Raw genomic sequence first — 215,873 nt, forward strand, 5'->3', positions numbered from 1 at the left:
GAAATTAAATCCTCGTCCCTGTACTATATCATGCAGAAACCAACTGTATGACGTGCATAGTCGTTCTGAGCCTGAGCTAGACCAGCATTAGCATATACGTAATAATGATATCAAAGAGATACAGTAACAATTTGCAGTTTGTGTCAGTGTGGTGATCATTCTATCATCCACCAATATGATGAAAATGGGAGTTATGACTTCTCCTTTTCTGCCTTCACTCTCCGGGAGTCCCTCCCCATGGGTGTCCATACTGTTGACCTCGATTTAAACTAAAGATGTTTACAAACGTTGTCCTTACAATTTTCACCCTTGTACGTTTAGTACCCCTATGACCCAATTCGCTTGGCAGGGGTTAAGCCTGGACAGTACTTTGGATAGGCGACCACGATGCATAGCAAGTAAAACTAAATTCTACTTTTTATTTGACCAGGGGAGGCCCACTGAGCTATATAGCTCTTTTCAGAAGTGACCTGGCCACAAATGATAGCTCAACAAAGCGGCTTATTGTGTGGAAATTTCCAGCAGCAGCCAAATATTCTAAACGCACGTTTCTAAATGTGGAGGGAAAACCCGGAGGACCTAGAAAAAAAACCACGCGACCACGGGGAGAACGTGCAAACTCCAAATATACAGGCGTCAGGGTCCGAATTGGACCCACGACCTACATACCAGACGAGGTAGTTAACATATTGCCACCGTATTAAAGGCTCTGGGGCTACATGATGGGCAGTGCAGTAGATTCAGTCTCTGCTCTCCACCGTTGGCAACCAACATTGAAAGGCGTGAAGTATGATCAAACAATCCTCACGAACCGCACAGCGTGGAGAGGCCCTCATCAAGCAGTGTATTAACAAAAGTCTGTATAACATGTGTACACTCGCCCCAATCGTTGACAATGTGACGGTTAGTTAATCGTTCACATTTTGAGACATAAATTTATACAATTGCGTAAAATATGACACAATCTCTAAAAGCTGTCCACACTCCTGTTTTTCCTGTAGAGAGTTACGTCGTTGCTAGGATTTCAGTGTCATGTGGGTCGTTGCAAAGACACTGTTGCAGTGTCAAGTATATGTTATTTCACCTTTATTTATTCGTATTATAAATTAAATTGATAACATACAGACGTTTGGCAATCAACTGCTGGGTGAAGGGCCCCTATGCTTTGTTGGTTATGGGCGTTGTTTGTCATGGAGTTTACATTTAACTCACTGAGAATCAAACTCGGGTTTCCAAGTTTGTAGCACACTGCACCGCCGTTCCATGCCTTTATTTGTATATTATTGGGTACTAAAATTCGATACATAAACGAGTGTGTGGACGTGAGCAGTCACTACATATATCTAGACTAACTTGAGTCACTCCAACCAAATTCATCAACAGTTAGTACCGTAGAGTGGTTGGCATGGACCCGAGCGTAAGGAATGAAATGGGGCCCTCCTCATTGATGGGCTTCTTTGGCCCACAAGCCTCAGCACAGTTACACTGCCCGTACACTCAATACTTACTCCGCTGACTGCGGTAACACGACCGCGATGCTACACGTTTTCCCCAGTCGTGTCGTGTTTAACTTAGCCACTTTGCATGACATCTCTACAAGGCTTGGACCTTTAAATAACATGGATCAATTTGTAGGACTCACATCTTTAAGGAACGGATTGCTTCCCTCAGGTGGAGCATGATTATAAAGATAACTAGTGGGAAATCTTGAGGTCTGACGGCAATAAATAAGATAATTGTTTTGTTTGCATTATGACTGCAGGTATTGTGGTCTATGCAAACATGAGTCCTTGTAAAAAAGGTGTCAGTTTTGTTGCCAGATTAAAGGGTAAAAAAACAATTATCATATTTTTTACTGGCAAATGAGGTTCCAATGGGGCAATACATAACTTTGAGAAATCCAATAATATATTTTCTCGGGTTAGATCGAGTGAGTACAATGCCAGTGTGTGTCAGGTAACCCCCTCTACCTACCACGACATACAGTCGTCACATGAACAAACACACCTTTTTTAATTGTTTCAGCAAACCGTGATGTAAAAGAGCAATCCATACCATTGAACAATTACAATTAGGCTGGTAATTACATCCAGTACCATCTGGCGATTGTCAGCGTTAAACTCCTTCGATGGAGTTTATTTACCCCCTCTGCCGCCGCCAGAGATTTGATGAATTATAAAAATTCACAACGATAATTATTGCATTTTTACTATCTTTGCGTAACACAATAATAATACGACACTAATACATCTATGACACCATATTTAAGAAGGGTACACGAGGCATGAATAATTTTTGTCAGTGCCAGTTTTGGGCAGTTGTGGTGTGAACAGCAGTGACGTCGCATGCATCTGCGGTGACAGCAGCGGGTGTTTTGGTGGGCACGTAGCATGCCCCGTCATACCTATTAAGTTGTAATAATAATGACGATAATTCTTGGTTTTGATAACGCGCCCCTTTAGGGCGAGACGGCTTCTCAAGATCGCTTTACAAGCAAACAACTTACTCACGTCTCACCTCAAATCTCGCCTCAAATATTTGAAAGGGCGCCCCCCTAGTGGCAAAGTCGTCCACGTGGGCACAAAAGTGACTCGGCATCTGGTCTGCAACCAGACGTTAGTCTGGTCGGTAGGGGGCGGTCTTGCTATTTGTACTCTCATGCCAATTCAATAATTTCAGAGTCATTTTCCAAACTTTGCAAATTTGTACCACACAACGACCTACTCGTTTCGAATGACGTCAAAATGATGTTGAACGTCCACCGTGACACAGACGGTGTGTACTTAATGGTTACTAAACCCGCAGGAATAACCAGGGCAGCTGTCAAGGCTTGAACCAATAACCTCTGCAACGAGTGGCGACCACGCCACCGCTGAGATCGTGTTGCCACCCCAGTTGTAAAATGTACAAATAGGGACCCACGTCAAATGCTGGACTATTGCAAATGATAGAGCGGATATGCAGCAGCAGGCCTGGTAAACTGAATCAGCCGAATTACTTGGTCGAAGGTAAAAATGACGAAAATATCGTTACCTTTCAAACGACAACTCATTTATTTAAATTGGTGGAGCAGTGAAGGAGGACTTCTCCGAATAAACATATCCACCAATAAAGATAATTATTCACTTCGTCTTATGGCTGACACTGTTGGAGAGTAACAGCGAGGTGGTTGAGCTTGATCAATGCTTCAGGAGTAGCCGAGTTCATCGCTGCGATGCCTCCTTCATCTTAATTTTGGAGCTTTCGTGACTGCAGGAATTATTCTTTGGTTATTTCGGTTAAGTCACGTCTAAAGATAAAATAATAAATTAAATAATAGCATATTATGACGTTTCGATTGCAACACAAGCAATCATCATCAGGCATAAAAGAAATAGCAACACAAATCTAACTAGAAACTATAGACAGACATACAAGCAGACAGACATCACAAGGACACACAGAGAGAGAACACATATCGGCACAAAGAGAGAGGTCGTTTCTGTGACGGGGCCTTAAATATAGAGAGGGGGGCGGGGGCGGAGAGAGGGAGGGGGCAGAGAAAAAATTAGCATATCAATGAGTGGACGACAACGTGATGCTGCAAGTAAGATGACGACGCGGCACGGCACGCAAGCTTGAAAATCAGGAGAAAGACACACTAAAATTAAATAACCTAGTAAAATATCGAAATGTAATGTAATGCAACACAGAGAGTCCTTCATATTTCTAAATTGGGGATTTTTGCGTCGTGACATGTTTCCTGGTCTGTTCTGGATGACCGCATAATGGATGGATCTCATTAATACCGTTTGGAAAACACCAGCAGCATTTGTTTAGCAAGTCTGACTGCTGATGATACCTTAACGGTCTTAACCAAACCAACGTTTTATTGTTCACCACAAACTCTGCTGTATAAGATTGTTTGGAAAGCCTACAGGGTCATAGACTAAAAACCATTCTATGTGGTCACCAGAGATCTCGATATTTATTTGAGTATTTTGATATACTGTATTGACTAGGTACCATGCGGTTGCTTGTATCTGCCAAATTATCGGCTTGGTCAACTGCTATTTGCTAAAGTTTGGACAAATTGGTGACCTCAACAATGTGGGCCCTGAGGACTATGATTAAAAGATGCTGCTTAATGAATTAGAGACATATGCACAGCGTGTATGCAAACACCACAATGAGTGAAAAACAACATTGCATGTAGAGATGTTACACTCAAACTATATTTGTTGATGCTGAAGTTAGTTCCTGTCGTGTTAAAATTAGCTTTCTCCTAAAAATACTCGCTTCCATCTGGCAACTGCACTATGTCCTGCAGCGAGATCTCCGATGGGCACAGGATTCGGTTTCTTTGTCAGGTTTGATTTTATTTCTTGAAATCGTCAATGTGTTGAAAATTCAGTACGAAGCAAATGTTGCAGCTTTAGACCATAAAAAAGACAAGTTTAGAATGAGTCACCCTTGCTCATTCCCTAGCAACAGCTGTGTAATTTACGATTGTATTAGATTATGACATGATTTGCAATGTATGTATGTATGTTGAACGTCTTTCGTACCGTACGTAGCCAACTGTGCTAATATCTATAATTAAAGATTATGTTAGCGTTCCTGCTTAACCGGACCTTTGAAATGAGATACGCATTTAATTTCGCCACATATTAGATAGATCCTGGTGTGTTTTAACGGTGCTAACAAACCAGCCTCATCATTCACCAACTGGTGCTGCTCGTGCATCGATTGGCCTCACAATGTTGTCACATGCGAGTTCTACATTTTATGCATGTTACAGTTGCTCAGTGCACTTGGCTATCATACGCGATATACCACCAATGTGCTGCAATGAAGTGACATTGCTCCACGTACGTAACTGTATTTATCATACGGCTCCAGCAACACGAGTTTGCAATCGTCCGACTCTTGCACAAATGGCGGTGTACAAGCCAGGCCACAAAAACAAGATACGAACATTAAAGGTTTCGTAAGAATTAATCTCTCATTTTCCACGGAACACGTCATACTTTTCATTCGCGTGTGTGCATTTACCTAGCTACGTGTGTATTTTAGACGTTTTGCCAAAGCGCAAATGGGGGGCAGGGCAGCTGCGGTGCTGATTATATAAATATAAATTGTTGGTGAAATGCAACACACTTGATGTTCAAAACAGCAGCAGTGAAACTCCGTCTATGGCAAATGTGGCAATGGAGGTGACGGGGGGTCACAAGCTCACTAAAAAAAAACACCCCACGCTGGGTCGCGCGCTCCCTATTCTCAACTTGTCGTCTCACGTCGCCACCGCGGCTCGCTTCTTAAGAGCCTAACGAAGAGAGGGGAACTGTTTACAAGTCGGAGCCGAGGCATCTTAGGCATGAAGAAGGTTTGCTGTCTGCTGGGCTGGCTGGCGTGGAGTTTCGCCCCACTCGTCCTCATCGCGGACGGACATGCCATGAGGAAACGCTCGGCAGAGATTCCCCGGGGGACCACCGAAGACCTGAAGAAGATTTTCGTTGGCAGATGCTACGATTACATTCGTGTTATTAATCCTGCCCTACGGTGAGTTCATTTCGATATATCCTCTATAGAGCCGTGCTGCCGAAGACGGAAGCTGATTTAATTGTATCTGAAATGCTATATTTAACTTTATGGGTTCTCATTAATAAGATGCTAAAACCTGATCAGAGTGACAAGCGCGTACAAAACTGGAATAGATGATGGCCAAGACCCATGTATGCCTTGTTCAATGTTACATGTATGAGTGTGATATCGTCTATTCACAATGGCAAAAGCATGTAGGTGATACTAGAATGGATGACACGGCTAACTGCATGCCTTATACATTTGACGTCTGTGTGAAACGCAATGCATTTTTTATGATTTCAACTAATAATTGTACGACGCAAAGAATCGGCCAATCCTGTGAAACGTTCCTGAAAAAACGCAAACATTTACGGTAATTGTGCAGAGCATTGTCAGCCTCTTGAAGTCCTAAAAATGTATGCCACTTTTTATGGATCAGATTTGTCTCAATTGATGTTATGATAAGAAAAAAATCAGGGCCATTACTTATTTTAAATAATAATCCAATTGCACTGTATGCATATAGCATTTCAATGTTATCCTGGCTTATCGACGTTTGGCTTCACTCTTATAGATTAATTGGTACCTTCAACATTACATTTCAACATTTAATATCGTCACAGTTAAACCGTAAATAAGTAATTATTTGAATGTGGCATTCGGCACCAAAGTGTTGGGGGCATACTCTTTGGTTCTTTCGGTAAAGTCACGTAGATGAAAATAAAAATAAAAAATAACTAAATTAAATCACAACGTTTCGGAGGCAACACAAGCTTTCGTCATCAGGTGGGACAACCACAACAACAAAAACAGAATTAATGTTGGGGGCAGTAATTATTATTGAAGGCCAAGAGCAAAGTGTCTCCAAGCCCATGTGAGTATTGGGTCGGTGTCCATCCCCATTGGCTGCCGTGAACCTACCGTGTACATTTCAAAATGAAAACAAATGACAATGACTCATGTGGCTACGCTATGGGATCATTGATAACGTGACACAATTCGCAAGTTTCTTGCCCACTGTGTCCATTCTTGTCCACCTGGCAGCATACATTGGAACGCCACGGTCGATCGGCAGGTCACCCACTTGTGGTGGGATGAATTGTGGGTACACCCACATGTTCTAAGACGTCATCTAGCCAGCATGCAAGTGCAGGTCAAATTCGTCCAGAGGGGCTCCCCAGAGCTTTCTCTCGTAGAGGCCCTTTCACCAGCAGGGGCATTGGCGAGACGCTGCAGGGCTTTCTTTACCTTTTCCGTCATTGGTGGTGAAGTAACTTTCTTCCTCCCAGGGACAAGAACTGTGAGCAGATGTGGGAAGCATTCTACAAAGGATTCGTCGGCAAACAGCCATGCGAGGTCACCATGGACAGCTACAACCAGTTTGTTGCGCTGGCAAGCCATCCTTTACCAAAAGACAAGGTTATTGGTCTCTAATAACACATTCCTGCGGAGGGAGCTGGTAGGAACGTTGGGTTGCTCGGTCAATGGCCAGGGTCAACAGCGGCGTGGTGTATTCCGCAAATATGCCCGACTGTGAGGGCGGGCACAAGCCGGCGTGAGTAGGTTAAACGTTGAGTTTTATAAGGGCACCACGGGGTGACCAGCCCCTCCCCACCCAGCCCCACCCCTCCCACCCCCCACCCAGCCCCACCCTCCCCACCCAGCCCCTCCCCACCCTCCCCTCCCCACCCAGCCCCTCCCTGCACGACGGACGGACACAATAATCCCCATTGGGCTGGTGTAACCAGGAGGTTCTTACCAGTATAATTTAATATGTGTCCGTTGTGTTCAGCATGAATGTTAAATGGAATATTTTATATCATATAACACGCATGTGTATTCATATCTTTCCATGCACAAGATGTATCTGCTTTTGATATTAACCATTGCAAGATGGGGTTTTTTTTACGGTGAATATGTTCATGTCAGTACTGTGAGAGACGAGCTAAACCAAACCAAAGTGAAGAAAGTGTCCTCGGCGTCACAGCAGGTGACCAACAATGGCTGTGACTGAGGTGTATATGCAGAAGATTGATACATTGATTACCTCATTACACATGTGCATTGATTCAGGCACTTCGAATTGGGCAACGTGCAGTGTAGAGCATCCATCAGTCTAAACTTTCTAGTATTGTATGGAATCCTTGTGGAAACGGTTTGTACTATAACGCCGCATGTTTTCATAACGCAAATTGCATATAACGCGAAGACTGTATGAGGGAACACGTTTTTGTAAAGCGGATGCGAATTGGATATAATACAATTGAGTGAACAGTACTACGTCGCGTAAATAGGAATTAGTGGTTGCCTCGGTGTAGTATCACACAAGGCGGGATGCTGCTGGATGCTTCTAGATGCTACCCACGCGTTTCAGTCTTTGTTGAGATGGAATGCTCTTACCAATAATCCTAATCAATAGGATTCTATTCAACACAAAAAGCAACATTTTATTATTTAGAAAGATTATATGAATTTTTTTTTATGGGTCTGGCACGCAGGCTAAATAGTGTGGGAATCCCGAGTTATGAGTCTCAGCCTGGGACCCATAATTACCTTCCTTTCTTTTTATCTTCATAGTTCTGTTATTACAGACCGGTAACATCATCTGAATGCAATGTGTGTAACTAATATAATTTTAGTTTTGCATGTGCCAATAGCAGGACTTAACATTTTAGATAGTTTTGCGCAGGTATATTTAACAATATTGGATATTAGACCTGGAAAGGTAATTCGCCAATAGACTCAAAAAATATTATTTGTGGAGACAGAACGGGGTTCTGCTGCTTATATATGCATTCGTGGGAGTACATCTTGTTGTTCTATCTAAGGCATTATCTGATTATGATTTATTTGCAGGAAATTTTCTGGAGCGGGACAAATGCATTGGTGCACAAGTATTCAGGGGCGAGGCTGTTCACGCTCGAGGATTCCCTGGCTGGTTACATAGCCAACAACCTCAACTGGTGCCCAATCGCTGGCAATCCAGGTATGAAATGTTGCCTGCTATTCTAATATGTAGCTAGTGAAGAGGTGGCTGGGTGGCTCAGAGGTTCGATGAGCACGGTTGGCTACGTTGGCTTCGTAAGGTGCTCAACATACAGTGCATATGTAGTATAGTAAACTACGGCGGGAGACCACTTGACGGGTAGCACACTTTATTCACACTTGGGTTGTCACAATAACACGTGTTGTCACTACAGCTCACGCTACACGTTCCACCTGACACGTGTGGTATCTACAGCTCACGCTACACGTTCCACCTGACACGGGTGGTTACTACAGCTCACGCTACCTGTTCCACCCGGCTACACACACACGGGCATTCCAGCCCCGTAGCATCCGGGGGAACCTCTAGACCCACCCCAGCTTGGGTACGGATCACGACCACTGGGTCCCGCGGCCCGGTCCTCACACGGACGTCCGGCCCCCGGGTCCCAAGGTCCCGCCTCTGAGCCACACAGGGCCCCGGTCCTTACAAGGACAGCGGGACTAGGTGTCTCAGGGCCCTATCTCTTCCTCCTCCGTCTTCCGTCTTCACTGGTCACCAACTTCTCCCCGAGCGCCCGCGCGCACCGCCTTATATAGCCCTCCGCTCCCAGGAGACGGAGCCTATGCGGACCGCGATGTGAGCACCCACCCTAGCCGACCAATCATCACGCGCTGCCACACGATCCCTTCTTGTGTCAGCGCACATAACCAATCACCACGCGCTGCCACACGATCCATCACTGTCAGCGCGCGTCACCAACACACAGCCAATCACCATCACATAACCCATGACCCCGCGCTGACCTATGATCCCTCACCGTCAGCGCGCGTCACCAACACACAGCCAATCACCACGCGCTACCCCACGATCCCTACCACCAGCGCGTATCACCACTACACATACTTAATCTTGATTTGAAGCTTTCGTGACTGCAGGAATCCATACTCTTTGGTTCGTTCGGTAAAGTCACGTAGGTGTAAAATAAAATAAATCAGATGGGAAAGTCTTTCCCACCTGATGATGGACGATGTATTTTATTTTATACCTACGTGACTTTACCGAAAGAACCAAAGAGTACAGTACATACTGACTTGGTGGCTCAGATCAGTATGGGCATCAAGGCGAGTGAACAATCCCGCACAGGTGCAAACGCGGGTTAGGGCCACATGGAAAACTCTGAACCGACTTGGCGCCCAGGTCGGCAGGTTAATTATCCCACCTGGCCACACGACGGCGCTCCACAATACCAAAGAGATGCTGCTGCTGCGACGAGAGGCCGACGGTGCAGCACCTCGTGGTCTGCCGGCTGCTCGAGGAAGGCCCCTGCACTGTGCAGGGACCTTGCATAAGGCAAACCTGCGAGCGCTGATATGCGCTCGCCACTGAGAAGACGTTTGGCTTTGGCAGATGGACCCGAAAAGAATGCTATGATACTGAGTTTGAATATGGTCAGTGACCTGTGATTAAACTGGGTTCTCAAGTGGAGTGACTCACTGGTTCCAGGCCGGTTACCAATGACGGTACAAAAACAAATGCTGGCAATAGATTTGTTTTTTCACTTAATTCGACAAAATTAAAGCTCCTGAGCATAAAAATACCAGTTTGACTATCATGCGATAATCCAATAACAGGACACGTCTCACTTTTATTGTTACCATAATGGTCAATGTTGACATTAAATGTGTGCTTCAATACCTCTGCTAATGTCTAATTCTACAAGATTGACAGTTTCTTATCTTCTGTATTGTTAAAAACAATACCTTTTCTCACGTTGCTCAACATTTGAAATGTCCTCCCCTCATCACTTTCCCCAAGTTCATATAACCTTAGGGGCCGTCCATAAATGACGTCACGCTATTTGGACGATTTTTTACCCCCCCCCCTCGTCACATGGGGTCACAAAAAGTCAGACCCCCTCTCAAATATGACGTCACAAAGTTCTTCCGCCCCCCCCCCAAAAAAAAATAAAACATGCTTCAAATCGCTTTAAGCTATTGTCATTGTAGTGCGTATTGAATGTGGCACTGCACTCTGATGTTGTAGGAGAAAACATGTATTTAAAAGTCTATTTAATTAAGTAGAACGTGTTGTCTATATTTATTTAAAGTTGCGCATTTTTATGTGACGTCACATTTCTCAAATCCCCCCACCTCGTCACACATCGTCACAAATGTCTGACCCTAGGTGCGTGACGTCATTTATGGACGGCCCCTTTATCATTTCAAGAAATGTGCTCCCCTGTTCTGTACTCTCACTAGTGTTCTTCGTTGCTGGCCCCTTGAGCATAGCATTTCATTAGACCTGTGCTCAACAGCTGTGATCAAATATACGTGACTCTCACATCCAGGTCCCTAAATCTCCACTGTCACCTCCATAACACTCACAGCATTACGGATAACTCTTAAAATTAATTTGAAATACCATGCAATGAACAAGGAGGTCCTGGACAGAGACAAAGAATCAAGGCTACTGAGTTAGGTCAAGTAAAGGAAACTGCAATATTTTAGACCAGGATGAATGGTGAATGGCTGCAAAAGATGCTTTAAACTTTTATTTTACCAGGTAAGGCCCACTGAGCTATATTGCTCTTTTTTCAGAAGCGACCTGGCCACAAATGATAGCTCAACAAAGTGGCTTATTACATGGCATATATAGCAGCTAAATACTCTTAAACGCGTGTTTCTAAATGTGTAAATAAAAACTGAAGAAAATCCACGCGACCACAGGGAGAATACGCAACCTCCAAATATACATGCGTCAGGTTGGGGATCGAACGCATGACTTCCTGTAAACCAGGCAAGGTAGTTAACATCTCGCCACCGCAGCACCCTGATGAAGGGAATGCTTATCGATGCGAGAGGAAGACCACGATCTGACTGGAGGTTCAACATTGAACACTGGGCTGGAAGGAAGTTACCTCAGTTAAAAGACGTAGTGACGCACAGTGAAGGGGAATGACAGCTGAAAGGAGATATCGGTGAAGGACAAGCCAAGGGACTAGAAGAAGAAGAATTCCTCTGACCTCCGCTGGTACGACATCTCACAAGCATTCACATTGCAAAAACTTGACTATCCGGCCTTATGCTAGATCTTCAACTTCAGCATTAGCATTGCCTCGCTCCGATTATATATATAATTTATCTCAAAGACGTAGGGTTTGTGCGTATTGCTGGATTTGAGTACAATTCTGCTGTACTCAAACACGTATATTCAATTAAAATTGAATATAAAATTTAAATTTAATCAAAATTGAATATACGTGTTGAATAGCATCTTTACTTTAATTTCCCGTTGGTAGCAGCAATTGAATATACTGAGCTTTTTACATGGTGTTTGCAATGCGTGTAGACATATTTCATTACCCTTTTTCTGTGAACATTCAGATCTGGATTACACTTCCTGCCCTGGCTATTCGGAGTGTGACAATAATGCTGTCAAATCTTTCTGGATGATGGCCTCCAAATCGGTATTGTAACTACATCACAATTATATCACACTCCCGCACCTCTGATTAGCACGGTTGGCCACGTACGCTGCGAAAAAAGTTTAACATACATACACTCTAAACTTTGTATTCTGTCTTGTTAATGGACATGGACTTCGGGAACATATAAACCAACTGTTAACCTGCATATTCTACTTGGTTGTTATGTACTCACTGAAAATGTATATCCCCATTGCGATGCCTTTTGTAGTTTGCGCAGAATGTTCGTGGAGTTGTTAGAGTGATGCTTAACGGATCCAGGGAGGGTGGTGCATTCTATTCAGGAAGGTAAGTCGGCTGATTATCCATTGTTTGCATTGATTATGGTCGAGCCGGCCATGTTAGAGACATGGTTTAACGTTGAATTATGAATTTTAAAAAACTAGTTGTGTTTTTGATACTTGAGAAAGTTGCAGTTGCAGTCATGAATGTTGTTTGTCTTTGTGGCCTGTGTCTCGTTGCAGTATCTTTGGAACGATTGAGCTGCCAAATCTCCCGAAAGACAACGTCTCTGAAATCCATCTTTGGATTATTGATACATTGAATGGACCTGATAGGTAATTGGGTTATTAAATACGAAGCAATTATTGGCAGTGAATGAGCAACATGGAAAATAACTTATACTTTATCTTGACTTAAAGCTTTCGTGACTGCAGGAATTCATATTCTTTTGGTCTTTCGGTACACAACTATAACCATAAGCATAACCACCACATAACCACAGCAACATACCCCAGAATATAATCACAATAGCCACATAGGGACAACAACACACATTATAGCAATCATAACCACATAACCACAACAGCCACATAACAATTACAACAATCATAACCTCAATATAACAACCATAACCATCAGTTTATAACTACCACCACCTAACCATAACTATCACATAAACACAATATAACCACAACCATAATCACATTATAACCAGAACCAAAATTATAAACAGAACCACGTATAACAACAGCCTAACCATCCCATTATAACCACAACAACATTGTCACCACAAACTTGATTTGAAGCTTTCGTGACTGCTGGAATTACTCGTTCGTTCTTTCGGATAAAGGCACGTAGAAAGAAAATAAATTAAATAATAGAATACGACGTTTCGATTGCAACACAAGCAATCGTCATCAGGTAGAAAACAAACCTAGTAAAACTTAGAATATAATGCAATACAACACAGAGAGTCGGCTAACACAACAGTCAACACCCTACCTGGTTGATTACGTTCTTCCAAAGATTGCTAAATTTGAGAGAGAGACGTGACTTTACCGAAAGAACCAAAGAGTAATTCCAGCAGTCACGAAAGCTTCAAATCAAGTTTGAACCACCTCTATGGGGAGGATTTAATTTTGTTTTCTCTCTCTGTGTGTCTCTGTCAAATTTCACACTTAACTTCTAATTTAGCAATCTTTGGCAGAAAGTAATCAACCAGGCTATGCGTTAACTGCGTGTTAACCGACTCTCTCTGTTGCATTGCATTACATTTCCAAAAAAATTGCTAAGTTCGTTTTCTCAAACTTCCTATCTCTCTCTCTAAAATTTACCAGGCTTGCATAGGTCCATTTGCTCTTTCTCCCCCCTGGCCGATGCGAGGTGGATTTCCACACAGCTCTCTCATTGACATGTTCATTTCTCTGCTCCAGCACCCCCACCTCTCTCTCTGCCCCCCCCTCTCTCTCTATTTAAGGCCTCGACACAGAGGCGTTGTGTGTCTGTGTGTCTCCATGTCTGTGTTTTGTCTCTCTCTCAAATTTATCAATCTTTGGAAGAACGTAATCAACCAGATAGGGTGTTGACTGTTGTGTTAGCCGACTCTCTGTGTTGTATTGCATTGTATTTCTAAGTTTACTAGGTTTGTTTTCTACCTGATGACGATTGCTTGTGTTGCAATCGAAACGTCGTATTCTATTATTTAATTTATTTTCTTTCTGCGTGACTTTTCCGAAAGAACCAAAGAGTAATTCTCACCACAGCAGACAGAATATAACCACAACAGCCACAATATAATCACAACTATAACCACAACCACGACATTGGCAATGCAATGTGGAATGATGAATTTACCCTCCCTTGAGAGCAAGGGGGTAGGGGTGAGCATTGCCTGATACACATATTTCACTTGTTTCAGAAACTAATAAAGCAATTTCATGTATATTGTAAATTTCCACAGCTAGAGATTTTTATTATTATATATTTCATTCCTTAAAAATATCGTTTGGGAATTCCAGAGCATGACATACGGATGGACACATGTGACTTATGTGATCAACCGAGTGACCTAACAGGAGGTTGACCAACAGCAGCTGTGACTGAAAGGTGGCCTTCATTTGCAAAATGTTGATAATGATTCCACTAACGATGCTTTTACAAATGCTGGTTTGGTATTACAGGAATGGATATATTTAGAGTACTGCACTGCAGTTATATTCAGGGGTCTTGTGTCACGGTGGTCTAAGCTTTCAGAAAAGCAATGGTGACTGAAAATGACTCCACCTTTCGTCCAAAATGTATGTTCATGAAGAAACGTTGTTAAAGAACATGCCGACAAAAACAAGCATTGTTGTTGGCCGAACTGTAAAACATTGAAGTTGGGTTGTCACAAAGTCATTGTGTAATCGTTAAATTAATATGCTTTGAAGAAACTGCCTTTACGGGTCTCGCAGTTGAGACCCGTATGTAGGTTTTAAGATACGTTCACAAGAACTCAGAAATCGCTATTTCTGACTACTCACATGAGTGTGGTCGGAAATCAACCTTAGGTCAACGGGTTCATGGTACAGTGCGCTAACCATATCTGCACTCCACACTTAACCCAACATGTGTGTTTGTACGTTGCCAACCGTGATAAGCAGAGGTGCGGGAATTGTATTACATATGATAAAAAAAATAGAATGAAATAATGTTAAGAGTTACACTGTTTTGAGTTGTTAAGAATGCCTACTATAATAGAAATCTCTTAGCAAATGTGTTGTGAGCATGTGTAATGTATCTATCGTAACAGGGAGTCATGTGGTGTTGGCTCTGTGGCTCATCTGGAAGCTCGCCTAAAGGAACATGGATTCAAGTACAGCTGTTATGATAACTGCAAGTGAGGATCTAGCTTTTACAGTCATGCTTGTAGCCAAACCTACAATTGTTATTACCAAGAGCATTGACTAACGCATGTGTCTGCAGTAACGTGATCTATCTGTATGTCTGCTCATGGGTCTCTGTATCTCTATTGTAATAATTAATTGATACATCAATTAAAATTGATATTTATGCTCAGGATACATTTGTTGTTATATCGTGCACATATGAAACGTGGACATTGTGCAAATTATATGCAACTTACAGGAAAATGTTACCTGCAGGTTAATAGTGCGAGAAAATAAGAGAGAGAATACATAACGAGAGAAAATATAATACACGGTACATCTGTTTATGGTATTTGTAGGCCACTCAGATGGCCCCATATAGAGTTAATACCGTTTCATATATGTTGTAATATCGTGAACTTGACCATAATTGTCATCGACTTGTAACAGGAAAAACAATGGCGGTCGTTTCCCTCAATTCTGTAGATCTGTGCTACATATGCAGTGCGTGGATCTGCCCAACATTCCCATCTGCCAATTTGCAAACAACGACTTCTTGCCGGGTAACTCGGCCACCATGCTGTCTTCACCGCTGAACGCACTCGTGGCGTGTATCCGCCGCCTTGTGGTGCCCATGTAAGGCGGTGGCGAGGATGGAAAGCTGCCACAAATGTTGGCTTTGGTTGATTACACCAGGCACGAGTCATTTGAAGTTCTGGAGGAGATTGATGAAAGAACAAAAAACAACCAAGTTAATGGGCAGGTGATGGGTGGATTATTACATTGCAAGGTCGTGGGAGGTTGTGACTGCCTAGGGAGGCCTACATCCAGCATCATCACAATCCATGGGCAGATAGCCCGTAGATGTCTACTCCACATTTCGTCATTTGTTTCCACTTCTGTCTTGTGCCAATATGTTCAAGTAGTGCTACATCTTCATCCAGCAGGGTAGTGCTTTTTGGGCAATTTACGAGTGGTACTGTGTCAGGCCTGCTTTGCTTTCATCCATTTCCTTTCAACTGCCATCCCTCAGTCAATTAAGACTTATTTTGGAGTTGGTTCTTAACCTGGGGTGCATGCACCCCCTGAGGGGTGCACGATGCCCTTTTTGAGAACCAAAGGGGTGCAGGTTGCAGTGAAGGTTAAGGACTACTGTATTATATGAAGAGCTGAGACTTAATGTGTACTTTAATAAACGCAACATTTAGGTGTATTAGAGGGAGTTCGTTTTTATAACCTTATGCTCTAATCACATTGCAGAATGGAGGGCAACTTAAACTGCATTTATTCATTATCCCCTCTTTGTGGCAACTGGCAAATCTCATGCGTGCACATTCCCCAAAAACAAAAGTGGAACGCCCATGACAGTATTGAATAAAACATCACTTTTTGTTGTCCAATTAAACATTCCATTGCAAGGTGTTACCCAAATATCATGCAGTATAGCAATGGAAGCAATCGATAACACATTACAGCACAAATGAATACATCTAATGCTCGGCTGTTGATAATGTAATCCTTTGCAATGAGTGTATGATAACCTATTCAATGCAATGTGATAATCTCTATGTCATTGTAGTATTTTCATGATACTCTGGTAATTATTGTGAGATTCGGCTGTCAAGGGGCTGGAGTGTAGCCATGCTGATGTAATTTGACGGTGTTTTTCTGGTGTCCATGCTCTTGCTGATATAACACTTGTTTTTCTCTATGGGTTGAAATAAAAGCTGATAACTTAAATAAACGCATATCTACAAAATACGACTGCTGATCTCTACAGGTGTTTACTTGGATGTATGCTTGTCTGGAGAACTTTTTCTAGTCCTCCTATTTCGATGAACGAGGTGTCATTTGAAGTATATAATATTTAATTATACAAATGGATGGATGATTTGGGTAATTGGCATATAGACCCCAGTGGTACGTATCTGTTCTATAACTTACAATATTATGGCATGTAACGCAAGCTCCGTTTAAAAATCATACGATTTATAGGTATTTAGATTAGCACGGTTGGCTCCGCACCTCCGATGAACACGGTTGGCTACGTACGGTGGGAAAGAAATTCAGCATACATGCCCACGTATTTCACTTTCCAATTTCTCCCAACCGCCAACCCTTCTGGTTACATTTAAACCTGAGTGCTTCGTTCGAATGCGAACTCCCCCAATCACTGGTTGCCTAGTCAGCTGCCAAGCCGGATCCATCCGTCCTCAGCTGTTAGTCGCCGTGAGTGCCCAGTTTGAAATTGGGTTTGCAACAGCAGCTGTCTGACTTCGAATCAGTCAATTGGCATGTTTTCATCCGCTGAATAATGCTGTGTAGAAGCTACCTGTATGTTCGCCTAAGGGATTTCCCTCCCTTCACATTGCTTGTGAAACGTTAACTCCTCGAAAGGAACAGCTGCGTTGGCTTGAAACATTCGAGCTGATCTGCATAAGATCCATCCTGGGTTTAAACAGACTGGACTGTGTAAGGAGCTCACAGATCCTTGGAAAATCTGGACACAATCCCATCAGTGAGCTCTTCTGTCAGGTTAGGCTGCGTTGGCTGAATCATGTAGCCTTCATGCCCATCCACCGCATGTCCAAGCATTTTTTGTTTGGCTGGATATTAGGTGGTAAACGGCCACAGCATGGGCCAGAGAAGACATGGACTGGTGTGGTACGGGATGATACCGAGGACTGGAACTAGCTGTGTCAATATTGGCCTCTGTGCAGGAGGGTCGTGAAGGAAGCTACTGACCAGTTGGAGTCGCTCTCCAACAACAACGCTGGCCAGAGGAGTGATGCTCACAACAATGAGCAGAGCGCTTGGTGGCTAAAACGCAAGTGAGATGGCACAGTTGGCACGGGTAGTGCATCTAGCAGTCATCTCAGCCAACCCATGGCTCCTGGTGTCCTACCAGCGTGCCTTCGAAACTTCACATGGTTTCAAAGTGCACATAGCCTGGCACAAGCCTCGTGGTGACGTCGTTTGTTATTGTTTAGTTTACGTGTGTTTATTAGAGTGTGGCTATGTGAGCATGTTGTTTGTGAGAGCGTGTATATATGTGGAAACGTGGGGAGTAGTGGTGTAGCGGTTCGCGCGCTGTGCTACGAACCGAGGAAACTGAGTTCAATTCCTGCTCATACACAAAACTAGTGACGAATATCTGAACCGGTCCTGGGCCCCTCCTAGGTCGACTCGGCCTCAAATAAGTACCTTGTGCGATGTGTAAACATCGCTACTCGGGAAACAAAGGCGGCCGGGCGTGATACTGGCAACTCAACCCATCATGGGCTGTGCCGGCCTTCATATGTGCTTACTAACAGCACTTGCGTCAAAAGTCTGTTAAGGCTATAGAAATGGGATTGGTCTCAAATGCACATATAAATAACAGTTTGAGGAAGTACTGTACAGGATGTAAATGTTCACAAGTGTGGTGACTGCACACGAGATATTCCATTGTAGGGTCTCTATGCTACCACACACACCATGCATGCCATGGTCTCAAGGACACGAGGCATCGATCGTCGTGTTCAGTGGCGGCTCGTGACATTGCCACGAGGTGGGGCTGTTGTGAGTCACCTCTGAAAAGATGGCGTTCTAATTAAGAAAAACCTCATCATGGTATTGGCCTTCCCGTGAAAGTGATATAACCGTGATAATTAGTTTTTTTACCCTTTTATCTGGCAACAAAACTGACACTTATTTTTTACAAGGAGTCATGTTTGCATAAACCACAATACCTGCAGTCGGAATGCAAACAAAAAACACAACTCTGATAATGTATGCACTGTCCTTGAAGTTGATTGGTCCACACCTGAGACAGCTTTCCTTAGAGCATAGTCTCACATGCTGTTGGACCAATGCAAACATGACGCCTTGTAAAAAAAGGTATCAGTTTTGTTGCCAGATAAAAGGGTAAAAAAAAACAATTATCAAGATTTACGATGTTAAGTGAGGCAACAAGATTGTTCCAAAACGTTGCTCCTGTTATGGCAAAGGCGTTGTCACCTATTCCAATTCTTGTTCTTGGGATAGCTAAAAGGCAATTCGATTTCTTGGATTTGACAATGGGGTTAATGAATTAGCTTAGCATAGGGCAGATTTGCCAAACACATTCCTGCGGAGGGAGCTGGTAAGAACGTTGGGTTGCTCGGTCAATGGCCAGGGTCAACGGCGGCGTGGTGTATTCCGCAAATATGCCCGACTGTGAGGGCGGGCACAAGCCGGCGTGAGTAGGTTTAATGTTGAGTTTTATAAGGGCACCACGGGGTGACCAGCCCCTCCCCACCCAGCCCCACCCCTCCCACCCCCCACCCAGCCCCACCCTCCCCACCCAGCCCCCCCCACCCTCCCCACCCTCCCCTCTCCACCCAGCCCCACCCCTCCCATTTTTGGATGTACGACGGGCGGACGGACACAATAATCCCCTGTGGGCTGGTGTAACCAGGAGGTTCCTACCAGTGTAAGTATTTTATTTGCACTGCGGTACATCGCACACACAGGTAATACGGTTTAACGTCAGCTGACTTCATGTTCATCTTACACACTGTTTATAAACATGTAAATACCAGAGGTGGGACAAAGTCATTGTTATGCAAGTCCAAGTCGAGTCGCAAGTCATCAAATTCATGACTCGAGTCTGACTCGAGTCCAAGTCACATGACTCGAGTCCACATCTCATAGGTGGGACAAAGTCATTGTTATGCAAGTCCAAGTCGAGTCGCAAGTCATCAAATTCATGACTCGAGTCTGACTCTAGTCCAAGTCACATGACTCGAGTCCACACCTCTGGTAAATACTGTTCAATGTATGCCATCTACAGTACAGTATACCGCATAACGGCTGAGCGCCATGTGGCCTTTAGCAGCATTCACCGTTCAATGTTGAACGATCAAAACCGTTGATTTGCGAACGCTGCAACAATAAGAGCCCTGGATCTCGTCCAAAGGTTTTTGTTCCTTTTTTTTGTTAGTTTCAGGAAGTACAGTAAGCCCCAAGTGTGGGTCGACTGCAGCCAGACATTGCATTGTAGGCGCTCTGTGCTAACACACAAACACCCCGCACATCATTCTGTGCCACGTCAGTTGATAGAAGAGGGTTTTTACTGGTAGGAACGAAGTGGACCAGCCTACAACAGATTATATCGTCCGTCCGTCCATTTGTCCGTCCGTCCGTCCGTGTAGCAACATCGCCCCCTACTGCAAACACTTGGCATGACCCTACAAAAACCTTTAGACTCTGTGAGGCTTTCCTGGCTAAACAAGTGTAACATTCCCTTATAATTCCCTCAGATAGCTTTTAATTAAAACATTGAAATTAATGAGGCTTTCCTGGCTAAACACGTGTAACATTCCCTTATAATTCGCTGAGATAGCTTTTAATTAAACCTTAGAAATTAAATAAAAAACTCACAGCGCCCTAAAGCCTACAGCTAGGCCTAAAGCCTAGAACTAGGCCTCAAAGTCTCCCTTCGTATCGTACCCCCGCGTGTGTGCAAGGGAGTTAATGTTTAACAATATTACATTCCCTGATGCTTTTAAATAGAAACATTTAAATTTAAAGATTTTACATAAATAATAAAAACATTTAAATTAAAAATTAACTCACGGCGGCCTAAAGCCTACAGCTAGGCCTCAAGCCATGAACAACGCCTCAAACTCTCGCTTCGTATCGTTCCCCCGCGTGGGTGCAAGGGAGTTAATGTTTAACAATGTTACATTCCCGGATGCTTTTAAATATAAACATTTAAATTTAAAGCTTTTACATAAATAATTAAAACAGGTAAATTAAAAATTTACTCACGGCGCCCTAAAGCTTACAGCTAGGCCTAAAGCCTAGACCTAGGCCTCAAACTCTCCCTTCGTATCGTACCCCCGCGTGTGTGAAAGGGAGTTAATGTTTAACAATGTTACATTCCCTGATGTTTTTTAATAGAAACATTTACATTTAAAGCTTTTACATTAAAAACAACTCCCTACCCCTCCTCGTCGGCGGCTTTCCAGCCTAGAGCCAGGCCTGGGAATCTCTCCCCCGCTAGGGGTGTATTGGGCGGGGGTACAGCGGCAGGGGGCGGGGCTACGCGGGGCTGGGCGGGGCAACGGCAGCAGGGGGCGTGGGCACGAGGTGGAGGGCAGGGCTACGCGGGGTTGGGGCGGGGTTACGGCGGTAAGGGGCGGGGCAACGAGCTGGGGCCGGGGACACCGAGATGGGGCGGGGCCACGGGTGGCCGGGGCGGGGTTACGCGGGTGGAGGGCGGGGCCACGGGGCATCCACTTATTGGCGGCCATTTTTTGCCATTTCATTTTATTATAGCCACTAGCAGTCACCGCCCGCTTTGCGGGCGGTGTGTATATACCTGGTTGGTGGGGAGTTGAAAGTGGCTGGACACAATATACATGTTTTGGTGATTGTTTTATGTTTCTTTTTGTGAGGTTATATGTATTTTAATGAGACGCTCAATCGACAATATTCAATAATGCAACTTATTCAAATATAGAATTCAAACATCTGGCGACACACGATATTCTTCGTGTACACTCCGTCTTCCTCCTCGTCGTCAGGTCCCTCAATAAGCGCCTTGATGTTGGATCTTGCCGTGACTCGCGATAGTGCCACGTACAGTTGGCCGTGCGAGAAGCATGGCGTTGGTAGATATAATGCCAGGTTGTGAACAGTTTGCCCTTGCGCCTTATTGATGGTCATCGCGAAGGCTGGGACAATGGGGAACTGCTTGCGCTGAAGTCGAAATGGGAAGTCCTTCGTGTCGTCGTCGCTGATGAAGAGGATCTGAGGGATCAACACCTCCTTACCGTTATGGGTTCCTGTCATGATAGTCGCGCGAATGACGTGTGGCTTCATTTCCACGATGCGAAGCCGTGTTCCGTTGCACAGGCCAGCGTCCGGGTTCAAGTTGCGCATCATCATCACTGGGATGCCTTTGTTGAGGATCAACTTGTGTGGCGGAACCCCATTGATGTTCACCGAGTTGAGGACATCTGTCTCAAAGAATGCTGACCCTGCTCTCTCGTCGTCCTCAACCGAATCTGTAGACAGGTACACTTGTGGAGCTTCTCTGAGGCGATCCGCGACAGCCTCATTCATTCGCTGCACAGCGGCGTTGGTCGGCGTCAGAATAGTGCGGTGAGCGAAGTAGTCGTTCGTTGCCACCGTAGGGTAATTCAATTCATCTGCACTGTACATGGCATCGACAATCCTCTTCATCCCGAGTGGAATGGGCAGATGATTGCCGTCCTCATCTCCGTCGATGTCTGGGTCATATTCAGGATTGTCGATCACCATGGCAGGCGGAATCTTCATGCAATCCGGACCGAGGTCTGGATCAACTTCATGCCTACCCTCTCCGACTTCCAAAAGAAATTCAGAAAAGGCAGCCAGTTCTGCGGCTGATTCTTGGTTCTCTGCGCACTGGACTCTCATGTTCACAGTCAGATGAACTTGCTTGAAGTGGGATCACAGGTCGGACGACTTGAAACACGCATCCACAGTATCAGCTGGTGTTCTTTTCTTCACAACTGGCAGAATCTGTCGAAAGTCACCGGACAGGACAACCACTTTGCCTCCAAACGGTTCATGCAGATTGTCCAAAATATCGTGAAGCGTGTGATCCACCGCTTCAAACGCAAACCGGTGCGTCATTGGGGCTTTATCCCAAACGATAAGACTTGCCTCCTTGATAAATGCTTTGAGCTTGGACTATTTGCGAATGAAGCATGTGTATATGTTCGTCGGTTTCAAGGGGATCTTGAACGTGGAATGCGCGGTACGGCCGCCTGGAAGCAGCAGCGAGGCAATGCCGCTGGAAGCAACAGCAATCGCAATCTTGCCTTGAAGACGTATCTTCGCCGGCACATGTTTGAGCAGCGTGGACTTCCCCGTGCCGCCCGGACCATCGATGAAGAACAGCTTTTGATCGGGTTGACTGTCTTTGACTGAGCCAACAATTTCGTCGTAGATTTCTCTCTGGTTCGTGTTGAGTCTGTCAGCACGTTCTACGATGTCTTGTAGCTCGTTTCTATCATATCCTTCCAATTCGCGGCGGATGTGGTTGTTCTCAAGCAGCGAGTCCAAGACCAAGTGTGGGTACTCGGAAAGCTGCGGGAGGTTGTCAAAGTCCGACAGAGCCATCCCACCTGCCGTGAGGAACTCGTGGAGGCTGTGAAGGGTCTTGGACTTTACCATTTCTTTTATTTTCTTTGATGCTGCTAATCCTGCATTAATGCACGGGTATAAGTAGTACTAATCACATACCTGCATTTCCCATATACCCTCCCTTTGATGCTGCGAATCCTGCATAATGCACGGGCATAAGTAGTACTAATCACATACCTGCATTTCCCATAAATATGCTAAATTCCTCTTGATATGCAAATTATTTTGTCAAGGCGCCCCCCCCCCTTCCAACCCAGCTTATATATATGCTCCAAGCACGTGTGCTGTTTCATTCAGACGCTGTCGCCTCGACAGACCTGGTTTTCACGTGAGGACGGCTGCTTGCGTTGTGGCCAAAACGTCGTGAGAATTATTTTATTATGTTTTATTTTTATTATTTTATTACTTCCCTTCTACGTGACTTTACCGAAAGAACCAAGAAGATTTACCATTTCTTCTTTGTTGGTCAGCTGGCGGTACTGGTACTCATAATCGCGAGCCAATTCGTCGTAGAATTTATCCCAGAGAGCATTTGTATCTGCTGGCATGAAATACAGCAGAATCGTAGCGAAGAGTTGACGAAGCTGATACGGCATCTGAAAGAGCGAGGCTTCTTCCAGACACGCAACCCATTCGCGATCGCTCTCAAGGTAGCCTGTTAGCATGGCTGCTTCCAGCGGTTTGTTTTGTTTAATTTTATTCGTAACGCACCATCCATATGCGCTCCAACATCCACCATGCCCTTGCATCGCAAAGACACAGCTCCGGTGTGCGTCAGGGTGTGCGCCATCCACAGTGACATTGGTCAGCAATTGCACCGTTCCGATCGCACACAGGTTGGCCCCTGCATCCTCTGTCTGTATGTACACACACAGACAGATGCGCTATGGGGCCACCTATTTTTTTCTTATATTAAAATGTATTTTGTTGGTGTTTTTACGTTTACGTTTACGTATTCCCATTGTGGGTGTTTTACGCATGCATCAGATTTTTGGGTTCCTCACATATGGTATCAGAGGTGTGAGTCACTCCATTTCTCAATCGAACAATAACGGGGATCGTTTCAGTTATGACAGCTTGCAGATAGAAACATTGTATGATCGTATACTAATAATGACAGAATTTGTACCCCAGTTGAGGGCATCCCCCACCCGGCGCTTCTTACCGGTACTGTGAGACTTACAAATCCAGACCTGTCCTCCTCCTGAACCGTTCACAATACCCTGTGGTAGTACCATAATCATCTCAATAAAGCGATCACTTTGCAATGGCCATTTTGATCCCGGGAGTTACCCTGGTGGTGTCACACTGTACTCATTGTTTTAGCATGTCGCAAATTCCGATATGGCTTGTGCAACGGCCAGAGAGTGACAGCAGCGGGGGCTGGGCTGCAACCTTTTTAGACAGTTTATTACATTTCAAAGTGCATGGGATTGGCACTCCAAAACATCATAAATGTACAGTAACGCCAACTGCATCCGTGGCAAACATGATACGTGGACACATGCTGCATATTATACAACACATGCCCTTATACCAGCAGCAGCATGCACAACATGTCAATTACACAACCGAAGTAGACAGCAAGCTGTCCATGGAGACGTGATCAACGTCAATACATAATAATGGTAATAAGCCGGATAAACCAAAAAGTACCCATTGTACCCATCAAACAGTCAGCTGTGTTGCCCCATGGGGGTATTGACCCATGGGCGAAACTGTAGGGGGCGCTACGCAACTGGCCGTGGTCCCGGCAGGTGAAGCTGCCAGCTCAGTCCGCTAAGACTCACTGTATAGCGACCCCTGGCTACTCGTAAGGTAAAGTTGTTTGGGGACTCCACTAATCGCAGAACGCAGCACCCATTTTTTACATAAATATACGTAATATTAGCATAACTACCATTCGCACACTTGCATACACACCACACACAGCGCAGGGTCTGCGCCCACAGTGCACTGCACCACGGCGGCGCAGACCTTGCCAGACCTATGCTTTCGCTCTCTTCCGGCTGTTTTATTTTTATCGAATCAGAGTGAGCTGTCTGGGCGGGCCCGTAAATAAATAAATAAACGTCGACACGCACGCAGAAGACCAAACAAGCGTAGTTGTTTAAGAATTAAGATTCAATTGTTCGTTCCTACCAGCCCACCCCGCAGGGTCCTGTTTTTCCTTCTTGAATGTTCACAGTTCTCCAGTAAACATGTTGGCAATGGGCAGTTTTGTACTGTGGGGTCTGACGCTCGCGGTTGTGCCGTGGGGCTATGGATTTCCAGCAGAATTCGTACCAGGAACCACCCCGGGCCTGCGAAGCAAGGTGACTGGCAGATGCAGAGACTACGTGAAGAGCCATCCTGACCTTGGGTGAGTGGGTGGGTGGGTGTCGTTAACAACGCAGATGGTGGTGATGGTGATTACGGTGATAATGCTGAAGATGATGGTTATTGATGATAGCAATTTTTACAAGGCGTATTGTTTGGGATATCTTTGCCTTTGTTTATGATATCGCGTAATTGAGAGGCAATTTCCATTTATAACTTCTCTATTTTCAGATATAGTCGACTTATCAGTACTATAATATATTCTGAGATGTTTCCGTTTATGATATAAACAATAGTTAAGAACATTCAGCTGGTTTACATATGATGTCCATTTTTTATTTCCATGCTATTTTTAACCTGTGTAGAACTATAATTTAAAATGTAAAATATCAAAGAGTGCAAAAGAAAAAAATGCACCACTAAATGTGGTAACTGTGCAGCATTAGGTTGTCCTAAAAGGTGACTCGAAGGCTAATGTTGTGACTTTCATAACATTCTGAAGACAGGCCATAGTTAAAAATTTTGCAATGTTGTAAATCTCAGCACTGTCCAATATAAACTGTTTTAACAAAGCTATCTTTTTCCTTTAGGAATAAAGATTGTGAGAAGATTTGGGAAGCATTTTACAATGCATTAATGAACAAGGAAAATTGTAACATCTCTTCAGATAGTTACACGAATTTCATTAATTTGGCACGTCATTCTGTGCCACAAGACAAGGTGATGTATTTAGACATTCTGAGTTACGTATTTACACGCCACAGCATGTTTTCGTATCCAGTATCTATGTGAAACGTGTTAATTCTATGACAATGTGTTTTCAGGCACTCTTTTGGAGTAAAAGAAAAGCGTGTAAGCACAGAGACCGGATCAGGTTTGAAGAAACGCTGATGGGTTATATATTAGATGACATGCACTGGTGCCCAACTAAAGATGGTAAAGGTATGAACGATGTGAAGATGCACACTGCCTTGGAATCGTGGTTTACAACCTTTTGCTAGTCGTGTACCCCCGAACGGATAGCCAATCGTCAGCATAGCTCTACCAGAACATTAGGTTTCTTTTTTTAACATGCCAGAATTGGTCGTATTGGCGGTACACCGGTGCAGCATAACACATCGGTCCTCGTAAAACAGTCTCACGAATGTCGCTGTTGTCCTTGAGTGAGCTGCAGCCTCACCATCAGAAGTCGCCTTAGATTGAGCAGCTGCTTTGCCATTCGAACGTGTGACAGACACCGTGAGTCAAAATGTTTTGATGCCACCATCTGCTAAGAAATTATTTCGGAAATTAATCGAGGAACCGTCTGACCAAGCCTTGGGCACGAGGAGTCAAATTTGCCTTTGGAACACAGAGCCAGCCAATCGTCATCAGGCTGGGTGCTGCTATACGGCAACAGACTGTGAATCTTCGTGTTTAGCTGCTATTAACATCCGTCTTTCGACTGCTTCGACATCACGAGAACTGATTTTGACGCACCACCCCACAACATTTTGTCACCGGGGTTGCGAATCGCGGGAAAATATATAAAATAAATAATGATGGCCAAAAATCTGATTTTTTTTTATTGCGAACTGGTGTACCACCAATACATTCATTTATTTGTTTACTTAGAAAGTTTTTCACGCTGCAAATAATACCATTGAAAATGTACTGCATATTCTATGGTTCTTTCGGTAAAGTCATGTAGATAGAAAACATTATAATAGAAAGAAAGTGATTAAAAATATCACGACGTTTTGATCGCAACACAAGCGGTCGTCATCAGGAACAGAAAATAATCACTTTATTTTTATTTTTTCTATCGACGGGACTTTACCGAAAGAACCATAACATATGAATTCCTGCAGTCACGAAAGTTTTAAGTCAACATTTTAATTACTGCATGTTTACACTAAATTAGCACCTGACATTCAGTTCTGAATTAATAACTTCAGAATAATTAACTAAACATTACAAAAAAAATTATTTTAAATGAATAGCACTTAAAATGTACTTTTGTAAAGTTTAATGTGAGTCAGCATCACTATGAAGCAGATGTGGAAGTCCAAAGTTACTGTTTGTGAAGTATTCATTTTATTCAAACAAATTTAAAGTTATACAAATGTGTACATTGACAAAACAATGCACTAGTACAGAATATTTGTATAACCAATGCATTCAAGTGCAACGGTTTGCCAAATTCCATGGAAGAGACAAGTACAAAATATAGTTTGAGAATTGAGAGTGAGCACACACAAAGGAGCACGACTTAATAATCGCACATGACCACTACCACTTGAATGATATATATCATTGCAACATACTTGAATGGAAATCCAGTGCTGTGTAGACAGATATTTACAATTAAATACTATTTTCATCAATGGTTATCTTTTGTCTTGTCTAACAGTATGTTATTTAATTTCAAATTAAATACAATTTCTCCTCACATCACAAAGTTTATAGGTCTCGACAGCGAGATATAGACTCAGATTTGTGTCACGTAATGCATGGACCACACAAGACACCTCAAGCTAGTTCTAATCTAAGTGATTTAATATCGTAAAAATGTCAATATCTCAGAATAACACTTTAGCACTGCAACAATTACATAATGTTAAGTAAAACCTGCTTGTCTGACGCAAAAACACGTGACGTGATATCGGCAATATATTGGTGTCCAAGTTTGTATGAAGTGGAGGGTGCAAGATTCCAATATGTCCATCAGTGCAGTGGTTTATGAAAGGATGGAAGGTCTGATTTGGTGATACTATTAACTGTATATACTTTATAATATAATGGCGTTTGTGTTTTCACTTTTCAGCTTTGAATTATGTAACTTGCGACGGTTGTGAAGGTGTTGAGAAAAACTTCTGGAGGATTGCTTCAACATGGGTAATACATATTCACATAATTAGCATGCACTTTTTAAAAATTTGACAGGTGCATATTCATCTTGAGGCAATTATATTTGTTTTTTCAAAGTGGTGACAATACTCCACTGTCATTTCATGATTTTATTTCTCAATGCATTTGAATCTGTTGTTTAGACTTACTTTGAAATCCTCTCCCTTGATGGCCTAGATGTACAATGTTTACTGACTTGTATGGCCTGCAATTAGCTATGTCTGAAATGTAACTTGAAATAAAAAAGGGGAACAAATGCAAATTAGAGACATTGTGACTTGAGAAAAATAAGCAATATTGGCAGGACCCATCATAAAGGGATGATGGCTGATGCACAACACCGGTAAAGGAATCGCAGTCAAAGGAGATAACTCTCTTGGCAAGATGATGACCACCGAGATTTAGCGATGAGGCTAGCTTGTGTAGGAGCGAGATGGATTGTTGCATCGCGAGATCACGTGGGCTTGCAAGGACCTTTTGGAGGCTTCCTTCCAGCAATGGATAGGAGGCGTGGCTGATGATGATGATGATTATGGAAAACAATCCCAACGTTATTTTTTTTGCTAATAAAAACTCATCTTGCCTGCTATTGGGCTTTCCGTTACAGTTGCTGCTGAGGAAATAATATTTCATTTGGTATGCGCGTATTCATTTTCAGTTTGCGAAATCCGCCACAGGTGTTGTGGGAGTGTTGCTTAATGGTGGAGCTTACCAGCCAGGAAGGTGAGTTTATACTTCATATAAATGAGCCAAAGAGACATTCCCGCTCCTGACAACAGCACAAATGCTGATATGGCTTGCTGTTGTTTTTTTAAAGAGCAGGTGATTGTGTACAAGTGGCACGTCTCAAATTTGTGTTTAATTACTGAGTTACAGTGTGAAATATTGTATTACGGTGTTGCTAGTGTGACACATGAGTGCATAAAGTGTTTCCATGTTGTTAAAACTGTAACAATACAATAATCAGTTTGTAATAAGGTTCAAATCATTGTTGTTTAATTTCTGATAATCTCATGATAAAAATGGTTAAAATGGTTATGTTTACCGCATATAGAACAATTATTAAACAGCCATGTCCAAATAATCAGGTTAGCCAATGCCTTGATTTATCATCCTTAATAACTAGCACTGCCCGCTCATTTGTGTGTGATACACGGCCAGGGTGGAGGGTGGGTGGGGGGTAGGCGTGACGTCAGTTCGATGCACTAATACCGCTCAACGCTGTGGGATGCGGGTGACATCATCGCCTTCCCGTGTGCCAGCCAGCAAAACTTTTTTTCTCATTATATGGCAGGAAGTTATTGAGTCACATTGTTGTGGCATCACTACAATTAACGTCACTTTCAATTGGCCTATATAACATTTCATGAAAGGATTGTGGATAACCATTACATTTTAACAATTCATTGCTTTTTGCAACTCAGCTTTGAGCGGTATATAATCTGAACTCACCCTGTGAGCTCCGTATCATAATGATTTAACTACACTTCTCATATGGGTTGCCAGCTGGAATGATTTGACATTTAATAATTTATCCGAAGCCATATATGTTGTGGTACACAGTAGTGACTAAAGAACCATCAACATTTCGTTTTACCATAATATCCAAAAAAGGCAATTCATTTTTCAACATGTGCCTAAACAATAGCGAGATACTTAACTAATCCTCAATCATCTAATACTGTAAAATTAAACAACTTGAACAGATGTGTTAAAATTATCTGTAAAGATAAATTAAATAAAACTTAAACGTACTCTGCATGTGCAAGTGCTTTTCACATGAAAAGCTATGATAGCTACTAAATGTAGTTATTCACTTGATAGACAACATTCGTTTCCACTGTTAATGTGTTGTATATGGATAAATTGCAAGAAGCATTACAATGATAATAAGTTAATGTTTAAAGTTTTGTGTTTTTGTTGCAGTATTTTTTATGACAACGAGGTTCCGATTTTTCAATCTCCACGTGTGACTCATATGGACATATGGGTTATCAATAACGAAAGGTATTTACTTAGTTACTTTTAATTACAATTCATATCGACCAATGCCTTGTATGTAAATTATATATTTATTGGGAGCAATCCTAAACAAAGTTAGTCTCAATAAAAGTTGTCTGTCCTACACATTTGTCCTACAAACTACAAATTTGTTCTACAAAATACAAGGACAAACTAATTGTAGTTTGTTTACGACCATTACTACTGCAGGCATCAACTACGAGTCTCTTCAGGGGTTAAAGAGTGGTAGTGTGTGGTGAAAGCTTGAAAGAAGACATTTTCACGAGCAGCTCAATGCTGGATTTCAAGCTGCTGTGAAAAGTTCTTAGATCCTATCAAAAGTTGACCAAAACAAGACAAAATAGTTTCAAAGAAAGCACCTTTCACAGGACACTAACTTTCACATGCACTACAATCATTGTACTGAGTTGCTAAACTCGTGGATGAAAACATTTTAAGAAAATAAAACTTCCCACCAAAATCAGGCTTGCTAGAGTGGGTATGGCGAGTGATCTATTGGTGCACCAACAAACTTAACAGCTGGTACCATGTTGCACAGTCGGAAGCAATATTGACGACGATGACAATTATGATGATGAAAACTGAAAATTTTCCGTGAATAGAAGTCCCCCGGTAGTGGTCTACACGAGTGATAAATTCATACTGTCATCTGCATGAAAGTTGGAGTAAGAGTAAGATTGACGTTGGCAGCAAATACATCGTGTGTTCTTAGATGCTGTGACGATGCAATAGTTCGAACACTGGATTTGCAATACAGAGGTCAACGGTTAAATTCCATCTTCTGGTGTGGCAGTTGAAACAATAGGAGTTTCTTGAACCCCCCCCCCCACCGTCTCTGCCCACCCAGTAGTGTGTGGTGGGATAAAGTGTGGGTACTCCCACCTGTTCCAAGATGTTTGGCCAGTGTGGAAGAATACGCCGAAATACCCTCGAGAGTAGCTCTGTAAAGCTTCCTCTGGTGTTGGTTCTTCCGCCAGTGGCATGACCTAGAAATGTTAACCTGCGCCTTTGTGTGCTTGCTGTAGATATTATCCAATTAAAATTTGACTGAAAGTGGTTCTGTCACTCATAATATAATCCATGCACAGGAATTGATAAGAGAAATTATCTATAAGTTGAAAATGTATCTTACTGTCTTCTTTGTGTGGGTAGCGGGGCTCATAGGATTTTTTTCTGTTTGCACCGGCCCCTATTGTTGTAAATAATTTTTGGTGTTTGTGTGAAAAAAACACAACATTGGTAACCGTGTTTTAACCAGTATCCTAATCTAATGTGTGAACAATAAAGGCCTGGATGTTGTGTTCTGTAGTAATGAAGAGACATGCGACTCTGGAACTCAACGTGATTTGATTGATCATTTAAATCTAAAGGGTATAGGATCCACTTGCTATTCTAACAAGTAAGTGACTCCTCTTTATGCTCTGAATACACGGCCTACGCGGAGGGTGGGGGGGGATGCGTGACGCTGCCGCATGCGGGTGACATCACAGATGTGACGTCACCGCTCACTTGCCGTGCAAAATATATCCATTATTGCGCCCCCCCCGCCCTCCAAAATACAAAAGTATTTTTTTTTTACTTTTTGCATTGTGTACAGTCTGGAAGCTACCCACATGCCAAATTTTAAGTTTGTTGCATGTCGGTAAGTATGCTATACATTTCGAACAGATACACATTCACAAATTTTCTTTTTTATATATATAGATAAATACATCCACCAACCCCTACCTCCAGCACTGTAGAGGCAGGGGTTGATGGATCATACATATATCATGGAATGTCCTTCCTGTGGGTGTGAAGGCATTGTGTGTGATTGCGTAGGTGGTGAACACGATATCGACACGGTCAGAGAAACACATTTGGGCTCTTGACAGATAAATAAACAGCACTCCGTACTCATGGCGACATATGCATTTGTATTTTTCTGGATATCGTTGAAAACTGTTTAAGCTCTGTTTTGCTTTGGAGATCAGTACATTTTGAAAACTGTTATCTACTTTGGTGTTCAATTTGTCACCAATTACAAAAAAACTACTCTGCCTCACTAGAAATGTCCCCGAATGTGACAGATGATCGAAAAACAAGATTTTGGATTCATTTTAAAGTATCATGGCATAGGAAATGACATCACCTTGTTTACGTAGGAAAACCACCATGCACATGGAGCAATGAGATCAATTCATGTACAGGAGTGAGATGGATTGGGGCATTGCAACAGCATGAAGGGTGATGGAAAAAGTGAGACCATGCTTAATGAAGACATTGGAGTCTCACGTCCATCTATTAGAGCAGAACCTGAAGCGTGTTTTCCTTCATAATGCATGAATGCCACTTACTGTTTACATAGTTAAAGAAAAGCATGAATATTAGATTACACTTATAAATATTCCAGTCGATACGTTTGATATTGGTTGTTAATTTTGTGCAATGAATAATGAAAAATGCTTTTTTTCTCTCCATTCCAGGACATCGCCTAACACAGAGTGCGTGTACTTCCCTAATGCACACGACTGTGAAATTACCTGCTCTGTATCAGGCTCGCTTATCTTTTCAACAACCTTATGACAGTTACCTAAATGAGTGTGGTGCTATTCATCTGTTATTCATAGAACACTTTGTGTAGGAGACATTTGTTAATTTTGTCTTGCATTCTGTATTTGTGTGGCTTTCTTTATTATATAATTATGTTACATTTATTTTTTGTTTGTTTATTTTTGCTTTTCAAACAGTGTCACGTCATGTCCAATACATAATTGTTTCCCTCTTAAAGTTTCCACCCGAAACATTTACTATAATACCCCAGTTTATGTCAGGGAAGGCCTGGTGGTACATCACACCTGCTGACTGTGCTGCTGAGAGAGGCCAGGTGTGATATGAAAACATCACCACTAGGGAGACAAAGGCCTCAGCAGCCCCGTGTTGAAGCTAAATATAACTACATACTCTCTCGTGTAAAACTTAAACAAGGGAATGGTTCCTGCCATAACATGGAATTTATGAAAACTATAGAGATAAACGTCAATAAATGTTGATCTTAATTAACCAAAGTGTGGTAAACATGCCAATGTATTTCTTACGAACAATTTTGGGGCTCCATGTCCGACTCGACCGTCGGGTTAATTCCTCGGTGGTGCGCCCACACACTGACGTGGATTTACCCAATGCGCAATGCCAGATATTACAGACACGACGCGAAATGCACGACAAATGATGCCAATATGCGGTGCGAGACGCGCGACAACCAGAACAAAGGCTCGGCACGAACGCGTGGCAGATACCACCAACACTCAGAGACCGCCACAAATGCAGGTCGTTGTCGCCCGTTCCTGCGTGGGCCCTCGCTCGCTCCTTCCTCTCACTCGTGCCACTGCGCACATCACCCCGGGGTCACACTACGCGCGTCAATGCGTGAACTCAGGGCGTTCTGTCGTGCCGCCCCCGACTATTCTCGCACACACTCGATCCACGACTTAGGGGCCGTCCATAAATAACGTCACGCACTTAGGGGGGTGGGGGGGTCAGACCTTTGTGACGATGTGTGACGAGGGGGGAGGGGTTTGAGAAATGTGACGTCACATCGAAATGCGCAACTTTAAATAAATGTAGAATTGTAACAACACTAATTGTTATAACAACACTCCTACAACATCAGAGTGCAGCGCCACATTAAATACGCACTACAATGACAATAGTTTAAAGTGATTTTAAGCATATTTTATTTTCAAAATGGAAATATGGTTTGGGGGGGGGGGCAGAGCTTTATGACGTCATATTTGAGGGGGGGTCTGACTTTTTGTGACGCTGTGTGACGAGGGGGGGGGGGGTCAAAAATCGTCCAAAATCGCGTGACGTCAATTATGGACGGCCCCTTACACCGAAACCGGTGACACCGCGCCGTCTTGATGATACCTTTATTTTAGGCGCAAACAAACCCTTGAAAGTAAGCAATCTAGTCGGTACGACCCGAGGGTGTATTGCGAGAAAAGCCTTCTCTGACGCTGCCTACCCACCATATCGCCCAAAGCGTCCTTCCCTCGTGCTGCGTCGCTGCAATCACCGGTGTCGCACGGACGCTGTGAGCGGCGAAGAGAGGGGGTAGTGTGCTGCTATAGACCGCCTAATGGTAAGGATGTTGAAGCTGGGACTGCACTGAGGGAGCCTCTTGGGGGCCTCCCTAATGGTGAAATAGTTTGTGGGTGATCTGAATTGGAATTGGCTAAACCCACCTGCCGAATTTAACCTATTTAAATTAATAAATGTCCCCACAAGACCCAACCTAAAAACTCAGGATAGTCATCTCTGCCTGACGTCCTGTTGACTAATGCCCCTCACAATTCCCCACTTACTGGTGTTCTGGGTAATAACCTTAGTGATCACTCCTTCATATTTGGGGTGAGATCATCAGCCAGAGCCAAAGCCCCCCCCCCCCTAAGATCGGTTGATAAGCACTCCATGAGACACTTCAGCATAAAGGCATTTACTAATGATATGCTTCACTCTGATATTGACAAGGTCTACGATATCCCCAACCTGACTATGGCTTGGAAGACCTTTAGGTACACATTTCTGCAAATTCTTGACAAACATGCTCCGTTGGTTAAATTTAAAATCAAAGGCAACCGCCCACCATGGTTTGATCCTTTGATTACTAAGCTCATGAAAACTAGGGACAAGGCCTGGGCATGTGCTCAGAAAAGTAATTTGGTCAAAAACTGGCTAGAGTACAGGATTATAAGGAATAGATGTGTAAAAAAAATACGGCATGCAAAAAATGCTTACTTTTTCTACACTCTCCTGGAATCACGTGGCAACGCCAATATCTTCTTGAAAACAGTAAAACGTATTGAAAAGGCATCTAATACACTTAACCGAAATGGGGACTTTTTCAGAGCCCCAAAAAACAGTCGACAATTTTAACCTTCATTTTCCTGAAGCTGTGGACCTTTTTGATAATAATGTAGTGCCATAGGTGGGCCACACTTACCAGCAGTGGTGGACAGGGCCCATCTGCAGGTACCTGGACCCCCAGGGGAGGGGCCACTGTGCCAGCCCAAGAGGGGAGGGGCTGCTGGGGGCTCTAGGATCCTAGACAGCTAAGTCCTCGGCGCCAGGCCCTAGGATCCCAGGCAACCCAGACAGCTAAGCCCCTTGGCGCCACCAACGGGGGGCTGTGTGTGCTCTATGGGGTATCTGGGGGCACACACAACCCCACCCCTCGATGGGCAAGAGGCATAAAAGGGCCACTCCCTGGCCGATCGGGGCCAGTCGCAGCTCAAGACTCAAGACCAGCCAGCTGTGCGGGCCAGTGGTGGGAATCTGGGACTCCCGGCTCTACGTCCTTGTAAGGGCAAGTTCCGAGGAAGCCAGAGTCTAGACCCGCACCTTGGCTGGGTCGGATCAGGTAGCCTGCCCTCGGGTAATTGTAGCCGGGGGACCCGAGAGCGTAGTCAGGCTAGGCTGTGTTCCTAGGCTGTGTTCCTAGGCTGTGTCCCTAGGCTGTAACAGAGTATCAGGACTGTTGGAGTGTTGTATTGTAATAAAGAAGTTACCTCTACAAGTGTCTCCGGAACCCATTATAATAATAATAATGTATTGGGAGTCAATCCTGCTAATGCAATTTCTGACACCCCTGTACAAACATTAAACGAATTTAGTTTCCAGCCTATCCACGAAAATAATGTTCTGAAACATCTGTCCTACCTCAAAGGATCCTACTCTTTCAGAGCAGATAGTAAAATATGTGCAGAGTAGTTGCTTATATGTTGCTGCTACATTCCTCGCACTTGATATTTTCCTTGCAATTCCTTGCAAGGTTGTTTGTAGAAGCACAGCATTTGAAGCACACTCCAAATTATTTCAGCATATTCTTCCACTCTTCCAATGGCTTCCTCCTGAACTCACGGCATTTCTGGGAGTGAGGTTTATCATGCAATTGGCATTGCCTTTTTTGATCTTCTATATTTTTATTTGTGATGGTTATCTGTATGGAGTTTACGAACATCATAGGAAATACCTCAGTCTTGTGTACGGAGATTGGCACTCTCGCTGATCCTCGTCTCACCGTTGCTCTTTCGATTTTTGGGAGATCTGGACTGGAGATCTCCGTGGTGCCAAACGTGAAACTTGGGTCATTTCTGGTCCTAGCCAGGTTCCAGATAAACTTTGAGAAAAAAAAGAGAATGGGGGGAATGCAACCTGATGCTCTGACTTGTATCTTGAACCCTTTGTTCTCCATTTCTCCTGCCTGTCGAATGGCAATTTCTCTATGATGGGGTTCACTCCATGGTAGGTATTCAGGAACATGAGACCTGGTAAGTAGGGGTCAGCCTGTGCTGATTCAAGCTCCATCAGAAGATCTCCAAGCTCTCATAACCTTTTGTTGTCTCGACCAGTGATTTTTGGAAAGTTCTGAAACTTCTTGAAGAGGGCCTTCTCAATTATTTCTGAGCTACCATAGCACTCCTCGAGCCTCTCCCACAGCGCATGCAGGCTTGAGGCAGGGTCGTCCATGTTTACCGACCGAATCCTCTTTGCGTACTCTGCAGATTCATTTCCTAACCATTTCATCAACAGGGCAAGTTCTTCAGTTGTTAGAGATGTCGGCATTTCTGATTGCATTCCTTAAGGTAGATCTCCAGGCTCGATCGTTCTCAGAGTGGTCATCAAACTTTACGAGTCCTGTGTTGATTAGCTCGCGGTGAGCCAGGTACCTTTCAAATTCCCTTATGCCTGCTGATCCAGGGTGTGTCCATACTGGCGCTTGTGAGGTGCCATAATTGGCTGTATTGCCTTGCATGCTGTCATTCACGATGGCGTTGAATTGTGGGCCCAAAAGGTTTCTATCACGTTGGTTTGATCCCTTTATGTGACTGTCTGGAATATGGGTCTGACTTGATGCATCCTTGTCTGACCCCACGTGTGCGACGCTGAGTCGGCGACTAACTGCTAGGGCAGAGTATGCATTTTCACCATTCCCGTAGACAGAATTCATGTTCATTCGGTATGCAGGTGGCGATGCCACGACGTCCACCTTTTGCTCAATATTGGTTGGTGGAGGAGCATTGGTGCGTTGTTTAGATCAATCCAACATATTTTTTGTTGGTCCTTGACAAGCATCTGAGTGTCAAACTCACTCCAATTCTCTTACTTATCCAGATCGGTTGCTGCATCGAGCACCTCTGCATGGGCCTTTGCAGCAGCTGCTTCTTTATTGAGTTGCAGGGTGCGCAACTTAGCATCCAGCTCTATCTTCTTTCATGCCATAGTAGCCACCAATGCACTCTCTGCTATCTTGCTTCTTCTTGTATGCGGGCCTTTTCAATTAGCATGTCTTCCTCTTCGGCCATGTAGGATTTACGGGTGTTTGCTGCTTCTGCTGTTGCACATGCCTGAGCCGCTGCTATACTGGTGTAATAAAGCTCGTTGAGGCGACTTCTGGAATCCGTCTTTTATTCAACTTGTATACAGCTGTTCCTTCACACTGCTGACAGGCAGCGTGAGAGGGACAGATAGAGAGAGAGACACACTGCCACGTGGCAACCCGGAGCCCCGCTCCCGCGTGGCCCCCTTTCTCTGTTCGTTCCCGTTCTGACCACGTGTCGTTCGTCTCCACCCCTATTTAATACCCGGGTCATGTGGTACGTTTCCCCCAATCCTGGCTAGCCTCCATGGAATATTCCAGGCCCCCTCGTAAGCTGCCGGGACCACGCCCCTGACTCATCTCCCCATTGGCTGTGGCCAAAGCCAGCAGAACCAATCCCCTACTTACAGCTGTCACCTTTCCATTACGTCAGGGCCACGCCCCAAGGCTTCCCCCCATTGGCTATAAACCAGGACCGGCACAGCCAATCATCATGACAAGTTGTGATACGTCATTGAGCCTGATATATCCTCACATTACACTGGTAGATTATATCTGTGAGTGTGCTGAGCCTTTAGATCTTGTGGTGGACTTGGGTGAGACAGAGTACTGAGATTGTGTCTCTATTAAGCCTTCCACATGGTCCATCCCGTCTTGTATCACTGCCTTCACATTATCATTGAGCAGTTCAAATAAGTGCTCTTGAATGTGAACTCCCTCAACTGTCCTCACCTTCTTCAGGAGGGAGATGTATTTATTTGCCAGCAGCTTGTAGCTTAAACTGCTCACCTTCACTCGATGTATGGCCCGCTGAATTGAGGCCACTGTGTCTGAGGTGTTTTGAGGTTCAGATATGTCTGCTTCAACCCGATCCCATGCCCTTTGTATCCTGGCCTCAAAGTCTTGTTTCTCAGCATCATAGCTTTCCAATGCCCGTTGTGTCAGCCTATCCTCTCTTTGGGGCCTTGAACTCCCTTGGTCCTCTTGAGGCAGGTTGGGAGATCCTAGATTGCTTAAATCACTTGCATTAGCATCTCTCCCTGCTGAACTGTGGCTTTCCATGCTGCGATGCTTGCAACACAAGTTTAATGTAGACTTGCTGCAGAACTGGCTGCTTGAGAACTCCAAGCCTGAGGAGCTGGCTGCTTGAGAGCTCCCAGCCTGATGAGCTGGCTGGTTGAGAGCTCCAAGAAGAGTGTCTTTTTACTGTGCTTGCAGCACAAGTTTAATGTAAACTTGCTGTAGAGCTTGCTGCTTGATAACATTACAATACATGACAGCATGCATCGTAATGCACTCAAGGCTTAACACAAAATATCACACGTACAGAGGAAATAAGGTTTACTGTTTATACTATATGTTGACCTGATGCAGGCAGTAATGAGAAGGACACTAACACTATTTGAACACATATAGTGTGTTGTTTGGAAAAAATGGAAGGAACTGGAAAGAGAGGAAGACCTAACAGAGAATGTCTTTACGACGACGACATCACAAGAGATCGGTGTAACGGTGCGTCCTTTTGCGACATGAGCTTTTGTGGGTTTCGGTCCATAGCCGACCCTAGCTCTAGTACCCGCACCGCTGTGGTTTAATTTATGGTGGGACCTCTGTTTCACGTGACACACCCAATGACCATGTGCGGAGGACAACAACCCGACAATACCGTTTTGACAGATTTATTCAAATACGAACGCCGACGGGTGACAACTGCGGAGCAATCACCCAGGGTATTAAATGTTCCCCCAGTTCTTGAACAGATTACATAAAACGTTCTAACAATAACTTTACAGCCCTTAGGTGATCACTTCCCTTCTTCTCTGCGAGTCGAAGTCCCCGCAGTCTTCAAAATTCGGGAGGGCGACTTTCATGGCAGCGGCGGGTGGTTTTATATGACAATCCACTCCTGGGTGGCAGACAGGTGAACAGAATCGCTGTCCACAGTAAGACTCCAAGCAAACCAATAATCTGCAGTCACCAACACTCCTGGCTCCAAGACGACGGTTGCTGGGATGACACACTGGTGAGCAGACCAACAGTCAACAGCAGAATCCCTGTCGATCGCGCTCACAGGCCAGAAATTAGTCGTCACCACCACTCCTGGCTCCAACTTTCGACTGTACTCTTCAAGATGGCTGCCTCGTCCAAAAATGACGCAGCGAAAATTCACCTCCACGACAAAATGGCCACCTTACCAATACACCTGGGCACACCACGGCTGTGACGCGGTTTGAATATCTGACACCCTACGCTATGTTTATTTTCAACCTGACACTTTTCTCCGCTCTCGAAATTTTGCTCTGTCACTACTTAGCTTATTCCAGGCCCCAATGGCCCTCACTACAGCAAAGCAAATGTTTAAACTCATACTCACGACGCCACACGGCCACCCCGCGCGTCCCTCACCCCTCCTCTCTCGTTCCTCCCCTGTCACCTGGTTCCCCTTACACAAGCTCCACCCATTCCTGTCAATCCGAATCTCTCACCGATCAGGAGACACCCTGCCTCCAAAGCCATCCTCTGACTGCTACAATCGGTGCCAGAAAGATGTGGCCACTACTTGGGCATATTGGCACAAGACAGAGGAAAGTGGAAACAAATGACGAAATGTGCAGTTGACACCGACGGGCTATCTGCCCCAAGGATCGTGGTGATGATGATGATGACTTTTTGTGTTCAGTTTATCGTCCTTCCCCCGCACCTCCGATGAGCACGGTTGGCTACGTACAGTGCGAAATAAGTTCAACATATATACATATTCAGCTTAAATACATGCAGATACTATTAATCATATCGTGTTTACAGTAGGCTTGGTAACTGCCTTCATGTACAATGTGGAATTTTGCCTGATTTACTGTGCACTGTTTCCTGATCAGATTGTAACGGTGATTGCGAACGCTGCAAAGATTGTTTTCCGTTGAAAGGTCTTTGTTCCATTTTTTAGTTTCGAGAAGTGCAGTACGTTTAAGTGTGGGTTGACTGCACACAGACTTTGCATTGTAGACACGCTGTGCTTCCACATACACACACACCCCACCCCGCATCTTTAGGTCGCTCGACATATAAAGTAGATTTGTTATCTTTCACAGTTTTGAATCAAACGTTTCGGCAATGGGCAGTTTTGTACTGTGGAGTATGATGCTCGTGGTTGTGCCGTGGGGCTATGGGCTTGCAGCTAAATTAGCCCCACCGGACTTGCAAAGTATGGTTACTGGAAGATGCAAAGACTACATTTCGAAGCATCCTGAACTTGGGTAAGTGTGCGTGTAGGCGTGGCTCTTAACAACGCATATTGTGGTGGTCGTGATTATGATGATGGTATTAATAATGGCAAATCTTTAACAATGCTTGCTGTTCTCTACACCTTGGTTTTGTTGAAAGATGTCATAATTAAGATGCTATTCCATTTTGAACTTTTCTGATTACTTATCAGGAAGATATACTCAGATGATTTAATCAAGAGTTAGGAACACCCGACTGTTTTATATGTAATGTGAATTCTTATCTCCATTGTATTTTTGAACACTGGTAACAATGTGCATTTGCAGGTATACAGTTGTCCTAAAAGGTCAATGTGGTGACTTGTCATACGTCTCAGGTCTGTCAAGCATACACGAGTTAACACTGATATTAAAACAAACATGTCTCTTTTGTTTTAGGAATAAAGCTTGTGGGTCTATTTGGGAAGCATTTTCCAGGGCTATAAACCAAGGCTGCAGGGTTTCTGAGACAAGTTATGCGGAATTCATTAGATTAGGAAATCATGCTGTCGAACGAAACAAGGTGATGTATTTTACACCTATTATAAGTTAAATGCAGCATTTACAATATGCAAGGTATTTCATAGAATGTGCAACATGTTAATTTTATGATGATGATGTGTTTTTAAGGCATATTTCTGGAGTGGAGTAACAACATGTAGTATACCAGGAAAGACCCTGTTAAAAGACACGCTGATTGGTCATATGTTAAACGATCTGCAGTGGTGCCCCACTCAGGATGGTAAAGGTACGAGGGGAAGGTGCATACTTACCATGACATTTTAGTCATCATGACACTGAGCCAACCGTGGACATGCGTGGTTTACAACCATGTACCTCCAAACAGACGACCGACCAGCATATCGGATTTATTTTTGTAACAAGACATACATTTGATCTCATAATAAATACAAACAATGGAGCAACTTCAAATAATTGAATATCATAAATGGTTGAAGAGTTAGGCTGTTTTTGATTTTCAATCCAGTTAAAAATGTTGGGTCTCCAAAATGACAAACAAGTCTAATTCAGGGCAGCAAAGAAGCAAATAAATCTAAAATACAGCCACAAATAAATACTGTAATTATAACGTTATACATCTTGTCTTTCACAAACTAACATAGACACACTAATGCAAAGACAAAGATCCACCATATAGCCTTCAACAGACTCTTGCGGCAATTGCTGTTAGCGAACACCAATGATGGGCGGCACGGTACAATGGGGGGGGGGGGGTCATCACGTCCAAATACCCTCTTCTCTAGGGGCTGTCTAGAGCTACCTCTCGTGGAGGCCCGTTCTGCCAGCGGTGGCATGGGCAAAGACATTGCAGGGCTGCACCTTTACCATTGCAACGGGATGAATAGGCAGTTTTAGTATAAAAGTCAGAGGTGATGGATTATGGTGTCATAAAAATTGTTTACTTTTCTTGAAAATTACCTCATTTATGTTTAAATGTTTGGCAGCAATATGCTACATTCATATATGTGTAGTGGTGGTATTGACGTGCGCCGACTGTGACAGTGATGGATCACGGGGCGGCGCGGGGTGCGGGGTTGGGCACGCGTTGTGGGCGTGGTGTGGACGCGCGCGCCGGGAGTGACAGATGACGGGGCGGCGCGGAGTGAGTGGTGAGGCACGATGAGATGTGGGAAAAGAGGATCGTAGCCAGCGCCCGGCGATTGGTCGAATAAGTGGGTGCTCGCAGCGACGTCCGCAGGTGGGGTATAAAGGGGGACGCGCGAGAGCACTCGGGGAGAGTTACCCAGTTGAAGACCCGAAGACGGAGCTGAAGAGTTAGTCGCCGAGTAGCTAAGTGGATGTTGGTCATCCGAGTAGCTCAGTGGCGTTAGTCGCCGAGTAGCTAAGTGGATGTTGGTCATCCGAGTAGCTCAGTGGCGTTAGTCGCCGAGTAGCTAAGTGGATGTTGGTCATCCGAGTAGCTCAGTGGGCGTTAGTCGCCAAGTAGCTAAGTGGGTGGTTGTCACCCGAGTACTAAGTGGATGTTGGTCATCCGAGTAGCCCAGTGGCGTTAGTCGCCGAGTAGCTAAGTGGATGTTGGTCATCCGAGTAGCTCAGGGGGCGTTAGTCGCCAAGTAGCTAAGTGGGTGTTTGTCACCCGAGTACTAAGTGGATGTTGGTCATCCGAGTAGCTCAGTGGGCGTTAGTCGCCAAGTAGCTAAGTGGGTGTTTGTCACCCGAGATATAAAGTAGGTGTTAGTCACCTGTAACCAAGTTTGATAAAATAAAGAGTGTGTTACCCGTGAAGTCGTCTCCCGCCGAGTTACTACATTACAACTGGCGTCAGAAGTAAACCTGTCTTCAAGAAGTATGGACACAAGGAAGACTACCCGTACCCACGAGCGAGGTCGGGATGACGACGGCGTACCGGGGACACCGACCTCGGGAGTAGAGGACGAGGAGTTGCCGCCGATGCAGCACTTCGCGGTGATGGCCGACGCTCCGCTTGCCTCCGACACCAGCCTCCAGGACGCGCACTCCCGGTTGGCGGAGTTGCTACTCGCCGCCGCCGCTGTCTTGGCCGACATCTCCGTTCCGGCGAGCGGAAAAACGGCTGCGGGGGTCGTGGAGGAAGCGACGTTGGAGGATTCCCGCCAAAAGGCGCTTCGCGCCAAAAGTCTGGAAGTTGCCGCCGTTTTTGGGGGGCCGCCACCGATTGGCGGGAAAGACGGACGCCACGTGGCCGGACACCTCCGCGCAGCGCGGCCCACGTCATCAGCGCGCGCCGGAGCCCTCCATTTTGCGCCTGACAACCGAGCCGACATTTTACACAACTCCAGCGGAGCGCGGGAAAATCTCTCCGACGTCGACGACGATCGGGTCCTCCAGCAAAGATTGCCCGCGCTGTCGGCGTTCAAGGCGGATGGGGGCGACTGGGGAGCCTTCCAACGAAGGTTCCTCGCTCATCAGGAGATGTCGGGGTGGTCCGACACCACTGCCCTGCGTGCGTTGCCAGCGATGCTTGACGACGACGCGCTTGCAGCCTTCACATCTGCTGCAAGGTCGTCCCGCTCTACGCTCCAGGCCGCACTACACCTGATGGCGAAGGTGTTCGGGCCGCCCTCCACGTGTCGCCACCAGTTCTACGATCGGCGGAAGGTGGCTGGGGAAACGACGCTAGCCTACCGCACGGCACTACTCGCCTTGGCGGACGCAGCTTTTCCCCGCATGGATAAGGAGGGGAAGGACGCCATGGTGACGGAGCAGCTGCTGGTGTTGGCCCACGAGTTGGGGGTCCCCATCAACGTGGCAGACGAGATGGAGATCTGCTCCCTGGCGATCGCCACGAGCATTCACGCGTACGAGGTCCTCAAACGCAAGCCGGGGGTCGTCTGCAAATGGCCGGGGAACGCGGCACTGGCCGCCACGATCGCCGAACCTCAGCCAGCTGGGGTGCAGGAGCAGGCCTTCGCTGCATCGCGTCCGGGGGAGTGGAGAACGGGAGGTCGTTCGCCCACACGTTCGCCCCGCAAGCTGGAGCAACCGAAACCTACGACGTCCGTCGTCTGCTACAACTGCGGCCTTCGGGGTCACGTCGCAGCCGGGTGCCGGGCCCCGCGTCAGCGCGCCGCAGGACCACGTCGGGACGACGACCAGGGCCACAAGTCATCCCAACAAAACCCGGCAAGTCGCGGCACCTCACACGTTCGGTCCACAAACACGGCACATTCGGGTCGCCGCTTCGCGGTGGGGGGTTCGCGGCTGGGTGCCGGGGGTTCAATTCAGCGAGGGGGGTCCGTACGCGGCCCGCAAGCAGTCGAGTGGTCCGAATTGGCCCACAGGATCGTGGCTGCGTCAGCCGGGTCGTCCGTGGTAACGGGGTTCATTGACGGGGTTGAGGTCCGGGTGCTTGTTGACACGGGTGCGTCGGCCACCATCATCTCGGACCTTATTTATAACATTCTTCCCGTCCAAAGTAGACCCCTTCTGCCAGTAGACGTGCCATTTTATGCGGCGAATGGGGGATCCCTGGGGATCATCGGCCAGATTCGGGCAACTATTTGCATTGGTGACATTAAATTAGCGGGCCCTATTTTTGTATCATCATCGCTGGCCGTTCCCTGTTTGCTAGGTACGGACTTTTTGTCAAAAATGCCCATCAAAATTCTTATAGATCAGGCCTGCATAGAGCTTCCGTCAGGTCGGCGGGTTGCCTTCTTGTCGAGCCCTACCAAAGTGCGCACGGTTTGTGCGACGGTGCAGGCGCTGGCGACTCACACTGTACGGGTGCCCCCGGGATCGCAAATGTTAGTACCCCTTCGGTTCAGGAAGCCACTCGAGGTGGGTGCGGAGGCACAGGGGGTGCTGTTGGGGCCGTCAAACAGAGCCAGTAAGGGCCTCGACTTAGCGGTTGCTCAAACCATGGTGAGAGGGGACAGTGAGCCGTTCGTAATGGTCCTGAATACGGGGTCGCGGCCGGCCGTAATTGCGCAGGGAACGGTGCTGGCTCACGCCGCGCCGCTACCCGTTGAGGAACGGCTCGTGGCTCAAGCAGATTTCACTGTCGAGTCGCATCCTCAAAGTGATGAGGGGACTGAGTGGTTGGACTCGCTGTGTGCGGGTTCTGCTAACTTGTCCGGGGTGCAATTGGGAGCATTGAGGGGTTTGCTCATCGAGTTTGCTGACGTGTTCAGCAAACATAAGTACGATATCGGCTGCACTGACCTGTTGCGCCACCACATAGCTACAGGGGACGCGGCCCCTATTCGTCAGAATCCCTTCCGGCTCAGCCCGGCCGAGAAGGAACATGTGCAATCGGCGGTTAATGATATGTTGGCGGCCGATATCATTTCGCCCTCTTCTAGTCCGTGGGGTGCTCCTATTGTCCTAGTAAAGAAACAGGACGGGTCCTTGCGGTTTTGTGTCGATTTCCGCCGTTTAAACAAAATCTCGATGGCGGATGCGTATCCGCTCCCCAGGATGGATGAGTCGCTGGATGCCTTGGCGGGAGCGCAGTTTTTTTCCACACTCGATCTGCTTTCTGGATTTTGGCAATTGCCACTCGATAACGAGTCAAAACCTAAAACTGCTTTCCGGACACCTGGGGGCCTATTTGAATTCAACCGTTTGCCCATGGGCTTACATTCCGCTCCCGCCACGTTCCAGAGACTCATGGAATTGGTTTTGTCGGGCCTCCAATGGGATACCTGTTTGATTTATCTTGACGATATTATCGTCTTTAGTCGGACTTTCGAGGAGCACCTCCAGCGACTGAGAGCGGTGTTCCTCAGGATGCGTTCCGCTAAGCTTAAATTTAAACCGGCTAAATGTTTTCTGCTTCGGGAATCGGTCAGGTATTTGGGCCATATCGTGAGTCGTTCAGGGATCTCGACGGACCCTGCTAAGACGCATTGCGTCAGCTCATGGCCAACGCCAACCTCGGTCACGGAGGTTCGTAGTTTCATTGGTTTTGCCTCCTATTACCGTCGTTTTGTCAAGCAATTTGCCACCATAGCCAAGCCCCTGCACGCTTTGACGGCTAAGGGTGTGAGGTTTCACTGGGGGGCGGAAGAGGAGGCTGCGTTCTGCTCCCTCCGTGACGCTTTGGTGCAGGCTCCCCCCTTGTGTTACCCCGATTTCACACAACCGTTTTTGCTTGATACGGACGCCAGCAATACGGGTATCGGGGGGGTGCTCTCACAGGTGGTCGGGGGGGTTGAACGGGTGGTCGCCTACGGTAGTAGGGTTCTTTCCCCCGCAGAACAACGCTATTGCGTAACTCGTCGTGAATTGTTAGCCATTGTGTTTTTTACACAGCAATTCAGGCCGTATCTTTACGGCCGTCATTTTACGGTCCGGACGGACCACGCGGCTCTACAATACGCTATGCGCGTGGCACAGCCATCGGGCCAATTGTCCCGATGGTTGGAGGTCCTTCAAGACTACCAATTCACGACGATTTACCGAAAGGGGTTGCGGCACTCAAACGCGGACGCATTGTCGCGGTTGCCGCCGTGCACGGACTGCACATGTTTGTTGGGATCAGCGCGGTGCAAACCCCCGGTCGCCGGCACCCCGGGAGTTGCGCTCGCCGCCACTGACACCCCGGGAGAGGACGCCCCCACGGGGAGGGATTCGCTGTTGTCGTTGCCCCTCATTGAGTGGGGCCGCCTCCAGATGTCCGACAGCTCCCTACTTACGCTGCGTCGGAAAGTTGGCGCTCCCGAAGAAGGGGAGGCGCGGGTCGGTTCCTGGGTGTGCAGACAGGGCCTTTTGATGAGGTGGGACAACATGTCCCGGCGTCACGTGCTCGTTGTGCCTGTTGCTATGCGGGGTAGGGTTGTTCTGGCAGCTCATGAACGGCTCATGCATCTGGGTTTTCACAAAACGCTCGCCCTAATCCAGCGAGACTATTATTGGCCGGGGATGGGTAACGACGTGGCGAATATTCTTAAGGGATGCGTAGGGTGCGCCAAAAGGAAACCGCCACCATTGGCAGCTAATCCACCGCTGCAATCCATTCAGGTTTCGCGTATAAACGAATTGGTAGCGTTGGACATCTTGGGGCCCTTTCCGGTTACACCAAGGGGAAACAGGTTCCTGCTGGTTGGCGTGGAATACTTCACCCGATGGCCTATGGCATGGCCGCTCGCCAACCAGTCGGCTGCGGCGGTGGCGGACGCCTTTGTCCAGGGTTATGTGTTGGACAAGGGCGCCCCCGAACGCTTGCTGACGGATCAAGGGAAGAATTTTTCGAGCGTTTTGTTGCGCGAGGTGTGCGACCTGTTGGGTACAAAGAAAGTGCGTACTTCCCCCTACCACCCGCAGACTGACGGGATGGTTGAGCGTCTGAACAGGACGATTACGTCTATGTTGTGCCAACAGGTCTGCGACGATCAGGTTGATTGGGACTTACAGGTGCCGGGGGTACTCGCGGCCTATCGAATGGCCCCTCATGCGGCGACGGGGTTTTCCCCATTTTTTCTTATGTATGGGCGGGAGGTCGATCCGGCCATGGACGTCCAACTGGGGATTTCCCAGCCACGTGCAAAATCTAAATTGGCGGACCACATCAAATTTAATATCGCCAAATTGACTGAAGCGCGGGAGGCGGCAAGGTTGAATTCGCGGTCGCGGCAAATTGCAAACGAGAAATTGCATGAGCGGAGGGTGCATACGCATGATTGGAAACCAGGCGATAAGGCCTGGCTGCATTGTCCACATGCACCGTTGGCTACGTCCCCCAAGTTGTTGAGACCTTGGAGGGGACCGGTGGAAATTGTGCGGGTTGCACGACCCCAGAGTATACAGATTAAATGGGGGAAACGCCGGTGGTATGTGCACCCCTCCCGACTGAAGCCCTATGCGGCACCGTGTGACCCCGTTCTGTGCCGTGACGACCGGGCGTGTGATGTGACCGTCGACTCGGGGAGGGAGGTGTCGCAGGCTGATCCTCACGTGTCTCCACCTGACCCACCCCCAGGTGCCTCGGGCTTGACGGCTGCTGACCGTCGAGAGCCTGAACCCCGGGGCACGCACGAGTCCTCGATGCCTGGCCGATGTCTTCCTGAACCGCCGGCACCACCGGACGTTCAACCGCGTCTGGTGCCGTACGACGGACCGGCAAGGCGGACTCGGGCTAGGTCTCAACAATTTTCATGAAGACGTTTTTTGCTCTACACCGAGCTCGCCCGGTGTTCCCCTCTGCCGGGGTAATGTCCCGTTGTAGGGACGCTCGGAAGAAAGGGGGACACTGCACGAGTCGAAAGAAAAAAAAAATTTCCATTTTTTTTTATTTTTTTTTTGCATACACATTGCTATTGTCACTCGCCGGTTTGTATATATTGTTCTATTGTCGCGGTGGCATTGGTTGAGGGTTGCGGATGGTAGTGTTCGCGTCGTGTTGTGTTGTTAGCTTAGTCGTTGTTCTTGTTGTTGTGTTACGGGGCACACAGGGGGGGTTTGTATATTTTTATAGCAGCCGGGGCGGCTGCGAGCTATGTGGTAGGGGGTGATGTAGTGGTGGTATTGACGTGCGCCGACTGTGACAGTGATGGATCACGGGGCGGCGCGGGGTGCGGGGTTGGGCACGCGTTGTGGGCGTGGTGTGGACGCGCGCGCCGGGAGTGACAGATGACGGGGCGGCGCGGAGTGAGTGGTGAGGCACGATGAGATGTGGGAAAAGAGGATCGTAGCCAGCGCCCGGCGATTGGTCGAATAAGTGGGTGCTCGCAGCGACGTCCGCAGGTGGGGTATAAAGGGGGACGCGCGAGAGCACTCGGGGAGAGTTACCCAGTTGAAGACCCGAAGACGGAGCTGAAGAGTTAGTCGCCGAGTAGCTAAGTGGATGTTGGTCATCCGAGTAGCTCAGTGGCGTTAGTCGCCGAGTAGCTAAGTGGATGTTGGTCATCCGAGTAGCTCAGTGGCGTTAGTCGCCGAGTAGCTAAGTGGATGTTGGTCATCCGAGTAGCTCAGTGGGCGTTAGTCGCCAAGTAGCTAAGTGGGTGGTTGTCACCCGAGTACTAAGTGGATGTTGGTCATCCGAGTAGCCCAGTGGCGTTAGTCGCCGAGTAGCTAAGTGGATGTTGGTCATCCGAGTAGCTCAGGGGGCGTTAGTCGCCAAGTAGCTAAGTGGGTGTTTGTCACCCGAGTACTAAGTGGATGTTGGTCATCCGAGTAGCTCAGTGGGCGTTAGTCGCCAAGTAGCTAAGTGGGTGTTTGTCACCCGAGATATAAAGTAGGTGTTAGTCACCTGTAACCAAGTTTGATAAAATAAAGAGTGTGTTACCCGTGAAGTCGTCTCCCGCCGAGTTACTACATTACATATGCACTCAACAGTTTATTATTTATATATTTAATAATTATGCCCCCAACGTTTTCATCAATCGGTATTGCATCACGAGACGAAGAATCCATTTGGAAATATTTCATGTATATGATGGGGATATCACAGAGCTACCACCCGGAGAAAACCCACGAGTGCAAGGCAGCAACGCTGTATCCCATACATATGGAGCAGGTGGAATCCACATTTTAGTCGACTAAGAGAATGAATAAACGAAATCCATGTTGATCGTAAACATCACTGCAGAATACTTGTATAGTACCAAGCTTCATATATGTACTTTATATTAATGTATGCATTATATGTACAAGTGTGTTGAATGCGTTTTCTTTAAATGCTTTAGAGTGTTCAAAAGAAGATTGTAAAAATGCTGAGAAATTCTACTGGAGGAGTGCTTCAAGAAACGTAATAATTTCAATCTTATTTGTATCATAATTGAGCATGCACTTCAGTGTGTTGTTTAGAGCTACATTGAATTCCTCTACATCACGAACTAGAATTATAAGTATAGATTTGGTGATCTGTAACGCCTGATACTCTTCGCTGTGTGACGCAGGGTAGGCTACATAAATGTTCATGCAATTTGAAATATTTTTTTTTTCACTAAAGGCTTATGAAAATTGTAACTAATTCGTTTGTTACAAGAATAATACATTTTCTTCAAAATATACGATCGCCGCATTTTATAAAAGCCAAGTGAGCCCCTGTATTTGTATTTTATCTTTTCGTTTGGTGCACCATCACAACAATAATAATTAATCTATTCGGTTAATTTGTGCGTGACAGTAGTTTTCCTTATTTTTTGGACATAAAATAAAAATGTAAACGAAGAAACAGAATAACTTTTAATTTGAACTCGGTGCAGTTTCACTTTGACGGCATTTGCTCGCATTTATAGTGAACATTTGTGAAAATCGACCTCTCCCCTTCCGAGTAATAATAATTAATGGATATTTAAAATTCACATTCATTCAGAATCCAGTAAGTTATTGTAACTGAGTGCAATTGTAAAAGCGACCCTCTGCTCACATTTTTTGCGAAAATTTGTGAAAATGTATCAAGTTACTTTTTTTATTCACATCAATACAGCATACAGTAAGTCGATACTTATAATATTGAAATAAGTCCTACAGCAATTGCACATTTGTAACAAACATACGTCGAGAACCAAGTGTTTATATTTTTTATTCAGTCTCACAGTTGAGGAAAATTTTCAGTTTGGAAAACCAATTTTAATTGAAACATTTTGTTGAGTTCCCATCCTATCAGGAAGAAAAACAGCTCTTATAATGCTATGATAACGGTAATTTACAATTGAAATAATTTATTTGCAGGATTGTAATAAATTACTCTCATAAAGAGTAAATTACATTCAGTACATCACATTCCATAATTTAGATTTTATTCAGATGAATCCAGAAGTGTCTACAGATGAAAGGAGATACAGTATAGTTTAAACAGAAACAGACAGCAGAGATTGGCGTAATCGATAGTCAAGAAACACTGAATCGTTTATGACTTCAAAATATCCATCATATGACGGGCAATTACACTAGTTTTTTTCATGTGTATTGACTTGTTTGGCATGCAGTTAGCTTTGCCATCTTGTTGGCTATCTATATTTAAAAAATACGCTCATCTACATGTCTCAAAAACCTTTAGGGTACTTCCGACAAGGTAGAAAGCTGACAATTGGTACATCGGTAGCTTTTAGGACACAAACAACAGTAAAATAAATCTGAAATTGCGAGGTTTTTCATTTTAAGGTCCCCAAATTTCGATTTTAAGTGCCCCATAAACATGTTTGCGCGTGTCATTCAGAAACCGTTCAAAATATAAGATTGCAGGTTTTTTCGTTTGATAGAGCATTAAACGGCAAATAAAATTTAAGTGAGAACTATTGTTCTATCTTTAGTTTTTTCAGCTATTTCGGATTAAAGCTATTTTGAACGAAAAAATACGCATTTTATGTTCAAATCTGAATAATTCGAAAACGGTAATAGGAGCATCCCATCATAGAATATTAAGTTAATTCATTTTTGCTCTTTCTAATATAAAATAACGGAAAGTTTAAATTGAGGTGTTTCTGATGCTTACGTCTTTAAATATAAGAAGCTGAATCAAGTCAACAATTTTTGTTTTTTATTTCATGGAAAAAGACATGTTTTGGAGTAGTTAGTGTCTGATCGTAAATAAAATTGTAAAAAATCATATCAGGTTAAATTTGATATTTATGTAAAGCTTTTGCCTGGTGAAGACAGGCTTTATGAACTAGTATTGAAATGTGGCCGGTAGGTGCATGTGTAGGGGTGATACGCGCTGGCAGTAGGGATCGTGGGGCAGCGCGTGGTGATTGGCTGTGTAGTGGTGACGCGCGCTGACAGTGATGGATCGTGTGGCAGCGCGTGGTGATTGGTTGTGTGCGCTGACACAAGCTGGAAAAAGGGATCGTGTGGCAGCGCGTGGTGATTGGTCAACTAGGGTGGGTGCTCACATCGCGGTCCGCATAGGCTCCGTCTCCTCGGGAGCGGAGGACTATAAAAGGCGATGCGCGCTGGCGCTCGGGGAGTTGGTGACCAGTGAAGACGGAAGACGGAGGAGGAAGAGATAGGGCCCTGAGACCCCTAGTCCCGCTGTCCTTGTAAGGACCGGGACCCTGTGTGGCTCAGAGGTGGGACCTTGGGACCCGGGGCCGGACGTCCGTGTGAGGGCCGGGCCGCGGGACCCAGTGGTCGTGACCCATACCCAAGCTGGGGTGGGTCTGTAGGTTCCCCTGGATGCTACGGGGCTGGAGAGCCCGTGTGTGTGTAGCCGGGTGGAACGTGTAGCGTGAGCTGTAGTAACCACATGTGTCGGGTGGAACGTGTAGCGTGAGCTGTAGTGACCACACGTGTTATTGTGGCAAAGACAAGTGTTAATAAAGTGTGCTACCCGTCAAGTGGTCTCCCGCCGTAATTTACAATATTACACATGCATGAACTTACATTGAGAAAGCGTTGAACAAATGCAAATTAAAGACATCACATGCTGCCTAGAGAAAAAAAAGTTGTTTGAGCCAGGACTCGTCGCAATATGGGATGATGGCTGATGCACAACTCTGGCGAAGGAATTCCAGGGAAAAAACTCCAGACAAGATGACTACTGCAGAGGTTGAGCGATGAGACCACATTGTGCAGGAGCGAGATGGGATTGTACATCGCGAGATCACGAGGAATGGCGAGCACCTTGGAGAGGCTTTCTTCCAGCAGTGGACAGAGCGTTGCAGAGAATGGAAAACAATCCCTACATATATATTTTTCATACCAAGTATCCTTCTGCTATTCTACTTTACATTACGGTTGTTGCTGAGCAATGGAAAATGTGTAGTGCATGTGCTTTTCCGTTGGCAGTTTGCAAAGACCGTCTCAGGTATTGTAACCGTGGAGCTTAAAGGTGGACATTACAGTGAAGGAAGGTGAGTTTACTTTCGACAAACGAGGCAAAGAAACATTTGCCCTCCTAACACACAGCACAAGCGCTCATATGGCTTGGTATTGTTTTTTTAATATAAAAATCCAGCAGGTGATTGTGTACAGTTGTGTCCAATTGTATGTTTGAAATGGCCAACTGTTTGACAGTGTAGAATATCGTAATATTGCCAGGATGTCGTTTTCCACTTCACCTAAACGCCGCTAATTCTCGTGCGTACGAAGTAAAATAGCAATGTTAGGCGAACTCAAAAAAACATTAACGCCACGTCGTTTGCGCAAAAGAGCAGCACCGCTAGCACGAGGTGCCTGCTGCCAGTAGTGGCGTTCAAAAACAAGTGTAATGCTCCATACTAGAGGTGTTTTGGGTTAGATCGCCTAAATATGTAAATATGTCGTTAAACCCGCCACCACCCGGCACAGCCAACTAGTAAGGGTTGTCACGTAAACAGAACGTGGCCAATTCGTCACTGGTACAGCACACCGGTTGCGTGTTGGAGAGCCAAGCCACAACATTTAAAAACTGAGTACGACGTTTCGCCAGCAATTAGAACGAGCTTCAACAGGCGACAGCCAGATTTGTGGAGAAGTCCACCTGTTTCGTTCCTTAAATAGAGGCATAGAGATGATGCCAACAATTGTGCGCTCTTCTTGCGCGAGGGGGGGGGGCATTAAATCCATTAATGAATCAACGTACATGATGCGTCCGCATTACGTGAGCCCATTGATCTTGTACTTCTTGTCGATTGTGTGCACTAAAATAGCCGAACCAACGGTAATCCCTATTGAGGGATGGTGACCTGTATAGGCATGCATGTAAACAATGTAATATTTGATGGCGTGCTGTAATTGTGACGAATTGGCACGTTCTGTTTACATGACAACCCTTACAAGTTGGCTGTGTCGGGTGGTGGCGGGTCTTAACGATACATTTATACATTTACGCGATCTAACCCCAAAAAACCTCTATTATGGATGATATTGGTCGCGAAAACCTACGTGTTAAATTTTAATGCTGCACCTTTGTCTTTTGGGCTGTACGTATGTTGAACTTCTTTTGCACCTTATGTAGCGGTGACAGTCCTGCCACTGGTGCTGTAAAATTGTTTAAAGATTCCACTAATCGGTTAATGCTGTTACTTCTTTGTATATGGCTGGCTCAATGGCATGTCTTTTTATAATGAACTTATTACAATAAGGTGATGTTAAAATGTATTTTTTGTTGCAGTATTTTTCATGACGTGGAGGTTCCAGAACTTGTATATCCACGCGTGACTCAAATGGATAGTCGTGTTATCAAAGGCAAAGGGTGTGTATTGCTTTTTTACAACCTATACCAACTTATGGGATTATATATTTGTTATATGTTTGTGATGAGCATTCCAAGTAAGGTGAATGTCAAAAAGTGTTTTGTTGAAGAATCTCAAGGGATCCTTCATCAACCATAATTGCAGTCCACCTCTGTCGGCCCAGCAGCATAAATGGGCACAGCACAGTCTATTGGCAGGTCATGTGTGGTGGGGTAAAATGTGGGTACTCCTACGCCAGGATGGAAGAATAGGCTAAAACGCCATCTAGAGGAACTGTACGTAATAGCATCCACGCACCGGCATTGATAAGAGGAGCCATCTGGAAGTAGAAACAGGACCCTGCGGGGTGGGCTGGTAGGAACGAATAACCAAAGAATATAAACATAATGTATTATTACACTTGTTTAGCCAGGAAAGCCTCACTGAGTGTAAAGGTTTTTGTAGGGTCCTGCCAAGTGTTTGCAGTAGGGGGCGATGTTGCTACACCTAATCGGACGATACGAAGGGAGAGTTTGAGGCCTAGTTCTAGGCTTTAGGCCTAGCTGTAGGCTTTAGGCCGCTGTGAGTTAATTTTTAATTTAAATGTTTTAATTATTAATGTAAAAGCTTTAAATTTAAATGTTTCTATTTAAAAACATAAGGGAATGTAACATTGTTAAACAATAACTCCCTTTCACACACGCGGGGGTACGATATGAAGGGAGAGTTTGAGGCCTAGTTCTAGGCTTTAGGCCTAGCTGTAGGCTTTAGGCCGCTGTGAGTTAATTTTTAATTTAAATGTTTTAATTATTTATGTAAAAGCTTTAAATTTAAATGTTTCTATTTAAAAACATCAGGGAATGTAACATTGTTAAACATTAACTCCCTTTCACACACGCGGGGGTACGATACGAAGGGAGAGTTTGAGGCCTAGTTCTAGGCTTTAGGCCTAGCTGTAGGCTTGAGGCCGCTGTGAGTTAATTTTTAATTTAAATGTTTTAATTAAAAGCTATCTCAGGGAATTATAAGGGAATGTTACACTTGTTTAGCCAGGAAAACGTCACTGAGTCCAAAGGTTTTTGTAGGGTCCTGCCAAGTGTTTGCAGTAGGGGGAGATGTTGCTACACGGACGGACGGATGGACGGACGATATAATCTATTGTAGGCTGGTTCACTTTGTTCCTACCAGTAAAATCCTGCTATTGTCTGCATTCATCCACACTTCTTTGCGTGGGTGCGAGGAGGAACATACACGGATAAGCTGGAAAAATAGGATTATCTAATTGCACTGCCCCATATCAATGGATACAATTATTTCAATTGTAATGCTTTGTTTTTTCTTGTGTTTGCGAAAAAACATAACATTGGTAACCCTGCTTTAGCCAGTATATCCTAAACTAATGATGCAACAAAATGGACAAAAATGTAATAAACGCCTGCATATTGTGTTTTATAGTAACGAAGGGACGTGCGACTTTGGAGCTCAACTTCAGCTACGTAGAGATGTAGAGAAGAATGGTGTGATTTTCTATTGCGTTGAAGTCACGTAAGTGATCCTTCTTATCCTTTTTTTCACGTGTTGCTTCATTCATAAATATTCTAATTCATGCTTTGATAATTGTGGCCAATGAGCGGTCGCCAAATGTATTCGTGTCTGTGGTGTCATTAGCCAACTGGAGGCAAATCTACTGTGGTGTAAGAGCATGTGTACGAGTTGCTGTGATCATATGATGCTGACAACAATGTGAGCATCCTGGATTTAGGAAATGTTTTCTACCATATATACTTTCCACCAGGGACGTGCGGTCAGGGGAGGCAGAGCCTCATCTGTCATACTCCAATGAAAATAGCTGTTACGAAAATAAAAAATAATAAAATAAAAATGAACATTTTTCCACTGATCTGTGTTATGTAATTTCTGTATGATTCCAATAATTTTTATAGTCAAAATCGCCAAATTTGCGGAGTTCCGCTGCAAATACAGGGAGAGACGAGAGGTGAGGCGTTGACGAGCTCAGCCTCCCCTCTGATTGTACAACCCCTCAGAAACTGGATGGAGCGCGGGCAATAAGTGCATGCCTGTTACTATCTCTCTGTAATCATTGGAATCATACAGAATGACATTTATAACACAAATCAGTGGAAAAATCGTATTTTTTTTTACTTTTCGTAACATCTATTTTCACTGGAATATGTCAGGTGAGGCTCTGCCTCCCCTGACCGCACGTCCCTGCCTTCCACCAGATGCTATCAACCTGGATTTAGCACCTATGGAAAAGCATTTGATTCTGTAAATGATCAGAACAATGTATATAGAAGGGATTGCTTAAATGTACAATGCCGTTTAGAGTAACGGAATATATTTATCAACATTAGAATGCAAAAATAAAGATGTAAACAGGTGGAGAAAGTATGAGCCATCTCAGACTGGTTTACAGTCTTCAAACAGCTATGAAATCGATTTACAGGAAACGATTAAAGAGCTTCACAGAAGACCTCAAAGTTGGACTTAAAATAAATATGAGCAAACCAAAGGGCACAAACAAATGTATGAATTCAAATAATTGTCACTCATAGAAATGGTAGAAGTATATATTCAAGATATTTTCTTTGTATGTTTTTTAAATAATAAAAAAAATACCTGAAAATAGGGCATCGATACATTTAGGATGATGCAAAAAAAGTTTGGATTGATATGAAAGTTTTCCATCACAAGAAATTGTATGTTATTTATTTGTATGATTTTTTTTATAATTCAATATACCTGAAAATAGAGCATAGATACATTTAGGAGGATGCAAAGAAAGTTTGGATTGATCTGAAAGTTTACCATCAAAAGAAATTGTAACTTAAAAAAATTACTTCCGTGGCTTTCTTTGCAAAAGTGTTAACTGACATTTTGTGACTTCACTTTTTCTAACCTCAATATATATTAAATGAATACAATGTAAATAATCCGAAAAAAAAAAGAAATCTGAATTTGTCCTTATTAAACTATATTAAATCTGAAATATTTAAATCTGACATCCATCCCTCGTTCACATATCAGTACCTCTGGTAATAATTAAACTCGGGTTCTAACAAGTGATTTTATGAAAAGCAACACGCTCATTTAACTATATAGGGCATGTTTCAGTCGGTGCATATTGGCAGCTATTATATATTGATTAGAAACGTGGATGATGACAATGAAATAGAACACAAGCTTAAAAGTGCATAAAGAAGGTCAGATGTATGCTTGGAAATTACACTTGTAGATATATAAAGAGGCACAAGTGACTCAAGGAATATGCACATTTGAGATATTGACTGTTACTGGTAGGAACGAAGTGAACCAGCCTACAATAGATTATATCGTCCGTCCGTCCGATGTCCGATTAGGTGTAGCAACATCGCCCCCTACTGCAAACACTTGGCAGGACCCTACAAAAACCTTTACACTCAGTGAGGCTTTCCTGGCTAAACAAGTGTAATAATACATGATGTTTATATTTTTTGGTTATTCGTTCCTACCAGCCCACCCCGCAGGGACCTGTTTAAAGGGTAAGTGGGTTTAGGCAAGACCGCAAGGATGATTGAGGCTAGTAATGGAATGGCAGCCTAAGGACAGAACGTGCCCAAAAGGAAAACTATCTCCGAGATCCTGAAATAAGATCAATTCATGCTCAGGAATGAGACAGATTGTGGCATTGCTACACAGTGAAGGATGATGGCCAAAGTGAGAACGGTTAATGAGCAGAACCTGATGTATTGGGTTTCTTCATAATGCACGAATGGCACTAACGGTTTAAAAAAGCCAGTACCACATTGCACTGCTGAATATTCCAACATGTAAGTTTGATATAGATTTTTGATCTGTCCTTTGACTCATCACGTATTTTTCTCCAATCCAGGTCATCACGCAAGAGAAGAGATGTGTTCTTCCGCAAGGCACGGCACTTTGAATATACCTGCTCTGCCATCAGCCTTGCTCATCTTCACAACAACCCTCTGACATTTTTCCTTTTGGGTCTTGTGCTGTACAATGTATGGTGATTCAGAGAGCATTCGATGGGGGAGACTTTAGTTTTTTTATTCTTTTTCTAGTTTTATGACATTTTTTGATTAGCTCATGATTGGACCTAGCTTTTAAATGGATTGCTTAACATATATATAATTGCGTGCCTTTCATGTTATATTAATAACATATGTAACTTGCCTCCTGATGCATTGTTATTTTTAGATGTTAAATCTTGATTACAATATTATTTTGCTTATTGCCATTGAACAATAAATCATTAATCAGGAAATTAATTGATCAATTAGATACAAGAGGTTAAATCCTAGATTGTGTAATGACGACTTGACACACTTTTATTGAGATGGCAATTTATTGAAGACGCATTCACTCGACATCAGGCGGAGATCCCACGACAACGGCCCTGAGTCTCCCGCGCATCTCCTTATATACCAACACGAGGCCACGCCCCCCTTCTCGATCATTCTCGCTGACTCTGGACGCTCACTCCACCGGCAGACTCGACTGTGTTCTTCCGTCACATGACCATGCTCCCTTCTCGAACATTCAAGTCGCCACCGGTCCCTTTGCACTCACAACTGATACCCCTGTCATTACCTCCCGTGGCCACTAGTGCATTCGTACTGTAAGCTGACTTCCCTATCATTACCTCCCGTGTCCACTTGTCCCCTCACACCACATGCAGGCTCTATTGTCATTACAATTTCATAACTTATGTACTGTATGTTTGGTTGCATTACAAACTTTCCCATAATGGTGATGACCTAATACCGTGTATGGAGCCTGCTAGATACATGTTAATGTGCATAAGGGCTCGATATTGCAGGATTACAATATGGTTGAGCATATGGTTATAAACTATGCAAATAAAAATGTCACCCCCTTGAATCTTGACTTAAAGCTTTCATGACTGCAGGAATTAATATTCTTTGGTCTTTCGGTAAAGTCACGTAGATAGGTTCAAAGAAATAACAAAAAACTACGACGATTCAAGTGCAACACAAGCGGTCATTATCAGGAAAAGGGGGTTAACTTCTAAAGGCAAATTGGTTATAGAGGATTGATATGGGCGTAGCCCAAATGTCAGCAGCCAATGCTAATGTAAATGGTGGGCAGCGACCGCGATGGTGGTGGTTTTTCACCAATCAAAAGGCTGCCAGGTAAGAATTAGCACGTTAATGTAAGATCGTTGAGCGGCCTCCACAGCGAGCGCACTGAGGTGGCTATGTTAATCTGAGAGATTATCATGTTAATGGGAAATCGCAGAGCAGCAACCTCGAGGTCGGTGAGCGAGGTGGCTGTGTTAGTGTGAGAAAATGTACCTGTTAATGTAAAATCAGAGAGCCAAAAATAACAACCAACATCAGAAGGTGGTAGGATGGGAACATCACAGCCAGTTATGACTTTAACTGGTAAATAACGTCCTTCCCATGATTGCTCAGTTTGTACCCATCTTCTTGGTTGAAATTGTGTCTGAATTCCTGCATTCACGAAAGCTTTAAGTCAAGATTTATGGACTTCATGTTCATATAGTTATTCTGTTAGCTCCACTAAGTTTTAGTAGTTGTTTCATATACAATTGGTATCCTTTATTCAGCAGAGGTCTCTTCAGTCCAAAATGAAACACATATCCTGTTGGAGCTGTAGCTTGAATATTAAATTTGATGTCATACTTTCCAGGTCTCTGTGGGTTATAAACTTTGAAAACCAGTCTCCTGTTGCATTCCAAAGATCGTTTTCTGTTTGGTATATACAAAGCCTTGAATTTACCGTGAAAATATTCCATTGCCGTGCACACTTTCAACAACCGGTCTGTGTTACCACGAGACACTCCCGCATGTGTGAGCCTCGGTATGTCTTCGACCTGATTACGTATCGATAAAGCTATTTTTATTTTGTAATGAAAGGGTTAAGCACTGATATACATTGTACACACACAGGTAATACGGTTTAATGTCTGTATACTATATTCATCTGATATAGTACTCTCTGGTTTTTTCGGTAAAGTCACGTAGATAGAAAAAATAATAAAATAAAACATGGCGTTTCGGTCGCAACACAATTGTCCGACCGAAACGTCGTGTTTTCTTTTTTTCAACCTAAGTGACTTTACCGAAAGAACCAGAGAGTATAGATTCCTACAGCCACGAATGCTTAAAATCAAGATCTTTATAGTGTTTATAAATACATGTAAATACTCTTCATTGTATGTTATACTGTATAACTATGCACAATGTGGGCTTTGACCTTATGTAGGGGTGATGTAGGGGTGTCAGGGGAAGGATTCTCACCAATAGGAGGGGTAGTGGGACGGTGACAGGAGAAGGGGGAGGAGTTAGCGAGGAGAGATAAGGGGGAAACGGACAGGCAGAAGGGGAGCTTGGCTAGAACGGGATTGAGACGGCTGGGGACTGGTGTGGATGGGAGAAAAGGATTAAAACACGAACCCCATGCAACCTTGTGTCGGCTCTCCTTTACATTTATGTACCATACATTCTTGATTGATAAAAATGTTGATTGCGAACGCTGCAACAAGTGTAAAGAATCTTGTTGAAAGGCTTTTGTGCCTTTTGTCCCTTTTTAGTTTCTGGAAGTAATGCATTTAAATACAAGTGTGAGTGGACTGCACGAAGACATTGCATTGCAGGAGGGCTGTGCTTTCACACACAACGTGTCTTTAGGTTGCTCCTCAGTGATAGTAGACTTGATCTTGATTTGAAGCTTTCGTGACTGCAGGAATCCATACTCATTGGTTCTTTCAGTAAAGTGACTTTACCGAAAGAACCAAAGAGTATAGTAGACTGTGTATTTCACAGTTCTGCTTCAAACATTTGGGCAATGGGCAGTTTTGTACTGTGGGGTTTGATGCTCGTGATTGTACCGTGCGACTATGGGATTGCAGCAGACAAAGTACCATTAGGCATCTTCGAACTGCAAAACAAGGTTACTGGAAGATGCATAGAATTCATAAAGGCTAATAAAACGAAATATCCTGAACTAGAGTGAGTATGCGTGCGTGCAGGCGTGAGTCTCGCCTGAACTCCCATTTGTGTGAAATTAACAACGCGTATTGGTGGTGGTGGTGATTACGGTGATGGTGCTGAAGATGATGGTATCGTTGATGATGGCTTATTGTTTTATATAACTCTGCATTTTAAATATATCACATTACTAAGAGACTTTTCCCATTCCTAACTTATTTGTATATTCAGATTGTTTACTTATCAGTAAGGTATACTCAGATATGTCCGTATACGATGTTAGCAACTGTTTTACATTTGTTATGAATTGTTATCTCCATTTTTTTAGCTGTGTTCAGATGAAATGTATTTTAAGTACCAAAGTTTTGCATAAGGATTTAAGGATGCACTTCTAAATGTGGTAACACTGCAGTATTCAGTGGTTCTAAAAGATGATTAGAAGGCATTTATAATATTCCTGAGGCAGGCCATAGGTTTAAAGTTTGCGATGGTATATGTCTTGGCACTGTCCAGTATAAACTAGTTAAACCTGATATTGAAACAAACATGTTTCGTTTGTTAAGGAAAAAAGATTGTGAGAAGATTTGGGAAGCATTTAACAGTTCCATAAACAATTGTAACGACCCTGAGAATGGTGACATAAATTTTATAAAATTAACCCATCATTCTGTGGAACGAGACAAGGTGATGTATTCACACCTATTTTTGGGTCATTAATTTACAAGATACAATATTTTTAATATAATATTTGCGTGCAACATTTTCATTTTATGATTATGTGTTTTTAGGCACTATTCTGGAGTGGACTAAAATATTGTCCAATACTAGACCATATCCGGGTAACCGACACACTGCTTGGTTATATGGTAAACAACCTGACCTGGAACTTCACTTTGGATGGTAATAGTATGAGGGGAAGGTGCTCACTACCCTGGCATTTTAGTCATCACCACACTGAGTTAACCGTTTACATGCGTGGTTTCCAAACTTACATTTGTCGTGTATCGCCTAACAGATTAGAGTACCAACATCACCCCCGTGTTAAAGGGCCTTTTCCCAATACCACTAGAAGCCATGCAGCCCCCAAGTGATGGAAGCCATATCTGGTGGAATGCTGTGTTCCCATCCTTATTAATTTTGTTGAAAAAGTTATTCATTAGAAAATATAAATTTACAAATTCTATTATATTTTAGTCAACGATAGCTGAGTCGACCAAAATCATCAAGCATGGCAATGAGAAATACCTACCAATGGTTGACTAAATATGACAAGGCAATATCAACTAATTTGAATAAAGATGCAAGCTCAGATAATTGAGTAATATTATTAGAGACTGCAATGTAATAAGGAAGACCAATTACTGTAAGTTATATGTGCATATAAAAGTATTTATTGTGTTCACTGATTGACTGAACTGATAATATTGGTGAGTGGAGGAAATTGTCCACCTCACATTAAATAAGAGTAAATGTATTTATTACTTTAGATGATTTAGTTAACTAGGTGAGAACTCAAGAGACCAGGATAGTTTAATTTGCAAGAGTAACTTGAGTCTCCAAATTTACAAAAGCAAAACAAATAAAATTAAGGACAGCAATGAAGCAAATATAAATCGGGACCAAAACAATAATCGCTATAAAATTCGAAATACAGCATACATAAATATTCTCCACATTATACGATGCTCCAGAATGTAAGATGCAGCCCAATAAATAATTATCATACAGTTATTAATCTAGTCTTTCACATACTAACATATACACACGAACACACTATAGTTTTTAACAGACTGTTGGGGATAGCTCCGTTAGTCACCACCAATGAGGCCCCTTCTGCCAGCAGTTGCATGAGCAAGGACATTGCAGGGGTGCACCTTTAACTTAAAAACGTGATACATTTGTAGTTTTAGTCTAAAAGTCAGACATGTGATGGTATTATAAAAAAAACTGTATGTTGCTGGAAAAGACCTGATTAGCAGCAATATGCCACGTTCATACATGCAGTGATATTTATTATTGAAAATTTTAACATTGAGTAATTATTACCCTGATTGTTTTCATCGCCCTTGCGCAATTGGCAAAACATCACTAGACGAAGAATGTATTTGGAAATCTTTCAGAGCAGTGCAACACCCCAACCCCCCGGAAAACCCACGCGTGCAAGGTGGCAACGCTCGATCCCATACATTGGAAGAAGGTGGAATCCACATTTAGTCGACTAAGATAATAAATAAATTAAATCCCTGTTGATGATAAACATAATTGCAAAATACTTGTCGAGTACTTTACATATGTGTGCAGTATATGCACTTTATATAAATGTGTGAACAGCACTTTATGTACATTTGAGTTTCCTGCTTTAAATTGTATCCTTTACATTGTTCATCTGCAGGTTGTAAACTTTCCCGGGGCTTTGACTGGAGTAACACTTCAAAAAACGTAATAAATTCATCCTCATTCGTATAATAATTTGAGCATGCACTTTTGAAAGAGTGGACAAAGGATGCAATAATTAGCACTTGAGTTTGACTTGAAAGTTAGTGAGAAATATACTGTACAAAATAAATGAAAATGGGCAGATGTAGAATATGTGATCCATTTGCATGACTTGTTGAATGTATAGTTTTCTTGTGCCCATCAGTATTTCCAGTGCAGGCTATTATTTTTCAAGAAATTTAATAATTCAAAGTGGTGCATATTGTACTCTTTGTCCAGTTTAACACGTAGGCTTTCGCGACCAATATTATTCATAATATAGGTTTTTGGGTCAGATCGTGTTATTTATAAATGTGTCGTAACCCTCCACTACCCGACACGGCCAAACTAAAAAATGTGTCACGTTTTCAAAGGACAAAATAATTCACTTCTTTAGCCCACCGGTGTGTTGAAGAGAAAATCAACAGCATTTTTAAAATTTGGTAATTACAATCAACTTCATCGGGCAAGAACGGTGAAGGTCTCTTGTTGCTCCCGGTCTTAAATAGAGCAGCAGCAGGGTGACGTCATCATTTAACTCTTTGTCCAATTGAATCTGTTGATTAGCATTACTCTGATGTCATCTGCCTCATGAACTAAATTTTTGTTTTATGTTCGTTGACAGGTTTTGCACGCAGTCAGCTTCTTTGCCTTCTAGTTGGCTATAATGTATGTTGAAATGTAGCTTGCAGGTGCATGCATGAGAAAAAGTTGAACGACTGCAAATGAGAGACATCACGTTGACTGTTGAGAAATCTAAGTGGCTTTGGGGGGGGGGGGGGGCAGGCCTCGTCGCTATATGGGATGATGGCTGATGCATCGTAGACAACGGTGAAGGAATGCCAGCCAGAGGAGAGAACTCTCCTGGCAAGATGAGCACCGCTGAGCCTGAGCGACGAGACCACCTTGTGCAGGAACGCGATTGGGATCGTTAACATTGCGAGATCATCAGGGATTGGCAAGGACTCCGGAGATGCGTTTTTCCAGCAGTGGATAGAGCCTGGCTGACGATAATGGAAAACAATATCTGGGTTATATAATTTATACCGGCCAACCCATACGGTTCACCCGTATTTGTGTACATGCAAATTGAGTGAATAAAAATGTCGATTTGTTTGTGTTTATCCCTTGTGATGGGACTTTGGAGGATGAACGTTTTAGATTTATAAGGGCACGGGGTGACCAAGAAGGTCTGAATTGGTCTGTAATAAGGTAGGTGCTGATAAGGTGCGTGATCTATTTTATGCCAATGCATCATGACAGTAGTTGCTGAGCAAAAATAATATTTTTTGGTGCATTTTCTTGTTTGCTTTCAGTTTGCACAGTCCGTCTCAGGTACTGTAAGGGTGAGGCTTAAAGGTGGATATTACAAAAATGAAAGGTGAGTTTTTGCTTTCGACAAATGAGGCCAAAGTAATATTGAACCCTCCTGACAAATAGCACAAGCGCTCATATGGCTTGATATTCTTTTTTTTTGGTGAAAAACAGGGCAGGCGATTGCGTACAGGTGTCGTGTCCGATTATATGTTTAACAAGTATAACCTGTAAAAACAAAGTTTTTCACTATAAATCCTTTATATGCGTGGCGGCTAGAGTCCTCTCGTCCTCTGGCTTGAGATGGCTGCCACCTATGGGTCAGATGATTGCATTGCACCATTAAGCAATTGGTAATTAAATATAATATTTTTGTCCTAAAAAGTGTAAAATTTTGGAAAAAATTTTTCACGAACATTAATTTTCACGCACAACGAGTCTGTGTGGAAAATGTCAGCTCGATTGGATCACGGAAAGTGGGTTAAAAAACGACCGAAAGATTTGCACGGTCGTAAGCAAGCAAGCGAACTTAATATAAAGGATTTAAAAAAATGGCAACTGACGGTGAACAGTAGCATACTATAGCCGGGTAGCCCGTTAAAAGTGTAAACGTAATGTAAAATAAAGGTAGCTTTAAATGCACACATTACAGCACAATGAAAATACCACTCTGGAGTTAAGAGTAATGTAGCCTACATTTATTGGGACTGCGCCAAATTTGTACGGGACAACGCCTGGCAGATGTATTTACCCTTTAGAGCTCCCTCTAGTGGAGGCGCCCTGAGAACGATTGTTTAAGGGCGCTTTCTAAATTCTGATTATAAATGTTGGCGTTTGCAAACAATTGCAGGGCTGCCACCTTTTATATTTTAAATGAGAAATTAGGGCGAATAATAAACCACGCGGTGGCTCAGGCCCGCGACTGGTGCCGTGATCATGGTTGAAATGTTACACTGCAATGGATTACCTGACTTATGTAAGCGGTGATCGATTCTGATGTAAGATCTCCAGTTTTCCTCTTGTTATGTAACAACTATATGTACAGTATACACAATAAACATGGAACGTCTAGGAGAGAAAAATAGGTGTGCGTATAACATTTGCCGAGAAGATGGGTACAAACTGAGCAATCATTGGAAGGACGTTATTAGCCAGTTTAAGTCATAACTGGCTGTGATGTTTCCATCCTACCTTCCAATGTTAGCAGTTTTTTTCGACTCTGAATGTACATTACCAGGTTAAATGTCTCACACTAACACAGCCACGATTGCTCGTGTTCTCGATGTGGCGGCAGCATGCGATCTCACATCGACATGCTAATCTCTCACGATACAATGGCCACCTCTGCGCCCTCGTCGTGGAGGTAGCTCTCCGATCTTACATTAACATGATAATCTCTCAGATTAACATCACTAGCCCCGCCCACTTCGTTTATGACCCTTGGGCTACACCCATTTCAAACCTTTAAAACAGCCTGCCTCAGCAGCTTACCCCCTCTTTTTTTCCTGATGACGAATGCTTGTGTTGCGATCGAAATGTCGTGTTATTTTTGTTATTTTTTATTCACTTTATTTTATTTTTTATTTTTATAATTGTATTGTTATCATTTTTATATCTACGTGACTTTACCGAAAGACCCAAAAAAATGTTAATGTTGTATCTGGCTCAATAGCATTCCCTTGCTTCAAGGATAATTATAAATTAATGTTAAAATGTCGTTTTTGTTTTTACAGCAGTATTTTTCGAAAATACGAGCTTCCACAATTTAAATCAAGCGTGACTTACGTTCATATCTACGTTGTCAAAAACGAAAGGTATTTATTTACTTCTTTACAATTTATACCCACTAATGGGTTGTGGGTTTAGCTTTTATTGAGCCCACTCAGTAGTAAAAATGGGTACACCAACCGATTGGCAGGTCGTGTGTGCTGGGGGTAAAAAGTGGATATTACCGTCACTTCAAATATATTTGGGCAGCTTGGAATAGGCGAAAATACCCTCTCGAGGGAATCTGTACATAATAGTAATCATCCACGGCTTTGATAATGAAAGTAATCTGGAAGTAGAAAATTCCTCCTATTATCTGCATTCACCCACGCTTCTTTGTGTGGGTACGAGGAGAAAGATGCGTGGATAAAGGGGACTAATATGATTCTCTGATTGCATCGCCCTTCATCAGTAGATTTGAGAGGTTCCATTCTAAAGCATTTTTGGCTTGTGTGTGTGTAAAACCCCCCGTAACATTGGTAACCCTCGATTTAAAGCTTTCGTGACTGCATGGATTAATATTCTTAGTTCTTTCGGTAAAGTCACATAGAAGGGAAATAATAAAATAATAACAAATACATTTTATTGTTTTATTTGTATTATCTTATTATTTCCCTTCTACGTGACTTTACCGAAAGAACCAAGAATATTGGTAACCCTGTTTTAGCCAGTATATCCTAAACTACTAGTGACCCAATGCAATGGATACAATTGTTAATAGTAAATGCATAGTTTGTGAACAATGAAGGCCTGCATGTTGTGTTCTGTAGTATTAAGGAGACATGCAATTCTGGAGCTCAACTTCAGCTGTTTGAAGATTTAAAGAATATGGATGTACCTTACACTTGCTATGATGACATGTAAGTGACCCCTCTTCATCCTCTGAAAATATTTTAACTCACGTATTGCTGCATTAATAAACCATCAAGTCATGTGCCAGTGAGCAGTAGCCACATCTCTTCGTGTCTGTGGTGCCATTGGCCAACTGGAGGCAAATCTACTGTGGTGTAACAGCATATGGACATCAGTTTAACATGTAGGCGTTCGCGACCAATATTCATAATAAAGGTTTTTGGATGAGATCGCTTAAGTATAAATGTGTCGAAACCCTCCACCAGGGATTTATTCCTTACTGATTTGTCCCTTACTGATTGGCCCGATGATGCTGGATGTAATTACCAGCGAAACGTCATACTCAAATTGTAAATGTTGCGGATTCACTCTTCAACACACCGGTGGGCTGAAGTAGTAACTCATTGTCTTTTTGTTTACGTGACAAATCCCTTACTGATTGGCCTTGTCGGGTGGTGGAGGGTTTCGACACATTTATACTTACGCGATCTAACCCAAAAACCTTTATTATGAAGCATATGTACGTGTTGTTGAGATCACATGATGCTGACAACAATGTGAGCAACGAGGAAATGGTTTTCGACCACATATACATTTAAACAGATGGTTGAACCTGCATTTAGCACCTATAGAAGGGAATTTCATTCAGTGGGAACTGAAGCATTATTCAAGTCATTGGAAACCAAGGTCTTAATACAAATGATCAAATCTATGTAGAAGGGATTGCTATGTTCAGATTTCCAATACTATCCAAAGTAATTGAAGATATTTTCCAAAAATTGGAATGCAAAAATAAAGGCCTAAACATAGTTGGAGAAAGTATGAGCCATCTCAGACTTGTGATTGACAGTCCTCATGAACAGCTTTGAATAGATTTGCAGGAAATGATTAAATAGCTTCATAGAAGGCCTCAAAGTTGGACTCAAAATAAATACGAGCAAAAAAAAGGTCAAAAACACCTTTACTAATTAACATTATTGTTGGAAGGACACTCATAGAAAAGGTAGTAGTATATATTTGAGATGTGTTCTTAATCTTTACTTCTATTAATCCAGTATTAACTGGCATTTAGGCGACCTCACTTTTGCGAGCATGAGGATACATTAAATAAATAGATAGTCCCCAACTTACGATTGTCCGACTTACGATGGGGTCGTCGTAACGCATCTCCATCGTAAGTCGGGGACTACCTGTATAATGAAAACCATCTGAAAAATAAATAAATCTGAATTTCACCTTATTGAACCGAATATCTTGAATCCGAAATATTTTAATATGAAATCCATCCCTTGTCCACATATAAGTACGGTACCTCCCGTAATTATTAAAATCGGTCCTAAAAAATGGAATCGGGAGGCAAATAATGGAGTTATATTAAAACAAATTATTTCATGAAAAGCAACACATTAATTTAACTATATTTGAAAGATTGCAGTCAGTGCATATTGGCAGCTATGATGTATTGATTATAAACATGGAGTCTAACAATTAAAATAGAACAAAAGCATAAAGAAGGTGAGATGCATGCTTGGAATTACACTTGTAAACAGAAAGAGGAACACGTAACTTAATGAACATGCACATTTGAGACATTGACTGTTTAAAGGGTAAGTGGGCTTAGGCAGGACATCAAGGATGATTGAGGCTGGCAATGGAATTGCAGCCTAAGGACAGAACGTTCTCAAAAAGAAAACTACCGCCGAGATCGTGAAATAAGATCAGTTCATGCGCAGGAATGCGACAGAGTGTTGCATTGCAACACAGTGAAGGATGATGGCAAAAGTGAGAACGGTTAATGAGCAGTACCTGATGCATCGTGTTTCTTCGTAATGAATGAATGCCACTTATGGTTGTATCGGGTGTTTAATATTCCAATATGTACGTTTGATATTTTCATTTTATTTTAACTATTGACTAATCATGTTTTTTTTTTCTCCAATCTAAAACAACAAACTGCGCGTACTTCCTCGATGAAAACTGCGATACTATCTGCCATTCAAACAGCGTTGCTTTTCTCTGCAACAACCCTCTGACATTTTTCCTTTTGGGTCTTGTGCTGTATAATGCATGGTAATCCAGAGGGTGCAGCAGTGGAGAGATGTCAAGTCCCTTGTCTGGTATAGATAGAGATCGTGGGTTCGATCCCGACCCTTATGCTTGTATATTTAGAGTTTGCACGTTTTCCCCGTGGTCGCGTGGATATTTATCCAGGTCCTCTGGTTTTTCCCTATACATTTAGAAATGTGCGTTTAGAGTATTTAGCTGCTAAAAATGTCCACATGATAAGCCGCTTCATTAGGCTATCATTTGTGGCCAGGTCGCTTCTGAAAAAGAGCTATATGGCTCGGTGGGTCATATCTAATAAAATGAAAACTTTAGTTTAGCATTGGTTATAATAAATTTTCTCGCTTTTTGGGACACTTTTTAATGAGCCCATGATTGGAGTTGGCTTTTAAATGAGTTGCTTAAAAATGTATAATTAATTTTATGCCTTTCATAAAATCTCTTCATTAGTAGATGTACACTATTAATACATGCAACTTGCCTCCTGATGCATTATTTTTAGATGTTAAATCTTGATTACAATATTATTTTGCCTATTGACATTGAATTATAAATCATGAATCAGGAAATTAATTGGTAAATTGGATACAAGAGGTTAAATCCTAGATTTTATCACTTTTATACTGTATGGTTGGTTACCACACAACGTTTCCCACAATGATCTAATACTGTATATGGAGCCTGCTACATACATGTTAATGATGTTTTTTAGGGCTAGGTATTGCAGGATTACAATATTGTCGAGCGTATGGTTATAAACCATTAAAATAAATGTCACCTCCTTGGTTGATTTAAGTCACAGAAAGGGTCAGCCTGAAGTTCTAAATGTATTCAAACTTTGCAATAAACATGAAAAATTATGATCTACATCATCGGTGAATCAATTATATCAATAAACATTCGGGATATACTTTCTGTCCCATAACAGTCTTCTGGATTTATATGTTGCACCTATGGAGCTATAAGTATCTTTTCCTATTTACCATTAAAATAAAACCGGCTTTCTCCTTATTTTCCACAAGGCCCTATCTCAAACAGGAAATAGTAGGCAATGCATACCCTATAATCTGACCCAAATCTTGGGTAAATCTGTCAGGCGAATATCCTCTGAAGATGAACTTGACGATCAATTGGCTTCTTTAATGGAATCACACTCGGAGAAAGACGAAAAAATAGACTGCGGTTCCAAAACTATGACAGATTGTGTACCACTAATTTAAAATGACACTTCGAGTACCACCAGCAAATGTATCCACAATGGAAACAGACTATGTATTAAAACAACATTAAAACTATTAGTGTTCATAACACATATCTTTGATCAATTATGGTAGCCATATAAAACCGTTGTAAATTGCAAAAAGATATTACAAACATACTCCTCCAGAGATCCATTTGGCGTTTTAGGGATGTCCTTCATGGGATGGGTGATATTTCTTGACAGAGCAGTTGTCAGATGTCTGGTGAATTCTTGGTTGATTTCAGCCAAAGGTCCGATTCTGCATTGAGCTTCCCGCATTTGTTTTTAATCACAATCGTGTGGCGAGATGCTAAACTAACAATTCTGAAACTCATCTCAAACTTACTTTTCAGTTAAGGGTGGTCAAATATCACATCAAAAGTACTTTCCTTGGTGTGTGTTTAAAAATGACAGGATAGTGAATGGTTGTATTTTACAAAGTAATGAACATGTTGCTCGAAACCTCAATTTATTATATTTTAAGAAAGGTTTACAACGTGCAAAACAATGATACGGACATGAATAATATATTTTCAGTTGGCATTGTCAAAGCAAAATTCAGCAGTGTGAAGCATAGTTATAAATTCATAACATTTAGGACATCTCAATGCTGCATTCTCAAATGTCACATCATTTGAGAGGAATTTCTCTTCACGGTTTCACCAAAGATGTTTTACCCTTAGCATCAGCCGAGTAGACCTGCTAGGCAGAAGCAATACATTTTCCAAATTCACACACATAAAAAAATATTTTGATCTAAGTGCCATTTGATGTTGCTCACACTTGAAACAGAATCTGTGATTAATTACGTAATGGTCTGTAAGCTACCAGACCCATGGTCAGCAAAAAAAAGGCTGATAAATTGTATAACCAAGTAAATGAATGCAGTCATAAACACATGAAAATGTTACATTTGTTACTGTTACAGTATTAGTTGCATGAATCACCATTACATGTTTGTTTTGTGAATACATTATTATTCGATTACATTTAACAGTTAAATGTTGCGTAAGAAAGAGTGTTGTCAACAGACATGTGTAAATTGTTCCAGAAGTCACGCTGGAAATGCCGTGAGTGCATAATTTTCCTAAATAAGTTGAATTTAAACGTGATGTGTGTGTGTGAATACCACGACGGCCGTAAGAGACGTATCATATAATTCAGCATGGCAACACATTGCATATTATCACTTGCAGGAACGCTGTGTACCTGTCATGATGGCGAGACGCCGCCACATGTTTATTAAGAAACATCCTTGGCGAATCATATGTATTTGCATATTAGTACATTGTGCGTAGAAACACAGTATAGCATTGGGGGATTTACTTCTGTTCATAGCAGTCCAGGAGAATTCGATTTATATATAAGACCTGAGACAATGTGGCACTGCGCCACTTAGTAAGTGATGGTCCACTGCCTGACGGTGGCATCATGGGAGGTGGTGACCAGGGTGTGGGTGTCTAGCCACGCTATTCCGCTCACGTGATGCATTCGGTGTGAATCTGCAGGGAACATAGGAAAACACATCAACATTCGATGAAGGTAAAAGGTGCAGCCCTTGCAATCGCTTGCCCTGCTACAGGGCGCTCTAGAGAGCTTTTACAGAGGGTATTTTCACCCTCCTCTTTCACGCTGGATAGAGGTGGGAGTACTCACACTTTACCCAACTGCACGCAAACCTGCCGATCGACTGATGAACCCGTGGACAGAGGCGGGGGGGGGGTTATCAAACTTGATAATTTTATCAAATGTCATGCTAGGGCATCGAGTCTAGTGTGCCGACCATTCCACTATGGCAGCATCCATAATAACATTCAATGAGAACAAGATTACAGTATTCACATCCAGGCTGTTGTAGTTTCAAATTCTAGTCACGGGTCAACCCTCCTTATCATTCTTGCAGAGCTGAGTACCAGTTTTTTGAGAAGTCAACATTGGTCATTATAAAGAAAAGTGTCCCTGCCATAGGAACGTGTAATTTCTACCACTGGCTTATGCCCATGCATTGAGATAATCGCCTATACACAATAGAGACAAAAGATACGAATCTTGCCCATTGATTTATGTCACGTGTAAATGCATCATTTAATCTGTATCAAAAAGTACAATGAAATTGATAACCTAGTGTATTTTAAAGTGATTTTCTGGTGCTGGAAAAATGTGAATTTCAGTGCGAGTGCGATAATTCAGGGAAATGCTTTATTCGAGTCTTGGAGAAATGTGTAAAACTTGAAAGCTCTGAGATCTGTGGGAGTGTGCGCGTGCAGCAGGATGAAGAGGCCCACCTGGAATCCTGATGCGATTGTTTGGGTCTTCCACTGTCCACACGTAGACCATCATATCCATGCCCCCCGTGGCAAAGTGCTGGCAGTCAGGAGACCAGGCCAAACAGGTCACCTTGGCGTGGTGCCCGTAAAATGTGCCGTGCTCCTTAAAGGGAGACAGCAGGAGGGCAGAAGGACGTAGAAATGTTTCACGCCATGGAACAATATTACGTGCAGTAATGGATGTTTCCACCACCATCTACATAACTATATGCACCAACAAAAGTGCCACTTAGAATATTCTCGTTGATTGATGATCCAGCACTCACTATTTCACTCCAGTGACTCGCTCACCAGCGTCCAGTCGCCTTTTTATCACTCTGCTTTTGCTACTACTCTGTTCCCATAAACTTCACTCACTGATCTATTCAACTATGTTGACTCGTTCTACCAGACTAGTTTTGTTTTTATCCATATTGTGTTCAGCCAACATACTGCGGTCATATGGGTGGAGTGGTGGCATTGGTTAATGCACTGTACTCTGAACCTAGCCATGGTAAGTGACGAGTGATATCTGATCTGAACCAGTCCAGGCTCCACACCAAACTCCTTCACCAACCCACACTGAGCAACGTGGTGAAGTATGTTCAAACAACCACAATGACGATATGGCATGGGGAGCCCTTAATTGAAGAGATGAGGGTTCCTTGGGCAGGCTGATAACCAGAAGTGATCGTGACTGATGTACGTATGTTGAACGTTTTTCGCACCATACGTAGCCAACTGTGCCAATCGTAAATGCGATTAGCACGGTGATAAATTAAAGGCGCTGATGATAAATAAGATGCACTCTAGCACATAGGAATGAACGGTCAGTCACGCACCAAAACTGGTAGAGTGCCAATGGTGGTTTTTGTCCCATTGTAGAGCCTCTCACCTTGTAGTCATCAACTGTGTTGAAGACACTGACAACTTTGTTACTGTCACACACAGCCAGGAAAGCGCCGTTCGGAGAGAAAGCCACGTCAGTGACGGGGCCGTGTGCCTGCAGCGCCGACACGGTTGCATGCTTCTTCAAGGTGTTTCCATCGATATCGTACATGTGCACCTTTCCATCCTTTAGTGAGTGGCACACAGCACAAACGATCGGAATGTAAACATTACGGTTGAACTGCGATGTGTTTGCACAGAGTGTAACTCTGTGATTGGAACCAGGTTTCTCATTTGCAAGTGAGTTAATGGTTTCAGCCTGGTCACCCATGACTGCACGCAAAAACATCAATCGTGTGATTTCACTTCGCTGTGGCAATAAAATAATTTGATAATACATTACGTCTATGCACTGCTCTCTGGTCAGCATTACAGCTTAATTTAATAACATGCTGCATAATGCCATGACATACATGCAAAATGTTGTAGCATTATGCACGTATAAAGTCATGGCATTCCACATGCGTATTTCATACTGTATTTAGTGATATAATAATCGGCTTTTCCCCTTTTTTGGCAACAAAACAGGTGTTAAGATGTAAAAACACCAAACTGAAACCTTTTGCAAGGAATCATGTCTGCATTAACCACAATGCTTGTAGTCAGAATGCAAACAAAAAACATACTCTGATAATATATGCATTGTCCTTAAAACTGATTGGTCCACACCAGAGACAGCTATTTTTTTAGCCTCGTCTCAAACGGTGTTATACCAGAGGACGCCAAAAGGCCTACGACTTTGATGCACTGTGCAGACATGATTCCTTGTAAAAGGTTTCAGTTTGGTTTGGTGTTTTAAAATCTTAACACTTGTTTTGTTGCCAGAAAAAAGGGGAAAAACCTATTATTACATTTTAGTACTGGCAAAAGAGGTCCCATGATGCATTTAGTGATGGTCACAATTGTTATTCCTAGAATATATTCACGTTATCAAGAACTGGCTTGGCAACTATAAGGCATGCTCAATCACAATAACACGAATGGCACTTTGTTCCTATCGGAATACCATTGCACACACAGCTTCGAGCAGAGTTTAAATATACTTACTACACCCCCGACTGCAACAATGCCATTGCTTGGGTGGATGGACACAGCTTCAGGGCCGAATCCAGGAGCCTCTATCACAAATGCTTTCTTGCGATCCTTCAGCAGCAAGATCTGGCGGAGATTAGGTAGCAGTGTTAATTGGAGTCACACTTTTTTAAAATCTGCTTTTGTAGATTTTCCCAAGGATATTGTCAGCACACCCGGTGGTACACCTACCTGTCTGAACAGCTGTATTGTATTTAGAAAATACACCTGACTGGGATCTGGAGAAGCACACGTGGCTTGTTTGATGCACTTGTATACACTGCCTTGTGTACATGTACAAGCCAAGTATTTATTCCTGCTGTTTAAGTACTTGCGGTTTGAATGAAAACCCAGAATGTGTGTTTGTGTGTGCACATGGCCTGGTATGAACCCAGCCTGCAATTACACCAGCTGAACTGCACTTTGGTTGATGGACACTTCAGCAACAACGTGACAGAACAGTATTGCAATTTATAGTGGCATGCCGTTTCCAATATTGCCTTTGAGATTAAGTACACATTAGCCACAGCTTGAGTGTTTTGTACTTTTACCAATGCCTCATTACCAAAGTACACATTCATATGGATTGAAATTCAAGTTATTCCAGCATAATGATTTACAATTGTTATCTCACGTCTGATGGAACTGTTTTTCGATAACTAAGAGATACACATGCAGCCATTGCACACACACTAATGTCTTAAATCGATCTCAAAGCATTTTCAGCTCTCTGACCCTGCTGAGCACACATCCAGACTTGTTTATTAGAAAATGGAGGGAATGGTTTTCTTGAAACCCACATTAAAAATCCTTTACCTTAAAACCTCTTAAGCTTGAAGAGTGGTAATGAACATTTGACAATGATGAAATTCAAGCTCAGTGAAGCACAGTGAAGGACACAGTGCATTGCTCCACATTGTGATTCAACAAGACTGAACACATTAAGCTCCTTTGTTTCATACTGAAACACACTGATCCGAAACTACATGTGTGATGTGTGTATGCATAGTCGTGGAGCTTATGAACATTTCCAAGGTGTGTTTGTAAATGCAATCATGTGCAAATCTAAGCGTTTGCACATAACTGATGTCTCAACATTTCTGCCACGTGGTTCTATAGACGAGTGTGTGGATACCTCGTGTTGTGTCTAACAATGGCAGTGGAAACGTTCACAAACCTGTCCAATGCAGATAACCACAGTGCAGCCACCAGGACCCACTGCAACTGACTTTGGCTGCTCATTCAGCTTCAGTGTATCTTGTGCGCTGTTGGAGGAATAACATATATAAACACGGAAGCATTTTTCTCAAAACATGTTTTCTTCGGGTTTCGTAGTATGTTGTATGGAAAGATGCCTGAAGTTTCACTCAACGAATGCTGGGAGCTTCAGTTAAGTTTCTGATGTTCAATTGCGGAAGAAACTCTCAGCTAGTGGAGCGAAATGAGACATTGTGCCGAATTACACGGTATACAACCATAAATCACATTCGAGAACTATACAGCGTGACGAATAAAATCTATGCAGCGGAATTAAATAGTAAGTGTTTGGGTTTGTCCAGGAAAGCCTGAGTCTCAGAAAGGTGCTGTTTTGAGATATTTCACCAATTATTTTTCTGAGTAATTTTCTGAGGGGAAAGAAACTTACGTAACCATTTAAATGTCACAGCTAAGAGAAAGACATTCGTTTTTAACCTCAATGTTGATCCAAAAAATATGCAGGCAAGCAGTGGCAGATCCAGGGGTGGGGGTGGTATAGGGGCGATCGCACTCCCTTGAGACCCTGGAAATTGGTATTTTATTGATATTTATCAGAAAAAAAATGCACTGAATATATATAAAAAATTGTATTAATGTTGGGCCTTATTTAAAAAACTTAAAATTTCAGGAATGCATTCTGCCTTTGGGAAGCTTCTAGATAAACATTTGACCATAGTTCACCTTACATTGTTTACCACGTAATAGTTATATTTTCTGTATTTATCCTACGTAATAACAGCGATTTTTTTTAATATCAAAGGCAAAAAACCCTGATATACACTTTTACAACATTTGCATGCACATATATACTTTGTTGTCACAAAATTATAAACACGTACACATATAATATATACCCTCGTAGCTAATTTTGAAATGTATATTGGCAATAAACATTGAAATTGACACATTAACCAAATCTTTAAAATCACACATTGCAGGGTTTTAATATGAACTTCCACTTTACAACATGGAATTTTAATGCCTTGTAAATGTCAAGCTAGCTTCAAGAAATGTGTATCGTACAATACTATAATTTAGTACCATTGTCATGTCAAGCCATTGTTTTAGCACAAGACTTTCACGAAGGCGCTACGTTTCACACGCTTAGCAAAAGTCTGCTAGGAGCGTGCGATGTTGTTGAGTATTTTTTTGCAATTTGGACCTCGACACCGGCAAGCAGTACTTCTTTCCAACAAAATGTCATGGGGATCTTTAGTGTCCACTATGAAGCTGATGGCTCATATTTACGGTTAATACACCCGCAGTATTAACCAGGGCGGTCGCGGAGCTTGAATTGAAAACTTCTGCAAGAAGCGGCAAACCCTGCAATGGCTTGGCAATGTCACTGCCCAAAGTGAATACAATTAATTCTAGATTTGAAGCTTTCGTGACTGCAAGGATTCATATTCTTAGGTTTTTTCGGTAAAGTCACGTAGGTAAAACATTAAAATTAATAAAAGTAAAATAAAATCCACCTCAAGACGGAAGCTTGTGTTGCCTCCGAAACGTCGTGATTTTTATTTTATTTTTATTAATTTTAATGTTTTACCTACGTGACTTTACCGAAAAAACCTAAGAATATGAATACAATTAATGAAGGGTGGCAGGTAATGAAGCGGCTGACTGCTTTCAAACTGGCCTATTGATGACGATGCTGATGGGCTAGCTGGCCGTATTGACTCACCTGTATTCCTTCGAGTCGAGGCTTGTGAATCGCAGCGTGTCATCCATGGAGCAGCTGACGAGCGAGTTTGATTCATCCACGGCCATGTGGGACACCTGGTTGGTGTGGCCTTTTCCCGCAAAGCCGTCATTAATTCCACTCTCCGCATCCCAGTGATGTGAACCCACGCCAATGCACAGTTAAAGGAACAAATCTCTACAGGTATACATATCTAGCTCGAGTTAGAGATCAATTACAACAAGACTAATATGAAGCTGACGTGTCTTTGAGATCAAATAAACATTGAACGAAACTAAGTAGTCCTGAAACAGTGGTGAAAATGCCACATTCTCATGATGGGAACCAGTCTTTTCTTAACGGGTATAGATACAATTGCAAGTGTAAAAAGGTACTATTAAACTATTTTTTTTATTTTAGCAGGTAAGGCCCACTGAGATATATAGCTGTTTTTCTAAAGTAACCTAGCCACAACTGATAGCCCAATGAAGTGACTTATCATGTGGAAATATATAGGATCAAAATACTCCAAACGCAGGTTTCTAAACATGGAGAGAAAAACCGGAAGAGCCTGGGAAAAATCCACGTGACAACGGGGAGAACACGCAAACTGCAAGTATACAGGAGTCAGGGTCGGGATAAAACCCACAACCTACTGTATACCAGGCAAAGTAGTTAACATCTTGCCACCGCAGCACCCAGGTGCAACTCTACTATTGCTTGCTCACACCACCACTGGCGAAAGGGGCTTCCACTAGAGGGTGTTCTAGAGAGCCGCTCTTGAGGGTGATTGCCCTCATCGTCCACACTGGACAGACATCTTGGAAGATGCGGCAGTACTCACACTTGACTCCAATAATATAACACAGTCAAAAAATGACTGTCTCCATGCTACAATGAGCATTGCGCTGTACTCATCTTTGTTGGCCACCTTGAGTCAGTGGTGAAGAGTTCACATTGCTACAGCATTGATCTCTTCAGAGGGCAATGATGGTTGACTGATTACCAGCGAGGTGCTCAATTTATTGACAAGACATGATAATGGGTTGAGCTCATTAAGGTTTTATTTCAATTTTCTGTAAATACTTGTTATATTGTATTAGTAAAGATATATTAATGCTGTGTATCCACAACCACTGATGATGAGGGCTAAGCAGCCCAAGAATAGCTCAGGGCTGCTCCACCACAACTCGGTTCTTAAACTCCAACAACCCAAACCGTCGTTCTGCGGCCTCATCACCCCTTGTGAGACGTTTGGCCAGTGTGGAAGAGTAGACCAAATACCCTCTTGGGAAGCTCTCTAAAGTTCCCTCTAGTGGAGCCCCTTCTGCCACCAGTGATGTCAGCAAGCAATTGCAGGGCTGCACCTTTACCCTTACCTATTTTACTTTCAAAAGTTTTTCTTCCTGGTTCTCTTATTTTGTATTCGAAAAGCAAGGGGTGTTTTTTTCATAGACCAACGGTCATACGTGTCAACCCCAAAGGGTTCAATATCAGTGAGATCCCTACCCAAGATGTTGGGAAAACCCCAGGAAACTGAGGCAAAAAAACAAATAAACTTAGAGAAAACCTAAACCTGTGGTTCTTAACCTAAGGTGCACGCACCCCCTAGGGGTATGAAGCACGGCCAGATTTTTGTTAGATGGTAAATTATCGAAACACAAATTATGCACGGGCATGTAGGTACAACTACTTTGTTTCATCAAACCTATGTATTTATTAACATTATACATGTTTTAACGATTCAGAACCGAAGGCGTGCAAGGCTGCATTTAAGGTTAAGAACCACTGACCTAAACTGATATGGAAACCCAAGAAATTTAAGGGACAGACCCATTTAACTGTCATGCAGACAGGGACGAGGCCACGTTGGAGAAAGGGTTGGAGGGGGGGTACAAATCCGTTTGCGTAGCAGCAATAAGCTTACGTACACCCCATTTAATGAACACCCCTCCAACCCCCATAGCAAATGATATCATTAAACTAACATGGCACAGTTGTTATTAGATTCCGGCTGTTTTCTCACAGAAAGGGTGTGTGTAAAGACAACACTTTTGGAGCCGACTGCTTACATAAGACCTGAAGCATCAGCCGCTGTCAGTTGACTGCAATAAAAAAATAGGGCCGAGTGAGTTATTTTAAGGTAAATAACAAAAAAACCCCATGAGAATCCATTGTACGACCATGAGACACTCAACATTCCAAAAAAAAGTGAGTCTCACGGCTAACACTTGAGATTTCACGCATATGAACGGTAATAGAAAATACTGTGATGCTGAAACAGGTTCAGAGGAGGATATTGATGTGGCCGTCGATGCTGCCAGTGTAGATGGTGGCTTGGCCGTCTTTGTCTTTTGGAATGTTCAGTGCGAGGGACTGCACTGGTTTGCTGTGGCCCTGCAGATGGGTTTTCAGATAGCAGGTGACATACAATGCACAGTCCAACATTTATCCAACAACACCGATTTATCCATTTATGCTTTTTTATGTTATTATTTTAGTCATAAGTACAAATAAGTTTAGTAATAGGTTTTTACCCTTTCAACTTGTACAAAACTGACACCTTTATACAAGGCATCATGTTTGCAATAACCACAACACAAGCAATCAAAATGCAAACAAAAAGAAACAACTCTGATGATGATAATGATATGCACTGTCCTTGAAGTTGATTGGTCCACACCCGAGACAGCTTTTCATAGAGCCTAGTCTCCATTGGTGTTGGACCAGATGACGCCAAAAGGCGTACAACTCAAAGACAGCTCACTATCAGAGTATTGAGAGCTCGGGGTAAGCATTTACACTATGAGACCTTCTTTACCAGTGGCAAAATATAGTAATAGGTTTTTACCCTTTCAACTGGTACAAAACTGACACCTTTATACAAGTACAAATAAGTTGCAACAATTTCATTTGTTATCCTCAATGTCATATCCAAAATTATCTTATAACTTACTGCACCTTTTGAAAAAGAGTAGGCCATGTAAGCTGGCGTCATGGTCCAATTTTGTGAAATGTAATGCATTTCTCGCAAATTACTTAATTGGGAGAAACCAAATAGCAGCATCGCACCCCTACTGGCAGACCAATGCCCGTATGCATGCCGGTGCTGTTGCATTAACCTTGTGCTGCACAGGGACAGCTGCCACTGGGGTCACCTTGGCTAGATTGCAGCAGGGTATTGGAACGGTTGAGATAAGATGCGATGGAAGGTGCTTCGATTTGCTGAGGCATTTAAGCCAGTACCCTATAAATGCAAATGGTACCCACCTGCCTCGATTGAATACATTGGATTATCATGCTATATTACTGATAGGATGGTACTGCATACATTCTAATCAGTTATGTCCTAGTTAACATAGAATAACCGACGATTTGGACAGTATTACAAATGCAGTGTATTACAAATCATCACAACATGTTTGGGTGGGTAACATTTCTGGCAAGAATTCAACTCTATTTCACACATTGAAATGTGTAGATAGAGAATTATGTTTGCCTCTTCCTTTTTTATGTGCAAACCACTAGAAGCCTGAGAATTAAGCATGGCATTTGGGGTACACAATACGTGAGGCAATCCTTTAGACTGTAAAATCTCTCTGTCCATAACTATGAATCCTGGTTGCTTGATTTCACAGCATTGCCTCATTAGCAGTTTAAGTCTTTATTATAGAGGATTACTTCATCACACTTTGACAAGAGGAAATACCTTTAACTCTAAAAAAAATTATCCCAAAGGAAAACCTCAGGGGAATAAATGTCACCTTAATTAGGAAAATGTGCCCCATAGGATTATTATCGTCACAAATTGATGTGGGGGGAAAAAGCCAATCTAAGCCACGCTAAATTGGTTCGGGATTAAAATTTGCATGTGCAAAGCTGCAGATTTAATTGGGGAAATTGTACTTTAACTTATCAACATTGATATGTATATATTTTATAATATGTTAAGCAAGATTACAAACACATGCACAGTTGATGCAGCGTACGATATATTTACTTTATCAGATAAATATTGAGGAAATTACTTAATTATTATTGAATACCCCTTGTTTAAAGCTGTGTATTAGTTGTTTAGTGGGGAATTGTGGACATAAAAAGCAAATGTATCCGAATCAACAGTTTCCTGCTGCAAATTGGTTGTATTATATAAGCATGTGTGCTTCTACACTAATGATCTTAATTGAAGCCAAATATCCTTATAGGTGTAATTGCTGCAATTTTAAACGAATGCATACATTTTTTCAAAATATTTGTACCATGTGAAGTTTCAGTGTAGCTTTAAATAAATAAGAATTCGTCTTTTTTGGTAGCCCTAGGATAGCGGTGGATATTCCACATATCTGTGGTGGGAGCCACTCTGTCAGAATTTCGACTGCTGATTGGATCAACAATTACAGGGATGGTAAGCTCATTCGACCTTTAACTGGGATTTAAACTCACGACCTTTAAGTTGTCACCCGAGTGATCTAACATCAGTGCCATCCAATGGAATACACCAATACTTTACCGCACCACAAGTGATCCAACAAGAGGCTTATTTCAATGCTGGTGAAGTCAAAGTTTGAACAGAAACAGCAGAATGCACCTTGATGACTCGGATGGGCTTGCTGGGATTGTTGGCGTCCAGGTAATTGATGTGCCCAGACAGTGAGATGCTGAGCATGTGGGAGCCCTGCCAGAGGCAACCCAGCTGCTGGTCGGACACGTCGGGGCCCATGCTGAACGTGGTAGTCACGGTGCTGGTGGCCACATCCCAGAGTCGCACGGTGCGGTCGCCCGATGCCGAGATAAGCTGAGAGCTGTCAGCGCTCCAGCTGATCTGAAAGGCGGTCATATTTTTTGCTCTGTTTTAGAGGTGTATGTTTTTCATCAGGTGTAAGGCAAAATGCTAAAACTTAAATCCATCATTGCAACATCGCACCTTAAGCAGACCTCTGTTCTTTCTCCGCAGACAAAGAAAATATTGTTTATTTATCTTGACTTAAAGATTTCGTGACTGCAGGAATTCATATTCTTTGGGTCTTTTAGCTTAGCCACGTAGATAAACAGAAATTTGTATTTATTTATTTTTAATTATTTTTCTATTTACGTGGCTTCACCGAAAGACCCAAAGAATATTGTTTATTCATTGACCTATTAGCGTTCCAGATCAATATTATCCAGCAGCATTTGTTTAGGCAAGCAAAATCTGGACCAGTTTCGACAAACCCAGAAGGCTGCAAACAGTCCAGACTTTGCCTGCCTATAGAAATGTTGGAAAATATTGGTTTGAAAAGCCAAAAGGTCGATGGCTATAAATATGTTATTTGGAAGGGGAGACAGAATGAAGGTATATTTATATGTTACCAATAATGCTGTACAATACCGCACACTTGTTGAGGACATGCAATATTGACTGCAAAGGCCAAGCAGGTATTTGTTTGAAATGCCAGTGCAACTCATTTTGTTGACAAAATAGGGACGATGGGTTGAATCGATCTCTGACGAGGAATTGAACTTGCAAACTGTCTACTCGTGCTACAAAGCCAGATTTTTTATTTTAAAGATCCCTAAGTAGAATTTAGCTACTTTCATGCAACCTCATAGAACAAATTTCAAGAAGACCATCCAAATAGTCTGTCCTGATCACGCGTAGGAGATATCTTTTCCTATATTTTAATTACGTTTTATTACACGAGTAGAGTCAAGGATGTATTAATAAAGTATGAATACCATTCTTTTTTAGATTTGGTTCAATCTTTGGAGAATGGGCTAGGCCAATAACAATGTTCAAAATTACTATTTTATCCAAGAAGATATCAATTGATTTAGGCTCTGAATATAATTGCAACTATTAACGTGGCTCACAAGGTTGTTGTTGAAATTATTGTTTAAGTTGAGCTTACAATGTTTAACGGATCAGGGCTTATGTGGGAAAAATAATGGTTAAGGCTATCGGTGACAACCTGCCAATATTTCAGGATGAGTTAGATTGACGCTGCTGTAAATTTGCTTGCAGACACGTAAAATACTGCCATGCGCTTCCTGTGTGGCGGCAAAGGGCATTGTTGATACTTGAACACGCAGCTTGTTGCCCAAATATAATGATGCAGGCGCACAGGCCAAAAAAGCACATCTGCAGGGGTTGCACTAGACTAGGTGGAAGAGAGATGGACTGGGTAATTGCAATGTAATGTATGCCTGCAGGGTATGTCAATGCAGAGAAAATTGCTTTAAACATAAAAAAAAAAATTGCGTCAATCCATCTGCCGATGTTAATTGTCCAGGGCTCTATGGAGTTTTTTTATTTTTAGCTGACCGACGTCTTCGTAGTCCATCTGCCTGTGTCGCTTACAGCATAAATTCCTCCATCGTGCGCCTTGTCTCCTCCCAGGGCACAGATCTTCTGTCCGCTCGTCCCATCGTACACAAAGATCTGAATGTCAACAGCCCAGGCATTGGTTAGAATATTACGTCGAGGGTTAAGATATCTTAATGTCTCTATTCTAATTTTTGCATGAAGATATACAGTACACCTTCCATGAAATAAACTCAAAGTTAACTGAACTTATAGTATAAAGGTGTAGTCCTGCAATTGCTTCCTCGTGCCACTGCTGATATAAAGGACTCCACTCAAGTGAGATTAAGAGGGCACCTCCAGAAGGTATTTTGGCCTACTCTTCCACTGTGTTTAGACATCTTGGAAGAGGTGGGAATACCCACATTTTACTCCACTACAATCGACCTGCTGATCGACTGTGGTGCACCCATTTATACCGCTGGGTGGACAGAGGCGGGCAGTTTCATGAAACTGGCCCCAATGTTTTTATTGCCATGGCAGGATGTTGAACCGGTGAATTCTGGGTTGCAAGTCCAATACACCATGGCAGCAATTATAGTATAGTATTCTTCAATAAAAATACTCCATTCTCTGCAACTAATTAAATGTTTTTACAATTAAACCCCAAGCTAAAAATGTAATCCAAATATGGCAATGAAGGTTGTAAATCATGTGTTTGGAATGTAATGCAAGAGTGTAGGCTCAAAAATAGGTTGAAACTGGCAAATACCTGACCATCGGCTCCAGCTGTCGCAAACCTTGCACCATCAGGAGAAAATCGTATGCAGTTCACAAAGCGGGTATGGTCCTGCATACATATGGGCACCACCCAATAAAATACAATGCCATTTAGACACGCATGGACCACTGACCACTTGCAAACATAGCCTAGCGGTAGTGCATTAGCCACTTGTTGCAGAAGTTCATGTGATTAATACTGCAAGCGCAATGCCATAATAATACACGCCGTCTGCTTTGCAGTGGAAGTAAAAAAATTCCTGCCGTCGTTTGTAAAAGTAGGCTATTGTTTGCCGGCATCAGGGTGCAAATTTTCCAAAATTGAAAATTATTTCTCAATTGGAATAAGATGTGTCAATGATCGCCCCCCCCCCCCTACTGAAAGATTAATGCCCATTTTCAGGCCAGGTGTTGAGTCACCTTGTGCCCAAAGGGTCAGCTCCAACTGGGGGTTCCCCTTCAAATGTTTGAGATGTAATGCACTTTGAGAGAGTACAGCGTATAAAGCAACATATCTAAAACAAATTGTTTTATTACTGCCCGTGTTCTTCTGAATTTTTCGTGACATATTTGAGCAATAGGAAAATCATTGCATTAATAGGATCACCACTGTTATGTTGTCACAGAGTGGTATGCATTTTCTCCACCATGTTGGTCTGACCACCAACCAGGTTTTGAAAGCACAACCATCTTTAAGTTGGGAGGCCTTAACCACAGCATCACCTGCCGGATATTAAATAATAGTTTAACATGTAGGCTTTCGCGACCAGTATTATTCATAATAAAGGTTTTTGGGTTAGAGCGCGTTATTTATAAATGTGTCGCAACCCTCCACCACCCGACACGGCCAATCAGTAAAAAAAGTGTCACGTTGACAAAAGACAAATAGTTCACTACTTTAGCCCACCGGTGTGTTGAAGAGTGGATCCACAACATTTACAATTTGAGTACGACGTTTCACTGGAACTGAATAGCTGGGTTTTGTGCATTGAGATGATTTAAAAATTAATTAAGTGTATCTTTACCATGTGGGCAGACAACCAAAGTGTCATCGACATATCTAAACCAAAAAGATGGTTTAATGTACTTGAGGCAAGTGCTCTTGTTTAAAAGTTTTCCATGTATAGATTTGCTACAGCAGGAGACAAAGGAGAGCCCATTGCTTCTCCTTCATTTTTCTTAAAGAAGTCACCTCTAATTGAGCATACTACTGCATATATCGTTGCGACCTTAGCCGCAGAGCTCTACGATGTGTGTGTTCCCGTTGTCTTGCACATTGTTTAATACAGTTCCAAAGGAAGCTCCCAGCATGTTAACTACCTTGCCTGGTACACAGGTCGTGGGTTCGATCCCGACTCTTACGCCTATATCAATGGAGTTTGCACGTCCTCTCCGTGGTTAGTATACCCTCCGCATGTTGAAACATGCGTTGAGAGCATTTGGCTGCTATGAATTTCCACGTGATAAGCCAATTTGTTATCATTTGTGGCCAAGTCGCTTCTGAAAAAAAGTTATATAGCTCAGTGGGCCTTAACTGGTAAAATATTATTTAAAAAATTTACATGGAGGAAAATGTCAGAAATCATGCCGGACAATATACGGTGCTGCAACCGATTTAACGGACTGCTTCACCATGAGCGTGAATTGGAACTTGAAGGGTGGGCCATGGTAGAAGGCGCCGCAGTTGTCATCGCTGGCCGTCACGAGGCGGTAAGGGCGGCTTGGACGGATGTCCACGCTGTTGATGGTCTTGGTATGGCCTGCGATTTCTCCCACAGATGAACCTGAGTCCCACAGGATGACCGCGCCGTACCTGCCACCAGCCATACATGATTAGCACCTTGGGCGCTGGTGTTGTGTCAATTGTTAAGTACAAAGAAACTAATAAAAATTCATGTGACATGCAGCAATGTATGCCAAACGAATTATGGGCAGTGCACACCTTTGTTGGCAGTCCTTTATAGGATGAGCAGAATACACTTCCCACAGAGGCACTCATTTTATTGAACTCCAAATGATAAAGCGCTAAGTTGAACCCTAAATAGATTTTAAACCTGGATCGTTCTGATTGTGAGTCAGGAGCTTTACCAGAGTACCACATATGCGAACTAATAACGATTAATTATAATTATACAGCACAGACTAGATCACTGCCTAGATAGACACCATCAGTGATAAGGCGATTGGCAGTTTTTCACGCCTATGGCCAAGGTGCCTTGGCCGCCAGAGCGAATCTATTACAGCTGGATTTCGACACATCTTGGGCAACTCTTTGATCAATTTCAGCCGAACTGTTTCTATTTCTTATAATTTATAATAACATTTTGTTCACATTTACAAGGGTTATCGTATCCCCACATTTTAAGGCGGACAGAGCTGAGGCTTTAACCTTGGTTGGAAAGCGTTAACAAGTGCGTCATAAAAGTGAGTGGAAATTAAAACTCACTTCTCCCGCCCCTCCCCAACGATGGCGATCCTTTTGCTGTCCTCGCTCCACGAGATGTCTTTGATCTTCCCGCCAAAGGGCTGGTACTCATACTTGAGGATGTGCTCCTTCTGCGTGCTGTCCCAAATGCGCAGCTTCCCTGACACGTCTGCACATCAGTGGGGGTGGGGGAGGTCATGCGCTGTTAGAGCCGAACCGGCTTCAGAATGGACAACAATCAGAGATGTGGCCGATCGCTGTTAGCCATGTGACTGCTACGTCACATTTAATTTTCTCAACATTTTACCCAATGGCTTTCTTAAAATTGTGCGTTTACAGCCCTTTTGTCGATTCACTCATGGATGAGGACCTCCCCATACCGTGCAGGTCATTGGGGTTGTTTGACGATACTTCCAACATACTGGTTAGCAAGGGTTGTGAATGCGGGGATCATAGAAGTGACAGCATAGACAAAGTATGTTCCAGCACAGCTCTATTCTGCCCTCAACAGCCTATAACACTTGTCATGCATGGTATTTACCTATTCAAACGCTATGTAGGCTCAAGAATGCGTTACTTCTTAGATCTGACATGATCGGGCACACTCACAAGTGATTTGGGCATTGGCCTGAAAAACATCGTTGAGGTAAATTATTACCACAGCGGGCTATTTTGGAGGACAACTTGGAGGTCATGTTTGTGTGTGTGTCGGTCATAGGCTTCTTTCAATTAAGCAATATTAAGTGCATAATAGCCACTAAGGTCCTTCTCCAACAAAGTTCAAATGGGTGACAGAACAGCTGTCGCTGAGCTTTTTGCAGCAGTAGTGGCAGTTGCTTTGTGAACACGTCTGACCTCCAGATGCAATGTAGAATCCGCTGGGTGCATACTTGGCCACCAAGGCCTGATGAGAATGTTCTGTGTAGACATCGCTTATTGCAGGATTCTGCAAGAGAAACGAAATCACATTATTCCAATAAAAGCTGGATATTTAAAAGTCAAAGTGTCTCAACAACTGAAACGAACATTGCCCAGTGTTCATCTCTGTTGGTGATTGTGATCCAATAAGGGGAAATCCACGCTACTATATGACATTGCTCTTCAAAAATGTCAATTACTTTTGACTTACTACTCGAGCTGGGAAATCGTTTGGTACAAATCCACCACGAATTATTCCTACAGGAATCGCAATGCTGTTAATGGGTAATTCCCATATAAAAATGTCCACATACTATAAATGAGTGAGCATCTGCGTGTGTACATCTATGAAAACGAGTCGACATTCCATCATTTGGTAATCACTTTGGTCTTCGTGGAGTGATAGTCATGGTAGTTCCAATGGTAGCTCTGGTATAATCCAGTGATGTTGACAGTTTGAGTGGTAGTCTGGAAGGTCCTATTGGTAGTCCTGCTGGTTGAGGTGGTCACTGTGGGAGTCCTAGTGGTCCCAATGGTTGACGAATGTCAGTTGACTAATATTGACCAGAATCGTCCTTGAAATGGATTACATAGACTATGGTCATATGTATCAATTGCGATTTTGATCAATAGGTTGGTCAGGTCTTGTAGACCCTCTATAGTTTTACTATGCCAAGCTCATCACCCTCCCACGATTCAATGGTTCCGCTGATCAAAGATTCTTGCTCGAAATCATATTGGATACCAAGGGTGAACTCATTATTCCGGGCTTGGAATTGTGATAATTTTGCAGTTCTATTTCCTCCCACGAGTTGAATCCTAGTGGTGCTTACTTCACTGATAACAGAGGTATGAGAGGCTAAGTCAGGCTCATAAGTGGAAGCCTGTTACTTTACCTGTTGAAAAATGGCAAAGCCAGTTGGACCACTGCTGCCAATGTAATATTAAGCTGCTGATGTACATTTTATACATTATTTAGGAAGGTACATATATGTAATTTCTGATGTCACTATAAGAGCACCTAGAAATCAATACCGTAGAGCACTTTTAATCCATGACCCTATTATCCAAGATTATTATTCTGTTATTATCCACAAGATAGATGTTTTCTATTATCCACTGGATATATTTCTTCCATAATGTATAATCATACCAAGTATAAGTGGAGTCAGCTGAAAGTGATGGTAAATTATTCTGAATATCCTTATCAGCTGCTCCCGCTATGGATTGATGATAATGTTGCCAAGTTTGGAGCGATGGATCCAAGTACCTTGTGGCTTTCTCTTGGTTATAATGATGATGCTTGGAACACCACACTAGTCACAAATTCCTTTGCATTTACTCATAGCTATGTGGCACTCAGGGGTGGTAATGGGAGAGGCAATAATACAATGATTCCTGTAATTCCAGGCTATTAATTGGATAACAGAATAGAGTAGTGAAAATTGCTATTATCTGCACTTATCCTCAGCCTTCTGTGTGGATAAAAGTATTTTTTTTAATGGATAAAAGCAGATTAAAACAATGAACAGCACATTCCATATCTCAACAGATATGAGGCATGTCACTGTTCGTCCATGTTATATGTATAGGGCACATGTGAACACCAATTTTACAGCGTACCTCGATGTTGCGGATGATAACACTCTTGCCGTTGGTGTAGAGGAAGTTGTTCCCTTTAGGGTCTCCTCCGATAACCTTTGCAACACCTCTCTCCACCTGCGGAAGGCTGGCATACAAGCTTTCTAATGGCACACAAAGGCACACACATATATTTTAGTTATATTTTCCATATTTGGCCACAATTGAATGACACTTATGAATAAACTCTCATGCAACCATATCAATGTCAAACATATAATAAGGTGATGAAGCCAAGTGCTCCAAATGATATTTTAAGTTGCATTTGTAGGTAAGATAAGTGGGCAGTGCAACAACTAAATATATAAACGGTCAAAATGAACCGATTGCATTTGGACCAATCACGATTAAAAAAGTCTGTTGTAAAAAAACTACGTCTGACACACAAACCAGACTCTACTGTTTAAGGGTTGCTTTACCAACATGACTACAATACACAGTATAAATCGGGGTAATTTATTAACCACGGGCTTTGGCTTTCAATGTCACGGTTTCTAAACAATGCTGGAATTAATAATGATACAGATGTCTTTTATATAGCGCCCTCCTATACGCATTAAAAATCTCATACGAAACATTCACACCTCCGATTAGCACGGTTGGCTACGTATGGTGCGAAAGAAGTTCATACATTTGAAAGGGCACCCCCTATGGCAGCTGTCCCCGTGGGCACAAGGTGACTCCGCAACTGGCCTGTAAAATGCGCATTAGTCTGCCACTAGGGGGTGATGATTGCTATGTAATGTAATAACCCCAACCATGCTATGGATATCAGGCCCAGGTTTACTGGCTGGATTCATGCAGACAGCGTGAGTGTGGTGGTGACGTCACCGCGTACATTTGCGTGATGACGTCGCCCGCATACCACAGCGTTGAGCCGGGTTCGTGCGTGCTAACGTCACCCCACCACGCAAATGCGTGAGATGTTATCATACTTCAACACCACAGTACCTTCTATTAAAACAACGTTTTGCTGGCTGGTTGGCCGGATGGACGGACGAATGGCCACGTATATGTTTGTTAGTGATGATTTACTTACCTTTCCTATACTTTGCACTCCTATTGTGTTTTTTTCCTATTGTTTGTTGTTGTAACGTCCTGAGCCGCCCCTACTGAACATATCTTTTTTGCTCATCGGATTCCTCCACTAGAAATATTTTGATTCTGAAGTTAAATAATTATTGACTACAATAGAGGCAATACATATTTACAAAGTATTCATGCGAATGGCTCAGTCATACCTGAAGTTGTAATGATGTGTTTCTATATTCTATATAGAGTACACACAGTATTAGTGTTCAATTACACGAACACGTCTCCCTTACCATACGTTCGGGGTTAATGGCCACATAACTAGCAGCCCCGAGTCAGTGGTGGAAATTCGACATTTCTATGACAGGGACCAGTATATCCATATGACAACCGCGGGCAAATCGCTGTAAACTCGTTAAAGTACTTCACAACAAATCATACTGCGTGGATTATTCTTGAGCGAATTGCCTTTTTGTAAGCTTTCATACCGCCTATAATGCTCTTAGCACAAAGTCCATGAGCTAAGATCACATTTCACTTGCGGTTGCCACCTGCGATGATAACTTAGGTGGTTCCAATTTAATCGCGCAGCCAACAACAGTAAAATTATATAACGACCATTTAAAAATTGTGGGTTACCAGATAGTTAACTGTAATTGGTCATATAAACAAACCCGTACGACTAAAGTGTTGCTACTTTAGGTGATACAGTACTATGCCAGTTTCTGATTTGGCCCATGGACTAATAACAAGGAAGCCTACGTGTCAATCTAACACTAAAGCTTTCACGATCAATATCACGATTAATAATTGATATTCGGGTCAGATCGCGTTGGTAAAATGTGCGTCGGGTGGAGGAGGGTTTCCGACACACATGGTACTCGATCCGACCCAATACAACATCTTATTATGAAGCAGGAGTTTATTGTCGCACGGGTGCGTGACCCGGTCCGGTAACCCTTTGGGTGTGGCACGCCCGCCACTCGGGAGGGCTTTCGGTGAAGGTGGCACGAAGATGTCACAATAACAGTGACAGATTGTACTCGTGGTAGCACAAATAAATCCATAATCGCACGGAGTATGACTCAATAATAACACAGTGACGAATACACAAGTACCCACAAACTCCGGGCCAAAATCCTACACTTGTAAGCGAAAACCAACAACGCTTATGATTATCAATGTCCTGCAGATGCAACTAATTAAACCATTAAAATCACATATGGCCACTCGTGTGAAACTGGCCATTTGTATTAATGGGGTTACATAAACCAAGGTAATCTAACGACATTCTGAATTAATATACCATGCATTTACATTAACGTTAATAGCCTACTAACTTCCTGCAAGCTGGGCCACTGAGTAGCGCAGTACAGTCTACGCACATGCCTTGAATGGGTCCCGTTATAATGAAGGCACGAGAGACACTGTTACTTAACACAGGAATGTGACAGCGAGCGAGCGTAGCTACAACTAAACTGTACGTGAGTATTGCGTGCGATGTCACTTACTGAGCTGGTAGGGCATTGTTGACGGACCCGTATGTCCACACCAGTATCACAGGAATTGTTTAACCTGGTGATAATGCTGAGCTGTTCCGTAATACAAGACGAGAGAGAGAGACGTTAGGGCCGAAGTGGGAGGGTGAACGCCTCTTGATTTTACCTTATATGGCAGCAATGTGCCGTGGTGGGTGAATGACAGAGCTTCCTCTTTTTTTCCTTTGCTCGCTACATTGGTCTAGTAGAGCCCTCTGCAGGCGTCAACATTGAAGTGTTGGGCATATTCTGGGGTTTGTAGGAGGAGATGTCTCAGTAGAGGGCAGCATTGCTCTAAGTCTATGGGCCAGAGTAGAATTCGGTACCTATCGAGGACTGCACATATTTGATGAAACTGGTTTGTGTACGTGGATAATAAAGTGGACTGCGTAAAAATAATCGTTGCATGATTCAATTTATTGGTGATTTTAATATATTGGTAGAATTCTAGCGTTGGAATCTCAAGTTATACCAAAAAAGTGGGCCTTAACTGGTAAAATTAAAATCATCTTTGAATTAAGTGTTACATATACAGTATTTGGTCTGGGTCATGGGCTATATAGTATAGAAACATATTTTGAGCGAAGTCCTCAAGCTCTCAAACAAAGTGTCGTTTTCTATTGAGTAACCTTTATTCACCATTGTAAAAATAAAACAGGTATTTACATACTGACTCATTGTGGGTCCTAATAAGGATTAAACTGGTTCACAGTTGCCTATCACTGATTCACTGCTGCCTGTCAATCGGTCACATCTGCTCAAATAATTTTTGATGGTGACACAAGACACGGACGAAAATGCACTACTTCATGAAATGCAGATAGCTTTAGCATATGCACAAGTACTGTGTGCTTTTTACACATTTTTGGGTGTTATTTGAAACTCATGGATTTCCAGCCTGCACTATTATTTATAATCAAAGCCTACGTGTTAAACTGCACTATTATTTGTTATAATGGGGTTTATTAATCATTTACAGATTTATTCTTGTTGGCATAAGCCAGGCTAATGGGCCCCATAGTATGGGTGTGGAGCCTACGCTTACATGGTATCGAGAGGCAGACTTTATAGAGAAGTGAGCGTTGGTGAGTACTTTACACTAAAAACTATGACTGAATGTACTTGGCTTAATGCTGCCTGTAGGTCACATTTGCCAAAGTTTATTTTGATGGCGGTTTAGGACGAGGACTACAATGAACAGATGCTTTCTACACATTTTTGTGCGTTGAAACGTGCGTGTTGGTTTTTTGGCCTGCACAAATATTCTGTCTTGGGGTTTTGTCATTTACAGATATGAAACATTTACAAATTAAACGGGTTAATTTAGGAAGTAATACAAACAAAATAATTTTACTTACAATGCATATGTTTACATACATTTCTGTTAAGATGGGGGTTGAATAGGGTTTGAATTGGACGTTAAGATAAGGGGCCGTCCATAAATGACGTCACGCACCTGGGGGGGGGGTCAGGCATTTGTGACGATGTGTGACGGGGGGGGGGGAGAAATGTGACGTCACATCAAAATGCGCAACTTTAAATAAATATAGACAACACGTTCTACTTAATTAAGTAGACTTTTTTAATAAATGTTTTCTCCTACAACATCAGAGTGCAGCGGAACATTAAATACGCACTACAATGGCAATAGTTTAAAGCAATTTGAAGCATTTTTTATTTGGGGGGGGGGCAGAGCTTTGTGACGTCATATTTGAGGGGGGTTCTGACTTTTTGTGACGCTGTATGGCGATGTGGGGGGGGGGGGTCAAACATCGTCCAAAATCGCGTGACGTCATTTATGGACGGCAAACTGGTTTAAATAAAATACTGCACAGTATACCCAAATATAGCATGTAAATTCCTACATAAAATAATTTGCTAATGCTGTTTGTATAAGACCACGTTTTGCCTTTTGTATATTTTATGGTAGAGTGTTGGCTGGGTTATCTGTTTATTGAAGCAAAGATTTGTGAAAATATGCCAACACTATATCCCTTTGTTATTATGATATGCCGTACTTGTTGGCTGGATTCTTCCAACCCAAGTTTGGACTTTGTAAAAGAATTAGACCTCAAACTCACGTTCCACTGTAAAATTCCACCGTTTTGCGAGTGCTGCACTTACAGATGTAATCTTGTAAGCAGAGCGGCAACAGGCAAAAGCCCTGCATGAAAGTCTTAGTGTGTGGTCTTCAGCTGCATGGGATAAGCCGATTTTTTGTTTTACTTTTGTGGGTGCATGATATCAGGTGGCAACTGATTTCTCAAATGGTGCAATGGTCATTTATTATTTTGACACTGGCAGGGGGTTCACCTACAATTTGTGGAATGGTTGAAAATAATTGCAAAATAAAAGGAAGGATTTATATATGAAGCTTATATTTTACTCTACTTCACCGCTTTTTTTTCCACACAAAGTGAAAGTATTATTGATTTAATTGCTGGCCAGTTCTAGGAAAGGCATTTGAGAAAGACTACTTGGGTTGTGATTAGTTAATTCTAAGAAAACATTTGGGGCTGTGGACTTTTCCTTGTGAGAATAGATTGATAAGAGTGAGATACACAGTGACAAGAATACAAAGAAAACACAAGAATAAGTGAATGAAACAATAGTAATACTGTATAAAATGGGTGGCCCCATCCTTATAAGAGTATAGTTAAATCAGTGGAAGGAATAAGCAAAAATTGTACAGTAATTATACAATGATCGGTGATTGATTACTTAAATACTCGGGAATCCCAGCTGTGTAATGGTGTTTACACGACTTGCAGACACTGTTGGCTGCTACATATACCACAAAATAATAATTTTAAAATCAATTTTCATAACATACATTTTAAAAAATATCTATATCTACGGTCTCCAGTTGAGCGAGACCACTCTGACCCCAAGGATAAAATTAAACACCAGCAACGACACGGTTTTTCATATTGCATTGGAGGCAGTTTCCCCTCTGGCTGGCATTTGCCATGGCCATTCATAAACGCCAGGGGCAAATCTTCAAATCGGGGTTGATGCTCCAAAAGGCCGTTTTCACGCACGGTCAGTTATAATGTGGTCCTATCGCGAGTGTCTTTGATGAAAGCCATTCTCGTTGTCTGAAGATGAGACTATAAATAGCATCGTATATGCAGACGTTCTCCATTGCAGGGGCGGTTTCTTCATTAGGGCGATTGGGCGACGCACCACCAATGTCATTCAACCAGAGTCACGCTAGCCGTCACTGTGCCTCTGGATATAGTCCAATCAACGTCATGCTACGTTCTGTGGAGTACCGCCTCTTTTTGGGCGATTTCACTCCGGCTGAGAATAGCCCAGAGTGTTCCCATAGACTTACATTCAAAGATGTTTTTTTTCGAACGGGGGGCGCTGCAATGCATTCTCTATGGCTTCCGGGAGGGCTCGCACTAACGTACTTACGTCATCATACGTAAGCACGTTTCATCCAACAATATTATTTGTTGCCACCTAGTGGAATCTTTAATAAAAGAAACTTGAGTGGATTGTATTAATAGTGAGTATAGAAACAAACAAGATGTATTGTAAGAGTCACTTTATTTTTCATCAATATTAAAGAAGTGAAGTTGCCTTTACATGCTTAAGCTGTTAATTTATCCTTTGCATGGGTGGACCTTATCCTTATAAATCATCCAGACATTTGCCCCCCCCTGAGAGATTTTGCAGGAGACGCCACTGCTCCATTGTAAATTTATCATTCTGTATTCTGAAACAGCTATAAAATTAAGATAATGTTGCGTTTCTCTTACTCTCCTATCCCCTGTAATGGTCACGTACAAAGAGTGTCACGTCCGGAGTGAGGGGTCGACAGAGATACGGATTTAAGTCACATCCAAAGGACGCGCAGGATGCTAGTCATATACAAAAAATAAACGTGTATGTCAGCAAATTTCCAGTGTTCTGATTGGCTAAAGTCACGCGCTGTTAAGCGAGCTCCAGGTCTTCTCGGCCACGGTTATTATGCCCTCCCTTCTCTATGCTTGCAAAATTTGGTGCCCTCTGAAGGAACATCTGCGCCGGTTTGAGACATTCAAATGTGTCTGCCTACTATCCGTGCTGGGTGGAACCAGACTGGATTGTGTAAACTCACAGATCCCTGAAAGATGTTGACATTGCCCCACCAGTGAGCTCCTCTGGGTGGCAAGGTTGCGTTGGCTGGGTCATGTAGCCTGCATGCCCAGCTACCGTATGTCCAAGCAGCTTTTGTTTGGCCAGATAGGGGACTAAATGGGCTCGGCACAGGTTAGAGAAGAGATGGACTGATGGTGGTAGGAAAAGATGTGGAGCTGACTGGACTTGTAGATGACTGGTACCAGCAGTATCAAGATCGCCCTCTGTGGAAGAGGCTCGTGAAGGACGCTGCTGGGCAGTTGGAGGTAGTTGCCCTCCAGCAACAACGGAGGGCAGAGGAGCGATGCTCACAACTAGCGGAGTGCCGGACGGATAAAATAAAGTTGGCACAGGTGATGCATCACCCATGGCACCTGGGGTTGTCCCGTGATCTGTCTGCGAGCTTTCGACACTTCACGTGGCCTCAAAGTGCACCTGGCCTGGCACAGGTGCCGTGGTGAGGTTATCGGCACTTCGTGGCGAATGGAGGGTCATGCTGATGAGAGGGGGCCACCCGGGGTGAGGAGGTAGATATGTTGGAGATGGGGGCGAGAACCTTCGTTCAACGTCGTGCACTTTCATTAGTACCGTCTGAAATCAACGTGTATCGTACTTGTAAGAGTCAATTACCGTATTTATTTGTAGTGTGATTGGTTCATGTATGGAAACCATTTTGCAGGTAAAAGCTCTTTAGCCATCACAGACAACTTGTTAATGAATCGTCGGGTATAAATCGTATGGACAGACAACGTGCAATGTGTATTTCATACAGTGGCGGAGCCATGATTTTCAGGTAGAGAGGTTAACCCCTCCAGCAATGAAACATTATAGGAGTTGTGAGTAAGTTAGGACTTGTCCCTTGCTTTTTATTCGACGCGTGTGTGATCGGCATCGTGCTCGCCGAAGGTATGCCTTCAGGGGAAGTCGTGTACTGAATACGCGACTGCGCACAATTCTGTGGGTCACTTATAACTGCTTTTCCGTTACTTATTGCCAATTATGTACTCAAGACTATTGTCCTATCATCTCATAGAGTCCCTGGCACATAATAATATGCTACACAGTGGCAGTGGGGGTCGCAAAATGCCGATGCATTACTAATAAACCTCAATGATCCGATCGAAATTAGGGATGCCGATCGGATGATTGGGGGGGGCACGTGCCACCCCCCCCACTGGATCTGCCACTGACTTCGTAGACTATATTTCTAGCGACTTTCCTACCCGTTCTACATTTTGCACTCCTATATTTTCCTGTGTGCATTTTTGTTACTTTGCTGACTCGCCCCTTATTGAACGTGTGTGAAAAAGAGCTTTATTAGCTCATCGGATTCGTCCAGGATCAATAGGGATTGTGACCCTTTGTGAGCCCTGTCTCTAACTCCACGCGTTCACTTTCGGCTCCGCCTCATCTTTTTTGTAGGCGGAGCTTGTATTGTCCAGACCCCTCCCTCCCATCATCTGCGTCGCTCTTATTGGGCTGTTGACAAATTCGGGCGGGGCTTGTATCGCGCCTACGCCACTCCCCACCTTTCATTCACTTTTTGGGTAATTCATTAAAACTTTTGGTAATTCACCCACAATTACTTAACTATTCAGATGTCAAAATGGGATATTTTCCATAACAGGTTTTTCTGGGTTAGATCGCGTAAATATATAAATGTGTCGTTCGTTAAAACCCGCCACCACCCGACACAGCCAACTAGTAAGGGTTGTCACATAAACAGAACATGCCAATTCGTCACTAGTACAGCACACCGGTGTGTTGGAGAGCCAAGCCACAACATTTACAATCTGAGCACGACGTTTCGCCAGTAATTACAACTAGTTTCATTAGGCGACAGCCAGATTTGTGGAGAAGTCCACCTGTTTCGTTCCTTAGATTTTTGCCAGTATCAAAGTATGAAAAGTTACGTTTGACCCTTTTCTGGCAATAAAACAGGTGTTAAAATGTTCAAACACCAAATAGACACCTTTTGCAAGTCATCTGCATTAACCACACGTACTTGTGGTTAACATGCAAACAAACATGCTCTGATAATAATATATGGCATTCAGATTCCAATTTTCAAGATGGCAATTTAACTGTTCGTCAGGCCCAATGGTGGAAGTTGCAGTCTCCCAACTTATATACCGTATCTCTGGCATCTCTATGTATGAGCTCTGAAGGGCCATTATGAGCCGATACGTCACCTTATAAATATGTTTTTTACTTGTAAGAACCGCAGTCTTATTAAATCAGAATATGTATTTATACTGGAGGAAATACGATTAGCTATAAAGCTCTTTTTCATAGATGTCCAGTAGGGCCAGGTCAGAACGTTATAACAAACAATATAAAAACACAACAGGAGTGCAAAGTATAATAAAGGAAAGCAAATCACATAAGAAATAAATGCAAAAATAAAACTATTTTTTTAACCTTACCAGGTAATTCCCATTAAACGTTTACATTATTTTCAGAAGCCACCTGGCCACAAATGACAGCCCAACAAAGTGGCTTATCATGTGAATATTTACACGAATTTGTTGAGATTATCTTTTTGCTTTAACATTTGCTATTGGCCGTTGATACCAAGTCGATCATCAACCGAATCAGGAGTGGGCATGGCCGATGCGGCCACCAGATGCACAAATTAACCTTATGGCGGTACCCCAGCTCTCGCATAATGTCCGTGATGCGGTCATTTTTAGTCTGTTGATGGTCGGCGATGCGGCAATCGACTCATCTCGACGAGCTGTACACGATGCACCACGATGGTGCGTACGAGCGTTCAGGTTTCAGCGCAATCGTCCTCGCTGCGTTTCGACATCGCGGAGTAGCACCGATTTCGGATTGATTGGTACCCCAATCGCGGAGTTAAGTACACCCCTGGAAAAAAGTAGTGTCCCAGAAATCCAATATTTAATTGCCTCGGCCATTCTGTATTACTGTATTTGGTACCGCCATAAGGATCAAATGGCGCATCAAAGATTCGACGGTCTCCGAGTGCGGCCACTAATCCCAAACGACGACCACATTGTAAATGGCTGCGGTCATTAATCCTTTAAAGGAGGAACAGACGCGATCCACTCTGCGTCTGAACAGATTATTGAGTGGATAACAAATCTTTAAATTACATCTTTCATCTGCTGCTATGAATCCATACGATAGAAGAGACCAAGTCAAACGGTGATAGTACCCCCCCAAGCCCCCACGGCTCCCAACCAAGCTCCCCCCCCCCAAGCCCCCCCCCCAAGCTCTCATCCCCCCAAGCCTCCAGGCTCCCAACCAAACTCCCACCCCCCAAGCCCCCCCCCCCCAAGCTCTCATCCCCCCAAGCCTCCAGGCTCCCAACCAAACTCCCACCCCCCAAGCCCCCCCCCCCAAGCTCTCATCCCCCCAAGCCCCCAGGCTCCCAACCAAGCTCCCCCCCCCCCAAGCCCCCCCCCCCCCAAGCTCTCATCCCCCCAAGCCTCCAGGCTCCCAACCAAACTCCCACCCCCCAAGCCCCCCCCCCCAAGCTCTCATCCCCCCAAGCCCCCAGGCTCCCAACCAAGCTCCCACCCCCAAGCTCCCCCCTATTCACATGCACCCGGGTTAGGGCGGGGCTTAGACAACTCAAGCCACGCCCCACCCTCTTCTTATCCCCACATCCTATTGGTTTACACCGCTCAAGTCCCCTCCCAACCACTTTCCCCCCTCCCTCCCTCGGCGACACCGCGCGCGCGCGCGCGCTGGGGGGGGGTGCAGGGCACCGGTTTCCGTTTCCGGGCGTGGGGCGACTTTTGACGCGCGGCAGCGGAGGCTCGGCGGGGCGCAACGCACATGGCAGCATGGACCGCGACGCACTCTGGTGGAAGGGGCAGCTCGCGGCCGACGTTAACCAAACGCTCCGGCTCAAGGTGTGTGTGGTGGTGGTTTCCTCCTAACAACATCAATTCGCTGTTACGTTGTATATACAGAAAAAAACCGAACGGCGCGTCGCTTTATTTCGTGAATTCCACTCGTTTCATTAAAGCATCGGTTTTGACTTTCTCGATTTTCCACGCCGCATAGGCGGCGCTGCGCGCCGATTGGCTGCGGCGTGTCGCGTTGGCCAATCGGAACGCGTCGCGGCGGCTCGCTGCCTGCGCTCCGGCCAATGGCGTGCGCGGAAGCGCGAGGGCGGCGCGGGTGCGTGGTGGGGAATGTAAACGTGGCCGGCACGGAAACAACAAAAGGGGGGCCTTTTAAACCTGGCCACGCGCTTTGTCCCAGACCGGGGAGGGTGATTATCCACAAAGAACGTTCGATAAATGTTTTGTTTTAAGCGTAGTCGCTTAGTGTAAACGCGCGTCCTTGACGATGTCTTCAAGTTGTGCCTCTCTTTGACAAATCAAGATTATACCGACGATTTGAGACTGTGGGTTTTGTGTGTTTAACGCTGCCACGCGGTTATGTTTAATTAATTAAATCGGTTCCATCAATTGATCTGTGTTGTTCACGAGCATAACTCATTGAGCGTCTCGAATGAGAATTGAATATCAATACCATACAGGATAGGGTATAAACATGAAAGACTATTCACAGTATAGAGTGACGATTTTAATATACATGTTACAAAGTGCCGCGTGCATGGGTGTGTTGTTGTACTCTTAAGGGAATTTAATGGAAGACATCTAAAATTACTAGTGGGTATGAATGCAGGTTTAGAATAAAGTTGTGTAAATATCGGTGATTAATATACTAAGCAATGTATCACAAAAGGGAGGAATGGTGGCACGGTGGTTAGCGCAGCGCGCTGTGAACCCGGCCATCTGGGTCGAGGCTTAATAAATCAGTGGCGAGTGATATCTAAACCGATTGTTGGCACACCAGCTACCAACCAGCATATGGACCAGCGCAGTATCGCTATAACGAATCCCCAGTGAACGATCTGGTGTATGGAGGCCGTGATCCAGCAGTGGGTTGACAAAGGATCGTCAATTAAATTAATGGCACGTACAAAGTGAAGTTAATATACTTTAAAACGAAGCAAGAAAAACATATACACAGCAAATTGGAATCTAAAGTATAGTTAGAGTTGACGAGCTATACCGGGAAGTTAACGAGTTTAATAAATGTCATGTTCTAAGCCAAACAATGATTTCATGTTTATGCCGGTCCTCGCCATTGGAATGTGGATCCTCAACACGGACTCGTCAATGACCACACATACGCATGTTTGATGCTTTACAGGGATTGTTGTTACCACTACGCGGCGGTCAGCCGTGTTGAATCCTGGCTCAATACTCACATCATTGCCACATTACTGACGTTTAAGTGCACTAAAGTCATTTGAGTAGTCCTTGATTTACACCGTACATGATGCCCACTGTAAACTGCTTATCTCTTGCGAATGCCTGATCCGCGGCCTTTAGAGAGGAGGCTTTTTTTAATCGTTGGCCATATGCCTTCATTGCGTTACAGCCAGCTGTTCAAACACTCATCTCGGTCAGGGCGCAAGCTTATGTGCAGTGTGAAGTGTTTTATTGCTTGGTCTGTGGTGAACCTGTGTGACCGAATATTTGAGTGACTTTGAAGAGTAGGAATTGTTAATCTTGCCGTTGAAGATCACTGTGTTTAACTCAACACATTGTGCGTCATATGCTATGAAGAAGGGCCATTTACCGAAATGAAGCCGATCATAGTTCTATATATAGTTTTATTTTTAGGCAGTGTTAATTGACGTATTCGATATTGCCAACGCAGCACCACAAGATTAATGATTTTTTTAAGGCGTTGTGTGTGCAAGCGGTGGTTGGCATTAGCACTGCTACAGAGCACAGTAAGAATGAAATTCACAACTGGTCGTAAAGTTAAATGGAGTTTTTTTTTACATGAAAAGCAAGTGGGTGGGGTGGAAATTTCTGTTGTGCATTGTCAGACACTCAGCCAACTCAGGTGTGGTCAGGGCATTATTTTATTTAAAAAAATATAACTCGCCCATTTTCTGAATTCCAAGTGGTTATTGAGCCAGTGTAATAGATTTGGATTTAGTGTTAACTATCAAGTTAGAGCCATCCCCAAAACAGTGTTGGAAATATTTTTTCCACACTAATCTCGGTGCACCATTTTATTAAATGTCTCACTGCGAGGAATACGAGGATTTAATTCGTTCTACATGGAACATTTTCAAATCCACACTGTGGAAGTACATGAAAAGCATAGTGGTTTACGAAGAAAAATACCCGTAATTAAAAATACTGCTGAAGCAGCATATCACATGGACATCTGGCAAGTCATGGGTTGGTCCTTTTAGCATAATTTTCTAAATATTCTGCAGTTAAGGTTCATCATCATTTTATATAATAAAGGTCTCGCCTGTGAATTATAGAAATTACGTGTGGATTTATTTGTCGTACTTGTGTTTAGAATGTGTTTGCGAGCATTTTAGGCCCCAATTTAAAAACATAATAACTTCAAATTGCTGCCTGAAATTGCTTTAACAAAATGGTACTGAAATCCCATGTGGTGTTTTGTAATGATGTTAATGAATGGGATGTAATGGTGGGCTAATTATTCCAGTGCTGTGTGAGTAGGGTGTGACGGCGTCCCCTCCCTTCACTCTGCCTGGTCTGCAATCACAGATTAAGGGAAAAGTGGTGTGCCTTAATTTTTTCCTCCTCCCTGCTCGGTGCTAGCTCATCTGGCTACTCAATAGGGCGACAGCTCCACTGTAATCAATCAGGCATGGCAGGCTCTCCCAAACAGCTGAGAGTGACCCTGTGATTGGAAACATGATTACACAGGCCACTCGGCACACAAGGATGGGGGAGGCTGCCACTATGGTCTTAAATCTAAACTAAACTTTTAATAATTTCAGCATGTTGCCACATTGTCCAATATTTTTCTGTGGTTATCAATCTGCCAGATGCAGGTCCAAATTATTGAATTGCATTTTATAATCTGTAATATGAATGAATACATTGAGGGTTCTGTTGTGAAAATGGCACTTAAAAGGCAGGCATTGCTACCAGCATGTAGTTGTTTCATATGAATCTGCTTCGTTTCTTCCATGTGGTTTAAACTATCTGTGTCCCGGAAATGTCAGCTATATAGTTGAATTGATGTGTAATGTACTGTATCTGTGTGCATATGGTGATTGGAATAGGGCCCAATTCTGGGTGACCTAAGTGTCCTGGTTTCCAAGTAAAGGATTACCCGAGACACATTTTCTGGTGGCAGTGGACCATGCAGTTGTGCCTAGAGGCGCTCACAGCAGCAAATGAAGAGGTTTTAATACATCCGACCTTCTGAAGGACCAGGGCAAAAGGTCATCCGGAGAAAACATGGTGTTCTGTCCTGCGTTTTGTAAGGAAAGCAGCTTCGGGTATTTTGTCTTAATTTTTGTGTTTAGCCCTCTCTGTATGGCTGGATATGTATGACTTTTTTTTAAGAATACAACATTTACTGAACAAACATAATATTTCAGTATAGTGCCTATAAACTTAAAGGATTGTATAAAAATATTTGTTACATATTTTATGTGAATTCTAGACGAAGAAGTACTGCTGAATTGCATAAAAACAAATGATCGAAAAACTGGAAAATAACTTGTAAACATTTGATCAACTTTATTTTCCAAAGAAAAAGAATCATTCCGGTAATATGTAATTCCTAGGTGACGAAATGAACTAAACTTTTAAGGAAAATGTATCAAAAGTGTTGCATGCAATGTAACTAAAAACAGGCTGATGAATTATATTAAATATAACATTACTTCCCCCCCCCACCCCTGTAGATACTGTCGTGAAAGTTTTAATCCAAGAAGGGGGATGATAGGTTTGTAGGTGTGTTGCAGGCATTCCCTAACAATTTGGCAAACCGGTTTTTTTAATTGTGCCGTGAGTTTTAAAGAGGTGATGCATTGTGGCCTCTGGTGTGGTCTGGTTGTGTGTGGCTGACGCATGCAGGAGCTGAAGCTGCCGGCGTACAGGGCGCAGTCACCCCAGATCAGCCTGCGGAGATTCTTTGCCGACTTGCTGGCAATACTGAGCAACCGCTTCAAGCTCTGCCCGACGGCGCGCCACCTGGCTGTCTACCTGCTGGATCTTTTCATGGACCGTTACGACATCTCCGTCAAGCAGCTCTACATTGTCTCCCTTTCCTGCCTTGTGCTAGCAAGTAAGAGCTCTTCCCTTCTGATTCTCTTCGGCATGTTTTTTTGCACGTGTCTATTTTTTATTCTATTTCAAATTCTGTTTCACGTGTTTTCACTGTTAAATTGTGCAAGTGGTTTTGGTTATTTTCCCAGAATGAGTTGTACCTGGACATTATCTGATTGATCTTTTCACCCATGCATCACCTCACTTTTTTTATAAATATATGAACCTTATGGCGTGACACCAGGGTCCCATAAGCCCCCAGCTCTCGCATAAACATTATATTATAATGTAAACAAAAACTTTGCTCTTTTTTCACCAATGGGTTTGAAGGATGGTGGCAAGTGTTGTCTTGGTAAACTATGCCTTTAAAACTGAAAACTACTTACCTGCAGTACCTCTATTTAAATAAACTATCGAAAAATAATTAAAATAATTTACACCCCTCTGTCAATCATCGTTTTTCTCAGTGTCGATTTGTGAACACACTTTGTAAACAGTACGTAAAATATTACGCGTTTTCAATGCGCTGTTCATATTGTAACAAGCGTTCATATCAACGTTCCTCTACAGAGTACTACTGCTCTTATACGCATTGATACGAGCGGTATGTGGGGACTGGCTGAACCGCAAAAAAAACCTATCTGCACCGATGCATTACGGACAAGAGAAGTATTATCAAACAGGAGGAATTAACGGTGCAACGCATCTCATCTGTTAATTATCTGCAGGTATTAGGATTGTTAGCGATTGATCCTGGCTGCAGATATTGGTAGGTCACAAATTATAATGAAGATAAGAGAGCAGTTTCACTGTATTATGCATACCACTATGACAAATAAAGGACTTAAGTCGTGTAGGCAATTTGAGCAGTTTTGGATGAGACTTATGATTCTGCCCATACCCGAGCATGGAGTGCATTCACTTGTTCAGCTCTTCTGCGCATTTGTCCTCGCTGGGCTTGACATGACAACAGAATGATCCGTGCTAGGTGGGTTGCAGCGTTTGTGCGCGGTGGGACGGAGTCGCCAAAATTAATTAATTACGACTTTGACTTTCGTTTATTTGGGACCCCGGGGTCCCGCCATAAGGTTCATATATAGCTGTTTCATTTTAAGCGACTGTTTAGAATATATTTTGCCTATTTACAAAGTAATGGAAAACAAGTGAAGCATGCTGGAAAAAAAACCCAAATTGCTTCTCTGGGAAACTTAATTGTGGTGTCATTCAAATGCTGTTTTTTTTCTTATCGCATTGATTAGTGTTGCCTTTCCATATCTGGCTGGAGGTGATTCGTGGGGGTTCACGTTTTCACGGTTCCAACAATGATGCTTTTTTAATGTGTGCCTCTGGGCTGGAGGGGGCTTCACAGGGGATATCCTGAGGGTCTCTAGAAACTTGTCTTGTTCATTCTTCCATGACATGAAACCAGAATGCCAGAAGAAGTGGCCATTGTAATTCAACCTTAATTCTGTTTTCTACAGGAGTGGTTGTCAACAAGTTCTAAATGTTGGTTTATTTTAACATTAGCTCTATTCACCGCAAGTCCCAAATTGTATCCCTGCCTTTAACATATTTGCAGTTTTATTCAAAAACCACAAACAATTGGCCATTGATGGTTTCGCAAGATAATTAATTGATCATTTTTGTGGTTTTGCTACAGGATGCACAACAGTTGTTTGTGTGTTTAATCTGATTATGGTATAAAGTTGGAAATAGTTAATATTTTAAGGATGTTCCTGGTGATTTACTGTCTGTGGCTTCCATTGTGAATGTGTCCTGTACCTTTTTACTCTCACATGGCGCATCTCTTTGGCTTTTTGAATGCCATTAAGTGACAAATGAATTTGCTGAAGCGAAATGCTCCAAAAAAGAAATAGGCTTGAAAGTGAGCTGCGTTTGAGCTTAATTATATGCGGAGATTGTGTAGGAAGCGAAGCCTCCATTGTTCAATTGGAGTCGGCAGAGAGGAAAGCCATATGGTCCGGTCCTGCCTTTTTATATGCCACGCCATCCCAGACGGAGCCTCCCCCACGTGCTGAATAGAATCTCTGGCAGTCTGATGGTATTCATGCGCAGATAGTGGCTGGAGGGGTGTGCATGGCTGAGCAATCAGCTGTGACTCTAGGCGCCTGCAATAATTAGATTCGTGGATCAGGGTGAGCTTTATGGCCCAACGGGTTGGTGCCATGTGTGGCATATGGGCATCGGACTTCTATGGTTGCTTGTACCCATTAGCAAGAACATTCCCCCCCGCAATCTCATTTGTTCAGTCCTGAATTTTCTCACATTGTCGCAACTTTGGCAGCTTTTTCCTATGGGACTTGTTTGATTTGTCTTTTATGTGTGATCTGCAGGGGGAAAAATCTTGCCAAATAAACTCTTATAGGGAAAGCACTGCATGTGTGTGAATCGCAAAATCAATTGGGAGCTTGGAATGCTTTCAGTACAGTTGCAAATTATTTTTGCACAAAGCAAACTTAAGTTTGTGCTGTATTGCATCAAATTTAACTTTTCTATTTTAGTGATGATTTCCCCCCCTCAATACCAGCCTTAGATGCACTCATTTATTATTCATATAATTGGAATAGTTGTTTATTTACTTGATTGAAAAATAAATAATTTATGTTTGTTTTGGTCTACTAGTATCTGTTTATCTGTGGATCATTTTGTCATTTTATTTGTTTGCTTGTTTGTGTTAATTATATCAGGGGCCAAGACATGGGTTGGTAAAATGTCTTTGTGGCCTAAGCCGTAACGTTTGAGAGCCATTTTTCACTTGCCATCTCTGCTGTGCTCCCCTTCACTCGTTATTCCAAGTAAATCTGTTGATCGTGTGCTATGGGGCAGGATTTCTCGTCCATATATATAACAACAACCGACTTCCAAAATAGTGTCAGGGATGTTAATGTTTTTGAATGGTTCCAGTTTATCTCGCAAATCGGATGCAGATCACAACTTGGCAAGAAGCCTTGGCTTTGCGTCGTTGTGTTGTGCTACTTTTCGTATCCGTATCCACTACATAAAAGAAAACATTAATATGCTTTCCATATGTAATGTGGTGCAAGTAAATTGATGGAAAATATAAATGGGAAGAAGGAATTTAATTACTTGAACAAGATCAAAATGTTGTGTGTGCACAACTTAAATGTTGTTTGACATTTCTTGAAAATCAATTATAATCCAGTGTGTTTTCACTGAAGTCGACCCTTTTTTAGCATCCATGGGGGAATTTCCATTACGAATGGGCATTCCTGGGGAGTTCAGGGAAAGCAGGTGAGGGTGTACGTTGCTGTCCCTGTTTTCTCAAGGACTTGTGGGAGAGAGTTTCCATTTTACACCAGTGTAAAATAGTTTCTCACAGTGGCTGTGCACGGTCAGACAGAGCAGCGATGAGCCAAAGTAGAGAATGGATGGTTTGGTAAATCCATGAGCATTACTTGCTTGAGACATTGAGCCTGTAGTCTGCTGCCTTGATACTCATTCTCTCATGCTGTCATGTTGATGCAAACAGAAATCGGAATCTTTAAATAGAAGTAAAACAATTGCAGCCATTATTCATCCCAATGTTGGACGAAGGCCTCATGCAATGTTGTTTACGGAGGTTGTTTGACCGTACTTTTCCACCTTGGTCATTGTGGATTTGTGAATGCGGAGGGGGGGTCGTATATCACTTGACACTGATGCCAGCTGTAGCCCCAAACCCAACTCTGATAGGTGGGCCCAAAGTGTAGTGTAGTTACCGCAATTAGAACCTTTGTATATTACACAAAAGTTGCCTTTAAAATTTAGCATTATTTTGTTATTTAAAACTGTTTCATTATTTATTTGTAGGTGAAGCCTAGACAAGAGATGTGTATCCATTTAGTGATGGTTTAAATGTCATTAAGTTACTTTATTATATATTTCCAAATTTTTATTTTCCAATACAGTATTCAGTTTTTAACCACTAAATTAATCACTGTTGTAAATGTGAAAATTCGTTTATTTTAGAGTAGTTTTGAAGATCATTACAAATAACATTTGTAAATTTAGTTACTTTTGTTACCTTTGTAAAATGTTTTACCCATATGGTTAGGAAATGTCCCGTGAACGAGGGCTTGTGTTGGCAGTATGTAACTTTACTTAGATTGTATCTGAATGATATCACCACAATCATAATTTTTTAAGTGTGTCATATCAGAGTAAATGTGCAATTTGAGGCATTTCATTCTTAAATATCTTCCCCGAACATGTTTTTGTTTGTGTTGATACATGGGTGTCCATTAAATGTTGTATAGACATGTGCCATTTATTCAAACAAATATTTAGAATATCTATAGGATGGATAAGCATGCATTTGGCCTTTGAAGAAATTGGATGATACTCACCAAAAGGATAATGTATTTGTCCTTTATATTTTTAGATTGAGTAATTTTTGGAAGCAGTGTATATATAAATTGCAAAGTTGTGATTATGTGTCTGTTCAAAATGTTTAGCGTGCTTCCCGACATGCGACTGAAATTTTGGGGGGGGGGGAGCTCAATAATGCATACATTTTTTGCACGGCAAGTGAGTTGCGACGTTAAATCTGTCATGTGACCCGCGCACGTGGAAGCGTAACGCATTGTAGTGTAGTGGTTAGCGCGCTGCGCTACGAACCTGGCGACCCGAGTTCGATTCCCGCTCACGACCACCACCTTTGACGATTATATTAACCGCTCCTGGGCCTCCCCTAGCCTCAAACGAGTACCGGTAAGTGGTGTGGTGTGTGAACATCGCCACTGGGGAGACAAAGGCAGCCGGGCGTGGTGAATCCAAGTCCCGGGCGAAGCTGGGTAGTAAAGCTAGTTCTCAATAAACCACATGATTGATTGATCCAATTACAGACAGTTATTATCATATCCAATTACAGATAGTTATAGTCATTAACAAATGGTAATGCAATACATAAATCACCATCACATGGCACCAGTGGTAAGAGCTGAATGGAACCCATTCTGTTTTTGAAAATGGCAATTTTTTCAACTTATACGAATATATATTGATTCGAATAAGCGGAGGGAGTCTTCCTGCTTCTAATTGAAACCAAATATGGCATGGAATTACACGGATTGTTACAACCTAAGACGATTCCAAATGTTTAAAATAGCAGAAAATATATCCGTGGTGAACATATATTTTCAAGCGAACATTAGCGACATTCTTCGAATCTAGTTTTTATTAGGGACATTTATTTTGTCATGTAAAGGTACAGCACTGCAAGTACTGCTCTCAACACTGATGGTGGGAAGGGCTTCCACCAAAGCGAGCTCGAGAAAAGCCCCATTAGGGTGGTTTTTGACATACCCTTAAATGATCCATTCGTAAAATCAGTGCAAAATTCCTATTCAGAACGAAACTTTATAACCTTAATATTATTACGCTTATTTTTATAAAGGTCTGAGTGTAGTAAAGTATTTGTTTGTAAACAATTGTGTATATTGCAGTACTTCATTCATTTGAATGCAGCTTTTGATTCACTCTTTAGTATAAGACACATGGTGTTGTGGAGCATTACAGGAAAATAAATTGACCTCCATTCTGTATCACCGGATACAAAAAAAATGTGACTGTCAGCCTCCAGGCCTTCCAGATCAATATTATCCAGCAGCATTTGTTTAAACAACCAAATTTAGGACCATTTTCAACCTTTTGGGCCTCGTGAGCAGAGTCAGAATTCTTAAACAAATACTGGTGGGTGGCCAGATGTTATTGACAAGAGCACTCCCGTCGAAACTATTTGTGAATGCACAATTTATTTTTAGTTTCCCAGGCTGACAGACTAAACGTTGCTACTTTTTTTGTAAATAATTTAAGTTTATCATCTCACTATAGTTTAATTGTCCACCACAATAGTTTTGTATTCTAAAATCCACGCATTCTGCTTTCTCTGGTGACACAATGCACACTGCTCTTTTTGGGCTGATGTATCCCTCCACTAACTTGGGCTGGAAGGGAATGTTTGCATTTATGTGAGAGGCTGCAATCCGATCAGCTGCTTTCCTGCCAACAGGAGAGAGGCCACCCCCTTTGTCTGGCTTTAGCTCAACATGCTTATCTGTACAAACAAAACCTGACTTCCTGCACTATGTTTACCAAACTGCTGTCACGTCTAGCTTTTGGTCTTTCCACCAGCATGTGGCTATGATAGCAGGAATTCGTCTCGGAGCTACCACTGCATCATACATTTCCCTGCTCCAAGCACTTTGTACAAATATGCATTGCGAAAACAAATTTAAAGGTTCTGCAGTTAAATACATCCTGCTTGCCTCGTCTTGGTAAAAGAGCAAGACGGGGAGTCCAAATCACGAGGGAAGAAAACGAGCTGCTGAAAACACTCTTATGATTGACCCGTAATGTTTGTTTTGTTAACGCGGACTTTAACTGCAGTGACAGCAGGCTGCTGCAGCCACACATTGAGCCGGCTATTATAGCACCACTTCTACGTTGCATTGTGAGACCATCCTATGGGTTCGTTTAAAATGGTTCTTGTGGCCTTGTTGCACCCACAGGCCGTGTTTTTACATGCTTTCGAATCGTGCTGTTGGTGGCTGCATTCCTGCAGTGCCAGCTGGTCAGCACTTTTGGCAGATAATTAAAAATGCTGCCGGACTCTTCCCGCAGCCTCCTGCTACTACAAACACATCAGCACAGACGCCACCAGCACCGCTCGCAGCTGACTGCACATTTTGGACACCCATCAAAAACGGTGGCTTCATGCAAAACTTCCCCGGCATTCCTGAATGGGCAAATCGATGAATTTCCACATGCAGGGGAGCAACGTTTTTGTCTGTTTTAGGCTCTTTGATTGGGGTCACCTTGCCTTTTTTATTCGTTGGGCTTTCAAGGCAGCAGGGACCCGTCGCTGGGCAGCTGTCTTCAGTAAAGTGCCTTTTTATTTCCTACCAAGAGGAGGGAAGGGGACCGTAGGTGGCAATAAAAGCAGGTGTCTGATTACAGCCTCTTCTGCCCACCCCACCAACAACCACTTCCCTGCTGCTATTCACTTTATCACCTCCCTGCAAAAATAAGATTTACCTCCACGAGCAAGGAGTGGTTTTAATTGTTGGCCTTTCACATCAAAGTGCAGAATGCTCCTCAGTTTTGTGAGCCGTATGACAATAGTTCTAAAAGTTAGAATCTTTAAGCAGCAGGCTTTGAATGAAAAAGACTGAAAGAATTGTAGTGTTATATTTTTTTTACAGTACTACTAAACATTGCAAAAAAGTACCAGGGCATTGTGAGGCTTAGATTTGTTTTCTTGCTACAATTACTTGGCAGTTACTTGGGTAGTGATTTTACGAATCAGAATTGGAATTACTGTACCTATTTTCTTGTCATGTTTCTCGTACACCTTTATTTTCTTTTAAGAAAACTTTTCTACACAAATTAAGTAAAATTGTAGTCGTTGAAAATGTATTAAAGTGAATATTTAGTTCAGGGGATGAAGGAAAAGTAAAATATTTCAACTTTCTGTCTTTTAAAATCAGTGGTCTCTGCCTTCCATCTGAGAAACTGGCATGCAAATAAGCGCCTGAATAACTTCTTACGTGGTACTGAACTCGGGCTTGAGGACTTCCCCAAATACTTCAAAGTGATTCTGGATCACAGCCTCACACACAGCCAACATCCGATGAATACTGCTGCCAAGATGGAGAGTTGCAAAAACGTAATCCGCAAACTAGCCAGGAACAGCTGGGGGAAGTGGATGCCCACACCCTGTGGACAGCCACCTCCTAAGCTTTCATTACCTCACCCGTATGGGCAGGTAGCACACATGCATCATGTTGACGTGCAACTTAACACTGCAATGAGAATCGTCACAGGAGTGCTTAAGTCATCAGTGACAAAGGCGACTCCCCATCCTCGCGCGCATCACGTCCACGCATCACGCTACCAAACTCTCCAATGAGAAACAAATTATTGGAGAATACGACTGTGCGATGAAGAACCCCGTTTTTCCTATTCATAAAGAGAACCAAAAGTCTCAAAAATGCCACCTGAAGTCGTCATCGCTTCAAGATTTTGTCTGAAGCTGCCAATGAAGGACCGCCTGAGATGTGACTGTGGAGGGGAGAGATCCAGTATCTCTAAATAGTGAATGGCTGTGTTGTAAGAACCTTCTCCAGAGGATTCACATTTTATTTTGTCAACATGAGCCATAGAACGAATGACAAATGTTGGCATTTACCTTCAATGCTCGTTTGCAAGTTGTGCTAAAAGCATGGTGCGTGCTGATTTTGTGCCTGCTTTACACATTCAAACTTATCAACAGTTTGTAAAAGGCCAGTCTGCAGCACAAAGTGTGTCTGTGTGTAACTTGGTTGAGAATATTGTTAGTGCTTGTACAGCCATCAACCAAAGGTCGAGAGGTGAGGGTAAAGGAAGCTTGTATCGTTTTACTTGGAATGTGCGGAAATGTCTGAAATGCACTTACTGGGTTCCAATGGATATTTGGGTTTTGCCAAACTTCATAAATGAAGGAGTCACTTGGATCCATTTTTGCAAAATCTAATATTAAGCTATATACTCTTTCTGGGCGTATTCAATTGTATTATCTCCCCGAGTTTTAACTTGGTAATGTGGCTGACGAGTCAAGAGAACTTCAAAGGTGCATGGTCTCCCATTTTGTTAGTGTGTAACCAATTAATTTTAGTGCATTTCGGGGATATTTAATATCTGCAATATGCTTATAAATGCGTTGGTGTGCAGTTTCTTTGGATACATGTGTGACTAATACTGTACATTTCATGTGAATTTCGTGAACGAATGTCGGTGAAGGTTTAAATTAACTGCATGGAACACAATGTATTGTGACTGTAAAGGACATCTGCTTCGGGCTATTTTTACTTGCATTATGGAGCGCAAGTTGTGTCTTAATTCGTTCGAAGGTATATCATCGTCGTCAGATTCTATTTGACGGTGTATGTTGCCGAAAAATATTCGGGTTATTTTATGTTGATGAAAAATCATGGCATCTTGTGCCAATCCCGATCGTGCAACCTAGGTTTCCTAATGTGTGAACACGTCGTTTATTTGTGACGCTCTCAGTGGCTCTTCTCTGCCGGCTTTCAAGATGAGCAAGGCTGTGTGACTCTCTGTACCACGATGTAACTCTGTAGAGCCATTGAAATGCAAGAAGCTCAAAAGGTTGTCTCTTGATAGCTTGCAACAAGGGCCGTTTTCTCTCCTCCGTTTATCAACACAGTATGCAGGAGAATGTTAATGTGGGTAATGTGTAGCGTGCAATTATGAACATTGATAATACAACCACTGCTGTAGACTTTGCAGAAAATTATCTAATTTGACAGGCACATTAATTGCAATATTAGGGAAAATTAGTTTGAGCTAATGCCAAGCTGATGTGTCACGTACAACTTCCAGCCATGTTAAATGTGAATATTTGGTTAAGCATACCTCTCGTAAGAAAGTTTTCATGTAAACAGGTAAACATGTACACGAGCAAGTGCTTTTTTCCCCACCCTACAAAATATTGATCACTGTATAAAGGTTATCGACTTTCTGAGAAATATCCACGTGAAATGGCTTTGACTAGAGCACCTATTTCATGTTTGCTCACACAGTGACCTTGAGGACTGAGTTATATGTAACATCACAGAAGTGTGTGAGCATTCAGGCTCGCTTATCTTTTGCAGGGCAGGAAAATCAGCAACTGAATTGGCGCACCTCATACAATAATCTTCCTGCCAGCAGCACATGCACTGCACAGACCTATCAAGGGTTTCTGCATGACAAATATTGTACCTGATTTATACCTCTTGGTCGTCTTGTAATTCCTGTTCGTACATTAGGAACGTGGCGACATAAATAACTTATACTAGACCGTGTTTGCACCTTTTGTATACATCATGTTTATAATAAATTATCACAAACCCTTTTTCTATTAGTAAAGTTTCCAAATGTATCCCGTGCATGGCTGTCATTAATTTTTGAGCCACCGTTTGTAAATAGACAGGTTTAACTTGACGTCAAGTAAAAGTACAAGTTAGAATAAAAGTAAAATATGATTATAATATTTACCCGTTATATACATAATGTCATAAGGTTGTGTGTACAGTATTATATTGGTTTATGTATGTGCGTGTGTGTGTGTTTGAGGAGCGGTAGTGCAGCGGTTAGCGTGCTGCCCTACGAACCCGAGTTAGATTCCTGCTCACGGCCAACACGAGTTATCTGAACCGGTCTTGGGCTTCTCCTATGTCAACTCAGCCTCACCTGAGTACCCGATGAAGTGTGTTAAACATCGCCACTTGGGAAACAAAGGTGGTCGGGTGTGGTGCTGGCTACCCCCCCCACACCCTTGGGTGCCACGCCAGCCTCGATAGGTTCCCGCTAACCAGCACTTGCCCCAAAGAATCTCTAAAGGCGGCTATACGGGGGATCTTTGTCTTTTGTTTGTGTGAAAAGAAGGCTTGCTTCACTGCGTTTTAAGCACGCTTTGTCAGCTGTTGCTCAGACGAGGCCAACACAAGTGGCAGCCACAGCGCTTGCACGCCCTCGCTTAAAGCTCAGGGATCTCTGTCTCAGTCACAGCAGCAGCAGCTGCCGTTCTCCCCCCCCACCTCCTCCTCCTCCCTACCCTATTGAAGTGCAAATTCAGCCACGCTCCCCCCCCCCTGGAGAGTCGCACAATGGCAGGCGGGGACGCGCCCGCTGCATTGTGCTCGCTCGGGCATGATTGGCAGCCACTCGGGAAATGGGATGCTGCAGCAGCGTGGCTTCCTGGAGACGGGGCTCTCTGCTGCCTGCTTTGCTCTCTGCAGGCTGAGGTTAACCCCCCCCCACCCCGGCTCTCCAAACTCTGCCGTGCCTTTACCTACGTGACTTTACCGAAAAAACCTAAGAGTATGAATCCTTGCAGTCACGAAAGCTTCAAATCTAGAATCTCTGCCGTGCTCTTTGATTGCCCCCGGGGCAGCGCTGTCTGCACGAAATGATTTGGCAATTCGAGGAGGGGCAGGGGGCGGAACGCAGTATATTTCGGAAATCAGTTGCGCAGTGAAAGCATTAATTTCTACCATCTACTTGGGAACATTAGTTTAATTGATGTGGTGTTTTTCGACTCCCCTCTCCCCAACCTTGGGGTCTTTATGATCTGAGCTGTATAAATTGGCTGCGTGTGGTTAGTGATGGCATGAAGATGTAATTTTTTTACGCAATTAAATAGTTTACGTTTGTAGCAGTTGGTAAATATTTACACACGTCACGTAGATAAGCAAATCACGCACATAGATTAAAGTTATTATTGATGATTTTCGAAACATTACCAGTATTGTACTTTTTTAAAATCACATTTGCTGAGCACAGGCACAGAGGTAATGTCCAGCAACAAACAGCACTACTGAAATTGTAGTAGATGCCATTTCTTGTCTTGAGAGGTTTTAATAACTTGTGTAAAGAGACGACGTCTGAAGTGGGGAGAGCCTTTGCTGTTGTTGAGCTTCGTGTTTGTGTTTAGATATCACTTTGCCTTTGTGAACAATTAAGTGAACATTTGTGTTTACTACCTCGTCTATGTTTTAAATGGTATGTCCAAAACCATTCTCATATACGAATGCAAGTGTGCATGCAGCATGGTGGAACAATCAGTTGGGCCATTACATGGAAGTAAACATCTATTCTTGATTCCCGCCTGATCTTTTGTTAAATCAGAATGGTCTCATTCTCGTTAATGCAGGATATATAGCGATTCAACGCATCGTTGAATTGGAGGTGCTTCTGAGAATTTTTATAGCATTCTAAACGATCGGTTTAAATAGGGGAGTGTGCTAAGGTTGTCTGAATCGGTGTGCAACATTAATTGCTCCGTATGGGGGTATCTTTACGTGAACATTTAGTGTCAGGTCCATTGGCCAGATGTTGTCTGCCATAAATTGCATTCTTTTAATACAATGTTCCCTTTTGCCATTGGTGCTTGCTGTGAATACATATTCCATCCACTTGTATTGGATTTAACAAGCAATCTGTTTTACGTGCTTGTGCCGCATGACCCTGAGTAGAAAGCTCTTTTTATAAACAAGACTTTCTTTATAGATCCTTTTTTTTATAGGGCCTTATTAACCAAAGTGATGTGCTTCCAGCATCCACTGATCAGTCTGGTTTTTGTATTTTGTGCTTTACAATGCTGAGAAATGGTTGGCATCTACTGTAAATGAAGCGTGTTTGTGAAACCGCTGCTGGATGAGGGCCTTCCCGATAGTAGGTTTTATGGAGGTTATGTCATCAAACGTCACCATGCTGGCCGATTGGGGAGGGAGGTGAAGGTGGGGAGTACGTATATATATGGGAGCATAGTCTGGTACAACATATCATTTTGATTTACTACCCTCTGCTAGCCACAACGTAGTCCTCACAGCTGCCTCAAACAACCCGTATGATGCATAGTGGTTACCCATACAAGCAGTATCTAGGCTAATCCTTGGCTTCTAACATTGGATACGATTTGGTGCATTCTGGGTACTTTGGTCAAAAGGCCTTAGTTATTTAATTAACAAGAAAACAAACTTAAAGTATGTTGAATTCTTACATTCGTAATGTACAGCATAAGATGAAGCAAGTACTGTAGTGTTCTCACTTTTTTAAAACTAGGCATGGTAATTATTTTCATCGCTGTCTTTTAATTCATTTGGCCTGTGTCACACCCATTTGACTTAACATCACAACCCTCAAATCACTGCTCTAAATGCCACTTTACTGCAGCTTGGCACTTTAATACAACACGGATTTGAGTGCACCTGTGTGTGGAAACATGTAGTGTAGCACTTTAAGACTTAAAGGGGCAGATTTTATGTCTGAAATATGGATTTGGGTGCAGCTGAGTTGTAAGGAGTGGGCCCCTTTTAAGTCTGAAAGCAGAACGATGTCGCAGGATCATGCCATACTACGCATCAACTGCACACATCACCGCTTGTCTAGCTGCCTTAACATGGTTGGATTAGAGTGGTTTGACAAGTTTCTTTTCACTTTGTTTCCTTTCACAATATGTGTTTTTTAAAAGTGTTAATGAGGCAGGGTATGGATTTAAATATCTATATAGGGACGTCTTTACTCACGAACTTTCAGATATACGAACAAACCTGTCCGTATGTTCAGTTGCCTGTTTGAACTATGAGTCGTAAGGTCAAATCGACTTGCGAACAGACCTGGAACCTTGTTCGTAAGTAGAGGAGTCCCTGTACATGCAGTGTCACTTTGCCTTTGGGATAAGAGTACAGCAGCAGCAGCATCGTGTGAGCAGAGCAATATGATTCGGGAGGCGACTGCGATTTGTATGCATTTTTTGGATTGGCAATGTGTGCGTGCGCTGGTTAATTGGCTTGGCATGGCGTAACTCAGCTGGCAGACATGTGTGTTTTATTTAAGGATAACGTTGCATTTCCGTATTTTTTTTTTACAATTTGTAAATAAAGGGGGACTTTTCAGGCAAACGTAAAAATTATGTAACTCACAACTTTTTGAATCGTTCACTTTGATCATAAGTAAAGGATATAGTAATAGCTACCAAGGTCTTTCGGTTTTTAATCAAGTTTTTGTAAACACTTTGAACAGGAAATGTTAATGAACATGCAATGACATATATCCCTTTTGACATTTCCAAAAGAGTGATTGCGTGACTCATGTTCCATGCCATTGTACACCCTTGTTTACATTGAGTGTAATAGAGCACAAAACGTGTTTTTATACGTCACTACGTGAAGTATATTATATTGTCCAGACGGTTTGTTTTGCAAGATGTATACGAGGACGTTTCATGCCGCACCCATGATTTATTTGCTGTCCACGTAAATGTCATCAAACTGCGTGGGAGATTTCTTCACACACAGCATTGGGACATGAATATACATAGACATGACATAGATGTTTTGTAATCCATTTGTACAATTGTCTTTGGCATTCAAGCCAAAGACAAGTAATTGTCTCTCAAGTGAGCGATGGGGCAGTGGTCATCTTCATTGGTAGCCCAGAGGCAGTGTTGTAAATTCGATATACCCATATCTGGGGCTTATTCCACCATAGGATATTCATTGTTGGCTTCATTAAACTGGAGGTGCTAAGTTAACCCCCTACCAAGGATTTAAACTTGTCCTCTTACAAATGTAATTCAAGCACTCGGTCCACAGTGCCGGGCCAGAGCCAATTCACATTGCCAGAGCCGTAGTAGAAATGTGGATTACATGACTTACCGAGTATTGAAATAATTTTGCGTTAATTTTCGTCATCTTCTTGCTCGCGTGCAAGGCAAGTTCGAGGAGAAGGAGGACCGTGTGCCCAAGCTGGACCAGCTGAACGCGCTGGGCTTCATGAGCCACATGAACCTGCGCCTGGGCAAGCAGGAACTGCGACAGATGGAGCTGCTGCTACTCGACTCGTTCCAGTGGAACCTGTGCCTCCCGACGCCGGCACACTTCATCGACTACTACTTGTGCTCGGCCGTCAATGAGACGGACTTGCACAATGGCTGGCCACTGCCTGGCCTGGCCAAGAGCCGCTTCTATATGGAGAAGTACACCCACTACTTCCTTGAGGTGTCTCTGCAAGGTGAAGGTTTCCTTATTTCCTTCTGTACTCTAATTTGTGTTACCTTCAGTATGACGATGCTTCCGTGCCTGGCAATTCTGGAAGTATTTCTAAAGAAATTCCCTGAAAGCACCTGCTACTTTTCGGGCTCTGCACCATCGCTCAAGCAATATCTGTACCAGAAGCTTTACATTTTTGGGGGCTGGCACCTGTTTATTAAAGGTGTCCAGTGATTTAAAGCCATTTTTTCTGGGATTATTTTAAACAAAAAATATCCCAAGAAACAAATAGCTCTTGTATCGCAGCTGTTTAAACGATCGCAGATGAGTTTTAACTTAAATCATGAGAAAGATATTTAAAATAACTGAGGCACACTGCTGTCACTCAAGGAATGTCATTCCTTTGCTAACTTATTTAAAGTTTGAGCAAAACCGTCTGCGACACAGTCTTTAGGTATGTTTGTGCATACAAGATGTTTTGTGTTGTGTGATTAAGTTTGTTTAAATAGGTCTTATGTTACGGAGCCCATAATTTGAGGGAGCCTTTGTGTGAGGACAGTTCTTTTGTCAAACACTGGACCAAATACATTAATTTAATAAAATAAATTTCACCAACAACACTTATGACTAAATCATTTTCAGAAGATTTACTTGTTTTGTACTAAAGTACAATGAAGATGCATTCCTTACATTCACCATTCCACAAGGCAAATTGGTATGTCGTGTGAACTGACCATTTGCGGTGTGTGCATTGCCTCTTGCAGATCACGCGTACCTGAGGTTTTACCCATCCCAGGTGGCGGCTGCTTGCATTGCGGCCTCAAGAATCTGCCTCAACCTCACACCGTCGTGGCCTTCACATCTGCAGCGGCTCACCAGCTACACATGGGACCACCTGACTCCATGCATCGAACTCATGCTGCTGTAAGGCCCTCTTGCCATACTTCCCCTATTTTGTCCCTGTTGTGCTACTGCCATCATGTCATCAGGCGGAGTGTACATTTTTATTGCTTGCAGTCCTCAGATTAGGGAATGGCCCAAATCATTTTTCAGAGATGCCTTCAAGTACTCTTTGGTTCTTTCGGTAAAGTCACATAGGTATAAAAGCAGCAGACCATGCTTTCCCTCCTGATGATGGACGCTTGTGTTGCGCCCGGAACGTCGTGATTTATTTTATACCTATGTGACTTTACCGAAAGAACCAAAGAGTATGGGTTCTTGCAGTCACGAAAGCTTCAAATAAAAAAATGCCTTCAAGTGACCTGCTCCGTACAGGAGGGGGCAGCACTTTACCATTTGCTATGGCATAAAAGAATAATGTTTGGTGCATGACGACCTGATATTTTCATTCTCAGAGTTGGAATACAGTAGTCCCTAGGTTAACGTTTTTAATCCGTTCCATGAAAACTACTGTGAACCGAAATAACAGTTAATCGAATTTAGAAATTAAATGTAAAACAGAAAACAATGTAAACAAAGCCAGTTGAGGTCTAAACGCTCATAAATGGGCGTCACTGATGGGCTGAGGCATGCTCAGTCCATTTATGAGCGCTCCGATTGGCCGAAATTGGCGCCCACATGCATAACGTAAACATTTAGTTAATCTAAAATGTTAATGTTAGTCGAAGCCATGGGGTCCTATGGTAAGCGAAACTTTAACCGAAAAACCGTTAACTGATGTCACTGTTAACCGAGGGACTACTATATAGCCAAATTAAATGCCAAACCAAATTTCATGCAATGTTTTTTGGTGTCATTGGTGAACAGGCTGAGATCCTCAATTGACTATACTCAAGAAACTGGTTTTAGTACAAAAAGTATAAGATTAAAGATTGGATTAAAAATAAGCCCATCACATTGGTGTGAGATCATGATTGACCCATTTCTCCATGTTGGTACGTAGGATTATGCCATTACTATTTGTAGATGTTATTTTATATGGTTTGTTGGATTTCTGCAATGGTAGAACAGACGTTTACAGATGTGCTTATTTTGAACAGCACTGACAACTTGCAAATATGTACGGATGCGGTAATGTAAATGTTTGCACAATCTGATCTATGCAAAATTAAGCTGAATATTATTTTCAGAAAGAGAACATTTGTTTTAGGAACCAATTTGAATGCAGTAATTGTTTATTATGGATATGCCTCGAAAGCAGCTTTCAGAGTGGCCACCGATGTAAATCACACTCAAAACAAATGAAAGGCATTTTATGCTGCCTTTTTGAATGAAATAATTGCAGCACCATTTAATGATCCTTATTTTTTGCCAGTATCAAAAGGCTCCATGATGGAGCTGCCCCCCCCCCCCCCCGAGTGACAAATGCTCTGATACGTGCATTGGCTTTGTACTCTTCGCCTTCTAGCGTTCGCTGGTCTGACACTGGCGCGACTAGGCCATTAAGAACGCTGTCTCGGGTCTAGGCCAATCCGTTTAAAAGACAATGCACATATATAATTATCAGCATTTGTTTGCATATTCACCATAAGTACATGTGGTTAATACAGACCTGATTCCTTGAAAAAGGTTCCTATTTGGTGTTTGAACATCTTACAAAGGTGCCTTGAGACATGAGTGGAAGGCGCTTTACAAATAAATATAAAATTATTATTATTAACACTTGTTGTATTGCCAGAAAGGGTAAAACCTGTTCTTATTTCTCATACAATTTAAGGAGTTTGTTTTCCATGTTAATTATTTTGTGTGTCAACATATGCATGCAATCGCCTGTCACAGTTTTAGATTGAGTAGCAAGTGTGACTCCCCTGTTTTAAGTCATTACACACTATTTGGCAGAGGAATTGCAAAATGATGCTCCAAACTGCAAATTACACTCCGGTGATGGAGCTGTTTTATGACATGAACGGCAGACAAACTTAAGAATAACTGAGCGAGCATTGGGGGTTTTGCCACCAAAGTTGTCGAACGGCTTGCCAAATTAGAAATGGACCCACAATGAATAATTTTAAGACTAAATATAAGATACTTTTTCAGATAACACATTCATCACTTACATTAAATGGACAAAAAAGAGACAGGTCCCAAGCACAGTTTAAAATTTCAAATGTTTTCTCATTTCTCCATGTATATTGTCTATACTGCATTATTTTTTTGCTTTGCATTTGGCCTTCAATCACTCCCTTACCGAGTGATTATATTGCTATTATCTCAAGTACCCGTTTGTTCTGGTGCCATGAATGTCACTGCGTGGGTGATGTGGAAAACTAATGATGATAAATGATTATTTTATCCCAGCAGAGCACATGAGAACGACACCAAGGAAGCAACCAAACAGAGCCCCCTTCACCACCACCACCACCACTCTCCCCAGCCGCACCGTTCCCAGGAGCTGGCGTTCCAACCTTCCAACGTCGCTCAATCGCCACAGATCTCGCTGCCGCTTATCCCACAGCCGGCGCAGATCTCGCACCCGGCCCTGCTGCATGAGTCGCCACAGATGGAACATTCGCAGCAGCGCTCGCAGCAGCATGCTCACCACCACCTGCACCACCACCCCCACCACCGTCACTCATTGCAGCTGATGCAGGGTGTTCATCTTCACGAGTCGCCGCAGCTGGGCAGCAGTGGCCACCTTCCGCATCCGACACAGCAGGCACAAACGTTTGGCCAGACTCAGATGTACGGTCACTCTGCTGTGGCAGCTGTTGCCTCCACGTCCACCACTTCCTCCTCATCATCAACATCATCATCGTCGTCTTCGTCGTCGTCATCCCTGCTTTCTTCGTCACACATGTTGCCTGGGCACCTGAGCCTGGCTGCTGCATGCGCGCCTGCCACCCAGGCCTACCCGCTTTCAGCACTGCAGGGCGCAGCCCACATCCTGCCCGCGCAGGCCCCGATGACCCTCGAGGTGTCTATGGTTGCCGACTCCACCAAGCCATTCCTCAGCGGACCCTACAACATGAGCTTTAAGATGTATGGCCACTACGGCGGCATCCCGACAGCCTGCTTCGAGCGGTAGCTTTGCAAAGAGCCCACCTGCAACAAAGACCTGCTATTTTGTTTCATATTACCTGGGTTTAAGTCTGCCTCGTTGAAGATTTTTTTTTGCCTTGTTTTACCTAAGACTACTGGGATGCTGCCATCATACGTCACCGCTCTGGGGAGGATGAAGTAAAACCTCGTTACAACACTATTCAGGGATAAGAACACTAATTATAGGTAAACAAGGTGGTAGCTATTGCAGAATCACTTTTTGGATTTGCTTTCGAGTTATAATTTTTCCCTGATTTCTGGTCAGTGCCAAATGCTGAGGGGGTGGAGGGTTAAAGGCAGGAACGAGTTTTCAGCTCTGTGCATGTTTAACGATCTTGACTAAGCAACGCAGCAATGCAAGTTTTTAAAGAAGATTTTTTGTAATGTTTCCTTGGCCTTTGCTGAGACTAGGTGCATCTGCGGTTGACTGGTTGATTGCTGTCATTTTGTAGTGTCCACAATTTTAGTTGGTATCTTCGCTGAGGGTTTGTCTTGCAATTGACTGTGAATTGTGAGGCATCCACGGTTTTTTTTCCAGGTTTGGAATTTGATACTTGAATTAACGAATTACCTCCATTGCGATGTTGCATTATGCTTTTGCACTGACATTTGTATAATGGACGGTGTAATTCCAGCTGTGATTATAGTCATCCCATCGATTCGGTGTTTTGTGCATTTCTTGATAAAAGAGTGCAATGGTAAAACGTTCAAATAATTGTTACATATGCACTGTTGTACGGTTGTGGTGACAAAGCATCCATCTCCAAATTGTGCATTCTTTTGGATTTTTTCTTTAAAATACATTGATCAAATATGGTATGCAGCAGATATTTTTGTGTTGGTCAACCGCCTAAATTGTCATTTCTAAATTTTAGCAATCAGCCTGCAACAAACAAAGTACCTGGCTGAATCAACTACTACTGATGTTAATTGTACATATGACATTGTATGCCCTAGCTGAGAATGTTGAATATTTTTTCAGCATTGGTAAACTGTAAAGGAAAGTATTTGCTACAAGCATTAAAGTTTTTCTCCCATTTCCTCTGACTTGTTTTCAATGCATGCTTTTTTTTACTTTGTCATGTATTTAAATGCTTATGCTGATCATTGGTGCAGTTTTACCCACGGGTTTCGTCCACTGTATAATTTGGCATCGTTTGTAAACTAATAGCATTGTCATTTAAATTACCTCAAAGACCACTTGGTTTTCGACAAAAAAAAGATATTTGTGGGGTGTACATTTTTTAATTATGTTTTTGCATATTTTTTCATGGCCAACGTTTGTCAGTGATTTAGACTCATTAACGTTGCTTTTTTATTGTGTGTATCACGGTTTAGTTGTGCCTTTGCTGAGAATAGGTAGCTGCCAAAATTAATTTGGTTTTCATTTAAAGTTTGGTTTTATACAGGACCATAACACTTTCTGTTAGTACTGTAAGTGCGATATGCATAGATGAAAATAAAAGCTGTACAAGTGCTTCAGTTGTAAGCGGTTATTGCAGCTATTTGCTGTTGTACTTGCTAAGCTAAAGATTGTAATTTTGGTGGGCATGTTATTGCCATGTATTTCTGTAATATTTTCTTGTTGGCGTCTATATCACTGCTAATGGTGGTGACATTATTTTGCCATTCAATGTATCCATGTATTACATTACTACCAATTCCATTTTGTTTCTGTTGGATCACTGTATTATATGCAAATTAGATTTTTTTTTTTGAAATTAGATACATTTTAGACGCTCAAGTTCAACGTTCTCTTTTTATAGACCATATTTTACATACTGTATTATGTTTGGACCTAGATTTGAACATATCCTCATTAATTTCTATTTGAAAGTAATACTTTTCCAAACAGATTCTGTCTATTTTTAATATCTGATGGCTGTGGTACATTATTGGTTCATTTTGTTTCTTACCTGTGCCTGCAGAAATTGGTCTGCATTTTAGGTAACCTGTTCACTACATCTACATTTCTTTCCACTACAAGTATATAACATGTTCCCAATTATTTGACACGCAAGGTGTGCAAATTGTCATGAGTTTGCGGTCTTTTGTGCGAAGAATTATGGTGCAACAATCACTGCTGTCTGATTGGATATTTGGAAAATGAATTATAAAAAAAAATGTTTTTTTAGGAATATTTTTTTGATGTTTTAAAAAATATATATTGTAAATGAAAATTTGAATGAAGGAACCCTTTTGCAAAAATAATAATCCTCTGTAACCTGTTTTAATTTAAATGGCTGGCATTGCTTTGAAGTTCTCTCCCCAGTCAGTGGTAATTGGGTGTTTTGTGCCAAACTAGAAGAGAATTTAAACATGTCACTGGTAACTTTGTCGGACTGAATCTGTACAGCAATAAATAATCATGTTTAAAAAAATTAGGCCAAACACCATTTGGTCATTCTCCAGTTAAAACGGATTGGACCATTGTAACATTTTCAATGGTGTTCACTAATGTTGGTGGCTATAGATGACTGGCGTAATAGGGTGGGTTATGCAATATGGAAACTCAATGCAATGTACATGCTGTATCGGAAGTGGCTACTGCAAACCGTGGCTTTTGTTAGTAGGGGTGACCTTCCATAGCACCTATAAAAGTGTCCTTATGTCAAAAATAGGCAACCGAGGCATTTTACTGTATACAGGCAACGGTATAACATCTTTGCATTTGCTGTTAACAAAAGTGTATATAACTCTGCCTTCCACAATATATTTTCCAAGTAATTTTAAATTACACAATGACAATTGGTACGCTGCTGAAGTCACATTTTAATTAAAATATAACAAGGTGCCTTATCAGTGAGTTGTATGTTCTAATGGGGACTTTGTTTTTAAGGACATGTACATTTCCCAATAATCAATATTGTATCTTAAATATATATTTTTTAAAACTTTCTCTGGCAATTCTAAGGTCATCTGTCTCTTAAGCCAATTGTTTTGTACGTAACTTGACACTATGGGTTCAAGTTTATGGTGCTCTAGTTCCACCAAAATGATGCAGCACATGTTTATTTTAACTTATTTATAGCACGGGTGATGTAGAAACCTTTGCTTTTTCGATTAGTATGAATATCTACAACAGTTGCTTAAGCCAAGTGGCTTTTGAATGCCTGGGGCTTTATCCTAATTATAATTGGTGTTTTTTTTAAACCTGTTGCTTCCTTTCCCCGTTTACTGATTTTGACATTCCCACACTTTTGCATCGTCTATTTGGAAACATTGTGCCATAGTTGTATTTTTAAAATGATTTTAAAATGACATGGGGTTGTAACTTGTTGTGCATCATCCTGTCACTGCATCTGTTGGATTATAACCTCAAAGGGCATTATTAAAAGCACAACGTCAAATCAATACCCGTATTGCATGTCTTTTTTCCACTGCTTTACAATGCTAAACAAAGATTTGCGTGGTCTCAGGAGTGAGGGTGACATCTCAACGCAATATAATCATGACTTCCAAATTGTCCATGAGATATGCAGGGTCCATGAAAAAACCGATGTTATCCGTGCCCCAATTATCTGCTACTTGTGATTTTTGTGGCATTTGCTTTTTATTCACGATTTTTCGCAGTTAGGAATCGCGCGGGAAATTCATCCTGTGGAGTAAAATTGCGGTTAACCCCGTGGATAATAGAATCCAGGATATTGGTCACCTCCACATCAAAAATACGAGGCGTTCTAAATGAGGAATCGCAGCTAGTTAATCTGGACGGTGTTTCCCTACTCCCTATCCTGAGCCACATTCCACACAACAGACGACGCGTAAACAAACAGTGAAGGAAGAGTGGTGTGCTGGCGAACACATTCCTGGGGGGAGGGAGCTGGTAGGAGCGTTGGGTTGTTCGGTCAATGGCCAGGGTCAACAGCGGCGTGGTGTATTCCGCAAATATGCCCGACTGTGAGGGCGGGCAGAAGCCGGCGTGAGTAGGTTAAATGTTGAGTTTTATAAGGGCACCACGGGGTGACCAGCCCCTCCCCACCCAGCCGCACCCCCCACCCAGCCCCACCCCCCACCCAGCCCCACTCTCCCCACCCAGCCCCTCCCCACCATCCAATCCCCACCCAGCCCCACCCTCCCCTCTCCACCCCATACCCCTCCCATTTTTGGATTCACGACGGACGGACGGACACAATAATCCCCTGTGGTTCCTACCAGTATAAGTAAATGCTAAACGTCAACTACTAGAAACGTTTTATTTTAGCAGGTAAGGCCCACTCAGCTATATAACTTTTATCAGGAGCGAACTGGCCACATGATAGCTCAACGAAGTGGCTTATGTGGAAATGTATAGCAGCCAAATACACTAAACGCGTGTCTCTAAATGTGGAGGGAAGAAAACCGGAGGACCCTGAGAAAATCCACGACCACGGGAAGAGAAAATGTCAACTTCAAATATACAGGCGCCAGGGTTAGGATCGAACCCACGACCTCTTGTATACCTGCCGAGATATTTAGGGGGTCCATATGTCTTGTGACCCACAACTAATTTTTTTTCTTTACATTAATTTCTTTTTGAAAAATAACACTTAAAAATAGTAAGTTTTACAGAATTAAATTGGAGGAGGGGGGTGTCACAAAACATCTGTACCACCATGCTCAGTGTTGTATTTATGCATAGGGCTGTAACAATTGCGAAACAAACAATCGAATATTTTTTTTCGGCGCAATGGCAGTATCCATATTGAAGGAGTCATTGACGGTGACAAACGCCTCTCCATAAAGCACGACAGAGCACACAGACACTGCCAACCCGTTTTACACTGCAATTGACTATCAGTCTCAAGCGGTATTAATTAAGCATATGGCGACATGGTCATTATCCACGTGAAGCCTTTGCGTAAGTTTATGGCAGGAGAGATGGTAGGAACAGAGCTGCTGAGTTATGGGTGAGTCGGATGCTGAACACATTGCGCCCTTTTTCCACAAGCATGCGGATTTCTCGACTTCAATGTGACAACACCAGTTAAGTCGACTTCACGGGAATTCGAAAAGGTTATGTCCACACGAGGTGTAAAATTAAGCCCCCCTCCCCCGGAGGTAGAGCTTGTGAAAAGGTCTCCCGACTGGAGGAACTTCTCCCACGCGAAACAAAATAGATAAACAAGCATGACACTGTCTCCATCAAATATCTGTTTCTCGACAAAAAAAGCTAGGGGTTTTTTGTTTGTTTTACAAAACCCATCGGCCTCAAGACCTTCTGGGATTGCATAATTTCAGCAGCATCCGTGCAGTGCAAGCAAACGGTATCACCATTCTTTCTCGTGTTTGAAATTATCATGCACAACCATAACCTGCAAAGAGCGATGCGCTCTTGCAAAAATATTACGCATTTCCTGTGTGTAACGTATATAGCAACAATGACGCTTGATTATTACACTGCATTAAGCACTCACCTATCCAATCACGCATGCATTATGTGCTGAAGCCAAGTACCCTAATTTAGAGATCTAACTTTGCTGTCATCAGTATTGTTTCATACTCCACGTCAGTGGCGGCTCCTGCAAAATCTCTCAGGGGGGGCAAATGTCTGGATGATTGATAAGGATAAGGTCCACCCATGCAATGGATAAATTAACAGCTTAAGCATGTAAAGGCAACTTCACTTCTTTAATATTAATGAAAAATAAAGTGACTCTTACAATACATCTTGTTTGTTTCTATACTCACTATTAAAACAAACCACTCAAGTTTATTTTATTAAAGATTCCACTAGGTGGCGACAAATTATATTGTTGGATGAAACGTGCTTACGTATGATGACGTAAGCACGTATGATGACGTAAGCACGTTAGGGCGAGCCCTCCCGGAAGCCATAGAGAATGCATTGCAGCGCCCCCGTTCGAAAAAAAACATCTTTGAATGTAAGTCTATGGGACCACTCGGGGAGATTCTCAGCTGGAGGGAAATCGCCCAAAAAGAGGCGGTACTCCACAGAACGTAGCATGGCGCTGATTGGACTATATCCAGAGGCACAGTGACGGCTAGCGTGACTCTGTGGTTGAATGACATTGGTGGTGCGTCGCCCAATCGCCCTAATGAAGAAACCGCCCCTACTCCACGTTCAGTTTCATCGGCTGAATGCTTGATTTTATACAGCAGAACACAATTGGTTAGAAAATTCACATCTTAAACCCGACTTTTGAGGCTTAAACACTGCAAAGTAAATGTGTTTCCCACGGAACTATATTTAAACTGGCACAGAATATCACATTTGAGTCTGGACAAAGGTCAGCATTTTTTATTGACTGGTTCAACATACACGTTCGTATGCGTACATGTAAGAACGAGTTTAAAGAATATGCGTTATTTGTATCGTGCATTCACAGCCCTTTGTTAATCCACTGCTGGATGAGGGCCTCTCTCTCTCCACGCTGTTCAGTCGTTGGAGCTTCCTTGACCCAATACACTCCAAGCTGGTGTCAGATTGAGGCGGTTTGCGCTGGTTCCATCTTATCAGGCACCATCTGACTCAGGTTCCAAGAATTGACCTCAGGTGGCCAGGTTAATTTAGCGCAGTGTGTGAACCACTCCGCTTCCCTATTATTTGCATATTCCATAGAAAAAAAAATCCAGTGCAGTTTTATAACAATGCATCGTTCCAATTGCACTTGCCCCGGCAAGTTGGGAGGCATTGCAGCTGTCGAGTAGGGAGAACAGGACACGCTGGTTTTGTTTACAAGTTTTACTTTTGACCCCTTGGTGTCCAATTACCATGTGAATTAACGAGTGAATCTGCCAGCGTTCCTTCCTCCCTCTAACTACGGACGCACGTTAGAGCCAATGGAGTCACAATGTTGAAGATATTTTTCTTTCTTCAGCAAAATCATTCGCGTTTCAATGGGCATACTTTTTGAAAAAAGGTAATGGTTTGATATTTGAATATTTATTAATCGGAGGTCATTGGTGAAGCCCTTTTATAATTTAAAAAGAGGCCACATTCCTACTCCGGAGTGCTAATTGTGGTGCATATTAAAGAGCAAGGCAACAATAGAGTTTCGGTTTTGTTTGAAATAAACAGGGGCTGATAAACATTCGTCCAGGTCAGTTTATTTTTCAAATTAAAATCCCACAATTGTAATACTGCTTCTAGTGCAACTCTATGTTTCATTTATGTATGTTCAACTTATTTCGCACAGTACGTATTCAACCGTGCTGATCTGAGGTGCGGGGGAAGGACAACAAACGTCGTTTTTAATGTAGAAATTAACCATTCTTAGGCTCATTTCAAATCCACATTATATGAAGACTTTAAGTACAAACCGTGCTAAATAGAATGTGCTAACTATGGCATGGTATTTGATCTATGTTTTTCTTATTTAGGCAATTTATTAAATAAACGTATTTATATCATGCCTTAGGTAACTCATTTTAACATGGAGCACATTCGTTCTCTTGATCTCAGCATTAAGAGTATGCGAACCCATAGAACGTTCCAGTCATGTAGGTTTACACTTCTGTACACGGTGACTGCGCACATATTATTCTATTACATAGCTTGTACCAGACGTCAAAGCGGAATGATTAATAAGCCACACACAAACTGGATTTCTTCACAACTGTTACCTACACCCGCATGTATGGTGACTGTATTTGAGAAATATGCGGGACATTCAATTTGAGTAAGGTTGTTCATGCCAACCGGAAATTGAGTTTCCCTAATGAATGGTTTAGCCCCTGAACGGACCATAGATCATTCAGGCACCTGAGACATTTCAGAAGTGCACAATGGGGATTTCAATTACTGTCGAATAGTTACAAAAAAAAGTGTTGACGCTAATTAAACAAACGTGTAAAATAAACATCTAAAAAGATACATTTCCATGTAAGCTACGTGCATAAATATTGATAAACATAATTGCATCACAATGTTTTGTATTTCATTTTTAATTGTTCAACAGCTGAATGTTAAAACACATGGCCTTATTCATGATAAATGTACTGTTATACCTTGCTTATACCTCAATAATCTTAAACCATTTGCGTTGACATCGCAAAGCTATTATGTAAAAGCCTCCTGTTAAGGGTATATGTTAGACATAAATTGTAAAAATAAAGCGAACAATACAACATAATATACATTCTAAATAACGTTTAATCGAAGAACAAAGCAGTAGTTTTTGTAAAAAAAAAAATGTTCTACGTGACTTTACCGAAAGACCCAAAGAATAGCATCAAAGATCGTTTTGCACCTCAGTTTTAGGCATGAGGCTGCTGACTCATTGTAATTACTGTTCATTTTAATATTTCTTAAATGACAATTCCTTCGTATCTCTTGTTATCCATGCAGTAATGCATCATATCGGAGTAGTAACGGTTGTTTTGAAACCACTGACAAGTACAAGTGACGTTAGCAGATCTGGAAATTATTATGTTGGATATCCCAGAAAAGCCTCACTGAGTCTCAAGACTCTTTTCAGGAGGGTCCTGCCAAGTGTTCGAATAGTGCCGATCTTGCTGCTGCTGTACGTGATCCCATCTGAGTGGTTTGCAGGTCATATTTCAGCATTAAGATGTTTGGTCAATGCGAGTTACCGGTAACATGGTATTTTATTTTTTGTTAAGCGATTAATGTGGGCTGCCCAGAATACAACGTGTCAGTTGACAAAAACAAAGCGTTATCACTTAGTGCTAATTTGTCAATAGAGCGCTTTACTTAACATGTCACGTGATATTTGTTATGCAAAAGGAAAACAACCTGTTTCTCATTGTTATGCATGCAAGTTTAGACATTTACGTTTACTTTCATTGACTGGTGAAAGGTCACAAAATCAAACCACACTTGGCATAATTTGTATTCGATTCAATGTCGTGCAAACACGCGGTGTGGATTAGTTTGGACAAAAATGTTGGGATGTATGCGGTAACACCACGACTCTTGCAAATGTCACAGCCTCGTGTATATATGCTCTTTAACATCCAATGTATTCCGTTGTGATGGGTTTTCTCGTCATTTACAGATATTGGAAATTGAATCCACCGCACAGCAGCAAGACGTTGTTGCTCTTTCATAGCAGACAGTCGGGCATTCGGGCCCCCGCAGGAAATGAATCACTCTCCGATGTGTTTTTGGGGGGTCGTGTACCGCGTGTCGTTTCGGAGTGATGCATGATGTTTCATTCCGCCTACTGGGAGCTCCTTCAAGAACTGAACGAAGCCGCTTACGTTTCTGAAAAAGCTCCGAGCACGTGGATGAGCGAGGCATTGGATATCAAGCGGAATTTCTTATCATATATCCAAAAGACATTGGAGAGCTGTACAGCACAACTGCAGCAATCTATGCCGAGGTTTAAACCACTGCTTATGTGCAAGATAATTATTCATTAGACAATGTATGTCAGAACAAATATGCTTATGATTTATTTCATTATACTTATTTTCTTTTTATCAGCCTGAGGGTGCAAAACCCTGTTTTCTCAGAGGTACACATTCACTTCTCTGACATTGTGGGAATTTGCTCTTAAGCCAAATGTACTACAGAATGTACTGTGATGTTTTAGTCGTAAACATTACTCTTTTAAACTCACATTACCACAAAATCTCCCTGGCTGTCCACTCCGTAGTATAAATGTTCGAAGAAAATAGCTAAATATATTTGATGTCCATTGCCATCCTGTAACTCATATATATCGTCTATGCACACATGCTCTGTACACAGATTGAGCAACTTAATACATTTTGCTCTTGAATAAGTCTGCTGGAGACAGAATGATGCCAACTACTCGCACGAAACATTAATTATCGAGCTATACATACAACGCTATACAGTGCAATGGTACAAATTATTGGTAGTAATGCACAATATATCTCTTATAGAGGTTAATCCCAAAGCAAAGACTTTTAAACCTCGGTGTGAGCAAAAAAGTATGTAAGAGATTGAAATTGGTCAGATGCTTAATATCAATAGTGCGGTAAGTATATGCATGATAAATTCATTGCATCTGACCGAGACTTGCATTCGTTTCATTGCAATTGGTGTTCGACTTGGCCTTCCGTGATGCATGTAAACGAACTTGCATAGCTTGGGCGAGGCAGGTGGTGTCCTTATTTATCGAATAAGATGCATTTGGTCATAAGGCCAGTCGATAATGAAGGTGTGGCAAGCACATTCTCAGCATCCTGGATAATCTTCAGATCCTGACCTGATGAATTAGAAGTGTTGACTTCTTGATGCCATGCTGTCCCCCGATGAGAAGCAGTGGCAGTTTCTTGTAATGTTCAATGATATCCAGAATGCTGTCAAATTTCTAACATATTGAAAACAAAAATAAACACGTTTGTGCGAACAATTAGCACTCGTCAAATCCCATGCTTTCAAAAAGAGATCAATGTTAAGAGGCAGCAGCGTGGCAGCTGCCCCTTGCCTCCCTCCTCAACATGTGGACAGGGGCAGAAAGCTTTGTGGCTCAGTTCATTGCTTTGTAGGCCCTCTTTGGTACCTGACACGAAGAGCGTTATTACCGTGTCCCGGTATTATTGTGATGACAAATGTGAACGTAGTATAGTCAAAACCAGTAGAGATCTGTTGTCCTTCCCCCACACCTCCGATTAGCATGGCTGGCTATGTACGGTACAAAATAAGTTGAACATACATACAACTTAACACAAAAAATGTAACACCCCCTCTCTCCCACCCAAAGTATTTTTGCTTGGGCACTGCTCTCCTACATTAAGTTAATACAGAACAATAGTTAATATCAGCGCACAATGCCATCTATTTCGTGTTTTCCTATTGTCTCTCTGACTGTCAATCTGTCCGTGTCACTCTTCATGTATCTCTGTGTCTGGCTCTCTCCATGTCACTGTCTGTGTCTGTCTCCTCTTTGCGTGTCTGTGTCTCTCCGTTGTCTCCAGGTCAGTCAGTTTGGAGACGGCTCACGTGTAGGGACCTCTCCATAGCCAGGCCTTGTGTAGTGGTATAGCACGTCACTACACTTGTAATCTTTGCTCCCCTCTCTCCCGCTCCTGCTGTCACACTGTGCCTGCCTCCTCCAAAATGATTAAATTCCATTGCCTCTACTTGTAGATAGAGCACAGTACTATATATATATTTTAAAAGGATATTTATATGAAAAAAAGTGCAATCAGCAGTCAAATAAAGATCTAAAGACATTACCTCTTCTTTGGCCTTTTCTGTACCCAATGCATATTTATTATACTTTTCCAAGTATCGAATGGGAATGTTGAATATTTTCTCTTCGTAGTAAATGACGAGCGTGTACGGCTGGTTTGTTTTGTCCTTGGAACTTGTCCTCACCATGAACGCCCCATCCTGGATGATTCAATTGGAAAAGAAGTTGTTGTTAATCCACAGCGGGTCTTAATATATCATGTATTTGAACGGCATCGTCTTTAGCAGTATGTTCTGTTTGTTGTTAAGCCCCATGAGTTGAAACTTGAAACAGCTGCATAGCTGTACATAATTAACATAATTAAGTATGTCCAGGTTTGTCTATTCGGGATAATATATGTACTTATGTTGAACCTCTTTTGCACCGTATATGGCCAAATGCTTATCGAAAGTGTGAGTAAGAACAACAATCTAAACACAAAGAGCAGTTCATGGTGTAATGGCTTGTAAACTGGAGGTTGCTGGTTCAAGCTCCTGGCACGGCAGTTGAAACATTGGGCCAGTTTCTTGAATCTCCCCGCCTGTGTCTACCCCAAAGTATAAATGGGCGCATTTATACTTTGGGGATTAGTTGATCAGTAGGTCGCATGTGATGGGGTAAAGTGTGGGTACCCCCACCCCTTTCAAGACATCTGGTCGGTGTGGAAGAGTAGGAATCTAAATAAATACCCTCAAGGGGGGCGGGGGGGGGGGTTCGAGAGCTCCCTCTATTGGAGGCCCTGCCCCCAGTCGTGGTGAGAGTGAGCAAATGCAGGGCTGCACCTTTACCTTTTTTGTTTGTTAAATAATAAATACAGCGAGTGCTTGTCCTTTGAAGAGGCTGGCCCCTGCCATATGAATGTGATATTGTAACGGCTGCCTCAGGACCTCTAATAGAGATGAGCACCACTCTTGCTTGAGATAGATATTTGTAAGGGTTAATAAATAATAATAACTAATCTATTTAAATAAAAAAGAGCCGTATTGTGGTTTCACTACTCAACTTCCTGTTTGGTATGTTTTTCCAAATTATTTTAAATATATATTTTGTGTGTGTGATAAAACTACAAGAAGGATACAGAAACTGCACACAGATCGTTCAGCAACCTACTTGACGCTGTAACACATGCGTTGGTGTGTGTCTCACCCAAATCCATATTACATTACAACCGTGCTATTTTCCCGAGTTTGCTTCCAATTTTTCTACCTGCCATGAATATAAAAAAAAATGATTCAGGAGTCTCCCAGAGCAGAGCACTGCACCACGTGTCACAGAATGGCTGTGGAAGAGGTTTTTTTCCAAACGACTTCTTCCAAAAAAATATACACATTTAGGGGCCCTTTAATCCTCCGAACAGTAGGGGGAGCATTTCCTCACACATTCTACTCCGAGATTGCCACATGTTAATAAATAATGAGAAATATATTTTATTTCATAGCTGCAATTTCGCTAAATTAAGTGTGAGATCGTGTTGAGACCGTCCAAGCAATACCCTTAAAAAAAGGACCAGCTTAATCATGGGTGACAGAAAGTCAGATCATGGGTGACAGAAATCCAGATCATGGGTGACAAAAAAGCCAGATTCAAACCCAGAATCTCAGTGGTGCTGGCTCAGTTGTCTGATCTCTGAGCCATGTCACCATCTTACGAATAAGTATTTGCGTTGCACGTTTACCAATATTTTAGTCATGTTAATAGTCTGTGACACTCAATTTGAATATATACACTGATATTTCCCTCAATTACCTTATTGTTTTTTCTCACCATGGCTTCTGCAGTCTTTCGGTCACAATTGTTTATTTCCTGTAAAAAGATAAAAGTTTGGGTAACTGCACTGCATATATATAATTGTGTTAATGTATTCACTCATTCAATATAAATATAACCAACAACATATGGCAATTATTATAAGAGAGATATACATACGCATGTATGAGCAGATTTATGATATTTAAGTTTTGTTCATCTTTATGCCAATTAGGGGAATTCCTGCTGTGTTATAATTCTAGAAAAATTTGGGCCATGACATTGGTATCCAATGTACAATAACACATCCTATAATATCAACTGTACAAAGCAATACGTATCTATTTTGACAGCATGTCCATCAGGGTATCATCCAATATTTATAATCATATAGCAGTTTGAGCTATGTACATAAAACTACACACACAAACTTGACAGTATGAAGATTTTATCATATGGGTTTCGTTTAAACCCCCATAAATCTGCCGCAGCTTTTGCGACGCATGTCGCATCCAAATTCGACAGTCCTACGTGTTCACCAATACCCTGGCTACGATTGTTTCGAATGCTCGTCGTGTGCTGTTGAAGTTCACTCAAGATACATTTTTCTGACATTGACGTTTTATATCACGTGACCAAATCCATTGGCATTAGGTCTGGTAAGTTTGATGGTCATGAGAAAGGTATAACTGAAAATTATCCTTACTGGCCAATGATCAGTGTGGAGGAGCCACCATCTGATTGGTCGATGATAGTCGTGCGGGATATCCTACGTGAGTTGTGGCACGGCGTGCTGTTGGAGCATATCGCGATATGTAGCAGAACGTACGGTGTCTTATCCAGACTAAAAGAAGGCTGCACACTTGGTTGTGCATAAAACGTGCCCACACGCCGACTCGTGGGACTGACACATTCATGTGCAATACGAACATGAGATTGTTATTTTCCCCATACAATGCAGTTTTGAGTGATAACTTCACACACTTGCATGAAAATGTCACTTTAAATGTAAAGATGGATTTCTTCAAACAATCGCTGTATTTGTCTGTTTTATTACACATCTTAATGCAGAACTCGCTGCAGCATTCCCATTCCACCCCTCAAAGTGCCTTTTCTAATTCCATACGATGAGCATAGATTGAGACATTTAAGCACAATTGTTGCTTGTGCAACGCGTCAGCTGCTTGGACACGTTCAGGAGTTGTATATGCTTCCGTATATCAGTGTGCCCCTGTTTTACCGACGTTTGGAATTCTTGTTTCACGTAGGATACGCGGTGTTCAGAAAAACATCGACGCATTGATCTTTTTACATCGGAATGGTGATGTTTTCCTTACGATTTTGTGCTTTTCCAACCAGCAAAAAGTGACTGATATATTATTTTAAGGTTCTTTCGTGAAAACTGGTCCCTCTCCAAATACCATTGCCGGATGTATATACTCTAGAAAGGTTTAAAGTTAATAGTCTGCAATGTATATTTTACCACGGTTGAGTGTTGACTCTGCAAAATATTTTTTTCCACATTTTGGAAAGTACTAAAGTTAATATTGCGGTTGGGCTTCGACCCTTCAAGAACAGCCTTGTGGCACTTTATTTCTATATCCTGGAAAGTAACGTGTGTTGGCGAATTATTTTTTGTGTTATTTCATTACGATAAAGTAAGTGCGTAATAAACATTGATTTCTAAATTTTCCTTTTCTCTTTCCTGTTAATAGTTACTAAAACAACAATAATATGAAAACATTCATTTTCACTCAAATAAAAAAAAACTTGAATAAAACACATATCAAACACTCATTGAACACTCAATGTTTTTCTTTAAAAACATTAAGTGTTTGAGATGTCACTGTTTGTATTTCAATGTCCCATCCTTATGTCTGACTCATCTGACACCGCGTGGTACAAAAAACCTCCAGTACCATACACTTCAAACGTAGGTTTTAAAACAGACTTAAGGAATACGTTGCACCATTTTAACGTAGCAGTTGAAACTGCTGTCTAATTATAATTCTTCAGGAATGGATGATACCTTCATGGCCATGTCGATGGTAAGTATTTACAGCTGTTATTGGATAATACAAATGAACATATTCGGATAGATTTTTTGTCCGAATGAATCAGCTAGTGCAGGGCTCAGCAACCTGGGGCTCAGGAGCTGCATGAGGATATTTAAGGAATAAATACTTCAGTCGTTAAGTCCTCCTCGCACTGTGGCTCTTTAAATACAAAGGCTTTTGTTTACAGAATTGGCAAAAAACAATGCACTTCTTGTTATTTTGGTTGCCGACCCCTGATCTAGTACAATGCGATTGTGAATGTGCACACGGCATGTCTGTTAAAGCGGTTAAGGTAATGCCACGGCATGTGATGCTGCATCTAAAGCTGCAATCACCGTGTTTAACACGGAAGCTTTCGTGGCCAATATCATCCATCATAGAGGTTTTGTTGGGTTAGATCGCGTAAATATATAAATGTGTCGTTAAAACCCACCACCACCCGTCAAAACCAATTAGTAAGCTTTGTTACGTAAATAGAACATGCCAATTCGTCACTAGTACAGCACACCGGCGTGTTGGAGAGCCAAACCACAACAATCTGCGTACAGATTGTAAATGTTGGGATTTGCCTCTCCAACACACCGGTGTGCTGTACTAGTGACGATTCGGCATATTCTGTTTACATGACAACCCTTACTAGTTGACTGTGTCAGGTGGTGGTTGGTTTTAATGACACATTTATATATTTACGCGATCTAACGCAAAGCACCTCTATTATGAATCACAGTGTTGGCAGAGAGCAAATTAACTCATAATGGTGGCCCAGGATAGTGTTCTATCTCTACACACAGACCCCTCCTTGCAGCTATTGCTGCTAATGTCTGGTGTGTCAATGCCCCCTCAAATTACAACGTCATTTAGATGTCATAAAATTAGTATAATCAGACTGATTATGCCATATGCTACTGTACAGATTAGAGTATTATTGGATTCTTGGGAGTTGCCGATTTATGCTGTGTGCACATGCATTGTTTTGGTGACTAATGAGCGATGCTCACAGTGTGTGGAAGAAATGCATGGCGAGAAAATCCACCATCATCGTAAACAGCAAAAGATAAATCCACTGCTGGTTGAAAACCTCCCCACATTGTTGCCATTCCTCATGGTCTGGTCTTATAATGCCTAAATCGATCTCGTGCCTGGAAATGAGATAATCTCCTTATCTCTGTGGTGGTTATCATCCTTTGAGGTGTCTTCTCTCTTTTGACTACCATTGTCACCAGTCTCATCCACCGGACATTATTCGTGCTCTTCTAGCGATGTCATTTTTGCCGAAGCCCACTTAAATTTCCTCACCGTTAACACGACGGTATCTACGTTTCCCATGATCTCTGGCCCACGTTTGCCTCGTTCCGTCTTCACCAACCTGCACTGGACCATCAATGCTGAAGCATGGTCAAGCAGCCCTCTCTCGTAGACGTTAAGAAAGTCCTTAGGTTATTGTTCAAATAAATCATTAGCAGCCCTTTGTCAATATTCTGCTGGATAGTGCCCCCCCCCCACCATTTTATCACACCACTGATGTTCCGCCTTCGTTGGGAATCTAATCTAGATCGCTGGGTTCTCAGTGCCATTGCGCCACCCCAAGTTACAAAACTTAAAATAAGCTGTTTCCTTGTGTAAAAGAAAAATCAACACTTTTGTAAAAAAAAAACGCTTTGCTTATTTTAGGATAATCACACAGTGATCATGCACCGAGTCATATTTGGTGTTGGGAGAGTAAATTATAAGATGCTCGACAAACAAATGTGTGAAAATGAGATTAAAAAAATTAACTGGTTTCTATTGTAGAAATTGGTATTGACCTTAAATGATCTTAAGTAAAAACAATAAAAATGAGCTTCAGCAGCACACATTACTACATAAGGTGATGGCCAATGGAATGAAAGCGAAGGGATGGAACGCATCCAAGAGCACGTCCTCATAGAAGATGGAGTGATGAAATTATCGTGTCGGATCGTGAGCGCTATTAGAAAGCTACTGGAGCTATGCACTTTTAAATCTAGATTGAAAACTAATTTCTTTAGAAATCCTTTTTTTGTTTAGTTTGTTGTCCTTCCCCTGCAGAAACGATTATTACAGTCAGCTACGTACGGTGCAAAATAAATTAAACGTCCACGCATACATACGTACAGATAGCGACGGCTTGGTGAGGCCTTAATTCAACAGTGGATTGATTGTGGCTGTTGATGATACCGGTGAAGTGAAACAATCCCAGCGTGAAGTGCCCTGCGAGTGGTGTAATCTGTACTGACGGGTGGTATGGAGCACGGAGATGGAGAGAGGCCTCCAACTGCTGTTCCTCCTCCACGGCTTGAGAATGAGGAGCTGTGTCCCAAACTTTGTTTGGTGCTGATGCCACCTGTTTCAGGACACATTGTGGCATCAATCAATGAAAGAGAGGCAGTAAGAATATTTGGAAGCACTGACCCAACATTACCAAACAGTGAGAGTAGGAGATGGATAGCAACTCTATGTATTTTACCAAAGAACACATTCATCTTATGATTATTATCATTATCAGTGCTGTATTTTTTTACTTGAATTGTTTTTACATGTTAAAATAACGTATGTTTACGTTGTATTTCTTTACGTAAGCTCTTGTGTCATGAACATCAGAACAGCTCGTTTGACATTTCTATAATCTAGTATTACAAAGTCCTTAAAGTAAAAAAATAGAAATGTTTGTTTTTCTGTAATTTGCAGTGGTGGTGTTGACAGTGCAAAAATTCCGACGTGTTATTCAGGGAAATGAGCAGCAGTATTTGAAATAAAACATGTACTCACCTGCAAACATTCTTTGGTCTTCCTCTGATCTCTGAAAAGAATAAAAATGGGGATTAGAAATGGACTTGATTTAACATTGCTGCGGGCTTTACACGCCCTGCCGATGTCAACTTAGCTTACTTTCCAGAAACATCGAGACGTTTTATTTTGTGCCTGCTAATATGTGTCTGGGGTGGAGATGGTTGGTGCAGCTGTAAACCAACGAAAAAACACAGTCAACAAGTGTCATCCTGTGATGCTCATTTTGACATGGGCAAGAATGTAGTCTAGAAATTGAGAATAAGAAACACGAGCAGCTGTGTCAGTGACAGTGAACGTCTCCAATTTTTTTTCGTGGTCGGCAAAGTTTTTCAGCATCTACAAAAATAATCGGAGCAGTGCTGCTGTTTTGGGAAAATGCAAAACGTTATTCAGCGTCTGTACCAGACCATTTCATGTTTTTTTTTTCATGGACAACATTCATGACCCAATTAAGGCTCACAATTTTCCATGAAGAAGAGTTTGTATGCATGCATGTATATTTAACTTCTTTCGCACCGTACATAGCCAATCGTGCCAATGGGAGGTGCTTGTAGAGTTTCGAGACTCGGAGAGCCTATAATGTAAATATATATATGCCACATTTTGATACGAAAAATTGAGAATACTTCACACAGGGAAGTATTGGCATTGTTTGATGCTCAAAGTTGATGTTGTTATCAATGATCCTACTGAAAGACCAAACGCAGAATATCCCTGGTTTTGATATTCCACGAAAATTACGGTTCACCCTAAATCACATCCACTGCACAAACCATGGCAGATGCGGACACCAAATGGAAAATTAAAAACTCTCCAGTAATGTGCGACTGTGATCATCCAGAACAGACCATACAACGTATAACGACGCAATGCCCGATCCGCAAATACGAAAGAGACATCACAGCAATTACATTCCGCTACTCCTGACGCGGATATCTGGCTTGACCACCTGAATATGAAATTGTAGTCATTGCTCTGCATCTACATCAGCCATACGAAATAAAAGGAATCCTACTGAAGAAGGTCTATTGCGATGGTTGCTATTCATCACCTTGATGGAGCCAGGAGACACGTGTGGTTTGTGGCCTGCCTGGTTCCCTGAAAGCAGGCCCGGTTTCCTTGAAGACTGGGGCAATAATGGGGACCTGCAAATAAAGAAACAATTAGGAAGCTGCCACATGTGAAGCTTAAAATACCACCTTACAGACACACCCGTCACTGATACGGGTATGGGGGTTTTGCAGTATTCCAGTGCTGTGGTGAATGACAGGGAAGTGGTTTGTGTCTATCCTCTAACAGAGCTGGGTCTGTACATCCCAGTGACATGGTAATTGATAAGAGTGGTATGATTCGACTCTTCCAGTGATTCGATAACATTGTCGCGATTCAAGGTTTTTAACATTTTGGTCAATGCATGTTTCTTTAGCTTAAAATTAAATATGAAACAATGAATATGATGCATCGTTCCACGCCTTGTAACAATTTTTCTTTTTACATTTTTAGTCAGCAATGTAAAGTTGATGGTTTATTGATAAATGAAACCATTACAAGGAATTGGTGACTTCGGAGTTGCATATCTCCGTCACCTCCTTTGTATAATATATTTATTTGCGTTCATTCTAGTTGTATTCTTTGGGTCTTTCGGTAAAGCCACGTAGATAGAAAATAATAATAATAATACAAAACTATGAATTCCTGCAGTCACGAAAGCTTTAAGTCATGATTCTAGTTGTACTTTTGACATCATGTCATGCTCTGAAAATATGCCCATTTGGGACTCTCACAGCAGTGACTTGTCCTGTGTTTCAGAATAGGCTTAAAATGTTGCGATCGCACAGAACTACTTTGTGTTCATCACGTGATTTTCAGTGATCTCTTTTCCACATTAGAGGCGATGCTATTTCCCCAAGTGCCTTGCGAGCGACGCAAAGCGGTCACATTCTTGTAGCTGGAATTTTTCCAAATTACGTGAAGCGCCCAATTCAATAAAATAATGTATTTGTGCTTTCACTGGCGACCAAGACTGCGGCCACTTGAGAATCCAGTTTAGCCATGGCCCAAGTTCTACAGTCCTCTATATAATATATTTAGATATTTTCAGCCAATTAAGTTGTGTTTAATCATGTGGGAGAAAACCAGAGCACCAAGCGAAAACCCACACATGCGAGGGGGCAATATGCTATCCCATTCTGAAGGGACAGACGATGTTAGTCCATACTTTGCTGTACCGTCTTCTGCTGGTAAGCCATGGTATGGAAACCTCGATACCCACGGGAAGGGAGTTTCACAACATTTGTGCGCTCCACCAAACCCTCGCCTCCACAGTGCTGGGTTACAGGCATGCGAGCCACCTCCGCCCGGCTACCTAGGTGTCATTCGAACATGGACACCGAATCTCAGTGGCCTTTTACTGAGGTGGATGTCGGATGCTAGGCACATTGTGTGGGCAAAGGTGGAACCAACCTGGGCATTGCGCTAATCTCGGACAGGATCTCCTTGTTCATGATGAGAGAACGGCCGGCGGCGTTTGGTTTAGACACCCTGTCCACAGGTGGGGGCCCGAGGGGGGCAGGCCTGGATGGTGGGGGTGGGGTTGGGTGTGGATACCTTGCCCCCAAGACAGGGGACGAGGAGCAGACCATGAGTGAGCTTTATAGTACGGTACTCGTAGAGACAATGATCGCGTATTGATGTTGCGCCTCGTTACAAGTATATGAGACAAGTCGCGAAGCGCCAAAGGAATTAAGAAGCACACTTGACTAAAGCACTGTGCGTAGGAAGTGGCACATATGAACTCGGTTCACAAAAGGGTTACCAAATCAACAAATAACGTTGTATAGACTGGGGTGTATACGAAACGAACACAAAAAACAACTCATGTATAGTGACGCCATTGTATGCTGTGATGGTAATTCCACATTCCCATGGCAGGCATCAGTCTAACCACAGGACAATCACTGTTTATGTCCCGCAAAATTGTACTTATTTTATTGACAATGGAGGAATTATCGGCCGAGTAGGCCTATTTGAATCACATTACTTAAATGTCATGTTTACCCATAATTTACTAATAATTGTTTTCAATTATTTGTCATGTTTTAGTGTTGTGTTATATGTTTCTATACAAATAACAAGTGTGACCAATATTATACTTAGTCCCTTGTTTTCAAAATGTTTTCCAGCCACGGTCAGAATTCACTTTTCTAGAATTCGTACTCTTACAACTTGTGGTGTGTACAATTGTTTGGACTGCAAACATGATGGGTTTAGTGTAGATGTAATGTAGGAACTTGGCGGGAGACGACCTTACGGGTAGCACACTCTTTTATTAACACCAACTTATATTACACGGGTGGCTAACTCCAGCCTTAACCCACAGGGTTCCCCCGGCTACACCCACACGGGCTCTTACGCCCCGTAGCCTCTCGGAACACACCCAGCCGGGGTATCCGTCTCGATTCTGGGTCCCACAGTCTCGGTCCACAGGGACGTCAGACCACGGGTCCCACAGTCTCGCCTCCGAGCCACACAGGGCCCCGGCCCTCACAAGGACAGCGGGACTCGGGGTCTCAGGGCCTACCTCTGAACTCCGTCTTCGGTCTTCGACTGGTTAACAACTCCCCGAGTGCTCCCGCGCGTCCCCCTTCATAGTCCTTCATGCGGACGTCGCTGAGAGCACCCACCCCAGTTGACCAATCACTGCGCGCTGCCCACGATCCTCTTTCCCACCTTGTGTCAGCGCGCACAACCACGCACCCCGCGCTGCCCCGTAATCTCTCACTCCCGGCGCGCGCGTCAACACCACGCCTACATCGCGTGCCCAACCACGTACCCCGCGCCGCCCCGTGATCTCTCACTGCGGGCGCGCGTCCGCACCACCACTACATCACCCCCTACCACATAGCTCGCAGCCGACCCGGCTGCTATAAAAAAAATCTTATTACCCCCCCCCCCCCGTGTGTGTCCCGTAACACAAGCAACAACAACAACAACACAACACAACAAGAACAATATGTACAACGCGGCGGGCGACAACAATAAATGTGTATGCAAAAAAATGACTCGTGCAGCGTCCCTTCATTTCCGAGCGCCCCTTGAACGGGACATTACACCGGGCAGAAGGGGAACGCGGCGGCGAGCTCGTTTTTTTTTTTTCATGAAAAGTGTTGTGTCTTAGCACGAGTCCGCCTGGCCGGTCCGTCGTACGGCACCAGACGCGGTTGACCGTCCGGTGGTGCCGGCAGTCCAGGAAGGCACGGGGCAGGCATCGGAGATCCGCGCGTGCCGCGGGGTTCCGGTTCCTGACGGTCAACAGCCGTCAGGTCCGAGACACCTGGGAGTGGGTCAGGTGGAGACACGTGAGGATCAGCCTGCGACACATCCCTCCCCGAGTCGACGGCCACATCACACGCTCGGTCGTTACGGCACAAAGGGAGGCCATGCGGTGCCGCGAAGGGTTTCAGCCGGGAGGGGTGTACGTACCAACGGCGTTTTTCCCATTTAATCTGGATACTCTGAGGTCGTGCAACACGCACAATTTCCACCGGTCCCCTCCATGGTCTCAACAATTTAGGGGACGTAGCCAACGGTGCATGTGGACAGTGCAGCCAGGCCTTATCGCCTGGTTTCCAATCGTGCGTATACACCTTTTGTTCATGCAATCTTTCGTTAGCGATCTGGCGAGACCTCGAATTCAACCTCGCAGCCTCTCGCGCTTCAGCCAGTTTGGCGATATTAAATTTGATGTGGTCGGCCAATTTAGATTTCGCACGTGGCTGGGAAATCCCCAGTTGGACATCCATGGCCGGATCGGCCTCCCGCCCATATATGAGAAAAAATGGGGAAAACCCCGTCGCCGCATGAGGGGCCATTCGATAGGCCGCGAGTACCCCAGGTACCTGTAAGTCCCAATCAACCTGATCGTTGCAAACCTGTTGGCACAGCATAGAAGTAATCGTCCTGTTCAGACGTTCAACCATTCCATCAGTCTGCGGGTGGTACGGGAAGGTACGCACTTTCTTTGTACCCAACAGGTCGCACACCTCACGCAACAACACGCTCGAAAAATTCTTCCCTTGGTCCGTCAGCAAGCGTTCGGGGGCGCCTTTGTCCAAAACATAGCCCTGGACAAAGGCGTCCGCCACTGCCGCAGCCGACTGGTTGGCGAGTGGCCATGCCATGGGCCATCGGGTGAAGTATTCTACGCCAACCAGCAGGTAATTATTACCCCTAGGTGTAGCGGGAAAGGGCCCCAAGATGTCGAGCGCAACCAGTTCGTTTGTGCGCGAAACCTGAATGGATTGTAGCGGTGGATTAGCCGCTATTGGTGGCGGTTTCCTTTGGGCGCACCCCACACATCCCTTAAGGATGTTTGCCACGTCGTTGCCCATACCCGGCCAATAATAGTCCCGTTGGATTAGGGCGAGCGTTTTGTGAAATCCCAAATGCATGAGTCGTTCGTGAGCAGCCAGAACGACCCTACCCCGCATAGCAAATGGCACAACGAGCGCATGACGCCGAGACATGTTGTCCCACTTCATCAGGAGGCCCTGTCTGACCACCCAGGAACCGACCCGCGTCTCCCCCCCCCCGGGAGCGTCAGCCTTCCGACGCAGCGTGAGTAGGGAGCTGTCGGCCATTTGGAGACGGCCCCACTCGATAAGAGGCAACGCTAGTAACGAGTCCCTCCCTGTGGGAGCGGCGGGCGCGTCGACCCCCGGGGCGTCAGTGGCGGCGAGCAAAACTTCCGCGGGGACGGCGACAGGGGGTTTACACCGCGCCGATCCCAGAAGACATGCGCATTCCGAGCGGGGCGGCAATCGCGACAAGGCATCCGCATTCGAGTGCCGCAATCCATTACGGTAAATCGTCGTGAATTGGTAGTCTTGGAGGACCTCCAGCCATCGGGACAATTGGCCGGAGGGTTGCGCCACCCGCATAGCGTATTGGAGAGCCGCGTGGTCCGTACGAACAGTAAAATGACGGCCGTAGAGATACGGCCTGAATTGCTGTATAAAAAAAACGATCGCTAGCAATTCAACGACGTGTTACACAGTAGCGTTGTTCCGCAGGTGACAAAACTCTGCTACCGTAGGCGACCACCCGTTCGACCCCCCCGACCACCTGTGAGAGCACTCCCCCGATACCCGTGTTACTGGCATCCGTGTCAAGCAGGAACGGTTGCGTGAAATCGGGGTAACACAAGGGGAGAGCCCGCACCAAGGCGTCTCGAAGGGAGCAGAACGCAGCCTCCTCTTCCGGCCCCCAGTGAAACCTTACTCCTTTAGCCGTCAAAGCGTGCAGGGGCCTGGCTATGGTGGTAAAATGTTCGACAAAACGGCGGTAGTAGGAGGCGAATCCTATGAAGCTGCGGACTTCAGTGACTGAGGTTGGCGTTGGCCATGAGCTGACGCAGTGCGTCTTAGCAGGGTCTGTAGAGATCCCTGAACGGCCAACGATATGCCCCAAGTACCTGACCGATTCCCGAAGCAGGTAACATTTCGCCGGTTTAAATTTTAATTTAGCGGAACGCATCCTGAGGAACACCGCTCTCAGTCGCTGGAGGTGCTCCTCGAAAGTCCGGCTGAAAACGATGATATCATCGAGGTAAATCAAACAGGTGTCCCATTGGAGTCCTGACAAAACCAATTCCATGAGCCTCTGGAACGTGGCGGGAGCGGAATGTAAGCCCATGGGCAATCGATTGAATTCAAATAGGCCTCCTGGTGTCCGGAAAGCGGTCTTTGGTTTCGATTCGTCATCGAGGGGCAATTGCCAAAATCCCGAAAGCAGGTTAAGCGTCGAAAAAAACTGTGCTCCCGCCAAGGCATCCAGCGACTCATCCATCCTGGGGAGTGGATACGCGTCGGCCATTGAGATTTTGTTTAGGCGGCGGAAATCCACACAGAACCGCAAGGACCCGTCCTGTTTTTTAACAAGGACGATGGGAGCACCCCATGGACTGGAAGAGGGCGAAATGATGTCGGCCGCCAACATGTCATTAACAGCCGACTGCACATGCTCCTTCTCGGCTGGGCTGAGCCGGAAGGGATTCTGCCGAATAGGGGCCGCGTCACCCGTCGCTATGTGGTGGCGCAACAGGTCTGTGCAGCCAATATCGTACTTGTGTCTGCTAAACACGTCAGCGAATTCGAGTAGCAAGCCCCTCAACGCTCCCAACTGCACACTAGACAAGTTACCAGACCCAGCACACAACGAGTCCAACCACTCTGTCCCCTCCTCAAATGGAGGATGCGTATCGAGGCCCGAATCCGCGTGTGCAACGAGCTGTTCATCGACGGGTAGCGGCGCCGCGTGAGCCAGCACCGTGCCCTGTGTAATTACGGCTGGCCGCGACCCCGTATTCAGAACCATAACGAACGGCTCACTGTCCGCCCGCACCATGGTTTGAGCTACCGCTAAGTCGAGGCCCCCAACAGCTCTGTTTGACGGCCCCAACAGAACACCCTGTCCCGCCGCATCCACCCCGAGGGGTTTCCTCAATCGAAGGGGTACCAACATTTGCGATCCCGGGGGTACCCGTACAGTCTGAGTTGCCAGCGCCTGAACCGTCGCACAAACCGTGTGTATTTTTGTAGGACTCGTCAAAAATGCAACCCGCCTTCCCGATGGAAGCTCAATGCAGGCCTGATCGATGAGAATTTTGATGGGCATTTTAGCCAGAAAGTCCGTACCCAGTAAACAAGGAACTGCCAGAGATGATGATACAAAAATAGGACCCGCCAATTTGATATCGCCAATACAAATAGTCGCCCGAATCTGTCCGATGATTCCCAAGGATCCCCCGTTCGCCGCGTAAAATGGTATGTCCACCGGCAAAAGGGGTCGACATTGGATGGGAAGGATGTTATAAATAAGGTCCGAAATGATAGTGGCTGACGCACCCGTGTCCACCAGCACCCGGACCTCAACCTCGTCAATAAAACCCGTTACCACGGACGACCCGGCCGACGCAGCCACTATCCTGTGGGCCAATTCGGACCATTCGACTGCTTTCGGGCCGTGTACGAACCCCCTCGCCGAACCGAATCCCCGGTACCCATACGCGGTCCCCCCACCGCGAAGCGGCGACCCGAGTGTGCCGTGTATGTGGACCGAGCGTGTGGGGTGCCGCGACTTGCCGGGGTTAGCTGGGACGACTTGGGGCCTTGGTCGTCGTCCGGACGTGGTCCCGTGGCGCGCTGACGCGGAGCCCGGCACCCGGCCGCGACGTGACCCCGAAGGCCGCAGTTGTAACACATGACGAGGGATGTCATGGGTTTCGGTTGCTCCAGCTTGCGGGACGAACGTGTGGGCGAACGACCTCCCGCTCTCCACTCCCCCGGTCTCGACACGGTGAAGGCCTCCTCCCGAGCCGTAGCAGTCTGAGGCTCGGCGACCGTGGCGGCAGGTGCCGCGATCCCCGCCGATGCACAGACGACCGTCCGCTTGCGCTTGAGGACCTCGTGTGCGTGAATACTTGTAGCAATCCCCAAGGAGCAGATGTCCATTTCGTCCGCCGTATTGATGGGGACTCCCAGGTCGTGAGCCAACGCCAGCAGCTGCTCTGTCACCATGGCGTCCTTCCCCTCCTTGTCCATGCGGGGAAAAGCAGCGTCCGCCAGGGCGAGCAGCGCCGTGCGATAGGCGAGCGTAGTTTCTCCAACCATCTTGCGCCGTTCGTAGAACTGGTGGCGACAGGTCGAGGGTGGTCCGAACACCTTAGCCATTAGATGTAGCGCGGCCTGGAGCATTGAGCGGGACGACCTTGGGGCGGATGTGAAGGCCGCAAGCGCGTCGTCGTCGAGCGTCGCTGGCAGCGCGCGTAGGGCAGTGGTGTCGGACCACCCCAACATTTCTTGATGTGCGAGGAACCTTCGTTGGAAGGCCCCCCAGTCGCCCCCGTCTGTCTTGAACGCCATCAGCGCGGGCAGTCGTTGCTGGAAGACCTGGTCGTCGTCCTCCGAGGAATGCTTTTCCCGCGCGCCGCTGTGGTTGACGAAAATGTCGGCTCCGTCGGCAGGCGCATGGTGGAGAGCTCTGGCGCGCGCCGATGACGCGGGCTGTGCAGAGTGGAGGTCTCCGACCACGTGGTGTCCACGCTTCCCGCCAACCGATGGTGGACCCTCAAAAATGGCGCCAATTTTAAAACTTTCGGCGCGAAGCGCATTCTGGCGGGATTCCTCCGGCCGCGCTCCCTCCTCCAACCTCGTAGTCGTCCTTCCGCCTGCTGAAACGGTGATTTCCACCAAAATTGAAGCGGCGGCGAGCAGCAACTCCGCCAGGCGGGAGTGTGCATCCTGTAGGCTGGTGTCGGAGGCGAGCGGAGCGTCGGCCATCGCCGCGAAGTGCTGCATCGGCGGCAACTCCTCGTCCTCTCCTTCCGAGCTTTGTGGCTCCGGTACGCCGTCGTCTTCCCGATCTCGCTCGTGGGTACGGGTAGTCTTCCTAGTATCCATCCTTTTGAAGACAGGTTTACTTCTGACGCCAGTTGTAATGTAGGAACTTGGTGGGAGACGACCTTACGGGTAGCACACTCTTTTATTAACACCAACTTATATTACACGGGTGGCTAACTCCAGCCTTAACCCACAGGGTTCCCCCGGCTACATCCACACGGGCTCTTATGCCCCGTAGCCTCTCGGAACACACCCAGCCGGGGTGTCCGTCTCGACTCTGGGTCCCACAGTCTCGGTCCACAGGGACGTCAGACCACGGGTCCCACAGTCTCGGTCCACAGGGACGTCAGACCACGGGTCCCACAGTCTCGCCTCCGAGCCACACAGGGCCCCGGCCCTCACAAGGACAGCGGGACTAGGGGTCTCAGGGCCTACCTCTGAACTCCGTCTTCGGTCTTCGACTGGTTAACAACTCCCCGAGTGCTCCCGCGCATCCCCCTTTATAGTCCTTCATGCGGACGTCGCTGAAAGCACCCACCCCAGTTGACCAATCACTGCGCGCTGCCCACGATCCTCTTTCCCACCTTGTGTCAGCGCGCACAACCACACACCCCGCGCCGCCCCGTAATCTCTCACTCCCGGCGCGCGCGTCAACACCACGCCTACATCGCGTGCCCAACCACGCACCCCGCGCCGCCCTGTGATCTCTCACTGCGGGCGCGCGTCCGCACCACCACTACATAGACATTGCATAGATTGATGTTCATTCAACTAAGCTGGAATGTCAAGATCAAGGTCACGAAGTCATCACAATTAATGCTGCTGATATCCTCATTACTATCTTTCTTCTCTTGGACTTCGTAGCCGTTGCAAAGTTGACATTCCCTCCAAGGTCTGGACTTCCAGTATCTCACCTGGGCTTTAGGTCACAGGGTGCCACTCCAATACCTGTCCGAATGACCTGCCCATCTCCACTGTGCACACGCGTCCCACTCATCGCAACCTGTTCCTCCTGGTTAAACGTATAATGCTTTCCTGGTGCCTTCTATTGCATCCATTAGGTGCACCTCCATCCAAAGGTCAGCAGCTTCTTAAAAGTTTTTTGTATTTTACCAGGTAAGGCCCACTGAGCTATGTAGCTCTTTTCAGAAGCGACTTGGCCACAAATGATAGCTCAACGAAGTGGCTTATCATGCGGAAATTTATAGCAGCCAAATACTCTAAACGCGTGTTTCTAAATGTGGAGGTAAAAACCAGAGGACCCAGAGAAAATGCACAACACCACGGGGAGAACATGAAAACTCCGAATATCCAGGCAGTCAGGGTCGGGATCGGAACCCACGAGCTCCTGGATACCAGGCGAGGTAGTTAACATGTCTGCCTCGCTACCCAATGTGTTTTTGGCTTGTACCGCGTGTCATTCAACACAGTGACTGAACAGCACGCGGTACAACCCGAAAAACACAACTGTGAACCCAACGACAGCCGTATTCTTTTCTACTTGCTTTCCTGAGCTACACACGTCCAAATAATATGGCAGCTTACCTTCCCCTACCACTTACCTGTTCATGTGATCGTTGATCTTTTGTGGAATCTCCTTCTGCTGTAAAAATAAGAAGTGATGTATTTATAAGCAAAAGGCACATTTTATGGCCTTTAAAATATTAACATCTAGCCAATGCAATGTACCTCTCTAACATGGGCCATTTTATGCATCATTATAAACATTGTGATTTGTGATTTAAAGCTTTCGTGACTGCAGGGATTCATATTCTTGGTTTTTTTGGTAAAGTCACGTGACTTTATCGAAAGAACCAATAATATATTGTGATTTGTGATTCACATATTATGTTTTTATATCTTGTAACAGGCAAATATGTCTGTAAAAGATAGACCCTCTGATTGTTTGCATCACGACGAACATTGTCATGTATTAATACATATTCTTATACCATTAAAAGCAAATTTCTACAGAAAGGTGGACGAGGTACTTTTTAAATGTGTTGCCTACCTCTTCTTCATTGGGGGTCTCATAATCATCACTGTCTGTAAGAAAAACACGGATTATTGTAATCCTGCTGTGTGAAACCTTTTGCTTCTCTCATTTGGTCATTGGCTCCACTTGCAAAGCAAACATTAGCTCACCCTCAATAGAAAAACTAGGGTTGCCACCTGCCCTGGTTTTCCCAATATTGACCTTTTTTTGAGGTAGTTGTACTCCGAAATGTATAAATCAATTATCAGTTGCATAATACTGCAATTACACTACTCAAGACAATGCATTCAAATGCAGTTATACTCCCTCCCTCTATATATTGTGAGATATTATTTTTCCCATAACACGGCTGCACTTTTTGTACATCGATCGGAGGTGGCAATTCCACGAAGAACCCAGATTTAACAATGGAAACGTACTTGACTCTGAGTCCCTGCAGGCGCCATCTTGGTGAGATGTGTGCTGGGGCCGCGGCGGGAACATTGGCTGCGCGAAACCCTCGTGTGAGACCTTACGCTGCTGGTTCCTGTGGCCAGCCTGGACGGGTGGTGGCGCATGCATGGTGGCATGCGCTGTGGTCGGGTAACCCTTCGGTTTGAGCGGTTTCTCAGGGATGGGTAACGAAAAGCCCCCGTGGCCATTGTTAACCTTGCGTCCGAAGGGAGGGGGAGGGCCACTCCCGCCTGGGATGGCCTGCGACGGTGGAGCGTCTGCATTGAAGCTTGGCTTTGGGGGGCACTTGGGAGCGCCCCCCAGGTGGGTAGCTGTCATATGTGGTGCAGAGATCATGTTGGGAGTTGGTTTGGGTCGAGGGACGGTTGCTGGAATGTTCGCGTTGAGGTGCAGAGGATGAGCTCTGGCGGAAGAGAGTTTTGGATGAGTCGGGGAGCTCACTTTGAAGCTATTGGGCAAAGTGTGATTGGGATTCGTTGCGATGTTGCTGCTGTGTTGGATAGATTTTTCCAAGGAACGGGTCTTGAGGAAAGCCTGCAAGTTGTCTGAACCAGGTTTGGGTGTGGAAGGGAGGAACGGCTTGTGGAGGGAAGGCAGCCGATCAGGTACAGGCTTGGGTGGCAGCGAATATGTATATGGGGTTGTGGGCTTTTCGTGTGGCTTGAGTCTGGTTCCTGGCCTCATTGACAGTGAAGGTTCGCCTTTGAGAAAACCTGGAGAAGAGTCTTTATGTTAGTGGTTGAAGTCATGGTCACTTGAAAGAACTGGAACATATAACATTCAACGAAAATAATTCTTTTTTGAAAGCAAGTCACACCATTAAAACATAATAGAATTTGTTACATCACAGTAAGTGCCCTAATGTTATACATGTTTTGTATAATATTCATTAGAATAAAGTGAAGGTGCTCCCTACCATCTCTTCCAAGACGTTTAGCCAGCGTGGAAGAGGAGGTCAGAACACCCTCTTAGAGGGGCTCTCTGAGCTCCCTTGAGTGGAGGTCCTTCCACCAACAGTGGCATGAGCAAGAAATTGCAGGGCTGCGCCTTCACATTTTATTGATTGCTTACGCTTTGTAAGCATAATATTTCATAGCTCTGCTAGAATGTGTAAATGTTGCGGGGAATATCCCACATGCTGATATATACAAATTAATTTCCTCCAAAATCTCAATCCTACCAAACCAATTGTGAAAGATGCACTGCTGCTTTATTTGACATACTCACGATGCCTAAACCCATGTTAAATGTGTCCAATGCATATCTCATTTTATATACCCGGAAAAAGCACCACTATGTATGAAGACTAATTTCATTAATGCGCGTTTAGCCTGTGGAAGGAAACGGAGTACCCAGAGATAACCCACATGTATACACAAATAAATCCGCACAGATGGTTTGAAGAATCTGTTGCTGTATTGGCATCTCCTGGCCACCTTGCAGCAGCAAAAGCTTACATAAGCTTACTATCCACTCACGAATCCTGCCTTCATCTTATCTGATTATGGACTGGTACAAAGTTTATCCAGATAAACATTGCCACAGATGTATTCCTTGTTATCCTAAAAAAAATAACTCTCAACTTAAAGTGTATACTTCTTCACCTCCAACATCAAAAACTGGCACAACCTTGGAGTCATCATTGAGCCACAAAACTCATTCCCCTCCCACATCTCTCGATCCTGTAGCACACCCTAACTCCACCTGTGCAACATCTCCCACTTCCACCATATCATTTCACCATCTGCCGCCGAGACCCTCACCCATGTATTGTATCCCTTCTCGCCTTTACTGCAACTCCGTCCTCCCCACATCCCTCACCTCCAAACTAAGCAAAACCCACATCACTCCAGTCCACGGATCCTCCCACTTGCGTCCAATCCGGTCTCAAGTAAACTACGAGATCACCCTCACCATCTTTGAGATAATCTGTTAACTTTTCCCCTGCCGACCTCGTCCGCTCTCATCTTCCTTTACTCCCACTTCGTGCGGTCTGCACTGCACCAGCAACCAAGGCCTTCCGGCAAAACCGTTAACCAACTTGCACTCATATTCTTGGTTCTTTCAGTAAAGTCACGTAGAAGGGAAACAATAAAGTAATAGAAATATGAAACAATACAATTCTCACGACGTTTCCCTTCTACGTGACTTTACCGAAAGAACCAAGAATATGAATCCCTGCAGTCACGAAAGCTTTAAATCAAAATTCAACTTGCACTCGTTGGGAGGTCACTCTGGAATGCCCTGCCCATGGTGGTCGTGCGTGCTGTTGACTCCCTGCCCCCTGTACAAGTCAGGGGTCAAGACTTTCCTCTTCTGCTCTGCCCATGACTGACTGTTCCCCATGTATGAAGTGATTCCAGTTGCATCTTACTTCACAAGTATAAATGCCTTCCTTCATCTCCGTGATGTGCATTGGCCCGCTTGTTATTCCCAGATACTCTCCCGTCCAAGTTCTAACCGGACTCAATACTGCTTAGCTTCTGAGATCCAATGAGACTCGGTACTACTATTCATGGTTAGATGGTTGCATGAACTGTATATGTGCATATTTTTGCAAATTGAGAGTAAAAGTCAAACTTACAACTTTCGTTTGGCACATTTTCAACGGGAACTACGTAGTCCTCCTGCAACACATGTCAAAATTATTTGTCAATGCAAAGTTAATCTGACAGCATATATAATCTTAATGTGCGACTCCATTTATTACATGTGAAGTATTGGAAAATGACGGCAGGAAACTCCTTGACGGGAACACACTTCTTTTATTAAATCTTGACTTGTAACAATACAACGCGTGGCCTCTCTTCTTCACAATGCGCTTCTCTTGACTCTGGATTCTGTGCTGCCGGCTCTCTGTGCCTCGTGTAGACTCCGCGCCTCGGCTACACTCCTCTCTCGCCTCGTGTAGACTCTGCGCCTCTGCTACACTCTCCACTCGCCTCGTGTAGACTTTGCATCTCTCTCTCTGGCTACACCGTATGCATACTCGGCTCGTGTAGACCTTCCTCTCTCGCTGGCTACACCGTATGCATACTCGGCTCGTGTAGACCGTTCTCTCTCGCTGGCTACACACTATACATCACTCAGCTCGTGTAGACCGTTCTCTCTCGCTGGCTACACACTATACATTACTCAGCTCGTGTAGACCGTTCTCTCTCGCTGGCTACACACTATACATTACTCAGCTCGTGTAGACCGTTCTCTCTCGCTGGCTACACACTTATACCTTACTCTCCTCTACTCTCCATTACTCTCCATTACTCTCCATTACTCTCCATTACTCTCCATTACTCTCCTCTCCGGGCTCTATCTCTGCACCCTCGTCTTCATTCTTAGATGGTTCCACTTCTGCCCCTGCTCCTCTGTGCATCACCTTATATACCCCTTCTTCCCGGGAGACGGAGCGGATGCGGACCTCAACGTCGGCACCGCTCCTCAGTTACCCAATCCCCACGCGCTATCCCTACGATCCGGTTCCGCTCAGCGCGTGTTTCCACTCCCCGACCAATCACACCGCGCTGCTACCCGATCACTCCCTCTGGGCGCGTCACCGGCACACAGCCAATCAGCAGCACTACCCCCCACCCGCGCACTGACGCCTGCTCCTCCCCGTCAGCGCGCGTCACCACACACACACCCGTACATACGCGCTGGCACACGACATATACACCCAGCGCGTATCACCACTACATCACCCCCTCCCACATAGCTCGCAGCCGGCCCGGCTGCTAACAACAACCAACCGCGATGATAAAACGACAACCAACAAAAAAAAACCCCGTAACCCCCCGAGTGTGCCCCGTAACATAACACAACAACAACAACAAGAATAACTATGTACAGATTGACAATGAACACGAAAAGTCAACAATAACACGATACGAGCAAATTCGAAACGAACGCGCCCCACGTCCCTGCGACTACACGCAGTGACGAGGCGCTACAACTGCCCCGACACCTCACGAGGCAGGTCATGCAAAGTAGCACGACCTGGCGCGAGTCCGTCTGGCTGGTCCATCGTATGGGGCGGGACACTGACGACCGTCCGGCGGTTCCGGTTGCTCCAGACGGCGCGGAACGGGCCTGAAGGGGCCGGCCCCGCCGCGGAGATCCGGCCGCCGGTGATCGGCAGCTGTCAGTTCCGAGACACCTGGGAGCAGATCAGGCGAAAATACGTGTGGATCAGGCAGAGACATTTCCCCCTCTGGGTCGCCGGTCACGTCACACGCCCGGCCATCACGACACACGGGGAGGCCATATGGAGGCGAGAACGGTTTCAGTCGGGAGGGGTGAACGTACCAACGGCGCTTTCCCCACTTTATCTGAACGCACTGGGGCCGTGCAACGCGCACGACCTCCACGGGTCCCCTCCACGGTCTCAACAATTTAGGCGACGTAGCCAAGGGTGCCTGAGGGCAATGCAGCCAGGCCCTGTCACCTGGTTTCCATTCGTGCATGGACACCTTCCGTGCCCGCAACCGTTCATTAGCAATTTGGCGAGCCCGCGAATTAAGCCGTGCGGCCTCCCTCGCCTCTGTCAGCTTATGAATATTAAACTTAATATGTTCTGCGAAATTAGAATTAGTTCGTGGAGCGGACAGGCCAAGTTGCGTTTCTATTGGCGGGTCAGCTTCCCGACCGTACATCAAATAGAATGGGGAAAACCCCGTAGCTGCATGGGGGGCCATTCTATACGCGGCAAGGACTCCCGGGACCTGCAGGTCCCAATCTACATGTGCCTCGCACACCTGCTGGCACAGCATGGAAGTCAAGGTTTTGTGGAGTCTCTCCACCATCCCGTCAGTCTGCGGGTGGTACGGGGAAGTACGCACCTTCTTGGTACCCAACAGATCGCACACCTCTTGCAACAATTTACTCGAAAAATTTTTACCTTGGTCGGTCAGCAGGCGTTCGGGAGCCCCCTTGTCCAGGACATAGCCCTGGACGAAGGCATCCGTCACAGCCGCTGCCGACTGGTTAGCGAGAGGCCACGCCATAGGCCATCGGGTAAAGTATTCGACCCCCACTAACAAATATTTATTCCCTCTCGGCGTGACTGGGAAGGGCCCCAAAATATCGAGTGCAACGAGCTCATTGGTACGCGAGACCTGAATAGATTGCAGCGGTGGATTAGCTGCCACGGCCGGTGGTTTACGCCTGGCGCACTCAACGCACCCCTTCAGAATATGCACCACATCACTTCCCATTCCCGGCCAGTAATAGTCACGCTGAAGCAGGGCAAGCGTCTTGTTAACTCCCAAGTGCAAGAGGCGTTCGTGTGCCGCCAAGACAACCCTCCCCCTCACAGCGGAAGGCACCACGAGTGCGTTCCGCCGGGACAAACTGTCCCATTTCAATAACACTCCCTGCTCAAGTACATAGGAGCCGGTACGCTCCTGGTCCCCCTCGGGACCCCCAACCTTGCGGCGCAATGCTAGCAGCGAGCTGTCCGCCATCTGGAGGCGGCCCCATTCGCTGAGCGACAGCGAGAGCAGCGAGTCCCGACCCTGAGAGGCAGTGGAATCATCCCTGATCGGTGCGCCCGCTGTCGCAGCCAGTGCCCCCATCTCCCCCGCAAGCGTCGGTTTACAGCGCGCCGATCCCGACAAACACGCGCATTCATCACAAGGCAACAACCGCGACAAGCAATCGGCATTCGTGTGTCGCAACCCCTTACGGTACGTAGTCGTAAACTGATAGTCCTGGAGGACTTCCAACCAACGCGACAACTGGCCCGAGGGCTGGGCGACCCTCAATGAATACTGTAGCGCCGCGTGGTCCGTTCGGACTGTAAAGTGACGACCATAAAGATATGGCCTAAACTGCTGCACAAAAAAAACAATGGCAAGCAGCTCGCGACGGGTGACACAGTAGCGCTGCTCCGCCGGAGACAACACCCTACTACCGTAGGCGACAACTCTTTCGACACCCCCAACGACTTGGGATAGCACCCCCCCAATGCCCGTGTTGCTAGCATCCGTGTCCAGCAAAAAGGGACTGGCAAAATCGGGATAACACAAGGGTGGGGCACCCACCAAGGCGTCCCGGAGGGAGCGAAACGCGGCCTCCTCCTCCGGTCCCCATTTGAACTTCACTCCCTTCGCCGTTAGAGCGTGCAAGGGTTTTGCAATAGTGGCGAAGTGCTCAACGAACCGCCGATAATAAGAAGCAAACCCGATGAAACTACGCACGTCGGAAACGGACGTAGGTGTCGGCCACGAACCGACACAATCCGTCTTCGCGGGGTCGGTGGAGATCCCCGAAGAATCGACAATGTGACCCAAGTATCTAACCGACTTCCGAAGGAGGTGACATTTGGCCGGTTTAAATTTCAGCTTAGCCGATCGCATTCGCAAGAACACCCCTCTCAATCGCTGGAGGTGTTCTTCAAACGTTTTACTGAAAACAATGACATCGTCCATATAAATCAAGCATGTATCCCACTGCAAGCCCGACAAAACCAACTCCATAAGTCGCTGAAACGTCGCTGGAGAGGAGTGAAGTCCCCTGGGTAACCGGTTAAACTGGAACAGCCCCCCTGGAGTCCGAAATGCTGTCTTAGGTTTCGACTCTTCGTCGAGCGGCAACTGCCAAAACCCCGATAACAAATCAAGAGTCGAAAAATATCGCGCACCAGACAATGCATCGAGGGACTCATCCATCCTGGGGAGCGGATACGCGTCAGCCACAGAGATCTTATTCAGGCGACGGAAATCAACGCAGAATCGCAGGGACCCGTCCTGCTTCTTAACCAGCACAATAGGCGCTCCCCACGGGCTAGAGGAGGGCGAAATAATATCGGCTTCTAGCATTTCGTTAACAGCCGACTGAACATGTTCCTTCTCCACGGGACTCAGTCGGAAGGGATTTAGCTTGACCGGCGCCGCATCGCCCGTTTCAATGTGGTGGTGCAACAAATCTGTGCACCCAATGTCATACTCATGTTTACTGAACACATCAGAGAATTCTATGAGCAACTCGCGCAGCGCACCCAACTGCGCCGCCGACAAATCGTCCGAGGCGGCGCATAGCGAATGGACCCACTCAAGGTCTTCCCTTGGCTCAACGTTCCGCGCGGGGCTCGAGCCCACCTGCGCAACCAACCCATCATCCACAGGGACCCGCGCCGCGTGAGCCAGCACGGTGCCCTGTGGAATGACAGCTGGCCGCGACCCCGCGTTCAAAACCATCACAAACGGATCCCTGTCAGCCCGCACCAAAGTGTGAGCCACCGATAAATCAAGACCCCCGACAGCCTTGTTAGAAGGACCCAAAAGCATACTTTGTTCCGAAGCCTCCCTCACCCATGGTTTCCGCAACCGGAGGGGAATCAACATCTGTGAACCCGGGGGCACATGCACGGTCTGTGTCGCCACCGCTTGTATCGTAGCGCACGCCGTCCGAATGTCAGTAGGGCTCGTCAAAAATGCAATCCGGCGACCCGATGGCAGTTCAATGCATCGTTGATCGATAAGAATTTTAATGGGCATTTTAGCCAAAAAATCAGTGCCCAAAAGACACGGAACCGCCAAAGAAGACGAAACGAAAACGGGTCCCGACAATTTGATATTTCCAATGCAAATGGACGCCCTAATCTGACCGATAATGCCCAACGATCCCCCATTAGCGGCGTAAAATGGCACATCCACTGGAAGCAGCGGACGACATTGGACTGGGAGAATATCATAAATGAGGTCCGATATAATAGTTGCCGATGCCCCCGTGTCCACTAACACCCTAATCTCGACCCCATCAATAGATCCCGTAACAACGGACGAACCCGCCGAAGCAGCCACAATTCTATGCCCCAATTCCGCCCATTCGATGTCTCCCTGGTCCCGGCCGAACCCCCCTCGCCGAACCGAATCCCCGAACCTTAACCGGCCCTCCTCCGCCGCAACGCGGCGTCCCATGTGTGCCGAATAAACAGGCCGAGCGTGTGAGGTGCCGCGACTTGCCGGGGATTGTAGAGATGACTTGGGATCTCGGTCGTCGTCCAGCCGAGCACCCATGGCGCGCTGACGCGGAGCGCGGCACCCGGACGCCACGTGGCCCTGGAGGCCGCAGTTATAGCACGTGACGAGGGTCGGAGTAGATCTTGGATGCTCCGACTTTCGGCCCGATCGCAGAGGCGACCGAGCCCCCGGCCTCCAGTCCCCTGGTCGTCCCGTGGCGAACGCCTCCTCTCGTGGGCTGACGACTTGGGGTTCGGTGACCACCGAACCCGGAGCTGCGACGACAGCAGCGTTGCAACCAACTCCTTGTTTCCGTTGTAGGGCCTCGTGCGCTTGAATACTCGTGGCGACTCTCAAAGAAGAAATATCAATCTCGTCAGCTGTGTTGATAGGGACCCCCAGGTCCTGCGCCAACTTAAGCAGCTGCTCCAAACCCATCGCGTCTTGGCCCTCCTCGTCCATCCGAGGGAACGCAGCATCAGCAAGAGCCAGCAACGCCGTGCGATAGGCCAGCGCGGTCTCCGTGGCCGCTTTCCGTCTTGCGTAGAAATGATGGCGGCACGCCGAGGGAGGTCCGTAGACCCTGGCCAACAAACCCAGCGCATCCTTCAGCGTGGAGCGGTCCGACTTCCGTGCAGACCTGAAGGCCGCGAGCGCGTCGTCGTCCAGCAGGGCAGGCAACGCCCGCAGCGCCGTAGCATCGGACCACGCTGACATCTCTTGATGCGCCAAAAACCTTCGCTGAAATTTGCCCCAGTCTCCGCCTTCCGCCTTGAAGGCTGACAACGTGGGCAGACGCTGCTGAAAAATGAAGTCATCCGCCTCGTGGTTCCTCTCCGCCTCTCCGTCGGTGTGTAAGATGGCGGCTCCAGCGGCAGACGTAAAATGGCGGACCCCCTCGCGCGCTGATGACGTCGATGCGCGCGCTTGGGAACCCACCACCACGTGGCGCTCGCCGTTCCCGCCAAAAGTAGGCCCAGGCGCAATGGCGGGAATCCCCCATTCGTTTTGGCGGGAATCTGCGGGGCGACCTTGTAAAATGTCCCCCACCGTCCCCGCTCCTCCCGACGAGCTGATCTCCGCCAAGATGGACGCGGCGGCGAGCAGCAGCTCCGCCAGTCGGGAGTGTGCCTCACGAAGCACGGCCTCGGTCCCCGGTCGCTCGGCCGGCGCCGTCGACGGATCCTGTAGCGTGGGCAAGTCTTCCTCCTCGCCCCCCGCCACCAGCGGCCCCGAGTCGTCCAGGTTTTCCTCGCGGTCAATCCCGTGGGTCCTACGGGTCTTCCTTGTCTCCATGCTTGGAAGCCCGTTTCACTTCTGACGCCAGATGAAGTATTTGAAAATGACGGCAGGAAACTCCTTGACGGGAACACACTTCTTTTATTAAATCTTGACTTGTAACAATACAACGCGTGGCCTCTCTTCTTCACAATGCGCTTCTCTTGACTCTGGATTCTGTGCTGCCGGCTCTCTGTGCCTCGTGTAGACTCCGCGCCTCGGCTACACTCCTCTCTCGCCTCGTGTAGACTCTGCGCCTCTGCTACACTCTCCACTCGCCTCGTGTAGACTTTGCATCTCTCTCTCTGGCTACACCGTATGCATACTCGGCTCGTGTAGACCTTCCTCTCTCGCTGGCTACACCGTATGCATACTCGGCTCGTGTAGACCGTTCTCTCTCGCTGGCTACACACTATACATCACTCAGCTCGTGTAGACCGTTCTCTCTCGCTGGCTACACACTATACATTACTCAGCTCGTGTAGACCGTTCTCTCTCGCTGGCTACACACTATACATTACTCAGCTCGTGTAGACCGTTCTCTCTCGCTGGCTACACACTTATACCTTACTCTCCTCTACTCTCCATTACTCTCCATTACTCTCCATTACTCTCCATTACTCTCCTCTCCGGGCTCTATCTCTGCACCCTCGTCTTCATTCTTAGATGGTTCCACTTCTGCCCCTGCTCCTCTGTGCATCACCTTATATACCCCTTCTTCCCGGGAGACGGAGCGGATGCGGACCTCAACGTCGGCACCGCTCCTCAGTTACCCAATCCCCACGCGCTATCCCTACGATCCGGTTCCGCTCAGCGCGTGTTTCCACTCCCCGACCAATCACACCGCGCTGCTACCCGATCACTCCCTCTGGGCGCGTCACCGGCACACAGCCAATCAGCAGCACTACCCCCCACCCGCGCACTGACGCCTGCTCCTCCCCGTCAGCGCGCGTCACCACACACACACCCGTACATACGCGCTGGCACACGACATATACACCCAGCGCGTATCACCACTACACATGTGTGAGTCAAGTTTCAGATGACTTAACTTCTTCAGGGCAGGAATATGCACAGCGATTATAACAAAATGGGGCTTTGCTGTGAAAGTGTGAATTTTGTATAAAAATGTTAACCTCATTGTTGGACATTGTTTTGAGATTTTATAATTTTGGTTCTATTCTACGTTGTTTTCCAAATAAGTGAATGTGGATCGCTATGCAGTTAAATAATGTGATGTTTAAGCGACAAGTATTTGTTTACCAACGTATAAAACGCTAAAGATGGAAAATATACACTGAACAAAAGTCTCAGATAACGAGTCAGAAAATGGACAAGGATAAATATAACTCTAAAAATGAAAGTGGCCAGCAGAAATGTACATTACAGCTGAGCTTTGACAAAATGCATCGCTTTCCAAATGCTTGCGTGGGTCACGTACGCAGCTAACCCCGCGACGAACTTTCGGGGCAAGTTACAATCGGCATTGGCAAATGGAACATTGACCTTTTGTATAATAATGGAATAGCCTAAATATTAATATTAATTGCTTGTCCAAGCTCGAAGGCCATAGTCTAATTAATTGATCTATTGCAAGATATGTGGAATGATTAGACAGATTACTGCATTTGACTTTTTGCAACACCACAATTAATTTAATACGTAGGATTATGCAGCCAATAGAATGATTCATGATTCATTTTCAGGCCAAAGCGAAATATCTATTATGAATCAGAATGGTTTAAACAATTCAGGTTAAATTAAATTACATATGTACCCGTCTTACATGAATCTTGGATTGGTTGATAAATATTCCACCATACATTGGAAGAGTTTCACGAATATTAAGACATAGATACACAATGAACCCCCATATAACCTGAACAGACTGTTGGGGCAAGTTCTGTTAGAGAGCACCTATGAAGGCCGGCACAGCGCACGAAGGGGTGGGTGGTCAGCACCACGCCTGGCCACCTTTGTCTCCCTCGTGGCAATGTTTGTACACCGCACCAGTTCCCTACCCACTACACTCCCACATATAAACACATACACTGTAGTTTTGTACAACACTGTATCAAAAAATACACAATGTAAATGCGTTCTGCTTTCTTAATATAAAAAAAATACAGGGAAGAGCATTCGGTATGGTGCAGCTGCTCTTTATAGTTGAACGAGCTTTACTACCCGACTTTGCCCGGGACTTGGATTCACCACGCCCGGCCGCCTTTGTCTCCCCAGTGGCGATGTTCACAAACCACACCACATACTCGTTTGAGGCTAAGTCGACCTAGAGGAGGGCCCAGGACCGGTTAAAATAATCGTCACCGGTGGTGGCCGTGAGCGGGAATCGAACTCAGGTCGACGGGTTCGTAGCGCAGCGCGCTAACCGCTACACTACAATGCGTTACGCTTCCACGTGCGCGGGTCACGTGAGAGATTTGACGTCACAGCTCACTTGCCGTGCAAAAAATATATGTATTATTGAGCTCCCCCCCACCCCCCCCCAAAAAAAATCAAAAGTGTATTTTTATAATTTTTGCATGGTGTACAGTCTGGAAAGTACCCCCACATGGCAAATTTTCAGTATGTTGCATGTCGGGAAGTATGCTAAACATTTTGAACAGACACACATTCACAACTTTACCATTTAAATATATGGACATGAGCAAAAACAGCAGCTGCCACTTTGGTTGAAAGCTTAGCCTGATGATAGATTACGCACATGTTTGCTATGTCCATCATAATTGGAGATTAGAAAGATACTTTCAATCACTATTACGAAGTCAAATGAGCTGTGTACAGACCGGTGCTGTGGTTAAACAACAACTAAGAGAAATGTGAGCACCTAACCTCTGCAAGTTTTGTTTGTTTCATTTGCATCCTTACTTGATCTTCCCCGTCATTGCTACGACGTTCCAAGGAGGCGCTTTTGCTGCTATTAATCGATATGGAGTCTTTATCTGGGGAAACAGACGCCACACACACACACACATGCAGTTATTAATGTTATGCAGCTTTGATGCGCTTTGCTTCAGTTACCATACAAATAACGTTTCTAATCATCTCTATTTATCCCGTAGACCTTTAATGAGCCTGAAGATGGATTTTGAGGCGGGTTCACCTTGGGGATTTTCTGAAGTCTGTTACATTTTTATTGCTGTCTTACCCCGTTTCTATCCTTGTAGAATGTACCATATGAGCTTACTTGTGGTGCATTTAAGCGCAATCTAAAATATAAATGCAAATCGCAATTAAATCTAAAACATAATCATTATTTTATAATGTTTATTTTTTATTTATTTTATTATTTCCCTTCTACGTGACTTCACCGAAAGAACCAAGAAGATGAATCCCTGCAGTCACGAAAGCTTTAAATCGAAATTTAAATCTAAACCCTTGTCGAAATCGCCACCTTCGAGGTGCAAATCACGACAACTCAATTTTAGTTATCCTGGATGGCATCTTGTACAGCGCATTTGCCCATTTATTGTTCGTCGTGAATTCTGTTAAAAGTAATAAAGTCCATTATGAGTTCAACACGGGTGCACTACACATTCCTGGCTCCGGTCGAAGAAAATGCATGGGGCTAGGCTATACAGCTTTAAATTAAACATTGTCACCGAGATAGTCCACTTTCTGCGGTAGTTATCCGGCCACTTTGCTGCTATTTGAAGAAGTTGAGTGTTTACTGTCTGTGTTTGCGTGCAATAACACTATCGCGCTTGGCATGCTATCTGGCACCAGCATGTAGTATACGCATAGATTGGTTCATACTTTCATCAATTCCTTGCAAATTGCTTATTGACATCCACTTAAATTAGAAGTATAATTTTAAGCGTGTGTTACCTTGCAATATTGTTTGGATTGCATTGCTGCGTCTGTTGTGCAGCAGAGGGCAGTGGTTATCAGCTGATAGTCTGCATTGTTCAGCACTCTAGTGGGAGCATTTTTGTGTAAACATCTGTACCGCACAAGCAATGCAGAAGAACTGCATCATAATTAATCTTGTCAACTTGATTTATACACACTGAGGTGCCTTTCCCCTTAGCGATGCAATGCAGTACAATTCCATTGTTAAGTAAAATGTTAAACTCGTCACAAATTTCAAAGTTGTGCACACAGCTTTGGCACACATGACAGGATACGTGACAGTGCCGTTTAAATTAAAATCGCATCTCGGGGAAACCTTACTGCAGTGGGAAACAATTTTAGAAGACATAGAAAGTGTGTGCAGGACATGAATCTATTCATGAATTAACCCAAACATTCACATTCAGAAAAAAATATTAATTAATTAAGAATTTATCAAGACAATATGATATGTACACAAACAGTTAAATGTCTCCACGAGGCATGACATTACAGTACAGGCAGAAATATGCATTTAGTGAGTAGCCTTCCATACCATCATGTATCCTCTTTGCTTACTGCTATGGTTGTTACATGTGCTCAGATACGCACTAAATAAGAATGAAGGCTATTAAGCTGGAGTCTGGGACTGACAAATCCCCATTAACTTCCCTTGACACTGCCGCTTGTAAAATACCGAGAGTCAATTCATGAAAATCTGCTCACGTCGTTTAAGTTTGACTCAAGGCTCAGAAAGCAGTTTGAATACATAATGTATGTGCGATATATATTTATAATTTAGCACGTCCTGATTTATGACTCCTTGCACACAACTGCTTTTAATAAAGTGTTGTTGGTATTAGTTACCGGGTGATTTATGGATTTCTTGATGATTTCTTAATGACTGCATCAGTCTAATGGCTCTGTATTGTTCTTGCTTCGTTTGTATGAACATGTGTGTGGTGTGTTGTGTGTGCAGTGTGTTTGGTGTCTTATGGAAGTTTAGCTTACGTGCATTACTGAGACGTTAGTCTACAATCGTGGTACGACATGCCTGCAATCCAGTCCTCTGGGGAAAGGATTGATGGATTGTGTTACATTTTTGCATGGTTGACTACGTACGGTGTGAAAGAAGTTCTACATAAATACATTTGTGATACAGTACAATACTCCTATAGAAGGGTTGAGGGACATGTTTCTTCCTGATGGCCGAATAGGACTTTCAAATACTGTACCTTTAGGGTGTAATCACACCTTACTTTAGTTAACACTAAACTTTGATCAGCCTCGCATTGACTTTGCATTGACGTAACTCTGAACTGCTTGAAAAACAACTGGTGACCGGTTATGATATGATCACAGTAATAACAAAGATTTGTTGCCATGTCAAAAATATTGGCCCTTTTGTACCCAAATAGTGTGGCTCATATGCTTTCAGTTATGTTGAACATCTAGAACTAAACTGAAGATGTTATTGCATTTTACTAGGTAAGGCCCACTGAGCTATCTAACTCTTGTTCAGAAACGACTTGGCCAAAAAATGATAGCTCAACGAAGTGGCTTATCATGTGGAAATTTATAGCAGCCAAATGGTCTAAATATCGTTTGCGGGCCATTTATAAGTGGATGTTCTCACATGACCATGGGATGTAAGTTGCTCATATATCTTTATCTAAACCATTGGGCTGCAACGTGGCCATGAGATAGCAGCACTGCAAGTGAGTGTGAACCCATCTGTGCGTAGGTTTTATGCATGTGTAGTGTAATAGCGCCGGCTGGTGGGCAGTGGCGGAAACTCTGGTGGACAGACAGTGCACACGCCGGTAAGCGGGTGCACGGTGTGTTGGCAGAGAGGAGGAACTAAGGCAAGGGTCATGGAGGACCCCATCTGGAGGTCCCTGGAACCTGCTAGTGGGTTCAAGAAGGGAGGCGCGGTCAGGGCGGAGCCAGGCCGCGCTGGTAGGATAAAAGGAGCCGAGAGCGTGAGCTCGAGGCTGCCGGTTCTGGGAGTGGACTCTTCTCGTCGTTGCTGTCGTCTCGTCGCCGTGGTCGCTGCCGTCTTCACTAGATATTCTGCTGCTAGAAGTCGTTGGCTATCTCAGTCGGCGCCGTCAGTGTTTGACGGTTAGTGTTGTGTACAGGCTTGGCTAAGAAACTGTGGAGAGTGTGAGGACGAGACGGTGGAAGTTGTTTAATAAAGAAGGTGCCTCCTACAAATCTTGCCTCAATCTCACTGATACTACACATGTAATAGTTTGCTTCCAAGTGCAGAACACTCGTAAAAACGGAACTGGAAAAACATCCAAATTCAGAATCCTTATGAATAATATCAAGATTATGTGAGTCATTTGTGAACAGATACATTCCATTAAATTGCTTTACAGTATTTTTCGGAGTGCGTTATTCAAAAAAGCTTACCATATCTTTAAGATCTATAGTTGTTTTCTTTGTTACAAAATACTGTGATTCAACTTTTTAATACAGTAGTAGGTCTCTCCTCTAATAATTCACTATGTAACACGAATTTAGTTCCTGGGTAGTAAGTGTTATTTTCTACTTGGTTCTTTCGGACCTGGTTTTCCAGGTCCGTCGAGGCGGACCTGGTTTTCGCCTGAGGACGGCTGCTTGCGTTGTGACCGAAACGTCGTGAGAATTATTTTATTTTGTTTTATTTTTATTATTTTATTACTTCCCTTCTACGTGACTTTACCGAAAGAACCAAGAAGATAAATCCCTGCAGTCACGAAAGCTTTAAATCGAAAAATGTTATTTTCTAATTGCTTATGCCTCAAAAGTACAGAAAATGGCTATTATTCCACACAATCTTTGCTTTTGTGACCAGGACACAAAAGCAATCTACTTTTGAGGTATAAGCAATTAGAAAATAACACTACCCAGGAACAAATACATGTTTTTTGTTACACAGTATATAATTGCATGTGTTGTCTCAGCGAGATCTCATTTTGGTTAAATCAGGGACTGCTAATGCTGCACATATATTATCCAGCTGGGTAGCAATGCTAGGCTTACATTTTGAAGATTGCGTGTTAAAATCCTGGTTGGGTATTGACTCGGCCCCATCATTCATTTAGGATCGATACAATGAGTACCATGTTGCAGAGAGCTAACAGTTTGTCAACGTATACATAAGCAACTCCCCACCACAGCAATGTGGAAATTCCACAACTGGCTTACGGTCACAGCCCTGATGTTATTTTTGAGCAGAGAGACATTTAAACTTTTTTTACTTCGATACTGCACGCACAACCGTTGCTGATTGAGCACCACCATGTTTCACTCTTTGGAAGAAAAAACTACCTAAACTTTATCGAGCTTTGTTTTATGCGGGACGTCCAAAGCTGTAGGTTGAGGCATGCAAACCTCTTTAGCTTTTGTGTTAATCTTGTGAGCTAAAGCTCATCGTTGGTAATTATGGCGTGGTGCTACAAAGTTGCCGTTACCGATGTAGTCTTTGTCATCGTCGTCGCCGCCGCCGCCACCGATGGATGTTGTCATGATGGGGGGATACTTCTGTTTCTCGCACGGGGTCTGCTCATAGTCATCCTCCATCTTCGACGGATCGTCGTAATCGGGTCCTTCCACATCGGGCTCCTCATAGCTGTCATCCTCGCTGCTTGGCTGCGAGGCCTCCGGACAAAGAGACACCCGTGTAGCCTGAGCAGACTGTTGGGGGCACAGTGCTGTTAGCGAGTGGCACCTTCGAAGACCGGCACTGTGGCACACCAGGGGGTGGGTGGCCAACACCACTCCCGGCCGCCTTTGTCTCCCCAGCGGCGATGTTTACTATACACCACACCCAGGTACTCATTTGAGGTGGAGTTGACCTCGGGGAAGGCACAGGACCGGTTAAAATAATCATCACTGGCGTTTGACCGTGAGTGGGAATCAAACCCAGCACACTAACCGCTACACTACCGCTCACACACACACTACGCCAGGAGAATCACGCCCATGGGCAATGGTGATGCTAACACAAAATTGTGCAGTTTCCCTTTGTTACGGTTAAATCGTTTTGTCGTCATTTTCGATCAAAACATGGCTCCTTGAAAAATGTTGAACCGTGAATTGCTTAAAGACAGTGATTAAAAAAGAATGGTGCCATTAGATTCTGATATTTATTTACCCATCATCAGCCATGATTAATCCACTACTGGATGAAAGCATCCTCAATCTGTTATCTGTCACAATCCTGTGGTTTAATTCTGTAATTCACCTAGCACCTGCATACGATCCGATGTCATCGCTCCATCTCCTTAGCAGACATCTTTTGGACTTGTTCCATTCTTGGGTGCCACTCCCCTTTGCTATGATTGACTGTCGGCCTCATGATGCAACCTGTCCAAATCCACTTTCTGTACTTTTTTTAACAGTTTAAATAATGTCACTTACATGCCTACGTTCTCTCACCAATGTCTTCCTCTTCGTGTCTCTCGTAAATTCCAAGCATGGATCTCTCCATGGCTCTTTTGTGCACTTTTTCGTTTTTACTCTGTATTTTATGTTAACGATCACGTTTCGGAACCACACATCATATCAGGTGGTGATTAAAACGTTCTTTTGTAAGCACATTGCTATGTTAATTTAAATTTCTAAGTTCATCTTTCCAAAAGCACTGCGACCCGCACTCCTCTTTATTTATTATTACAATACTGTTTTATGTTTCAATTCATAAAAAAAAATTTCTCCTAGATTTTAAATGTCAGCTGTTCCCATGGAATGGATTTTTTCGTAAAATTGTATTAATTTTGTCAGATGGCATTTTAAACTGTGATATTACTTATGGCATAGCTTAAAAATATAAATCTTGACTTGAAGCTTTCGTGACTGCAGGAATTCATATTATCTGGGTCTTTCGGTAAAGTCACGTAGATAGGTTCAAAGAAAATAACAAAAATAACCAAAAACTACAACGTTGGGATCGCAACGCAAGCGATGGTCATCATCAGCCGGATTACGACCGCTTGCCTTGCGATTGAAACGTCGTAGTTTTTTGTTATTTTCTTTGAACCTATCTATGTGACTTTACCGAAAGACCCAAAGAATACTTACAAATATAATATTTTTTTACCAAGTAAGGCCCACTGAGCTATATGGCTGTCTTTCAGAAGTGACCTGGCCAAAAAGGATAGCTCAACTTAGTGGCTTATGTGGATTTTTATTGCAGCCAAATATGCATGTTTATAAATGCGGAGGGAAAAACCGGAGGACCTGCAGACAATTCCACGCGACCACGGGGAGAGCATGAAAAACTCCAAATATACAGGCGTCAGGGTCGGGGTCGAAACCAAGCTACCTTCAAAGGTACTTGCTAAAAGCACTTGCCCCAACAGTTTGTTAGGCTATACGGGATCTTTGTATTTGTGTATGCGAGTGCCTGTCTTTGAGTGTCTTTGTGGAGAGTATGGCACAATGGTTATACCGTGCTGTGAAACCAGTGACCTAAGTTTGATTCCCGTTTATGGCTAATATGTGAAAAGTGATGTCTGATCCCGGTCCAAAGTCAGTCCATGCAAGATATGTTATCAACTGTTAGTGTCTTTAAATGTGTGTGGGCCTCCCCAAGGTCAACTCAGCTTTAATAGAGTACCTGGTGCAGTGGATAAACATCAGCACTAGGGAGACAATGGTTTGGTGTGAGTCACACCACCCTATCATGCACGATTTCGGGCCAAGTAGTTCCTCGTTAACAGCACTTCCCCCAATACCCTGTTAGAGATTATATGTGGGTTCTTATTGTGTATGTGTGTGCATCGAGTACACATTTTAACATTTAGTAAAAGGTTGTAGTCACCGGAGGTATATTTGGGTCTGTGTCAGGTTCTTCATAGTCATTATCGTCATCATCTTCATTGTCCTGCAATGCGGGATATGAATGATTAATCTGAGATTTGAGCACCATAAAAACGACGCACAGTGCCTGGCCTGCTTAGAACCACGTTTCATTTACGAGATGGTAGCCCGCAGGTCAAACAGCAGAGATAAGGATTTGCACATTTTTATGCGTTTCTTTTAATGTGCAATCTGTAAAATGCTGCCTGTGGCTCAATATCGCCCATGTTTCATAATTGAAAGGGCAGAATCATATCCTAACGCCTTGCACTGCATGACATTTTCGGTTGTTGTTTAAACAGTCCCAAGTGTCAAAATATGCCACGTATAGTCACGAGGGTGTTTGTACACAGATGCGTATACTGTAGTCATGATGTCTAAGCATTGAGAATTATTTTATACCAGTACTGCCCGCGCACTTATATAACTTAGATGGAAATGCAAGCGATGTGGATTTCATATGGTTAGTAACCTCAAGAACTACCAAAGAACTACCTACCCAGTTACAATTCATGAACCCTTGCAATTTATTTTAATTATTAGTGTCTACATGTATACGTGTATGCTTTGAAAGTATTTTTTACAAAACTTCTGGACAGACAATATTGGAGGTAAATACTGATTGATGACCATTGATCTTCCTTTGACACGTCCGTTATTGCAACCAAATGCATTTCACAACGGCATATTACATTTGGAAGTTGCTATTTGTTTCCGAATGACATTCGTTGGCCTAATTGCAAGTGGAACTACCAGCCATCAATCATTGTGCCCAGGTTGTGCAATGCAGTGATAGGCACATTCGATTGACATAATAATTTACAAATGGCGGCCGATCGGATGTTGCGAGGTGTTTTGTCGGAATTTTGGGTTCCAAATGTTGGAAATTCACAAATCTAACAATTTTGCGGGAATGTCCTTGGTAAGGGATATATTTTTGGTTATGTTATTTTTTTCCTCCAAAGTACCGTTTGGGAGATAGAGTGTGACGGACGGACACTTGTGAATTATATATATCTACGATACATTGTGTTTTATACAAAACCTCTGAGTGATAATATCCGAGATAATCCATCTTTTGTAAGGAAAAGGTAAAGGTGCAGCCCTTGCAATTGCTGGCAAAAAAGTCCTGCACAAGGGTCAGCTCCACTTTGGCTCGATGTATATGAAGACGTGGGTGTGCCCACACTTCACCCCACCACACGCAACCTGCCGATGGACTAACATTTATACTGCTGGGTGGACAGAGGTGGCGGGATTTAAGAAACTATCCCATTGTTTTAACCTCCCGCGTTGGGAGGTCAAATCGAGCCGTGACCTCTGGATTGCAAGTCCAGTGTGCTAAGCATTACATCCCAGTGGCAATACATCTGTTTTAGTACAACACAATTTTGGTTTCCTATAACACCTAGTTATGCGTAAAACACCAAGTGATAACGACAATTACTATTCTCATAGCGAATGTCATAGGCAAGCCATATATAATATAGTGCATATCTTAGCCGTGCACGGTGCAGAGACTAAATAGTATGGAAGTGTCGTATATACGGAAGTGCATGAGAGTATATACTGTACAGTCCTGAAAGCCACTTTGTAGGTCAGCGAGCCATTAACTGAAGTACGTACTGCAATGGTAACCATCTGACAGTAAAGGGTACGATATGTAGTCTATGTACAGCGTAAACATTATAGATAGGTAAACAAACACATGTAATTGTTGTAGTAGATTAATTGACAATCATTTACTCTTTACTCATTAGCATATGATCACGTTAATAAATAACACGGACGTTATTAACAAACATCCACGTGAGAAAATTACACATTAACAAACTGTGCGCATAAAAGTGTGTACAGAATTAAATTCAAAATCACTTACAAATTCATTGTCAGACCAACCATCTCCTGTTTGGGCTGTCGAGGTAAAAATAAAAATGTTCATAATTTTTCGAAACACTCCACATACATTTTGCCGGAAATTTTTACCAATGTTGCGAGGAAGGTTTCGTTGCATGAAGATGTCACATGCAAAATTGCTGCTGACTTCATGTTACTTTAAAGTCCGAATGCTGCTTTGACTCGCCAATGACATTTTATTATCCCAATGCTCAAGTTTAGACCAATTAAACATAAATGTTACAATAATGAACGTCAAGGTCATGAGCTATACATGAATTAATGAAATGTGAACAGTTTTCTCTGCATCAGTGAAAATTAAATCTGCAGATATCTATCGAAGGAGAGACCAAGAGTCATCGGGGCGGTTATAAGAGCTCCTTTTTGATTGAGGAGGTCATGACGCTGCTGCACCCTTTACAAATCAGCACAAAATAGCGGTGGCAAGAAGGTTAAACATAACGAGAACTCCTTCCATTTATATTTAAGCGGTCAAAATGAATTGGCCCTTTGTACCTTAATTTACGGACATTTTTGATGCATGCTAATTAAACCTACTTTTGTTACATTTTTCATGAGATTAACGTTTCACAAATGTCCATTGGATGATGTATGTTGTAACCTTTTTCTATATTTAAATGTTCATAATCTTCTGGTGACTAAAATGAGGTGCAATGTTTTGAGCGGATAAATGCTGTCACCAATGTCAACGTTTTAATGTGACATTCTCAACTGATATAACTTTATTAAAAACAGTTTATCCCCTCAAAACTAAACCGTGTGTACACAGTAAATGGTGCATATTATTTAAATGTTTTCCTAAAGAATCACTTAAAACATCTACGTGGCAGTGGCGACTGTTGTATACGTGTAATATACGTTGCTTTGTGTGTGTTACTGTGGACACCCCTGCAATTGAAATGTTCCATCTCAAGGGCATTTTGAGATGAAATATTTGCATAACAAAATATTTTGAAAATCTCCATGTGTTTTATTAGCACAGTACAGTCGCCCCTCCTGCATGGCGACTTTACCCATCGCGGTTTCGATATATCGTGGAGTCGGCATATGAAATTAAATGGGAATTTTTTGGGAGTTTTTTGGAGTATTTGCGAAAGCCACAGATGACACGTGAAGGCCAGCAGACGACACACAAAACGTTTAGTAACTCATAAATGCATAAAATATATGTACAGTACTGTATAATATAAATGTATTTTATCTTTTAATACCATAAATATACGCAATAATTTTTTAAAGTAAAATTTTGTGAAAAGTTAAAGTTTGCGAAAAGAACGCGAAAGCCAGCAGACGACACGCTAAAGCTAACAGCCCCCCCCCGAACCCCCTGGCTGGAGGTGCTCACTTCACTCGCCAAGGGGACAAAAAACATTTACGCGTTTTTTCCAGATTGCGGGGGGCCTGCGCCCCTAACCCCCGAAATGTGGAAGGGTCGACTGTAGTATGATGCAGTGTCCCATCACGATTTTTGTGGTGAGTGTGACTTTTTTTCCACACTGTTTACTCGGAAAACTATAACGCTGCGTAATAGATTGCTGTCCTCAAGGATCGCAGGTTACACAGCACTTGAAATTCAAATGCGAACAATCTCATGGCAGGTTGGGAAAATAAATGTGATTTGTGCTGGCACAGAAAGTCTGCGGTGGGGGGGGGGCGGGGCAGGTGGGAGGGGGACACAAGATAAAGTTCTGATCTATAGCAATTTATCAACGTCAAATATTACAATCACGTGCATGCACAGGAATTGTGCACATGAAGTCCTTTTGCAGCCCTCACTATGGGATATAAAGTCACACGATGTCTGGAATTACTGTAATGGTTCTTACCTGGAGGCTGTGCTGTGTAATCTTTGTCTGGAGGATTTGGCACCAATTTTGAACTGCTAAATCTGTAAGAGAAGATAGCCATGCTGAGGGATTAGAACTTTGAATCAGGATGCACATGAAGAACAGTATTGAATTAAAATTACCCGTTTGTGTGTGTGTGTTGATTCCTTACTTGTTCCAAGGTGTTCTTGGTTGCTCACCAAGTGTTTTACTGAGAATTTGCACCTCCCTGCAGAAGAAAGAAAAGGTGGTATTTTTTTTAGATTTGAAGCTTTCGTGACTGCAAGGATTCATACTCTTAGTTTTTTTCGGTAAAGTCACGTAGGTAAAAAATAAAAATAATAATAGAAATAAAATAATAATTAATAGATTCCTTTCATTTATTATTATTTTATGTCTATTATTCTTTTAATATTTTACCTACGTGACTTTACCGAAAAAAACCTAAGAGTAGGTGGTATTTTACATGCAGGACAAAAAAGCCACAGATTGTATAGGATTTTATTACAATTAAGAGAAAAGTTCACTCATGGGATTGAAAATATGGAGTATACAATATATCATATTGATTTGTGCGCGCAAAAATACCGATGTGTACACTTATAAAATTACATGGAGTTCATTAGCAGACAACATGAGGCTCACTGAGCGACTTGGTTTTCTGGTTTGATTTAGAATGTGCTGACAGGGTTGGCTCTGCTTACATGCGTGATCTTTCTGGGAACATTTGGAGGACACTTGGATGAAGATCCTACAAAAGCACAGGAACAACATGGGTCGATTAAAGAAATACCATTTCCGAACAGTATTTCCAACATGCGAAAGTGTATAGGAGGAAAAAAACAATCTTGTTTCCTTCAATATCAAATCTATGCTTCTGAAATATGATTTGATGTTCAATTTTATTGTGTTTAAGAAGCGACTATAATGTTCATTGACGATATAAGAGAACGGTTAGGAGTGAAAGACTGCGATGGTTTGGTCACGTTAATAGAATTAACCCAGGCAGGATCCCGCACTTTGCGATGCAACACAAAAGTGAAAAGAAACACGAGCAAGAGAGAAGACGAAAAACCAGGGGCATGGATAAAATATCTCAAGAGAGAAATAATTGCGACTGAACGAAACTATTGCAACTGGTAGTCATGTTGTCAGCCCCATAGTAGCTAACGAGCTCATGAAAGGGACAGATGATGATCATGGTGAGAATGTTCATTGAAAATATGTTTGCATTACTTTTGAGTATTGGCTTATACATTGTTGTATTGCTGTATTGTGATGAAATTCAAAGATTAAGCTACTTGCTGCCATTGGAGTGGAACATTGCGTTGTATTAAGATGAATAACCTTTTCCCACAGTTTTGTCAAAATGCATGTTCACTCTCTGTTATGAACATGGCTTGCTGTACTACAGTATTTTTTATTTGTTTCGCAGTCGTTGAACTTATTTCGCAACGTACCCATCCAACCGTGCTAATCGGAGGTACTGTTTAGGACGAAGCTATGTGTGGTCATGCTGCCAACACGTGGGTGCCTCGCACTGCATTGCGCATCAGAAAAGTTGGACACGAACAAAGCTACCTACCCACGTTGTTGGGGTGACCTATTAGTCAACACGATGCTAAAATTGGTAAAAGGAAACGAAGCGTTGGCGTGAGCAATATAATTATAGATAAGGATGTTCTGTACTGCAGCAATAATAATCGGGGTATTAGTCGTAATTTTAGTCGAAGTTAGAGTGTTGCTATGATACAGTATGCGATGGTCACTGCTCAACTTTGTTGATGGTCATGAGCCAGTGGTCAAGATTTCACTATTTTACGGTCAGTTTTTAAAGATACAATTACCGTTGATTCCCCACTAGATGGTGCTAATTTTACTCATTTTGGTCAGCATTTTAGATCACATTTTGATGTCGGCTTCACAGCACGAACAGTGTGTTGGCCAGTAATTTTATTACGTTTCATATCATTGTTTAAATGGAACCTCTTGACTTCTAAATTTGTCCTAATTTACACTTAATATTTCAACTAAACAAGTGTGTTTTTAAATCCTGTATATTAAGTTCGCTTGCTTGCTTAGGACCGTGCAAATCTTTTGGTCGTTTTTTAACCCACTTCCCGTGATCCAATCGAGCTGACATTTTCCACACAGACTCGTTGTGCGTGACAATTAATGTTCGTGAAAAAATGTTTTTTTCCAAAATGTTACACTTTTTAGGACAAAAATATTATATTTAATTACCAATTGCTTAATGGTGCAATGCAATCATCTGACCCATAGGTGGCAGCCATCTCAAGCCAGAGGACGAGAGGACTAGCCGCCACGCATATAAAGGATTTATAGTGAAAAACTTTGTTTTTACGGGTTATACTTGTTATATCTTGAAGCTTGTTCAAATTTCACCTGAACTGTTAATTCTCGGAGATTTGAAAGTTAAGTGAACGAAACGTACCCAATCTATAATAGAGGTTGAAAAAACATTACCGGCGAAATGTCGTACTCGAATTGTAAATGTTGTGGGGTTACTCTCCCAACACACCGGTGTGCTGAACTCGTAACTAATGTTTGTTTACATGACAAACTTTACTAATTGGCTGTGTCCGGTGGTGGCCGGTTTAACGACACATTTATATTTACGCGATCTAACACAAAAAACTCTCATGAATAATATTGGTCGCGAAAGCCTACTACGTGTTAAACTGAAACGTACCCTTTTTTCCACGATACTACTAGGTTGCAGGGTACATTTGTCCCATGAAAGTGTTGTAACACTTTTAATGTCAACAGGAAAAAATAAGAATAGGTTTTTTAACCTTTCTGCTAATAAAACAGGTGTTAAGATGTAAACAAAACCAAATAGATTCCTTTTTGCAAGGAATCAAGTCTGCATTAACCACACCTACTTATGGAAAAACATGCAAACAAACTTGCTCTAATAATCTTTGCATTGTCTTTGAAACGGATTGGCCTAGACCAGAGACAGCCTTTTGTATGGCCCAGTCTCACCAGTGTCAGACCAGAGAAGGTCAAAAGGCGACAGTACAAAGACAATGCACGTATCAGATCTATGGAGTTCATGTGAACATCTCTGCAGCCATTTCAGAACATCTGATTTGACTTCCTCATCAGCCTTTTGCCCAACTGTAGTTCATGGTTAAACTTCTTGCGCCATTCAACTGCACTGTTGTATGGAAGACACATTTCACAGAACTGAACAAATCTAGCCTGTACATTTCCAGTTCGGAAATTCTTTCACCAGAAAGGTTGTTACACAAACACTGTTCTCCGGAGAACTTTGTTTTCCACCATCTGAGAGCTACTGTACCCAGTTTTTGCCTTTCCCACTCGACACATTCTGGAGTGGTTAGCTACCCGTCATCGTTATTGAGATCAAAAAGGTACAGGTTAACCATTATAGACCCTCACAGATGGACATTTTAAATATATTTTACCATTATAACTCATACGCTTATAAACTGTAGCACACTTGTATGCAGTCAAGCCAACTCTAAAACATCCATTTGTAAGAAAGTTCCCCTTTTCCATATATAGATATGAACTTGCAGTGTGTTTTTGACAGGGTTATACAAAAATCTATCAATTTCTGCATTCCTGCTGCGGCATGTTTCCGTTATCATTTTGGAAACTTGGAAAATAAAAACTATTAAATGAATTTATAATATTCAGGCGGATATCGTAAAAAAACTGCTTATGCTATCAATTCAATACAGTATACGTACAATAAATAATACGGTGTATATTATGCATAATGACGCGACTGTTGTAAGCAGTACACAGTTAACGGTATAATTAACCACCCCGCTTAAGTTAAATTCTGGGCCACAGTTATCATCACGGTGGCTAGGAGATGTTAACCACCTCGCCTGGTATATGGGTTTCATCCTGACCCTGATGCCTGCATATTTGGAGTTTGCATGTCTCTCCCCATGGTTGTGTGGATTTTCCTACGGTTTTTCCCTCCACATTTAGAATCAACATGCGTTTAGAGTATTTGGCTGCTATAAATTTGCACAAGGTAAGCAATTTCGTTGAGCTATCATTTGTGGTCAGCTTCTCAAAAAGAGCGATATATGTTTGTGGGCCTTACCTGGTAAAAATAATAAATAGTTTATAATTTAATTGTATCGGTGGTGAGTGATGTTTGAATCTTATCTGGGCAGTCTCCTTCACCAACCACACACTGATCAGCATTGTGAAGTACAGTCAAATAATGGCCATGACCAATAAGGCACGGGAAGGACTTCAGCCATGAGAGAATATATCAATACATTTATCACATAATGCCTTCCTGTGTATGAAGCTTCTTTTTCAAGAGGGTTCTGTATTGTGATATTTCGCAAGTTCCTTTTGATGAGTTAATTAATAATAACAGTATATGGACTATAAGGACGAGTTTTGGATTAAACATTTCCGATTTTAGGAATTTTAGGCACAAGTTCGGATGTCTACATTTCAGGTTTTATCTTAATTTTACATTACGTAAACACGTAACGCGTCTCGTACTAATAAAATAAGTGAGGTAATACATGTGATATAATTTGCTGTGGTGTCATCTTTTTGTATCAATCCGAAATAAAAGCTTCAGATGACCTGGAATGTTGTTATTTAGGCCTGATTTTCGTTCTTCCCAAAAATTGGCAACACATCCCTAATACACTCTGAAATGTATTATGTACATATAATAGTGTTGGATGTATTGAGGAAGCTAAAAAAGTGATTTCGATTTAAAGCTTTCGTGACTGTAGGGATTCATCTTCTTGGTTCTTTCGGTAAAGTCACGTAGAAGGGAAATAATAAAATAATAAAAATAAAACATTATAAAATAATTCTCACGACGTTTCGGCCACAACGCAAGCAGCCGTCCTCAGGTGAAGAACAGGTCTGTCGAGAAGAAGGCCGAAACGTCGTGAGAATTATTTTATTATGTTTTATTTTTTTTATTTTATTATTTCCCCTCTACGTGACTTTACCGAAAGAACCAAGAAGCTAAAAAAGTGATGTTATGGCAGCTTTTGTTTGCTGATGATTTGGTTATTATACCTGATTGTTCGGGAGTGTTTAGGGGCGGCGAGACCGCGGTGGTTCGAGCACGTGAAAGAAGAGACAAAGAAGATGCGATTAAATAACTATGGGGATGCCATCAGTGCAGTGCAAACGTTGTCGAGGCGTTGGAGGGTCACGTGGAATTAATGTGGTTGGAATAAGAAATGAGGTGGAAGTGACTAAAAAAAAAGCTACAGACTATAAGTACACGGAGAAAAATAATCTGAGCAGCCGGACTCATGCGTTCATGGGACTTTTGGCTGAGAAGCAAAATATGTTGTATTACTACACATCAGCATAGAACTGCTTTTTGTGTTTTGTTTGTTGTCCTTCCCTCGCACTTCCGAGGAGCATTGGCTACGTACGGTGCAAAAGAAGTACAATGTACGTACATACACACAAATACCTGATTGGTTTTGTGAACTACACAGGAGGAACTAAAGTGACTTGTGTAGTGCGATCACCTCACCCCCCTTATAGGGTATTGTGATGTTCATAGACATTTGCAACAGCCTTGAACACCGACCAGGCTATAGTATAAGGCTGAATTGTATGGTTAGCAGTATAAATATTTGTAAATGTTTACTTTATATTGATTTAATTAAATAAATCCCTGTAGCCGTTTTATGTTTCCCTTGAGCAGTGCAATCCTTCCATGATTTGTGCTGGAAACCATTTGTTTAACCTCATTAATTGTCCATTTGAATAAAATTACTATATTATTATGCACAAGTCCAGGATGATAAATAATGAAATACCACAGAATTGTTTTCTAAAATGTTTATTTCCTAAATATATTGTTTTTTTTATTAAATGATATTCTGGGGTTTTAATTCGACAGATCCTTACCAGCAAAGCTTTCCCGTCAATTTGGTTCCTCCGGGCTACAGAGGCACAGCCTTCCAACTTGTTCTGGACAGAAAAAAATGAGATTTAAACAATTACTTGTTCTCACACATTTAATGAGCGAAATGCATTACATCATCATCACCACGATCAATGGGCAGCTAGCCCATGGGTGTCAACTGCACGTTTCGTCATGTATTTCCACTTTCCACCTGTCTTCTGCCAATAAGCTCAAGTAGTGGCACCGATCTCTTGTCGAGATTAATTACATTCACGGCGAATGCATTCCGTTTTATTCATGCACGAGGAACATTTCTTGTAAGTGGGTTGTTGCGTTACCTGGTTTTAAGGTTTGCTCATTGGATAAGTGTTTGGTCAGCGTACTTACAGCATAATCGAATGTGGTCAACATTGCCAAGAGTTGCATGATTTAAAATTTTCCGATCGTGAGTGATAACGACTTGTGGCACGAAAAGTTATTTCAATTAAGCCAGCAGAAAATTTCACATTTAAAAAATATATACGCCCACAAAAGTACAGTACTGTATTTTATTTGCTGACATGCGATACAACGCACGTGTTGTTTTTTCTTAATTGACATTTTAAAAGAAATGCAGTTTTTTTTATAGAAACAAAAAAAGTCTGAATTCCCTTCATAACCTCAAAAACGTATATTTAACACAAATGGCCATCGAATTATACTTGTTATATAATTCAACGTTTAGATGGCCATTTGTGTTAAAATACATTTTGGAGGTTATAAATGGAATTATAATTCTTATTATCTCCATGTATGTATGGCAAATTTAAATCGCTATTTTGCGAATACATGTTAAAGTGTTATCAATATTTACATTTAATAGTACTGTATAACATACATTTGAATTCGTGAATGTTGGGTCATTAATTTGCACATAAGTTCATAATTTTCTTTTTCGAATATGGTTACGCTTCATCTCCCCTTTATGACAATTATGCATTCATTCTGAAATCAACACTTATACGTATATACATAAAAAAACAAGTTTTCAAATTGGGTGTTCGTCTGACCTCAATGAAGCACTCATTCTGAATGCCACATTACAATCGTTGTTAAGACTTAATTACATAATTCATACGTTCCTGCTGTCAGACTTGAACAAAAAGAAACTCGACTGATGAAGTACAGTATTTGAATTGTCCACTTTATCGAGGGGGTAGGGGACACACATCGTATTTGGCAGTCACGATCAGAACCGTACATTTTTGGCAAGAGGCAGACCTGCTGAAATAAATGCGCTTTAAAGTCGTTATCAAGTCACATGCACACACACGCGTGGCTTGCGTGTGGCACGACCACACGTGGAACTTCCGCTTTAAACTTCCGCTTAACTGCCAAGCAGCCTGCCTGTAGGGACACAATAGTCCACGTGTGCGGAGACCTGTCTCGCATTACGGTATATTTTCCAGCATTAATCCTTTAAACGTAAGAAATTATGCATTCACATTTGTTCCATGCTGGTCCCCAGATGTTAAACCAAAACCTGTGATTATCAGCTCCATGAAAAAAAAAACTCCAACCATGTTGACCTTTTGTAACACTGTATATATTGGCAATGTACGAATTTCCATTGCAGTTATGTTATTACGCAAACAACGGTACTTGCAGTATTGCAGTATAATTGACGGTGGTGAATTCCCGGGGGAAATATTGAAGCATATAAAACCATTAAAAAAAATTCTAATAACATTGTATTATGTGCCGATTTTCCCATCCTCGGAAGACATTTAACTCAACGTTTCATAGCAAAAACCAAAAAGCCCTCTACTGTTCTGCAAAAATATGCCCTTCTCATAAATATCACATCTGGTGTTGACAGCTTACCCCCCATTAAAATTCACGACATTTAAGCAGCCTGCACATTTTTATAATCGCACAATTTAACCAATCACACCCCGCGACATAACCACAGTTTAAACGCAATTAGTTTCCTACGCGTACAGTTAAGCTAAATGCGTACACATTCTCCCGTTATATCGTACAAATACAGAAAAAGTGTTTCATTTATTACAAGTACATGAGGTCATAACGTTAGAATATGTTGTGCATAGCAACATATTTCAAGAGGGTTACAAACAAACACATGTTGGCATAACTTCACGTTAAAGCTAATTCCATACACGGCTTTACCTGTCGGAACCAGTCAACCACATCTTGGGGCTTCCACAATTGAACGTTCTTGTTTTTCGGCTGTCGTGCAGACATAATAAATTGATATCAACGCGCGCACACACACACACCAACACCACCACCAAGTCTCTTCTGATGGACGTGCTTCTGCTGCCCCTGTTGATGTATAGGCAGCAACCTCCGAGTGTTTTCGCTTTGACACTTTGTTCGCGACTGCCTCTCTTCCTACAGTGCACTCAGCAGTTTGCACAACTCAGTTCCTCTTCACGCCAAATGGTCCTATGTTCGCGGTTTTCATTCTTTGCCATGGATGGGGGGGGGGCGTAATACTGTAAGCTAAGCATTTCTTATGCCAATTAAGTGTCTCATGCCGATTAAGCTTTTTTTTTAATAGAGCAATAATTATGAATTATTATTCAGGAGTGTGTATAAATTTGTATCGAATGGGTGTTGGAAATGCCTTCCATCTGGCTTTCTAATTCTCTGTATGTCGTTTCAAGTTTATAAACATACCAGAATGATTGAAGGAGACACCTCAGGATTGGAAGTCTGCACTAAAGGAAGCCATGTACCATGGTTTATAAAGATGCAATACCAAGCAATAACAATTCATTTAAACTTACTTTTTAGTTTATTTGGAGATTGAATATAAACCGACCGATTTCATTGTCCAAAATACTGTGACGTTTCTATGATACCCCATTTGTCATTAAAGTATTATTTTCAAAAAGAATTTCTCATGTGGCTTGAACGGTGCGCTCTCTTCTCAGAAATCATGTACAATGAATATACAGTATTAGTGTTGCTCAACACATTTCAATGTTGGAGTTTTAAAAACAGGCGCAAGGGTAGAAATATACCAGCTCTTTATTTTTCCAATACTTTACACTTGCACTGGAATAACACTTAGCAGCAACGCAGTGGGTGGATGCGATCTTCAGTGTGTGTAGTAAAAACATTCGTAAATAATGGCAGCATCAAAACAAGCTTACAAATTACAGTAGTACGACTTCCTTTCCACGTATTGTTGCATACACAGTATTTGTATAGCTTCCAAAAAGAACGGTGCCAAGCATTTCCTAAAGGTTCAGAATTTGGCAGGTGCAGCGTACCATGCAATCAAATGACAACAAGCTTTCGAGAAAAAAAAAACTATTGTTGACTACATATCAAATTCATGTACATAAGTAATTTATATTTCAGTTGAGTGTACAATATATCTAAATTGTCACACTGCATCTGCCCATTAATTGTCCCAAAAATTTCTGCTCAACTCTACGTGTGCCACATGGTTTAGACCCAACACTTCATATCATTAAAACGAGGTTTCATCAGATCCACCAGATGATGTTTCAAAATCAAAACCTAAACTTCCCGATAAGTTCCTTGTGTAAAAATGGAACCCCTTTTTGGACACCACAGCATTGTAAGTACAGTACTGTTATTACTTTATAAGACTACTAAAAAGATTAAAATACTATCTACTAATTTTACATCCTGAGTAAAAAGGTAATTCAGGAAATGTTATATTGTAATGTTATAATGTGCTTACATTGAAGTTTAATGCAGCTCTTTTGCTGTTATGATTTTAGTTTAAGAGGATACGGTTTCTCTGGTAAAAGCCTCGTTAATTTACATACTCTGTGACCGCTGATTTTATTTAGGACCACATGTGTCGTGTGTTTTAAAATAAAGCTTTAGTTTCTTCGCTAGAGAGTGTGACTTGTCCATAAAGGAATAAAGTAAATGTTTGAATTCATAAGACCCGGGGTAATTGTCTGTGTATGTTTAAACATACCAACATGCTTATCAAATGTGAATGTTCAACTATACAACATATGCAGCTGGCTTTTGTCTATTTTTTTTAAATGACCGTGTTCTTTTAAAAAAACAAGTATACGGCCAACCTCTTTCTGAAATAAAAACTAAAGTTTCTTGTTCATGATAACGAGTATTATTAAATTGGCTAATTGCTAGCTGGCAGTCTTACTGTAGTTAAAATGCCTTGGGGTTTCAAAACTGAGATCTTCCATTTCCAATATTCTAAACAACCGAACAGCTTTCATATACTGTTAGGGCAATCGTTGTTCACGAGCACTGATTACACATACAAAGACCCCCCTTATCTCCTTAACAAACTGTTGTGCCAAGTGCTCTTAGCGAGCACCTATGCAAGCTGCAATGGCACATCAAGGGGGTGGGCGGCCACCACCACGCCCGGCCGCCTTTGCCTCCCCAGTGGCGTTGTTTACACACCGCACCAGGTACTCATTTGAGGCTGAGTCGACCTCAGGAAGGCCCAGGACCGGTTCAGATAATCGTCACTGGTGTTGGCCGTGAGCAGAATCGAACTCGGGGGGACAGGTTCAGTCGTGCAGCGTGCTAACCACGGTGCTTTTTCTGCAATATTTAGCTTGATACAAAAACCCAAATTATAGCCTTGACATACTGTTGGGGCAAGTGCTGTTAGCGAGCACGGCACACGAAGATGAGTGCCCACAAGCAATTGACACGCCGCACGCTGCATGCTCGAAGTGCTACGACGTGTAAACACGAATCACGTCCTTGATGTGAGCCCTGCACATGGGGCACTTGGGCGACTGGGAGGCCTTAATGCCCACGGCACAGCTGTGGCACATGCACAGGTGTCCACAGGTGTAGATGACGGCGTTCGCGGGGCGGCTCATGCACACGATGCACTCGGAGTGCAGCGCGCTGTCGTAGAAGCCGTCGTCGATGGGCTCGGACGCAAACGAGCCGAGCTGTGTTGAGTCCGGCTCGGAGGAAATGTCCTGGGTTGTCGATGAACTTCTCATCGCAACTGTGGAAGAAAAGACAGTGGTGCTTTTTTTTTACATCTCAGAAGTCAAATGCAAAATAGACTGTAATCATCAATTCAGCGTTCATAAGGGTCGTCTAATCCAGGAGCTCGGCAAACAAAGTAACAAGAAGAGACAATTTCTTTTTCGAATTCGGTAAAAAAAACGCTCAATATTTTAACAGCCGCAATGCATGTGGATACGAGACGGTGGGTCCTTAATAAATCACGGTCACGAATCCATTCCTTAAAGAGCCGCATGCGGTTGCCGACCCCTGTTCTAATCTATTCCTAGAGCCGTTTTTGCCAGCTCGTATGCGAGAACAATTAATTATATGGTTTTCAACGGCATTGTGTATTTACGAAATGTCATCAGGGCAGAATGACATGGGTCAGCGGTAAGACTTCGCCTCTTGTTGCAGAGGTTCGTGGTTTGCATCCGGAAGGCCGCCCTGGTTATTACTGCGGGTATATATTCATAAAATACGTGCGCCGTATCTTTCACAGTGGACATTAAAGATCGCATGACGTCATTTGAAACGAGTGGGACATTGTGTGCTCGTGTCAAGGTTCAAATTTGCCGCGTAAAAAAATGCTCTCAAATGACTCAATTGGAATTACATACAAGATCTCCTCCTTCTGGGAAACTCCTTTGCAGACTGCACCTACTAAATATAGCTCCTTCGTGATAGCCTTGTGTTCTTAAAATACCAAATGATCAACTACTTTTCAATTATAAAATAGGTATGTTCTTAAATACACTGAGAAATATATATGCAATGGTAGGTCAAGCAATGATTTGGCATGATGGTAATTAGAAAAAATATACGGAACATGTTATAACTTCTGATGGGATGGATCTTGAAAGAAGATATGTACAGCACTGGGGAAATGGGAGTGATGGAATTGGGTCATCAATAATAGGAGCACGTTTAGCTACATTTGAGAAGATTACGTTTTTACAGAACTATATTTGTAACTAAAAAGATTCAACTCTTTAGTTTCAAGCACAATAAAATGTAAAGTCTGTATACTAATATTGATTGTAAAATATGACTTGCTTAGTTTTGTCATGTGCACAGCCTTTATCAGTTTTCATTCCAGATTTTATTGCTAGTCCAGGTTTTATAGCAGAGAATTGTTACTCTTTGGTTCTTTCGGTAAAGTCACGTAGGTATAAAATAAAATAAATCACGACGTTTCGGGCGCAACACATGATGACGGACGCTTGTGTTGCATAGAGGGGGCTAAATGGGCACGTCATGGGCTGGAGACGAGATGGACTGATGCAGTACGGGAGGATGTGGAGCTGAGTGGACTTGCTGACGACTGGCACCAGCGGTGTCAATATCGGCCTCTGTGGAGGAGGCTCGTGAAGGACGCTACTGGGCAGTTGGGAGCAGTCGCCCTCCAACAACAACGGAGGGCAGTGGAGCGACGGTCACAACAACGAGTGGAGCGCCGGGCAGATAAAATGCAGCAAGTTGGCACAGTAAGATTACAGCTGGTGCATCTACCAGTCATCTCAGTCAGCCAACCCATGGCACCTGGGTCTGTCCCGAGACCTCCTGTCAGTGAGCCTTGGACAATTCACGTGGCCTCAAAGTGCACGTGGCTTGGCACAAGCGCCCTCTTGACATCACCATCACTTCGTCGCGAATGGCAGGTATTGATGTATTATGTTTACCAGCATTATCTTTGTATTCAACAAAAAGTGGTTTATAATCTAACCCCCAAAAAACCTGTATTATGGAATGATATTGGTCGCGAAAGCCTACGTGTTAAAAGTGGTTTGTGGTAAGTTCTAAAACGTAGGCAAATTTCTTTCAATTGTGCCAGACGCTGATAACTAAATTTGGTTACAATTTGACAAAAAGTCATGTTAAAATAATCTCTATAAATGTGGAAAAGGTAGTTTTATTTGAGTGTTAAAAGCTATTATACAACACAAATTCACACTTGTTAAAGACATGACACTCATAGATGTTTTCCTATAATTTTAGCAAAGCGTGCACTCTATACCACATTGACTACGAAATACAGCCTTGATTTATTATTCCACAATGTGTTAAGTTCTGTAACCCAATTTTGCACATTTGTATTTCATAAAATGGTGATGAGTATAGCTTGTGCTGGGGTTATGTTTCTGTTATTTACATGCTTTATAAAATTACGTAAATTGAAGCGTTGCATGAATGCAGAATGATATATTTTCTCCTTGTGGATCTGCTTCAACAAAATACTATACTGTACAGTATCTCCATTTAATTGAAAAGTTTCCCCTTGACTTACGTGCGCAAATTTCGATATGAAGTACGTCAATTTGTGGACAACACCAGCAAATAACTCACTTTTACAAATAAACGTCATGAAACATTTCACAGCCCCGGGTTGGGAAACAGAATGTCCTCTGAAAAGGTCAGGGTGTCTATTAGATAATGTTAAAGTGGATAATTAGCAGTGTCGTTCGCATGAGGGCAGGCACTGGGTGGCAGACCGACAAACCTTGGACCTAAGCCACGTTGAACGCTCATCCATTTGCCTCCTACAATGCTTGGCTGTTATGACCCATCACTAGAGCCCTCATATGACCCAGCATGCATAGTCAGCGACTGTAGTGGCCGACAAAAGGGGAGGGCCTCTAAAGGAATTTCAGTGATCTCAAAATGGTCTGATTAATGTCACAAGGGGCTCATTCACTGGGGCTCTTTGGGTGCTAATATGGGACCTGCCGCTGATGGGGTCTATTTCTTTACAGCTCAATGTAACACAGGTTTGCAATTTACATGTAAATGAGGCGATATACACCATTCTATATATACAAGCACATTTAGAATGATTGATGGAGGAACGTGGTTTCTTTAGATTGAAGTTTGGCGTTAAGTCAATTTGTAGATAATGATCTATTTTATCCAATATTGGCTGGTTTAGAATATACCAGACATATACAAAGTACAAATGAATTTCTTTAAACCCCTATTTTATGAGTATAAAAGATAATTATGCATTTATAGGTGAAAGAAGTGTACTTTGTATTACATGTAATATCGTTCCAGCACTGTACTGCATTTTATGCATATACAGATGTAAATATTGTTTAAACATGTAAAATTGCTCACATTCATGATATAATTGTGCACAGTGATCTACTGTTTTATGCAGATTAATACATGGAAATTCTCTACAGATATCAACGGTAAATTAATCTCAACCTCAAAATTAACTGCGTTGACACTCTTTACATTTTTTGATTCCCAAAGCTGTAATTTTAAGGAGCACACCATTTCTTCTCAAGGACAATTTTACTGAAAGAATGTATTTGGTTACACTGCATTGGCAGTGGTACACAAGCACAAACAAGCAACAACTGCTCAACACATTTGTCAACAACACTGCTTTAAAAGGGAAAGTGCAGTATATCATAGGCGACACTTTGAGCAATGGCCGTTTTCCATAAATTGTGTTATGAAAAATGTGGATTGCCCAAAACATCACCGATTATATATTTTTCCTTTCAAGGCAGTGTTATTGACAAATGTCTTGCGTTTTTATTTTATTTTGTATATTACTCATCATACTGGTAAAAGCACAGCTTTTGTTCGTTGCCATCTGGCAATGTGGCTGTCTGAAGGGAGAGACTTCCTCATAAGTGGGGAATTCCTCTTTCTTTATTTTAATTCACTATAATAAAAATGTTCGGTATAACAATACATTATCAAGAAATCACAAGTACAGGGGGTACCTGATATATGTCGGCCCGATATACATTGTTTCGCACTCACGTCGCTGACTTTGAGGAACCCAACGTCAAATTTCCCCGCACACACGACGTTACATCGTTTTTGACTCTACAAGATATCGTCGCATCCCTTCAACAATGAGTAGCAAGTGTAGTGCTGGTGACAGTGCAGGTATTGAGTGTAAGAAAAAGCGCAATAGTATTACGCTCGATGTTAACATGGAAGTGATAAAGCATCGTAGAAAAGGTGAACGTGTGGTAGATATTGGAGGCCATTTGAATCTTCCTCCACCGAGTGTACGTACGATAGTGAAGACTGCTGATGAAATAGAAAGTTAGGCTAAGCATGCGTTTAAAACATTCGGATGTTAAAATTACATAGCAAAGAAGTGTTATCATTGAAAGGATTGAACGATTGCTGGCTATATGGATCGAGAATCTGCAAGAACACGCCAATCGGCTTAGCCTTTTATCAGGAGAAGGTCCTAAGCTTGTATGATGACTTGAAAAAGGAGTTGGGAGAGAAAGAAACAGCGAAAGAAAAACCATTCAAGGCGGCCCGTGGATGGTTTTACAGATTTCAGGCACTATAAAGGTTTAAAGAACGTAAAAAATACAGGCAGAGTCAGCCAGTGCCAACATAGATTATGCAGAAACGTTTCTAAAAAGAATTTTAATCACTGAAGGTGGGTATGATCCTATAAAAGGTGTTAAATCATCTCCCAACACCTTTCTCCAATAAGCACAAATCATCCACTCCTCAAGGTAAAATCATAAAATAAATAGGTTAAGGTAAAATATTTGAAAAATGCTGTTTAAGAGTATGTGCTTTTTTGCAGTAAAATAGTTTTTTGTGTTTGAGTCATTGCTTAAAAATGTGACTACGGTAGTTATTTTTTAAAATAAAAATTGAAAACTTTTAAAGTGTACAGGGCTGCTTTGAAATGCTCATAATAATGGTTTTAAATGAAGTGTTTGATAAGTATAAATGCTGTTTAAAGGTTATTTAACTCAGAATTGGTTAGAAATGTGTACATTATGTACAGTACGTATTTTGGTTGCTCGGTATGAAAAAACATTTCCCTAAGTTACGGTCCCTATCCTTACCTTATTTCATTATTTTTTTATTGGAGAAATTGCCCCGCTTTGCGTCGCATAGGCAATGATTACGCTCTTATGGTCCCAATCCCCCCTCCCCCTCATTATTCTAATGGGGGGAAATCCGTTTCGTTATAAGCAGCAACTTTCCGGTCCCTAACCTCGACGTATATCGGGGACCCCCTGTATTGTATAAGCTAAGTTCAATCGTTTTCATACTCCATTTGGCTCTGTACATTGATACTCACCTTCACATTAACATCGGGGTGCAAGTTATATGTTATTATTTCCTTATCGTTATTTTTATTTCCCTGTTCACCAAATCACCCAGAATGTCTCGGAAGATCTGGGAAGATAAGCAGGTTTGAGCCTGAATAATGCTTGGATGGGCAACCAACCATGCACAAACAGGGTGTCATTCGAATGCAGCGCTATATGGTGGGCAGCAGAGGGTGTTGCAGCAAAATCCACTGCTGTACAATTGTACTGTATTTCTATGCTCCCACGTCTATGCTCCCTGTCTTCATAAACCCGCATTGACCTGCGAGGCAGTGTATGGCGAGGTAACCTCCACAAACCTGCATGGGGATGCCTTCATCCAGCCGTGGCTTAATGACACGTGATTTAGTACAGAGAGTGCGTTCATGTTACAAATTATTTACTTAAGTCTATTTACATGCAAATGATCAATTCTGGAGTAACGGAATTACAGCTAGGGACACAGAACCTGGTAATCATACAATGCATCATGAAGCACATCGCTTGAGGTTTCGTGGCTTTCTGAATGTGCCGACGCAGCAGGTTGGTGCAACACACAAGGTTCTAGTTGATTGCTGTGTTGAGTACTACACTACCTATACTGTACTTGTAATTCCATTGCCGTGGAATCACCGACATTCCATGCAAGATTGTTGTACAATTTAAATAAAAGTGTGAAAATGTACACGCAAGCATTCATTCTGTATAATTTTCCAAATGCACATGTCCTCGGGAGTATTTAATGTTCAGCGCGAACGATTGCCATGGCTAGAAGTGCTGATGTTCGTCGTGAATTATGGAGTGGCAGCAAATATAAGGAACGTGTCCATGGAGGAGATGGAGCGAAAAGGTCAGCTCATGTGCAGGTGTCTGGATGGCTTTCTGCATCGCAGCACTGTGAGAGATGGTGGCTTGTAGCGGCCTTCATCCAGCGGTGGATTACTCTGGCTTACGATGATCATGCATATTTGAGCTTGAGTCACAAGGCAAGGGACATTTGAGTTATTTCATCGGATCTGTGCGATGTCATCACGATTTGGAAATAGGCGAACCTTTGTAAACTTATCGCTATGTTTTCGTCAATTTAATACACTTACCCAATTGTCAAATATCAACAGAATTGTATAATCCAATTCAATTGATATTGGATTCTCTTTAAGACAGTCAAAGCGACTCCCATATGCAGACATGGAGAGACAGATGGGTAGACGGAGCAGACATAGCCAATGCATCAACGCTGTCAACCTCAGTTGTAACGCGTACAAAAAAAACTATGTAGGGATTGTACGCACGATCGCTACTGCACTATGGTAACCGTCCATTTAGTCATGTTTGTACCTTGATTCTGTGGACTGAGCGGATCGTTGCGCACTTGCAACGATAGCCTGATGGCCATGTTCATCTGCTCCACTTCCGACATGCCCCAGCTGCCTGGGTTGGCATCGATCACTTGTCCTCGTGCAGCGGTCGGACTTGAGCTTCCAGACGCTGGGGCAGGTGGTGACACAGCGCCGTTACCTGGCTGAGCGCTGGTCAGATCGACCATGGAGCGGCTGCACGTGAGCCTTGCATTCGATAGCCTGGCAGGGGTGCCGGGTGGCATCCTCTGGTTGTCCTTCGTCGTGGGCATAACCCTCCTATTCATTTCAGGAGTAGAGGGTGTGGACATGTTGACCGGCTTTGCTTTTTTGAAGAGGCATCTCAGGGAGGCGGGCAAGTTTTGGGGTAGAATATTGGCGTGCTTGTTGCTTCTATTTTCCTTGCTTTGGTTAGTGTTCACTTGCTCCTCTCTAGTAGCAACCTGAGTGTTTCTTTGTGGATGGTCAACAGGGTGGTGCTTCACTGACTTTGAGACATGTGGGCGGTCTTGGCTCATTTGTGGATTTTCCTTAATAGGCAGCTGAATCCGTTCTAAATTTAAATTAGGCCTTTCTTTCCACACTGGGAATATCGGACCATGTGGCCTCCCATCTTCTCGTCCATGCTTACCACTGTTTTGTCTAGAAATGGGTTCTTTCACAATAGATTGATGAGAAATGTGTTCCGTCGACGGCTGGCTGTCTGTGCTTCTTATGCGACGGTGATGGTATTCCGCCCTCGGTGGCTTTTGTAAGTTGAACAGATCTCCTGAGCTCTGACATGTTTCCTTAACCATTATTACCTTCCCCTCTGACTTGGGAAAGACATTTTCACTTTGAACTCTATGTTTCTGATCATCGCTCGCAAAAGGCTGTTCTGAATGTTGCAGCCTCTTATGCTGATGAAGAGAGTTCGATGTTGATGGGAAGAAGTATCGACGGGGAGTTGACGGAGTTGTAGGACAAGACATGTTCTCTCTTGGTTGGTGACCGGCTTGAGAGGGCAATGTAGCAAATGTTCTCCGCTTGAAACTCGGACTGATTACTTTGTCAGGGCTGTAGGGTGGTGCCCCTGAAGGGTTGACACCGGAGGAGCTCTGGGCCCTTGGATTTGACCTGGACGACGATGAGTGGTCTCTCCGCCGGACCACGGGACTTGAAGGGCTTGACCACCGGCCTCGTCTCGATGTGATGCCTTCATCTGACAGGCGACGATGTTGACATTTCGGTTTCTCTAAGCCTGAAAATAAAATCGACATTGAATTAAATTACAATGTATTGATGAGTTATTAATAGTGTATTTAAAATATCATGAATTAGGCACACGCTGAATTAACGAATAAATAGACATTGATTTGCACAGTAGATTTTTTATTGCTAAATACTGAAGTATTTTGCTAGATTCTAATGGGTGTTTTGGTATTTAAAATCCGGTAATGGATTGTTTTGAAAAGTGTTACATTTGGTATATTATATTTTAAAAAACATGTATTTACAAAGGAAAAGAAAAAAAATATCTGAATGCATGATTGCACTCAACTTAGACACTATAAACAATGACCATCATTTAAGACGAAATATAATACTGCATTCTAAAAAAACATGAACTTATGTTTTGCAATCTATGTTCATGAACAAGCATAATATCAAGATGTTGGCAAGAGGAATGTACACAGCATTGGTGTACATAAAAAAAACTGCTGGAATATCAGTGAATATAAATATCACCTCTGACAATTGTCAGTAACATTTCATCGTTTTGTACCATGCTAGTTTATTTTAAGACATATAAGACATAAATGCTTATAATGGAACACAGTCTCACACTTGCAGCTCTTGTAGCGTTTGTAACACAATAACAATAATATGGTAGATGCTTAGTAAAAAATAAAAAAAATTTCAATTGTCAAATAAATCAGCAATACATACTTCAAAATTATTTTCTCCCCCAAAAATATCTCTGGTGGTGCTGTAACAGAGCACTTGACTCACGAGTGAAAAGCTGTAAGTTTGAAACCCGGTCGAGCATTGACTCAACTCACAATCCCTCAGTTGTTAATGAATAGCCCACCATAGCATTGCGAGTTGCAACATAGTTTCAGGATTGTTAGATTAGGTACTTTTTCTAATTTAATATCCATGTACTATTTGACAAATACAAAACTTTCAATAGTTTTTTTTAAGTTTTGTGGGACTATTACTAAACATCCCATTATCACAAAATATATATTGTCCACGCATAGCAATACATGAAGTCAAAATGTCATACCTGAACCCTTCAATTTGTCGGCTGTTAAGGCACCCTCTTGGTAGCAAACCGAAACATTATTCCCGGAGTCATTGCTCAGCAATGATGTGTAATTGTCATCAGATCCCAAAACGTGCCTTGTCAAGGTTTTGGCTTTTTCATGCGGTGAGCTGTGGACCATCATTCCTGCTGGAGTTGAGTTCCCATTCAAATGGTGCTTCATGCCCTCTGAAAGAGCTGTTTAAATACTGGCATCGTGTGTCAGTGCCCTTGGAACTAAAACCATACCTACGTCAAATCCAAAGGGCACTGTAGTTGAATTGCAACAGGCTGGGTTTAAGCGACCTTTAATGGCTCGCTGTACGCCACAAAACTATAAACGTAAATGTTTGTCATGTGCTTTACCTCTAGTTGTGTTGCTCTTGGTTTTGTTGAGGATAATGCTGGTTGTGATAAATTTTGCATCAGGCGTTTAAAAATATTTATTTTTCTGCCCCCACCACCAAGTTAAGTGTTTGTCCTATTTGTGCCACGTAGCCAAGTAGCGAAACGATGTGTTTTTTATGCTCATGTAGTTCACACTTTGCCTCAGACTGCCAGCCTCCACAGCTTCCCTCCAGTAATTTCCAAAAGTACTTTATTACAATATAAAGAGGTTCTAATAATATATCACATCTCTTTGGCAACCCACGACTGACTGAATAAGGGCCTTCTAATGCTTGATCCATGATGGGTAATTGTTTCACAACGCTGATAAGTGCGGCTTTGGTCAAAGGCAGGGATTCAGGGCAAGTTCACAGAAATCTTACTTGGATATACTGGTTCATAGCACAGTGCTATTACCACTGCGCTTCTCTTTCACTTGATAAATAAATAATATCTTAACATGATTTAATAATGCACTGCATTTTGCAACCTTTCCAGTAATTTAACAATTGGATGTTTTCCCTCTATAGTTGATTTATAAATATTTAACAATGAAGATGAATGTGTAATTGTAGGTGACAGTGATTGACTTGATTTTTTCTAAGTCCAGTGGCACTCAGGAATCAGGGGGCACGCAGTGCCTACAGTTTACGTGGGAAGTGACCTCTGCCTCAGCTTTTCCATTTGCAGGTAACATGAGCAGCTGATTAATCAGTTAGAGCCCCAAAAGAAAGCAGAGTCGATGTGTAATGTAGCAGTGGCTGCTACTGAGCTCTCGCCAGACCTATTCTGGTAGGAAAATTAATTTCACTGCATAAAAATCCTGACGCAGAACTAAGTTACTACCCTTACCTGGAGCCACAATAGGTCCCTGTCAGGGATGAAGTGTACTGGCCTTTTCAGCATAAAATAGACTTGCCTAAATGAAATGGGTCACACGAGCAGGCCAAAAGTGCCTCTGCAAGATTTGATAAAGTCAGCCAGCCGTGCTGCCACTTGTGGGTATGACTCAGGCTAATTCGCCCTGGCAAAATTGTCCTCCTTACATCTATTAAATACAGAACACATAGTTCTTCACCGCTGAAATACCAGTCGTGGAGCGCCAAAGCTCGGTTTAGATTTGGGCAAAGGACCTCAATACTGCGAACAGATATGCCAGCGGGTGTGGCCTTCGGCAAGATCCGGACTTTGTCAATGTTGCTCTTCGTTGCCGCACCCAGGGGGATGAGGGGCTGTTGGCAACAGCGCGTTCGTAGCAAAAATACACTGCAGCTGCTTCAAGTAGTCTTCACAATTGTAAGCCATGTCATTAAAACAAGACATTAAACTGAAAACAAGTGTCCGTCTGTGAACTCCCTCTTAACAACACACGCAAGGCATGTTGATGAGAAACACGAACAGCTGTTGCAGTGGAAATCTCTACGTTTCTTGTTAGCCAGCAGCCATTTTAAGCATTTACAAGACAATGCTATCAGTGCTGCTCAATTGCGGAAAATATGAGACGTTATTCAACGTCTGTACCAGACCACGTGAGGTTTCTTTCATGGACATTAATTTCCTAATGTTCAAATTTATTCCCTTTTTCATTAAGGGTATTCGCCACATATCCCCATGCAGGACCATTCCGAAGAATTGCCTTGAGACTAATTTAGGCTTTTTCAGATAAATTGATGACATTGTACCGTTAAAAAAGAGCATTTTCATTCGGTATGTATGCATGTGAAACTTCTTTAGCCCTGTACGTAGGCAACCGTGCTAATCAGAGGTGCGGTACTACATATTCTAGAGTTTAATACCTGCTACAGAGCATTGCCATAAGAAACCGGCCACCTCATTTTTCTTATTTCTGGCCATGGCTAAAATAGTAGCGAGTAAAATCTGAACCTGTCATGGGCCCCCTTCACTCACCTACAATGACCAGTGCAGCGAAGTATGATCACACAAGCCCCCTGTTACTAATATGTATTAAGTAGCCTTTATGCAGCAGTTCAGTGACAAGGGACTGTATATTACATTGTTAAACATTTAATATAAGGCACCGGTGTTTGACTGCTATGCCGAGAATACATATTTAGACAACAATGCTATAAATAAATCACAATGGAATATGATTAAGTACTGCGTGTAGTCTTGCAGGATTGCACGCCTAATTATGAGTGTACAGGTATTTAAAGTTTACACTGGTTTACTTTGTTCTCAATGTTATTTAAGCTAATAAATAAATCTAGATTTGAAGTTTTCGTGACTGCAGGGATCCATACTCTTATTTATTTTATACCTACGTGACTTTACCAAAAGAACCAAAGAGTAAGCTAATAAAGTTAAGCCCAACGTGACAACGCGGTTTAGAAAAATACATCTGAAAAACACGAGAGATGAATGTATTGTTTTCCCAGGGATGTTAATAATGCATTGCTGGAGGGCTCAAGTCTGGGTGCATGTACGGTCACGTGGTGAGAGCATATAACACTCACAAAGCCTGCAGCTCCACCTAATGAATGACAGAGTCATTTTCATTTTTATTCACTCTTCTCCAGAGAGGCATTAAAAAACATGACTATTAGCACAATAGAGTTGCAGACATTAAGAGTCGCTTCTGCGCAGTTACCGAAAATGTAAAAAAAGATGAAGAATGGTTAACACTGCGTGGATACCAGTGGAATGTATCCAGCAACGCTTGTCTTTCATGCCTGCAGTGTGGTATGGGTGGCTTGATGGATTCTAGCATTTCATCAAAACTCTCAGTCTAGTAGTACATGCTTCTCGTAACCAATTAATCATATTGCCATTTTCTAGGCATCTGATGTATGAACAATTGGGCAATTGGGTTGGAAAATATTCAAACCCTATCCTCCTGGGATTTGATACATGTGTAGTGAATTGACGAGTCACTGGAGCGCGTGCCACTGGGAGATTGGTAGACAATAGAATAATGGGTTCTAGATTTGAAGCTTTCGTGACTGCAAGGATTCATACTCTTAGGTTTTTTCGGTAAAGTCACGTAGGTAAAAAGAAATAATACAAATTAAAATAATATAAATAATAATAGAAATCAAATTATAAATCACGACGTTTCGGAGGCAACACAAGTCTCCGTCATCAGGTGAGACCGTCACAGCTAGATTTGACAGCCCGTTCTACCAGTTGCACCTGTGGGCAAGGCACGGAGCACTCTGGTGGATCCAGAGGGGTGCGGGGCCGTGGGCGGAGCCTGGCCACGCTGGGCAGGATAAAAGGCGAGCTCCGACTCACAATCGAGGTTGTTGCGATCTGGAGTATAACTCGTCGTGCCGTCGTTGTCGTGTTGTTGTCGTGATCGTTGCCCTCTGCAAGCTGTGGGTCTGGCAGCATGTTGGCTGTCCCGACCCGGTATATAGTTAACCCCTAAGGCTGTGAAGGCCGGAATAAAAGAGAGAGGGTCTTCTACTAGTGTCTGTGAATTGGTGCACTACACGCTAACAATTCCAGATCATGATTCAATTCAACAGTTGATTGTTTTGCATCGGTTGCTATGTCTGGTCTTCACGGTTTCATTTGTATTGTCTCGTGCGATCTTTGTCATTCATTTTAACCGTGAGAAAAAAATGTACATTTTCACAAATAGAAAATTATACATTCCTGCAAGCATGAGCAAAAGAATTTTGAGTGTAGTAAGTGATTTTAAATTATTTAAACAATGAACAATTACATAACCAATAGTGCTTGAATGGGCTTCAAAATAAGCATATAAATATAGTATACATCCAGTATTACATTGATGTAGTTTATTTATTTGTATCGCTATTAAAATACTTTTAACTGTTCTTATATCTTAGAATCTTACTTGTAAAAAACAAAAAAAACTCGACACGTTTGTCAAGAATACTGCCTTTAAAGAAATCGTATATACAATCAAGTGTTGTTTTGGGAAATGGCCCTTCATAGCTCCTAATTAAGAGAGACATTGGATATTAAGGGTTGAGACTGCACTTAACACCATGGGGTATGAATACAATTAGATTTCTTTGCGAATTACAGTTCTCAAACTGGCATATTAAGTTCCCTCTTCGTAACTATTGATGAATAGACATAGACATCCTTCAATAATTAAAATGGATTACGAAGTAAAATGTTTCGTATTAAAAGTTAAATTATAAAATGTTAAATGTGTAGGATAACTTAACTCCATTATCATTATTTGGTATATTCCTTTAAAAAAATAGCTGCTGTATACCCAAGTATTACTTGCCTAATACGCAATGAATATCCCCTGGATTTTCAGTTAAAGACTTTCAACACATTTCCAAGCTGTTATTTTTAAAAGATTAGAAACATTTCAAAAACACTGTACGTTTTTATGGCCTTATTTGGCGGTACATGGAGAGCAAAAATAATGTTATTTTTCTGTGATTAAAGTGAAAAAAATATGTAATCTGAATATTGTATATTAACCAGTATCCATTACTTCACCGTATGTTAAGCCAAGCTCTAATGCAATTTTAATCTTGAGAGCAATAAAGCACTCGGGGTTTTTTTGTATGAATAGCTGTCAAATTAAGATCAATATTGTATTCCAAAGCATAATATAACTTACGGTGCTGGCCAAACATTTTTTTTAGAAGTCATCGTCCACCGTAACTGAAATAAAACAATACAGTACACTATCCATTCCTACGAGCCGCACACCGTGTCTTGTGTGCTTGGTTGGTCACGCAGAATGAAGGCTGGGTTTGGTTTTGAACCCATGACCCTTGGACTCCAAGACTAGCGCGATCCTTGTCATTCTGCCCTGTTTCTCAATGTGAGGTAATTTGGGTGAGAACATGATTGAAATCTGTTATATAATGACTTGGGTGACCTTTCAGTTATGAAAAAAGTTATGACTTTCAAAAGGTGCCTCAAAACCATTTTTGGTGATCTCATTATGCAGTATTCTTATTTTGCCCAATCACTATTCATTCAACACGTATAGTTTACAAAAATATGAAGTCGGGTACTTTCAGTCACCGTTTGGTGTTTGAACAACGTTAATATTTTATTTGCATCGATAAGTTTAAAAAAAAAATCCGTGCGCACTGTCATATATATTTTTACGATATTTATGGCGGTAGTACGTAGAATTCGTTTTTGGTCATATCTTACCATATGACCCAATTGCCCCAATGAACGTCATGCTGCATTACACTCCTGCTTTGATTTTGATAAATACGGTCAAATTTGTCTTGCTTGCACATACTTGAAAAAGCAAATTTACCACGATATGATTAAATTAAGACTTATTCTTGACCCAATGCCATTTTAAAAATCCTCTTCTACTTATAACATAACAAAGTGTAGTTCATGTTTCAAATAGGATTAAGCTTAAAAAATATATAGCTGTGAAGTGCTTGCGTGTTTCAAGCTCTTATACATATAAAACATTTACTCTGCACAGGACAGAATGTACACTTCGGTAGATATTTAGACAATGATAGCACAGCTTGGCAGAGTTTTCAACTGATAATATTTTGTTGAAATAGTTGGTCAGATTTTATTCTTTAACAACAACAAATATCTCAATTAAATGCAAGCTGCAATGTTACAATATTTGTTGCAGTATAATGTAGTTTGGAATGACAAAAAAACAGTACAACCTGAAAACACATCTGAGAAGTACTGTAAATGTAACGTTTATTAAACAAATACAATTTCATACTAACACCTTGCGTTCATCCTCGTAAACGTCTTTCCATGCTCACATGTACACAAGCTTGTGATGCTTATTCATGTTGGCAGTTGGGAATCCATGAAGAAAATTCCACTTTCCTATGGTAGGGCCAGGTTCTCCATTGAACAGTCACTGTTTATGGCCCTCAAAATGGTACAAATTTTTTATTTACCCCAAAAGGGAATATGGGGCTGATTTATTTTCAGAGCAAGCTCCCTCACAGACAAATAATAACAATAATACATTAATCTGATTACTATTATATTACAAAATCATTTAGTTAACTTGGCAAGAGCGTGTTGAGACAACAACCATTTCAACTGGTGAATTTTTTCGATAGCATTTTTTTTACAGGATTAATAACATTAATTTAAATGCCGGAATGTGTGCGTTATTAAAACCGGTGTTGTTTTCCAGGCAAATGATTTTACCGTTGTGCAATATTTTGTTATGAATTATCAGTTGGGTTTTGCAGGTATGTGAATGACGTCACTGAGCATCCGTTGTACAGTTGAACAGGGCCATTAAACCCAGCAACGGACGTCAGAGACAATCTCAGTCGCCACAGTTCTAAAAGTAAATGATTTAAGATGCCCTGCCAATATCTTATCTTGCCCCTGTGTCAGCTGGTGCTTCAGCTATATGCAACTGGCAGCTGTAAAGGCGAAATGTATTAAACATTTGTCCAGTACCAGTTATGAAGACTAAATGTGATAGGTTATCTCGAGAGAGGGGGGTACATATGTTTGCGTTTTTAAATGAGCATATGGCAATTGAGATGGATAGTGTGTTATAAGAGTGAGTTGGGCTATGCTGTACTGTATATCAAAAGTTGCTTTCAGCCTGCCACACTGTCCCACCGAAAGCTGTAAAATGTGCCTCAATTCAAAGACAGAGATCCCCTGTAAGGCCTTACAGGTTATTGGAGAAAGTTCAATTAATGAGCAAGATTGGACTCCTTTTGATGTTGACCAAGTGCATGAAGAGGTGGTGTGGGCAGCACCATGCCTGGTCGCCTTTGACTGCCCAGTGCTGATGTTTATTCACTATCAATGACTAATTTTAGGCTAAGCCGACATAGAGGAGACTTATTCAGATACATTGTATCCTAAAAATACAAAGCCAGCCCTACCAGGGATGTATTTACGAAGCTTGTATCTGGGCACATTTTTTTCTCTCAACATTTAAACAATAAATGTACTACCACCTGTACATATTGTCCCCATGAGTGGTTGCGTGGTTTGGGGAAAACAAAATATGTTTAGCTGAACTGAATCCACCTCTGTTCGTTATTTGAATTAAAGTAGCAAGCCACAACACAAACTTTCCTCTACGTGTCATAACTGCAGAATGCTCCATCTTTCAGCCCTCTAAAGAGAGCACATCATTGTACTAGCCTTTTGCCCGTCCAAGGACGGGTGTATTTCAGTAAATTTGAAACTTGCAAGCGAAAAGCAGAGCGCGACGTGATATTCATTGCATCAATTCGTGTGCAATTTGTAAGGCCGCAGTGACACAGACTTATTTCATTTGTTCATCATGATGTCCTTTTTACTTCTATGTCTCAATAGCGTTACGGAGATCGCGTGACGTGAGGGTTCTGCCTTTGTAGTGAGGGTTGTAAGTTGACGCCGAGGAGGGGGGAGGAGGCGCCTTGGCCCCCCATGTGGAGTGACGTCAGCCGCTAATTATTATGAATGGAGGGGGTGTCCATTTGGAAGACGTCACCTCTTCATGATTATTAATCAGGGGGGCTGTTCGATGTAGAGTGACGTCACCCGCTCATGATTATTAATGAGGGGGTCCAAGTGGAGGACGTCACCTGTTCATGATTATTAATGAGGGGGGCTGGTCGACGCGGAGTGGCGTCATGCGCGGGACACACAGACATCCTTGGCTCATTATAGGAGTAAATGTGCCCATCATTGTATGTGCCTATCATTATATATGCCCAATTCAGGTTATGCACAGGCAGGCATATACAGTAGCTTTGTCGCAATGAACGCTTCAGCTCTGGTCCTCAAGACGAGTGCAGACATTTATCCTCGAACAGACGGGCATGAGCAGCATTCACATTTCAGATAGATGAGAACCAATATTTTCAAAGATATACGTCCTTTCACGAACTGGTGATAAGTGACTTATTTAAATAAGCAGTGAGTGTTGCATTACTGGTGACTGGGCACAGTAAAAAAATGCAATTGCTGCATTCCAATTGTATGCTTCCCTTTTTGGAGGCCTGGGATTGTTTCCTGAGCAATCAAGCAGCCTTTGTAATCCACTGTAGGTCGGATTAACTTCGTTGCAATTCCGCCAACCATCAGCACACACCTATGGCTACACATATCTAAGTAACGACTCTGTGCATTGTTACAGGTAAATATTAACAAAGGTGTCACTTCCTCAAATATTATAATCTAACATTTTACTGAAACGAGATGCATTTCATTTTTCGATTTAAAGCTTTCGTGACTGCAAGGATTCATATTCTTGGTTCTTTCGGTAAAGTCACGTAGAAGGGAAATAACAAAATAATAAAAATTAAACATAATAAAAAACAATTCTCACGACGTTTCGGCCACAACGCAAGCAGCAGCATTTCACTCATACGGATTTTTCTAAATTAACCCTTAGCTGGCTTTGGTTAGAACTGAATCTATCACGCTGGTTTGTGCACCAATGAGTGAACATTTTCTCTGCTGCAGATGTTCATTGTTGAACGATATTCAAGTGACAAGGCATTTGAATCGATCCCAACAATGGGATGATGTCAGTCGTTAGCCACGTGTTTGTATGTAAAGTGTAGTGGCTCGTCCACTGCACTGCTATGAACCCTGCAGCTTGAGATCAATTCCCGCTCCTTGGCCAACATCAGTGACAAATATCTGAATTGGTCCTTCCACTAGGTCAACTCAGCCCTTAAATGAGTAGAGCGGTTTGGTGTGTAAACGTCAGCACCGGAGAGACAAAGGCGGCCGGACGTGCTGGTCAAACCACCCTCTGGTACTCCATGCCCGCCTTAATTGGTGCTCGCTAACAGGAGGTACCCCAAACAGCCTGTGCAGGCTGCACAGTGGATAGTTTGTCTTTGGCCATGCGTGTATCTACACATTTGTGTGTGATCTTTTTAGTGCCAAGTGCGTTTGCCTTTGGGTAACAGTGCACGCGCATGTGCAATGGCTTGAGCAGATTTTCTGCGCTTGTTTGGCTGCATGGGTGCATTTGTGTGGACGTAAGCATGTTGAGGCATCGGGCATCGTTCGTAACCTCTGCCAAATATGCAATTGCAGTCAAGCATTACTGGCTACCGCCATAATGGTGGCTGTCTTATAAAAACAAGTAACCTATTTGGTAAAAAAAAACCCCTAAAAAAATGGAAATTAAAGGCTGTTAAAAAAAATCGACATTTTGCGATTTTTAGATATATTATACATCCTTTTGCCTGTCCTAGGACGGAAGCTGTAATATTAAAAATGTACATTTACGTGTTCTTGTGTGATTGTAACTTTTTTTTAGGAATTGTTGCACGTAAATACATTTTTATTAATTTAAAACATTTAATTAAGGACTTTGGAAGATTCCTCGGTATACGATATTTTGTGTGAATCTCTTATCACTCTTCAAAAGATTTCCCTGCAGTTGACTATCCTTGATGAACACTTTGATCCGCTGAGGATTTTTAGATCTAGACAGAGCCACGTACAAATTGTCCATGGGAAAATACGGGTCCATTGAGATAAATACCCACATTTTCAAAAGTCTGACCCTGGCACTTGTTGATCGTCATCGCATACGCAGGAATTATCGTAATTTGTCGTCGTTTCAGTATGAAAGGAAGAGTGACGTCACTTGCAGCGAGGTTGATTTTCGGGATGAAAACGATCTTGCCTCGGTTGCATTCTGACATAATCTCTGCGGCGATGAAGTTATTTTGTAATGATTTGACCATCAAACATGTTCCATTGCAAAGACCGTTCTTCGGGTTCAGATTTCGCAGCAGCATGATAACGCCTGTCTTCAGTGTCAATATGTGTGGCGGCATTCCAGTAGGCGTTTGATCGGGAATAAATTCTGGAGGGTAATTCAATGCGTCCGCAGGATCTTCCGACAAGATCGAGTCATAGCTGTAATAATTTGAGCACGGACTCTTGTGTATCTTGTGCAAACAGCGTCACGGTATCCCTACGGTGCAACAGTGACGCCTCCACGTCACCTATCCAGGCATTTCAACATGCAGATCTTTTGGTGAGTTCCCTGAAAATGTTAATTATTTTTCTTTAAAATTAACTATTATTTAATCGTTTTCATATTTATGTTCTGTATTCTTTTTCTTGTATTGCGAAAAGTGATATCGGTGTATATGTTTAGTGTAGGAGTAGAGTTGGAATGACTTTCCAAAACACAAGCCTAATTTTCGTATTAAATTAATGGGAAAAGCCATTCTGAATCATGACATTTCATCTTACACGTGTTTTTGAAGAATGCATCCCTTTCGTAAATTGAGGGATACCTGCACTGTGGTTATGCTATGGAATGTTGTAAATGGTTGAATAAGCAAGATCACCTCTTGTGGCTGGCAACCCCTGTTTTTGATTCATCTTTTGAAAGACAAAGAAAGGTCCTTCTCTGACAGCTCACCTTTAACCTGCACCATCCGCTCTGTATGGGAAGAGCTTAATATTTAATAAGTTCCCATCCAGGAATAACCCTCCAGCGAGACAAGGCTGCATCTCGTTGGAAATAACGAGATATTTGTCCTCCAGGTTCCACACTCTTCATTGTGGCAGCGTTTCAAAAGTTAGACCTTTTACTCTAAACGAAGGTCAGAGTTTTATTCCGGCGACTGACTTGTGTGTCATTCATTTATTTCAAAAGTTTATGAAAGATCCCTAACTAGATACAATAGCTGTGCGTGTGACACCTGGATAATTCAGACGAGTGATGTGTTATGTGTGTCGGTACTGTGGACAGGGCTGTGCCTTTTCATCTTTTCACCCTCACATTAAGAGTAAAGTTAAATTCTTCTATTTATTTTGTGTCGGAAGGCTTACATCGACTATGGCACATAAAACGGAGCAGACGTTGGAAGGCAAACATAGACTATGGCACATAAAGCACTCTGCTGTCACCTTAGTCAAATGTGAAGAAAATAAACCGTGCTGTACTTTGCTTTGCGAGGCAGATCAGTAGTTGTGTTCCTGGGTCAGTGTGCCCCAAACCTGATGCACGACGAGGAAATGCTGCCCCAAACTGTGACTTGTGGTTCGGACTGAAACATTCCTTAATGAGTGAATATATCAACCTCTTACACTTCTTAAGCATTCTCATAAGAAAATGTGCCACAGTACTGGTGTTCATTATTAAAGTGCTTGAATATGAAGGAAGATAATGTTTGTTTAAATAAAGTGGAACAGCTTCATAGAATTAAACTCATTGACGGTTTATAAATTAACATTATAACACACTGAACACTGGGGGTCAGATCAACTGCTTCTTGCTGAAATCTGGATTAAACTAAAAAAGAGAAACAACACAACACTACACCACTGAGATTTGATTTTGAACAAATAAATTAACAATATTGAGTTGAAGGGCTTAGCTTTTGAATTATTGTGCTGAAGAAGGCTCTTGAAAATGTAACTGGGAGAATTAAGTTATAGGAAATCCAAAATCACAGAGATTGGCGTAGTTTAATTATCGAGGTTGCACGTACTCGATATTGAGTAGAACGACTTACAACTTGCAGTATACTGAAAACTAGAAGACGTGATGAGATCTTTGTAGCTATAAAACATATATTATTGCAAGCCTGAGCAAAATTATGCCTGTGCGACCCGTTCCAACTTTGTCTCGTTCTTCTTGGCCGGTGATCCTCACCGAGAACACAGGGTTGGTCATCAATAAATGAATGTTTAAAGATTTGGCAGTGATAATACGTTGTCTCCTTATTTCTGCTCCACGATCCTCTATGTATTTGCACAGCACGTAGCCAACCGTGCTAATCAGAGGTGTGGGGGAAGAACAACTAAACACAAAAGCAGTTCTAAATAATGAGTTTTCAATCTAGATTTAAAAATGCATAGCTCCAGTGGTTTTCTAATATCGGAAAGAAGAGCTTCCCAGACGGCCGCAGAAACGCGTCTGAAAGCGCGCGATGCAGTGGTCGGCTTTGTTCGATGGCTAGTCAAAAGCCGCTGCCAAGATGACCAGAGTTTGCGTGATGGTTTATACTCCTTAACGAGATCAGCAAGGTATTGTGGGTTCATTTCTAGTGTCTGCATACTGCGTCCCAACTTGCTCTCGCTCTCACACCACCCAAGGCACACAAGAGGACGAGAATGTGAAATGTGGCCTGTTAATTTGAACAGCTCCAAGCACCACACTGGTACGCCAACAGACCTCCAATGTGAAGGCGCTCGCGTCACGATTTTGGCCTGAGGGTAAAAGGCCTTCCCCATCGATCCAGAAGCCATTTTCCAGTGCTCGCATGGCTCTGACGTGTGAGTTAAGTGCATGCCCGCAGAAGGATGGGGTTTTAAAAGTAAAAACCGCCTGTGGTGCGAATATCTGCACCATTGATCACAAAGCATAACCACACTGGTTACACCTGCAACAATGACCATGTTGTACATCCTTGTCATGTTGAAAAGTTCTTGCCACAGGAGGCCAGGTGACTTAGCGGTCAGAGCACTGCTGAGATGCTGAATTTAAAATATAAGCAAACTGCCTGTGATCAAACGGCGTTCGCAGAGTTTATTGTCTCAGCCCGGTCACCAATGACTAAACAAAAAACACATGACAGGTTGTGAAAATCTCGTTTTTACACCTCAGACACATTGTTCGGCTGCGCAAACTCCTCTTACGAATCGATTACTGCAATGCCGTGCTGGTTGGTGTTCCAAATAAGTCCTTGGTAGGCTACATTAGGCCTCGGCAAGGTAAGGTAAAAGGTAAAAACAACGAGCCTACCTTTACCCTTTTACCTTACTACAATACAATCACTCTACCCTTACCTTTTACCTTTAGCAAGGGAAGGTAAAAGGTCAAAAGCAACGAGCCTACCTTTACCCTACCTTTTACCCTTACCCCATATAAATGACCCGATTACAGGGTAATTACTGGGGTGCTACACATGAAAAAGGTTTATAACAGGTAAATGCTAGGAAGAGCGCTTTATTCATATAGAATACTCTCGATGATTCCAATTTTAAATGGAGGCCAAGGACTGCACCACAGAGCTTTTAGCGAGCGGTAAACAGGGTATTTACCGGGTAATACTTCGCGCTACCTTTACCCTACTGGGTAATTCTTCTGCGCTACCTTTACCCTACCCTTTACCTTACCCCTTGGCATGTCGACACCTTTACCCTTTACCTTTACCCTTTTACCCGGTAAAAATGGTAAATTACCTTACCTTGCCGAGGCCTAGGCTACACATTGTTCAGAATGCGGCAGTTAGGGTGCACACACGAACTCCATGACGTGACGACATTTCTCCGGTTCTCTTATCATTACACTGGCTACCGGTTTTGAAATGAGTAGAGTTTTTTAAAGCCTTGCATGGCCTGGCACCAGCATATATTTACGAGCTAATCCATCCGTACACCCCTCAAGATCGTTAAAAATCTGCAGACTCTGCTCTTTTGTGCATACCTCGATCCCGGCTGCGTTCCTGGGGTGAGCGGGCATTTTCTGTGTCTGCGCCTCGGTTGTGGAATTCTCTACCGTTAGAAATTCGTTTAACCGACAACGTGGATACTTTTAAGTCGCGTCTAAAACACATTTTCTCGAGTCAGTTTATTTTATTTAGCCCTCCTTCTCGATTGGCCTTTCTTTAACATTAATCTTGAGACATTAGTGAAAGACTCCTTACATGTAACTTGTTATTATAATTACTATATTTTGTTCTGCACTTAATTTCGCAAACTTTCAGCGCTGATAATAAAAATATTGGTTTGACTGTCGTTCGACGAAGATTACTCGTATTTGAAGTGGGTTTAGAAATTGCTGCCCTCTACAGTGTGGACAAGAGGTGGCACATGGTACATCTTCCCCATGACACTTCTCTCAGGATAAACTACCGTCGAGGACATCTACCATGTGATGCACATTCACGCCATGAGCATGCAACCTCAGCTGGCAGGAAGTAAACACCAGGAACGTAGCAGAAGAGTGGCATCCGTGTCGTGGGCAGCATCAGTGCCGCACGTGTCAGGCACCCTCTGACCTGCTTGCCCGACTTGTTGCCCTGCTCCTTTGTCTCTCCGAACTTCCTCCACGTTGGGTGTTGTTGCAGATGATGGTGGTGGTGGTCCTCGTGCGCCTTCCATTGTGCCAAAAAAGGCGATTAACCACGATTTTGCCCGAATGAAAAATGCTGGAAAACCGAGATTTCCAAGTTGTGGCCGATCAACATGCGCAGTTAGCCTCCCAGTGCCAACACATAGTCAGGTTGGTGTGTGATTGGGTGGAGGGCCAATTTGTGTTAGCTGGCTGTTGTAGATTACGAATTTGAATTCGGTGGTTTGCAGCAGCTGGTAAACATGGTCGGGACATCTTATTTTTTGGTGTCTTGTTTTGCCAGGGATGCGAATCTGCCCCAAATCATCTTTCTGCCTAGCACAGAGCTCGCTAGGCAGTAACACCAGCAACGATCTAGTATGCTCAGAAGAATGTGCACATCTTCATTTTAATGCGATACGTAGGCTTTCGCGACCAATGTGTCGTTCACGACACGTTTATACTTTCGCGATCTAACCCAAACCATAATTATGAATCTTCATTTCACGTAAAAAAAAAATCACCATTCGCTATTCCTGTCTACCCTTTTAAATTAGACATTGCATCTTAATTAAGACTCCTCTCTTTCTGACGTTCAATCGCTTAAAGTTGAATCCGCTTTCAAACAGCTTCTCTGTGATTACCAGGGTGCTAAGGCAGCCTTCAACTGGCATTTTAGCTGTCCCCAATATTCTCATCTTGAGTTACACCAGCTGCGAGGGAGTTTGTTCTCGGGCTGTATACATTACAATTAGCTACGTTTGCATTCATGTGTTGAAACGTGTGTACATTTCTGTGTAGTGTAATATATAAATGAATGAACCCATTATGGGCAATGTGCTTTGATGTATCAGAGCACTAGATGTTCGCCATTTGTTTGGAATTTACAGTTAGAAAGCGTTTATTGTGATTGTTGTACATTTTAGATTATGTAAAATAAACGCATTTGTCATTTCTGATTTTATGATTGTGCTTGTTTTTGCTTCGTATTTTAATCTCCCCAGTATTTTCTCTTGAACAAAAAAAAAGCTTTGGCTTAACGAGCTCCTGGTTAAAAACCTTTATGTGTGTAAGAAGGAACACAATGTTGTAATATATAAGATACATTGTCTAATGCTAAAGATATATACATGTAAATTGGTATCCTTCGAAAATGTATTGCTAGATGTATAGAGTATTGCTGCATGTGTATTGGCTGACCTTTAGTCGTGTATCATAACAAGTGAAAACGAGAATGAGCATAATTTTTTGTTAGGAACTTGCTTTTGTTATTAGAACATAATTAACTTCCTGTATAAGCAACATGGGCCATGTGGATTAAGTTTGACTTCAAGGTGGAATGCACTCAAATCTCATTTAGAAAAGAGAGGAGGATGAAACTGAATAGTTCTAATTCTAGATTTGAAGCTTTCGTGACTGCAAGGATTCATATTCTTAGGTTTTTTCGGTAAAGTCACGTAGGTAAAACATTAAAATTAATGAAAGTAAACTAAAATAAAAATCACGACGTTTCGGAGGCAACACAAGTCTCCGTCATCAGGTGGGACCGTCACAGCCAGATTTGCTGCATCAAGTGAGGCAATGATTCAAGATGTAATCCCTTAAAAGCAAGTTGAGGGGGGAGGAGAGGGGGGCGGAGCTCATCAGAATGTGGTAGCCAATGAATGGAACGTATCGGGAGGGAGGGGGGCGGGGCTCAAAGACGGCACGACGTGTCACGTAGAACGCCTCGGGAGGGGGAGCGGGCCAAAAGAATGCACGACGTGGTACACGTCGACGGCGTGGACGTGGTTGTGCGCAAGCAACTACTGCTGCACACGCCAACGCATTGGACAGAGAGGGGGGAGGGGAGGCCAAACGAGAGTGTGGTGCAAGTGTACGTGGACATGTGTGTGTACAAGCACCTGTTGAATAGTCTACTCCGATGGTTTGGACATATTTCATGCACATTGAATTCTTTAGTGTCAGCCCAGCTGTCAATAGACATTGGATAGATTAGCTAATGCCATCATGAAAGTATACATTTTTTTCTATTAGATTTATCTCAGGTCAGGTACACGTAAATAAATAACGAATACAATTGACAGCCCTTGTCAGTCCACTGCTGGATAATACATTATATATTCTGTGTCAATTATAGGGCTTGTTTGATCATATTTCACCACATTGGTCAGAGCGGGTGGATAGGTATTCGACTCGGCTCACCGGGTTTCTAGACCAATGCGCGAACCACTGCAATACCTCTTCCCCATTGCATGTATATAGGCCAGAAAAAAATTGGTAGTTTATTTCGAGTGATTTTATGAAAATTGTTTAACCCATCATTATTTTAAATGTACCACTTGAGAACCCTTTGCTCTGCAACAGAAAACAACAGCAAGCTGCCATTTTCATGCTCATCTCACAATCCTGTACTGGGAGCACTACAAGTAATCTGCTTTTTTCATGAAGTAGAATGCCACGATAATATTCTCTGGGATTTAAATAATTTTTCTGGGTGAAACAAAAACATAAATGGGAGACAAATTCAACAGTTAGAGCAATTTTATATTAACCGTGTCAGTGTTTTGTATTTGTTACTTCCACCTCTTTGGAGTCGAAATCTATTGTCTCCCGAATGTCTTCCGCCGGTCCAAGTTAATGTTGAATGGTTATGCAGAAATGTTGCGGTTCATCCAGTTACCAAGGTACTTTTGGTGGCAACCGCCTGCATACACTAACAAAAGACTTATTGTTGGGGTGGTGAGCAGCCCATCCAGCTGCCAGTCAGGAAACTTGAGGCATATATAATTTTTTATAGTATTGTTTTAAGCACAGAAATACAACATTCGGACAATTAGCTTTCCATTGTAATTTTACAAGCATCTAACAAGGCTGTCACAGCATATGGGGAGGGTGGCATGGCCAGGATTACGTACGTCACAACCATTTACGGCCTTCGGCCAGGAAAGTCACAAAAAATTGCACACGAACGACGCATTCACAAGCACCCTATGCTCCGTTTTGAAGTTTAAAAATTAAACATCTTTGAATTGTATTATGTTGTGAATTAGATAATTTTATTTCCAGATATTGTATCGAATTCAAATTTATTTCAACCCCAGCGAATGAAAGCAGAAGAAAATAAAGTATCAGAGCAGTGATTTAGAACTAATTGAAGGTGAGTTAAATAGTGCTACAGTTACATGAAGTGAGGTGTTTTATAACATAGTTTTGTGCAAGATTCACTGCCATTAAATTTACACAAGATACAATAATACTCTGGTCAATTTTTCGTTACTTGAATGGTTATGTTTGGTCTTTTTTAATTTGAAATCTTCTGACAGTATCAGCAGTCTACTTTTATTCACTCTTCCCTATCAATCGTCCATCGGGGAAGAAACATTTGTGATTTCAAAGCTTCAGGTGAGTTCAAAGCAGTGCTAAAGTTACGTGAAGTGTTTATTCAAATTATTTTGAGACAGATATTGTTTGCCTTTTAAAATTGCACAAGATACACAAGAGTCCGTGCTCAAATTATTACAGCTATGACTCCATCGTGTCGGAAGATCCTGCGGACCCATTGAATTACCCTCCAGAATTTCTTCACGATCAAACGCCTTCAGGAATGCCACCACACACATTGGAAATCTGAACCCGAAGAACGGTCTTTGCAATGGAATGCGTTTGATGGTCAAATCATTACAAAATAACTTCATCACCGCAGATATTGTATCGGAATGCAACCGAGGCAAGATCGTTTTCATCCCGAAAATCGACCTCGCTGCAAGTGACGTCACTCTTCCTTTCATACTGAAACGACGACAAATTCCGATAATTCCTGCGTATGCGATGACGATCAACAAGTGCGAGGGTCAGATTTTTGAAAATATGGGTATTTATCTCAATGGACACGTAATTTCCCATGGACAGTTGTACGTGGCTCTGTCTAGATCAAAAAATCCTCAGCGGATCAAAGTGTTCATTAAGGATAGTCAACTGCAGGGACACATTTTGAACAGTGATAAGAGATTAACACAAAATACCGATAAATCTTCTAAAATCCTTAATTAAATGTTTTAAGTTCAGAAAAATGTATGTGCAACAATTCCTAAAAAAAGTTACAATCACGCAAGAACACGTAAATGTACATCTTTAATATTGCATCTTCCATCCTAGGACGGGCAAAAGGCTAGTGTAACAATATTGTTGTGGTTTATGAAGATCATTATCCAACATTTGAATGCACTACAGTAGTTTAATTTGTTTCCCTGTTTGGCATGAAACTAAATTATTAACCGTGTCCATTTTTATTGTATCTCAATTGTCCTATATGTATGCATGCATGCAAAAGATTAGCTTATTCCCGTAGATTTTATAATGGAGCAGATCTGGTAATTTCTGCCATATAGTGCCATATCTTGTGCTGACAGTTGCAGAATTTTATCAGAGATATTTCAACTGAAGATTACGAGATTGACAATGAGTCGTAAATGAAAATGTAAATTCCACCTTCATGGTGTCATACTGCATTGTAACGTAACTGCATTGGACTCTGTATTGATCAGTAGATAAAAGTGATATATTGCTGTGAGCTGTCTTTTATGAAATTCGAGACGTGATTGACTTTGGACTGTATTGCCCCCCCTGCCCCTGCATTGAAAATGCTAATTAATTACAGAGAACAGTAAAACATGTATTATATCAAGAGGTCATAATGGGTAGTGACATATTTATCACTTTTGAGTGACCCAAAAATACAATAGCTCTATTACTTTTTGTGCTGACCTGACATATTGACGTTGTGACGTTAACATGAGGTGTGCGCATTCTCATACGGTACTCTATTAAACACTGGCCTGATTGAGACTATCCAGTTCTTATATAAGATGGCTTTTGCCGTGGGGGGCTTTCATGAAATATTAGGGTCAATTATTTATGTAATTTCGATTTAAAGCTTTCGTGACTGCAGGGATTCATCTTCTTGGTTCTTTCGGTAAAGTCACGTAGAAGGGAAGTAATAAAATAATAAAAAAATATTATTTTATTACTTCCCTTCTACGTGACTTTACCGAAAGAACCAAGAAGATATTTATGTAATTTATATATTTGGTAGCGATTGTCACCTGCTGAAAAGCGAATGCCAACAGTCTATAATTTCTTGGCCAGGGCCTGACCAACATTACTATGGCATGTTTATTTTTTAAAATTAATATAACGGTTGAAATATTTTAGGAAACTGTCGGGAACACGACAATATTTTTTCTTTCAAATGTTGCATCAACTGTATGTCTTAAAATATTTGATTGTTATACTCTGAAAATGTATGTTTTTATTCAGCGATATTTTTCACGATAAAACTTTTAATAACTATTCAAGACCAAAGTACAATTACCTGTACACAACTGCAAACGCAGCGAATGTATAATAAATGTAATTAATTCAGTGAGCAACTTTTATTATCTTGGTTCTTACAAAAATGTAAGTTCTTTATAAATCACGAGGACAGTATGTGCAGTCAAGTTTGTCAAATAAAAAAAATACTTTTGCAGCTGAATACACAGTACGTTTATGTTC

The 215,873-nt window shown here is 43.1% G+C and overlaps 4 protein-coding genes, 3 long non-coding RNA genes and 1 pseudogene across 8 annotated transcripts; 4 read left to right on the plus strand and 4 right to left on the minus strand.

Annotated features, from left to right (window-relative positions):
• The first annotated feature begins 5,289 nt into the window (after window positions 1–5,289).
• Window positions 5,290–16,093, plus strand: LOC144931281 (ADP-ribosyl cyclase/cyclic ADP-ribose hydrolase 2-like). Its single transcript, XM_078855088.1, has 8 exons — window positions 5,290–5,541; window positions 6,855–6,984; window positions 8,422–8,551; window positions 11,938–12,020; window positions 12,250–12,326; window positions 12,503–12,595; window positions 15,052–15,138; window positions 15,614–16,093. The coding sequence occupies exons 1-8, from the start codon at window positions 5,357–5,359 to the stop codon at window positions 15,765–15,767; spliced, it is 939 nt and encodes a 312-aa protein (XP_078711214.1). The 5' UTR covers window positions 5,290–5,356; the 3' UTR covers window positions 15,768–16,093.
• A 5,511-nt stretch (window positions 16,094–21,604) lies between these two features.
• On the minus strand, window positions 21,605–23,952 carry LOC144931382 (ATP-dependent DNA helicase Pif1-like; annotated as a pseudogene).
• Window positions 23,953–25,323: 1,371 nt separating this feature from the next.
• LOC144931282 (ADP-ribosyl cyclase/cyclic ADP-ribose hydrolase 2-like) lies at window positions 25,324–34,012 on the plus strand. Its single transcript, XM_078855089.1, has 8 exons — window positions 25,324–25,649; window positions 26,197–26,326; window positions 26,431–26,548; window positions 28,413–28,483; window positions 29,154–29,218; window positions 30,422–30,502; window positions 31,827–31,916; window positions 32,983–34,012. The coding sequence occupies exons 1-8, from the start codon at window positions 25,489–25,491 to the stop codon at window positions 33,080–33,082; spliced, it is 816 nt and encodes a 271-aa protein (XP_078711215.1). The 5' UTR covers window positions 25,324–25,488; the 3' UTR covers window positions 33,083–34,012.
• Window positions 34,013–41,728: 7,716 nt separating this feature from the next.
• Window positions 41,729–58,680, plus strand: LOC144931286 (uncharacterized). Its single transcript, XR_013636551.1, has 6 exons — window positions 41,729–41,885; window positions 50,287–50,348; window positions 53,333–53,397; window positions 54,639–54,719; window positions 56,155–56,244; window positions 58,592–58,680. It is a non-coding gene; the product is annotated as an uncharacterized LOC144931286 (long non-coding RNA).
• Window positions 58,681–71,841: 13,161 nt separating this feature from the next.
• On the minus strand, window positions 71,842–93,437 carry LOC144931552 (WD repeat-containing protein 1-like). Its single transcript, XM_078855519.1, has 15 exons — window positions 93,260–93,437; window positions 90,699–90,820; window positions 89,013–89,103; window positions 88,179–88,326; window positions 87,365–87,545; window positions 85,725–85,802; window positions 85,010–85,090; window positions 83,261–83,494; window positions 80,971–81,069; window positions 78,676–78,830; window positions 76,912–76,999; window positions 75,711–75,821; window positions 74,611–74,790; window positions 73,695–73,839; window positions 71,842–72,911 (listed from the first exon to the last, which is right to left on the minus strand). Exons 1-15 carry the CDS (start codon window positions 93,273–93,275, stop codon window positions 72,805–72,807), a joined length of 1,836 nt encoding a protein of 611 aa, XP_078711645.1. The 5' UTR covers window positions 93,276–93,437; the 3' UTR covers window positions 71,842–72,804.
• Window positions 93,438–101,140: 7,703 nt separating this feature from the next.
• LOC144931553 (cyclin-J-like) lies at window positions 101,141–127,408 on the plus strand. Of its 2 annotated transcripts, none has more exons than XM_078855520.1 (5): window positions 101,141–101,298; window positions 105,331–105,541; window positions 119,800–120,099; window positions 120,842–121,001; window positions 123,336–127,408. In XM_078855520.1, exons 1-5 carry the CDS (start codon window positions 101,230–101,232, stop codon window positions 124,060–124,062), a joined length of 1,467 nt encoding a protein of 488 aa, XP_078711646.1. In that variant the 5' UTR covers window positions 101,141–101,229; the 3' UTR covers window positions 124,063–127,408. The 2 variants fall into 2 exon arrangements, with proteins under 2 accessions (XP_078711646.1, XP_078711647.1); XM_078855521.1 differs by having other exon boundaries at window positions 123,339–127,408.
• Window positions 127,409–134,292: 6,884 nt separating this feature from the next.
• Window positions 134,293–136,962, minus strand: LOC144931283 (uncharacterized). The gene is made up of 3 exons (XR_013636549.1): window positions 136,934–136,962; window positions 135,193–135,348; window positions 134,293–134,323 (listed from the first exon to the last, which is right to left on the minus strand). It is a non-coding gene; the product is annotated as an uncharacterized LOC144931283 (long non-coding RNA).
• A 39,566-nt stretch (window positions 136,963–176,528) lies between these two features.
• LOC144931284 (uncharacterized) lies at window positions 176,529–184,544 on the minus strand. Its single transcript, XR_013636550.1, has 4 exons — window positions 184,407–184,544; window positions 182,240–182,302; window positions 177,028–177,074; window positions 176,529–176,552 (listed from the first exon to the last, which is right to left on the minus strand). It is a non-coding gene; the product is annotated as an uncharacterized LOC144931284 (long non-coding RNA).
• Between the last annotated feature and the right edge of the window lie 31,329 nt (window positions 184,545–215,873).

Source organism: Lampetra fluviatilis, chromosome 4 (genome assembly GCF_964198595.1).
Source record: "Lampetra fluviatilis chromosome 4, kcLamFluv1.1, whole genome shotgun sequence".
Taxonomy (NCBI): domain Eukaryota; kingdom Metazoa; phylum Chordata; class Hyperoartia; order Petromyzontiformes; family Petromyzontidae; genus Lampetra; species Lampetra fluviatilis.

Excerpts from the sequence above, each read along its gene's own strand:
- LOC144931282 (XM_078855089.1), top strand. The coding sequence starts at position 25,489 with ATGTTGGCAATGGGCAGTTTTGTACTGTGGGGTCTGACGCTCGCGGTT. Across the intron at positions 26,549-28,412 it reads CCCAACTAAAGATGGTAAAG|CTTTGAATTATGTAACTTGC; the intron begins GTATGAACGATG and ends TTCACTTTTCAG. Across the intron at positions 30,503-31,826 it reads TGGGTTATCAATAACGAAAG|TAATGAAGAGACATGCGACT; the intron begins GTATTTACTTAG and ends TGTGTTCTGTAG.
- LOC144931281 (XM_078855088.1), top strand. The coding sequence starts at position 5,357 with ATGAAGAAGGTTTGCTGTCTGCTGGGCTGGCTGGCGTGGAGTTTCGCC. Across the intron at positions 12,021-12,249 it reads GGATGATGGCCTCCAAATCG|TTTGCGCAGAATGTTCGTGG; the intron begins GTATTGTAACTA and ends TGCCTTTTGTAG. Across the intron at positions 15,139-15,613 it reads AGCTGTTATGATAACTGCAA|ATCTGTGCTACATATGCAGT; the intron begins GTGAGGATCTAG and ends TCAATTCTGTAG.
- LOC144931553 (XM_078855520.1), top strand. The coding sequence starts at position 101,230 with ATGGACCGCGACGCACTCTGGTGGAAGGGGCAGCTCGCGGCCGACGTT. Across the intron at positions 101,299-105,330 it reads ACCAAACGCTCCGGCTCAAG|GAGCTGAAGCTGCCGGCGTA; the intron begins GTGTGTGTGGTG and ends TGACGCATGCAG. Across the intron at positions 105,542-119,799 it reads TTCCTGCCTTGTGCTAGCAA|GCAAGTTCGAGGAGAAGGAG; the intron begins GTAAGAGCTCTT and ends CTCGCGTGCAAG.
- LOC144931552 (XM_078855519.1), bottom strand. Across the intron at positions 81,070-83,260 it reads AGCCCATCCGAGTCATCAAG|GGCCACAGCAAACCAGTGCA; the intron begins GTGCATTCTGCT and ends ACCCATCTGCAG. Across the intron at positions 78,831-80,970 it reads GCATCGACGGCCACATCAAT|CACTGGGATGCGGAGAGTGG; the intron begins ATCCTCCTCTGA and ends GTGGGTTCACAT.